At 59.7% G+C, this 280,888-nt stretch overlaps 4 protein-coding genes and 2 long non-coding RNA genes across 16 annotated transcripts; all 6 read right to left on the bottom strand.

Moving 5' to 3' along the window:
- Positions 1 to 58,749: 58,749 nt before the first annotated feature.
- LOC144284206 (myomesin-2) lies at positions 58,750 to 109,735 on the bottom strand. 3 transcript variants are annotated; one of them, XM_077848525.1, is made up of 37 exons: positions 109,596 to 109,735; positions 106,668 to 106,786; positions 104,876 to 105,037; positions 102,963 to 103,101; positions 102,657 to 102,814; positions 101,517 to 101,609; positions 95,426 to 95,514; positions 95,293 to 95,343; positions 93,969 to 94,133; positions 91,269 to 91,430; positions 90,169 to 90,310; positions 88,031 to 88,230; positions 87,391 to 87,444; positions 82,886 to 83,013; positions 80,671 to 80,854; positions 79,765 to 79,939; positions 78,610 to 78,731; positions 77,239 to 77,426; positions 76,508 to 76,634; positions 75,917 to 76,095; positions 75,000 to 75,114; positions 74,145 to 74,304; positions 73,957 to 74,063; positions 72,218 to 72,262; positions 71,596 to 71,732; positions 69,929 to 70,073; positions 69,778 to 69,837; positions 69,150 to 69,217; positions 68,454 to 68,564; positions 68,267 to 68,354; positions 67,712 to 67,750; positions 64,335 to 64,440; positions 62,593 to 62,756; positions 62,324 to 62,360; positions 61,113 to 61,135; positions 60,139 to 60,194; positions 58,750 to 59,340 (listed from the first exon to the last, which is right to left on the bottom strand). In XM_077848525.1, the coding sequence occupies exons 2-37, from the start codon at positions 106,772 to 106,774 to the stop codon at positions 59,029 to 59,031; spliced, it is 4,398 nt and encodes a 1,465-aa protein (XP_077704651.1). In that variant the 5' UTR covers positions 106,775 to 106,786; positions 109,596 to 109,735; the 3' UTR covers positions 58,750 to 59,028. The 3 variants fall into 3 exon arrangements, with proteins under 3 accessions (XP_077704651.1, XP_077704650.1, XP_077704652.1); XM_077848524.1 differs by having other exon boundaries at positions 106,668 to 106,778; positions 109,589 to 109,733; XM_077848526.1 differs by lacking the exons at positions 106,668 to 106,786; positions 109,596 to 109,735 and adding an exon at positions 105,189 to 105,326.
- Positions 109,736 to 116,069: 6,334 nt separating this feature from the next.
- On the bottom strand, positions 116,070 to 119,810 carry LOC144283901 (uncharacterized). 2 transcript variants are annotated; one of them, XR_013352400.1, is made up of 4 exons: positions 117,788 to 119,810; positions 116,941 to 117,078; positions 116,666 to 116,793; positions 116,070 to 116,166 (listed from the first exon to the last, which is right to left on the bottom strand). It is a non-coding gene; the product is annotated as an uncharacterized LOC144283901 (long non-coding RNA). The 2 variants fall into 2 exon arrangements; XR_013352399.1 differs by having other exon boundaries at positions 116,070 to 116,163.
- Positions 119,811 to 122,126: 2,316 nt separating this feature from the next.
- Positions 122,127 to 142,623, bottom strand: KBTBD11 (kelch repeat and BTB domain containing 11). 4 transcript variants are annotated; one of them, XM_077848519.1, is made up of 2 exons: positions 142,492 to 142,623; positions 122,127 to 128,394 (listed from the first exon to the last, which is right to left on the bottom strand). In XM_077848519.1, exon 2 carries the CDS (start codon positions 127,625 to 127,627, stop codon positions 125,489 to 125,491), a length of 2,139 nt encoding a protein of 712 aa, XP_077704645.1. In that variant the 5' UTR covers positions 127,628 to 128,394; positions 142,492 to 142,623; the 3' UTR covers positions 122,127 to 125,488. The 4 variants fall into 4 exon arrangements, with proteins under 4 accessions (XP_077704645.1, XP_077704649.1, XP_077704648.1 ...); XM_077848523.1 differs by lacking the exon at positions 142,492 to 142,623 and adding an exon at positions 142,127 to 142,352; XM_077848522.1 differs by lacking the exon at positions 142,492 to 142,623 and adding an exon at positions 142,023 to 142,094.
- Positions 142,624 to 153,625: 11,002 nt separating this feature from the next.
- Positions 153,626 to 242,757, bottom strand: ARHGEF10 (Rho guanine nucleotide exchange factor 10). Of its 5 annotated transcripts, none has more exons than XM_077848514.1 (29): positions 242,673 to 242,757; positions 226,475 to 226,545; positions 218,002 to 218,154; positions 217,231 to 217,512; positions 214,853 to 214,916; positions 211,542 to 211,618; positions 209,140 to 209,196; positions 202,795 to 202,958; positions 200,772 to 200,888; positions 198,761 to 198,875; positions 195,462 to 195,568; positions 194,219 to 194,296; positions 193,902 to 194,081; positions 192,587 to 192,703; positions 190,865 to 190,957; positions 187,431 to 187,601; positions 185,737 to 185,882; positions 184,126 to 184,301; positions 177,848 to 177,963; positions 177,405 to 177,532; positions 177,183 to 177,283; positions 175,739 to 175,860; positions 174,723 to 174,809; positions 172,725 to 172,930; positions 172,128 to 172,285; positions 167,043 to 167,185; positions 163,622 to 163,796; positions 158,201 to 158,323; positions 153,626 to 154,997 (listed from the first exon to the last, which is right to left on the bottom strand). In XM_077848514.1, exons 2-29 carry the CDS (start codon positions 226,509 to 226,511, stop codon positions 154,498 to 154,500), a joined length of 3,993 nt encoding a protein of 1,330 aa, XP_077704640.1. In that variant the 5' UTR covers positions 226,512 to 226,545; positions 242,673 to 242,757; the 3' UTR covers positions 153,626 to 154,497. The 5 variants fall into 5 exon arrangements, with proteins under 5 accessions (XP_077704640.1, XP_077704642.1, XP_077704641.1 ...); XM_077848516.1 differs by having other exon boundaries at positions 190,865 to 190,954; XM_077848515.1 differs by lacking the exon at positions 242,673 to 242,757 and adding an exon at positions 242,308 to 242,492.
- An 8,630-nt stretch (positions 242,758 to 251,387) lies between these two features.
- On the bottom strand, positions 251,388 to 253,473 carry LOC144284204 (uncharacterized). The gene is made up of 2 exons (XR_013352540.1): positions 253,252 to 253,473; positions 251,388 to 251,863 (listed from the first exon to the last, which is right to left on the bottom strand). It is a non-coding gene; the product is annotated as an uncharacterized LOC144284204 (long non-coding RNA).
- Positions 253,474 to 256,881: 3,408 nt separating this feature from the next.
- On the bottom strand, positions 256,882 to 262,367 carry LOC144285124 (USP6 N-terminal-like protein). The gene is made up of 8 exons (XM_077850374.1): positions 262,296 to 262,367; positions 262,027 to 262,147; positions 261,269 to 261,363; positions 260,993 to 261,058; positions 260,443 to 260,542; positions 260,063 to 260,216; positions 259,208 to 259,407; positions 256,882 to 257,009 (listed from the first exon to the last, which is right to left on the bottom strand). The coding sequence occupies exons 1-8, from the start codon at positions 262,365 to 262,367 to the stop codon at positions 256,882 to 256,884; spliced, it is 936 nt and encodes a 311-aa protein (XP_077706500.1).
- Positions 262,368 to 280,888: the final 18,521 nt, after the last annotated feature.

Here is a 280,888-nt window from a genome sequence, read left to right as displayed (position 1 = left end):
AGTCCCACGTCAGGCTCCCCACAGGGAGTCTGCTTCTCCCTCTGCCTGTGTCTCTGCCTCTCTCTCTGTGTTTCTCATGAATAAATAAATGAATAAAATTAAATTAAATTTAAAAGTGGGGGAAATATCAGTGTCGCTTTGTGAATTTGGGGTTAGCAAGTAAGTGTGGTCATTACATCTTGTTGGGTCTTCCACTGCAGTGGCCCAGCCTGAAGAAACAGGATTGACGCTCCCCCTTTATCATACGCGCTGCAGACAAACCGTCTTGGTTCCTATAAGCGCAAACGGGGGGCTGGGGCTCCTCTCACAGGGTGCAGGAGACCACAGGTGGCGGGAGCGGAGTCGGGCTCCGTGGCAGGCACCACCTTCCTTCCCCCGGGGGACTCGCCGGCTCGCCAAGGGCCCGGGGAGGGGGCACAGGTGGCCGGAGCACCCTCCCTGCTGAGCACCTGCACGCAACCAGCAGCAACACTCAGCTTTCATTTTCCCTCGCTGCTCAGATTTCTACACAAAAACCTGGACATTTTCCAGCAAGAATTCACACCCTGGTTTCCACGGTTTCACGTCCACAACAGGTATGGTCATTCACCAAATATTTTCTTTTATGTAATTTAGGACCACAGTGAGTATCCTTTCTGTACTTCCATTAGTGGATGTGTGTGTGCCTGCATGTGTGTGCACGTGTGTACATTTCCAAGTGTGCATATGTGCACATGCATGTGCACGTGGCTGTGGACTGAGTGCATGTGTGTCGTGTGCATGCGCATGTGTGCACGTCTGTACAGGCATGTGTTGTAGGCATATCTGTGCTCATTTATGCCCATGCATGCAGGTTGTGTGTATGTGTATACATGTGCGCGCCTGTGCATACATATGTGCACAGATTTGTGCGTGATTTTGTAATGTCATTCATGTGCACGTGTGTGCATGCGTGTTTGGGTGTGCACCTGTGCATGCAGGTGTGTTCCATGCAAACACATATGTGCACCCATTCACGGGTGTACCTGTGTGTATATGTGCACAAATTTGTGTGTGCATGTGAGCTCACATGCTATGTGTGTGGACACGTGTGTTTTGCACTTACACTCATACGTGTGTCTCTGTGAACATTGTGTGCATGCATGTATGTGTGCACACAAGTGCATTGCGCGCAGGTGTGTCGCGTTCGCGTGTGGGCACGTGCTGTGTGCGTACACGTGCCTGTCCAGGAGCATGCGTGTGCTGTGTGGCCCACGACGACGTACCACTGCCAGACAGCCGGTGGGCGCACGGGAGCAGGCCTGTGGCACGCCGCGCTGTCAGTCAGGCTCGCCTCAGCTGCACTACGGCTCCGCGGGCCGCCCGCCCAGGCCGCGGGATGGACCGGATCGCGCGTGTCACACTGAGCTCCGTGCCGCGGGGGCCACACTGGACGAGGCGCATGCAGCAGCCCCGTGGGGAAGTCCACACGAGCAGTGCTGCCGTCAGCCGAGGCCTGAGGCCTGTGGCCCTCCCAGCCTGGCCCGGCATGTGCGCTCCGTGCCCGTGGGTGAAGCATGCGACAGGTCACCCCACTGACCTGCAAACCCCCACCGGGCCGGCAAGAGCTGGGAGAGGCGTCTGGAGGGAGCGACATGGAAACCCCTGCGCTCCGGCCAGTGCGGCCTCTCTCCTCTCCGCCTCCACACCGGGCACACGTAAGCGAAACGTGCGTCTTTGTCGAGCGGAGGCCTCTGCATGAGTTGAACCCATCAGGAAAACTTGGTGTGTCCTCGTTCTGCGCAGGATTCACAGCTGGAGCCCACCAGCACACCGGCGCCTCCCCCATAACATCCCCAACACACAAGGTGTTTCAAGGCAGGAAAAAAAAATCGTGAATATTGGGGGGAGGAGCCTCGCTTTACATAATGTCCTTTTGCTGCCTTAAAAGGCAAGGTTGTGTAATAAAATGAGAATTAAAGTGCAGGTTTGCTAGCTTCAGCACGCCCTGACCTGCTCCAGGACACCCCGGAGAGCGTCCCCGGCGCCCCGGGACTGGATCGGGGCCGGGAGCCCCAGGAGGCGCCCGCAGCGTTGCCAGGATTTCAGCGTCGCCCGGCGGCCGGCGCCTTCACTGTTGAGTCAGAAAACACCCCAGAGGCCAGAAACGTCGGCGCCGTGCTGGGAAGGCGCCTACTTGGCCCCGGGGGGGCCTCACCTGACGGGAAGGTGGATCCGGCCTGAGCGGCCGCAGGGTGAACCCCGGTGGAGGCAAAGCCCGATGCGTGTGCCCGCGGGAGGTCGGGACTGCCTGGTGATCGCCGACTGCGTTCCTCCCGGGCAGCCTCGGGGTGCGCTGGCTGCACGTGCGGGTGACCGTCCCCGAAGAGGTGGTTCCAGGGATGCCCGGGGAGCTCAGCGGTGAGCACCTGCCCCTGGCTCAGGGCGTGACCCCGGGGTCCCGGGATCAAGTCCCGCGTCGGGCTCCCTGCAGGGAGCCTGCTTCTCCCTCTGCCGGTGGCTCTGCCTCTCTGTCTCTCATGAATAAATAAATTTTTAAAAAATCTTAAAAAAAAGGAAGGTGGTTCCAGGTTGGACCCCAAAGAGGATGGGGTGATGTTTGGTGTCCGAGCGCGGGGCCCAACCTCCCCGCCCACCTCCTCCCACCGACCACCGGACCCCGGCCTCCGCCCCTCACCTGTGATGTGGGGAAACTACCACTGACACCCGCGTCTCCACGTCTCCAGGCTGCTGCGAAGGCTAACTGACCACGCACGGGGGGTTCTGACGCTTGGCACGTCGCAGGTGTTTGCAGCATCGATTCCCCGTGCTCTCTAGGACTGGGCACAAAGCTGCGGACGCAGAAGACCCCTGTGGCTTCAGGGGGTTTATGTCTGGTCGAGGAAGACAGACGGTAAAGTCAGTCTGGCCTACGTAGCACATCAGCGGAGGACCAGTGACACAAGGGACAGGAAGGCGGGTGGAATGGGAGAGGGATTGGGACCCTGTTAGCAGAGGCCTCAGGGGTCAGGGCACGGGGAGAGGGGGCACGGGGGGCGAGCCGAGTGCGTATTTGGGGATCCCCCTTGGCCAGTCAGCTCGGCTGCTGGAACAGGATCCCGCAGGCCGGCTGCCCGGGGACGGAAACTCGCGCCTCGCAGTCCTGGACGGCAGGTCGGGAGGCAGCGAGGCAGGGGACGGCTCTCTTCCAGGGGACGGCTTCTCGCTGTGTGCACAGCGTCTGTCCTGCGAGGGCACTGCCCTCACTCGCGGGGTTCCACCCCCGTGACCTGTTCGCCTCCCGAATGGCTCACCTGCAAACATGGTCCCACCGGGCGTCACGTCTGACGAGGGAACCTCAGGGCCACAGCCCGGAGCACGTCCCAGAGGGAAGGGCAGCAGGTGCCGGGCCCGTGCGGGGGTGCTCGGTGTGTCCAGCTGCAGAGGTCGCAGAGGGCGGCTCGACCGGGGCGTCGGGGCGGGAGCAGACGTCCAAGGCCAGGTGCCCCATGAGGGCCAGTCCCGCCCACGGGGAATCAGCCCCGACTCACGGGCTGAGCAGCGTGCGGAGCGTGAGCACGCGAGCACCCTTCCGCAGGACAGTGAGTGTTCTAGAACACGCGACTGGACCGATGATGGAAATCACAGAAGGCAGCTTCCACCCCAGCGTGTTGGCATCAGATGCAGTCAATCCCTCCAAGGCCCACAGCACAGACCGCTCGTCCTGTTGGAGGCATCCTACGGGGGTGCTTCGGTAGCCGCCTACGTTCCCGACAGTCCGGGTGTGGGGCAGGCAGCCCGGAGGGCAGGGGACAGGACTTCTCCAGCTCCCGACACCTGCATTCTCCAGTAGATGACAATGGGGGGAGGGGGAGGGCGTACACAGATCACAGGAAACACCTCGACCCAGCGTAACGGCAACGGAGAGAGTAACTGTCCTACAGCCACGTCCTGTTCATCGATTACCTGTGCGTAGTAGCATCGTGTATTTCTTTCAACTTTTTTTTTAAATTTTTTTTTCTTTCGACTTTTTGTTCTTGATATGGAAAACGGCTCTCCCCACAGGAAGGATATTTATACAGACACTCATTTTTCCAGCGGGGAAACGTATCGAATGCCTGGGTCTCGCTCCTCCAACATCCTGTCACTTGTTAGTTAAAATAATTAAAATATTTCCCAAGTACTTTTAAATATGCGCTAGAAATAAGACCCTAAATGTGCATTTATTTTGAGAACTTTATTATTTATTTATTTATTTATTTTAATAAATTTATTTTTTATTGGTGTTCAATTTGCCAACATACAGCATAACACCCAGTGCTCATCCCGTCAAGTGCCCCCCTCAGTGCCCGTCACCCAGTCACCCCCACCCCCCGCCCACCTCCCCTTCCACCACTTCTAGTTCGTTTCCCAGAGTTAGGAGCCTCTCATGTTCTGTCTCCCTTTCTGATATTTCCCACTCATTTCTTCTCCCTTCCCTTCTATTCCCTTCCACTATTATTTATATTCCCCAAATGAATGAGACCATATAACGTTTGTCCTTCTCTGATTGACTTACTTCACTCAGCATCATACCCTCCAGGTCCATCCACGTCGAAGCAAATGGGGGGTATTTGTCGTTCCTAATGGCTGAGGAATATCCCACTGTGTCCATAGACCACAGCTTCTCTATCCATCATCTGTCGATGGACACCGAGGCTCCTTCCACAGTGTGGCCACTGTGGCCATTGCTGCTAGAAACATCGGGGGGCAGGTGTCCCAAAGATACAGATGCAATGAAACGCCAGGGCACCTGCACCCCGAGAACTTTGTCTAACTGTGATACTGGTCTAAGCTAACCTGTGCAATAAAAACACCAGCTGTGCAGGGGAGTGTAATGACCAGACCCTAACGGCAAGCTGTGCCCCACAGTTTGGTGTTGAACTAAGGCAGCCGTGGTTATTAGGGAAGAGAACTGCGCTAGTCATCCCATCCCCCGTATGGAGCTCCTGTCTATGAGGATGCTCCGAGCCGTGCAGCCTCACGGGATGGGATTCTACTGAAGCTACAGACAAAGCTGCTCCCAGAGGACGTTCCCGGGCATCGCGGGACCAGCACCCCCATCTCCCTCCTCCCACGTCTGTCACTCCGTGGGAAGGGGGATCGTGAGCATTGCAGGTCGTCGTGTTTTCTCAAGATCGTGGCTTTAAAAAGCAAAGGTAAATCAATCTGTCTGCCTGTCTCCCTGCTCAGTAGGTAACACGAAATTACCTAAATGATTGAATCCAACTCAGAGAAATAAATACAGCATATGGTTCTTCAGCGCGGGGCTCTGGGCAGGCCGCGTTAGGCGCCAGCTGTGCGCACGGCTCCGAGGAGGGTCGCTCGCCCAGGAGAGCTGCAGGGCCTCCTTCCCCGTAACTGGATTTGCCATGATGCTTAACTTGATTCCCAAGAATCAAATTCCTTGCAATGAGCCGTCCTTCATGTTCCTATATTGGCTTTGATCACTTTTACCTTGTTTTATGGTGTTTAATTCTATCAAGATGGATTGAAACAGTCCCTGGAAATGAACATTAAAAAAAAAAAAAAAAAAACCCTAATAGTCGAGGCGGCTCTGGAAGTTGACGGCGGGCTGTGTCTTTTCATTCCCTCTCTGTGGTCCCTCACGTGGGCTCGTCATTTCATTTCGGGGACACGTTCACAGACCCCGCACCTGCCCCGGCAGCCCTCTGCTCATCACCAGGAAGGCTTTCCTGTGACCTGGCCCCCGGGAGGCCCCTGTTTCACCCAGGGGTGCTCCACAGACGCCACGTGCCAGGCCACAAGTCCCTTCCGCCCGAGGGGAGGTAACCAGGCCCCAGACAGATGGGCTTTTCAGGGGAGCGGGCGGCACTGACTCTTCAGGATCCGGGCACTGGCCGGACAGTCTGCATGTTGGTCGCAGTGAGGCCTGCAGGGCAGAGGCCAGGCCGGATCGCCTCACCGGGCACCGCAGTCCGCCGCCGCCGGGGAGCCCGCCTTTGACCACCGGCCACTGCTCTGCGGTCAGGAGCCTGCGCAGGGCCCAGGACAACGAGGAAAGGGAAGCAGGTGACATCCCGCTGGTAAACGGGCTGGTTTACACTGTGCAAGGCAGCTGCCCACACGGCCGGAGCACGAGGGGAGGACCGGAGGCCTGTCGGGCGTCCCCAGCACGCACTCGGTCCCCCACCGTCTTCAATGGCACCAGAGGCTTTAGGAGCCAGTGTTTCCGTGAACAAGGCAGAGGGAGGGGCCTGCGGGACCCAGGAGCCACGGTGTCCAACCCTCTCACACGGCGCCTTGAACCGAGGGCCAAGGTGTGGGAAGCCCCAAGATATGTGTGAGGGTCCATCGGGGCGGCCAGGAAGACGTGCAGTCACTAGACGAGGACGGAGGCTCAGGGCCGGGCCGCAGGGCTCAAGGGCCTAGAATGTCCTGGAGGGCGGGGAGGGGCCTAGATGGTCCCGGAGGGCAGGGAGGGGCCCAGAAGGTCCTGGAGGGCTGAGGGCGGGGAGGACCCAGAAGGTCCCGGAGGGCAGGGAGGGGCCCAGAATGAGATCACAGGTGCCCTCCGGGGCAGCAGGGGAGGCAGGTGCGCTCGGGGGAAGTCGCGGCAGGGGGAGGGCATCCGTGCAGGTGCCACGGTCCCTCACTTCCCGCTTCCAGAAGGGACTGTAGAGCCTGAGGCCCTGGGAGCTGCGGGGCTGGTTCCCACGCCCTCCGGAGGAGCCCCAAGGGGCAGAGGGTGCTGAGCCCACGTCCCCACCAACAGGCCACCAGACGCACACCGTGACCCACCGACATTTCTCAGACTCCGTCTGGATACAGAGGAGGGGGGCAGGTGGGGGGCCCGGGACCGGGCTGTGCGAGTCCCTGACCGTCCGCAGCAAGCCCTGCACCCGGAAGCCTCCAGGCCTCTGCCCCGGGCGCGTCGGGGGGCCCTGCCCCCGGACCCCCACTAAGCCCGGCCACGTGGCGCCCACAGCCCACCTCTCGCCCGCTGTCTCCCCACCGCGCGCGCACGACCGAGTCCAGGGCAGAGAGCCGCCTGCGGGTCACCTGAGTGTAAGACCCTCCGGCCCCATCGGGCCTCGGGTGCCCCCACACCCCCAGTAGGGACGCGCTGTGCTTCCCAATCCCCTTAGGGAGTCCACACGTTCCGGAGGCTGCTGTCCCTGCCCTGCTTCCAGCTGAAGTCGTGGGCCGTGGGCCGTGACCGAGGCTTAGCACCACCTCCTGCCCGCAGACGGCCTCTCCCCCCAGACACCATGTCCCCCTTCAACCCTAAAGCACCCTTGTTACCAGCCTGTATCAGGATTAGATCTGGCTCCACATAATGGACAAAAATCCCAGTGTCTTAGATAGAGTTTCCTTCTCCCGCACTTAGGGAAATCTGGAGGGACCGGGAGCTGGCCCCTTCCTGCCCTTGACCCTGCCTTGCCAAGGGCGTGGCCTCGCCCTCCAGGGGCCTCTAGACCTGCAGGTACAGCGGAGCTCCCCGTAGCAGACACGGGGCGACCTCCCATGATGCCCTAAAAACATCTGCTGATGTTTGGTCCCAACATCCAGAATGTAGGTATGGGGTCACCCCTGCCTGGAAGGGGCCAAGAGTGAGTGTTTTAACTGGACGGCGTGAGGCTGGAGGGGTGAAGAGCCGGTCTGGGAAATCCGCTGGAAGTCCTGCCACGCGTCTCGCTGTGTCCAAGCACCTCTGCTGCCATCACTGTCCTCAGTCCATCCACCGCGGCGTTTCTCGCGCAGCCGTGACCCTGCCCCCTCGTCACTATAACCTCCGGAGCACGGAGCACGGAGCACGGAGCCTCACACGGGAGCTGTTCAGGCACCGCACACTGGGCGGCCGAGGGGGTGACGCTCCACGTGCTCCAGAAACCCCACGCCACGTCCATCCGTGTGGACAGCTTTCTACATCGATGTGCTTCACGGTATCTCGTCTCCTGCGGTTTGCTTTGAAACAGGGAGATTCCAGAACTCACGAAACACAAGGAGCAAGTGACTTACTGGGTTTTGAGACCGAGAAAGCTGGAAATCGGTTGTCTTTTGCCTTCGCTTCAATATTTCGTCATGAGCCACTATACTCACGGGGTGGTTGAAAGTGCAAAGAAAAAGCAGAAGCAGAGAGAAGCGAGGGCGTCTGGCCAGCGGCCTCCTGGCCGAGGACCCTGCCGCCTGGCCCTGCCGCACTCCTTCCCGGTCACCATCCGGTGACGACAGATACTGACACCAAATTCAAATTGTGGCAAATGGAAACGAGGATCTGCCATTTGCTGATCAGCCGCTGTGTGCCAGGCACCAAGGGAGCCTGAGCTACGTAATAAAAGCATCAAAAAACACGGTCACTAAATAATGCATAATTTATGAGAGTAATGAAGTCTCTGCATCCGTCTAAGGCAGGTTATAAGCCTCAAATAATCCCTAAAAAATTGGTTGGTCACGGATGGCCGGGTGGCTCAGCGGTTGAGCCTCTGCCTTCCGCCCAGGGCGTGACCCCGGGGTCCCGGGATCGAGTCCCGCGTCGGGCTCCCTGCATGGAGCCTGCTTCTCCCTCTGCCTGGGTCTCTGCCTCTCTCTCTGTGACTCTCATGAATAAATAAATAAAATCTTTAAAAAAACATTGATTGGTCAGCACACTGGGGTTGATCAACAGAAATGTTTCTCTACATCAGCTTAAGCAAAGATCTATTGTTAGAAAAACGTGATTTTAAATTATATAAAGTTATTACGAAAAGTAAATAGTAACATGGAATTGCAATGACTTTAAGAATATTTTCTGGTTAATTCTCCACTTACTTACCTTTATATTTTTTTACATCAAAAATAAATAGCTTTTATTATCTTTTTTATAAATTTATTTTTTATCGGTATTCAATTTGCCAACCTATAGAATAACTTACTTACCTTTATAAGCTTATTTTCTCACTAATAATTAGACGTTAATAGTTCATTTTATGCGGATCTCTCTCTTCTTGACCTTGAATAGGATGAGACCTTTTTTCTTTAAGTATCAATATTTAGAAACGAATATATATACCCCCTAGAACATCAATGTGTCCTCTAACAAAATCATCAGATTTCTTTTCAAATACATTAGTCGCAAAAAAAAATAAATAAATACATTAGTTGCTTATTACTGCTGTGTGACAAACCACTCCGAAATGTAGTGACCTGAAGCACAGCTCACGTATCAGGGGGTCAACAGGGCAGGTCAGCCCATCTGGTCGGGCTCTGCTGAGCTCAGCTGGGCTCATTCACACGTCTGTGGTCTCCGGGCACGTCACGCTGGAGCTGTGGGGTCCAGGGATGACCTCGTTGTAAGGCCGGCAGGTGGCTCAACGGCAGCTGGAACAATGGGGCGACTCGACCCATGGCCTACCCTCCAGCTAGCTCCTCTGGCCTTGGGCAGGGTATGGTAGCAGCCTGTGAAACCGGAAAATCATACAAATGCCCTTATGTCCTTGCCTTAGAAAGGGCACAGAATCACCTCTACTTGACTCCGTTGGCCTGAGCAAATCACAGGGCAGGCCCCTTTGCTTCAAGGACGGAGAAACAGGCTCCAACTCTTCAAGGTCGGATTGCAAAAGGAGGGGGAGACCCCAGATACTTTTGCTGTCTCTGTCCACGTGCTGATCCACACGATTCACATTTGTCCAAGTGCAAAATGCACTCGGCTCCTCCACGCACCCACAGAACCGATCCAGTTCCACCACCCGACACCGAGCCCAGGGATTCATGGTGCACCTAGGCCCAGGTGGGACTCCTCTCACTCTGGAGGCCTTTCAAGTCAAAAGGAAAAGTGCCTGTGCCTCCAGAATAAAAGAGGAGAGTATCTCCGTGACATCTGAGATAGGACTGGGGAAAGTACCGGTCATAAAAATGTCGATAGGATCGACTTCATTAATCTTAATAACTTCTGTTCATCGAAAGACACATTCAGAAAAAAAAAATTAGAAGGCAAGACATAGAACGGAAAAAACAATCCCAACACACACATCTACAGAAAAGGAGGCATAGCTCCAGAGTAGAAGTCAACAGTAAACATGAAAACGTAGTTTTTTTGCAAATGGACAAGACATTTTGCGAAGTTTCAGAAAAGGAAAGATGAATGGAAAACGAGCACATGATTATCAGCCTCATTTTCACCTGAGAAATGGAAATTACAGCCACGTGGACCTCGGGTCTTAGGCCTGCCGAAATCAGAAAGACGGGCAATGCCAAAGGTTGGCAAGAAGAAGGCATCAAGGGACTGGTTCTGCTCTTCCAGAGCGGTGTTCGCTGAGCATCTCTCAGGCGGTGGGGACTTCCCCAGGGGCGGGTAATATGAACACGCGATGATCAAGGACCCAAACAATCGCTCACGTCCCTGGACCTCTAGTCTAAAAGAAAGCAAGCATATTCATCCTAGCACCTGAGCTTGTCCCCCACACCTTCCCCGTGGGCAAGAAAAATGTCTCCCCAAAGCAACTCGATAATTGCAAAATAACAAACAGCCCCGTTAAAAACGGGCGGAAGACTCGGACAGACGTTTTCCAAGAAGGCCCGCGACGGCCCACAGACCCGCGAGAGCGTGCTCAGGGCCCCTCATCATTCAAGACGCCGATTCCAATTCCTTCGGATAAACCCCAGAAGCCAGGTCGCTTGTGCGTCTGCCCTTCCAGGGTTATCTCTGAGACACCCTCCAGCTCCGGCCTCGAGGGTTGTCTCCGCACGTCGGAGCCTCGTTTGGGCCTCAGCTTCCCCGGGGTCAGTTCTCTCTTCATGCCTCGCACTCTGGGGTTCCCCTCCCAGGGTTCCGGGTCCGGGGTAGTGTTTCTAAAAGCTCATACCGCACCCGCGTGTCTGCGGCACGAAGCAGGCACGGTGCACACCTGTAGCGCAGGTGACCCCGTGCACGCACAACCGTCCTGCAGGATGGAGTCAGACTGGAGCGGCGGGAAGCGCGCGGCAGGCCGTGAGGAACACGTTCCCCGAGCTGATACAGGCTCACGGCGTGATGCCCACGGAGCAGGCGAGCACCGGCTTCCAACTCCCCGAGGAGTCGGGCGGAGTGAACAGCGTGTGCTTAGAACGGCAGCGAAGGTACGAGAAGGCGCTCGGTCCAGGGGGCTAAGGTGCTCGTGTGCCCCGGCCCAGGGGAGTATGGGACGGCCTGGGGGCTCGGCTCGGACATTCCTCATCAGGGCTCCTTAGTCACTGCGTCTCTGATGACTTTAGTGACTTTATAGAGGAGCTGTTTTCCTTTTTTTTTTTTTCTTTTTTTGCAACTTTGCAGGACTATTATACTGACGCTGCCCAGAGAAGGTTGCCGTTCGCCCCTACAGCTGTCGACCCCCAAAGGAGAGCGGGTGACGACCCCCGACGTCCCGGAGCCCGCCTTCTGTGCTGACTGCATCTCTGCCCACTCGGGATGAGCACATCACATTTTGTGTAATTGAGGAGAAGAGGAAAAGAACCCGCTTTGGTTTTGTCAGTCGCACACACGCAGGTGACGACTGATGAGCATCCCGTCCCGTTCATCGCAGCGTGACCAGGGGCCGGCGCGTCGGAGGCCCGGGCACTGGGAGCAGACGCCCTGCGGCCCTCGCTTGGCCCATTCTCCGCGTCCCTGGTGTGGCCGTGAGGGCGCCACCCCCCAGCCTGGCCGCTGCGAGCCCTGTCAGGTGAGCCCAGGAGACGGCTCCCTAAAAGTTTTCTTGGAGCAACGTCCCCACCTGCAGAAATCTTGGAGGAAAACAACAGGCTCGCAGCTGCCTTGAGGTTCGACCGTTTCAGGATTCCATGGTCTCTGCTGCGCACGACACACGCATTTCCTGCGTATGTGCGTGTATGTGGGTATGTGCACACACGTACACACACGAAGGGTGTTGTTACAGGACGTGTGGGCACAGAGTCCTGACGCCACGACCCCGGATGCCCCAACAGCCCAGCGCATGGCTCCTAAAGCGAGGACCCCGCTCTGTGACACAGTTTCACATGCAGATTGCCGAGTGAGCTCGCGGAGCGCTGACGGACGCCGATGGCAGCAGGCGGGACAAGGAGAGCCTCCGGGCCTGGTGACTGTCAGTGCAGGCCTGCCGGGGACCCAGGGCTGCCAGGAGCCGCCACGGCGGGCGTGGAACCTCCCGGCCCAGCACACGGGCCCGACATTAGGAGACGCCCCTGCTCCCTGTCACTGCAGCCCCCCTGCAGCCTGCAGGCAGGGGTGATGGGGCGCAGACTCGGCACTCAGGGTGGCCTGGGCCGGCATGGGAGGCCGGTGTGTGTCCTGCAGCTGCTCGGCACTCGGACCCATGTCACCTGGGAAAACAGTGTCCTTCCCCTCGCTCGGGACAGCCCACCCTCCCCACAGGGCGGGAACACACGAGGCCCCACACGACGACGGCCTGGGTCTGGAACCGGCTCCGGGAGTCTTGGTGGAAGGGACTGCGTGCGACCGCCAAGGCCGTCTGCGGGCCCTCGACCGGAGTGGTGAAGGCGGCTGCGACCAGTGACCGTTATGAAACAGTGAGAAGTTGAAATCAACTTTTGTTCTCATCCTAGTAAACTCTACTTATTGCTTCATTTTGCGAACATAAGCAGATGTCACGTGTCTGCGCTGTGTACACATGCACACAAGCTCCGCGACTTCCTTTCCCTACTTCACGATTCACCCCGAAATCACACCAACCCACGGAAACGTTCCTGGCTGGATTTCGTGGGTCCACGGGGTTCTCATTGCGGGATGCAGCACCTTGCATCCTGCAGGCAATTAAAATTGGAAATTGGATTGGAGTCATTTGCAAAATCTGTTACTATTAATACGGTCCCTGATGAATAACCTTGTACCGATTTTTTAAATTTTTTTATTTTTTTTAAATTTTTTTATTTTTATTATCATTATTATGATTATGATTATTATTATTATTTATCTTTTTTTCTTACAAGGTGGAGACTTATTCCTAGAGGTGGAAAGACTGGGCCCGAGAGTAAACACATGTGTCGCTATTCCAGATGGCACGTCTCGCCCCCACCAGCGACGGATCAGACCCCGTAGATGATAGTTCAACTAGCTGATAGACGGACTAGCTGTCCGTCGCGAGCTCTCAAATACCCACCTGTGAAGATGAGTAAGCATCCCTGATCTCATCACAGGTTGACATCATAACCCTGATCTCATCACAGGTTGACATCATAACCTGCTCCAGTTTCCCAGAGTTTTCTGGTAATATATCGCCTCTCTCAATTCAGTGTGGAGCTCGTGGTGGCTAGCCACAGAAATCGAACCTAGCTACGTCGAGAAAAAAATAATAATCCTTGTTTGAAAAATTGACCGAACACCCGGACTTAGCCAATGAGCAGGATCCCCAAGGGAAATGGGGCAACGAGACCCCCCAGGACACCAGGCCACAGCCACAGTCCAGGTGAGGTCTCCCCACAGCCCAAGCTGGGTCTCAGACTATGCTCCAACCCTAGGGAGTGAGCCCCAAAGTTCCACTTCCCCAGTGATACCACCCAGCGGGCTGAGGCAGCTCACAAGCTCACCCAGGTGAAAGCAAGGCGGAGGGGGCGATGACCTCTCCTGGCTCGTGTCGTGTAGTAGGGCCGAGGGACCCCCGAATTCACTAAGTTACAAGGAAAGGCAAGCTACCTAGCAGAGCCAACACGCTGCCAAAGACCAGGGCTGGAGCGCGGCATCCCCCAGCCCCAGGACCTGCCGCAGTCAAGGCAGCGTGGCCCTGGTGGAAGCACGGACATGCGGGTCGATGGAACAGAACAGCGAGCCCAGAATTACAAACGTCGCCAACTGATCGTCAACCAAGGAACAAGGACAATTCAGTGGAGAAAAGATAGTCTTTGCACCAAACGGTGCTGGAAATATTGGCTGGTAATGGGCAACAAGGTGACCTGAGACACAAACCCTACACTTTATGTATTTATTTTTAAGATTTTTATTCATTTATTCACGAGAAACACAGAGAGAGGCAGAGACACAGGCAGAGGAAGGAGCAGGCTCCATGCAGGGAGCCCGACGGGGAACTCGATCCTGGTCACGTCCTGGGTCAAAGGCGGCGCTAAACCACCGAGCCTCCCAGGCTGCCCAAACCTTACACTTTACACACTAATTAGCTTCAAGTGCATCGTAGACTTTGCACAGCGGAAGGTTAACTTATCCAAAGGAAGGTTTGGTCCTTTGCCCCCAGCTCCACGGAGGTGACCTCTAAGCTCCTGGAATATCCTGCTGGACAACTGACTTGGGGACCGTGCGGGACAATCTGTTGTAACACTGGGATTCAAGGGGGGAGCCCTGAGCCACGAGGCATCAGCTCAACCTCTGGTGGACTGGGGACGAGGTGTCCCCTGGATGGTCACGCAAGCCTACGGCCCAGCCCCCAAGGACCCGCGACACGGGGGTCAGGGGCGCAGTCCCCCTCGTGCACTGTCACACAGCACTGCTGGGAGGAACAGGTGCTATCCTGAACTCCACTAGGAAGGGACCCCCCACCCCCGGACAGGCCCCCGAGCCTTTACACCTGCCTCCTTTCACCCGAACAAACCATCACCAGGAGCTGACGGCTTAGCAAGCTGACTCCCGGGCGCGTCTAGCCAGTTAGCGAGCCTGAGGGCGGTCTTGGGGCCCCCTGAACGGCCAGACCCAAATTGAAATGCAGCACAACAACCTTCTAGAAGAAATATGGCAGGAGCCCTATGGAACCTGGGACGGGTGTTGAACTTTTGGATACAGCAAAACAGCAGGATCCGTGAAAGAAAGAAATGGACAAAGTGGGCCGACAAATCAAAGGTTTCTTCTCTGCAAAAGATGAACGAACAAAGACACGAGCCACAGATTGGGACGGAATACTTGTGAAATGCGTATTTGATAAAAATATCTGTATCCAAAATATGCAGGGAACACTTAAAAGTCAACTCTAGAGGATCCCGGGTGGCTCAGCGGTTGAGCATCTGCCTTCAGCCCAGGGCGTGACCCCAGGGTCCCAGGATCGAGTCCCCATCGGGCTCCTGCACGGAGCCTGCTTCTCCCTCTGCCTGTGTCTCTGCCTCTCTCTCCCTCTCTGTGTGTCTCTCATGGATAAATAAATAAAATCTTTAAAAATAAAATAAAAATCACGATTAATGATATTACCCAATAGTAGTCATTACAATTATTCTATGTGTTTTTGTTTTTGTTTTTTTAGTCTACTTTTTGGAAAAAAAGAAAAAAGGAAAAACTCTCCAAAAGTAGTGTTTTTGTAGAATAAAACTGCAGGCCGTGGTTGCACAGGCAGGAGACAGAAGCTCCACTATAATAAACTGGAAAATTCTTTTTGGGGGAAAAAAGAGCTCATGAACTGTACCCTCATCCCCATAACGGGTTGGAACCATCTCTCCATAGCCGGGCCGCCTCGTGACGAGAGCCGTAGTTGTCGCCGAAACCCCATCCCTCTGGCCTGCATCCGTGTCTCTGAGATGCCTGGTGCCCCCGAGGCCTCTGCGAAATCCCCCAGGCCTTACTCAACGGGCGGGAGGCGGCGCCGCCCTTTAGTACACGGCCTCTTTTCTGCCACAGGCCACCGTCCCCCGGGAAATGGTCCCCCAGGTGGCAGGGCGCCCTCTCTGCACGTTGTCACGTCGGGCTCCTCTTCCCAGGCTTTCCTTCGACAGGAGGATAGGGCCCTGGCACCTCCAACCGGCTGGATCTGATCCTATGGACGGGCAACCAGTCCCAGGACCCACCTGCTGTAGTTGCCCGGCCCCAGAGCCCCTGCAGCCCCTGCAGCCCCACAGCCCCCACAGCCCCTGCAGCCACTTCAGCCCCTGCAGCCCCAGCAGCCCCCGCAGCCCCAGGAGCCCCAGCAGCCCCTGCAGCCCCTGCAGCCCCAGCAGCCCCAGCAGCCCCCGCAGCCCCAGGAGCCCTGGCAGCCCCAGCAGCCCTCGCAGCCCCTGCAGCCCCAGCAGCCCCCGCAGCCCCAGGAGCCCTGGCAGCCCCTGCAGCCCCTGCAGCCCCAGCAGCCCCCGCAGCCCCAGCAGCCCCAGCAGCCCCAGCAGCCCCCACAGCCCCAGGAGCCCTGGCAGCCCCTGCAGCCCCTGCAGCCCCAGCAGCCCCCGCAGCCCCAGCAGCCCCAGCAGACCCCACGGCCCCAGGAGCCCTGGCAGCCCCTGCAGCCCCAGCAGCCCCAGCAGCCCCCGCAGCCCCAGGAGCCCTGGCAGCCCCTGCAGCCCCTGCAGCCCCAGCAGCCCCCACAGCCCCAGGAGCCCTGGCAGCCCCTGCAGCCCCTGCAGCCCCAGCAGCCCCCGCAGCCCCTGCAGCTCCGTAGCCCCCACAGCCACTTCAGCCCCTGCAGCCCCTGCAGCCCTTGCAGCCCCGGGAGCCCCTGCAGCCCCCACAGCTCCTGCAGCCCCGGGAGCACCTGCAGCCCTGCCCACCTCACCCCTCCCCACTCACCCTGCTCCCCCGCCCCCTGGGCACCCACCGCGGGACCGGGCAGTTGCCCTCCGGACGTGCCTCTGGCCCCGACGGGAGCCTGGGGGGCCCTTGCACCGCCGCCCCGGCCTCCCGGACTCTCTCCGAAGCACAACTCTAGGAGCAGGAGAGCTTTCGTGAGGAACTGCCGACTTGGAGAAATGCACTTAATTCTGGAATCGACCGACTCCAGGGATTGGTCCGACCTCTGACATGCAAAATCATCTCGAGCTGAGAAGCTTCCTCCTCGACTCCCTGTACAGGAATCTCAGGATTCATCAAACTAATAAATGATGATGTTCAGAGAAAATGCCACAACATTGATCAAAATAAACACTTCAAGTGAAGTGGCTTTTATTGAAAACCCTGAAATCTGTGTTCATTCTGTTGTCTCTTGATGGAATGAAAATTAAAAGCAAGCCTCTTGACCTTTTCCAGGCTGACATAAAAACGATAGAAGAAATCGTTTCGGCATCTGTACTTTTCTGACAATTCGAATTTCTTTTAACCATTACTTTAATTTAAAGGCAAACCTTGGATGAGTGAGGTCAACTCGCCCTATGTTTAAAAGTCTTACTATTTTCTGTTAATTGTCCATCCATATCCTAAATTAGCTCTTCCTCCGTGATATGATTTGCAAATATTTCCTCCCATTTGTTACTTTCCATGCAGAATTATTAGTATGTATTTTTCTCAGCATCACGATTTCAATGAATTATCAGGCTTTCTCTGTAGCTTCAGGATTTTGTGTTACAATTATAAAAACTCCCCCACTTTAACATTACAAAAGGCGTTCTCTCAGATTTCTTCTACCACTTTTATATTTTTATCACTTTTTACATCAAAACCATTAATCTATTGGTAATAATTCTAGTCCCAGCAGTGAAGTTTGTCGCTTTTTTCCAGATGGCTCCTCCATCCACGGGGACACTTCTTGTCACCTTGTCAAGGACCAGACCTCGGGCCCTGGTGTCGGCAGCAAGGACGTCGGGGAGAGCGGCCTTAGTGGGGCTGCACCACCTGTGCTGTTGGGCAGAAACCATGGCTCGAGCTGCTTGGCTCTCGAGACAGGACTGGACGAGTGAGCGATGTTTCATGAACACAGAAAACGTCATACAGCCGTGAAGACGAGAGCTAGAAATCCCTTATGGATTAAAGTGGAAATATCTTTAGAATAAAGTGTCAAGTCATTTCAGGATGGTGCAAAATAGTGTGGATATTACAGTACAATTTTTTTTTACCATTTCTTTGTTTAATCTGGAGGCAAGCTTTTAAATTTTTTTAAATGATTTAATTATTTATTCATGAGAGACGCAGAGAGAGAGTCAGAGACCCAGACAGAGGGAGAAACAGGCTCCATGCAGGGAGCCCGACATGGGACTGGATCCCAGGACCCCGGGGTCACGCCCTGAGCCAAGGCAGATGGTCAACCACTGAGCACCCCAGGCGTCCCTAGAGGTAAGCTTTTTAAAACTTTAATTCACAATTAAAAATGGGGATTTTTGTAGTGGATGTGTGTGCAGGTGGGTACATGAACTCCTGTGATTTCTTTATCTGTTAAATATTTATAAGTTCAGGATTATTTTTTCAGAATTCTGGAAGTCAAAAAGTTCTGACCACCAAACGTGACTCCTTTTATTAACTGGTGACAAACCTGGCCTTATGGGACATGAAGCTGTTTACGTTCTTTATCCTACTGAGGGTAACGGTCATTCGTTTTGCTGCACATATATCAGTGCACCCAATTCTGGGTGCTGCCCCAGATTTCCAGGGGTAGGACTTGCTCCCCACTAATGAAAAGAGCTTGTAAGTTTCCACCTGGAGTTTATACAAAGGATGCTGGCACAATGTGGAAGGCTTCCTCCGTGCACCAGCACGTATGAGCTGTTGAGTGTATCGAGTGGATTCTGTGTTTCCATCAACTCCGCTTTGCTTGTCTCCACATGCGTGGGAACTTCCTCCTTGGTGCTGATTGGGGCTGTTACCTCCCAAGAGCCCTCCCGTCACTGAGTCAGTGTGACGAGAGGTCATTGCACCTGAGCCCGGCTGTCCTCGGAGGAACGGAACGGGAGCTGCAGGCCACGTGGCTGTTTCCAGCTTTGCTTGGTCCTCCTACGTCTCCTTCACCCATTTATTTATGTAATTTATAAGGTTTACTTCCCGACTTTTCAATTGCTGTGGGGCAATTGGGAAGGGGAAGACACCTCATAAAGAAACCAAGAACAGGGCAGGCCGTCCTCATGAGTACTTTTTATAATGTTCTCTCTACATTGTCTTCTCAAGTCACCTGATGAAACTGTTCGCACTGACATCTAAAAAGTGGCGAGCATTTTCATTTTTAAAAAACCCAGGATGAAGCAAGGGTGCTTTTAAGGCCACATTTAGCTAGTGCACAAGTCGGCTACTTCTACCCAAAGCTGCTGCCTGAGGTTACATGTGGCTGGAACATGCCCCTCCTTTTGATCTGCTCGCACCCTCCCAGCACACCCACCGCCTTCCTTCACATGCACGCAGCTTCAGCCCACGCATGAAACACACGCAGGCACACACACGTGCACATGCGTCTCTGAAGTCATTAATAGCTGGCCTGGTGATTTCATCACATTTTGCTGCTGGAAGGAAATTATGATTCAATTATGAGAACTTGGGGAAGAACACATTAGTCTATTCTTGAGATCATTTCCTTTCTGTTCCTGATCAGGGAACAGGGTCAGCAGGACCACAGGGTTATGCTTCCTCTACTCTCTCTCCTTTTCCTCTTTGGCAAATGGAAGGCCTCCTGGTTTTAACACCTGCCCAGGTGAGGTGGAGAAGTGGCCCCAAATGTCTGCTCTGGAAGATGTCTCTGGGCATTTGGAATGGAAAGCGGTGCCAGGTGAAATCCAGAATGTGCTTCCCTTCAGGTCACGGGGTGGAACACGCAACAGGTGCAGCGGGTGCTCCTCCTCATGCTTCCCCTCTGAGAGGGAGACGTAGAAACACGGAAGAAAACCTGCAATACGAGAGAATCAGGGCCCGGCCTGTGGAGGTGGGAGGTCTGGTCCTGAACACAACCCCGAAAGGAGGTCCAGAGGAGCCGTTGTGTGTTCCCACCTGCACACAGAATGTTCCAGAGGAGCGCCCACGGGGGCTCTGAGCTCCTTGATTCAGAGCCTGGGTCCCCAGCCCCCCGAGAGGCCCATGCCAGCGTATGTGCCATCTCATTGAATGCCTGTCGCTTTGGGCATATCATACAGAGTATTGCTGACTGGGGATCACGCACCAGGATCTGGTTTATGTATTCAGCTCTTTCCTCCTTAAATCCAAACTCCTCCCCTTACACTTGGTGACACTTTCTTTCCTCCACCTTTCCCTTTTCCTCGTCTCTCTGTATTGGGAGGGGAAGGCGTGTGCATCTTGTGCATCCGTGTGATCTCGTTTGCCAACCAGAGGGGCCATCCTGAGTGGCCAGGGGTCTCTGCCGGGCTGGCAGGTGGCCACCCGAGGCAGCTGGGCTCTGGCCCTGGGGCCCTGGACACGGGATTACAGTCCCCTGTCAGCACCCCCTAGGCATGCCTGAAACCCGGGGGCTCCCTGCACCCTAGCAGTGAACCCTGTGTCTACACACACCCTGGATATGGCGCAATGGACAAACCAGGCACCGTAAGAGATTAACAACAAAAACTAATATTCAAATTGTAACCATTTCCTGTAACAAAAGTTAGTGAGGCAATCTCTTTCTGGCTCTCAAGGGTGATGCTGGAACAGCCAGGTGACCGCACCATTCTGATGCTGGGTCGGGAGGATGAGCCTCTGCTTCCTGCCTGCTGCCCCCAGTGACTGAGGCGGCACACAGGGGCTGCCCAGGGTGGTGACCGCTGTCCTTGGAAATTCGTCTGCGCTGCCATTCCCAGAGACAGAGAACAGGTGCAGCAGGAAGGTCGATGTCATGGAATTAAAAACCATCTCACCAGCTGAGAATTGCAATCAAGGGTTACGGTCAGGTGGGTTTATGGTCTAGAAAACAAAGGAATCAAATCAAATTCCACCCCTGAGGGAACCACCCGTCTCAATCCCCATGGAGGGCATGAAATCCTTCCTCTCTGCCCCCCCCCCCCCACTGAGTTGATAAAGCATACCTTTGGATTTTACGAAGCTTTAATGCACTTCAGCGAGCCCCGTAATCAGGGTCATCAATGCTCTATCAATATACAGGAGCACTAGGCTTCCTGGGTGACTGGGAACAGAGATGACAGGGTTGGGAGCTCCTAAGGCTCTCCCCCATTAAAGCAAGACTGGATTGTGCAAGAATCCCAGCTCAGCTGGTGATAAGATGGGCCTCCACTGAGGTCGAGGAGTCAAAGACATAAGGCCCCAAGGAACAGGGCTAATAGCCTAGGGATTTCCAAGAAATATGAAGATGAAGAAGAATTGCCTAATAGCAAGTAGCAAAGTCCTTCTCATGGGAATTTATGGTGTGACCTTGCACCTTGTGCATTTGTAAGAGAGGACCCACACCTTTCCCATGAGGCTTGGGAAAGGAGCACCATTCCAGGAATCAGGGGGAAAGGTGCTGCCAAAAGAAGGCAAGATCCAATTTATGAGTCAATGTGCAGCCTCGGAGCCAGACTGGTAGCCGAGTAGGCCCGATGCTGGACCCTGAGCCACTGAACCAGCATCTCCAGCTCGCTGTCCTGATGAGAGAGAGAGAGCATGCATCCCGGAGTGTGCCATGTCTCCTCTGCTGCTGCCAGAGGGGTCGACCCAGGAGCAGGGCAGGAGTGCCAGGCGATGACCACCGCACACCCTAGTGCCAGGCCATTCGGACTTCCACCTTCAGGCAAGCCCTTCCGTGTAGTTTCTGGTGTGCACCGGGACCCACGCACAAGGATGTTCCTCGTCACACTGTGCATAATAGGATAATAGATGAGCCTGGTGACAGGTAGATGGCAGGTGAGACAGATGACATATCAGACAGATTGATGATGCTAATGACGATAGATACACGATAGATGGATACACAGATGGTGGATGATGGTACGCGGTGCGGGTGCTGCCTCGCGCCATACCTAAGGACACGCTGTCAGTCCAAGCCGTACTGTGCTTTCCCACAGTGATTAGCATTGAAACAGTGACTGGAAAATACATTAGAAAAACTAATGTATTTGTGTCCCCTCCTACAACACAAACATGTGGGCGCCATGACCTGGGGACTCTTCGATGCAGGTTTCTGATTAAAATCTCAGAAAGGAGAAGAAGCAGCATAACTATAGATGCAGAGTGGCAGGTCCTTGAAGTGCTGGAGCTGCCACCCAGTCCAAGCCATGGTCCTGCAGGCCGGCTGAGGACCCACGGTCGGAGGTCTGTTCCCACACTCACAGCTAAGTAGTGACAAAGCCAGGACTCAAAGCTGGGTTTCCTCGTCTTTAGGCCACTGATGAAATGAGCATCATTTAAGACAAGGTCTAATATGAAAATCCCTTTGGATTCCTGCTCTTGATGAGCAACCACAGGTGTTTTTTATTTTGATTATTTTTGTTCCTAAGCAAATAATTACCTATTAATCTTTTTTAACCAATTAAGCTACCGTGCTTCATCTCAAAGAATCTCATTAAAAGTAATGGTCTTCTCCTGCTGGAATCTAATCTTGTTTTCTTTATTAAAATGTTTACTTTTTAATGCCTTCAAGAAAGTCTGAAAGGGAGAGGAGAGAGTTTCATCACATTTGAGTGATTTCCTCTTGCGTCATTGGCATCATGGTCGGCATCCTAAAGTCTTTTTTTATGAGAAGGCCATTTTCTTCATATTTCACAAATTGGGAAGTGTTAGTGTGTCTTATACGAGTAAGAAATTTCATGCTACGAAATATGAAAACATGTCTAAAAATATTTTAGATTTTATTTCTAGAAGTCCTACTGGATTTGCAGTGCTTACAAGTGAGATATGCAATAATTAAAAGCCTGTGCTTGGGCAGCCCGGGTGGCTCAGCGGTTTAGCGCTGCCTTCTCCCTGCATGGAGCCTGCTTCTCCCTCTGCCTGTGTCTCTGCCTCTCTCTCTGTGTCTCTCATGAATAAATAAATAAAATATCTAAATAAATAAATGAATAAATAAAAGCCTGTGCTTTTCTTCTCTGGAGCCAGAGCAGGCAAGGCCCAGGGGAGAAGGGCCCCACGTCTGACACGTCTTGTCTTCTTATGGAGGAAGGCAGACAGAGCGGAAGCCCAAAAACTATCTCTCTGGACATCTAACCCATAGAGTAAAGCTGTAACATAGTTTTAGATCTCTCTCTTCCTAGCATCAGATTACTCTTTTCAAATAAAATTTTACCCTGAACATTAAAGAGATTAAGTCTGGGATTGCTCCAGTTTAACCATGAGGGAGGAGGCTTTGATGCCAAAACATTCTTCCTGCCACTGCCCATGCAGGGAGACCCACAGAGGTCTCTTCAGAAACATGAGGATTCACTGTAGCAGATTCTGAAAAGTCCTGATTAAATAAAGGACGGGAACTGTACAGGTGAAGAAACTAGGACCGCATCACCGAGAACCGCCGGTGTGTTGGTTCACAGCAGTGGCTGGAATCCGCCTTGTCCTTTGTGACCCTTAGTCACCCCTGAGGCCCAGGGGCTGCCCGTCCAGCACACAGAGGACCACAGAGCATCTGCAGACCCCTGAGGCTCCCTGGAGATGCAGGACACCCTCCACCCAGCATGGAGCTCTGAATGCCCCACAGGCCGCTCCTCCCTGTAATAGCTTTGTCTTGCCTGGGCCAGACCTCACAAAGGGGTTTTGTCTTGCCTGGGCCAGACCTCACAAAGGGGTCAGTAGCCCCCTGAGGCCCTGGTCCCTTGGAAGTGAGAGCTCCCCCTCCCCCACCAACGGGAGGATGAGGTGAGAGTCATGTAAGACCCCTCCCCATGGCTAGAGTCTCCTTGAGGAGTTTCCAGGTTTTCCTCAATAACAGAAACAAAGGGATTTGGTCATAGTGAAGTTGGAAGTGGGAATTATGTCTTCTTCATGGCTGTTTTAGAAAACCACCAGAACTCCTCTTGGGCCTCACCTGGGTAGACACGGGCCTCTTCACCAGGTAGGTGCGAGTCTTCAAAAATAACTTATTCATGCCCAGAGGTGAGTTTGTATTGTAGAACACTTTTTAATTGAAACCCAATAAAACCTCCGTCATCTCTTTTGTGCCCACCATGTATCAAAGAATTTGCCTACTTTATCAACCAAATGACTCAGTCATCACCACTTAGTATAAAATCTGGAAACCTGGTTCTAGAAGACTGATTAAGAAAGGGAAAAGAATTCTTAAAAATTAAAGAGGGCACATAAAAGTAAACACTCAAATATGTTCAGCTCCAATATAAACAGGTTAGTTGTATTATACACTGCTGGAATAATTGGAATAATTCCTTCTTTAATAAATGCAGGAAATATGCCTTATATATCTTGTAGCAAATTGTTATTATAATCAAGTCATTCTTAAGTAGCCAGATAATTAATATAGTATTTATCCTTCAATGGTTACCTAGTGAGATTTTTTTCAGAGCGCACAATGTAAAAATAATAACTTGCTTTTAAAACTCAAGGGATTGAGTGACCTATAAGACAGATGACATCCAATAGCTAGGCGATGCTTAACTACCTGAGAGAAATTCAAAAGTCTCATTGAAATGTAGTGTAACGCTCGGTGATGTCACGACCAGCGCTCCTCAAGGACGGTGTGGTCACCATCTTCTGCCACCAAAAATTAGTGCCTGAATTCCAAAAACTACAAGTTTACAATGTAGCTTAAGTGGCCCGAGTGACAGGGTTTTCCTACTAAGGATCCAGAAGCGGTAAAGAATCTGAGAGTCAGTCATCTTTGTGGAAATAGTGTCACCTAAAAGAAAAATCTAATTCTTTTTCTAATTTAGATTTCTGCTCAAACTGGAATCAGGAGCCTATGCAGTGGAGGCATTGAGCCCATCAGTGGACTTTTCCTTCAAATATCTGATGGTTTTCTATACAGGAAAAGAAAGATTCTAGCATTTCAGTTAATGTATATAAAACAAAAACAATGACTAAACTCCCATTCAGGAGAACAAACACTTTCCGAGTTCTGGTTTGCATACAAGCACTTCACACGTTTATCATAAACAAATCCTATGCACTTGTTGACTCAAACCTTAAGCACATTTAACCTACTTTCAAGTGTCTGGGTGCAGCAGTCTCATGGTTGTGCTCCTCAGTGTCCTGACTCCCGACGACTGCTAAGGCCGATGGGAAGTGGTGGTCGCACATCTGCTGAGGGAGGACTCGCTCTGCCCCAGCCCCTCTGTGAAGCACCTCACTACATCTTTACGGGGTCTTTCACCCAAGGAATTGTCCTGACTCTGCTCTAGGGGCAGGCGACGGAAACAGTAGGTTCGTTTGTGGGACATAAACGCTAGTAGGTCACAGGAGGGGAAGCACACAAATAAATACGTACAATATACAGCACGACACGTGTTGTGAGCTGGACAAGACACAGCCCTTCATGCACATCCTACAGGACGGCTCTGGGATTCAAGGAACTGGATCCAGGCCCAGGACTGAATCCCCAAGTTCGTCAAATCCTACAACGCGAACTCTTAATCGGTCAAAAATATACATCTGGACTTCTTTTCTATCGATTGGAAATTGATTCTAAGTCATTCAACAGCGATCGTCTACCTTGGGTCAGATGTAGGGACTTCAGAAATGGACAGATCTGGGCTTTGCCTTCTTGGGACTCACCTCCAGTAGACTTTAGGGGAAAACAACAACAACCAAAAAAAAAAAAAGTATTAGATTTTTACGGGTACACGGCTAGAAGGATAAACCCCGACAGGAGTGGGGGTCCTGCGCCAAGGCCCACCATGCTCCTGGCACGCTCCACTGTTGTACCAATATTTTCTCCCTAAATCGCCATCTTATCAGCAAATTGGAACAAACACCGCTTGCCAGGAGAAGTGGAGGAAGCACTAGTCAATGATAAAAGAACCCCACAGGCTCGACACACGCCAGCAGCGGCGATGTGGGATAGAGGAGCTTGGAACTGCAGGTGCTGACTCCTGTCTTTGTCCCGGGCAGATGCTTCTTGCCAACCCATCTCCACCGTCACCAAGGGCACCATCCTAAACACACGGCTAAATTCACTTTTGATGCTTTAACCAACTCCTCTCCCGTGGGGCCTCCAGTGCATAGGCCTGTTTTCAGATCTAAATAAAGATTATTTTCATAAAGACGTGGAGAAGCCGTCCTTTTGTCCCTTCGGCCTCATTGCCTGCTAATAATATATATCTTTTTTGTATAAAAAGGGAAAAAAACTTAATAGTTTACACACTTTAAACTCCCCGTCCCCAAAAAAATAAAACATAAAAAAATAAAAATAAAAATAAAAAAATAAACTCCCCATCCCAGCTGAGAGTTTTAATTAATCCGTCCTCCTCCGGGCCGACGCGGCCTGGCTTCATCCCGCTCGGTGCTGCATTTCTGAAGCAGGGAACATCCTTCGTATTTTAATCCGCCTTCCTCCCAGCTCTGCGCTTGGGCTGCTTGCATAGATGACTTCAACTTGGAGAGAATGATGAACACGGATCAAACACGACAAAGGACGCAGATTCCTTCCCCCCCGCAAGGCAGCACAGCGGAGCTCATCATCTCTGAGACCGGCACCGGGTCCCCAGGTGCACAGGAAGGCCCGCCTCGGGCGTGCTCGGTGCCCACGTGCACGCGGGGAACACGCATATAAAAGGGATTACCGAGGGGTCTCGTTATTTAGAGCGCGGCCCGTTGCAGGTGGGAGGGACGAGGGAGCAGGATGGCCTGGGTCCCACGAGGGCGGCTCACGGTGGCCCGGTGTGCGGCTGTGGGTTGGCGCCCGCGCTCGGAGCACCGAGCACACCCCCCCCGCCGACCTCCTCCAGAGGGGGCACCGCCACTCAGGTCTTGCCGACCTTCCTCAGACCTCTCCCACGTGTCCGTCACCGGGTGTGGACCATGCACAGCACTGGAATATCGAAATGACTTCTCCTCCTTCAGGGACTCCAGTCCTGTTGGACCAGAGCCCCACTCCGTGACCTCGTGTGATTTTAATGAACCTCCTCGAAGGCTCCATCCCAGCCAGTCTCACTGGGGGGTTAGGATGTGACCCTATGAGTTTCGGGGCCTGACTCCGTCCGTGGCGGGAGTGGGATGGAGAGGGGGTTGGGTGCTCACCCTGTACAACACAATCCACGTCCCCGTCGCTAAATCCATAGCACACAGGTCATTTGAAAACACTGTTTGTCCTTTAAGTCGACCATAAAAGCCTATGAGTGAGTCATAGAAGCTCTTGCTTCTTAAGAGCCGTTTGCTTCTTAGGCTGGAAATTATGTCTTTGGTGCGGGCGTCTCGTGGTGCCCGGCGCACAGACAGGTGAGTTCACGAGTGTGATCGGAGGTCAGCCTCCCCCCCCCCAGCGCCCCCGCCAGACGGTGCGGTTGTCACCGCAGATGACCCTCCGGGGACACGTCCTCACCTCCCAGAGCCCACAGTCTCCATGGGGTCACTCTTGGTGTCGTGGATCCTGTAGGTTTGGGTAAAAGCAGAAGACATGTGTCCATCCCTGTGGGCTCACGCGGTGTTTCTCCGCCCCCGGAACCATCCGTGCTCTGCCTGTTCCTAGGCTTGCCTCTTCCAGAAGATGGCAGGGTTGCCATCGTACGCGACGTGGGCTTCTCAGATTGGCTTCTCTCACCTACAGCCGTGCTTGTGCGTGCCCCCCCCACCCCATCCTCCTGCGCCGATCGCCCATTTCCTTTTGGCCCTGAGTGCTCGCCCGCTGTCGGGCTGGGCCGCAGCTTATGCCTCCGTCGCCTACGGAAGCACGTCTTGGTTGCTTCCAGGCTTGGGCAATTACAAATAAAGCTGCTGTCAACAACCTGCGGGAGTCTGGGTTTCTAGCTCCGTTGGGTAAATACGGAGCAGCGTCCCTCTTGGATCAACGGAGGAGCATTTCGGTTCTTCAAGAAGATGCTTCGCCGTGTTGCAAGCGGCCGCTCCTCGCTGCCTCCCCAGCGGCGGGGACTGAGGCTCCCGGGGCCGTGCCCTCGTGGGCCCCAAGAAGCATCTGTCTGCCGTCCTCAGACACTTCTCAAGAAAGCTCCGTCTCCTGCTGCCCTCACCTGCATCCTCCGGACTGACTCGTCCTCTGTCCGCATGCCTAGGTCTGCTCTACGTGGAAAGATGCAATTCTAGTCATTTTCTTAAAAAAATCTGGTTTCATCATCAAGGTTTCCATATTTCTCATGACAACTGGTGGTGGGCAAGAGCCCTCACGTGGGAGACAGAGGACGAGCGTGCGGCCTGGCGGGTCTCAGGCCCGCAGGTCAGGCTCTCATTGCCTCGGCCTCCTCGTCAACAAAAGGAGGATTGAAGCAGCGTCTGCTCACTGGAACGCCGCGGCCGCCGGCCCGAGAGGAGGTGACACGAGGAGTAGCTCCACTGCGCTCCCCGCCGGCGGGTCAAGTGCTCCCCAGCGGGTCACGGCGTGGCCACACCGAGGCTCCCGGCCTCTGCATGCACAAGTGCAAGAGCCTCCAAGCTCTTCCTTGGAGAACGTCTTCTCCCTCTCGGCAGCTTCTGAGACGGACCTGACTGCGCTTCCCGCTCTCGCCGTCTGTCTCTCCGCCTCTCGCCCCCCACTCGCCGTGACAATCGTGGAATGAGGAAACCTGAATTCCACCCGGGAACCAGCTACTACCTCAACGCAGAGACAATCCCTCTTGAACTGGAGAGAAAGGTGTCAACGCGGCGCTGCTCTCACGGACCAAGGCCAAGGGTGAACCCGCGATATGTGCAAAGCACGTTGCAGGATCTCCGCTTAAAAGGGAAAACAATAGGCTGAAATATGATGGAAACACGGGCGTGGGAAGCATCACGTAGAAGCAAGGACCGTTCCACGGCCGTAGGATTCGGTGGTGCCGGGATGGGACCAGTCTTGTGCGATGCGTCTGCATCTGCGTCTATAATGGGGCAGGTTTTCTGGCTGGAGGAATGACACGCGGCAGGTTCTCTCCCGATCCCAACACCGCTTCAATCCTGGTCCTCGTGGAGTGAATCTTGTAACGGATTTTTCGATCCACCTCGGGTGGGCACTGTGAGGGGCTCCTCGGGGATGGGGCGCTCCGGCGGGCATCCTGTCCTTCTCCCTTCCTCCCGTGTGTGGTTTGGGCGCTCATTAGCCCGGGTTCGAGAGGATGGAGAGAGGATGGAGTGGGAGCCGGGCGTTTCGCTGCTTGTCGAACGTCTGGGGGGCGGGGGGCGGAGGTTGAAACAAGTGTTGGGGGGACAACTTCTGATCTCATTTCCTCAAGTCACCCCTGCCCCCATCAGCACGGATAATTGAGAGTTGGCTGCGTTCGTTCCTATATAATCAGCCAATCTACAGGGAAATGAGAATTTGGTTCCTGGCATCTCTATTTAGACTCTCGGAAAGAGCATCCTCCGAAGCCGTGCATGGCGTAATTCTGAGCAAACTAGAAGCGGAAATGAGAAGCGCTAATGAAGATATTTGTTAGTCCGTTACGGGGGTGGGGGTGGGGGGACTCAGCTATCAGAGAATTGCAAAGCAGGCAATTTTCCTGTTCTCAGGGAGGACCCCTGAGAAAGCAGATGCATTTACACTCTAACTGAAGACACATTAAAAGCATAAGTGAAGTACGAGATTCATTTACAACCCATCCAACAACACTTAATATGCCGGGGAGCCAATCGTCCCCACCCCGAGGGAAGCACGGGGCGATGTCTATGGTCCCCGGTGCGCCCCACCTGCAAGCCAAGGGGCTGCCGTCAGGGGAGCAGGGAGCCCGGAGTCCTCAGACGCGAGCCCCCAGCTGCGTTTCAACAAACGGTCCTGCTGGTCGTCCGTGGCCGGGGGGGCCCTGGTGTGCACCTGGCTGTACGCGGCTCGGAAAGCTGAAGCGCACGGACCGCACGTAGAGTATTAGCCCTTGAGCCACCCGGCCCGAGGGGCCTCCCGGTCGCTGCACTGCAGCAGGGCGTCAGGACGGCGGCTCCCGGACGCTCTGAACCACGGGCCACGGCCGGGGCCTCCCGGAGGCCAGAGCCCCAGGTGTCCTGAGGCAAGTGGCTCAGCTTGTGCAGGGACAGGACACTGAGTCCCGCAGGACCCCTGCGCGAGGTCCCGTCTGGCCCTGCCCGCGGCAGCGCCCACTGCATGGTCGGTAGAAGGGCCCCAGGCAGGCGGGCGGCCGGGCTCCCGGCTCTCCCTCCTCGGGGGACGAAGGGAACCCACGCCCGAGGCCCAGCCACGGAGGGCAGCCGACTCCTGGCTCCAGGGTGGTTCTGCCTAACGTCGGTGTGTTTGCACTTCCAGCTCTCCCCGCCTCGCCCCGTGTGCTAGAGCCACAGGCAGGTGTGAGGTCTTCATCAGGCCCAGGTGCAGAGCCCCAGAGCCCCCGGCGTCCCTCGAGCTGCCACTCACAAGAGCCCACATCGACCAGGCCTGAGCTGACGAGAACGGGGTGACCCGCTGGGCCCAGACGGCCAGGGGAGCGGCCCCAGATTCCACAGCGGGGCCTGGGGCGCAGGGGAGACCGATTTCACCCGCCTGCCAGCACAGGGCGCTGGATGCCGTGGAGGCTGGTGCGCCCCATCCCCAGCCCGCGAGGCCGCCACCTGGGGGCTCCCCAGTGGTTTCCTTTACAAACACCCTCGGTAAGTAAGTGTCCCATGAATTCTGCGAGCCGCTGTAGCGAATCATCGAGCCCCTGGAGGCGCATGGGACCCCGATCTGCACATCATCCATGGACGTGCAGCCCCAGACCTGCCAGCCGCCCCTGCAATGGGGGCTGAGTCCCCCCCTCCCACCTTGTGGGTCTGTGCTGACTCTGGGCAATCAGCCAGGTGAAGGACGGGACACGCAGCCAGGACGCCGGGACCCCGAGAAGTGCTGGCTGCGCCCGGAGAGTGGCGGGTAAGCGCAATTGTGCTTTCCCTCGCCTGCATCTGCAGGTGCACCAGGGCAGGACCCTGCAGCTCAGTGAGGGAAGGATGCACGCACTCTCCCCCACGAACACGGGCCGGCAGCGGAGCCCACGGGCACCCCTTCCCCTTCCGTGATGGGGTCACTCATGATGCGCCAGGTCAGCCTGAGCAGCCACTGCCTGCAAGGAGGAGCAGGGCCCAGGTCTGTCCTACAGCAGGAGCAGCCCCTCCCCGCCGGTTCCGCCCATACAAGGCCGGATGACACAGGCCCGGCTCCGAACAGCTCAGCGTGTAGCTGAGTCCTCCATACACACTGACTGGGCACCCGTCGGAGCTCACAGGGCGCCCGGGAACAAAGGGGGGCCCTGACGCCACTCACGGACTCCGACGGACGGCAGGTGTCAGCGCAGGCTCGTGGACGCTGAGAAAGGCACCACCTGGAGGGATGCTGACAGTAGGGGAGCGCTGCCGGGGGACTGGACATGCAGGCGTCTCCCCCTAGATACCCTGAGAACCTAAACTGCCCTAAAGACTAAAATCTTGGAGCACCTGGGCGTCTGCCTTCGGCCCAGGGCGTGACCCCGGGGTCCTGGGATTGAGTCCCACATCGGGCTCCCCACATGGAGCCTGCTTCTCCCTCTACCCATGTCTCTGCCCCTCTCTCTGTAAATAAAATGCATCTTGTATTTTAAATAAATAACATCTTTTAAAAATAAAATGAAAATATCCAAACAATGTGCTGCGTCTCTGGAATCTGGAATCTACGTCATAATGAACGAGGAATCAGACATCCTTACAGATTCAGAATGTAAAACCAGGTGATATCTGCATGTGTTGGAAAAAATCATGTTTTAATCATCAAGTAAAACCACGACAGTAGCCGGCGTCCTCGTCCTGAGGGAGGCCTGGCAGCCTGGGAAGGCTCCACTCCGGGCTCTCTCCTCCGGGGTCAGAGGTGCCCCCCGGGGCGCGGGTCCTCACCCAGGCCACGGCTTCCAACCGCCTCCAACCACCTCCCACACCGTGGTCGTGCAGCGTGCCCGGGACGAGCGACGGTTTCCCTGCCCGCCACGAGTCATCCCGTCGAAATTCATCCTCAGTTGAATCCTAACGGGAATTATGACCTCTTGAGTCCTTCGCAGTTTGGGGGATGGGTCTCTTCACCGTGGGAGCACCCCGACCCCGAGCCTGGGCGGTGCTCAGCCGCGGCCCGTCCAGCAGGTGCCCGTGGGAGGCTGACACGGCTGCTGGAGACCCATGGGCCAGGGCGGTGGGACGTGCTCTTGGTGGAGAATCACCCAAACAGCCGACTTTATCACTCAACCTTATTTCCGTTTAAACCTAGGGAGACGCAAATTTGTTCTCAGAACTGACAGATCTAAAATAGGAGATGCGTGGCCTCAGAAGATGCTGAGGGCGGGAAGCGAAAATGAGTATTTAATGACTTAGTACAGGGTCCGGCTGACCTTTCATCCCCACAGATGCTTCCTACCTTTATGGGAATAAGGAAAAAAAAATTGGGCTGGTAACGTGGTCCTGAGCACTCGGGCACATGTCGTAAGGTGGAGGATGATCATCTTGCTTCTCAAGGGAAACTGGATGGGGTCATGGTCCCATTTGTAAAGGGTAAATGCAGCCTGACTGGCAAGGTGATTTCCGAGCTTCCGAGAGGCAAGGAGATGGGGCGTCGGGCCTCGACGTCCACCCCTCGGAAGGGTCACGCCCGAGCCCTTTGCAACGGTGCCCACCTCCACGAGAGACACGATTGCTTGGAAATGGAGGCCACACCTGCTGAGACGGCCGGCAGGTGCTCACCCGCCAGAGGCAGGAATCGCGGTCGCCGGACACCTGACTTTGCTCAGGTTGGACTCGGGCCGGGCCGCAGGGGGGACTGGGGGTCCCGATCGCCTGCCCACACCTTCGTCAAAGGAGAAAATGCGCCGCTAATCGTCTCTCACTGGCCAGCCGTGTTTGTTGACCCGTGTTGTCCCAGGGATGTTGGTATCTATGGAGCTTCGTCCCACGCACCTCGCCCCCTGACGCTCCAGGATCTTGGGGAGTAAAGGGCACGGGCTCCAAGCTGGCAGGTCGGAAACGCTTGCACCGCAGTGACCTCCCCGTTGGGTCCCCGACTGTGACGCGGGTTTTACGGGTGAACCTGGGGGCTGCGGGGAACCCCGGGCCTGGTGAAGCACTTCCCTGGGGGCGTCCGCGAGGACGCTTCTGGCAGAGACCAGCCTGTCAATCAGCAAGTTGAGTGTAAAGGTCCCGCTGGGCGGTGTGGGTGCTCCGTGAGCCCCTCTCTGCAGGGCGCGCTCGCAGCAAAACGCAGAGAAAGGGCAAATTCTCTGTTCTGGGGCTGGACGCCTGCCCCTTCCCGCCCTTGGTCGCAGGATCCCTGGTGCCATCACAGGTGCACTGAATTCTCCCCCTGGCTTCCCAGGCTCACGCTGCAGACGGCAGACCGTGGTCTAGGTCAGCCCCCATCCCCGTCCTCCTGCGTTGGGTTCCGGGGAGACCCCAGACTAGGACGCCGGTGTCACGGTGTCACGGTGACCTTAGCGGACAAACGGGAAACTTCTAAGCTGTCCCCCAGCCACCGGCCAAGGTGTCAAATCAAAACTGATGCCACATCCTCAGGGCGGGGGTCAGAGAGCCGAGCTTAGGGCCATAACTGATGACCTAAAGCAGGAGTCGGCGCGCTTTTCTCACACACGGTACACATCCTAGGTTCTGCAGACCGCGGGCCCCTGTGGCAGGTGTGCACCGTGTAGCTGCGTGCGAGGGCAGGTGGACGACGTGCGGCTGTGTTGAGGCAGAAATCAGTGACCAACAGGGGCCCAGGCGGGACCCGGCGCAGGGGGCATAGGTTGCCACCTCCTGACCCGAAGGACGCAGGGTGGGCCTCGGCCCCGCCCCACTTAGCTGGTGGGCGCAGCTGGACTCTGGAGGATGCTGTGCACCTGGAGCTGCCGGCCCGTCCCACCTGCTGGGGGGGCAGATCCGCGGGGCCCAGGTGCGTGGTGCGAGGCCATCGATCTGCTGTAGGTGTCCCTGCCCGGGGCAGCTGGAGACGGGAGGGAAACGGTCCACACATACTCCCCCGGGACACACGACAGCACCCAGGTACGGGCTACACCCCAGGGCTACACCACCTCTCTGCCCTCTGATGCGACACCAGATAGAAATACGATGCAACTGGGTGTTATTCTTTATCTTGGCAATTTGAACACCAATAAAAAATAAATGTCTAAAAAAATAATAAATAAATAAATAAATAAATAAATAAATAAATAAATAAATAAATAGCTATAAAAAAAAAAGAAGAAATATGATGCAAATACCCCGGGGTGGTGCTGATGAGACAGGCAAGCAGGGGGAGCCAGTGTCCGGCACCCCAAGGGAAGCACAGGCCTCCCTGGCCTCCGTTTCCCCCCCTGCAGAGGGACCACGCTCCCCGTGCCTCCCCAGGGGCTGTCGTGGCAACGACTCCAGGCCATAGAGAGTGCGGAGAGCAGGGCCCTCCGCAGGGTCTAGTGTAAGTCCTTTCTGTTGTTAAATATCTCAGACAAGTTGATGAAAGAAGAAAAATATGCTAACACACATTTTTAAAGGCAAAAAGAAAGTGGGGGACACCTGGGGGCTCCATGATTGAGCTCAGGGCGTGACCCTGGGATCCCGGAATTGAGTCCCGCATCAGGCTCTCCGCAGGGAGCCTGCTTCTCCCTCTGCCTGTGTCTCTGCCTCTCTCTCTGTGTCTCTCATGAATAAATAAATAAAATATTTTTTTTAAGAAGGAAGTAATTAAGGCTCGAGCCCTGACACGTCATCCGGGGGCCGAGCCATCACCGGCGGGGAGCAGACTGAAAGTCACACTGTGCGGATGGCGAGGGCCTCTGAGCCCCGACTTGCCCACCTGTACTCACTGCCTGGTGACCTTGCCCGAAGCTTCCCCGCTCACGGGGAAGTGCGTGGCCCGGGGTGAGGGTCCCCGCGTTCCCAGGGACCCTGAGGCACCATGCACCCAGCTCACAGGAGCGGCCCACTTGGGCCTGGCCTTTGCCACAGAGGGTCACGCCGCTGAGAGTCCGGGATGCACCACAGACCCTCGGGCCCATCCCCTGCTTCGGTGGGAGGGGTGGAGGAGGGGTGGGGGGTGGGAGAGGGGAGGGGTGGGGGTTGGAGGGGGTGGAGGAAGGGTGGGGGGTGGGGGTGGATGGGGTCACGGGCTGGAGCAGCCTTCTGACCCCCGGCGGTGCTGCCCAGTCAGAAGGGCTCCCTCTCCGTGGTGCTCGGAGGACCCGGCCCCGCCCTGAGGTTCCGGCGCTGGTCCAGGTGCTGGACGGGACTGGCTGGCCCCGTCCACCTGGGAATTGGCCCGGCTTCCCCCCTTGCTGGCCCCGTCCACCCCTGAGCCGGCCCGGCTTTCCCCCTCCATAGATGATATTTGTTACTTATTTTTGACATTTGCCCTCATGTCTATCCGATCCCGTATTATTAACTCACATGAAGGTTTTTAGGACTGCCTGCTGCATCTTTTAAACACATTCCTAGCATCCAATCTATCACATGGTCATTTGATTTTTCTCTTTTAATTTATTTCTGAGTGCACGATGTTAACAGGTATCCTGATGACCAACTTCATTTTGACTCTGGAGGTAGGTCATGACAGGCCTTAGCATAGTATTCTGTTAATCCATCCTACTCATTAAAAGTTTATCTAAAAGATCACTTTTCTAACCTTAAAATAAATCAATCTAGACTTTTATCAAGTCATAATATTAAAGTTGCACTGAACTTATAACATGAATTCCTTTGCATGATATAGATTCATTTAATTAACATTATATCTATTTTATCTTTAAAATTAGCTACATATTACTGGCAAAACATCCAACTCCTATGACTTTTTTTTTAAGTAAAAATAAGCTGATTTTATTTTTTTTTGTATTTTTTATTGGTGTTCAATTTGCCAACATATAGCATAACACCCACTCATCCCGTCAAGTGCCCCCTCAGTGCCCATCACCCAGTCACCCCCACCCCCTGCCCTCCTCCCCTTTCCACCACCCCTAGTTTGTTTCCCAGAGTTAGGAGTCTCTCATGCTCTGTCTCCCTTTCTGATATTTCCCACACATTTTTTCTCCTTTGCCCTTTATTCCCTTTCACTATCTATATTCCTCAAATGAATGAGAACATATAATGCTTGTGCTTCTCCGATTGACTTACTTCACTCAGCATCATACCCTCCAGTTCCATCCACGTCGAAGCAAATGGTGGGTATTTGTCGTTTCTAATGGCTGAGGAATATTCCATCGCATACATAGACCACATCTTCTCTATCCATCATCTGTCGATGGACACCGAGGCTCCTTCCACAGTGTGGCTATTTTGGACATTGCTGCTAGAAACATCGGGGTGCAGGTGTCCCAGAGTTTCCCTGCATCTGTACCTTTGGGGTAAATCCCCAGCAGTGCAATTGCTGGGTCGTAGGGCAGGTCTATTTTTAACTTTTGGAAGCAGGTCCACACTGTTCTCCAGAGAGGCTGCACCTGTTTGCATTCTCATGAACATCTGAAGCATCCTTTCCTGATAAAAACTCTCTGCCATGTAGGGACACAGGGAACTTACCTCAATATGATAAAAGCTATCCATGAGAAGCCCACCATGAATATCCTCCTCAACAGGGGAAAACTGTTCTTTTGGGTTTTCAGCACAGAGTACTGTCATCTGCCAGGAGGGAGAGTTTGACTTCTTCTTTGCCAATTTGAATGCCTTTTATTTCTTTTTGTTGCCTGATTGCTGAGGCCAGGACTTGTAGGACTATGTTGAATAGCAGTGGTGAGAGTGGACATCCCTGTCGTGTTCCTCATCTTTGGGGAAAGGCTCCCAGTGCTTCCCCATTTCTCCGAAGTAAGTCAGAGAAAAAGACAAATACCATATGATTTTACTCATGTGGAATGTAAGACACAAAGCAGATGAACCTAGAGGAAGGGAAGGAAAAATAAGATGGAAACAGAGAGGGAGACAAAGCATAAGAGATGTCGAACCCTAGGAAAACAACTGAGGGCCCCTGGAGGGGTTGGGGTTGGAGGACGGGGTCACTGTGGGATGGACATGGAGGAGGGCATGTGATGTGAGGAGCACTGGGGGTTATAAGCAACTGATGAATCACTGAACTCTACCCCTGAAATTAATGATAGAGAATATGTCAACTAAACTGGACTTAAATAAATAAATAAATATATATATATTAAATTTCAAAATATATATATATTAAATAATATATAATTAAATAATAAATATTTAATATATATTAAATTTCAAAACAGAAAGTGATTTCTTGGCAAAAAAAAAAAAAAGAAATTGAAGAACTAGGGATCTTGAGCAGATTGTAGATCACTTTAGAGCTTGGAAAACTGATCTAAGTCTTCCTGTTTAAAAAGTCATAGGATGGGGAAGCACTGGGAGACTTTCCCCTAAGATCAGGAACGAGACAGGGATGTCCACTCTCACCCTGTTATTCAACATAGTCCTACAAGTCCTGGCCTCAGCAATCGGGCAACAAAAAGAAATAAAAGGTGATCAAATTGGCCAAGAAGAAGTCAAACTCTCCCTCTTCACATATGACATGATACTGTGCATGGAAAACCCAAAAGACTCCACCCCAAGATCACTAGAACTCATCCAGCACCCCAGGGTGTGATGGGGGAGAAGAGCGCCCAGCGTTTGGGGGAACAGAGCTTCCGCTCTGCACGATGAGTAATTTCGACACGTCTGTCCCGCGACCGCTGAATATACCTGACACGACCGAATTAAACCCGTAAAAATGGTGATGGCGGAGAGCATCCTGTTACGTGGCTTTCATCACCATAAAAATAAAAAGCGGCCCTGGGACCCAAAATGAAGCCTCAGTTAGAAAGTGTATGAATTTTCAGCGAAGAGGCATCCTGCCAACACACACAAACGTGACAAAGCTGGGACACGTACGCGCGCCCCACGGAGACCTGTGGCTGCGGCCAAGTGTTCCCTGGGGTTCTCTGCTCAGGCCCGAGAGCCGTCACACCCCCAAAACCAGACCACAGGTCATTACGTCAGTAATTTCTCCACGAACGTGAGCGCCATCGGCCGTCATAGGATGCCAGGCCTTGCACAAACCCCCTCAGCGCTATTTTAATTTGGTACTAATTAAATTAAATGGCCCTTTATGTGTCTTCCCGTTGTTTTTATTTTTAGATTCCCCTTCACTGAGCACTTTATGGGGGCAAGATCACAAAAAAAATACATGTTGTTAAAAAATATATATGGCCTCTTGATTTAACTGCAGCTGCGTGGGGCCACAGGGAGATGGCCTGATTCTAGGGGAGCAGACCCACCCTCGGAGGAAACTGCTTACCTGTCGGAAGTGACTCGTCCTAGAGCATCCAGGGCACCCCCGTGACACTCAGGAAGGGACCTTCCCCTGCGGGACAAAGGACGCCGCTCCAGGCAGCCCCGGGCCAGCCACGTGGCCGTGGGCATCACTCGGCCTCGGGGCGTCTCCCGGATGCAGCCACTGTGGACACACTATGGAGCCTCCCCCAAAGTTGAACGTACAACTACCCGTGATGCAGCAATTCCACTTCTGGGCGTTTATTCAAAAGAATTGAAATCAGGGATCCCTAGGTGGCTCAGCGGCTGAGCGCCTGCCTTCGGCCCAGGGCGTGACCCCGGGGTCCCGGGATCCAGTCCCCATCGGGCTCCCTGCAGGGAGCCTGCTTCTCCCTCTGCCTGGGTCTCTGCCTCTCTGTGTGCGTCTCTCATGAATAAATACATAAAATCTTTTAAAAAATAATCAAAATCAGGGTGTCAAAGAGTCATCTGCACAATTGTGTTCATGGCTCCACTTCTCACAATAGCCAAGATGTGGAACGAGGGGTGGAAGGGGTGGCCTGCAGGGTCCCGGAGCCGCACACCCCTCCTCGCCCCCTCACGCTCCCCTTCCCCATCCACAGCCCTTTATCCGCTTGCTGGTCACCCTGTCCTCGAGCCCTCCGGCCCTACAGCCAGCGGATGGCTCTTACCGCAGGCCGGTGTGACAGGCACGCTCGGGGACCGCCCCCTGTGCTCCCGACAGAGGACAGCGCCTAGACCAGGTGGGTCTACCTGGGAGGGGGGCCGGGAGGGCTCCGGGGCTGGCATGGGGTCTGCGCGGGGACGTGCACCGTAGGCACCCCTGTGCATGCAGGGCAGCTTCCTGCTCTGGGTGGGATGACCTTGTGGATCCCAGCCCCCCGGCCCCCCGCCTGCCTCGCTCACAGCACCTGCTTTCTAGCCCCAGCGCCAGCTCCACGGGATGCGATGCCCGAGGTGACCTCTGGCCCCTTAGGGACCCGGGGCTTCCCGAGGCCTGCAGACACCGCGCGAGGTCACCCCGCCTCAGGTGGCCAGCAGGTGGAGAGCCGCCAATAGCCGTGCAAGTCCCGTGTCCGTGCACGGGCCGCCCCCACGCCAGGAACCAGGAACCAGGACCGAGACCCTCCCCGGGCAGCCGGGCGCAGGGGGCAGGCGCCCCGGGAGCTCACCCGCAGGTGCTCCGTCCCCCTGACCCCAGGCTCTCGGTGGAGTCGTCGTGTTCCGCGGCGAAGCGTCTCTTCTCTGACTCCTTGCCTTCCACCGTCTTCTAAAAAATTACGGGGACGTCAGCCTGCTTGTGCCCACATGCCCGTAACCCAAGGTGTAGTTGGAGGGAGGCTGACCAATCCCACTCAGACCGTGGAGATAACGTGCTGTGCGTGCTGCCCTTTCCTAGAAGGAAAGCTTTATAGATTTTTATTATATTTTATTTTTTAATAATAAATTTATTTTTTATTGGTGTTCAATTTGCCAACATACAGAATAACACCCAGTGCTCATTTTAATGGCATTTTAATCATTCCACTCTTTGATTCAGCGTATTAATTTGCAGAGACTTACTGGCAGCATTTAAAATCTGCACGAAAAATAAATAAATAAATTAATTAATTAATTAAAATAAAATAAAATCTGCATGACCTTACAGTGAAATGTAAAATAGGCGCTTCCATTATTCATCGGTCTGCACAGGAGAGCGGGGCCCACGTGGCGCGTCGCACACGCGGCTGATACGGAAGCGCCCGTGATTCACCGAGGGGTCCCCAAGCAGCCTGCAGGGCGAAGGGCCTGGTTTTTATGATTTGCCTGCAGGGGGAGGGAGGAGGAGGCCCAGTAAGCATTCCGTCTCCATTGACGGCCCCCAGTCCGCTCTCCGTGCAGGCTGGCTGTGCTCGCTGCATGCGTGGGTTTTGCAGAAACGGTGCCTCGAGCGCCGAGAAGGGCACAGGCACAGGCAACACAAGAGCAGCAGGGAGGCCAGCGGGGGCCCAGTCGCCCCAGCAGGGAGCGGGACCGCTGTGCATCTGCAGCAGCAGGTGGGCCCTGTGCGGCCCGGCGGCCCTGGGGCATAGGTGGGGGGACAGGACAGAAGAGCCCCAAGGCCGCCGAGGGGCATCTGCGCAGGGCTGGGGCGCTGCAAGCAGGGGGGCTTGCAGTCACGCCACTCCAAGCCTCAGGAGCCCAGGCCGCAGCTCCCGGGTCCCCGCCCGACACGGCCCCACCAGGGCCCGGCAGCCAACACCCGCCGGCCACACGGAGCCCAAACGCACCTGCTCTCTGCTGCGTCCCCAGCTCCACGGGGTCACTAGGGGCCGCGCCGCCCACAGGACAGCCGCCGGGTGCAGGCACGACGTCCTCTAGGGAAACGCCCGCTGGCCGAGGGGAGCGCAGTGACTCAGGATGACAGGAGGAACTGAACACTACCGGGGAAGAAACCCTTATCAGCAAGAGGTGCACGCAGACCCCGCAAGGTCAAGGCCGCAGCCCCGAGGGTGAAGGCTGGCCGACAGGGAGCCAGGAGAGGCCAGGGTCACGGAGCAGACCCCTCGGCCCGGCGCGCACCCCGCTAACCACTCCGGCCGGGGCCTTCTGCTACCTTTCCCGAGTCAAGCTATGAAGACACCACCAGCTTTTTCTTTTTTTTTTTTTAAATAAAATACTGATGGTCCGACAATAAAAGTAACAGGAAATCAGCTGCGGGACAAGGTCCAGAGAGGGTAGCTCCACCCAACACACCGCCCGCATCCCCATCCTGACCCAGGACGCGTCCCGCTGCCACCACTACACGACGGAGCGTCCCCTGGACCCTCCCAGGCTCAGGGAAGCAGCCACCAGCGTCCTCACCTGCAGGGCCGCGTCTCTTCTGCGCTCAGCATCCCCGGGGCGGGGCGGGGGGGGGGACCCAGGCCCAGGCCCAGCAGGGGGCGTCCTTGTCATCCTCCCAGGAGATGCACCGTCCGCCCTTCCGCTCCTCCCCTCCCCCTCGGCATCCTCACCCTCAGCATCCCCATCCTCCCTCATCACCCCCTTCCTCCTCCTCATTCTCCTCACCATCTTCACCGCCTCCATCATCTTCCTCACCATCCCCACGTTGCTATTCCTATAAAAACACCACGGCTGTGAGTTGGGGATTCAACGAGACGGCGAGGCTCCTCTCCCTGGTTCCTGCGCGATGGGCGTCTCTCAACAAAGCATTGTCAGGAAATTGTGCCTCTTTATTCCTCACAAACTGTGGCTTCAAAACTCGCCGGGAAATTGAGGCCTTGGATTAACTGTGGTTATATTCCGGCCGTCTCCTTCCGGCCATCGCCTGGTCTCTTAGCGCAGGGCCGGACGGACGACGGTGCAGTCCCCACAGCAGCACGTTTATGACTTATTTCTTGGATTTCCACATCTCGCTCTCCCCAAATGTCACCCATATTGCTGAGCTGTCACTGCCTTCATTTCAGAGGGTAAAATTGTCCCCAGACGTTAGCGTAGTTGCCTTGTTAGAAATCATTCATTTGTCGGTTCACCTGCTCGAAAAGTGTCCTCTGTCCACGGTAAGACTGATTCACATCGAGGGACGTGCTCAGGGTCTGGGACGCCCAGTCGCAGGTGGGACGGGAAAGCAGGAGCCCTACTCGGGAGTCTCCTTGCCCGGTCACCTCCCGTGCCCTTGCGGCCCCAGACACCGGACGTGAGCCACAACCTTGCAGCCCAGGTTCCGCCCGCCGGTCCCACCGTCAGTTGTCCACACTTGGCCTCCCCCACGAACACCTTCGGGATCCTCCAACGCTCCTGCGACTTCCCTCATCGCCACCCTGGGAAATCTGGGGCTGCAGCCCCGACACCTCCCGGCCAGTTTGTCCTCTGTGATCCCTCCACGGCCCGTCCACGAACCCTGCGGACACTGCAGGTGCGAAGGGCCTCCGGAATCCCCGCGTGGCCACCCCTCCTGGGTTACGAAGTCCCTCCCGCCTGGCTTGACGTTATTCCTTTGCCAGCAGTCGGGTCTGCTCCCTGCAGTAGTTGGAGGAACACTAAATCCTAGCTCTTCTCACTTGGCTCAGAGCTTGCAGGCCACTAAGTCCTTCGTGCCCGGCACGAGCTCCGGCTACGCTACAGATCTGTTTCAGGAAATGAGGGGTTTTTGCCCGGTTGCACGCGCCCTCTCCTAGAACTTGCAAAGCCGGATCAAGAGCAGAAGTGGACATCCACGGGCCGTGCCACTAAATATTTTAAAGTTAAAGTCAAGCTGCCCAGCGGGAAGCCCCACCCTTTGCAAATGTACTTTCATAATATCCGGGGAGGTCTGGTGCTTCCTGAGGCCCATCATGCACAGAGGCGTGTCTAGAAGGCGAGGGTAGGCTGTGAGGTCCCCAGGGCCCTGCCTCGCCTGACTCCTTGGCCTCCGCACCCCGGGGTCCTCCTACCCTGCAAGGGCATCACACGACCATGTTTACACACACCCCGATCACCCGAGTTCTATGCACCTGCTCATCCCTATAAACAGGGGCCTTTGGGACAGAGACAAGGACCCAGGGAAGAGGCCCAAGAATCTCGAGAGCAAAGACCAATCGTCAGAGAAGCCGAGGGCCCCAGTGGGAACGTCTGTTTGACTCTGTGGGTCAGGAGCAGCCCGGGAGGTCAGGGCAGAGGTCCAGGCAGCTCCTGTCTGGACCCAAGGGCAGCACAGCCCCGGGAGCCACGCTGTGTGCTGGCAGGAGAGATGCCGCGGCCATCGTGGTGGCTCCTTGCTCCACTCTCCTGAGGGGAGGGCCAGGCCCCCTGGACCACCTGGAGTCTCGCTCAGGAGTCGGTCACCTCTGAGTCACCGAACAGTGACTTCCATTTGGGGGCTGGCCAGAGTAGCTAACAAGCCGGGGAAGGAAAGCCTCACTGGCCCCCATGTGTCTGGGGGCCAGGAGGGGACAATGGCATCCGTGGGTCGGTCCCCCTGCCCCGACCCAGCCGGCTGGGGGCACCCGAGCTGGGACCCAGGGAGCCACCCCGAGTCCTCCACCAGCGGAGCCCGGGGGAAGGATCTTTGCACCCGGCAGTGAAGCAGTGGCCTCCCCCGCGTCCGCGTGGCCACCCCAACTGGCCCCACATCCGCAGCCTCGCTGCGCCAGAGCCGGGAGTGGTGAATCGACCCGTCGTGGGCTGCTCGGGCTCTGGTTCCCGCCGCTGCTGAAGTCGGAGCGGCCCGTGGGCCCGGCACAGGCTCGCAGGGGCGCTGAGCAGTCCCGGGGGGCGGGGGCTGCACCTGGAGGTCGTCCGCATCCAGCCAGCACCCGCCGTGCGCTTGGAGGGAAGCAGCCGTTTGTGCAAACAGATGCACGTCGTCTGTTCTTTGGACGTAGGTGCATTCGGAGGCCTCAAGTCATATTCTCAAAGTCAGATAAGCTGTAGCTGGCCTTGAGGGTGCGTGTGCCGAGCGTAGATTTTGCTGAGCTGCACACTTGGAGAGCTTTGGGGGGGTTTTCCTTCCCTTTTTTTTCCTTCTCTTAATACTTCACCATTTGCAGCTCAGGCAGGAAGTCCTCTGCACCCAGCACTTGGGAGCATCGTTAACGGTGTGTGGTGGGTTAGGAAGCTTCTAGAAGCTCTGCCAGGACTTGACTGTCAGGTGGCTCCATGATGGGCATTTCTGCAAGAAGTCCCGAGTGCTGCTTCGGACAATGTTCTAAGACTGCGGCTCAGGCCTCCCGACACCAACTAGCGGGACCCAGAGGAAATGAACGTGTATTTATAAGGAGGAAAAAGACCTGCAAGCACATCCAGGGAGTTGAGAAAAGGGGTCCCTTTGCTCCTTATTTCGTGTTTCTGTAGCTGAGGGTTAAGCCTGTGTCTTTGGGCACAGAGACCCTGGTTCAAGGGAATCGCCATCCAGGGGTTTTATTTAGGCACCAAACTGGTGGAGACCGGTGCTACCTTCCCTTCTGTTACTTTTCCCAATACATCAGACACTGAGCATCCAGAGTCTCTTCAGTATTTCCTTAAGATTTGTTCCAATTTCAGGCAGCCCAGGTGGCTCAGTGGTTTAGCACCACCTTCAGCTCAGGGCGTGATCCCAGGATCCGGGATCAAGTCCCATATCCCGCTCCCTGCATGGAGCCTGCTTCTCCCTCTGCCTGTGTCTCTGCCCCCCTCCCCTCTCTCTCTCTCAAGAATAAATAAATAAAATCTTTTTTAAAAAAAAGATTTGTTCCAATTTCCTTGTTGTCTCTGGGCGCTCCTGAGCTCAGAGATAAACTCATTTCCATATTTCCCCACCACTGAGCCTATGCCATGGCATTCGCTTCTGTGCACTTTTTGAAATCTTAATATCCCGTCCTATTTCTGTGACCCAACTTCCTTTTACTCTTGCCATTGTGCTGAGCACGTTGTTAAAGACTATGTCTCAATAGTTTTGAAATGAGGGACAGGATAGACTGGCTGGCTGGTTGTCTGGTGGCAACAGATTGGATAGATGGAAGGATGGATGGATGGAAGGATGGATGGATGGAAGGATGAATGGATGGATGGATGGATGGATGGAAGGATGGATGGATGGATGGATGGATGGATGGATGGATGGATGTGGATGGATGGGTGGATGGATGGGTGGATGGATGGATGGATGGATGGATGGGTGGGTGGAAGGATGGATGGATGGATGGATGGATGGATGGATGGATGGATGGACGGGTGGATGGATGGGTGGATGGATGGGTGGATAGGATAGATAGGATAACCTAAGATATTATCAATCTTCCATGTGGAAGACCATAAACAAATTTCTTAACACCAATTGCCAGTCTGAGGGTTGAAGAAGACAGGAAACTGGAATAAAAGTGAGCAGGACATTGGTTCTTTTCTCCCACTTTGATTTTTTTTTGCAATGAGCACTTGTTATTTTCAATATTTAAGAAGTGCAGAGTATTGGAAACACAAAAACTCAGTAAACATAAATGAAACATTAGGGATGCAAATAAATATGAAGTCAATACAGGGCCGCCACGTAATACGGTCCTAAATTACAGGTATGAAATGCTGTGAAGGAGTCACGGACGTGCGTTCCCACCAACGGGGCAGGCTCCCCGTTATCGGCGCCCCCAGCGGCACCTGCTGATGAGCTAATCTCCGATCCCCTGCAACACGCCTCAAAACATACCTTCATTATACGCTCACTTCATACTTGGAAGATACAAACATCAGTGGATTATCTGAGACAGAGGCAGAGCGGGAGGAGGACCACAATGGCTTCTAACCCACCTTCCACAAAAGAGTTTAGAGATTTGTAGTTGCCTGTAAAGTTCTGGTGAATATCAATAGCGTGATCATTAGCTATTTTTGTTCAATTATTTGGCTTTTCTTTAGAATAGATGACTTATGACAGATTTGGAGTCCATGAGATTTTTAAAATAAAATACATTAATAATTTAGGAATAGATATGTTTATGCATTGGGTGGGTGCCTTGATTTATTTTTGAATGATGAAAAATAATGATATCGCTAGGAAAAATGTGGTCCATAGAATCAATAAATAGAACAAATAGGCGCATAAACAAAATGTAGAATCTGAATATGGTGCACACACACTTGTCACTTTTTTTTTCAAAGATTTTATTTATTTATTCATGAGAGACACAGAGAGAGGCAGAGACACAGGCAGAGGGAGAAGCAGGCTCCCTCAGGGAGCCCAATGCTGGACTCGATCCCGGGACCCCGGGGTCATGCCCTGGGCCGAAGGTGGTGCTAAGCCGCTGAGCCACCAGGCTGCCTGCATTTGCTTTTTAAAACCTGATTATCCTGAAGTTCTGGAGTCAAAGGCAGAGTCCTGACGTCCTGGAGGCTCAGGGGACGCCGTCTGTCACAGGCCCCGGGCCTGAGGGGTGTTTATGGAATATCGGGTTACGTGAGACGCGCAGATGGAAATGTCATTAGGGGAGAGCGCTGACCGCGCAGTCTGTCCATGGGAACCGGCCGGCACCTGGCGGGGGCGGGGTCATCTGTCCATATTGCATAAGCTCCTCTGGTCGCACCAGCCGCTCCCCCCCCCCCGCAGAGAGTTGGCGCCGACTGTGTGCTGCAGCATCCCTCAGCCGGCCCCCACTGGCCACCGCCGATGCCCTGCACACAAAGGCAGCACCCCGCACCCTCACGCACCCATCGCCAGGGAGCAAGCTCGGCCCCTGTAAGTGGCCCACGCTTCCTGCAAGTCAGAGGTCAGGCTCCTTCTCAGAAGGCCAGTGTCTGCTCTCGGTGCAAACAGCTCCAGCTGCGGGCACTGCCGCCCCCAGATGTGCCTCACGGAACAACGGAAGATCTAGAGTCCAGGGCACTTGCAAACATGTTTCAGGGGCCCCGGGGGCTCAGGTGTGGGGTGTCTGCCTTGGCCCAGGGCGTGACCCCGAGGTCCTGGGGTCGAGTCCCGCGTCAGGCTCCCTGCATGGAACCTGCTTCTCCCTCTGCCTGTGACTCTGCCTCTCCCTCTGGGTCTCTCATGAACAAATAAATAAAATCTTAAAAAAAAAAATCGTCCCAGTGAGTAATACCCGTGCAAGGACTTACGGTCTCACTTCGGCAATTGGGGACCTGAAGCCAGAGGGGACAGAGATGTTTACCGCGAGCCCCAGCCCCTGACGACCGGACGAGTGGTTCCAGCCCAGGGCACCTCGTTAGCAGCACACACAGCGCTGAACACAAGCAGCTTTACCACCCGCTCCCGACGTTTGGAACTTGAAACAGAAAACAGCAGACGGCAGCCACGGTCTATAAACTCGGATCACTTCCCATCCACCAGCCAACAAGGTGCTGAAGCCAGACCAGGCTCCAGAAGGTCCCAGAAACCGTCCCTCCACCTCTACACAAACACATCCGGCTCCCCGCGTGGAGCACACATCACGGTGTAAGCTCTGCTGTCCCACCAAGACCCGGACACGCGAGTGCTCCTGCGACCGTCGGGGCCCCGGGACGCTGTCCGCCCCCCAGTTCGGGACCAGACCCGGAGAGTCAGGTGCTCAGCGAGGCCGCCCGAGGCCGTCGGCGTGGTCGCTGAGCCGGCTGCGCTGCCAACTTCAACAACAAACCAACCAACTGCTCATTTTCGTGATGCCCAGAAAATGCCAGACTTTATGAGGCGCCAATAACTGGATCCCTTTTACAGGTTTACGAGCACCTGCTAGACATCGAGGATGCAGCCGCCGTCTGGCCAGGGCCTCTGCAGCTCGTGCTCGCACGGGGGGAGCGGCCTAGCGCTCGGCGCGAGCACCCTACATTGTACTTCTCACGGGCCGGGAACGTGCCGGTTGGTTTTCTGTTCATGTCCTTTACCCGTCAAGCTTCTGTTCTATTCTCCGTACAGAAGCCACAGGGGCAGAAAATGACACGGGCTCTGTTTCTCTAAAAACCCCTGAACTTAAAAAATAAAATTAAATAAATAAAAAAATAAAAGTCCCTGAACTTAAAAAATAAAATAAAATAAAAGAATAAAAGTCCCTGACCTTAAAACGATATTATGTAACTTTATCCCAGAAAAGCAAATACATAAAACAAGAGCATGTTCTCAGTATTTCAGCCTGGGCCAAAACGTCTCTTCTCCCCGCAACCCGGCGGCCCTCGTGCACTCCTGAGCCGCCCTGCGGTTCACGGCCGCTCCCGGCGGTAGCTCGCTGTCCCGGAGGTCACTGGCTACCAGCCTGTGCCCCAGGCCGCCAACCCTGGACGTCCGCTAGCTCACCTCCCGCGTTCCTGCGGGCAGGCCCCCTCCGCTGCTGGACGGAGAGGCTCCTCAAAGAAATAGGATAAATCAGCTTCTTAGAACATTCTGAACATGAGAGATAACCGTAAGGTCTCAACTGTTGGCTGATGAGGCTAATTGCTCCTGCCAGTGCTGCTGGGCCGGTAATGACACCCACGGCCCGAAGGCGTCCCACCAGGAAGGATTCCACAGGCCCTTCAAAGTCAGGAACAGAAATTGGAAGACGTTCCCAGGGGCCGAGTGAAGGGTGGTGCGCTGCAGGGTGCCCAGGCACGACGCCCAACGGGGACATGCGGGTCGGAGGAGAGCCTGCCCTGGCCGGGGTGGGGGTGCAGATGGCCCCATGGTGGTCCTGGATCCTGACAGGGCAGCCTCGGAGACTCCTCGGGGGGAGGTGCATTCCCAGGGGCCAGGGGACAACATGACCTCAGTTTCCCCGTCAGCCTGGGCACCCAGCAAGTGACACCATCTTGCAATCTACCCACTATTCTCAGATAATGTGCAAATGTCTATGAGGTCTCATCTCCCAAACCCGGGAGCCTCAGGCAGCCCTTCCACGGTGAGTCGCGCTGCACCACTGACAACGCTCTCCAGGAAGACCTGTCCTACTTGGTGCCCCCCTGGGTTAAAGGGCATGTGCAGAGCTTGCAGCCGTGCTCGGATGCAATGGGGGGAGGTGAGGCGAGCTTCCTCTCAGATCTCCTCCTTGGGCAGCTTCATTTCACTCGGATCATTCAACGCCATCAGGCCGTGTAGACGGGACAGGCCCACCACCACCACCCGCCCCGCGGAGGAAGCCAAGGTCCTCCAGTGACCCCACGACCCTGCCCATCGGAGCTGCAGGCCTCCCGACCCCACTACCCCACACCTTGCCCGTCGCCCTCACCTCCACCTCGGCTGGCGCCCCAACAGCAAAAAGAGAAGATGCAAGATGACCGCACGCGCCACTCCCGGCGAAACACTTCGGGGCACCTTCTCCTTTTGGTGTGAAAAACTGGTTTTTTGAAATAGTTTCCTGATTTGATCCTTTGTTTCTTACTAACTCCTCCACTGAGGATTAAAAAAAAAATCACTGGGTTTTCAAATTTCCTTGTTTAGTAAAAAAGTGTCTAGACCAACGGGAAATAGATGGGTTCTGGGGTTTGGTTGCCGCAACTAGATGAAAACAGCTGTATTTTTTCAATCCGTCCGACTGGAAGATTAAGCAGATTTTTTGTGGTCTGTATACGTGGGTTTGGGGGTTTTGTTGGGATCTTGTTTTCTTTCTGGGAAGATAGAGGACTCGGGCTCCCGTACACACGCCGAAGTCCCTGGACTCGCCTCGCACCCTCACCCTTCCTCGGCGGCAGTATTTCTGGAATGTAAGGAAAGGCAAGACTCATCGGCTTTTTTTCCTGACAGATGAGAAAAAAATCGAGAATTTATCTTCAACCTAATTACAACAGGGAAGAGTGTTGCCGTGTTTCCTCCGCAGTGAAAAGGGCAAGAAAACCTGTCCCTGAGCGCTGGGTCTACTTTGCGCCCAATTAGGAGCCGCGTCCCATGGAGAACCTGCTTCTCGGCATCGCAAGAGGGAAATGTTACTTAGTATGTCTCTTCTATAAGCAAACAGATGTCAAAAACCACATAGAACCCGTTTCATTTGCATCGGTTTAAGAAATCTGTGCAAAATCAACTCAGTTCAATCAAAGGACGTCAGAATCAACTGCAATGATCCATTTCCACGCACAGAGGGCCGGAGTCGTGCACGGAGGCTGCAGGCCTGATTTCCACGGGCTGGTGGGCTCCAGGGAGCAAGGGGGGGCCTCCCCGGGGCGCCCCGGCCCCTGACACGGCGCCTCCCCACACAAGTCCCTGGAAGGCAAGTGATCTGTCCGTTTCTCAAAAGCCAAGGGGGAGAGTGGAGCTCATGCCACGGGGTCACGACCCCAGGGAGCAGTGACCTTCGTCTTCCAAGGGCAGCCTCTGATGGAGAAGCCAGGTGGACGCAGGTGCATGGAGCACCACGCCCCCTCCGCACTCCCTCCCCCTCCCCTCATCCCCCATGACCGTGCACCCTCCCCACCCCCCACCCCCCCAGGACCATGCACCCCTCCCCACCCCCCCAGCACCCCATGACCGTGCACCCTCCCCACCTCTCCGCCCTCCCAGGACTGCACTCCCTCCCCACCCCCTCACCCCCAGGACCACCCACCTCCTCACCCCCCACCCCCCAGGACCAGCCCCCGATGCACCTCAGGCTTGCCACCCTCCAGTACCCGGCAGGGTCCCTGGGCTACACGGAGGCACAGCGTCCGTCTGTGACACGAATGCGACCCTAGCAGCTTAGCGTTGGGAGAAAGCGTGGGTGGGGACGCTTGGTACCCGGTGAGCACAGGGGTCCAGGGAGAGCCGGGCCCCAGCTGTTTGCCTTGCGAACTGTCGGTCATTTGCTTTTTATTTCCCACCCTCCATAGCTGAAATAAGATTTCATCAGACTTAAAATATATCTTCATCCTAAGAGGTTGCATTAAGCCATCGTGACAAAAAATACTACGTGAGAATAAAGCATGACATTGAGTCAAAGGGTGAGCAGGCTGGAAGAAAAATAAGCGCTCTCAGGAGGAGAGTGAGTCGTCAGTGTGTCCGTCTTAACGACCACGTGCGCTTCACCGGAAAGAAGCACAGACGTTGATGCTGGATCATAGTTCCTGACTCTTTTCCTTTTCCCGGGAATAACTGATAAAAATCCTATGTATCAAAGGTATATACAACTCCGTGTTTTGACGCGCGAGCGCTTTGTGGAAAAACCAACACGTGGAGCTGGTGAGCACATCCATCGCCCCGTGAAGAGCTGCAGCTCCCTCCCCTGCATTTTTCTTCCTCTTGTTCATTTATTTATGTATTTAGTGAGTAGTTCTTAAGGTCTAAGTGGCTATTTATCCATAAAGAAATCGATCCCTGGGTAACCACATTGGGAGGCCTTGATGGAACCTCTGGCGGCATTTGGGAAGAAATCTCATTTCCTTGACTGGGTTAGACTGAGACCACCCCGTTGTAGAAGCGCTGCTGGCCCACTTCGATATACAAGTAGGAGAAAGTACATTGTCAGGGAAAAAAAATATATATATATATGGTCAACATGATGTAGTGGGAAAGAGAAGTGTCATCTCAGGAGAACAGACCCGGGAACGGAAGGAGCCGCAGGTGTGGCAGGTCAGCGTGGGCACCAGCAGCCGGCAGCGGGGGCGGGAGCGGCGCGGGGAAGGGACGCAGACACTGATCTGAATTCTGAGATGTTTCAAGCGCTGTGGGTGGCGCTCGGAATAAGGCTCCCTTCAGGCGGGAAATCCGGTGACATTAGGCAGATGCCATCATGAGGAGCTGGGTCAGAGGGCTGAGTCTCCCTCCCTCGGCAGCGGCTTAGGGACCGTTACCTGGAACCCAAGCCCGGGGTCAGCGCCACGTCACCGGATTAGATGAAGCGCATAAAACTGTCCTCGGAGGAAGGGTCAGTGTGAAGTTGCTTCAACTTCGTAAAGAATCAAAAACTGGCTGCACGGACGGGGCGCGGTGTGTGCTGGGTCCTTCCCAAGGGAAGCGGGCGCAGGGAGGAGAGGGACTTTCAGGGGACAGAGAAGCTCGAGGAAGTTCCCCCAGAGGAAGGGGCGGGGGCCACAGAGGGTCAAACCGTCTTTGTCAGAGCAGAGAGGTGGGGACACGAGGGTGACGGGCCGCCCCGGCAGGACGCTGCGGGCCCCCTGACGTGGGGCGACCTGATGCATCATCGCACATTCAGGCCAAGCTTCAGAAAGCGACAGTCTGCAGGCAGCGGGGACACGGGATGATGTTCTTTATCAGTGCCAGGCACGGTGATGGGGAGCCGGTGGCGGGCGGTCAGGTAGGCAGGTAGGAGGTCGCGGCCAGGCCCAGGCCTGTCGCCGGACGGCCCAGAGCAGATGCAGCTCATCCACAGGAGGGACTCGGTGGCTCCGCACTCTCCCTGCAACGCTCGCCAGCCTGTCCCTCCTCCCCTCCCCGCGGTGCTGCTCGGTTACCGCACCAGGAGCCACGAAGGAGAATGATGTCACCTGCAGCCTGCGGCTCCGACCTAGAAAATCCCAGCAAATCTACATACAGACCAGTGATAACACGGAGCGAGGCAGTCACAACAGCATCGCACTTTGCCGCCACGCATCCCATCACATCCTACGGGACCTCCTGGGGAACTCGGCGCCACAGGGCCCCACGTGCTGCGGCTCGCGTCGCACGTTTGCTAAGCGCCTCGGAGGCCGGGTGACAACGGCTGATGAAGGTGATGGTGCTTGGTTCCTGCGGCCCAGCCTTTCCGCTTGCACGCACGTACGCTAGAAAACTCACCAACACAGAGGTGCATGACTGTCCTCTCAACACAGTTCACAGCATCAAAGTCAGAAAGCCCCGGTTATTCCTCAGTAGGAAAATGTCGCGCCACAAAGAATAAAAATAGTCAAGAGAATTTACACTGACGTCAGGACAGTGGTTCTCGCTGGAGGGGGCGGGGGAGGGGGAGAGGGCGGGTAGCGCGTGGGCACCCGAAGTGTTGGGGGTGTCTTAGACTTTTAATTATGAAACTATAAAATGAAAATTGATCCACGCAGAGTAAACACGAGAGGCAAGAAGGGAGGAGACTAACCCATCCAGGAATAGCCATGATTATCCCTTAACATTTACAAAGAGCACGATTATTCTTGATTTGGTGACACAGACACCAGCCCCACTTGTTGATAAACCACAATCCACAACTAGGTTCCTATTAACGTGCACAAGGGCTGGATTGTAACAATGGCCAAGTAGATGCTCCCTTGCCTGGCTTTACGCCGCCGCCTAGAAGGGTGGGAAGCGTCTCGCAGAGGCCCATGTGGTTTGCCACAGCTCATCCTCACGGCGGGCGACATCCATGGAGCACCTGCCATGTGCCGGGCCCGGCATTCGGGGCTCGGGATGCAGCAGCGGGGAACCCGGGTGTTTTGCCCGTAGGGAGCTGCAACGCCCTGCCGGCGGGGCCTCCTGGGTTCAGCGCTTGCACAGCTACAGAGCAGGCTTCAGGTCACTGGGACGCAGATGAGCGAGCAAGCGCGGGTATCTCTCCCACTCTCTTGTTCACATTCCTTCCTTTGCATAGTAGAGCCTCTGCTCGTGGATAACTCCGAATAGGAACTCTTTTGGTGCCAAACGAGGCTATTTCACTAAAGGGCTCCCCAAATTTTACCAGTTTTGTTGTATCAGTCAATGAAGTGACTTCTTCATTTCACTTTTGACAATGAAGTGAAAAATGCAATGTTCACCCCCCTTTATTTAATTAATTAATTAATTAATTTATTTATTTATTTATTTTGCAAATGTCCAGTGAGCAGCTATGCTGTGTGCTGATTGTGCTCAGCAGTAAAGGAACATGATGCATTATGGGCCCAGGTGTTTGCTGATAGAGTGATGGAATGAATGGGTGGATGAATGGTGTCATGACCACTTGGTAGAGGCAGGACATTCTTTTCCATGAGACTGTAAGGCAGGTAGCAATGGCCTGGGGCTGGAAAACATTTAGAGCATCCTTTTACTTACGTAGTCTCGTCGATAAATAGGAGCACTGGGTTTTTTTTCTTTTTCTTCTCTTAATCTTTAGTAGGGGAAGCATGGAAATATACGCCCATGAGCGTTTTTCCAGTGAGCAAAAAACAAAACCATTCTTTTGATGGCTGAGTAATATTCCATTGCACACATACACCACATGTTTATCCATTCATCAGGTGACAGACACTTGGGCTGCCTCCATGATTTGGCTACTGTTGCTACCGCTATGTGGACAGCGGGGTTCATTTATCCCCTCGAGTTAGTGTTTTTCTTTTTTTTTTTTTAAGATTCTATTTATTTATTCATGAGAGACACAGAGAGACACACAGAGAGGCAGAGACACAGGCAGAGGGAGAAGCAGGCCCCACGCAGGGAGCCCGACGTGGGACCTGATCCCGGGTCCCCAGGATCAGACCCTGGGCCAATGGCGGTGCTAAACCGTTGAGCCACCCAGTCTGCCCCGAGTTAGTGTTTTCCTATTAGGGAAAATTATTCAGCCACAAGAAAGAATGAAATCCTGGCATTTTCAATGACATGGATGGAGCTAGAGAGTACTGTGCTAAATAAAATAAATCTGACAGAGAAAGACAAATACATCTGATCTCACTCCTATGTGGGATTTAAGAAATAAAACAAATGCACAAAGTAAAATAAGGAGAGAGAGAGAGAGAGACAAACCCAGGAATAGACCCTTCACTACAGAGAGCACGCTGGTGGTCACCAGAGGGGAGGTGGGGATGCGGAAACAGGTGGTGGGGATGCAGTGCACCTGCCGTGATGAGCACCAGCTGTCGTACAGAACTGTTGGATCCCTATCTTGTACGCGGGAAACCAGTGTCACATAGTGTGCTAACTGCTGGAAACCAAATGAGACGCAGGGTGTCAAGAAAACAAAACCCCTCCATGCCAGTGAAGGTGGTCTCGAGGGCCTTGAAGGCGCCAAGGCGGTGCCCACCCTGGAGGAGACGCCCCAGCCCTGACCACCTGCTACCCAGGCACCTTGGCCCTGGCTGCTGCCGAGCTGGCCCCGCCCACCACGGAGAAGGCCCCGCCCATCACGGGGAAGGCCCCGCCTCTGCCAGAGCTGGCCCCGCCCACCATGGGGGAAGGCCCCGCCCACTGCCAGAGCTGGCTCCGCCCACCATGGGGACAGACCCCTCCTACTGCAGGAGCTGGTCCCGCCCACTTCCAGAGCTGGCCCCGCCCACTGCTGGGACAGGCTCCTCCCACTGCCAAAGCTGGCCCCGCCCTGAGACAGGCCCCTCCTATGGCCAGAGCTGGCCCCTCCCACTGCTGAAGCTGGCCCCGCCCACTGCTGGGACAGGCCCCTCCTACTGCCAGAGCTGGCCCCGCCCACTTCCAGCGCTGGCCCCGCCCACCGCCGGGCTGGCCCCGCCCACCTCCTGAGAGCCCGGGCCCAGCAGGACGCCGTGCATTTCCCGCAGGCCTGGGCCTCAGCCCACCTGTGCGCGTGCGGGCGTGGGGCTGTGCGGGAACGCGCAGGGTCCTCGCTGTCCTGTGCTGCCCTGCAGTGTCCCCTCCGCCCAGACGAGCGAGTGCTCAAGCAGCAGGTGCCTGTGGAGCCTCTGCGGACCCTCCGCCTTTCTGGGTGGCTTCCGCAGGTGGCGGTGCGTCCTGGAAACGCCCTGGGATGTGGCCCGGGTCTTAGGCTCCCACCCGGCGGGGGCGAGAGGGCAGCCGGCCTTTACTATGTGTTGACCGGGCTCTGCAAACGTCCCCAGAGTTGGATTAGGGTATGAGAAGGAAGCCAACAGGAGGGACAGGGGCCAGAGCTGACGGTGGCCCGCGTGGCGGCGCTGACCCAGGAGAAGGGCCGAGCAGGGCTCAGCTCGCATGCAGCTGGGCTGGCCTGGCCTGGCCTGGCCTGGGGGGAGGAGGCTTCTGCCCACCGGCCCGGCCCTGAGGCTCAGCCCTGAGACCTGGAACGGACTGTGCATCAGAGCCCCAGGCATAAGTGCTGAGGCCCTAACACTTCAGCTCTGACAGGGGTTTCTGGAAGCCCTCGGACTGCTGACCCTGACAACAACCGAGCAAGGCTAAGAACCCGTTGGCCGGGAACCTTCCAGGAAAGGCCCCTCTGCCAGACAGGTGCAGGCCGTGCTCTTACACCTGGCTGGGGCTCAGGGTCCCCCCGCCAAGAGGAGACCGAGGCACAGAAGCACGGACGGGGCTGTGCAGGTGCCAGTCTGTCCAGAGCCAGGACGGGAGCCACATTCTCTGTCCTCCACCCCTCCTCTGTGTCAACCTTTTCTTGATGGGGCTACATTAGAAGAAATGAGAGAAGCGCCTGTGATCCCGGGAAACAGGCCAGCATGGTGACCGAGGTGAAGGCAGGCTGGCTGCTGGAGCGGTGGTGGAGACCTGACGCAGCAGGCGCGACCGGAGGCGGCCCGGGCGCCGCAGAGCTGGAGCCCCGGGGAGTGTAACCCACAGCGTGCTCGTTCGTGCACCTCCACATGCCCCCTTGGCTTAAAAATCATCACGGTTCCACGCATAAAATGACGTTTGCATCCGATACATTTTTAAGCCAGTGAAAAACGCAACTGTTACGTGTAATCCATCTTCCTACTGCTTCACCATCCCTCCAAGAGGCAATTAAAATTCAAAAAAAAAAAAAAAAAAACAGAGACCACACAGTTAACCGTATTTGTTCATATGAAAGATGGGGCGGCAGGGCCCCCTGATGCCTCCCAAAAGCTTTTCCCAAATACCCAGGATGATGATGCCTTTAAAAATCAAGATGCAAAAGTAAGTAAGTAAGTAAATGAATAAATAAATAATAAATAAAAATAAGATGCAGAACGACCACTGAGAACATACCCGAGGACACACAAGGTCACCTGGGGCGGAGCACCGCGCCCTGAAGACCCAGAAACTCCTCCGATTCACCACCTCCGTCCCCGACGGCTCCTTCTGCAGGATCAGATGCTTAATATGAAAAATTCCAACGCTGTATAATTTACTGCTTTGAAAAATGAGTGAGCCGGCTGTGCTTGACATGCCTCTTTGAAACATGGAATATTTAAAATTCATACCCCAACGTAACGTACAGATAGATCACATATTCCGATGACTTCACTGATGCGACGGGAGCCCTGTAATATCTCACCAGGTGTGTCCTACTCCTTCTCGTGTGTATCCCGTGAAGATTAAGAGCCTACATTATTGCCTTCAAAATGACCTGCTATTTCCTGGAAACAGTAATTTGCCAGACCCGTCCTTGTCCCTCGGTAAGTGTAATACCTTCCCCAGCCCTCCCTCCGCTAAGTGATGTGTTTGCATCAGAAAGATGGATCTAGGCCGCAGCGGGGGCGCAAGTTCCGTGTCTGTTCTCCGAGTGCCATCTAGAGGTTTCGCGGGGCCTGAGACCCGGGGAAGGGGAGGACCTCTCTGCGGGCATGGAGCCGAGGGCAGTGCGGCGGGGAAGGGACGCCTCCGGGGGGGATCATGGGGCCACAGCCGCTCAGCCGAGGGCACCCGAGCCTGGGGGGCTCTTGGGCGACAGACGTTCCCCAAACCACATACGCACACTCCCACCTTTATTAACAAATAGTGCAAAACACTCTTAAAAAACACTTTTTTAAAAAAGATTTTATTTATTTATTCATGAGAGACCCAGAGAGAGGTAGAGACTGAGGCAGAGGGAGAAGCAGGCTCCCTGCAGGGAGCCCGACGTGGGACTCGACCCCAGGACCCCCGGGTTCATGCCCTGAGCTGAGCCACCCAGGGGTCCCCCCTGCAAAAAAAAACTCTTAATGACAAATATCCACCCTCCAGTAAAAGAATCTCAGTACCTTTGCCACGAATACGCATCTGTGTGTTTGCTTAGGGCCGTGGTCATGGTGCACGTGCTCCACAAAACGTGATTTCTAAATCTATTTGTGGTTTTTAACTTTCTAAGCCATTACTGTTGACATGTGGGTTCCCGCTGCGCTCCTGGGTTAAAACGTCTCGTAGGGAGCAAAAAAAATACATGTTTTCTGAAAGCCACGCATTTGTCGCCCAGAGAGTGAGGCCCGCATGCCACGTCTGAGCTCTGCCCGGGGCGTCTGTCACACTCCCGGCCGTCGAAGCAAATCCCCAGGATGGGCCTCCTCGTCCAGGAGCAGCGACACGGGTCCGAGGCCGCCATGTGAGACGCAGGCCTCGCCGTCGCGTCTGTGGACTAAGGAGCCCACTGCGTGTCCCTTGGGGGCACTGAGCTCCCTGCAAAGGGCGTCCAGGTAAACACGTGACCCGGCCGGGCGTCTGGGTGACGGGATGCACACGATGCACCGTGAGCGCACTGAGCACGATGTGGTGAAGGGCACCTCCCCGTTCCCGGGTCTTCGCCCCACAGATGTTTCTCCTTTGCCAACACGCCCCTCTGGTGCTTAAACCAAGAACAAGACGCTGCCCCTCATCTGAGCCCACGCGGCTTATGCCGGCCGGGCCTGAGGGCAGGCGGGAGCCCAGTAGTCCAGTCTCAAGACACAGGGGACGGCAGTCTTAGAACCCTACTTTTTGAAGACGTAAAATCTTTATTTTGAGTTGACCCGGCTACCGTTTGCTCCCGCGCCACTGCCCGAGCCTTCCCGACACGTCACGAGGTGTGGGGTGTGCACGCGCTGATCCAGCTCGCCTGCACACGGCGGGCAACCCGCGCCCGCGATTACGTCCATTCTGCAGTGAGAACTGAGGCCGACTCTCGTAGCAGCCCTCAGCTGTGCGTTTCATGCTTTGATTTATTTATTTGAGAAACAGGGATCTCTCAGCGGTTTAGCGCCGCCTTCAGCCCAGGGTGTGACCCCGGGGCCCCAGGATCAAGTCCTGTGTTGGGCTCCCTGCATGGGGCCTGCTTCTCCCTCTGCCTGTGTCTCTGCCTCTCTCCGTGTCTCTTATGAATAAACAAAAATCTTTAAAATTAAATTAAATTAAATTAAAATTAAATTAAATTAAAATTAAATTAATAAAATAAAATAAAATATAAAATAAATAAAATAAAATAAAATAAAATAAATAAAATATAAAATAAAATATAAAATAAATAATCAAATCAAATCAAATCTCCCTTCACCTGCAGTGAAACCCTGCTGGGCCGGCTGGCGTTATCAGGGACGCCCTTAAATTTCAGAGCTTCTTTTACGACCTTAGGAGAATAGGACACGACCTCACAGAGTTTGGATTGGCCCCGATGACGGAGAGGAGATGTTCTGAAAACCAAAGCGTCTCGTGCAAGCAACACGTCTAGTCTAACACTGGACCATGGACGTAGGAACGCGGCGCCCCAGGGAGCTCAGCCTCTTCCCAAGAAAGGGAGAAGGAGCTGGAAGAGAGGCTCTGCGCAGCTGCACGTGTTGACCTTCCCCGGGAGGCCCAGGGTGGCCACCCGGCCCCGCGCTCGTCACCTCGGAGGACGCCCGACCCCGTCGAGACCCCCAACCAGGCCATCGGCGCAGGGGACCAACCGCGGCCGCCGGCACATCTGCCTTCCTCTGCAGAGCTGCTGCGACGAGCTGGGAAGGCCCCGCAGCCGGCGGGGACGCAGCCCTCGGGGACGAGGCCGCTGGAGGGCCCGCAGGTGGACCCCCCCCCGGACCGCAGGCCGCACCGTCCGGGCCAAGGCATGTGAGGCCGACGGGAACCACACAGGTGCCGTTCAACATTTTATTGGTGTACAGCGTGGGAAAGCGGAGCGCAGCCAGGAAGGCGTGTGCAGGGCTCTACAACCTGGACCCGGAGCCGCGAGGACGGGGACACCGCGGCCCCCACGCCCGCCCGGCCACGGGATCCGCGCCCACGGGGCCAGCGGCCCACACTCTGCCCTGGGACCTACAGCAGCAGCGCCCGTGCCCGGTCAGAAGGGCCATGCGAGCCGGGCACGGGCCGCGGGGCCTCGCAGCAAGCACACGGCCCCCCCACCCCGTGCCCCTCACGGGCCCGACGCCGACGCCGGGATGAGCTTGGGCTTCGCCTGCTGCGGCGGCGACACCTCCGGGATCTTCTCCCCGTGCTTGTAGACGCTGACGGTGACGTCGATCTTCTCGCCCCCGTACTTGTTCTTGACGTGGATGCTGTACTTGCCCGAATCCTCGGAGCTCACGCCCTTGATGGTCATGCTCACGTACTTGGCCTGCTCCACCTTCACCGAGAAGTGGTCGCTGAGCTCGATGTCCTTGTCGTTCTTGAACCACACCACCTCGGGGTCGGGGTTCCCGAACACCGTGCACGTCAGGTTCAGGGTCTTCGGGAGGCAGGTGGGGGGAGAAGGGTTAGGGTTAGGGGCGCAGAGGTCGCGGGGCGCGCCCTGGGGCTCGGTCACCCTCCGCCGCCCACGGGGGCCTCATCTACGTCAGACTGGGACGCGGCGGGCAGGGCTGGGGCGCTGCCAGGGACGGCCGGGGGTCATTCTGGTATCCCCGGCTTTAATCCGCGGCTCAGCCCGTGAAACAACGTACAGGTGCCTGAACGCCAGGCCTGCGGGACACACGTGGAGCCCGTGGCTCAGTTTCCCTCCTATTCCAACTCACGCATCCGTGTTGCCCGGTTCCTCCGGCGAACCCAGAGGAGGCGTCGCCTTATGGCCAGCAGATGGGAGGCCGCGAACGCACCGCGGAGGCTGAGGTGCCCTGGGGGCTGAGCCCCGAGGCTCGGCCGCCCCGTCTTGGCCGCTCTCTAGGTCTGGACACCCCAGAATGTTGGCCGTGTCCCCTGGACACTGACCGAGGTCCCGAGGCCACGGAGGCCACCACCTACGGGTCAGTATCTCCACCGACCCCAGCGACCTGACCCTCCAGCCAGGGGTCCCCGTTATAAATCCCAAAATGACCTCGACAGCTGAGCAGACGTGTCTCCCTGGACGCAGGTGGTGCCCCCTTCCTCCGGGGTGCAGGGGGCTGGCCTGTGCCCCGTGTGGTCACTGCCCCTGGGTGCTGAGCAACACGCAGTCCCCTCCGCAGGCTCCCCATGCCCAGGAGCAGGACCGCCTTGCACGGCCGACACCCCGCGGGCCCTGACTGTGCGCCCTGCTGCCCGGCCTTACCTTGCCCTCCATGATGGTCACCACGTCAGGCAGGCCACCGATCACCTTGCCGCGATCTGTAACACGAAGGCGGCTCGGTTCAGAACACGATGGGCGGGCGGGGTGTCCCTGGGGAGGGGCCCGTGCGGGGCAGCACCGAGATGCAGGGAGGGGTGCCCACGACCGCACCCGTAACGGGGAGGGGGGTAGCCCCAGCCAGGGGGCCAGGGGTCGCGGGCCCTGTGCAGGGGCGGACGTGAGCGCCCACGAGGAGCGAGGGCCGGGCGTGAGCTCACTGGGCTCCACTCATGGAACGACATGCGGCTACGACCTGCTCTGCAGGGAGGGGGGTCCTGGGCCTGGGTGTGGGGCTTCCCACGGGTGGGGGCTGCCGGGAGCCTAGGCTGTCTGCCTATGAGGACGCTGTGACATCTAACCTGGTCGAGGACACGGCCCCCCAGAGCCAGTGCTGACCTGCCCTACCTCCCCGACCTGCCCCGACCAGCCCCGGCCTCCCCCTTCTCGTCCCCACACCCAAAGCAATACTCCGCTGCCCGGACCATCCCAGGGCCGGGCCGGCCATCCACGGGCCTTCCCCATAGACCAAAGCTCCCTGAAGTCATTCAAGCGAGCCAGCCCTGCATCGCTCGTCCCCTGGACGCCCCGCGAGGGCCATGGTCTAGACTCGCCCCCACTGCTGCCTCTGCCTCATGACCCGCGGCTTCTGCGGGGGCTCTGGACGGCGAGCCACCCCGGGACCTGCGAGTGTGGCCGACTGGTCTCCTGCGCCTCTGCTGTGCGTCCTCTACCTATGGCCACACCTGCCCGAGCACCTCGCAAAAGAACGGGCTGTGGGTGCCGGGAGTCACGGAAGGTTCTCCCCTGGGGCGCGCAGGGTGCTGATGGACGTCGGACGCCCCGCACCGGGACGCTAAAGCCGAGGCCCTTGCCCACCCTGAACAATCCTCGGTGACCGTAACGCAACATGTACTTACTCTTCTCTGCAAACGCCGCTGCCCTAAAAATGAAAGGGGGGGGGGGAGGAGAATGAAAAGACAGTCCTGAGAAAACGCTGCCACAACAAGCGCCACACACTTCAGAGCTTTGCTGGACGCGAAAGCGAAAGGAAGGAGGACCAGGGTTGGCTGCGTCCTAGAGGAGCGGGTTCACGGCGGCACCCGAGGAGCTACGGCCGGTGGGCGCTTCCACCAACGTCTCCCCGCGGGCGCTGGGGCCGGTCCCTGCCTTTCAGCAGGTGAAACCCACGGAAACCAGCTCAGGATTCAAGCGCGTAGGTTGGAGGGATTTCTTTTTTCCCCTAATTCCCCAGATTGCTTTGGCCTCGGGCGTCTGGGCATCGCTCAACAGACACCTACTGACCGAGCGAGGCCAGCGGCCGCTCTCCCGTTTGGGCGCTTGCAGGGCCCAGATACACATTTAGAAGCCGCGAGGGGATCTTTAGAGGGTTGCTGGGAACACGGTGATATTATTCAGCAATAAAAATAAAGGAGCCTTCGGGCCCTGCAAAGACACGGAGGAGCCTAAACGCGGAGGACGAAGCGAAAGACGCCCGGCTGAGGAGCCTACGCGCCGCGCGACTCTGCCTCCAGGACATTCCGGGGGAAAATCAGAACCAGGGAGACGGAGACGGGAGCAGGGCCCTGATGAGTGGTCGACAAAGGGCGGGCGGAGGGAGGCATGGCAGGCGGAGCACGGCGCGCTCACCCGTCCAAGCCCCAGAACCAACCACAGCTGGAGGGAACCCCGGGGGACACCGCGGACGCCCGGCGACGGCGACCGTGCGGGCTCACAGCTGCGGACAACGGCACCGTCCGTCGGGGGTGCGGGGGGCAGGGGAGGCCGTGCGGGGCGCGAGCCGGGGCACACGGGGCAGCTCTGTACCTTCATCTCAATTTTGCTGCCATGGAATCACTCGAAAGGGAATTAAGTATTTAAAAAGAACCTGAATGTATAACGTTTAAACAGTCTCTTGCTCGGAGATCGTGAATACTTCGCCCACTCAGACCTTTGCCACTTGGATGAACCCAGGGTCACGACGGGCCCCGAAAGTCCATCGCGAGCACGCGTCCTTTAGGAGCGCGCCTGCCCTCTGCGCCCTGCACCCAGTAAGCTGCGCCCGGCCGAGCGGCCCCCGGGGAGGCCCCCACGCGACGTGCAAATCCACGCGACTCCATGCAAGTCTTACTTGAGCTGCTGGAACTCTGCGAAGGCCTCATCGAACGCTGTAAGGAAACGTGTGGTGCCGGTTAATGGTTTGGGCTCGCCGTCCGCCCACTCGGGTGGTTCCCCGGGGCGCCGGACCCGGTGGGAACGGAAACAGCCGACGGAATGGGCCGGCTACTGAGAAACCATGTTCTCTGAACGAAAACCACACGACCAGAGCGTTTCGGCTTCTAGGGTTCTCGGTGGATCACGGAACGCGCCATCGGGAGGCGCCGGGAACAACCGTCTTACCCTGGCCCGACAGGTCCAGTGAGCGCTGATGGTTGTCTTTGCCATCATAGATCTCAAAGGTGTATTTCCCTTTATCCTTCTCCGTGGGCTCACAGATCTGCAGCCAGGCCATCTCTTCGCTGCCTCCAATCCTCATATGGTCACTGGACGAAATCTTGGCATCTCTTTAAAAAAAAAAAGGGGAGAGAAATTCATGTCAACGGAGAACCTCGTATCACGTGCAAGGGAGCCACGGGGCAGCAGAGCCGCGTCTGGTGAGACGCCTGCTGAGCCCGCGGACGCTCACGCCCCAGATTTTTCTGGCTGTTAGAGGTTTATCAGCTACGTTAGTAGCTCAGATCTGCAAACCTTCAAAAATCAGACCTGATACCTACTTTTTATTTATTTTTTATTTATTTTTTATTTTTTTAATACCTACTTTTTAAAGATGCATCGTTATTTCACGATCATTAATTTGCGTTGTTTATGTAAAAATAATGACTGTGATTAACGTTATTTATGTAAAGATGCTGCAGGATAGTAGACTCGAGAATGCTTTACGGTACGGCATTTCTTTCCTCAAAACATTCTGATTAGCACGTGACCCGGCACTGGCAGTTCCTGGATATGACCCCGGGGAACTGAGAGCAGGGACGCAAGGGTCAGGGCCCAAAAAAGGGCGTGATTCTGACACCTCTGATGTGGACGGACCCAGGGGATGGGACACTATGCCGAGCGGGAGGAGTCGCGCCCCAAAACACGAAGACGGTGGGATTCGACTGGGAAGAGTGGAGGTGACGGGGAGACGGGGATGGTGGTGGCCAGCGGCAGGGGCGGGCGGAGGCGGGGGGACTCCGCGCTCAGGCCTCCTCGCTCCCACGCACACGTACAAGATCCTACTTCACGTAGAGATTCTCGGGGCCGCAGAGAAAAGCACGCTGTGCCGGGGGTCGGCCGATCCCCCCCAAGCCTGAAACATGAGGAGCCGCCCAGGTGTGCGGACGCCTGGACACAAAGGGGCCGCGATGCACAAAGAGCACAGCTGCGGGGAGGAGCCTCCCCTGCCTCCCCTGCATCCACGGTATTTCCACAGGCCGATGGGTGCATCGCCCACTGCAGGCGGGTGGGGAACTGCTGGACCCACAGATGCATCTAGCATCTCCCTAGCACCGATGGGGAGCCCCTTCCAACCACGGGGAGGGGCACCCAGCCGCCCGGCCCGCGCCGCATACCCCAGCCGCACGTGCACGTGGTCTGAGCTCACTGAGCCCGTGACCCCCGACGGGGCGGGGATTCCAGCGCCAGCCCCTTGCAGGATGCCCACGGCACGGGCCCCACGCGGGGAGCAGCTCCCTCCCTGCAGCACCCGGACACTGCTGCTGAGAAGGGGCACCCTCCGCCACGCTGCGGACTTGCGCTCTGCACCCCGGCCTGTGCTGGAGGCCGCAGGGTAAGGAAAGGGCGCCGGAGCATGTACCCCTGCAGGCGGCTCAGCCCTTCCCCGAGAGCCAGCACCCATAGGGCAGGCCCTGTGGGGTCCCCCTGCGCCAGCCGCTCCGCGGGCCTTTATTTCCACGAGTTCAAATACATCGTCCCCAAAGGGGAGAGCGCTGCGCTCGGACGCCCGGGTAAGGATGGGCGGGCCCTGCCGTCGAGGCCACGAGGGCCGGGCAGCCAGGGACGCAGCCAGGGACGCAGCCAGGGACGGAGCCTGCACGGCCTGCGTGCCCCCCTGCGGCCCCGTCAGCCCCACCCCTACTCACTTGTGGTACCAGTTCACTTTCATTTCTTCAGTGAAATACTTCATGAAACACTGAAGCCGTATCCCTTCCTCGGTGCAGAGGACCTTTAGCGGAGAAGCAGAGGCTCCTGCGGGGAACAGAACGAGTCAGACCAGGAGCAGCACCGAGCCTCCGCCCCAAGGGCACAGGTACGACCGCAGGGGGCTGCCCCCCCGCCCCGCGCCCACGGCCTCCCCGTCTGCCCCGCGCCTATCCGCCTGCGGCAGCCCCGAAGCTCTCTCTGCTGGACGTGTCCACCCGCCCCCCGGCTCCTAGAAGGTACGATTCACGTAACCAGCAAAATAAAATGATCGATGGAGCCACTGGCGGGCGTCGCGGACAAGAACCGTGGCTGCCCCACGCTAACGGCGGTAAAACCACTGGGAGACCCGCGTCCTGAAGCCTCCAGAGTCCACGTGTCCCCACGGTCCTGGTACCGCTGGGAACCCCCGAAGGACACGTCCCTGAACGTGGGGAGACGCCGAACCACCAACCACGGCTGCGGGAACCGGCACGTAATTATGAGAAACTGTGGATGCGGCCTCAATGCAGAAGCTGGATAACGATCGTAAAACGGGTGGCAAACAGCGAGAAGCGAATTGTGTTTATGACGTTGTGTGAAGACGCAGAAACCAACATAAGGGCGATGGTGACCGTGGCGTCCTTTAGTTTCCACTTATTCCCACGTGAGCGTAAGGGAAGAGTGTCCCGCAGACACACGGTGAGCACGGCCCCCGACCGGGCGGCTGGAAGCATCCCCGGCCGTGGCTGAACCTGCTCACGCAGGGCAGCCCCGTGACCTCGGTCCCGCACACGCGGCACCGGCAACCCAGACGCCAGCGATGGTGACCGACCTCAGGTCCCCCTCCAAGGCAGGGAGCAGCGGTGAGGGGTCGGGGCAGTGGAGGGAGCTGGACTGATGACCAAGTGGCGTGAGTCCTTGGCGTGGGGGCCCGGGGGGCAGGGGCGGCCCAGGGAGGTCCCCGGAAGCCCCACACGGGCACAGACACCCCATCACCTCCACCTCTCCGCCCACCTGAGACCCGGCCCTCCAGACGGGGGGGAGGGCAGCTCGGTCAGGGAGGGCCCACATGGCAGACGAGTGTCCGTGGCCCCCAGGGACGCCCCTGCCCAGCACCCGGAGGGCTGGTCCTCCCCCCAGGAAGCTGAGGGCACCCGACCCCCCGCGCGGCTCCCACAGCTCTGCCAGCCCCTCCCCTGCTCGGCCCCTAGATGCCAGGGGTGTGAGACTCCGTGGAGGTCACTCATGGGGAGGAGGACCAGGGAGGACAGGCAGGAGGAGCAGCAGAGCGGGGCAGCCCAGGCCCGGGGTGGAAGGGAGGCCGGCACGGGGAGAGGAGCAGGAGCCCACGCAGGAGCCCGCATGGGGGACGGAGGCCAGGGCCAGGCCGAGGGAGGCCGAGGGGGGACGCGGTGGACGGAGGCCAGGCCCAGGCCGAGGGAGGACGCCAGGGGCCGCAGGCATTCAGGGAGCACCCTCTCTGCAGCCGGGGCTGCCTCCGTCTGCTCCAGATCGCCCCAGACCCCGACCACGGGCGCTGCCTCTGTAGGCAGGCACCCTGCACGGGGCGTGTAAACCCGCAGCACAGGACGTCCAGCTCCGACCCAGGCAGCTCCCGTGTCCCGACAACTCACACTGAAACAAGGCCCCGTTACCCCGTGAGGCCCCCGATCACGGGACGAGGGCTCATGGGAAACCCGACGGGATCAAGCACAATGTCTGAGGCCTAAGAGCACGGCCTGGTGGGGCCTCCAGGCTGCCGCGAAGGGGCGGGGAGGACCAGTGCCCAAGACGTCCAGGCCGCGGGGGCTCAACGGAGAGTGTTCTGGGTGAGTGTGGGAGTGTGTGCAAGTGAGTGTGAGAGTATCTGTGTGAGCGGAGGCTGGGTGTGAAGCTGCGAGTGTGAGTCTATGTGCATGTGAGGCCACGTGTTTGTACATGTGAGTCTGTGCACGTGTGAGTCTGTGAGTGTGAGTTTGTTGAGCCTACGTGTGGGAGTGCGCGTGGGTCTGTGTGCACGTGTGAGTCTGCGAGTCCGCATGTGTCTGCACGAGTCTGAGCCTGTGTCTGAGTGTGTCTACGTGTGAGTGTGAGTCTGCACGTGTGACTGTGTTGACTGCGTGTGAGCCTGTGAGCACTTGACCCTGCGTGACCCTGCGTGAGTGTACACGCGCGTGTGCGCCCGCAGTCCCAACGCTCTCCCAAGCAGCGGGGGGAGGCAGGTGCAGAGCCAAAGGATGACGGAGGAGGAGCCGCCCGCCCGGCCCAAGAGCGAAGGGATGTCCCCCAGCGGGGACAGCGGGGACGGCGGGGACGGCGGGGACGGCGGGGGCGGCGGGGACGGAGGGGACGGCGCTCCGGGAGGAACACGCGGGCGCTGTGGGCACCTGCACGTGTCGCAGCGAGACCAAGGCCAGACCCAACCACGCAGGCCCCAGGACGCCCAGGCCAGTGTCCCCATGGGGGGCCTGTGGGGGCCGCGAGGACGGCCGGGCAGGAGGCGGCCCCAGAGGTCAGGCTGGGCTCACGGCCCCGGGCACAGGCCTCTGGCCTGGGCGGGCGCACGGTCCCCGCGCGGTGTCTCCTGCCCCCGGACGGAGGAGCGCAGGGGGACCGCCGCTGGGCACCCGCTGGCTCCCTGGCCCGGGCCTTCCCCCCGGGGGGCGGCGCCCTCAGCTCCGCACCTTCGCGGCCCCTCAGCGACCATCGAGGCCAAGGCCGCGTTTGTCCGACCGCGTGGAAGTCCACAGGGGACATGGACCCACAGCGCTGTTCTGGGGAAGCGACGAGGGGAACCGGGGCGAGGTGCTCAGGAGGCGGCAGGGAGCCGGGTGAGCCGCCCGTGAGCTCAGGAGGCCGAGCGCGCTGCTGCTTGGGGCCGCGGCCTGGACACGCCGCGGGGGCCTCGGGAAAGCCGCCCCGTCAAGCGGCGCACTTGGCACGAGGCCCCACCCTGGGGGCGATCGGGGCCCAGCTACTGACCCGTGTCTTGGTTCTCACGTTTCTGCAGGGGGGAAGCGAGAGGAGGAATGTGTTCGCAAGGCTGAGAACGGGCCTCGAGCCCCAGACCAGAGCCGGGCTCAGGAGTGCTCGCCGCCGTCCAACACGGGTGCCGCGGGTGCTCAGAGCGCGGACGCACAAAGGCCTCACGGAAACGAGGCCACGGACGGCGTGGCCCCTCCCGAGTGCAAGCTGGGGCCCCAGGGGGGTGCACGCGCTAAGTACGGCACCGAGGACCCCGGGCCGCGCCAGGGCCGCCCTTGGCAGCGCTCGGTGCCCGCCCAGGAAACGGGGGTTCGGCACCAACCTTCCCGGCGATGGGCGGGCACCGACTTACCACAGACTCTGCTCATCGCCAAGACCATGTCGTCATACACTGCAAGGAGAAGGGGGACGTGCGTTACGAGGCGCGCTTTCGCCAGAAAGCCCCATCTTCCCGCGTGATCCAACTGGGACGGGAAGTCGTGATGGTCGTTTGAAAACTGCCACGTAAAATGGCGACATTTACCCATAAAAGGCTCACGGGGGCCAGAAATCCCTCGAACCCGTTCACTTTCTCCCAAGGAACGAGAAAATCTCGCTCCACACAAGTGCAACGCCCCGTTTGAATCCCCACCCGCCCCCGTTTCGAGCGCCGTGACTACGTCAGTAACGGGAACACTCGGCGTCCGACTGACGACGGACCGAAACGCCGTTTCCTGTGAACACAACGTGACACCGGGCAGTTCCCCAGAACGCGGAGGCAGGTCTGGAGGCAGAGGTTCTCCTGCGCCGCGTTCCCGCCGAGCCACCAGCGTGCACCACCCGGGGCCAGGTGGACGCGCCTTGGAAGGACACGGCGTCCCGTCGGCAACGCGGATTTCCGCCGGGGGTCGCGGAGGCGCTGCTGTACCTTTGCCAGCTATCTCAAGGACGGACACGTCCTGACCTCTGTCGTCCTTCAGGGTTGCCTTGTATTCACCGAGGTCCTTCTTCGACAACTGCGAATGGGGTAAGAGCGGGGCCGGATGCGGGACTTGCAAGTCGCCGGGAAGCCCCGGGAGCCCGGCCGCACCCCTGCCCCGAGCGGCACGACCCACCTTCGGTATGAGGAGCTGGCACACGGCCCTCTCCAGATCGGGCACTTCCGCGTCGTACAGGACATCGTCCTTCAGCCACTTGAACACCGTCTCCCTCTTGGTGTTTGCGACCTGCGAGGCACAGACCCGGTTGAGGCGAACCCCTCTGGCTTTTAAGGAAAAAGAGTCTTTAGGGCGGGTGTGGAGTGGTGACCTCCGCAATAAAAACAATAAAATAAAAACAGCAATAAAACCAAATCTTTGTAGGGTCTACAACGCCGTCCAGGGGCCGCTGCCCAGGCCGGGTGACATTTTGGACGTATCCGGACGAGGGGATGAAACCGTCAGACCGAACAAGCCCAGTGGGGATGGGGACGCCCCACTACCAGGGTCCCTCACACCCCAACCCCCGACGTGAGCTCAGAGGCGGCACGGAGCTTCGAGGAACTCCCAGGACCCGTAAGCACTTGAGTCAGGCGATCTGATGGGTGAGCGGCGCGGACGCGGACGGCTCTGCACCGGCACCTCACGTGGACCGGGCGAGCGGGCGTCAGTGAGCGTTCGGCAGCGACAGCGCGGTGGGTGTCATCGTCTGCACAGCTCGGGCTCGTCCCTCACGACGGTCCGGCCCGCCGCCCCCTCATCCCTCAGGCCAGCCCAGGGGCCTCTCCCGCCCCACCCGAGCTAACTGCCCTCTCGCCCGGGCCCAGGCCACACCTTGCAAAGCAGCCGGACTTCACACTCGTCCGTGACGTCCCAGTGCAGATATTCCGCAAAATGAGGGCCTGACGGGAAAACGGGGCAGAAAGGTTTTTGGAGAAGCAGAAGCACAGGCACGCGGGGCTGCGGTTGTGGGCGCGCCCTCGGCTCAGGTGAGGCCCGCGCACCGGGGCGTGGTGACGGTCACGCGGGGGCCCCCGGCGCCACCAGCCCGCATCGCGTGGCAAGTCCCGAGCTGTGCCCGCGGGACGACAGAGCAGGCGCCTCCGGGGGGCTCGGGGACGCACACTCGCGGCGGCTGCAGGCAGCCTGGGACGCAGCTCGGGCTCAAGGCGGCCCTCCGAGGGTGACCCGGGAAGCCACGCTGCGCAGGACGCCGGACGCGGGGCAGACGCGGTGGGCGGGGGACGCGGCACGGACGACGGGGCCTCAGGGCAGCGAGCAGCGAGGGTCGGTCCCGCCCGGCCGCCCTGCCCCGCGCTCGGCTCACAGCCACAGAGACGGGGCCCGCGGCGGCGGCCGGTAAAGGTGGAGGCGAGACGGGGACGCGCGTGGAGCAGACGCGAGGGCAGAGGCAGGACACCGCGTTCCCCCAGCACCCCGGAGCGGGCGGCGCAGCACCCACCTTGCTTCCTGAGGAACTCCCTCCTCTGCAGCTCAGCCTCGTCCAGCACAGCCTTGAACGCTGCAGCCACAGCCAAGGGAGAGAGACGTGAGACGCGCCCCTCGGCGGTGCCGACGCATGGGCCCTCCCGCGGCCGAGGCGCAGCGCGTACCGTCTCCGATGAGGACCAGCGACGACTGGCTCTTGGCCTTCCCGTCGCGGATCTGCACGGTGTAGGTGCCCTCGTTCTCTATGGTGAAGCGGTCCATGACCATCTCGATGACGCCCGTCGCCTTGTCGCACTTGATCTTGTGTTTCTGGAAGCGACAGTGGAGGAGGGAACTCACGGGACACGCCAAGTCGCCCCCCGTCCTGCACCCACTACCGCGACCTACTCCGGCCGCACACGGGACCAAACCCACATGGCGCCAGGGGAGGCGCTCATGACCCGGGGGACAGCGGGAGGCCCCGCGCAGAGCCGCCTCCACCAGGGAGGCCCCGGCAGGGCCCGCACGCGCCCAGGAACGAGCGTCTGGAGCGAGACCCTTACGGAGCCGCAGAAACACGAGAAGGGGCCACAGCCGCCGCCCGCGGACCAGGAAACACGAGCGAGCGGCCACCAGCGATGGCCGGGACCCACGGCGGGCGCAGGACCCTTGGCTTCTTGGCCGCTCGGTAGCTTCCCTGACTGTCTCGGCTCCCGCCCCGCGGCGTCTGGGCCCGTTGGGGAGCTCACGCGGCTCCTGCGGTCGCCACAGCACAGGACACGAGGCGCGCTGGCAGGGGACACGCCACCCCGCTCAGCGCAGCGTCTGTCCCTGGAGCACTGCTCAGTCGTCCCCCCACGGGGCTCAGCCCGCGGGCTCTGCCGGGCCAGGAGGAAGGTGCCGGATGTCCGCGGCCAGCGCCCCACGGCTCCGCGAGGACGGCACCGGCTTCAGGGCCAGAAAGTCACGGGGTCGTGGTCCTTGACACCTGCTGCTCTGGTCAGACACTTGCAGGACGCGGGCCCGGGGCGGGGCGGGGGTTGGGGGGCCTGGGTCGGGGCTGAGGGTCCTGGGCCAGGGCTCGGGGGTCCCGGGCCGGGGCTGGGGTCCTGAGCAGACGCCTGCGAGGCCTGGGCCATCCCTGCCCGCGAACCGCCCCCGACCGAGGCGCCTGGCGTCAGTAGTCGCTACAGGCAACGATGGCAGCGCCCGCCGAGCACCCGGGGGAGACCGCAGGGGTCGGGCACCCGACTCTCCACGGTGCGGAGAGGCCCTCGAGCGGGTTGTCCTTCGGCAGCCGAGCCGTGATTCTCAGACGAGAAGCGGCGCTGAAACACGCCCCCCGTCCCGCAGCCCAGACGGGAGCGTCTCCGGCCCGCGCAGGACTCGCAAGGTGACCACGGGCCAACGCGTCTGCCTCCCAGCACGCCGCACGGCCCTGGCGGTTCTGCTGCTCTTTGCCCCGATTCCCCAGAAAGCAGAGCAGCCCCCAGGGCGAGGGTCTCCCCGTGACGCCCCCGCGGGAGGCTCTGGGTGCGAGGGCCCACGGACAATAGGGCAAAAACGCCGCCCCCGGCGCCATGGCCACCAAGTCAGCCGCGCACCGAGGACAGTCCCCGCCCCGCGTCAGCCGGACCTCGTGCGTCCTAAGCCCAGGCTCCGCGGTTCCCACGCAGCCCCCACCCTCCAGGCCGGTCCCCGAGCACGGCGAGGACCAGCGGCCACACGGCCATCGTGCAGCTGGCCACGCCCCGGCGCCGCGGCCCTCGGGGAGAAAACACGCGGGACAGTGACCCGAGGCCCCCGACCCTCCGCGGTGCGAGCCGGCCAGAGGCCCCGCTCGCGGGCTCACCTCGCTGTCAGACACTTCTCTGTCGTTGATGATGAACCGGTAGCTGGCGTCGGGCGACAGGTGCTCGGCCTGCAGCCAGAAGCGGACCTGGCCCTGGTCAAAAATCTCATAAGCTAGTTCTGACTTCAGAGGAATCGCTGGGGGGACGAGAGAGGTCGGAGGTGAGCGCCGCGCAGTCCTTGAGGGGACCGGCACCCCAGCCGTCCGGGGCTCTGAGGCGGGGACGCCCCGGCCCGTTGCACTGGGTCGGGAAAGCCAAACACAAAATAAACCCCGGTCGGCCCGTCGGGGCAGTCGAAGGCCAGTGCGTGTGAGCCCCGCGGCGCACCTGCCCCCATCCCGCGGCCCGCACCCGCTCCTCCCCCACCCCGTGGCGCCCGGCCACCCAGGGCCCGGCTGACCTGCACGCTCCGATGGCCGCGCTACGGCCAAGCCCCGCACCCAAACCCTCCCTGCGCAAGAACGTCCACCCGGTGCGTGATCGACTCGTATTTGTTTTAAATGAACCGGGACAAGCCGGTTACGTGAGGCGAAGCCGCCCTCTCCCCAGGGCGCTCCGGGGGGCCCCGCGCCTTCCCCCGCCGCCCTCCCCGCCGCTGTCCCCCACGGCCCCGCCACTCACTGGGGTTCTTGATTTCGTTGCTCAGGGCCATCAAACGTTCCAGCTCTGAAATGAAGAAGGACACGCGTTGAGACTGAGCCGCACGCTCAGGGGCTGCGGACGGGACGCGGCAAGGCCCAGCGGGCAGAGCGGTGCCCCGAGGCTCCACGCGCGACTGGCGAGACCCGAAAGGCAGGTGGGAGCTAAGGCTCCTCCTCGGGCTCCCCTCACCACGAATAACCCTGTGGCAGGGGAGGGGCGGCCAGGCCAGGGCGGGACAGGGAGGGGGAGGAGGGTGGGACAGGGGACATGGGGGATGGGGAGGGGGCTGAGGGGGATGGGACGGGGAGGGGGAGGGGGACAGGATGAGGAGGGGGACGGCGGGGGGGGGGGGATGGGTAGGGGAGGGGGAGGGAGGGGGATGGAGAAGGGGAGGGGGATGGGCGGGGAGGGGGAGGGGGATGGAGAAGGGGAGGGGGGATGGGAGGGGGTGGGGGAGGGGTGGGGGAGGGGAAAGGGGGATGAGATGGAGAACGGGAGGGACAGACAAGGGACGGGGATGGGAAGGGAGGGGATGGGACAGGGAGGGGATGGGGAAGGGGAGGCAGATGGGGGGGACGAGGAGGGGCTGGGGAGGGGAGGTAGACGGGATGGGGGTAGGAAACAGGGCAGGGAGGGGTATGAGGGGTACGGGGAGGGGGCGGGATGGGACGGGGAGGGGACGGGGCAGGGGCGGGTCGGGCCGCAGCGGGCAGGCGGGCTGTGCTGGAGGAGCCGTAGGAGCCTGGATGCCGGACGACCTTGCCCCGCGGCCTGGCGCTGAGGCCCCCCACGGTGCCCGTCCTCACGGCTCTGCCCCCAGGACCTGGCAGGTGTCCCTGCCATGGGCTTAGGGACAAAACGCATTGCTCCTGAAGGAGTCCCCAGAGCGAGCGTGGAAAACCGGGTTCTGGGCCACTCTTGGTCCTTCCTCCTGATTAGAGCCCGGAGGAGATCGGGTCGGAGGGTTTGTAGGGACGCGCTCGCTGGAGCCCAGAAACGAGGCCCGGCCTCTCCTGACCGACCGGCACTGGCTCGCCTGCCCGGGGGGTGGGGGTCTGCTGAGCGGACCTGCAGCTCCGAGGACGGACGCCCGGACACGCCAGGGTCACCCCTGCGCCCTGGGGGGAGCCTGGGGGCAGCCGCCCTGGGGGCACGAGGTCTGGAGAGCGCTGAGCGACCCCGGAGCCCCGACGTCCGTCCGACCGCGCCGCCCAGCAGGACACGGGCCACCAGGGCCAGGGGCTCGGCCGGAGCCCACCCCGGGCACCCACCCGGCTCCCCGGGCCCCTCACGACCGTTGTGTCCTGTTTGAGGGGAGCAGGGGACCGGGGCCAAGCCTCCTACGTCCTATTTCACACCCAGGACGATCCTGCTTTCCCGTTTCACCCCGATTATCCGGTGCTGGGAAGGAGGGGGTCTTCCCTCCGCGTCGCTCATCGACCTCAGGGCCTCACGCGCCGACACGTCGCCAAGACCCAAGTTTAAAGGACCAGGTGATGTCTGGCCCAGGGCGTGTCACGGGATCGAGTCCCGCGTCGGGGTCCCCGCAGGGAGCCTGCCTCTCCCCCTGCCTGCGTCTCTGCCTCTCTCTGCATCTCTCGGGGATAAATAGATAAAATCCTCAAAAAAAAGTTGTGACTTTTGCCTCTGCCAACGCTCTGCACCCCAGCCCCCCGCGAACGCACCCAGTTTCGGCGCGTGCGTCCCCCGGGCATTACCTTCCTCGTCCAGGGTGAAGCTGGACGACACCCCGTCCGTGTCGCTCACGGACACAGAGTAGGTTCCCAGGTCGCCTTTATCCGGGTTCTTAAAGTACAGCTTCGAGCTGAAAGGGAAGGGGCGCGGGTGGCCTTGCTGTCACGGCCCCCGCAGCCGCCCAGGCCCCGGGCCGCTCCCCGGCACTTACTGGTCTCCGGCCGTCTCCACCCTGAACTTGTGGTCGTCCTCGGCCAGCTCCTCGTACGCTCGGCACCAGGTGAACTGGGACGCGTCCGTCATTTCCTGGCAGTCGAAGCCCAGGTAGATGTTGCCCTCCTCGTCCACGCCGGCGCTGATCTCCTTGGTGCCTGCGAGCCAGGGGACGGCGGCGGCTCAGGGACGGCGCGTCCTCCGGGCCCAGCTCGGGATGCTGAGTCACACCGGGGCGGGGGGGACGCCGGAGCAGGAACAGGGCGCGGCGGGCGGGCGGGTGCACCCTGGGCAGCGTGTGGGCCGGGGAGCCCCTGCCGGTGTCTGGGATCCGGGCTCTTGCCCGGGCAAGGACTCGGGCTCCCCTCGCCGCCCTTCCTCCCCGGGCGCTGGGAAAGGCGCCGCGAGCTCCCTCCGAGCAGGTGCACAGCCGGCCCCACACCGGCCGTCAGAACCGCGCCTGGGACGCGGGGGCCGTGGGGACATGGGGCCCCGGGCAGGTACTGACAGACGCCGGGTCACCGGGAGGACGGGAGACGCCCGGACGCCAGTCCCCGGGGGCCGGAGAGACGGGGGCAGCGCGGGTGTCCGGGTTCACCGCCCCCTCCCCGCGTGCCCTGCGAGGACCTCGGCCCCACAAGCGCCCCCCGCCGACGTTCGCCTCTCGCCACCGACAGCGGCACCGACGGCTCGATGGCCGCCCATCACAGTCAGCAGAGACGTCAGGGGCCGGCGTCGCCCTCCCAGGACAGTGCCACGCGGCCCCGCTCTCCGCCCGACGGGAGCCCGCCGCCCCGCACCGCCTCGCACCCAGGGCACGTGCCCTCCCCGCAGCCCGGCGGCCGCGTGTCACCTGGCCTGGCCTCCACCAGCACCGGCTCGGACGTCTCCGACGGCCTGCCCACCCCGCTGGCGTTGACCGCACGGACCCTGAAGACGTAGGTCTTGCCCTGGTGCAGGTCACAGACCTGAGGGAGACAGAGCGGCGGGAAGCGTGAACGACGAGGGCCGTGTTTCCGCGTCCGACTGGGACACTCTTCCAGCTGGAGGAGCCGCACGGTGCCCCCTCGGAGCCACGCGGCCCGACTGCAGCGTAGACACACCCTTCGGTCCCGTGTACTCGCCGCTCCTTCCTCTGCGTGTTTCTAAGCAGAGTGAAGACCCCGCGTCCAGGCTGCACCCGCTGCTCACACAGGCCCCGGCTCTACGGGGCTCAAGGGTTTTACACGCGGCCTGCAAGCGAGCCGTCCTGTCCCCTGGACGCGCCACAGCACGTCCACCTCGCAGGCGCGCAGGTCAGGGGGCCGCGGGCCGCACACCAGTGCTCTTCGCTGCCGGAGGCTGACCTGGATCCCAGCGGCGAGAGGAAGCCGCTCTGGCGTCGTGGGGTCCGTGCCCCAGAGGCTGCGGCGTGTGCGGGGCACGTGCGGGGCACCCCGATGTCTGTGGCGCGGCTCGGAGCACACACCCGCGGGGGCGAGGCCTGGGTGAGGGCAGCTGGGGAGGGCGTGGGGACATGTCACCCCCCCAGGAGAGCCAGCCGCAGGTGCCGCACGCACGCGGAGACCCCGGAGGACCAGGGATGGACGCGCTGCCCCGGCCCACACGTGGAAGCCGTGTGTGCACGCGTGTCTGTGCGTGTGACCCCAGGAGCAAGCGCGGACGACACAGGGCCGGCGCGGGCCACCCACGGACACAGGGTCGGGCGCCCCCGGGGAAGCCGACCGCGGGACTGTCGGCCTGCGGCCCGGGAGGCGGGAACACCCTCACCTTTAGGTAGCGGCTGGCGGTGGGCGCCTCGTTCACGGTGCTCCATTCTCCAGAGTCCTCTTCCTTGTAGTCCACGAAGTAGCCAGAGACAGGGCTGCTGCCCGAGTACACGGGGGCCTTCCAGAGCACGACCAGGGACGAGTCTCTGACCTCGCAGAATGTCAGGTCGTACGCGGGGCCTGGAAGGTGAAACATCGTCTGAGCCCGCGCCACGGGGATGCCCCCCGCCTCCGGCACTGCAGGTGCACAGCCCTGCCCGCCCGCTGGCCGCCCCCGACCCGGCAGCCCGTCCCCGCGGCGTCCCCCTGGCCTCGACCCTGAGTCACCCCGGTGCTCGGGACCCGCAGGTGCGTCTCGCGGGGAGAACCGGCCCCGGCTCACACCCTGAGCCCTCTCGCGGCCCCACTAATGCCCCCCGTCACCCGCTCGGCCTCTGCACACGGCCCAGGGCCGGGCACTCGGCAGCCCGATCCAGCTCCGCCCCACGGCCTGGCACAGCCGGGAGACCCCCGGTGCCCAAGACGGAGCCCCGCCAGCTCTGAGGGTCGGTGACAGGCGCTGAGCGCGCTCGGGTCCCGCGGGGCCTCTCACCAGGCTCAGGCATGGTCCAGGCCTCACACTTGAAGAGCTCGCTGGGGTCCGACGGCTGCCCAATGCCCGCCAGGTTGGCGGCGGCGATCTTGAACTCGTAGAGGGAGCCCTCCGTCAAGCCCTCCACCTGCGAGGTGGGTTGTGCGGGATGAGCACGGGCAGGATCAGCCGCCGTGCGGCCCGTGGGCAGCGAACACATCGCAAGACGGACGTGTCCGAGCCAACGTGAGGCCGGGGCTGGGCCGGGGCGGCCGGGCGCTGGGAACGCGGCTGCCGCGCTGCAGTCGCTCGGGAACCCCCCACATCGTCTCCGCCCTCCTGTCGCCGCGCCTGCAGGAGGCAGCACCGTGACCCCGCGGCAGGTGCAATGATGGACCGTGACCCCGCGGCAGGTGCGGTGACGGCACCGTGACCCCACGGCAGCTGGCACATCAGAGGCTCAGGGAGATGAAGGCCACAGAGGGTTGGGGCCAGGGCCGCTCCCAGCGGGGACGGTCGCACCACACACCCGCGTCCTCACATCCCCTCTGCCCCCCCGCCCCGCCTCTCAGGGGGACTGGGCTCCTCGGGTCCAGCTCGACGGCCTCTCCCCCCAGGCCACAGACTCTCCTGAGCCCACGCGTGTGTCTGTGTCGCGTCGTCGGACTCCCCTGAAGCCCAAGTCCCCGAGGGAAGGGCTGTGCACCTGACAGGAAGGCACCCCCCTGCCCGCGACACCCAGAAGGACGCACCGTGAAGATCCTCTCCTTGATGGGCGAGGAGTTGACCTCGTGCCAGTTCCGGTGCTGGGCCTCGCGCCGGTCCAGGTAGTAGCCGAGGATGGGGGCGCCCCCGCTGTACCTGGGCACCTTCCAGCCCAGGGTCATGGAGTGGCCGTCGCAGTTGAGAAGCGTGACCCCGTAGGGGTGAGAAGGCACGGCTACGGGGACACGGAGCAAGAAGCTGGCCCGGGGCCCCACCCGGAATGTCCACCCCCAGGGCCGCTCCCGCCCCACACGGGCCGTCGCGGTGTGCTGTCACCGCGTCCTCCGGGCCTGAGGGACACGAGCCCGCAGCACCTGTTCTCGCCAGAGAACGAAACCTCGGATGGCCGCTTTGTATGAGGTACACGTGGGAACGTGAGGGAGTCCCCGGGGACGGGACGGCCGAGGACGAGGGCGTCTCTGCATTCCCGCGAGGGACGGCCCGCCCCCGGGATGCTCCGCGACACCAGTGTGGTCAGGGCACCGAGCGCAGCTTCCAAACACGCGCTTAACACGTAGATGGACGTGGGGCACCTGGGCGCTCGGTGGGCGAGGGTCGCCTTCGGGGCAGGTCATGACCCCGGGTCCTGGGATCGAGTTCCGCGTCAGGCTCCCCGCTGCTGCTCCCTCTGCCCTCCCTGTCCCTCTCTCTCCCTCTCTGTCTCTCTCTCTGTGTCAAATAATAAGATATTTTTAAAAATAATAAAATAAAAATCAGGGCAGCCCGGGTGGCCCAGCGGTTTAGCACCACCTTCAGCCCAGGGCGTGACCCCAGGGCCCCGGGATCAAGTCCCCATCGGGCTCCTGCACGGAGCCTGCTTCTCCCTCTGCCTGTGTCTCTGCCTCTCTCTCGCTCTGTGTCTCTCATGAATAAATAAAATATTTTTTAAAAAATCAGTTGGAGACAAAAATGTCCTCAAAACGAGGAACATTCACGTGTTCGCCATGGGGCCGTGTGGGGGAAGTCGGCAGGCGGCAAGGACAACGCCATGGTCCCAGGGCCCACCTCCGAAGTTAGGTCCCTAGCCGTTCAGCTGGATGTAAGGCATGTTTACAGACGAGGCGGGTGACACAGCCACGAGGTTCACACGGGCCCGTGGGCTCCGCAGGGAGGACCAAAGCCCCCCAAGCTAAGCACAACCGATGCCTGGACCCCCTCCCGACGGGCACACACGTCCTCCCCCGGAGCCTTGTCAGCGGGCAGCACCCTCCCTCCACCCTGCACTTCCAAGACCAGGGGCCCGCGGGTGAGAGGGCCCCCCACCTTCCCCGCGGGGCAACAGGGTCACCCCAGGAGCACTCGCCCGCACAAGGCCACAGCCTCCCACCCCCGGCAGCGGCACAGCCGCGGGGACTCACTGAGGGCCGCCTGGACCTTGATGACGTCCGACTCCTGAGAGTTCTCGCTCATGCCCATGGCGTTGACGGCCTTGACCCGGAACACGTACTGCTCACCGGTCGTCAGCCCGTGCACCACAAACCTGAGCGAGACAGCGGTCAGGGCGCCGCAGGGCGGGGGGGCCTCCCTCAGGGACTGGGAGGAGCCTGACTCCCTGGGGCCTTCTGCTTAGATTCCCGATTCCGCGGGGGTCGGGGATGCGAACCCACGTGCTGGGGCGGGACGGAAAGCCGTGGCCCGGCCACACGGGGGGCAGAGCGGCTCAGGTCCGCACACCCTCCCACCTCCACAGCCCGACAGCCGTCCTCACCTCCCGGCGTCTTGAGCACCCCCAGGAGCACGCGGGGAGCCCCCCAGCCCAGCGCCCATCCCCAGAACGTCCAGGGACCACCCACCACGCTCAGGGGCGGGAGTGCTACTTTAAGCTTTGTGTCCTGAGATCCCTTCCTGAGTCTGCTTTGCCCGTGGGCCCGAAGCGACATCTCACGGGTTCTCTGCAGCAACATCGCTTCCTTCCTAGCCATGGCTTTTTCCAAGTTATCGATTGTTTATGTTTTTTTTTTTTTTTAAAGAAGATTGAAAAGGGAAAGACGGCTGAGCCGTCCCCGTAACTCGTGCACAGTGGAGAACCCGAGTGCTGCTGCTGTTTAGCTGCTCAGATACCCTGGGGCACCCCGAGGTCAGACACTGCACACTCGGGGGCGGGCATAAATCCCTGCGGGGGCCACCAGGGGCGAAGGTGCTACGGGGTGGAGCACCCCCAGTTTCGTCTCAGTCGGCGGCTAGAGCACAACTGCCAGGTATGTGAATAATTTTAAATGTTTGAAAAATCAATTTGTGCGGTGAATGCCTCTCTCTGCCTCTGAATTTCACGGGGAACGCCTCTCGAGGGGGCGGCTGCTGTGTAAAATTCCCTGTTAGAGGGAACCTCCGCTAACGATGCCCGAGGGCCAAGGTTCCAGACGTCCCTCGTCTACACGCTAATCCTCCAGCCTGGCCCGGCCGCTCGGCAGCTCTCAGGCCCCGGCCTCGCGTGTGGGTGAGAGACGGACACTCGCAGGTGTGTCTGCAGCCTGGGCATCCCCCCGCCCCCGGCGGCTCTGGGGCCTCCGCACCTGTTGTAGCCGATGGGCTTGTGATTGCACGGCTCCCACGCGTTGGACCCCGCCACGCAGCAGTCCACGTAGTAGCCGAGCAGGTCCTCCTCGTGCTTGGGCCTGTCCCACTGCACCACGACCGACGTCCTTGTGTTCCGTGATGCCAGCACCCGGCCCGGCGCCGAGGGGACCGCTGCGCAGGGGAGACGCAGCGTCAGAGTCCCTGGAGCTGCACCAGAGCCCCTGAAGCCCTTGGTCCGCAGGGCATGGCACCCCGAAATCTGGACGGGGAGAGAAGAGCAGGGGAAGGGGCGGGAGCAGCCCCGGGGCTGGGGCGGGAGCTGCCGGGCCGTCCCAAGTCCCACCTGACCCACACACAGGGAATTACAACCCCGCAATCTCCTGCCCCCGCCCCCCAGAAACACCCAAGAGCATCCTCTCCTGACACACGTGCTTTGGCTGACAGGGTAGGAGCGATTTCAAGGAAATAAGACACATTTCTATCAGACTGGCCGGAAATCCGTAAGGAGACTCAAAATGCAATCATGACTGGACCCTGATCTTCGCCCCAGGGCGATTCAGAATTCCTGTCCTTCCTGCGTGGCGTCTGCGGAGCAGGACCTTGAAGCCCAGCGGGCAAGAAACCCCAGTGGGATCGGGGGTTTTCAAAAAGCGACCAAAGCCTAACAGCACTTCAGCATTCATTCATTTCATGAAAATTGGATGGAACTTTGGAGGGACCCCGGCGGCCGAGACACGGCGGCGACTTCTCCGTCTCTCGTCAACTGAACTCTTAAGGCAGCTTGAAGTCTGACTCTGATCCGTCTGGTGTCTTTCTGGGCACGAGGGACGGCATCTGAGGCCCCGTGCGCGGGCCTGGCCACCGCCCCACCCGCGGCCGCTCGCCGAGGCGCCGGCACTCACCAATGGTGTCCTGAGCCTGGATGGGGGCGGTGATCTCCGACGGCTCGCTCAGGCCGTGCTTATTGGCCGACAGGACCCGGAACACGTAGGGCTTGCCCTCGGCGAGGTCGAAGACGGCGTACCGCGGGGAGCGCACGGCCGTCTGCGCGTTGACCCGCTGCCAGCTCCCGCTCCCGACCACGGACTGCAAAGGGACGCAGGCGGCGCTGGCGGGGGCCCGGAACCCCCCGCACGCCAGCACGCCGCCGCCAGGGACGCCCGGGCACCAAAGCACACCCCAGGCCCTCGACAAATCTTTCCCGGATTGTATGAAAAGGGAAGCCCGTTTGGAAACACAGGTAAGAGGTTACTGGAAGCTGGAAAGGCTTACGGCCGGGTCGTGACCTCAGGGTCCTGGGTGCGAGTCCCGCCTGGGGCTCTGCGCTCAGCAAAGAGTCTGCTGCTCCCTCAGCCCCTCCCCCCGCCCACTCTCTCTCTTTCTTCCAAATAAATAAATAAGTCTTTGAAAAATGAATTAATTAATTAGAGCTCTCACATTTTGCAGCTATTACTGTGTTAATAGGGTGACAGCGATGTAAATAACCCGCAGGAGATCCACCGCCCCATCTCAACAGGATCCACGCTGGGCCACGGGTCCCGCCAGTCCTCCCCGGGCTTAGCAGGACGTGCCATGCTCCCTCCCGGGGCTCCTGCTGGGCCTTGTCAGGACTTCTGGCACCGAAGGAGCGCCCCAGACGGCCTGGGCGTCAGTGGCATGGGAGATGCCCGCCCGGCCTGCCCAGCATCACTGCCCCCGTGGCCTGGGAGCCCTGGACCCGCGGCTCCGCTCAGGCTGCCCCCGCGGTGGCCTGGCCTCGTCCACGCCAGCGTGTTCCGTGCCCCAGCCCCACAGCCGCTCCCCACAGCAGGCAGCAGCTGGTGAAGCAGACGAGCCCCCGGTGACTGACCCGGTCGTCTGTTCAGAAGCGTCCCTGGGCCCTGGTGGCAGATGGACAGGGACCTGCCTCCGCAGAGGCCGCAGGAAACCCCGGCCCACGGCGACCGCCCGCGTCTGGACCACCCCTTGTGCTCTCAGGACCCGAGGACCGACGGGACCACCCAGACTAGAGTGAGCCCTGCACCCCGCAGCACGTGGCCTGGCGTCCCCGGAAGGGCGTCCTCGGGCACAGGTGTGGGCCAGGGGGGTGAGGGGGGCAGTGCGCCTTGGGGCCTGCTGGGCACACCTCACGTTTCCGTGCCTGCCCTGCACGCTCCCGCAGCTGCAGAGTTCCCGCCTGCGCCCTACACACAGGTGACCCCCCTGCGGGTGACGACGCTGCAGGTGACCCCCCTGCAGGTGACAACCGTGCGGGTGACCCCCCTGAGCGTGACCCTGCGGGTGATGACCCTCGGGTAACGACCCTGCGGGTGACGACCCTACAGGTGACCCCCTGAAGGTGACGACCCTGCGGGTGACCCCACTGAAGGTGACCCCCCTGCAGGTGATGAGCCTGCAAGTGACCCCCTTGCAGGTAACGACCCTGTGGATGACCCCACTGAGCATGACCCTGCAGGTGATGACCCTGTGGGTGATGACCCTGCAGGTGACCCCCCTGAAGGCGACGATCCTGTGGATGACCTCCTGAGCGTGACCCTGTAGGTGACAACCCTGCAGGTGACGACCCTGCGGGTGACCCCCCTGAGGGTGACCTCCCTGCAGGTGACCCTGGGAGGTCACAGGTGCGGATGGGCGCAGCCCCACCCGGCAGCCAGTCGCTCCCGGGCCTAGAGCGCAGGGCGGACCACAGCGGGGGCGTCCCAGCGAGCAGGAAGGACGCGTGTGCGGCTGTGCGTGTGCCTGTGTTCACGGTGCCCCCGGAGTGAATCCCTGCACGAACCCGCCCCCAAGTGGCCGCGGCTTACTACAGACCCCGCCCTCCCCCCCAGCCCCCTGCTCCCTGTGCCCCGAACCTCAGATCCCCCGTCGTGGTGCATTCGCCAGAGCCCGGGACGTGAGGTGCCCCTTGCTCACACGAGGGCAGCAACCCCGCAGCGGGACGCTGTGCCCTGACGGCCAGGTGCGGGACAGGACAGGGCACCCCCCCAGCTCCACAGCAAGTAACGGGGGCCCGGTCTGTGCGACGCCCTAACAGACGCTCGTGTTTGGAGCACACGGGTGGCCCAGTGACAAGTCCCAGGGGGACCTGCAGCTTCGGACCACGGGTGCGCACGGTACCTTCTCGATGAAATACATCAGCGGCTCCTTGCCCCGGGGGGCGGGGGGGTCCCAGCTGAGCACCACGTAGGTTCTGCTGATCTCCGACACGTGCACGTTGGTGGGAGGCCCCGGGACCTGGACGTCGCCTGCAGGAGCCGTGCACTCAGTCAGCGCGGGCCCAGGTGGCTCCCAGCTCCGGCCGCACCGAGCCCCGCGCTCCTCCCAGGCCGCAAGGAACCGCCGCGCCAGCCCCGGCCTTCGCCGCGTTTCTATTCTGGGACAGCAACCAAACCATCTCCCCAGCCTCGGATAACGCACGGGCTAAGATCCCCTAACTACTTTTGTTTCTAGTATAAGCCAGTTCATTAAAAAAAGTGGGGGGAGGAGGTGTCCAATCCAAAAATCTTCCAGAGTTTCAGCTGGAAGGGGAGGTGGGAAAATTAACACAGAGAAACAGGAGATTTAGCCAGAAATGGGGCTCTGGCTGTGCTGGGAATCTGCGCAGAGAAGGTCTTGGGTGCGCTCTGCAGGACGGAGCCTTCTGGAACCCGATGATCCTTCCTCTAATGCCCTCTCGGGTTACGCTCCTCACGCCGTGCCCTACAGCGCGGAAACCCTACGCCCACTTCCAAGGCACGTGGTTCTTCCCTCCACGGGTGGGTCGGTGCCACGTGCCCGAGCCCTGAAATCTACACCTTCACGTCGGAGACTCTGGAGTGAGGTCAACAAGCTTTCTGCAAATAAGGAGGCCGGGATATCCGCGTTCAGAGGCGTCCGCTAGACGCACATCTTGTTTTAAAAGGACTTAAGGTGTCAGGGGCGGTAAGTTTGGATACAAGAGTGTTTCCGGAGAGGTGGAGGTTCTCCAGACCGCAGTCCCTGCGGCAGTGATACAAAATGTTACGAGCTTCCAATTAGATTAGCACATGATTAAAATGGTTTGAACGTCCCCGGGACTTCTCTGAGCCCTTCTCAATATCCTATTGCTCCCTCAGGACTGTGCTGCCGGCAAGGAACTGACCAGCGCAAACACGCCGGGGTTGCATTTCGCGGAGTCCTGTTACAGAGGGCATCCCATTTTACAGGCGCAGGGACCCGGGCGGCCTTATCTAGGAGCATTCTGGCAAGTGGGTCGGGTTTCAAACAAGGAGTCAGGGTGTCTGTGCCGCAAAGTGCCACCAGGGCCAGGTGGAGCGGGGCCTCGGGACACCCCACAGGCCTGCTCGGTCGGGCCCGAGAGCTGCACACTCGCCTGCAGAGATCCCGACACAGGCCCCGCAGAGAGAAGCCGCAGGGAGGTCGGCCCCGGGGGATGCACCGCTGAACCCTGGCTTCCTTCAGGGGCCCCGGAGGGTGCAGGAAGCAAACCCAGGGACCTGAGGGGGGCCAGGCAGGCGGCGAAGGCAGGGAGAACCCGGGAGCACCTGCACACAGAGCTGCCCTCCACGCCCTTCCAGGTCTGAGCCACCTTCAGACCCGGCATGTAGCTCCCAGGCCCAGAGAAAATGGAACAAAAAGCATATTTCATTTGACGCTGGGGAAGAAGGAAGAGCCCAGTTTTTGTCTGCAGGGAATCCCTGGCTGGGGTCAAGTCCTGGAGCCTCTGGAGACCACCCTGGGCCACACAGCAGCAGGAGCGCTGGAGACGTGCAGATGACCTCAACCTCGGACAGAGAGGAGAGGGTTCGGGGGGCCCCGGGGGCCGAGCGGACGCCAGGGAGGTGACAGGAGCTCTTACCAACCCTCCTAGCAGCGGAGACGAGAGCAGGGACCGAGACGCAACTGAAAGCAAACCAAGGAGCACCTGCACGGTGCAGCGGTGGAGCTCAGGTCGTGATCCCAGGGTCATGGGATGCGGCCCTGCGTCAGGCTCCGTGCTCAGCTCTCCGAGGGATTCAGTCTCTGAGATCCTCCCCCTCTCCCTCTGCTCCTCTCAAATAAATATTAAATATATATATATATATAAAGTATTTTTTTAAAAAGGAAAAGGAAGAAAGAAACAAAGAAAGCAAGCCAAGATGAGAGGACAGTCCAAATGCATCACCCTGGGGTACCGGGGGCCACTAAGTGATGGGTACAGGGGCGGGGTGCTCTGCTTCAGGACCACGAAGTCTCCCTGGAGCCCTGTGAGTCGCATCCCTATGGGACGAGGACGGAGCTCAGGGAGCTGCAGGGCTCTCCCAGGATCCCCGGGCTGTGGAACAGGGGCCTGGGCCTCGGTCCCCCATTTGCAAGTCCTGCCTTTTGTTCCACCCACCCAAGGACACCGCAGCCTCCACGGGCTGCCAGCAGGTTTTCCTCTAAGTCCATGAGACACGAACTCTATTTGGGATTTTCAGAATCTTCGAGGTGACAGAGCTTAGGAGAATGCAGGTGTGTAGACGAGCGCGTGATTCCTCGACCCCTGAGCAACCGGACCTGTACTTAGCGGAAGGGATCTGCACCCGCCGGCTCTGGCCAGGCCCGGGACAGGGCGTGCATTTCTCAAGGGACCAACTCAAGAAAGGCTGGACAAGTTGGATGCTATTAAGAGGAGAGCACTGGCAGATTAAACCGTTTGAGGAAGACTTGAAAATTAAACTGGTTAGAAAAACTGAGCAAAAAAATAAAAATAAATTTTTTAAAAAACCCTGTAAAATAGCAGAGGAGCAGATTTTTTAACCAACAGATTTTTTTAACCGTTGTTTTTCATTAAAACAAACGGCATTTGCTAGCTCTTTTCTAGCTCAAACAGGAAACAGACGGGTCTCCAGGAAGGAAGGACGTCAGGGTGGCGACCGGGAGACCCTCCTAACTGCACCTGTTGGGGCCCAGAAGTGGGCTGAACGGGGCAGGGAATCCGTCTCTACGGATTGTCATTGAATTAGAAAAGGTGTTTGTTGTGCAAATTGAGTAAAATAAACCCTCGATCTCTGCAAAGCAGAGCAGGTCCCCGGAGCCCCACTTCTTCCCGGGTCTGCCCAGGCCTCGGGACCAGCCAGGACGCCGTGTGCACAGCCTCGCCCCAGTGTGCGTCTCCAGCCGCCTGGCCTCTGGGTGTCCTGGCCTCTGCGCAAGCGGAGCCTCAGCAGCGTGACCGTGAGGCAGCCCCACCCGAGAATGCATCCCGGGCCCCAGGGAGCCAGACAACCTGCCTCCTTATCAGAGGAAACGCAAGCAGAAACGCGACACGGGGCGTCCGTGACTTCCCTGCAGCTGGAAATGGGATCTGTCGTGTCTGTGAACTACGCTTCCGTCGCATCGACTGGAACGCTAGGTCTTTTCCAATGTGCCGTGGATACGACAGATGAAGACCTGTCCTCCCCAGCAGGGCACGCGCTCCCGCGGCCCCGTCCGCCGGCGGCCCTAGTGTGCAACGTGTGCCTCCTCGTTGGGGTGATTTTATTTGAACGTCCAGAGGCCCACGCAGCAGAGCTCGGGTAGTCCCCTCCTCACGGACCCCATCCACCCCGGAGGTGACAGAGGGAACGTCCTTCTTTCTCGTGTCAAACACGCCTATTCATTCAGGCCCGTCTGCTACGAGACCACGGCGTCCACGCTGAGCAGAGCCAGATATTATTCAAATAACGACATTTCAGCCCGTTATCTAGAAGTCACAGTGAGTCACCCTTTCCTGAATTATTTCTGTTACTTATTAATTAACCGGGCATCCTCCCCGATTTCTATGTCTGGAAGTGGAGGAGCTAAGGAAGACTAAATATGGTGGAGAAGGACGTGTTCTCGAGATGTTAGAGAAGAGCCGCTACAGGTGCAGAAGAGCCGGTGTCTGGGGACCGTCTGGGGGCAAATAGGAAGATCAACCACTGAACCCCTGAGTCCTCAGCTCTCCGGGGAAAGCGCTTGGGACCTCAGGAGGGTTTTTTTTACGTATATTTTTTGAGGTCCACAGCAGTTTTAAAGGAGAGCTTCAAAGTCCACCTCCTGGGGCACTAGCTCCAAATCCATGTTTCTTAATTTCCAACCAGTTCGTTGTCCCCCGTGAACTCTCATTGCATACGTCTGTTTAAAATCTTCGGCTTTCCGAGTAATCGCGCTAAGTTCCCCTCCTCAACGAGCCGACCCTCTGCCATCCCCGAACGGAGCAGCAAAGAGAAGGGCTCATAAAACCCAGCCTAAGTGGGGGAAGTGCGAACTTTCGGGCCAGGGATACTGGCAGGAGGAACTCAGTCCACTTCTGCTAAAATGCTAGAGATGAGATGTTCGCTTCAAAAGAAAACCTGAACCCGTCCTCTGCTCACGGAGCCTCAGAGAAAGGACCCAGCCTCGGCCGGAGGCAAGGGCTCCGGGCAGCGTGGACGTCCCTGTGCGGCCCCCGGAGGACGCAGATCCCTCGTGGAGGCGATGAAGCCACATGCAGGACCCCGGGGCCGACCCTCCCTCAACCTGCCTCGCTCCTGTTGCAGGCGTGACCCGCGGCCCCGTGTGTACGCGCGTGGCGGTCCCCACCCGCTGGGTCTTGCGTCTGCCGCTCTGGCCTCCGACCACCATCCCGCATCCCCGGGGCATGCAGCAGGGCCACTCACCCTCAAGGTCGTCCTGATAGATCACGATTTCTTTATCCCCCTCCAAGTGGACCGCTGCGGAGAGAAAGGCTGATGCGGACTTTGGCATCCAAAGGTCCCCTAAGAAAGCCCCAGTTTCCCTGAGTGTGTGCGTGATCCAAACCCCCCGTAGGTGATGATCACACCACACCCCAACTCCAAAGACACCAGGGTGGATGTCCTGACGCGGTGCTCCTCGGAGCTGTGTCCGGGCACAAAAGGCCCCGCGGGTAAGGAAAACGTCGCGGCTCGCTTCACACCACAACCAAGGGGCCGATCCCTCTCGGGAATCTGCGTCACGTGAAAGTGTCATTCGGGACCCAAGTGGCTCGGTGTCAAAGCTTTCTGAGTCTCATTACGTGTTGAGATTCTATCACCAACGGACCAGGAAAATTCTAATTCTGAACCCATCTGGCTGGAGTCCGGCCAAGAGCACCAGGAAATGTGGTGAGCCGGCCTGGCCGTGCCCACTCCTAACGCGGCTCCGCGCACGGACGGCCGCAGGGAAAGGGCGCCGAGCCACCCTCAGCCTCCAAAGACGTTCTTCGGACCCGTACACGGCTGAGTGCGGAAGAGAAAGAGCCCACCGCGTGATCCGAGGCCCGGAGTCCGCGCCACCTACCTTGCAACCTCCTGAGGTCAACGGGGTCGAGGGCAGCCACGGCCTCGGACACCCTGGACGGCCGGCTGATGCCTGCGCTGTTGAGCGCCCTCACGCGGAACACGTAAGACCTGCCTTCGAAAAGTCCAGTCACAGGGTATTTGCAGATTTTCACGGGCGCGTCATTGCACTGAACCCAGTTGTCCGTTCCCACTTCACATCTTCAGATAAAAGAGGAAGAACGACAAATACGTCAGCCTGATGGAGACACACAGGCCTCTGCGTGCACCGTACACACACCGCGTGGACGGAAAGCGACCGTAACGGGAAACGACCCCGAGGGATGGTGGAGATCAACACGGTTGAAGCTCTAGGTTTCTATAAGCAGCAGCATAAACTCTAAAGACAGCGCTATTTAGGAAACGTCAAATATATCTATTTGTATATTTAAAAGCCTTATAATTCATAGCTTGAAGGTCGCTCCCCGCCTTCAGCTATATTTAGCCAAAATATCCTCCAAGGTCCCATGAGATGCACTCGGGATGGTCCTTTTTCCAAGTTACAGGCAAAATCGGCAGGTGCCCTGAGCTCCCCGCGCGCCCGACGCACAGGCACAGGCGGCCTCCCTGCCTGCCCCCTGCGGGCGCCCCTGGGCCGCGCCCGAGGATCCCAATCTCTCCCAACGCCGGCTCGGTCCGTTCTTCCCAGCACGTCTCACGTGGAACTTGGGGGTCTTTTGAAAACATTAAGTCCTGACCGGACACCTGGAGACGCAGACGAGATCAGGCTCCACTATTCCCAGGTTGAGAACTTTCGGCACCAGAAGGTCATGTCAGATCCCCAGGAGAACAGGGCAAGCTCAGGGGAATCAGCTCTGAGCCAGGGCTGCGCATGCGCCTTAGAAAGAACCCGCGCCCTCTCTCTCCGGATTATTCGGGACTTTTGTGCACATTCGCGACCGACCTGTGCCAACCGGCTACGGCAGGACGTGGTCAGCGCCGAGTCTGGCCGCGGGACACCCCCCACCCGGGCTGCGGCAGGGCAGGAGGGCGAGCAGGGGCAGCAGGGGCAGCCGGCGCCCCCTCCCGAACGTCCTGTGGTGATCCTCTTGTTCAAGGAAGGAGGGAGGGGAACGGATCACTACTGAGAAGGGCCATGAAATCGTTTTTGCCAAATGGCTGGAAAATTTTTCAAAAGCCCCAGGAAAACAGAAAATAAATGGCCTTGTTTTGATGGTTGTTTTTTTTTAAATCCAAGGTAAACCCTGACCAATGCATCCCTCATATCTGACCTTAGCATCCCCCAAATATCATCCTGATGGCAAACATTGTACCCAAACAAGACCAGCGTGATGCCAAAGGGCAGCCAGACTCCGTTGATTTTTCTGAAATAAACACCTTATTTTACTGTGCTTTATACATACGGCATCCTAAACCCCTCCCCCGAGCCACCGTCCCGTGCCCCAGTCTCCCCCCCCCCCCCCCCGTTTCTCACGTCTGAACTCATTTTCTCTGACGACCACTTCCCTCGGTGGTCGGACTGCGTAATTGGGGCATAAATGGTACGTCCAGTAAATTCACTGGCTCTGCGTGGTTTCCTCCCAGGCCCTGAGCGCCGTGCCAAGGAGCGGAACGTGAGGGGTTTAACGATGACCCACACTGACGTCAGTAACTCAAAGGTAAATTCCAGTATTGTATGTTTTGAAATGTCAGCGTTTTGGGTTTTTTTTTTTTTTTTTTTTGCTTGGAAGCAACAACACCTAATTTAATGAAGAATGGACCTTGGGTACGCACGGGCCAATCTTCCCAGCGGTGCGTCTGTATTGCCCATTTTCTCCTCCTCTAGAGGGAGAAGCGGGACCGAACGCCCCCCAGAACCCGGAACCAGGGTTCAACGCGCCTGGAGAAGCTGGAGGGGACCCAGCGCTGGGTGTCGAACTGGCGAATGAAGACAACACCGAGAAAGCTACCCTCCCCGGCCCTGCCACTTGGGACGGGTCCAACACCCCGGAGCGCCAAAGAACCGGAGTGAGGAACCTGATCTCGTCAACGACAGAGTCACGAACTTGAGTCCAGACAAATATCCAAGCGAGCGGGTTCACGTGCCAACCCTGACTTCAGGGACGTCTCCGGCCCTGGAAGGGGGCAGCGGGCACCCACCGGTCAATGAAGTAGCCGATGACGGGGCTCTCGGTGGTCGTGTTGGGCGGCTTCCAGGTCACGATGACGTAATCGCGGTTTGCATCGTGGCACTGCAGGTCCATGGGCGCGCCCGGGGCCCCGGTGACCAGCGGGTCAGCGTCTGCAGTGGCGGGAGCACAGACAAGGCCTGCGGCGGCGCCGAGAGGCCTGCTGCCTGCGTCTCTAACTCAGGCTACCTCCTCGACCCCGGACGACCCTCTGCTTAACCCTCGCGTCCCCGTGACTCGACGACGAGAAGCGAACGCGTGTCTGAGCTCTGAAAGCCAAGACGTTCCATCCTCCATAAAACACTCAAGTCTACGATTTTTCATGATCGATCCCAAAATTGAAGGTCACGTAACGTCACGTCAACTGACCGAAGAAATGAGGGTGACGTGGCCTTTCTAACGCCTGAGAAATATCACCTTAGACTCGTCTGTCCTTCGGGGTTTTGCACCGGCCGGGCCCCTACGGCCCTGCACCCCGTGAGCCCGTCCGAGACCAGGCTGCAGGAAGCACTGCTTTCCGCCGCGCGTCACAGGGCGCAGAAGGCCGGCCCGGCTCCTCGGAAGGCGGCCTGGCCGCACCTTTGACCCCAATGCACCCTGCGGTCGCCCCGTGACCATGAGCACGGCACACCTCGTTCCGTTCTCCTCCGCGTATTAAAAGCTAGGGCTTCCCTGACATGGAGCCACAGGTGATCTTTCTCAAGCATCACGGAGCCCCATGTGCGTTATCGTCCCCCCTGCGGCTGAGCGAGCCCCGGCAGCTTCACCACGTTGCACCCGTTGCATCTTTATGGGGCGAAACATCTTGCCAGAGGGCGTAGGCGGAGAACGGAAGGGACGCTCAACGCCAACCTGATACACGGGGAGAGACTTGCGGGAGGTTCTAGAACCCGGGCCTGCAAGCTCGTGCTGTCTCGCGGGGGCAGGGAGGGCGAGTGCGTATGTTTTGCATTTGTTCCTTTATCTTTTCCTCTAAGTTATAATAGTCCCTCTTCTAGCTCTGGTTCAACGCGTGACCCCGCCCCCCTCCCCCTCCTCCCCCCCCCCTCCGCGCCCTCCCCCACCTCGCACCTCGGACAAACAGGAAGGCGCTGTGCTCACTGACGCCCCCTCTGGACACAATCCTCAAGGTGTAGAGGCCCTCGTCGTCCTTGTTCAGGTGGCTGAAGGACAGGGACGCCTGGCCCTCCCCGAAGAACATCTTGGCCCACCTGGACTCCTTCACCAGCACATCTGAAAGAGCGGTCGCCGCACGGTCACCCCGCACCTGCGGGCCCGACGCCGACGAGGGAAGCTTCAGCTCCGAGACAGGGGCAGGCGCGCCGTGGGCCACTCCGTGGGGAAGGCGTCCGCAGGCCAGCACACGCTCAGCGACCGCAGCCACAGGCACAGCATGTCTCTGCTCGTGGGGTCGGCGGCCGGCCGGGCCCACCTGCCTGCCCGGGGCCACCCCCCTGGGCCCCCGCCTCTGCCCTGTGCCGACAGCCCGCCGGGTGCCGTCGCCACCAACAGCGGAGGACCCCCAAGGCTCCCAGCAGCCCCACGGGCGCCCGGAAGACGAGCCAGCCCGGAAGGCGGGGAGCCAGGGGCAGCCGACGGACGAGGGGCGACCACCGCGCCCTCCGGGGCTACGTCCAGGGTCGGAGAGGGCGGACAGATGCCCCGCGTCCCTCCCGCAGGAGCGCAGACCGGACGTCAGCCCGAGGCCTGGGGCGGGTGCGCTGTCTGGGTGCCCAGCACGCTGGGGCCACGCGGGAGGGAGCAGGTGCCTGAGGGCGATGTCACCCGAGAACATGCCCAGCGGGGAAGGAATAGAGCAGCGCCCGGCCGAGCGCGGTGCGGAGCCCTGCAGCTCGCAGCATCACGGCCTCTGTCGCCGAGACACGGCTTGGCACCGGGGCACACGTGGATGCGCCTTCCCGGGTTAGCATGAACGCTCGGCGCCGACACGCCCTCTACAGCCAAGGGGTGGCCCCGATTGCTCGGTGAACGACATCATAACTTGGAGCTTTTTGCCATAAAAACCACGTCCATGTAAGGAAAGTGTCGTGTTTGATTGTCGTGCCCGGCACTGCACCTCCAGGCTCGGGCCACGCGGGTCCCAGACCGTGACTTTCCCCACACGGCACCTCGGAGGCAAAGCAGAAGGTGCAGAGGCGTCGGGAAAGCAGACCCCTGGAGGTGCTTTACCAGGTTCTCGCCTTCCCGAGGATCAGCCCAGGCCCACGGCGCAGCCAAGGACGCCAGACGTAAATCGGGGCGCACCGGGCAGCCAAGTCCCGTCCCAGCGCGTCCCAGCCCAGGAAGGACAGACAGACGACAGGCCACGGGCTCGGAGTGCAGACGACGGCTCCCGAGGCCTCGGGGAACGGGGTCCGCGGCGCCTGTACCTCGACCCCCAGCCTGGGGCGTGGGGAGCAGGGGGGGGCAGGGCGAGGCGGGGGGTCGGGGCGAGTTGGGGGATCAGGGCAAGGCGGGGGGGGCAGGGCGAGACGGGGAGTCATGGCAAGGTGGGGGGGTTGGGGCAAGATGGGGCGGGTCAAGGCGAGGTGGGGGGTCAGGGCGAGATGGGGGGTCAGGGCGAGATGGGGGGTCAGGGCGAGGTGGGGGGTCAGGGTGAGATGGGGGGTCAGGGCGAGGCGGGGGGTCAGGGCGAGATGGGGGGTCAGGGTGAGATGGGGGGTCAGGGTGAGATGGGGGGTCAGGGTGAGGCAGGGGGGTTCAGGGGGAGGTGGGGCGCCAGCCAGGGCGGGGTGAGACGCGGGTCCCCGCACAGCCTGCGGCCCTGGCCCTGCCCGGGCACCTGCCGCCCTCTGCAGCGGGTCACACACCCAAGGCAACGTGCAGCCGGGGCGCATGGGGGTCACAGGCCATCGGCCGCAGGCAGGTCCCCTGAGGGAGCGCCCAGCCCAAAGCCGGTCCCTGAGCGGGGTCACCCGTCTGCGGCCCCGTCGGCCTCAAGCGCAAACCACAGCCAAGCGCCCCGGGATTTAACACAAGCGGCCCTGGTTCTCCCGATTCGACCCGGGTCCTGGCCTCGCCCCCGCGTCCTGGCCTCTCGTTTGCACCTCAGGTGCCCGGCGGGGGCGGCATTCCTGGGCCAGCGTCCCCTCGGGCGCACCAGCCTCCTGCTGCCTCAGGGCTCCATGATTTTAAAAAAAGTAAAAAGAAAAAAACAATCCCCTTGCGTTTTAACATCTACAGAGAGGCCAGAGAGGGTGGTCTCCGCTGTCCCCACGGGGATTCCCCAGCCCGGCGGCCTGACGGTGATGGGGCCTGGGCACCTGCACCCCTAACCCCTGACCCCTCACCTCCGAGAAGCCCGCTCGGTGCAGGGAGGGGCCGGACCGTGGTTCAGAACACGCGCCCCACACACCCAGGGCCACCGAGGCGCCACGGCCCCCCGGGCCACGGAGAGTGTCTGCGGCTCCAGGACGCGTGGTCGCCGCCACGTTGGGGGCAAACCCTGCACCCTGTCCTGGGACGCTTCCCGCGCCTCGACGACACCTGCTCCGTGACTCTGTTTCCCCCCGACACCCTCAGCACCCGGCGGGCAGGCTGACGGTTCTTCGTCCTATTTTGCAGCGTGTCAGGTCCCGAGTAAACGCAAGCGGGACCCGGTTTCCTCGCGGGGCCCCCGCCCAGAGAAGGTGAAGGTGCGCACGCCCCGGGGGGGAGGACAGCCGCGCTGGAGAGCCCCGGGGCAGCGACCCCCCGCGGGAGAGCCCCCCGAGCCCCGGGCAGTGACCCCCGCCCCCCCGCCCCACTCACCGTCTCTGTACCACTCGGCGCGCGGCTGCACCCGCTTCAGCTCCGGCGTCACCAGCAGCGTGCACTTGAGAGTGACCGTCTCGCCCTCTCTCCGGAAGGTGACCCCGAACTTCTCCAAGAACTGCACGTCGAAGTGCATGTATGGAAGCACCGACGAGGGGGGCACTGCACGGGGAGGGGACACGGTCACAGCGGGAGGGGCCGGCGCCAGAGCAGCTCCCCGCGCCCCCCGCCCCACGGAGCCGCGTCCCCGGACGTGTCCCCACGGTCACGTCCAAGCCCTGGGCCCAGTGAGGATGCATCGGGGGGTGGGGGTGGCGGCGGCTCCAAGAGGCTCGGCCCCAGGAAGACGGCTGCCTGCTGGGCCGACACGTGACCTCGGCCGCCCCCACTGCGAGACGCTGAGGCCTGCCCGGGGGCACAGGTGTGCGGGGGCACAGGGCCGGGTGGGCTCCCGCCTCAGGGCCGCACACACCAGTGCGCGATTCCGGTGCAGGCCCGGCACCCGATCAGCCACAGGCCCCCAGCACCGAAAATAAGTCTCAAAAATATGATGTTTAGCAGGGAAGGAGAAGCTCCCGGAAGAAAATGCAGGAAAGTCTTAACAGAAAAAAAAAATCTACGATTGGGAAACACGTGCGTCGCGGGGAGCTCTTTGTCGGGAGCAGGAACCTCCGGGGCTGGTGTCCCCTCCGCCAGCACTGCCCTCACCTCCCGACACCCCGGCTCCCAACAGCAGGCAGGGGTCACCCGACTCGGCCCTCGCGCCCGTCCGAGCTCCTGCAGGAGCCGCAAGCGTGGGACCCGGGACAACCCCGAACAACGGGTGCAGACGGGCTGACGGCTGACAGGGTGCCGGTGCCAGGGGCACCACCAGGTCCCCCGCAGGCCCGGGGTCGGCGCTTCCGTCACCGACCCGGACCTGCGACACCCGGACCCCGAATCACGGCCACCATAGCTCCGCCCTGAGCCGCGTGCCCAGACCATCCAACAGCCCCGGCGCCGGGCCGTGCGGCAAGTCCTGGTCCCGAGAGGCTACAGCACAGCGACGTGTCACCCGGCTTCCCCGCCCGGCCCGGGGTGGGGGGGGGCACTGGCCTCACCTCCTGACGGGGCGGCTGCACGGGGTCACTTGTGCTTCGGGGCGCACAGCGGGGAGAGGGGTGATGGGCCCCAGGTCCCCCTGGCCCCGGAACCGTCGCTGCGCTCGCCCGGCCAGGAAGGACTCGCAGGGACTTTGGAAACGGGACTTAAGGAAAGGCTGGACCCCCAGGAAGTAACGTCCCCTGCAGGTTCTCGGCGCGAGGGGGGAACGGTGACTTACGTCCGATGGGGAGTCCCACTGAGCGGAACGGCTCCTCGTCTCCGTGGAACCCTGTGGGACAGGCGGGTGAGCGGCGCGGGCTGCGGGCGTGGGGGCCGTGGGGGGCGCCCCCCACCCCCTGAGGACCACTCACGTCTCACCACCACGGCGGCGTTGGTCGACACCTGCCCGTACCCGTTGGTGGCCACGGCCGAGTAGGTCGCCGTGTCGTCGAAGTTTGCCCTGGGGGAGAGAAAGGGAGGCGGCGTCCTCAGGCCCGGCCGTCTGGAGGGGCCCGGGCCCCCCGGATCCGAGCACGGTCCTCCAAAGCCCTCTTGTGGCCTCGATGCTCTGCCGGGGGTGACGTAGGACGGACGCGGGGTCCACCCTGGGAAGGGGGTTATATAGACGCGGGTCTGCTGCGGCCCGGCCTGGCCTCCCTCTGCCCTGCGGACGCTCGCGGCTCTCCTGAAAGCTGCCTCCGTCTGGGCGGCCTGGGCTCCCGCGGGCCACCCCAACTGGGCCGCCTTCCCGGCTGTAGGGGCCAAGGGGGCGCCTGTCACCTCCACGTCCAGGGAATCCTCCCCCCACAACGGGGACTCCGCGTGTGCACGGGACGCTACGGCCCAACCCCAAAGCTCACAGTCACCCGGCGGTGCCCTGAGGTGTCCGAGCTGCGCCCACCGCAGGCAGCACCCACGGGGAGGGTGCGTGTCCCCCCGGAGAGACCCGGCGCCCGCGGCCAGCTGACCCCGCGACCCCGGGTGGAGCCCCTGCGCAGCCTGGCCCCAAACCACCCTGCAGACGTGGGAGCTCGCTTCCTGGCCGCGACCGATGGCCCCCCGACCCCGCGGTGGGGACCCCGGATGAGGAGCAGGAGCTTCCACTAAATGCCGGGCGCTCTCTGGCAGGTGGGTTGGGGCCTCCAGCACCCCAGGAGAGGAGCGCCGCCCAGCACCTGGGGGGGGATGTGACCCCTGGGGCGCGTGGTGCACAAGGCGCACGAAGCTGGTGTCTGTCGTCCCCTGGCCACCCGGAAAGCGGCATCGGGACCACATCCATCCGGGACGAAGTAACACGGAAAATCCCACTCTCGGGAAACAGGAGGTTTACCCGAGGCTTGGGGTTGAACCAAAGCTCACGGTGCCCCGAGGACCCAGGGCCTGGACGCGGCATCTGGGGGATCCTGCACTTGCACCAACACTTCCCTCGCCCGCGTGCACCCAGCGGTGTCTGCAGAGCCGGGCCGAAGGGGCGGGGCGGGGACCGGGGAGCCAGGGGCGCGGGAGTCCGGGCGGAGGCGGCCCCCACCCGGAGCATCTCCCCTGAGACCTTGAGCGGCTGCTCCGATGGAGAATGATCCGGGCAGAGCCGTCTCCCTCGTGAGCGCCACAGGCCTCTTAGCACCTAGGACTGAGCGGGCGGACGGGGCTCACCGGGGAGCTGGACCCTGCCCCGTGCTCGGGGTGCCTGCGCCCCGCTCCGTGCCATCACCCACGAGAGGAGGGCAGCGTCCTCAGGGCGTCAGGCACATGGGCCCCGCTCAGACCCACTGACTTCTGCAGTTGCCCAGGTGCCCGGGTGCCTGCGGTGGGGCTGACGGGGGTGGAGGCCTGACGAGGGGTGAGCCTGACGGGATGGGGGGGCCTGACCGGGTGGGGGCCTGATCAGGGGGAGGGGACCTGACCCTTGGGGGGGGTCTGACCCAGTGGGGAGCCCTGACCCGGTGGGGGGCATGACCGGGGCTCCGGGACAGTCACCCCGTCTCACGGCTTGTGCATGTTCTCTGCTCCCCGACGCGCGCCGGGCACACTCGGATCATGAGCGAGCGCACCCGCCTGGCCCTGTGCCCCCCGAGCAGGTGACGGGACTGGGACGCCGGTGCAGACACGAAGCACACGGGGGCCGGCGGGCATGCGGGGTGTGAGGAGACCGCACCCCACTCAGAACTGCGTCTCGGGGGAGCCTGGGGACCCAGGGGCCTCCCACGGCCCGGCAGGACCCGGTCCCTCTCCGCCCCCCAGGCCATGCCCAGAGACATGGCCCCGGGTGACTGGGAGGCCTCGTGTTCCCTAGGACGGGTTCCCGGGGGGCAGGGGCCTCGGTCCGTGCAGAGCCCACGGGCACCTCCGCGTCTCGGGGTCCCCACGCGCCACCTGAACAGCCACATGGGACAAACACACGCCGTGGGGTCCCCGTGAAAGAGGCTGGGACACATGTCGGGGGCTCGGAGCCTGGCCTGGTGCGGCCCAGCGTCCCCCTGGACGGGGCGTTGAGCGGGCCCGACAGCTGCGGCCGGGGCAGGGGCGCGGGCAGCAGGCCAGGGGCCGCTCGGCAGGAGCACGTCCAGCCTGGGGAGACGCAGGACTCGCACCGCGGACCCGGGACGATGCCGGGAGCCTATAGGGCGGGTGGCTCGGGGTCACAAGCACTTGAAGAATCCAGGCGGCGGCCGGGGAGTATTCCCGGCGCTCACGTCACCCCCGGCGGCAGCAGGAAGGGCCCCCCCGCCCCCGCGCGGCCCCGGGTGCGGCCAGCACATTCCACGCCGCCCGGCCGCCCGGATCGAATGACGGCCACTCAGCACTGCGGTATGAACAGCTGAGCCCAGGGAGCCCCCCCGCCCCGCCGGCAGCCGCGGCCGGGTCGGGGATACGTGAGCGCCAGGCCGGGCCGAGCCGCACCCCACGGCATTGCGGCCCGGGTGCAGCCCACGCCCTTGGGGTTCAGGGCCGGCGACCACCCCACGACTAAGGGAAAGGCTTCATACTTGACGCCGGGGAGCGGAGTCCCTGGACACCCTGGACGCCCCACTGAGACCCCAGGCTGACCCGCGGGACCCAACGGCCCCGCACTAGGGGGACACACGGCTCTGGCCGCGGGCGCAGCCTCCACGCCGAGGGCGACGCTCTCCCACACGGGGTTTCCAGGCCCTCAGATCCCGCAGGCGTGGGAAACAGAGGAGACAACCTCCTTCTCAGAGGCCTCAGCCAGGGCCAGGGCGGCCCAACCCCACGGTGAGGACCCCCGGCCCGGCACATGCGTGGGCCCAGACCCGCAGCCTCCACCAGGCCGCGTCCAGGGCGCCCCTGCCCGGCAGCCTGGCCTGCCCCCTGCCTCTCCCTGCACAGCCTGCAGGCCCTGAGCCCTCCCGCCCCAGTGGCCACCGACAGCCCGGCCCCCCCATCTCCCGCAGCCTCGCCCCGATGGTGTCCTGTCACTAGGCCCTGACCCGGGCTCACCCCCCCAGGCCACCCTGAGGCCCTGACCCGGGGCTCATCCCCCGAGCCCACCCTGAGGTCCTGACCCGGAGCTAATCCCCCCAGCCCACCCTGAGGCCCTGACCCGGGGCTCATTCCCCCCAGCCCACCCTGAGGCCCTGACCCGGGGCTCACCCCCCCCCAGTCCACACTAGGCCCTGACCCGGGGCTCACCCCCCCCAGCCCACCCTGAGGCCCAGGGCTCATCCCCCCACAGCCCCCACGCCTGCGACCACGGCCTCCTGATTTACCGCGGGGCTCACTGTATTCCTGTGCTTCCGGCTCAGCTCCTTATGCCGGGTGGTAAGACCTCAAAGACCTGGGTTTGGGGCCTGTTCTCAAGCATCCGGACCTGCTCCTGACCCACAGTAGGTTCTCAGTAAACAGCACCAGGAGGCCCAGACGCCAGGCCTTCCAGCTTTTTGAAAGAGCCTCCAATTTACCCAGAAAAAGCAGGGTAATAACTTGTCACAAAGTTTCAGCCACACCATAAGGTGGTAACACCTGCCGTGAGCAACGTGCAGGGGAGGTGACGGCTCTGGTGATGGGGAACCTGCCAGGCCAGGTGAGGAGGGGAGGCCCTGAGCCCGGCGCAGGGGGCTGGCCGCACCCGAGCAGCTGCCGTCCTGGAGGGAGGCACAGGGGCAGCACGGGGGGCTCAGGCCCGGCACCAGCCCCAAGTCCCAAGCTGAGGAACCTGCAGGAGGCTGTGGTGGAACCAGTGAGTGTGAGGAGGAAAAGCACAGAGAGGTCGGAGGGACTTCCCGTGGGTGGGGTGGGGGCTGGCCGCCTCCCCTGGGCCTACGGGGTCAGGCTCTGAACCTCACCCCAGCCCCACCTTGGAACAGGAACCCTCCTATGTCGGCTCAGGGTCCCTCCCCAGGACCCAGCAGGGACCCTCCTAGGTCAGCTCAGGGCCACTCCTCAGGTCCAAGCAGGGACCCTCCTATGTCAGCTCAGGGCTCCTCCCTTCCCCAGGGCCCAGCAGGGACCCTCCTAGGTCAGCTCAGCCCCCCCCCCCAAAGGCCCAGCAGGGACCCTCCTAGGGCAGCTCAGGGTCCCTCCCCAGGTCCCAGCGGGGACCCTCCTAGGTCAGCTCAGGGCCACTCCCCAGGTCCCAGTAGGGACCCTCCTAGGTCAGCTCAGGGCTCCTCCCTTCCCCAGGGCCCCCCCCCCAAGGCCCAGCAGGGACCCTCCTAGGTCATCTCAGGGTCCTCCCCTCCCCAGGGCCCAGCAGGGACCCTCCTAGGTCAGCTCAGGGCCCCCCCCCCCAAGGCCCAGCAGGGACCCTCCTAGGTCAGCTCAGGGCCCCCCCCGCCAAGGCCCAGCAGGGACCCTCCTAGGTCAGCTCAGGGCCCCCTCCCAAGGCCCAGCAGGGACCCTCCTAGGTCAGCTCAGGGTCTTCCCCTCCCCAGGGCCCAGCAGGGACCCTCCTAGGTCAGCTCAGGGCTCCTCCCTTCCCCAGGGCCCAGCAGGGACCCTCCTAGGTCAGCTCAGGGCACCCCCCCCAAGGCCCAGCAGGGACCCTCCTAGGTCAGCTCAGGGCCCCCCCCAAGGCCCAGCAGGGACCCTCCTAGGTCAGCTCAGGACCCCCCTCCCAAGGCCCAGCAGGGGACCCTCCTAGGTCATCTCAGGGTCCTCCCTTCCCCAGGGCCCAGCAGGGACCCTCCTAGGTCAGCTCAGGGTCCTTCCCCCGCAAGGCCCAGCAGGGACCCTCCTAGGTCAGCTCTGGGCCCCTCCCCAGGGCCCAGCGGGGACCCTCCTAGGTCAGCTCAGGACCCCCCCCAGGCCCAGCAGGCGCCTCAGCACCCAGGAACCGGGTCGCCAGTCTCACCCCCACCCCACCACGTCTGTGCGGCAAGTCTGGCCTCCTCCTCGCCTCCCCGCCCGGCCCCGCTCTCTCCTGGGGTGCACACCCCACTTCCCTCCCAGCACCCGGGCCTGGGCCTCCCAGGGGTCCCAGGATAAAGCTCGTCGGCCTGACCTTTTCCTTCACAGAACCGACTGGAAGGTCTTCCTAGAAAGGGAAAGACTCCCGTGGGTGGAAGCGCATCGGGAGAAGCCGCGGGCTCTGCGGGTCGAGCTGCGACTTGTCCGCGGCCAGGGGCGCGTCTCCACCGAGAATTATTTTACTGCGGATTATTTCGCCTCTAAGTGAACCGAGCCCCTGGGGATGTGGCCGCTCTGCTCGTCAGCGGTGCAGCACTCGGTGAAGTTGTGCGTCGACATCTTACCGGTTACTTGCCTGCGCCAGCTTCCCTCCCCCCTCCTGGAGCCCGTGCCACTTGCACGCGCACACACGCGTTTATGGAACAGGCCAAAATCTGCGTGGCCTGGTTGCCTCCTCACGGTGCTTCCCGTGACGCCGGCAGGGGTGACGTTTTATCATCTCCCTGTTGATAGTGATTCTCAGATGAAAATATCACGATTCGGGAGGAGTTAGTGACCTATGCAGAGTCACGAGGGACGCGGCCGATCGGGCTCCGAGGCCAGGCCTCCGTGGCTGCAGGAGCCCAACGGTCCCTCCTCGGGTCCCTGCGGGGCCTGCTGACCCGAGGGCCACAGCCGGGCCGTGGGAGGGTGGGTGCGCTGGGGAAGGGGCGCCCTGCAGGGTGCCACGGTCTCCTTGAGAAATAAAATCTGTGTCTACACAGAAACAGGGAAAGACATGCAGAATCTTCCTTTGGTTAAAAATGACAAATCTGGGCAGCCCAGGGCTCAGCGGTTTAGCGCCGCCTTTGGCCCAGGGCGTGACCCCAGGGTCCTGGGATCGAGTCCCGCGTCGGGCTCCCTGCATGGAGCCTGCTTCTCCCTCTGCCTGGAGGCTGGAAGAGCCCCTGGGTTTGCCTCCGGGGCCCCCAAACAGAGCACAAAGGGAGCTCCTCCCACAGACTAACCCAGGAACACCAGCAGAGTCCCGGGAACCCGTGGATCTGGGGCGCCCTGAGCTCCGGGCCCGGCCTGCCAGGCCCGCCCAGCCCGTACCTGTTGATCTCCAGCGTGTGCACGCCGTACTTGCTCTCGATCCTGTACTTCCCCGGCTCTCCTGCTTGGCAGATCAAACTCCCGTCCTTGTACCTGCACGAGGGAAACCCTCCTCTCAGGCCGCGGGCAGAGTGGAGTCTGCGCCTTGTCCCAGGCCTCCTTGCGGCTCCCCGGTAAGGCTCGCTCTGTGCCTGCAAGCGCCCCTTCCAGGACCTGGGCCCGCGGGCTCATCTGCCCGATGTGCGGGAGAGAGCAGCGCTCGCAGACCTCGGCCTCACTGGGCCGCTCCCAACCTATGACAGGGAGGGCAGGACGCCGCCCTGGGCTCCATGAGGAATTGGGGATAAATCGTTACCCAAGAAAAAAATGTTGCCGGTGTTAGCAGGTCCCAGGCCAGCCTCTCTGGAGAGGCCAGAGGATCAAAGCGTGCTGGATCCCGACTCCGACTGCAGGAAGCTGGCCTCCCCGCCCCACCAGGACAGCAGGACCTCGTCTCCCTGGGGTCTGGGATCCGCAGGCCCCTGCCTCCCCAGCCTGCTGGGCAAACAGCCACACGGCCCGGCGCTAATCTTCTGATCCGGACTGAGGGCCCCAATTGGGTTTTGAGCAAAACGTGTTGGGTTTCGGCAGCAAGCTACAGACTTTGGTAATGCTAATATCACTCCTAGCAAGTGGGGAAACAAACATGTATGCAACACACGGACAAACACAAAGGGTCTGCGGGGCCTGGGCTCCTGGTTCTTGACGTCACCAGGTTGGCTCAGCCGCAGCACCGCACGCGGTCCCACAGCGTGCTGCTCAGGCCTCCCCCCGCGGGTCTCCCAAGACTTGAAAGAGCCCCTCATGTAAACCCAGGGCATCTGGAGGAACTTGTTCTTACATGAAAATCCTCTAAAAACTCAGCTGAGTTAATTTCGCTAAAGCAGAAGCACCAGCAGGTGCTGGGAGTGCACACGTGGGAGCGCAAACCTGCCCCCCATGGAGATGCACACGAGGTGGACGAGGAATGGGGTGCGTGCCGTGCGTTTCCTTCACGTGGGTCTTCTGCACCCGCACGTTGCACCAACTGTTACCAGGTCCTTGGGAGAAAGTGCCGTGTGGCCCTCCTCGGACCCCGGGGACAGAGAAGCGCGCACTCACCACTGCACCACGGGGGTGGGAAAGCCTTGCACGGTGAAGCACAGCTTCACAGACATCCTCTCCCAGACGGTGTGGGACCTCAGGCGCACCAGGATCTCAGGGGCCCTGCGCATCCGCTCCAGGTACGAGTGCCTGTCCCCGGCCAGCTTGTCCTCCACCTGTCCCGGGAAGCAAGCAGAGGTCAGTGCACCGTGGGAAGCGGCCGCGTGACGGGTGAGCGAGGCTCTGTGCCGGCAGGCCACACGCACGCCGTGAGACCACCACGACAGCGCCACGCGTCTCCGGGAGCCGTGGAGATCCCCGTACCATCTCCTGAATGGCGTATTTGTCCAGCTTGTCCTGGGCCTGTGAGCGCGCCAGGTGCACGTTTTCCTCCATCTCGGCCAGCTCCCGGAGGAAACGCTCCCGCTTGGCTTCTCCGTAAGAAGCCACCAGGGACTGGTACCTGCAGGGGTGGAGAGGCCACGCTGTTCCCAGGGCCGCAGAGGGGCGTGGGGGCACAGACGGCCCGGGCGCCGCACACGCAGTCCCCAGGCGCTCCTCAAGTGGGACCCACGCTGGGCCCCCGGGGGAGCTGCCCTCCGCGCTCCAGGAGAGTAAAAAGGATTAGATACAAAATCTGGCTTCTTCGACCTGTAAGTGTGGACAACGAGGTGCCGTCCACCCGGCCGGAGTGCCCTCTAGTGCCCCAACACCGCCGGGCCCGCCGCCGCGCCCGCCCGGGCCCCTCCTGCCCACTGTCCCCTCACACACGGACCCGGGGGCACAAGGCCGCGGACGGCCTCACAGAGGCCTGGCTCTCGCTGGGACGGAGGAAAGGCCCCAAAGCGGTGTTTTGGGTCCGTGCCGCCTCCAGGAGGCCGTGCTGGGATCTTGGGACTCGCCAACGCCTCCTTGGTCTTTATTTTACACGAAGACGTAGCAGTAATTCAAACGGACCCACCCACGGAGCCACCGATTCATCTTTCAAGAAGGACCGATTCGTCCCCTACGTTAAACCAGCATCTGCCACGGGAGGTGAGGAACCGGACGAGCCCGACACGCAGGCGGGCGCCCTACCTGCCGCTCAGCTGCCGGCCTCGGGGCCCAGCCTGGCGGGAATGAGGGAGGCTTCGCGCGAGGACTGTCCCGCGCCAAGACCACGGGAGTCACGGCACCCTGTCCCCGACCTCCCCAGTTAGCACCACTTCCCTCCACTCCCTCCTGTGCAAATGGAGGCACAGGAAGTTTCTGGGACATGTTCAAGGTCACAAGAAGGAAAAGCTGATAAAATTATACAAAAAGGTCCAGTCTTCCCACTCCTCCTGCCCAAACCCTAAATAAACATAGAACCATTTTTTTTTTTTTAAATACCCCAGCACCAGAAAACCCAGATTTGGGTAAGGTGCCCATTGTGAAGTGATTCTCTCACAAAAGAAATCCTTACTTTGCCATAAAATTTGCACTCAAAATTCCCAGAAGGCGTTCGAAAGGTCGTTCAAGGTTGACCAAAGCAAGGCTGGTCCTTTCGGCTGCACATTCCCGTCACTCAGATCCCTTCAGTCACAGCTCAGGGTTCAAAATGAAGCCCGTCCACCAAACCCTCAGCTTCCTCCCTCAGGCTTTAAGTGTGTCAGACGATAGAGAAAACTTTCTAGAAACAGTGTGGGGAGTAGGGGAACCGAGCACAGGTAGGACAGCAGAGGCTTTCACGGGGCTGAGCTGTTCTGTCCCGTAAGCCCGCACCTGCTTCTCCGTGATCGGGAAGCAACGGGAAGACTCACGTCCTCAGTAGTCCCTGTCCTCCCCGTGGCCGGTCCCCTGTGCGGAGCGCGCTGCCCGCCAGCCTCAGCCCGTGCGGGGCCTTCGCTGCTGTCCCCCTCCCGGACCTCCCAGCTGGGTGCTCGCAGCGAGACGGGAGGCCGGTGGGAACCCCACGTTAACTTGACGCTGTCGGGGGCCCTCCTGTTCCACGGGGACAGCACGGGGCGGACACGGCGTGCCGGGATCTGCTGCCGGAAGGAGCCGGAAGGAGCAGAGGGCAGCCAGCAGCCAGCCTGCAGCACTCCCCGACCCCGGGACCCCTGCAGGGCACCTTCACCGTCACGAGAGGCCCTCGCAGCTCCGGGCTTCCTGCGTGGCCCCGGCCCTTCCGTGGCCTCGGATCCTTCCCGCCCCCGGCCCCGGTGCCCTGATGCCCCGGGCTCTGCACTGGGCGCGCGGGAGGAGGACAGCCTCACCTCCTCTTCTTCTCGTGCTCCTCCTCCTCCTCCTGCGCGGTGCTCACCCGCTTTGCGCAGATACTGCAGGTGGTTGCTGCAAACGACCCCCGGTCCGACGCTCTCTGGGAAGACGACTTCTGAGAGAGAGACTTCTGGGAAGACGACCGGCTGGAGGTACGCCTGGGCCATCACGGAGACAGTCACGCGTGTTAGAGACGTGTGCGGACTTATCCCAACACACGCACCACCTTTCTCCTGCGCCTTGAAACATGCAGGCACACGACCACGAGTGAGCACGGCACGCGTGGGTGCAGACACACAGTGTTCGCACCTCCCGGAGCACACGAGCTCGTGTGTACGCCCCTGCGCAGGCGCTGCCCCCATCTGCACACACGCATCCTCGGAGGGGCCCCTTCACACGGGAGCACCTCTCCTCCCCTTGCCACTCCCCATCTGTGCCCTCGGGTGCCTCCTGGCCTAATGCCACGATTATATATATCTCCAGGGATTTGAGGCTCCTAGAGGCTGCTGGGAGGGCTGTGCGGGGTTGGCTGTTTGCAACGGGGAGGCAACACAAGGGCCATAGGCAGGTCTAAATATAGGGTGCTGGTGACACGCACAAGCTCCCCTGGCCGCAGCTCGGCACGCCCAGCAGCATCTTCTGTCCATCAGCACAGACCACGGGCGTGTGGGGCACGTCCCCCAGGGCGCTGTGCTTCAGAAGCTGGCCGAAGACCTGTGGCTTCACACCAGCCCCGAGGCCTGAATGTGTTTACCTTATCGCTATATTTATTATGATCGCAGCAAAACTACTGACATTTGCTCCAGTGATCTTTCCTTTGCCCCCACGAGCTCCTCTCTCACTGCCCCTTCTCAGTGCCCTTCTATTTTGGTGGCGTTTCAGGTCCTAGTTCTGAAAGATGTATGGGGGTGGGGGATCCCTGGGTGGCTCAGTGGTAGCACCTGCCTTCAGCCCAGGACCTGATCCTGGAGACCCGGGATCGAGTCCTGCATCGGGTTCCCTGCATGGAGCCTGCTTCTCCCTCTGGCTGTGTCTCTGCCTCTCTCTCTCTCTCTGTGTGTGTCTCTCATGAATAAATAAATAAAATCTTTAAAAAAAATATGTATGAGGGGCAGCAAAGTCAAGAAACATTTGTTAAAAAGTCTCTGACTGGGATCCCTGGGTGGCGCAGTGGTTTAGCGCCTGCCTTTGGCCCAGGGCGCCATCCTGGAGACCCAGGATCGAATCCCACGTCGGGCTCCCGGCATGGAGCCTGTTTCTCCCTCTGCCTGTGTCTCTGCCTCTCTCTCTCTCTCTCTCTCTCTGTGTGTGACTATCATAAATAAAATAAAATAAAAAGTCTCTGACTTTATCATCTAAATGAGAGGCTCAGAGCCAGTCTACTGGGATTCCCTGGGATCTACCAGGATCTACCAGGATCCACTGTGATCCACCAGGATCCACCAGGGATCCACTGGGATCTACCAGGATCCACCAAGATTTGCTGGGATCCACTAGGATCCAGCAGGATCCACCAGCATCTACCAGGATCCACCAAGATCCAATAAGATTCACTGGGATCCACTGGATCTACCAGGATCTACCAGGATCCACGGGATCTACCAGGGTTGCCTAAGACGCTCCACACAGAGTTTGCTGTGCAGCCAGGAGAGCCAGATTTCCCCTCTGGCGCTAGGGGCATGCCGTCCCTGACCCTCCCCAAACCGGCTTCCAGAGGACTGGGAAAAGCTGCTTTAATGCCAGAGGCCCACAAAGCTCTACCGATCCAACCGCTGAATTTGAACTCACTTTTTCGCAGCATACTCGTCCAGAAGGTACCTTGTCTGAACATTGCGGTACGACTGGTCGAAGTGCTTGTGTCGCTTTTGGTAGAAGGGCACTGTGACAAGAGACATCTTCGTGCACACCTACGAGCAAAGAGGGTGTCAGGCGGTGCTGAGCTCCCTCCCAGAGGCTGTCCTGCTCCCGCAATGTCTACGCCACCACTGCAACTTGTTCTGAAGGGGAAAATCAACTTCGATTGGTAAAACTCATTTGGGGTCAGGGGTGAGCGGGGCAGGGGATGGAAGAAAGATTATATAAGTGAAAATAATGTGAGACTAGGAGTCTGGAGGCCTAGTAAGTTCCCTGGACCGGTTGCCATTTTCCGTTTGCCTCTAGGGAATCAGAAGATTGGGCTATATGTTTCTTTTCATTCTGCGTCAACAAATATTTATAGACTATGCAGCTTGCTCAACGGAAAGCAATGTGAGTGATAAGGACAAAAATAAAACACAGATTAGAGACGTAAACAAATACTTAGAATACAAGATAAGAGCAGAGGGAAGCGCACAGGGGACACATGTAACAGGAGAGCGCAGCCAAGTGGGGTCGCCTGGAGCAGGTGACGCTGGAGAACAGCCTTGACGACGGACAGGCTGGCAGGTGGAGAGGGGCGGGGGCAGGCACCCCCGGGGCACAGGTGGGAGGCAGGAAAACACAGGGTCTCCAGAGACCCGAACACTTAACCAGAGGTCACTCTGGCCCGACGGCGGGGCTCTGGGGGTCGGCCTCGGCTGGGAAGGGGGAGCTGGGCAGGGAACCTATCCCCAGGACACTGCTCCGATCCAATCCTCTAAAGTTGTACCTCACAGGTTACGTGTAGACTCGCAGGGCTGGGGAGGGCGGGGAGCAGGGCCGAGGCCACAGGAAGTGGGGGACACTGGCCAGGAGGCACATTTTGACCAAAGTGTCTGGAAACAAGGAACGGCTGAGATCCGTCCTGCAGGGTGGGTCAGAATGCCGGGCAGCGAGGCAGTGGGGCCGACGTCCACCCACAGGGAACGCGGCACGGCTTACGGGGCCAAGGGACCCTCTGACACATGCACGGACGGGATTCCTAAATGTCCGTGATCACCGACCTCCAGGTACAGGGCAAAGAGATTCCCAGCGGAGCTCCGCTTTCCTCTTGGCATTTACACGAGAATCATCAAGAAGGAGCCTGAGGCAAGGCCCCGCGCCAGGGACCCAGGGACGGTGGGAGGGCGACAGGCCCGCCCCGGGACAGCACACCTGCACCCTCCACCACCCCAGCCTTCCGAGCCCCGCGCGGACCAGACAGTCCTGCCAAACACATGACGTCCTCCACGCGGACTCCTCACAGCCACGGTCCCCAGACGGCGACCTTCCAGAGTCACAGAATTACGGAGCGTGGAAAGCTCCCTGGGGATTACCGCGACCCTGCTGCCCTGGGGGCGGGACACGATGCTGGAGAGGGGGAAGGGGTTCCCCACCCTGAGCCATCAGCCTTCAGGCTCTAAGACCGCTGAGGCCGAGAGCAGACCTGGGATGGGGTCGGGAGCCCGCGCACCTCGCTCACCCCGAACGCCGGCATCTCCTGCCGACCCTGTGGGCCCCTCGGCGCTGTGCTTGGCGCAGAGCATCAAACAACCAGAATTGGTAGCGGCCCAGCGGCACCCCGCCCGGCCCAGACCCAGTGGCCCCGGCCCTCCTGACTCTGGCCCGGCCCCCCCGTGGCCCCCGGCCCCCCCACAGCACGGAGGCTCCCGCACGTCGGCGAGTGATGCCCCGGACGTGAAACGCAGCCTGTCCTCAAGCCCTGGGGCCGCGCGTCCGTGACGGGCTGGCACCTACCCTTCCCGCGAAGGCACCTGAGCCCAGCTTTCAAGCCACCAAGGACGGTAACTCACGGGAACGTCTCAGCCACGATGCACCGCCTTCCACTGGGTGAGAGACGCGGCACTTTGTGCAGCTAAAGACCTCGGGCGATGAACGCGCCGGATGAAAGCTGCTCCAGAGGAAGGAAGGGGGCACTCGGCCCCCACAGCTGGCCTGGCCCAGGACCCGCTCTGCCCAGGCTCCGTGCCCCGAAGCTCTTCCCAAACTGCTTCGTCCCAAAAGAAAAGGTCATTGAGCACAAAATGCCCCTTAAATCATCATCAGTGACAGACCCAGTTCGGGGCAACGCGTCACTGCTGGCAGCGGACTTCCTGCAGGGCTTCTCCCCATACCCTTTCCGGGCCGTGGCAGCAGGGGCAGGGCTGTCCTGGCCGCCCCGGAGCGCCCGGGCTTCCAAGGAGCCTGAGTCCTTCTGTGCTGACACCTCAGCAGGATCAAGTTCGATCGAGCCCCTGGATCATGTGCAGCTTCCTGGACCGGAGAGCTCTGCGCGGCCCACGCGGCTGCATGACCAGCCCTGAGGAAGCAGCCCGCCCCCTCACATTGCCCCGCGGACCCCTCGCTTCTGTAAGGAGCTGGCCGGTCGGGGAGGCCCCGCTCCCAGCCCCAGGCCCCGCAAATTCGCTGCAAGGGTGACCCAGACCTGGTTTATTTAAAACTCCACTGCAATGACGTCCACTGCCCCTGCTCTTTGATGCCCGTGTCGCTTTTGCTCGGCGTGGAGCATGGAGCCCGGCGGTGGGGATGCGAACCCCCCAGCCGGAGCGACCCCGCTGCCCGGCGGCCCTGCCTCAGACCCTGTGAAACCACTGACCCCGGTGAATGGGCTCCAGGCCCCGCGGAGACACCCCGGGCCTCGGCGGCACGTGAGGACGGCCCCCGGGACGCGACCCCAGACGGCGGCTTCCCCGTGGCACCTGGAGTCTGCAGCCGACGCCGCCCCCCGACTCAGGGCCTCGGGGTGGCCCGGCCCCGGCGCTCGCTGCCTCTCCTCGCAGGGCCCCAAACTGGATGAGGCAAGGAGGGGAGAGAACTTACCCGGAGAGAAAGGGAACAGGCCCAGAGGAGAGAAGCCCTGCCTCGCCCGGCTCAGCCCCGACGCAGCTCCGGCTGAGGACGGCGAGGCTATTTGTCCGTCCAGACGCCCGGCCCTCCCTCCCATTTATGGCCTGGGAAGGCGCTATATATAGCACGGGCGGCCTCGCCCCAAACTCACGACCTGCATCGTCAGTCATCAGCCCCATCTGAGGAAGGAAAAGTCTACGGGTTGGAAAAAATGAAAGTCGGAAGGTGCCAAGCGCCCGTCCTGAGCCACCCCGTGCCGGGGAGCCGGGCGGCCCCCACACCGGGCCTGGCTCTCCTCCCACCCGTGTGCACGTTGCCACACAAGTTCCCAGACCTCTCTCCAAGCCTGCGGAGCTGCAGGCCCCCAGGCGCCCACGCGGGTGCGTCCAGGGAGTCCGAGAACTGCTCCAGTCTCGTGTGCATTTTATCACCACGCGCGGCCAGTCCCGGGGGGCAGGAGGGGGCCTCGGGGGCTCGGGGTCTGCGCTGGGGGAGCTTTTGTCTTGTCCTGGTTCCAGAAACCGCCCAAGTGCTGGCTGGCCTCCTCCCGAGGCTGGTGCAGCGGGACCGCCCTCCCACGGGAGCCGTGCCCGGTCGGCAAGTTACATCTTATTTATAGTCATTAGCACAGATGCTGCACCTAACAAGCGGATCGCCACAGCGCGTCCGTCGTTCCGCACGGCGTGTGTCCAAATATAAATAACACCCGCCTGGCACGGCCAAGGGCCGGAACCGGGCACGTAGCGCTAAGAGCTGGGGCCGCGGGGGGGCCCGGGCCTCAGACCAGAGGGCCCGGCCGGCCAGCTGCTTGGCCTTGCCGTGCCCGTGACGCCGCGTGGCTGACTTACCAGGGCCCACGGACTCGAGGTCCAGTCCTGCTCCACGCTCGCACGCCGCCGGCCCAGCTTTTGCTTTAATAAACGTCGGCTGCAGGGGCACCGAGCACAGCAGGCGGCCGGCGTGTCACCTGGATGTGGGCACCCCCCAGGGACGCCACAGGCACCCGCGACGACCACCGGCCGCCCCTCCGGCAGACCCACGAGGCCTCACGGGGAGGGGCTTGCCTGCCGCCACCAGGGTCCCCCACGCGGTCAGGCCTGTGCCCCCGCCCCGGACGGCTGCTCTGGGGGTGAGCCGCGGGGGCCGTGTCCTGGGGCGCCGAGCCCTCCTGAGGTTCGTGGGGGGCCTCCAGAAGACGGTCTCTCCCCCCGAGGCAGGTTGCTTAGTCAGGAGGTGGTGGTTTGCGGGACTCGGGTGGCCGACGTGCCACCTGATAGGACACGGGGCCCTACAACCATCCCGTCTGCTCGGAGCCGCACGGTGCAGCGGCCTCAGGCACGTCCCCATCGCACGACAGCACGGCCGCTCCTTGCGGAAGCCCCTGGTACAGGGTTTCTAACACCCGTGACCCGAAGAGCCCAACTGATGCAAAGAAAGAACAACCAGTGATTTTATTTCCAAATCCTCGGCTGGAGTTTGCAAGGTGCTCGGGAGAAACAGCATCACCGAGACCCCAGGACGGTGGGGCACAGAGGGGCCCTCGTACCTCATTAGGTCGTGGCGCTGGGCCGCGGTGGAGCTCAGTCCAGAAAGATCTACGTGGGGGGCGCCCGGGGGCTCAGCGGTGGAGCGGCTGCCTTTGACCCAGGGCATGACCCCGGGGTCCTGGGATCGAGTCCCGCGTCGGGCTCCCTGCATGGAGCCTGCGTCTCCCTCTGCCTGTGTCTCTGCCTCCCTTTCTCTGTGTCTCTTGTGAATAAATAAAATCTTTGAAAAGGAAAAGGAAAAGAAAAAGGAAAAGGAAAAGGAAAAGGAAAAGGAAAAGGAAAAGGTAAAGGAAAAGGAAGGTCTATTTGTATCTCAGAAACATCAAAACCGTCCTTAGGGTGCCCTGCTGGCTTCCATCCTGTCTTAGAAGCAGCAGAAATGGCCTCACACGTTGCCGGGAAGTTCCATCCGGTGGGCGGACTGTCCCTGGCCGCGTAGCGTCACCAAGGGGGGCCTCGCGAGAAAGGAGCCTCGGGTCTCCGGGCCCCAGGGTGCCGCGCAGGGCGATGCGGGTGGACATCCCGGCCCCCACGGCCTGGGCTGCGGGTTGTCGCTTGGGCTCCATCGACTCTAACGTGGGCATCCCCATGTCGCCCCCCAGGGACGCGTGTGGCCAGCGCTTGCCAGGACCTGCCCCTGTGGTGGTGGAGGCTCCCCGGCCTCCTGGACGGTCCCCGGCCTGCGCGATGTCCACTCCTCCCCAGACCCCAGGGGCCTGGCGTCCGGCTGCCATGAGGGGCTCACGCCCAGCCGCCCCCAGCCCCAGCCTGTGCACCGGGGACGGCCCTGCCCGGCTTTCCCCTGGGAGGTGCCGCCCTACAGCCTCCGGGGCCATGACACCCCATCGCCTCCGGGAGGGCGTCGGTACCGTCCCCCGGGCCCCGCAGACGGCCTTGCACCCCCTGTGCAGAGGCCCCAGCAGTCTGCAGGGCCCGGCGGCCGCCTCTGCTCAGCCTCCCTGCAATCGGCTTAAAATATCGGACCTCTGCATGTCGGGTCTTAAATAAAAGTCGTTCCACCAAAAACAATCTGATTCTTAAAATGGACCAGGGACCCGACTAGGCATTTCTCCAGAGAGCTAGACACGGCCAGCAGCCACGCGCGGAGATGCTCAGCGTCCCCCAGCAGCAGGGACACGCAAGTCACGGCCGCGAGATGCCCCCTCACACCGTCGCGATGGCTGGTGTCAAACGGCAACAACCACCACCCAGGAGCCAGCAGCCCTGGGGGCACGTGGAGGGGCAAGGCCGCAGGCACCGCGTGGGAGCACAAGCCGCCGCAGCCAGCCGAGCCCACGGGCCACCCCGGGCCACGCGCCTGATTCCTGTCCGCGTTCACAGGCTCCCGGCACCCGCCAGGACTCCTGAGCGCTCAAAACCACCCCCGGCTCAGGACGACGCAGGCAGCCCCGAGGTGCTGGCCCACCCCGTGCTCCGCAGCCGAGTCTGTCCCCCGCCGGGCAGGGGGGGACGCGCACCTGCTTGTCCCCTGAGCCTCAGGAGCGCCGGCCCCCGGCCCAGGGGAGCGAGCCGCCGTTGCTGCACAGCTGCCGGCCCCGGGCAGGAGGGAGCGACCCCGCACCCAGACCCCCACTGCGTTTCCTCCAGGCCGCTGATCCCGACCAGCACGACAAGGCGCGACATTCGAAAGATGCTCCTGCCTGTATGTCCCTCGCAGTCAAGCTCGGGCGCACACAGAGCGGCTCCTGGAGATGAGGGCTCACTTCCTGTCTGCACCATTATGTCCCCACACCTGCCCGGGGTTCCTCCGTGGGCCGCGGCCCCCACACCTGCCCGGGGACTAGAGGCCCCCACATCTGCCTGGGGCTCCTCCATGAGCCGCAGTCCCCCTACCTGCCTGGGGACTAGAGGCCCCCACACCTGCCCGGGGTTCCTCCGTGGGCCGCGGCCCCCACACCTGCCCGGGGCCTAGAGGTCCCCCACACCTGCTCGGGGCTCCTCCATGGGCCGCAGTCCCCCTACCTGCCTGGGGACTAGAGGCCCCCCCACCTGCCCGGGCTTCCCTCGCCCCAGCTCCCCGCTCCACGCCCCACGTCCCCGCCCTCAGCCACACCCTCCCTGCAGCCACCCACCTGTCCTCCAGCAGGACTTTGGAACGAGGCGCGTACGTCACCTTTTTCCATGTGTTCACCCCCCGAGCCCTTTGTGTCGCCGGCCTGCCTTCCGTTCCTGCCACATCAGGCCCCAAAATAGCTCCAAGTCACCCATGACCTCGTGTCACCCACCCAGAGGACTTGCTCTGTGCTGGGGGCCGCGGGGCCTCTCACCACCCTGTGCCCCCGCCTCCGCCCCCCGGGCACCCGTCGTGCTGCTGTCCTGTCACCCCGTCCGCCCCCGGGCAGCCTCGTCCAGCGAGCGGCACCAGCCTTGATGCCAAGCTGCCTGTCTGCCCCTCCCGGTGATCACGTGGACCCTCAAACGCCCTGAGTCAAGGCCCAGCTTTGGGGTCTCCCTGCTGCTCCCCATCAGCCCCCGCTGCACGCCTTCCTGCGCCCGCCCACCCCGAGCCCCGTCCCTCCTGGACACCGCCCCTCCCGCGGGCTCTAGCTCCGGCGAGGCCTTCTGCGACCCCGGCCCCGCAGAGTGTGTTGGGGCCGCCCCCACCAGAGCCTCGCCCCGCAGCCCGCGCCCCCTCCCCCAGCCCCCATTCGGACTCCACCAACTTCTCAGATGCCTTTTCCGCCCCCAAGTCCAGGTGGGCTTCTCTGTCCATGTTCCCGGGGGCCGCCTGTCTTCCCGTCTGGACCCCACATTCCCGTGTTGGCGGCCCAGGGCCCACCTCCCCAACGAGACTGTGGACACGGGCTGTCATGCCAAGCACAGCCCCACCAAGTCACAGGTGAACAGGTACCACTTGCTGAAGGGAGGGACCGGTCGGCGGCAGGTCCACTTCTCCATCAACAGGACCCTGAGTGTGACAAGGCGGAGTGTGTCCGCGCATCACAGCACCCGGACGGCTGGCATCTGGGCATTACTCAACGTCTCCGTCACGGAGCCCGAAGATTTTCCATATTCCGTAAATCCAAACATGATCCTAGGAAACCTGGCGGGAGGCCCTATGCACCTAGCCGGGTCACACGGGCGCTCTCCCTGGCGTGACCTCCGTGGCGCTCGTCCTCGAGATGGGTGTCGGGAGCCCCCACGTGCAGGCACGAGCTCCTGCCTGCCTCACCGGGTCCTCCCGGGCCAGGGACAGGACGGACAGACAGGAAACCCCGGGGCCCCGACCCCCCGCGCTGTGGACGGCTCCAACGATCTGTGGGGGAGCCGCGGACCCCACATCCGGTGAGAGTCGGGATGCGCACTGAGCACGGGGAGAGCTGTTGGATCCCTTGAACTCTCAGGGGCACGTAGCCCGGCACACAGCACGGTGCGGACTGTACTTCAGTGAAAACAAGCGGCGTTAGACGTGCCCCTTCATGCAACGTGCCTGCCTGTGCACATGTGGGGGCCGCGCCCGTGTGCCCTCTCCTACACCGGCTGCAGCCCGGGAGCGAGGACCGGGGTGGAGACAGAAGCGGGTTCCCATCCACGCCCGAGTCTGCCTGAAATAGCGCCTGGCACGTCCTAGAAACTCAACGAGTCCCTTTTTTTATCCGTGGGCTCTATTTACGGGTTTCTATTTACAGCCGCGGGCCGGCGCGAGGGAAGTTATCTCCACGATGCCATTAACTCATCACAGCGAGGCCGCGCTGGGGCCTGGCCGCCGAGCGTCAAGGGCACTGGCTGCGGGCCCGGCTGGCGACCTCGCTAATCCGGCCTCAAAGCCGCCTGCACCTGCTCGCCCCCCCGGGCCGTGGCCTCCCTGTCCACGAAGTGGGAGTCTGGGGACGGGAGCCCCGTGCAAGCCCTGATACGCTGCAAGTGGACGGGCACAGACAGGACGTGGGATGCTCGCCCTCACCGGCCACCTCGAGGGATGGGGGCTTCGGGGTCAAGCAGGGGTGCGGCCACGGTCCAGTCCAGCGCAGGCCGGCGGCCAAGCCCCCGGGTGAGGTCTGGGCTGTGTGCACATGGGCCGGGTCAGCCGCGACGCCAGCTCGACGGGCCAACGCCTGAGCCACGCTGGCCTGACGGGGTCACTCGGGCAGTTCCTGTCCTCGCTGCACGGAGAGCCCTCGCCGCTGACACGCACCCTCGTGGGGCAGAGGGCCAGGTGGTAACGGCGGGGCCTCTGCGCGAGGAAGGCTGCGAACGCCTGCCGGGGGGTTCCTGCCGCGTCCCCCGGCCGTCCCGGGAAGCCAGGGCGCTGCTGCCGCGGAGACCTTACGAGCACCGCTGACAGCCGTCCCGTCTCGGGGCACAACACGGCCAAGGCTCTTCCAGGCACACGAAGATGTGGGGGGATGGAGGTTTCTTCCCAGGGTTACACGAAGGTCAAGACTCACCCGTCATCGTTAGACAGTGAAGGTACGGCCCTGACCCCTTGACCTCAAGTTCCTGCGGCCCCGAACCCCTGACTTCAGGCTCCTGTGGCCCTGACCCCCCAACCTCGGGCTCCTGTGGCCCCGACCCCTGACCTCGGGCTTCTGCAGCCCTAACCTCTTGACTTCAGGCTCCTATGGCCCCGACCCCCCGACCTCAGGCTCCTGCGGCCCTGACTCCTTGACCTCAGGCTCATGTGGCCCTGAACCCAACCTCAGGCTCCTGTGGCCCCCGACCCCCCGACCTCAGGCCTCTGTGGCCCCTGACCCCTTGAATTTGGGCTCCTGCAGCCCTGACCCCTTGATCTCAGTTCAGGTGGCCCCTGACCCCCAAAACTCAGGCTCCTGCTACCCCTGACCCCCCGACCTCAGGCTCCTGTTGCCCCCAAACCCTGACACCGGGCTCCTGCAGCCCTGACTCCTTGACTTCAGGCTCCTGCGGCCCCAAACACTGACCTTGGGCTCCTGTGGCTCCGAACCCCGACCTCGGCTCCTGCGGCCCTGACCCCTTGACACAGAGTCAAGACGTGATCAAGTCAGGAAGGGAACCTGCTTTAAAAGTAGAAACAGTAAAAATGTAAGCATCAGCCATTAACCGCTTCTGATGTACAAATAAAATGATGCAAAGTCAGAAAAAAAATCACAATATGTCAACACTTATCGTGATGTCACACACACACACACACACACACGTGCACTCGTGACCCATGCAGGGGCACCACCGTCCTGGCGCTAAGTCAGCATTGGCTCCGGGGCAGCCCCCAGGCCCCGGCCGGGTCCCAGCGCTCGATCCTTCCTGCAGGAGAGCTGGCTCCTTCTCCAGATCTTTCCAGCAGCAGAACCCGGCGCTGAGCTGACTCAGGCCGCTGCGCCACCGCGTGCTACGTCGGCCCCACATCCACGCTCGAGTCAGGGCAGCGGCATTTCCCAAACCCCCAGGTCTTCCTGCCAGAGGTGCCCAGGACACCAGCCAGACAAACTGACCCGGGACGCGGTCGGGGCTCCACGCACAGGCCGGGGAGGGGGGTCCCCGCGGCCCAGCCGCGCTCACCCGCTCGTTCGTGGTAGTGACTTGAGCCCATCAGAGCCGGTGCGCGGGGGGCCCGTCGCCTCTTAGGTTCTGAACACAAACACGCGTCGCCCTAGGCCTCCGGGCATCCAGGCGATGGCATGTATGACCTTTGGAAATAAAATGCATTTCAGTGCCTTAGTTCACAAGCACGTATTGCATGACGCTACTTAAAATGATATTAAATGCATGGAAAAGGGTTTCGAAGATCCGGGCCGTGCCCTGCTTTCAGAGAGGCTGCAGTGTCCTTTACATACTTCGACATTTCCCTAATTCCATGTCCTGAGTGTTTCCTTTGTCCCCGAAGCGTGATGCTCTGTGCTCCCCAGCGGGGGGTGGCATTGGGGGCGGCGGCGGCGCTCCTCTGGGCAAGGTCCCTCCAGTTCCAGACAGACCTGGAAGCAGCGGGGAGGCCAGCAGGGGTCTGTTGCTCTGGGGAACCCACGGCAGACCCCCCCTCGCGGAGCAGAACTAACGGATACTGGGGGCGCCCGGAGCTGTGCAGTGAGCGATCTGGGAACGGGCTGCGGAATGATGGATGGACTCGGGCCGCGGCGGGGTCTCTGCACTCCCAGCGGCGGCTTCTCGTCTGTGTGCACACGTGCGGTAAGGAACGAACGCACAGCGTGCTGCAGGCCGGGCGCACCCTGTGAGCACACGCGTGTGTGCGCGACACCCGTCCACGGTGCATGTGCCCGAGCGCGTGTGCACGATTGTCAGCCGTGTGTCTGTGCTTGTGATCCATCCACTGTGCGCGTGGGTGCGTGTGTGTGTACACGAGTGACAGCTGCCCACCGAGCATGTGTGCGCATGACGATCGCCCACCGTGCAGCCATGTGTGCGTGCATGTGCGTGCCTCAGCATCATCCGCCCTCGCAGCTGCACTAAGCACCGCGATGTTTTAATTCCTCCACTTTGACTTGTATCTGCTGGTTCCTTCCAACTGGTGAACAATCGGAGGGTTTCCCGGGCACCTCCCCGACCCGCAGGCCCCGGCCCGCCGTGCTGGCCCTGCTCCCGCTGCCCGGGGTGGGGGGTCCTCACCTCTGCGCCCCTCACTGTGCCTCTGTCTCCTCCCCCTCGGCTCCTCCAGGACACACTCACCTCCTCGGCTGCTCGAGTGCACGGACACAGGCCGACCGTCCCTCCTTCTGCGGCCTGAGTCTCTGAGGCCTGAACCCAGGCACGGGGCCCCTGAACGGCGCCAAACACGGGGCAGTCACTAGGCAGCGAGACTGAGGGAGACACACAGGGCCGGGCCCGGGAACCAAAGACGTCCGTGTCTCCAGTCACAAGCCGCTGTGCCCTGACCTCTTGCAAAGCTCGCAGCAGAGACGAGTCCTGTGAGCAGAAGCGGGAGGATCGACAGGCCTTGCTGTGCGAGGCTCGACCTCCTGCAGTGCCGCGTCTTCCCGTCCCCTCCTGGACGCCGTCCCGCCGAGGGGGGACCAGGAGGAGATCGAGGGCCAGGTCGGCAGAGAGAAAGGGCCTCTGTCTGCGGGACTTGCACACGCACACACACAACGGACACTCAGCCCTGGGCCCGACCCTCCCGCGCCCCCCGGACGCCCGCGGCCTGAGCCCGGGAGGAAGCAGCCCCCCGGGTCATGCTATTGCATCGTCGGACCCCCGGACGGTGGCGACGGGCACGCCGTGTATTCTGATACGTCAAAGCATTTTTCTCTTGGGTCGTTTGTGAGCGTGAGCCCAGCTCCCTCATCACCGCTCAGATTTTAGAGTGTTGGCGCGCTCGAGGGCGGGGCCGGAGGATGCGTCTTCAGGGGCACCACGCGGGTTACGGCCCCACTGCAGGGACCCGGGAGGGTTTGGGTTTGCGTCTCACGGCGCAGTCAGCCAGAGCGCTGCGGAGCCCCGGGCAGGCGAGGACTCCGCCCAAACCCAGGGCCCCGGGACCCCGGATGGAGGCCCCCTCAGCCGCGAGCCCCGGGACAGCCCCAGGCCCCGGAGACCCCTGAGAACGTGGAGCTGCCAGGACAATTCTCCGCTCGGCCAACACCTGGCCCAGCTTGGAGCCTGGACGGAAAAGGACTCAGAACCGTGAACGCTTCCTGCCCCCGGGGACGTCTGCGTACCTCGCACAAGTGGGCGCGTCTTCCCAAGGACCCCAGGGCCGTTGCTTTGAGATAGAACCGTCGGGAAGGACGCGTGCCCCGTCCCCGTGGAGGGTGGGTCCCAGCTCAGGTCCCTGCCAGCTGGCAGCCTCGCGGCCCCCTGTGCGCGCCCGGCCCGGCCCACTTGTGCGATCCCCGCTCAGCGCCCAGGGAAATGCCATCCTCTCTGCACAGGTGCACTGGCCTCGGCCCCGTCTGCCAGCAGCAGCCAATGAAATCTGCCGTCGCCACTGGGACGCCAGGGTCGGGGAAGGTCACCGGGGTGCCCTTGTCATCCGCACGTCTGCGTCCGCTCCGAGCATGACCTAAAGGAACCCACCGGCAAACAAAACAGCCAGGCGGCTGCTCGGCACCACGTCGACGGGCCTGCGGACACCGAGTGCAGCCGGGACGGCGAAGAGCAGACCTGCGCGTTTCCATGACGACCCTGAGCCGCAGGGACGAGGTGCATGTGGCCGCGGGGTGCGGTCGGCAGCTGAGGCCGGGCGGCTGCCGGGAGGACCGTCACCGTCACCGCGACCCTCCGTGCACATTCCCTCAGAGGCTGGGGACCGGGCGCTGGAAGTGAGCAGATCTGGTTGTCGTAAACTGTATCCTAATAAAACAGCTGTTAAAACAAATCGCAAACTCGTCCACGCGGCCCCTGCACCTCATCCGTCGTTGCCGAAGCCTGGAAGCGGCCAAGGGGCCCTTGCGCAGGTGCCTCATGCCGGACGGGGAGGCTTTAGGGCCGCGCAGCAGTGAGCTCCCCGACCTGATGCACCTCACGGGGCGGAGCACCGCGCTGGGGCCACCGACCCTGGGACTCCCACTCTGGGACCTTCTGGAAAAGGCAGATACAGGCACGGTAACAAGATGAGGAGCTGCCAGGGGCCGGGGCCGGGGGCCGAGCAGCTGGGCACACAGGGTACTTGGGGCAGTGAGACGGCTCTGAGGGACCCTGTCCTGGGGGTACAGGTCACACACGTGTGCAGGCCACAGAGCATGTGACACCCGTGACCCGATGGAGGCTGTGGGCTCTGGGCAATGAGGACGTGTCCGTGGGGGTCCATGGTGGGGGGAGCGGGTGGGGGAGCTGCTGGGGGAGCTGGTGGGGGGAGACCCGGTGTTGGGAGCCAGTAGGGGGGAGCTGGTGGTAGGGGGAGCTGGGGGGGATCTGGTGGGAGCTCGTGGTCGGGGAGCTCGTAGGGGAGCTGGTGAAGGGGTGAGGGGGAGCCAGTGGGGGTGCCTGTGGGGGGTAGGTGGTGGGGTGACCTGGTGGGGGTGCTGGTGGGAGGGGTGCTGGTGGGGGGAGCATGTGGGAGAGCTGATGGGGGAGTGTGGGGGTGGAGGGGAGTGGAGGGCAGCTGGTGAGGGAGCTGGTGGGGGGAGCTGTGGGGGGAGCAGGTGGGGGGAGTGGGGGGAGCTGGTGGCAGAGCTGGTGGGGGGGCAGCTGGTGGGGGGAGTGGGTGGGGGGAGCGGGTGGGGGGAGTGGGTGGGGGGAGCGGGTGGGGGGAGGCATAAGGAGCTGCCTGCTTCCCTGCCCCCTCCCCCTGGGCCAGAAGCCGACATACCGTACGTGCCAGGAAGGGTCACGGCGTCCTCGGGTGCAGGAGGTCCCCCAGACCCCTCCGCCCAGTGCCCCCGGGTTGGAGCCTCGCTAACTCCGGGGACTCCCCGCTAGGACACAAGTGGGCGCCTCCTTGGCACCCCCCCGGCCCGGCCCACCTGGGGCTTGTGAGGAGCAGAGTCTCCAGGACCAAATGTAACAGCACAGGTGAGGCCAGGACAGGTGCGGGACGGGCACCCGCGGGGGACGCTCGGCAGGGGCCCCGCTCTCTGGGGACCTGGGCTCTGCAGGGACCATCCCGCCGTCTGGGCCGCGGCGCACGCCCCCCACGAGCATCCGACTGAGGTGTGCCCCTTGTTGCCCCAAACTCCAGCCCCGCCCCGGACATCCTGGCTGGGCATGTCACGTGGGGCCCAGGAATTCCTACAGGTCCGGGAGCTCCCGAAGGGGCTGTCCCGCCTCGGAGGAGTGCGACGCCCTGCCCCGGGGGCCTGCGCAGGTGCTGCCCACGCCGGGCCCCGTAAGGTGCTTCAATCCTGGGTTTGCAACCAAGGCAATGTGACATGTCCTGGCGCCCTGGGTCCACAAGACCCGTCAGCCGGGGACAGGGTACCGGCCGCACTGGGGACTGCTCCATGGAGGTTAATGACAGCTGTTGGGGACGTTTTGTTGGTGATGGCCTCCCACCCTCTGACGCCGTCCCCGCACCATCGTGCGGCTTCCCGGGGGTGGGGGGGCAGCCGCTGGCTCCCGGCCGCTGGGCTGCTTGGAAGCGTCTGCTTGGAGCGAGCGGACCAGCCCGGGGCCCGCAGCACCCGGCTCCCCGTCGTGCTGGCGCCGGAGGGCGGGGCCGTGGCCACCGGGTCCCCCAGGACGGTCCTCGGGGCCCCTGCGGTCTCTGAAGGATTGAGCCCCGCACACTGCCCTTTGCAAAAATACATCTCATGTCCCCGTCGGAAATGACTCTAAGACATCCTCCTTTCTCACAGGCCGAGAATCTTCGACTCGCGACGTAAACTGTTCTCGTGACCTCGCCGGCCCCAAGCTCCGTTACGAAGTTCATCGCCTCAGCCCGCAAAGCCCATGTGTTTTGCGGCCTTAGGTCTAATTTAAAAGACGTGAAAGGCCAAGAAAATCATTCCGATCTAGTATCAAAATCCCAAAACCCAGGGGAAAGCTGCAGCTGTGAAAACGTTCAGATTTAATTCTATTAAAAAAAAATTTTTTTTAAAGATTTAATTCTATTTTTGCAGAGGAAAAAGCCCTAAGGAAACTGCAGATGCAGGCTGGGGCCTGGAGCCTCCACCCCACGGCCTAAGGAAATTCTCTGAGCAGCATCCTCCCCACCCCCTGCCCTATGAAACAATATTTTCGAGAGGAAAAGAAATAATTTCTTAAAGAACCCTACAAATTAACAGTGACACAGGTCCGTGCTCATGGGGAGAGCAGACTGTGAAGGGGAGTGTTTGGCTCTAGGACTTCCCGCTGGTCGGGGCCAAGGGAGCCCTGAGGCCCGGGAGGTGCGGCTGGCTCGGAACCTGCGGGCCCAGGGGACCGGCGACGGGAGACGGAGAGCCCCGAGCTTAGACGTGGGAGCCCGGAGCACCCTCGGGAGTCCCCACGCTCCTCGCTCACAGAGGGGAGCCAGCTGGAGGGCCTCGCCGCCGGGAGCACGTTTCCCATGGGACGGGGGAGGGGCGCCCCACCGCTGCTCTCCCGCGGGGGCCGGGGGCAGCCAGCAACCACGCACACTCAGGAGCACTGCATTTCCGATGGTTTATTTCGTCTCGGCATAAGCGGACACGGACAGGGGTTCACAGCAACCGGGCCTGGGTGTGAAACCCGAAGCGCTAACACGCTCCCTGCACGCGCGGCGACGTCTGTCCTGGACGTGGCGCTGCGGCCCGCTGACAGCTTGCAAGCGCCTGGTGGGCTGTGGTCTCCGGAGAGCGAGCACCCGCCCGCAGCCGTGGGGGCCGCCCCGAGCCCAGGGTGCGGGGGGGGCGAGGCTGGGCCCCGCCGGCAGGTGCAGGGAGCAGCCACAGGAAAGCAGGCACCGTGGGACCCGGGCACCCCGCTCGCGGTCCCTCACCTTCCCACGGACACCATCTCGGAGGGGCGGGAAACCGAGAACAGCGAGTGTTTTTAATGCCCAAGAACGACGCCTTCGAAGCTAGGAAAGCAAGTAAAACGAGCGCGAACACGACACAGCACTTGTGCGTCCACGCGGCCCAAGCAGGGGTGCAGCGCGCTGCGGCCTGAACTCGCCTTGGCTCTGGGACACAGTCGGGGAGCTCGGGCACAGCCTCAGACACACGTGCCCCGAGCAGCGTCTCCGGGTTTCCAGCGCATCCCGGGGGGCGGAGCGGAGTGGGCCCCCCGCTGACAGAGGCGGTCTCCAGACAGCACCGCTGCTCTTCAGGTCCGTGCAAGCGTCCGCGTGCCGGGGTTAATGTCACCAGAATTACGGACGGTCGTCCTACACCCCGTAGGCTCATTTGCCTCTGACAGATCACTCATCGGGAACACGTCTACACCAAACACGCAACAAGTGAGTAACAAAAGTAAGGCATCCCTCGCAGTGCTGGGCGCACCCCTGGAACCCCGTGCAGGAAGAGGCCCGCCCCTGGCACGCCAGCCGTCGGGGGCCAGTCTCAGCCGGGACGGCCTGCCCCCCAGCCCCCGCCCGCCACCAAGCCGTGCCCCACATCACGACCCCAGAGGGGTGGCTTTTCTGCTCGTGGAACTGGTGCAAACCTTGTGCCTACAACTCCAAATAACGGCCCCCAACGCCAAAGGGGTTGGTCCCCAGGGCATGGCAGGCCCCCTGGCATTTGTCTTCATGAGGTGCCCCTATTTAGAAATAAGACACTGTTCCCTGTCCTTCCACTCACCCTTCGGCTTCCCCCGGCCTCCCTGGGTGTTCCGCTGGGGCGACCCCCGGCACCCCAAGGCCAGCCCCGAAGGCAGTGAGGCCATGTCCGGGACGGGCCTCTGTTCCATGAAATCCCGCGCCGCACACGGCAGTGCAGCTGGGCAGTGGCCGCGAGGCTGTGCGCACCTGCCCCCCGGCGCTTCCCTGAGCTCGGGCGCGGCTCTACCCTGCAGGCCCACCCGCACCGCGCTTCGCTTTCAAACGGCAAACATCACAGGGACGATTTCTCAAGCAAAATCACAGTGATAGTATTTCATGAATTCGAGGCTTACGGGATGAAAATATTAGCCTGGTTCTATCTCATATAAAAGCTTTGCCACAAATATAACAACATTCCAGAGGAAGGCGTGCTGCAATACAAGGTGTACGTTTCCCTTAAAACGACATTGTCTGTCCCCTTTTGCTGTAAATTCCTCTTTCTCCTGCCGTTTCTGCTTTCTACTCCCGCAGAAGGCCGACCACGGCAGGCGGTGGAAGTGTGTCCCCTCTTTCCTAAGACGAGGTGAGCCAGGCTGCCGGGGTCTCCTCGTGGCTCGTGAGCTGTCCCGACACGCCGGACGCCAGGATGTGCTCCAACGGGAATCAGGAACTCTGTTCCTCTGGCACACGCGTGAAGATGCGAGCTGGCCGTTTCTAAACACACTCAACCGGTGACTTTCATAACCGCAGACTCTCGAAAAAGCACGACGAATCTCCCAAAACCCACGACGCTACAGGACGTCAGCGCCCCCTCACCGGGTTAGGAAGTGAACAGCACTAAGGGTGCCGGACTCCGTCTCCCTGCACCACAGATGTTAAGTGCGGCTTTTCCTATTTAATAAAAAAACGACTGGATTCAGAATCCAAATCAGTTCGCCTCTATTTGTGAGCATGTGTTTTAGCCAGAAATGTGTAGTAAATAGTAAGCTCTGCCTACATCTACTTGGAAAGTAAAATGTTAATAACAAATGAGGAAGAATCATTTGATTTGTTGTTAGTGCTTTGTCCTCTCGAAGTAGCGAGTTTCCTGCTAATTTCTATCAGGCTGCTTTGGAATTCAATTAGAAAAACGTACTTTCCTTGCCAATTGTGTTATAAATATAGTTACTTCCCCTTATGTCAATATGCTCCTTGTCCCTTCGCCACAGCCTCTTGGAGTTGGGTTTACAAAAAATCCATTTCCCTGGTCAGAGTCACCTAATATGTACTCAGAACGTTGTAAGCAAAAAAACAAAAAAACAAAAAACAAAACCAAACAAAAAAAAAACGTCGTCCGCAGTGGGTTCCCAACATGCCCACGCCTTCGTCTTTAGAAGCGTCAGGAGTGGTTTTAACCTTCTTCCGCGGGGTGGTGGGGGGTGGTAATCGTGTCTTCGAGCTCCTTATAGACCACGAAGGTGGCTGAGCACCTATGGGTACCTGGCCAAGGTTCTTTTGAAAACAGACAAGCATCCTTGTGGGGCAGCTTTTCCTACCAAGCTTGGCTCCCCGGAGTAAATCATCCCCAGGACGTCCGACATAATCAGTAACACCCTTCCCTAACGACGTGTGACCGAGCGGGTTGACAGGTGAGGTGGCTCCACTCCTGAGGCCGGGAGACCCACTCTGCAGCTTCCGTGCGGCAGGGAAGGTACGTCCACTGCTTGCCGGACAGAGACCCACGGTACCCAGGGCCCCACCTTCCCTGCTGTGCCATCTGGGACTCACCCAACCCACATTTGAGTGCAAAATGACTATGTTAGGAACATCTGAGGAGCTCTGGTTACGGGTTATGAGTCTAAACCCCCAGCGCACAGTGCGTGGCCTGCTTCGGGGTCTCCTGGTGCTGGTGGCTGTGAGCTGGGTGCAAGGGGCCCTGTCCGGGCGGGGACACACTCCGGACAACTACTGACACGTGGGGCGGGCTGCCGACTCCCCGCGGGCACACTCTGGACCCCACCCTTCCCCGTGTCCTGAGGCTTGATGCTCCAATTGCTTCTCCTGCTCCGCCAGATGCCCGCCTCGTGTCCTCTTTGCAGCTCACCTATTTGCACAGACGTTGACACTGGACGCCGCGGACCGCGCTAAGCAAAGCGGGGCTGCAGGGAGGGCAGGTTAGGGCAGCTGACCTTCGGCACGAGGGCGTTGCAACAATCCCCGCGCGCGCACGAGCTTCCAGCTCCAGACGGCCCGGTGGACAGCGCGCACCGCAGGGCTCCCCCGCCGCCCCCCTAGGCCGCGCCGTCCTCGCCCCTGTCTGGCTTCTCCTCCGGCAGGTGCAGCACGAAGGGGACGAGCGCGCCCCGGGCGTCCAGCGGGGCGCGGAGCGGCGCGGGCTCGAAGGTGGCGCCCCGGCCCGCGCCCCGGCCCTCGCCCGCGCCCTCGCCCGCGCCCTCGCCCGCGCCCTCGCCGTCCTGCGGGGGCACGAAGCGCCAGGTGCCCCCGCGGCCCACGCAGTAGATGGCGCGGCCGAGCGCGGCGCAGCGGAAGGGCGGCAGGCCCGGCGGGTGCGCGGCGCAGCGGCTCCAGCGCTTGGCCAGGCAGTGGTAGCGCAGCACGGTCACCGCCCCGGCCGCCTGCGGGTCTCCGCGCGCCGCGCCCTGGTCGAAGCGGTAGACGGAGCCGCCCAGGGCCACCATGCCCAGCGCGCGCTCGCGGCTGCTGCTGCTCGGGCACTCCTGCCACTCGTCGCGCCGCGGGTCGTACTTGAGCAGGCGGCCGGACAGCGAGCCCCCGGACACGTAGATGTCGCCGTTGCACGCGGCCGCCTCGTGCGCCACGGCGAAGGCTCCGCGCGGCAGCGGGGCCACGGCGGCCCAGCGGTCGGCGCGCGGGTCGTAGCGCTCCACGCTGCGCAGGCACTCGCCGCCCACGGCGTACAGGTGTCCGTCCAGGGCCAGCAGCTGCAGCTGCGAGCGCGCCTGGCGCAGCGGGCGCACGGCGCTCCAGAGCCCCGTGGCCGGGTTGTAGCAGAAGACGCGGTCCGAGGCCCGCGCGCGCCCGTCCGGCCCCGCCGCGCCCACGCCGCCCGCCACGAAGAGGTAGTTGTGCAGCACGCACAGCCCGCAGCCCCGCGCCGCCGCGCCCTCGGGCAGCCGCGTCAGCTCGCGCCACTCGCCCGCCGCCTCGTGCAGCCAGAACACGGCGCGCGCGCCCCCGGCCCCCGCGGCCCCCGCGCCCCCCGCGGCCCCCGCGGCCCCCGCCGGCCCGAGCTCCAGCGCCGCGGCCAGCAGGTGGGCCCGGCCCGCGCGCAGGCGGCGGCGCAGCAGCAGGTCGCGCTCGGCCCCCGACAGGCGCCCGAACACGCCGGGCTCGCGCAGCACGTCCAGGTAGTGGTCGCTCATGAAGCGGTAGGCGGCGTCGCGCAGCTCGGCCAGCCGCTGCCGCTTGGCCGCGCTCAGCACCTCGTAGCAGTTGGCCAGGCTCAGCTGCGGCGCCACGGCCTCGGCGGCGCGCTGCGCGGCGCACGGCAGCTGCAGGCGCCGCGCGCCCGCCGCCACCTCGGCCACGTTGTCGGGCCGCACCCCCGCCAGGCGCCCGCTGTACGCGTAGGCCAGCAGCAGCCGCAGCGCCGCCCAGCCCACGCCCTGCACCCGCAGCACGTCCCGCGACGCCCGCGCGCGGAAGTAGTCGCTGCGCGCCGCCAGCACCGCCTTGTGCGCCCGCAGCCGGCGGCCCGACACCTCGATGACCAGGTCGGGCTCCCCGTGCACGGGCTCGACGCCGGGGGCCACGGGCGCCAGGTCCCCGGGCTCCTCCGCCTCCTCCGGGGACGCGGGCTCCTCCAGGGACGCGGGCTCCGCGGGCGACAGCAGCTCCTCGGTGCACGCGGGCGACAGGAGCTCCTCCGGGGATGCGCGCTCCTCGGTGGACGCGCGCTCCTCTGGGGTCACGGGCTCCCCGGGCGACAGGAGCTCCTCCGGGGTCCCGGGCTCCTCCGGGGTCGCGCGCTCCTCCAGGGTCCCGGGCTCCTCCGGGGACGCGCGCTCCTCCAGGGTCCCGGGCTCCGCCGGGGATGCGCGCTCCTCCGGGGTCATGGGCTCCTCCGGGGACGCGCGCTCCGCCGGGGACACGCACTCCTCGGGGTCCCCGGGCTCCCCGGGAGCCGCGGCGCCCGCGCTGCCGACCTCCCCCTGCCGCTCCACCACCCGCGGGCCGCTACGACGCGAGGGCGGGGAGGACGCTGCGCCCTCCGCGGCGGAGGCGCGACCCTGCGGCGGGGAGCCGTCCCCGGAGCTGAAGCACAGCGACGCGCCGAGGCTGCAGGGTGTCTGCGCGGCCGGCGGCGGCGGGACCCCGGGCTGGCCGCGCGCCCCCTGCGCCCCCGCGCCCCCGGCCTCGGGCCCGCGCTCCGGGAGGGGGGGCTCCATGGGCGCCGCGCTCTGGCCGCCGCCGCCTCGCCCGCTCAGCAGCCCGGCATCACCGGCCCTGCCCCGCGCGCCTCAAGGCCCCGCGGCCCCTGGGCCCGGCTCCCGGGCTCCGCTTCTGGGTGCACAGTCCCGAGGCTCCCGCGAGGTGGGGCCTGTGCGCCCGGCGCGCACCCCCGCCAGCCTCGGACGCGGGGTCCGTGGGCTTCGCCTCCAGGCCGCACCTCAGGGCTCCCCGATGCTCCCCCGATGCTCCCTCCAGGCCGCGATGCTCCCCCGATGCTCCCTCCAGGCCGCGATGCTCCCCCGATGCTCCCTCCAGGCCGCGATGCTCCCCGATGCTCCCCCGATGCTCCCTCCGGCCGAGCCTTGGCCTCTGGGGGGGGCCCCCCGCAGGTCGGTCTCCGGTGTTGAGCTACCAGCAGGGCTAAGAGGAGCCAGGGTGCACCCTTCAGTTAGGTCCAGGGCAGGCTGCCTCTAAACCTCAGCACTGGGATTTTAACCCCGTGCCCGTGCAGCGCACCCCACAGAGCTCCCTTTTATTTGTAAGACTCCCATGGGCGACTCGGGTGTACGGTAGTCTGTGTCCAGGCATCCACACTCTTCACCCCCGCGGGAGGGGCTGTCTGATTCACTTGTGGAGGGGGGCTGGGTGCTAGGAAAACACCATGACGGCCGGAGAACTGGCCTTCCTCACTTAGGGGCAGGGGCCTCTTCCTTTGTTGGAACATCAGGTGTTTCCATATGGTGTCACCACACTCTTCTTGTTCCTGTTTGTGGGAGAGAGACAGGGTGTTTGAATGTGCATTTTTCAGTGGGGTCATTCTGTGTCGCTCACAGGGGTCTGCCCCCCCCCCCCGCCCCCCACTTCCAGGTTAGGGACTCACATGGGCAGGAAAGGGGATCATGACTATTCACTGCCGGAGAGTTGGATGAGTGAGACAAACAGAACAACTCAGGGGTCTTAGAAATGCCCTCTCCCTGTTCCTGCCCTGTTTGTGGGCCCATGACAGAGACCCCAGTTCAGCCCAGGGCTTTATTATTGGTTTTAAAGATTTTATTTATTCATGAGAGACATGGGGGGGGTGGGGGCAGAGACACAGGCAGAGGGAGGAGCAGGCTCCCTCCAGGGAGCCCGACGCAGGACTCGATCCCAGGACCCCGGGGTCACGCTCTGAGCCGAAGGCAGACGCTCAACCGCTGAGCCCCCAGGTGCCCCCAACCAAGGGCTTTAGAAACATTGGGTTCCTCCAAACAAAACAGCTCATTCTGCGGGTAAAAAAAAAAGCAGTCAAATACCAACAAATTCCTTTTTTCAACAGAATGCGATGTGTGTGTGAAGAACGTCCAGTGAGAAAGCATAATTAACATCATTCACTGTATTAACATGTGACAGTTTTCCTACAGTCTTTTCCAGTCGATTTCAAATTAAGTTACAACAAATATTAGGAGGAAGGAGCTGAGGACTCTTCTGTGGGGTTGGCCTCGGAGGCTCAACCCTGAAATCTGTGTGAGCCGCTCGTTCTTGGAACTGTGTCTCCGAGAAACCTCAGGGAAGCGACTCTCCACATGGCCTGCGTGCGGCCGAAGAGAAGCCGGAGCCAAACAAACACAAAACACCACACACGGATACACGTGAGATGGGAGCAGACGTGAGCACCTGCGGATGAAGGATAAAGTACGACCTTTCCTAAATTGGCGAAACCTTCCAAGACGCCCCAGCCTGAGAGGGGCCTTAGCAGTCTCACCACGACCGTGAGGGGAGGGGGTTCAGGTGTGTTCTAGCTTCTAAAGCAGAGCGTACGGGCAAGAAAGACGCCAAATACAGCTTAGTTTGATTATTGGGTAGGATGTGCGAGCCTCTCCGGTGAGTGGAGACCTAAGCAGCCCCCCAGCACCCCTGCTTTCTGCCTCTGCTGCCTGAGACAGTTCCCTGACCGCCCTGCTCGGGGTCGAGCACGTACCCCTGCTTCCCTGCCCTCCCTCCCTGGAGTCACTAAAGAGCTTTCCCGCTATTTTAGCAGTAAGCGTCCTCAGGTTGGAAACTCAAAACATTCGATTCTCTCTCCGTCCCCCCCACCCCCCCCCCGTCTGTTTTCCAGAAATCTTTAACAGCAACGCCCACGGCACACTCGCTGTGTACGAGGGCGCGTCCCGGGACGCATGGAAATGCCGGGCTATGAAACGCTGAGTGAGCTGGAACCCTGGGCTGCCGGGGCGTGCGGTCGGGGAGGAGGCAGCAGGACACACGGCCCCGGTGTTTACTCAGCTGGCGCCCAGCCCCGCTGCGGTGCGGTCTCAGGGCTGTGCATCCTGTCCCCAGCGAGGTGGCCGTGAGCATCCGCCCCCCCCACCCCGGCGAGGGAGTGGCAACGCACCGGAGAGCTGGAAGCAGTGCGTGTGCAAGGCAAGGCTCACGGCGTCTTCCCAAGGACGCGGCGGTGCCTTCTCAGCCATCGAGGCCGTTAGGGGAAACTCTGATGAAACTGAGATGCACTAACATATCTTACGCAAAATATCATGGACACAGGACAGCGGTTGAGCAGCCGCCTTCAGCCCAGGGTGTGACCCCAGGGTCCCGGGATTGAGTCCCACATCCCGCTCCCTGCGTGGAGCCTGCTTCTCCCTCTGCCTGTGTCTCTGCCTCTCTCTGTCTCTCTCATGAATAAATAAAATCTTTAAAAAAAAAAAAGTCATCAATACAGAGAACAGAAGCTGAAGGGTTGGGGTGGGAGGAAAGGGTGAAGAGCCTTGAAGGGCAAATCCACACACGTGAACCTTAACGCCAAACAGAGCCCGGCACGTGGCTCGGCACTAGCACTTCTCTACCCCACGGGACCGCAGGCCTCAGAACACTGAGCTCCTGTCGCTGTGGCCTGAGGAGTCCTCCTAGGACTTCCTGCTTCTGTCTCCGGCCTGACCCCTGAGAATGAGCAAAACCCTAAGCCCAAAGGGTTGTCCTCATAAATCGTCACGGACTGGAAGAAAAGGCCTAGAGCAGGACACGGTGTTGAAGCCTAAGTTTGAAACCGTGTTTCCGGGGATCCCTGGGTGGCGCAGCGGTTTGGCGCCTGCCTTTGGCCCAGGGCGCGATCCTGGAGACCCGGGATCGAATCCCACGTCGGGCTCCCAGTGCATGGAGCCTGCTTCTCCCTCTGCCTGTGTCTCTGCCTCTCTCTCTCTCTCTCTCTCTGTGACTATCATAAATAAAAAAAAAAAAAAAAAGAAAGAAAGAAACCGTGTTTTCAATCCCCGTGGCACCAGGGTGAGCCCCAGAGCCCCAGGCTGGTGCGTACGGACCCCGCTGTCCCTACAACCCAGCAGCAGCCACAGCTCCACGAGGAAACCCCCAGGGTCCGAGGCAGAGGGTGGAGCCACCTGGTGGCCTGAGGACACGGCTGGTTCCCGTCCAGCCGGACAAAGAGGAACCCCACTATCACGCCTCTCGGGTTCCCGCAGTGAAACCACTGCGCTTGCCAGTGCACGCGAGCGTCGGAGGTTGTGTCCCGCTGCTGGAAACGGCCTGCACGTCCACGGACACCCTCAGCAGGCTCCCTGCCCCGCCCCGCCCCAGCCCTGCCCCCAGCGACCCAGCCAGCCCCCCCGGGGTGACCACGCCGCCGTCAGGTGCCCCAGGAGGCCCCTGCCACCCTGCCGCCAGGCTCGGAGATGCTCCCCGGGGCGGGGAGGCCACCGCGCAGCGTGTCTGGAGGACGGTCCCCAGCGCTGTGAGCGTCTGGCCTCTTGCACATGTTGCCCGCCACCTCTCGGAGCAGACAGATGAAGGCATTAGGCGGAGGAACTGTTTCCCTTCCCAGGCGGTGTCAAAGCAGCTCGAGGCAGCCCTGCCCCCTCCCCACCCTGAGCGGCCAGTGCTGTGGTGCCCCCTTGACGGGGGGGGGGGGGGGGGGGGGGCGTATTCTGCACCAACGGGAGACCTCGGCTCGTCTGCTAAGACACTTTGTGCCAAAAAAAAAAAAAAAAAAAGATGCTCCGTGCCAAGTGTCTCTGGACGGGCAGTCAGGGCTTCCCCCCATTTTGTGGGTGGCTCTAGAACCAGAATTCCACGGGGAGGCTCCTGGGGGGTTCCTGGAGGGCGCCCGGGCCGGTCCCTGCAGGTCGCCGGTCGTGGCGTCGGGCAGGCTGGCTTCCCCGAGGGTTGCCCTGAGTACAGCTCTGGGGGCCGCGGCATCTCCGCGGACGGCGTCCCGCAGACGTGGGTGACAGAGGCCGGCGGGCTTCCCGGCTGCAGTCAGAGAATGTCCCACGGAGGATCCATTATCTGAAGATGACTCGCACAGCATGTCCCTCTGAAGGACAGGAGTCTCTGCTTGGCCTGATAAATACCTCAACAGAACTTTCAGGTTCTTCCCATCAACTGCTTCACTATTAATACCGACTCTTTAAAATGACTGTATGGTCTCCTAACGTGGACATTATTTATGTATCTGATGTGGACACTGGTTTATTTATAGTTAAATGTGGCTCTGGAATACTGCTTTAAAGAATCTTCCTTTTACATAATCACGCCTTTTGAAAAACCTATTTCAAATAAATATATATTAAAAAAAAACATTTGTTAAGGCCGTGAACCGAGAGCCGCGCCCTCGAAGCGTGCCGGGGTGCCCCAGCCCCCGCGGCCACAGAGCAATGGCCTGCCCCGGCTGTTCACACAGACGTCGCATTTCAAGGTGGTTTCGCCCCTGGGCCCCGGTCAGGGCGGGCTGGTGGCTCCGGGGAGGCCGCCCGGCTAGGCTGGCCGATGCCCACACCCGTGCCCCTCGGCCCCAAGCACCCTGGCGGTGCGGAGCCAGCCTCGGAGGAGGCCAGAGCCAGCCATGGGAGCCTCCCTCACCAAAGGCCTCTTCGTCTCGAGATGCCACCCGGGTACGTGCGCTGTCGCGGCAGCTGAAGGAGGTGCCACATGGAGTCGCCGAGGACGAGTCAGACCTTACACGACAGCTTCCCTTGGAGTCCAGGCCTGGGGGCGGCGGGGGCAGCAAGCTGCCTGTGCCCGCCTGTCGTGCGCGCGTCCCAGCCTCCGTGCCCCCGGGGTCCTGCTGCGCCCGCCCTGAGCTCCGGCGGCCCGGCCTCGTCTGGCAGGTGCTGCCTGCCTCGCGGCCCCGTGTCCACACAGAGGAGACGGGACTCAGCTCCACAGACGACCACCCCTCGTGTGCCACGCGTCAGCCTCTTCTGGGGGATGGAGCCACCACACCGGGGAGTGGACGGGGGACACAGGAGCCGTGGCGGGCGTGCTCAGGCCTGCATCCGCCGCCGCACCTGCTGTGGGATCCCATGGCCACGGCGCCCGCTCGCTGCCCCCCATGGGCCCGCGCTCGAGTCACACCCTAAGAGCGGTGCACACAGAAGGCACACGCCTGGGCCCTCGTCCTGAGGACCCGCCCCAGCCTGGGGGGCGGGGGGCGCTCCAGAAGGGCCTTCGGATGCAAACTCAGAATATGGGGACGCATTTGTCCCTCCCTGGGGGTCATGATTCAAGACTTATGGGCTTAGCGAACGCTCGGTGTGGACACGAAGGTCCTCAGACAGGAGCACCGAGGCCCGTGATTCCAGGCCATGCTGCCGTTTCCAGCCCTCGGGTGCCTCCACCAAAGTCGGGATGTGCGTTTGCACATCCATGGAAATACGGCTACGGTCAGAGTTGAGAGACCACCCGAGCCAAGTAAACCCCATTTTTTCTCGACCGTTCCATCGGCCAAACTCCCACGGACGCCGCCTCCACGTGCTCGTCTATTGGGCAGATACGCCCCGAACACCCACGACATCGCGGGTGCCAGAAAGCTCCTCGGACCCGGCAGGCGCGGTCTCAGCCCTTGAGTCCACGGCCTGCTGAGGAAGGCCAACAGCCGTCGCTCTACGGGTTCTGAGGGAACAGCAACCCGCGGAGTGCCACCCGGGGAGCCCCCACGGCTCGGCTGGTGACACGTGGACCAGAGGGCAGGGAAGTCTCCTCTGAGAACGGGGGGTGCACGCCAAGCCCCGCAGGGAGGGCGGTTAGGCAGGGATCGCCAGGGCGGCCAGCCAGGGGCACATCCTCAGAGCGAACCGGCAAGGCCAGTCCTGGACACGGGAGCCCGGGTCCCCAGGTCCCTGGGTCAGCGGGTCAGGGCCTGGCCGGGCCCCGGAGCCCCTCCGTCTCACGCGCGGTGCAAATCCCAGGACGCCGGTAGAGAAGCGAGGGGAAGGCGACCTGGCAGGCACGTGATCCGTCTTGAGCGCGAGAACAACGGCTTCGTCCTCCTGCACACCAGGGACTCTCTCAGCTGCTTCGGACGGATTCGGGTCCGCCAAGGTCGCCGCGCACACCTCGGGGCCCCTGAGGTCCTCGCTCCTGCTGCTGGAGCCTTCGACACCTGATTCAGGACGCTCAAAGTTCCAGGGGCTTTGGGACATGGCAAAGTCACACAAAAACTCCCGTCGTGTCATTCTCAACGTCTTAAGCTCTTGGCTTCCCAGCAGAGCCTCGTCCAAGATCTGCGCCGCTTACGTGGTTTGATTAAAACCCATGAAAGTCCCGGGCCGCCCAGGTGCGGTGTCGGCGACGGCCTGCGTTCAGCTCAGGTCATGATCTCGGGGTGCCGGGGTCGAGGCCCAGGCCGGGCTCCCCGCCCAGCGCGGTCTGCGTCTCCCTCTGCCCCACCCCGCTCAGTCGCGCTCTCCCCCCTCAGACAAGATCTTGAGAGGAAACAGCTCTGGAAGCCCCCCCACCTTCTCCGCTCCCTTATTAGCTGCCGGTGGTGCACACGGAAGGGAGGGTACAGGCCCTTCTGTCCCCGCTGCCCCGACCCGCTCGGGCCCAGACGCCGCAGAGCCCGCCTCCCCCTCCCAGCACCCCTGCACGGCCACACCGCCCTCCGCGGGGGGATGCCACCGAGCCTGCGCTTCCTCCTTGGGCCGAGCGGCTGCCCACAAGGAGCGCGGACCCCATGGGGCCCAGGGACGGGCTGGGGGTGTGGCACCGACAGCCATGCGAGGCCCCTCACCCCAGAGCCTGTCACCCGGACATCACCTGGAACCTTTCACCCAGAGCCCATCACCTAGACCATGTTACCTGGAGCCTGTCACCTGGACCCTGTCACCCGGGGCCTGTCACCTGGAGCCTGTCACCTGGAGCCTGTCACCTGGAGCCTGTCACCCAGACCACATTACCCGGACCCTCTCACCCAGGGCCCGTCACCCGGACCACGTCACCCGGAGCCTGTCACCTGGAGCCCGTCACCCGGACCCTGTCACCTGGACTCTGTCACCCAGGGCCTGTCACCTGGAGCCTGTCACCTGGAGCTAGTCACCCAGAGCCTGTCACCCAGAGCCCGTCACCTGGACCCTGTCACCCAGAGTCCGTCACCCAGGGCCCATCACCTGGGCTCTGCACGTCCAGGGTCCTCTCGCGATGGCCTGCTTCCCGACCTAAGAGGTGTGGGTGGAGGGGAGGGCGATGCATCACTAAGGGACACTCCTGGGTGTCCCGGCCCCTGTGCCTGGGGGAGGCCCAAGGCCGGGTGGCCTGACAGGTCCAAGTCCACGTGTGCAAGTGGACGACAGGCCCGTCCTGCCAGGGTGGTCCAGGCTGCGCACGAGGGCGGAGGCTCAGACTAGGTGTCGTAGCTCTACCTGGAGCCGACCCCGAGGGTCCTCTGTGTTGATGATTCACTGCCTCTGTGAACTCTTTGAACAACAGACTGAACGCGGCTCATGGGCGAAAGTCCCCAACATCTCCATCTGTCCTGCATATTTTCCCGATGAGCTTGAAGCTCACCTCAGGGCGAGAGAGGAATCTTCAGGCTTACAAACATGATGATTTGGGGGGAGAAATCAGCCCCGCTCTGCAACTGCCAGACACAGTGAGACCTCAGTTCCTGGGGGCCTGAGGCACCTGACTGCGTCCCCACCGTCTGCCCGGGATCTGAAGCTCCACGGAGCCGTGGAGAGCTGCTGAGTGGAAAAGGCGCTTTGGAGGCCATGAAACCACGGGGCGAGGAGCGTCTGCCCGGCCGGCCCGGCCTGTCCCTGCCCCGGGTCACAGCACATCCTCGCCGAGGGCCAGGGCCCCACGCAGGGCGCTCAGCCTCGTCTCTTGCCACGGAGCCTGCTTCTGGCAGCCACTCCTTCTCCCAGTGGGTGCACACAGCCCAGCCCCCTGCAACAGGAGCTCCCGGAAAAGGCTTCAGGTTTTTTAGGAGTTTCCGTAGACACCGGGACATAGTCCTGATACCTTCCTGGGCAGGGGAATGCGCGGCCTTACCAAACCACAGTACAAGTCCTCCTTGATCCGGTGCGTACCACCTGGTAGGAGCGGGTCAGGCTGTGAGCACCTACGGGCTGCACTTTGTTCAGATGGGCTCGGGTGAAGGGCTCTGGGTAACGGGTCCTGGGGTGAGGGGCCCCGGGTGACGGCAATCACATCACCGAGCCCTCGTCCAGCACATCTGGGGTGCTCAGAGCCTGGGATGCAAACTCCACCCTGGAAAACCAGATATTTGAGGACACTGAGTTTCCAGAGCATTCCCGTTTGCAAAGCATAGAAATAATAAACAAGTTTTATCAATAAATGATCGATAAATCGCATTATATTTACATGCCATCGCTGAAAACTACGTTCTCAAGGTTTCCAGGCATTCGTGAAAAGGGCCTCCATCACGATGCTGACTTAAAGGCCAGGATCAAAGGGTAGCACGTGACAGAGAGCGAGCGAGAACACCGGGGACACAGAAAGGCATCGAGAAACTGCCACAAAGGCTAAAAGGCTGGTGATGGTGAGCTCTTGGGTGAATTTTCATATTTTTGGTGTCTTCAAACCGTCCGTCCTCAGCACGTATCAGAAGAACCATACACACAGCAGCCTCGTGCGCGAGCATTCACGTGAGCGCGTCTGTGTACGAAATGAAATGACGCCAGCTCCCGTGGGGCCCCCCGGAGGAAGGGCGCTCAGTGAAGGATCCCGTGAGCCCCAGGCTCCCTGCACGGAGTCCGAGGTGAGGCATCACTTTTCAAGGTAAAATTTTGCTAAATCCTGGGCCTGACTTAGGCTGTAGATTTGCAGGGGAAACTTGTGGACAGAGGCCCGAGTGCCTGAATCCCAGCGCCAGAAACTGCCCCAAACCCAGGGCCTCAGGGGCCCCGGAGCACCGTCCCTGCCTTTTGCAGAAATAGGAGAAACCGAGGCCAGTGGGCAGGAGGGAGTACTCGGGCCACACAGCCAAGGAGTGGGGTGTGGGACCCAGGACCCTGGCACCCGGCTCTCCCCGTGAGGTGGGCTCAACTCCACGGCGCTGGAACAGGAACGCCAAGACCCGACTATTTGTAAAGATGCCCACAAGCCCCAGGACGCCGCGGCGGGCTCCCCCGTGACGTGACCCGAGGCACACGCTCGGGGCCGCAGCCACACTGCACACCTGCCGTCCCGCCCGAGGAAGGCCGCACACCGGCGTCCGCCTGCCGGGCCAGGGCCGCGGGAGCTCAGCTGTGGGCTGCACCTCGACCTCCGCGCCCCGGGCCGTGCCCGCACCCCCTGCAGACGGTCCCACCGCTGAGCTGCCCAGGGCTCACGGAGCAGGCCTGCCGTCGTCACCTCACGCCGTCACTGCGCAAACACAGACGGTCAACGCCCACCGAACGCCAGGCGCACGCGGCGAACGGGACCCCAGGGCCCGGCCACCTGGCGGGGAGCCCCGCCCAGTCAGCAGCCAAGCCCCCGGGGTGCCCGCAGGGAGGGGATGCACAGACACCCCCATCGCCAGCGGGAACAGCCTGCAGGGGTGCAGGGCGGGAACGGGCCGGAGGCACAAAGCAGGGTCCAAAATAAAACCGGCTCTTCCCGCGGCCGCGCCCAGTCCGAGGCGGGCAGAAGCCCGCGTCCACAGCGTCTGTCGCCAGCCCGAGCCAATGGCCCGGGGACCCCAGGGCGCCCACAGGACCGTCATGCGGGAGGAGCCGGTCCTGCAAGGTCGCTGTGGGACAGACGCGGCCAAGACGAGCCCACGGGCGCAGGCACCGGGCATCTCTCAGGGACAAGGAAGGACGGCTGGGGGGGGGCGGCCTGGATTCCTCGGGGCAGCGGCAACTCCTGCCTCGGGCCCAGTGGGGTCGTGGCTCATCCCTGCTCAGCGCCAGGCACCCCACAATTTTTTGCCGCACTGTGGGGGGCTGCTGGCTCCGGGCAGTCACCTCCACCCAGAGGCCCAGCCAAAGCCAAGCCCGGCCCTGAGGCAGGAGGGAAGGTGGGGGGTGGGGGGGGGCAAACAGAGGATCCGCCTCCCATGGCCCCGGGGCTCCAGGGCTTGGGCCCACAGGGCCTGCGGGCGTCACACCTGCCAGCCCCACGGCCACGTCACGCCAGCCAAGGTGGCACCGGGAGCGGCTCAGGCACCCACCCCCTGCCTCCGAGCCGAGGCCCCGCGCACACGGGGCTCTCCCTGCCGCGAGGGTCCTCGCGGGAACCAGACCTCCGCGGCCTCTTCGTTCCTGGACCGGGTTTCACAGCTGAGCGATAGCCCCGCAGCACGACAGCTGGGAGGGGACGCGGGGTCCTGTCGCTGCACATGGGGCAATATGAACCTAGTGGCCGGAGGGCGGGCTGTGGCAGGTGTCGCCTCTCCGAAGACGGCCCCACGGACAGGTCCCGCCCAGCATGGTCCCCTTATGTGCGCTGACGCTGGTCTGGGCAGGCCAGGCGACCCGGAGTGACCCGCGCAGGCAGGAAGGCTGGCGAGCACCCTCCCGGCTCTCTCCCCTTGGGACACAGTTTGGGGCCATTGGGCCGCAAGGAAGAAGCCCAGCGACGCGGAAGCTGCCCACGGTGGAGGCCCCAGGGGCCACAGAGAGACAGGCCCTGCCTGGGGCCGCCCAGCCCGACAGCAGAGGTCCCCCCCATGTCACACAGGGCACAGCTGAGCCAGCCCCACCGAGCCCGACGCAGACCACAGAGCCGCATGTGGGACACGCGTCCGTGCGCAGCCACGAGCTTAGCTCAAGTCACCGTCACCAACACCTGGACCCGGCGGCCTGTACGCGACACACACCTGCTTCTCACAGCTCTGGGGGCCGGGAGTCCAGGGTCGGGGGCCAGCACAGTGCAGGGAGGAGGCTGGGGAGGCCAGGGTCAGGGCCAGCACAGTGCAGGGGGGAGGCCGGGGAGCCCAGGGTCAGGGCCAGCGTGGTACGGGGGGAGGGAGGCCGGGGAGTGCAAGGTCAGGGCCAGCACGGTGCAGGGGGGAGGGAGGCCGGGGAGTGCAGGGTCAGGGCCAACACAGTACAGGGGGCAGGTCGGGGAGCCCAGGGTCAGGGCCAGTGTGGTGCAGGGGAGGGGTCCTCCCCTGGTGGGGGCAGCAAGGCCGCCCGCACACAGCCGCCTCTTCCGAGGACGCCACCACGGCACCAGGCTGCACCCACACCAGCGTCACGCCGTGGGCGGGTCTCCCCGGCAGCCCCGGTTTGAGGGGACGTCTGTGCGGCGGGCGCCAAGTGAGCCCCGGTGAGGACGTCTGGGTGCCGCGAGCAGGCCTGTGTCGCACATGGCCACCTGCCGCCCAGGGGACAGTGACCAGGGGCCCAGGCCTGCGGGGCCCACACCGGGGACCCCGGCACCACAGGAAGCAGCGGCCGGCGGTGGCCCAAAGGCGGCAGGTCGGATTGTCACCCCACGGGACCACCTCACACAGATCACAGAGCAGTAAGGACTGTTGACGCGGCCGCTGCGGCCAGCTGGGGGAGCGCCGTCCACACCGTCTTCTTTAGTGATTTCCCTTCAGGACTCGGGAGCGCTCAGCTCTGAAGATGAATCCACATCCTACTCTGTGGAGCCCTAAGGTAGGAAGCCCATGAACTGCCCTAAAGGAAAGACCCCAGGGAACTTGCGGTGACATCATGTTCCTCTCTCTGCCCTATGTGCTCCTCCCGGCCTTCCTCGGCGCTTGCAGGGGCCCTGCTCCTCACCACAGGCCCTTTGCACATGATTTCTCCGGAACCTCCCGGAACCTCAGCCTTCAGATCTCAGCTCAACGTGTGTCACAGGCTTCCGCCGGCTGTCCGCCTCCTCCAGACGCTCATGGGGGTTGTGGCCGCACGTTTGCTGCCTTCCGCCCTACGGAGTCCAGGCCGCGAGAGGAGGGAGACTGGGTCGACTTCCGCCACGCCAGCACCTAGAAGCGCGCCTGACCCACGGAAGGCACTCAATAAATATTTGTGAAAGAAGGAAATTAATTTTTAATTGGTGAAACGTTGCACAAGACGTTGACTGGCTGCAGCTTCCAAGGCACTGTTTGTTTTAATATCCTTTCAAGCCGGCGCCGGGTTCTTGGCAAAAGATAAACTCCTAGAGGTTTTCATTTTACTCCAAAAGTTATTGCTGCTCTGTTTGAACTATTTTGCAAATATGCGCTGAATACCAACGCTGCGATCTGAGCATAATTACAATAATTGCAAGAGAAAAACCCCACTCGGGCCGCAGTGGAGGCGGCAACCCCTCCGACTCCAGAGCAGGGCAGACGTTTCCCCGAGCACCAGGAAGGCTGCACAGGATGGCAGGTCGGGGTTCCCATCTGCCAGCAGACCCCCCCCCCCGGCCCTCGGAGGCCCACGGAGCAGCTGCCCCTGCGGTCCCCACTCGGGGGCAGGGAGGCTGAGGGGATCACGGTGCCTACGTGACCGCAGGCTCCCCACAAAGCCAGTGTCGCCGCGCACTGTGCCCGTTGGCATTTAGAGAACAACAGGAAGATGATTCCAGATGGAGGCGCGGAGAGCCGGGCTCCGGTACAGGAGCACAGGCTGCAGAGGCGTCCTTAACCCGCGGAGACCGCGGCCTTCCTGCTGCCAGAGCTGCCGCCGGCCTGGGACCTCCCACCTGAGGTCAGAAGCCAGGGGCCGCCCGGAGGATGTTCAGAGGTGATCCCTGTGTTCCAGATCCTTCCACCCTCCCAGTACCTGGCAACGTGCTCCAAGGATCAAGGCAGGGCCTTCCCTGAACCAACGCCGATTCCGGAAAGTTGGGAAAGTCACCCTGCTTGCATTTAGCCTCCGGCTAAGAGCCACCCAGCTAACGTTTTTTACTGTTTAACCCCAAACTGAGATTGCCTTAAAAACGGGCAAAATCTTCTAAGATTTCCATTGTGTTCTAATTACATTATCCACAACGCCTGTGCAGTTGACACGAGAAACTCAAAAGACTTTTTATCCCATTAAAATTTTTGCTTACTTATCCCCAGGAGAGAGGGCCGGATGCCAATCACCTCACACCAGCAGACAGTGGCGCCCCGGGCGAATCTGCCGGCGGGGCGGCGGTCCTCGGGGGTTTTGGGGTGTGGAGGGGTGTTCCAGTAATAGGACGCCATTAGCTGGGGGTAGCAGGCCCCAGGGCAGGGCTGGCATCCATTAGGCGCTCTAGTTAGCGGGAGGAAGGGCTGCTAACGAGATGGAGGGAGGTGGCCGGGGGCCAGGCCGGACACGGTGACCTCTCCGTTCCCTCGGGGCCCACGGGACAGGCGAATCCACCCGAGACCTGCTGGTCACGTGCCGCTAGTGCTGGGAGAAGACCTGCGGCAGCTTCTCCCACTGGCTGGTTCTCTGTTCCCCGGAGCGCACACCGGCGGGGCGGGGGCGCACAGGGGAGGAGGCGGGGGCGCACAGGGGGCGGGGAGGGGGCGCACACCGGCGGGGCGGGGGGCGCACAGGGGCGGGGGGCGCACAGGGGAGGGGGGCGCACACGGGAGGGGGGCGCACAGGGGCGGGGGGCGCACAGGGGAGGGGGGCGCACAGGGGGCGGGGAGGGGGGCGCACACCGGCGGGGCGGGGGACGCACAGGGGCGGGGGGCGCACACGGGAGGGGGGCGCACACGGGAGGGGGGCGCACAGGGGAGGGGGGGCCCTCCCCAAGGGCCGCCCAGCGCCGCAGGAGCCGAGGTCCCCAGCCCGGGGGGTCGCAGCCGGGAAGCCATGGAGTCCGCTCCAGGCGCCGGGCCCATCAGGATGCGGGGCACGTTCGCCGCCCGATGCCCCAGGAGCGCCCCCCGCCCCGGGGGGGCCGCTCCCCGCTTCGGAGGCGCGCGCAGGCCGGGCCCTCGGAGCGCGGGGACCCCGGGCGCGCCAGCCGCAGACGTGGCCAGGGCGCCTCCCCACGGCCCTGCGCGGAGGCGGAGGCGGGGGCCCGGCGGGCGCGCACACGCGGGGAGGCCCGGGCCCGGGGGAGCGGCCCAGGCCCCGCAGCCCAGCGGCTCCCCCTCCACGCGGGCGCCCGGGGACCAGGCAGAGGTCCGCCCACCGCGCTGCCCACGCCGCCCCCGCGGGCAGGGCCACCCGGCAGCCGCCCCCTCCCCGCCCCAGCTCCCGCGGCCTGCGCCTCCGGGGCCCACCGGCCGCTGCCCTCGGTCCGCGGCGCCCCTACCTCGCCGCCGGCGACTCGCCCCACCCGGCGCCCACCCGCGCCCGGACGCCGCGCCCCGGCCGGTGGTCTCCGCCGCGCATGCGCGTGGGCCTCTTCCCGCGCACCTGTGGGAGCGCCCGGGGCGGGGCGGCCGCCTCCCGCGCACCTGTGCGAGCGCCCGGCGGGTTCGCAGGCGTCTTCCCGCGCGCGGGGGCGGGGGGCCTGGGGGCGGCGAGCACCTGGGGGGTCCTCCGCTGCTCCGCGCGCCCCCGCGAGCGCCCAGGGGTCCCCCGCTGTTCCCCGCGCGCCCTGGAGCGCCTGGGGGGTCCTCCGCCGCTCCCCGCGCCCCCGCGAGCGCCCAGGGGTCCCCCTCCCCGCGCCCCCGCGAGCGCCCAGGGTCCCTCCAGCGCCGCCAGGCCCGGGCCGGCGAGTCCCCCCGCCGCGCCCTGCCCCGGGAAGCGGCGCAGCGGGCGCGGGGCCCGGCACTCACCCGGTCCGCGGAGGCCCAGCCGCTCGGAGGAGCGCGCCGCGGGGGCGGGAGCGGCCTCCGCCTCCGCCGGGCGCGCGTGCACTGGGGCGCGCAGCTCGGGTGAGGGAGCGCGCGCCGCCGCCAGGCTCGGCCCCGCGGGGCCCCGGCCCGGCCCCCCCGCCGCTCGCCCACCGTCGCCGGGACCGCGCGAGGCTCGCAGGCTCGGAGCTCGGAGCTCGGGCGCCAGGGGCCACCCGCACCCGGACGGCCCCCGCGGAGGCCCCGCTGCGCCCGCGAACATTGCGGGGACCCCCCCTCGGGCCTCTGCCGAAGGCCACACTCTTTGTGTCCAACTTCCCCGCCCCCTTGTCCTCCGGGGCCCCGCGGGCGATTCTGCGCTTGGACACGGTGCCCTGCTGACACGTTGGGGGGGCAGCCCTGCTCTCCTCCTTACAGATTCCCCAGTGAAAAAGCAAGAGGTTCCTGCGGCACCTCGTCCTCCGACCGCGGGGTGGCCCGGGGTGGGGGCGCAGGCCCTGCAGGGACCCCTGGGCTCCCGGGAAGGAAGGGAAGATGCTCTCCCTACCTCCAGCTGCCTCCTGCCCCCTTCAGCGCTGATTAACACTGGACCCCCCACGGTACGTGCTATTTTTAAAGATTTTGTGCAAAATAAGGTTGATTCGATTTCCATAGGCACAGAGAGCCTCAGACTTGACTTGGCTCAAATTTTGCACTTGACAGTCTTTGCCCGGCTACTGTGCCCTGGGCCTTTCGGATTTCAGGACGGTAGCTCAGGCTCTGAGAACATCCTTAAAGAATGGTTTTCAGGGATCCCCGGTGGCTCGGCGGTTTAGCACCTGCCCTTGGCCCAGGGCCCAATCCTGGATTCCCAGGATCGAGTCCCGTATCCGGCTCCCTGCATGGAGCCTGCTTCTCCCTCTGCCTGTGTCTCTGCCTCTCTCTCTCTCTCTCTCTGTGTGTGTGTCTCTCATGAATAAATAAAAAATAAAAAATCTTATTTCATTCACTTGCCAAGTAGAATACTTTACATCGGGGTTTGCCTCAGAGGAAGCAGAAACCAAACAAACTATTGGGAGATATATTCTTAAATTATCAGTTAACTCTCACAGAAACAGATCTTCTGGAGGCTGAAGCATTCCCGTCATGCTCCACTTTCATTATGTTCTATTTACTCCAAAAATATTCCAAAATCTACTGGGATCCTATTAGTGGATGTCTGTTTCCTTTACATGGAAACCGGGTCACTAGCTCACCACCACTGACTCAACGTCGCTTGGAGTAGAGTTTAAGTTTATTTCGCCAGCGGGGCCTCCAGGCCTCACTCCCATTCTTCTCAAGAGGAACTTTAGGCTGAGCCACGGACTCGCGGCTTCCTCTGGCTCCCCTCCCACCTCCGTGGATTAGTGTCCAGTGGCCACGAAGCTCCCCCCAACCACGTGTGCTACTGCCAACGAAATACTGGCCCATCTTTTCTATCATTCTGCAGACTTCCAGAGGTCAGGTGGTGTCATACTTAACTTTTCTTTCCACTATACACTGCTTGCCGTAAAACAAATGAATTAACTTGAAATACTCATCCAACCCCTACACCATCTGGTAGATAAGGTGTGTGGGGGACCCCATCCATTTTCAGACTTTACATGTTTTATTCAAAAAGCATGTACTATGGTCCCAATATAGTGAATGGAAATTGCAGAGGAACAGTCCACGCATTTAATTAGTTCATTCATTCAAACTACGGGGACCTCCAGGGTTCCTGAAATAGAACGTGGGACGTGATGATACCGAGAAGAAGGACTTGTTTTAAACATTAAATAACGTCTATTTCAAGAAAACTTCAACAATAACGTCATTTAGTATTTGGATTTTCGGCAACCCCGAAGAAGCCGGCCAACATCACAGCGCAGGGCTGTGGAAAGCATGACTGAGCCTCCGAACTGTGCTGGGGAGGACGGTCTACGGCGCGGGGAACGCCGGGGCAAGGGGCCTGGGCTCCGCGCTTGAGGCACCGGGAACCCCACTTGGAAGCTGCACGAGGAAACGGAGAGCGCCCAGCTCCGGGGTTGAGCAGCTGGGGTGTCAAACAGCACTTCCGCTGTCTGCAAGCGACAATTTTGAACAGGACCGTTGGCCGCTCGTGCTCCGCTGTCCTCTTCGGTGAGTTGGGGGGGTACCGGCACCCTCCCACGGGATGGCCGGGTGATGCCTGCGTGCCCTGGCTGGCTCCACCCATCACTCCGGCCCCTGGGGTGACTGTGGACCGTCTCCAGTCTCCAGTTCTGTGCTGTCCCGGGTCGTGCGTCGTAGGCATGCAGGACACGCGGCTGCCAGCCAGACACTAGAGCTGCGCCTTGTTCGGATGTGAGATTGCGAGATACCGTTTGGGGTGCTGTTACCAGAAAGCAGATCTTTCCCCAAAACTTTTTTTTTAATTTAATTCAATTAGCCAACACCTATACACACCTAGTTTCCGATGGAGAGTTCAGTAATTCAGTGCGTGTAACTCCCAGCGCCCCTCCCATCCCGCGCCCTCCTTAATGCCCATCACCCAGTGACCCCGTCCCCTCACCCACCGCCCCTTCCACGGCCCCTTGTTCATTTCCCAGAGTTAGACTCTCTCATGTTGTGTCTCCCTCTCTGGTATTTCCCACTCATTTTCTCTCGTTTCCCCTTTAATCCCTTTCACTATTTCTTATCTTCCCCGTAGGAGTAGGACCATATGATGATTGCATCGTCCTTGTCCATCATCTGCCGACGGACTCCGAGGCCCCTCCACAGTGTGGCCGTTGTGGACGTTGCTGCTGTGGACACTGGGGTGCAGGTGCCCCTTCGGGTCACTGGGTTTGTATCTTTTCCCCAAAGCTTTTAATAGCCCCAAAGAGTTTACACGCTCCCACCTTCCAAAAAAACAGCAATTAAGCTCCAGTAGCTGTCAGGAATTGATCCAAGTGCTACAAAGTACTTTGAGTCTCTTGGCATGAAAAATTAATTAGAATATCTGCGTGCTGGTGTGGAAACAATATTCCCTGCTTCATTTAAAAGTTCTGCCCACATGGTACGAGCGCGAAGCCACCGTCCCCGTAGGGCCGGCTCCCTGAGATCCGCCTTTCCCCAACTCGCCCCCGCCCCGGCTCGGATGGACTCTGGGTCCACTTTCGCTGCTTCTTACTAGGGTGAGGCTCTTTCCCCTCATTCCCGAGTTTTCTCAAGTATCTGGCTCGCCAGTGCCTGAGAGTTTTCCACTCAGAGTAGGTTCCCACGTACCCTGAAACAGCGTGGATGGTGGAGTGTGGGCCATGCACGGACACTGACCGTGTGCTCGTGATGTCACGGCCAGTCCCAGGTGTGAATGGACGACGGGGACCCGTCTTTCGAGTCTCCCAGACCCAGTTAGGGCCAGTGATTGTTGGGCCCACGGGACGATGAGGCCTCGTGGTCGGGAACCTCCCGCCGTCCTCCACCCCGGTCTGCCGGGGCTGGTGGCCCGGCCCTCACGAGGCCACAGGCCACCGGGAGGCAATAAACATGGCATTCGAGGTCATTCGTGCTGGTTCCCGTAACCCTTCTTTCAGAAAAGATAGACAAGTTTAATAGTCATTTTTAGATATTTTCAAGGTATGTGTCCGTCACGTCAGAGCAAGCTGCTTGCAATTAAATATGATTTCACGGAAATCCATGCCCCCCATGCATATGGACGTAGGCTTGTGCAGAACGCCTCGGGGCGGATGCACGCAGGCACCGCAGGGGCAGGGAATGCTCCTCTGCACTCGAGGAATCTCAGCTCTCAGCTGAACGTGACGCTCTCATTTCACGTGAGGCCCCAGACCACAGCTCTGTCGTTTCAAATGAACGAGCCCGATCAGCACAGTAAACCTCAAGGGGCTTTGTGAGCGCGAGAACCGCACTCCGCAGAACAGGAGTCACCGTATCCAGCTGGCCTCATCCTCCCCCCTCATCCTCCCCTCATCCTCCCCCCTAGTTTCCACCCCAACCCCCCAAATGCTCTGTGCTGGGAGACAAAGGTCCGCCCTCGGAGCTTCACCTGCCGGCCCTGCGCCTCCTGGCACGTCCTGTGTCAGCCTGGCCGAGCCTCGCCCCCAGGCCCCACACCCGCAGCTCCGGGGACGGCAAGGGGAGCCGGGCCTCGTCCTTCTCCGTCACGCTGCTGTCACCGCACAAGCACACCAGCAACGGCGTACACGAAGTGCCACGTAAAACCAAACTCCAATCCAAATGCACCACTTACTGCCCTCACCACCGGCGGCAAAAATAGCAGGTTTTCAAGTTGTTTTTTTTTAACATAGCAAAGGTCTAATTAGTAAATCCTCAAAAGTGTAAACCAAGGACACTTCATCCAGAGCATCTGGGCGGCTCGGTCGGTGAAGCATCTGCCTTCGGCTCAGGTCATGATCTCGGGTCCTGGGATCGAGTCCCGCGTCCTCTCCCTGCGTCTGCTGCTCCTTCTGCTCCTCCCCGTGCTCATGCTCTCTCTCTCTCTCTCTCTCTCTCTGTCAAATAAAACTGTTTTATTTAAAAAAAGGCCACTTGGGGCACCTGGTGGCTCAGAGGTTAAGCATCTGCCCTCTGCTCAGGGCGTGATTCCCGGTCCCGGGATCGAGTCCCACCTCGGGCTCCCTGTATGGAGCCTGCTTCTCCCTCTGCCTGTGTCTCTGCCTCTCTCTCTGTGTCTCTCATGAATAAATAAATCTTGTAAAAAAAAATCTTGAAAAAAAAAAAGGGCACTTTACCCAGTTATCTGCAACTTAAAGGCTAAATTGTGCCCCCGCCCCCACCCGAGATATGTTGGAGTCCTAAGCCCCCGGCCCCCAAGGACGGGACCTGACGCGGAGACAGGGCATTTCTGAAGGTGGCCCACTTGCAACGAGGCCATGCGGGCCCCGGGGCAGCGTGCCGTGTCCCCACGGAGGCTCGTCACGGGTACGGCCAGGCTGAGGGAAGCAGTGGGCAGGCCCAGGTTAGGATGGTGGACGTGCCAGCGAGGGTGCCAGGGACGCGGGCGGAGGCCGGAGGCTTTGCGGGCCTCAGGTGGCGAAGCCCCGTGACACAGGGACCTCAGGCTGGTCTCCAGGCCACGGGGGGCCGAGTCCCTGTGGTCCGCAGCCCCACGTGGTGCCTCAATCTGGCGGCCCCGGGGAGCTAACACAAGGGTTTTGTGTCTTCTCTGTGAAAACGGAGGCTTTCAGACTGTCTGCTGTGATGAATCAGGGCTGTTGTGTTTTCTTATTTTTCATTGCTTAGGGACTGGCCTTTTAAAAAAAATACAATAAAAATGAATTGGAAAAAAAAAAGTGAATTTAGAAACGACATGCAAAATACAAAGCCATTTCCTCAGTAGGGAGTTAAATGTGCCAACATCCATGCTGTCAAAACGCCCCCCGTTTGTGCACCAAGCCCCGCGCTCCGGGTCTGGCGGGTCTGGGGGGGCGGCCACGGCCCCAGCTGGACCCACCCCCCGCCCCCGGGCGCCGAGCCCGCGGCTCCAGGTCCCCGTCTGCCAACGCGTGAGCCCAGGACCCCAGCACCAGGAGGGCACGGCGACGACCCCCCGGCCCTCTTCCAGACAATGTCTTACTGTGGAATTAGGCAATTATTAGTTTGGGGGCGGAATGCTTGAAAATGGGCTCTAAAGTATTTCCAATAAACAGCCCACCAGGCAGGCACCCCAGCTCGCACGGGACAGGGCCCTCCCACGGCTCTCCGGGGTCCCGCGGGTGCCGGGAAACCTCTCCTGAAAACCACGAGCCTCAAACCTGGCCGGCCGCTGTGAACCCCCAGGGGGGAGGCCGCCCACCCCTTCCTCTTGGCCCCCACCCTCCACGCCCCTCGCTCTGTTCCACGCGGCAGGTGCAGGCAGCCGGGGGCAGGGGAAGGGCGGGAGCTGGGACTGGCCTCCACCCGTCCCCGCCGCGCCCGAGGGGTCTCTGCTTCCTGCGGCGTCTCCCCACCCCGGGCATCCTGGGGGGACACCTCTGGAGTCACTGGGCGGGGACCCCGGGGCAGCGCTCCCCCCTTTCCCCGCAGCGCCACCCTATTGGGCCAGTCCTTCCTGGAGACCACCCGTGGGTGCCAGTGACCCCCCACCCCGGAGCCTCCTGCAGCCGCCACGCTGGGTCTCGGGGTGAAATGTCCCTTCACCCAGGAGGCAGCATGACCGGGGGCCTCCCCACACCTGAGTCGCCAGTCCTTCTACCCCCCCAGGTCCCGAGAGCTCTCCCACCCGTGTGTGGCGCCCCTCTGGAGCCGGCTCTACCCCCAGCACCCCTGCCAGACTCTGCTGGGGGAGCCACCACCCCCCCTCACCTGCCCACAGGGTCTCCCGCAGGGACCAGCTCCCAGCAGGCCTGGCCCTTCGGCGGCCACCTCAGTCAGCCCCGCAGCAGGCACGGGGTGCAACCCCTGCTCCTTCTCCCTCTGGGGCTGGAAGGGAGGCAGCAGGTGGGTGCTGGGGGGGGGGTCCTGGCTGTGTCCTCACGCGGCAGAGAGTGAGCCCGGGGGTCCCCTCCTCGATAAGGCCACGAATCCCAGCCCAGCCCCACCTTCCTGACCTCATCTGCCCCTATTCGCCCCGCAAAGTCCCCTCTCCAAGTGCCACCTGTCTGGGGTTAGGGCTTCACCCAGAGGATTTGGGGCCAGACCTTCAGTGCAGAGCAGGCCCCACAGAGGAGGGGACAGGGCACAGCGGGCTCAGCGGTGCCATTTATTCCCCCTGGAAAGTGTATCGTTTGCTCTTAAAACCGAAAAGAGAAAATACATGCGATGACATTGGATGAGTCTGTGAGGGGACGAGTTCCCGGGGCTGCGCTCAAGCCCGCGGCCCTAAGACCGGCTCTCGCCCCCTGCTCTCCAGCGGTCTCCTCTCCTCGGCCAGCAAGGCCTCACCCCTGCCCGCAGCTCCTCCCTCCCCGCCCACCTGCCCCCCCTCCCCTGCCACTGCCCCCGGGGGGAGGGCACAGCGCCCCCGCCTGAGAACCCAGGCCCCACGTGGACAAGAATCCCACAGTCAGCCACGAGGAAAAAGTAAGTCCGCAATGATCTTTTTTTTTTGATAAGCAGAAAAAAATAAAAGTAACTCCTCCATTATGTACCCAGAACAGGGTGCCCGGAGCTGTCCCTCCACGTCGGGCACCGCACCCCACACCACGCCCCACAGGAGCTCGAGGGGTCGAGGGGTCACCTGCCAGCAGCGCGACCCACACACCTCGCCGCTGCTCATCACGCTCCTGTGTCCCCAGCCCCGTGAGCGACCCGAGGGAAGCAGGACCGCGGGGACCAGCACACGTGCCCTTGCCCCGAGCACCGCCTGGCACGAGGCCGCTCCAGATCGCCCACGGCCCACAGCCCACGCGCTCCGCGAGGCCCCCAGGATGTTGCGGTCTCGGGCAGGCGGCGGCACCGCGGGGAAAGCTGCCCCGTCGCAGAGAAGCTCCAGCTCTGGCCCTTCGTGTGTTGGCCCCACCATGCAGCCAGGCCCCAGACCCGCCGACCCCAGCCGCCCAGGAGCCCCAGCCAGCCCCCCCGCCCTACCCCGTACCCCCCACACCCTGTCCCCCACTTCCCATCAGGTCCCCTCGGGCCGCCACGGTGGCCTCACCACACAGGGGGGCCTGGACGTCCTCCCGGAGCTGTGTCCGCAGGGCGTCTGCCGACAGCAAGACAGCTCCGAGACGCACAACCGGACGATGGGTCCCCGTGTGGAGCAAGCCAAGGTCACAGCCCTCACTCGACAGGTGGCAGGTGACAGGTGAGGTCAGCTGAGCTCCCCAGGCCGCTGCCTCCTGCCCCTGCCTGCACCTTCTCACGGGGACCCAGGGCTGGCCGCCTTCAGAGGAGGAACAGGGGACGTGGCCCCACTGCAGGTCCCCGGGGCAAGGGACGCACGGGGAACCCCGCAAGGCCCCGGGGCTGTGCTCAGCCAGGGCGGTGGGAGGCCAAGGGTTCTGCGAGGCGCCCTGCAAGGGTTAATCCCGAGCTCGAGGCCGCGGGAGCTGAAGCCAGGGCCCAGCAGAGGGGCGGCCCCGCCGGCTGTCGCTCGCTCTCAGTCTCTCGCTCTTGTTTTCCGCCCGAGCGAACATTGTCCACTCGGCCCCTCGCCGGTGAGCGCAGCCAGCACGGAGGAGGCAGTGCAGGCGCGGTGCGGGGTGCGGGGTGCGGGGTGCCGTGCGGGAGCGCCTCTGCCCCGAGTCAGCCCACACGGGCGGGGAGGGCGGTGACGTTCCACTGTCAGCGCAGGGAGGAGGCCGGAGGGTCCAGACACCCGCTGGGCCATCGCGGCTCGGGGCCAGGACGGCAGCCTGCACTGTCCTCCCTCGGACAGCCGGGTGTCCCGGGTAACGGAGTCGTAGGTCACTAGCGATGCCCGTACTCCCGAGTCCTTTATCCATAAAAATATCCAATTTTATGAAGCACTTTCCTGCACATAAAATCCAAAAGTTGCCAAAAATCTGCAAGTTCTTCCATGTCCCTTTTACGGTTCAGAAAACTGGCTAGAAATCATCCCACTTCCCTCAGGATCTAGGACACGCTTATCCGATTGAATTTAGAAAATACTGATGGACACGGGATGCTTGAGGGCACGATTCAGAAAATCAAATAAGAGGCACTGAGGGGGGCACTTGGGATGGGCACTGGGTGTTATGCTGTATGTTGGCAAATGGAACTCCGATAAAAAAAAATAATAAATATAATGATAATATAATAAATAATATAAAATAATAAATGAAATAATATAATAATAATAATAATAAAAGAGGACTCCATTTGCCGGAATCCCACTTTTCTGCCGCTTGTCAGAAACAGCCCAGCATGTGACCGCCCCTGACTCAGGGAAGGCTCGGCCGACCTGACCGCTGACCACAGGCTGTGCTGCGGCCAACCACTAAGGAGGACACCCCCCGGCCCAGCAAACCCACAGGCCTGGGTGCCCTGAACCAGAAGAGGCCCCGAGTCCCCAAAGGGCCTGAAAGGACCCTCTGCCGGCGGAGGGGCCTGGGGGCCTCGCCCGGGCTTCCGGACGTTGCCTCCCTGCGGGAACCCCGACCCCCCGCCCCGCCCCGCCCGAAGCAGGGCTGCAGAGGAAACCATGAGCTCAGGAAAATGCCTCCCAGAGTCTGAGACTGCAGAAAGGACTGTGCCCGGACCCAGGAGGCCCTGCAGGAGTCCGAGTGCATCAAGTCAGAACTGGGTCCGGGGGTGGGGGTGGGGGGCTCTGCAACACCTGTCAGCTCAGAGAGGGAGGGGGACCTGGTCCAGCCAGCCCTGACCTGGAGGTCAGGGGGTCAGGGGGCAGAGACAGGAGGAGGTGGGGTGTCCCCATCCAGGACGGAGTGGGAGGTGGTGCAGCGAGCGCCCCAGCAGACCAGAGCCCTGTCAGGGCCCCCCCCCGTGCCTGCAGGCCTCCAGGGCAGCCCCCCACTCACTGGGGACCTGGTATCAGGGCCCAGGGCAAGCTCCTGGAGGGGTCCCGCTGAGGACCGTCAGGACGGTCTGCAGACTCCCCAGGACCCCCCAGTTCTCCAGGCTCGCGGTCCTGCCAGTGTGCGTGTGGCCCACCTGCTCCCCGACTCCGCCAGGGCTCCTCTCGCTTCCGGTCACCCCTCTCTGTGCCAAGTCGGCCCAGGGGGGCCCCACTCCCCATAGATAGGTTGGGGAGGCTCCTGCTGGGCCGATGTCTTGTTCACAGGTTCACAGGCAGGTGCGATGGAGGGCAGCGCAGGCCTGGGGCGGGGAGGCCTTGCGGGCTCCCAGGGGGTACGGGCCAGGCAGTTTGTCCGCCCACCCGGCTTCTCGCCCCAACTTTCCTCAGCAGCCCCTTATCTGCCGAGCTTCAGAGCTGGGCCAGCACCTCTGGACAGCTGCTGGAGCGGGTCCATCAGCTTGGGCCCTAGGCCAGGGGGGCAGGGGCCCGAGGGGAGCAGGGGGCCCAAGGGGGCCTGACAGCATGTGGGGAGCGGGACCCGAAGGGACAGGGTGGCCGAGGGGAGCAGTGGGCACGAGGGAGGCGGGGGCCCGAGGGGGGCTGGGAGCACGTGGGGAGCAGGACCCCAAGGGGCCGGGAGGGCTCGAGGGAGGCTGGGGGCTCTAAGGAGTGGGGGGCTGAGGGGGGCAGGGGGCGGGGGTGGCTGATCAGAGCAAGTGGCTGGAGTCCCCAGGAGTCGGGACAGCACCCCTGGCATCACTTGGGCTGGCATCTGTGGCCTCCCCTGGGGCACACTTCCCGTGCACAGCTCTGGTCCACACTCACCTGCACCTGTGGGTCGACACCGCAGGTCCCAGGATGCCACTGGGGTGCCAGGGGCCAACCCCACGCGGAGGCACATGGACCCCAGCTCAGGCCTCCTGGGCCCCGGAGCGGTGATGGCTGCTGCCCCAGGGCGTGTGAGGAGCCGGAGGGGCCGGAGGGGCCGCAGCGTCCCCCAAGGCAGGCCGGCGAGTCCCAGGCACTATGCGCTCACCAGCTCTCAGGGCGCAGGAGGCGGCGCACGGGGCTCCCGGGCGGTGGGGACGGGAGACAATTACGGCCCCAAAGGGAAGGCCCTTGCTGCGTGGAGCCCAACAGGCCCTGCAAGGCTTCGGGCACGTGAGTATGATACGTGGCATCGTGGGAGGTTTTCCTAAATACATCAGTATTACACATGCAAACCTCAACCGTTACTTTTTTTTTATTGACACAGGAAAACTTGCTATTTTTGAGTTTTTGGAGATATCGATCAAGACCAAAAATCTCTGAGTATCAAGGTTTAAATAGAACACACATCAGGGCACTTCTGTTTTATTTGGCCCACGAAAAGGCCAAGAAACGCCACTGTTTACTGGGCACAAATATCAGGATGTTTGGTCTACAACAGGCACTTCTCTTCATAACTGACATTAAATTCATTCAACTCAGGACGTCACTCAAAGCTCAAACTGCCAAGTACGTGAGTCTCAGTTTCTCAGCACCTACCTCCAATCACGCGTGCTTTTCCACGCACTCGGACAGTCTCCGGGATTCACACCTCTCAAGCCAGCAGGTGGGGGGGGGGGGGGGGGGGGCAGCGGACCAGCCCTGAACTCACCAGAACCTAAGGCCCTCCTTCGTGTTTTGTGGACAAAAAAAAAAAGGCAATCCGGGTACTGTATTTTTAAATAAAAACTTTATTTATGACTTAAGGTAGCAGCTAACAATTTGAGAAAGCTTCAGGAGATATTACTTTCACGTGGGGGTACATGTGCACCTTGGAGAATATTTGGCCAAGTCATAAAGTTAGCATTCTTATCTGTAAAGTGCTGAGGAGCTTACTTCCGGTGACGCCCGCATGAACGTTTGTAAACCACTCGGTAAGTACAACACGATACATAAACCCACGTGGAGCGTCGGGGACTCACGCTCACCCGCACACCCCGAGACGCCCGCGGGCCCCGGGGCACCTGCGGGACACCCAGCACGCAGGCAGCTGTGCGGCCTGAGTCCCACGGCTGGCCGCCCGCAGCCCCGGCGAGCACCATGAAGGGGCCGCCCAGCACACCTGGGAGACGTGGGCTTTCCAGCACGGGCACCCATACCACTTGACGTGAGGAGGAAGGATTTTGGCGTGGACGCTGGAGTCTACGCACAGGTGAAGGGGTGAGCATTTTGGTTCGAAGCAAACGTTATTTGTGAAACGTTACAGATCGTTTGGTTCCCTAAAACATTAACTGTTAATTTTTAATAGAAAAAAAATATATAAAAACACTACTTTGTTAAAATATACACACAGCACACCCCGCACGTTGGACATCCCAGCTCACTGCAGAAAGCGGAGCCTGTCATGTGCGGACCGGCCCCCTTTGCCACCACGAGCTCTACTCGGGAATCTGAAGACACGCGGGAGAAGTAAAGGCGGCGGCTCTGAGCCGAGGGAGACGTCCTAAGAACGGTCAAGGCATCTCCGTGCTACCGAGTGCGCCGGACTCCCCGCAAGCCCGCAGGTACCAGGACGCCAGGCGGCCCGACGGCTTTGCCTGGGCTCACGCGGTCAGCAGCGGCACCTGCCACACCATGACGGAGGCGGCCAGCTCCTCGGGCCGCTGCTGCCGGGCCCTCCGGCTCACCCTGCGGTGGCCCTGGCCCCCGCACACCACCAGCACCGAGCTGGCCTTCGCCCTCCTGGCCCGTCGCCCTCTGCCCGGCAGGACGCTGGGCAGCCGCAGGAGATCGTAGACGACGCTCTCCTCCGACCTGGGCTCCAGGGAGCCCGAGCCCTGCGACGGCGTCAGGGACCCGGACGACGACGAGACCTCACTCCTGTGTGTCCCGGCCCCCAGCGAGGCGCCCAGCCAGACGGCGTCCGGGCTGCCCTGACTCGGGCCCTCGCTGGGGGGCACGTCCTTCTGCTCTTCCTCCTGGGGGTCCGCACAGGCTGGCGGGCTGTCCGTGGGCTTGTCCTTGTCCGTCTTGAGGGCAGCGGTGGCCATGACCAGGAACTTGACGGGCCCGTTGTGCGCGTGGTAGGAGACCATGCCTCTTCCTGAGCAGGGATCAGTCGGCAACGGCCGCATGCAACAGACGGAATCACAGAGAAATCAACAGGCACCCCCCTCTCTCGTCCGAGCCACCCCAACCCCCGTGGAACTCCGATACCAGGCACAGCGTCAAGTGAGGAGAGCTGCCCGGCCGCGCACTCTCAAGGACTTGCAGCGGATCCACGGAAACATCCGCAGCGAGGGTCTGAGATCCTGATGCCCACATGGGCCCCGCAGAGCACCGCCGCCCTGCGCCCCGTAAGGGGCCTCCCTGCCCACTCCCTGCAGACAGGGACCTAAGTCTTGACTGAAAAATTAAATGCTGGAAATGGGTTGGTTTTAGGCACAAGAGGTTTAAAGGGCCAGTAGCTTCTTGCCATGTCTCAGTACCAGAGGGTTCCATGGCTTAGAATGAGCTCCCTCCATGGTTTTAATTAACCTGAGGATTGATCAATCACTCATCCATCCATCCATGCATCTACCTTTTATCATCTATCATCTGTCATTGATCATTGACTATCATCTATCTACCTACCATCCATCCATCCATCCATCCGTCCGTCCATCCACCCGTCCATCTGTCCACCCGTCCATCCATCCGTCCATCCGTCCACCCGTCCGTCCATCCGTCCATCCATCCGTCCATCTATCCACCCATCTGTCCATCCATCTATCCATCCACCCATCCATCCCTCCATCCACCCATCCATCCCTCCGTCCATCATCCACCCATCCGTCCATCCATCTATCCCTCCACCCACCCATCCATCCATCCACCCATCCGTCCACCCGTCCATCCATCCGTCCACCCATCCGTCCATCCATCTATCCATCCATCTATCCATCCATCCACCCATCCATCTATCCATCCATCCACCCATCCGTCCATCCATCCGTCCATCCACCCATCCATCCACCCATCCATCCCTCTACCCATCCACCCATCCGTCCATCCATCCGTCCATCCACCCATCCATCCACCCATCCATCCCTCTACCCATCCATCCATCCGTCCACCCATCCGTCCATCCATCCGTCCATCCACCCATCCATCCACCCATCCATCCCTCTACCCATCCATCCCTCTACCCATCCATCCATCCGTCCACCCATCCATCCATCCATCCGTCCATCCATCCACCCATCCGTCCATCCATCTGTCCACCCATCCGTCCATCCACCCATCCACCCATCCGTCCATCCATCTATCCATCCATCCACCCACCCATCTATCCATCTATCCATCCATCCATCCATCCCTCCAGCTATCTAGGGGGGATTTAAGAGCGATGTGAATTTAATCTTAAAATCCTTACCTAACCCAAGAGCACATGTCAGAAACCACCCAGAGGTCTCTTCTGAAACATCCATTACTCCCCCTCCCCGAGTGCCCTGGCCCCATGTTGTCGGGGGACCACAGTGTCCAGGCTTTCAACTGCTTCACAGGTGAGGCAACAGGGACATGGGAAGTGTGTGCCCTTCTAACCAGATGCTTTAGGGCTGACACGGGCCTGAGCCCTCCCTTCATCCCACCTTGGCCAAAGCAGATCAAATTACAGGATTCTTTAGCCGGGCGCAAGGCGAGCTGCTGTTCCCCCGTTCCCCCGGGCAGGGCTGAAAACAGCAGGTGCTGGTGGGAACCCCGGGGGTGGGAAGGCTCAGACACCAGTGCAGGAGGTGTCACCGACCTGACAACCTGAGGACACCTCTCCCTGCCACCTAGGGAAGGAGAGCACGTGCGTACCTACACACCCGGCTCCACGCCTGACGTGCACCTCAGACGCCATCAGGCCGGTTCGAGCAGGGACATTTCATGCAACATGAAGAGCTGCAAACAGCTCGTAAACATGCAGGTAAGACACATGATGATGAGGGCACGCGTGAGCCGCGGAGGAGAGTTAAGCACGATCGTGGGGGGAAGGGGCACCTTGGGTCAGGGTGACACCCCAGTCCCGCACCAGTTGCAGGTGGGCGTGACCCCTTCACCACCACGGAGCCTGCGCACATCCATTCCACGCAATGTTGTGTGTGTGCAAAATATAGATCATAAGAAAAACAGAAAACAGGAGACGAATGAACGAAACTGGGATCCTTAGCCCTACAGGTGGGTCATTTCTGTGAAGCACAGACCTGTTCATGACAGGAGTCCCATGAAACGTCCTAGAGTTGTCATTAGGAAGAAACTGCGGAAACAGAACCTCATAAACATCCTGGTGAGTTTCCCATAAATCTTTTTCTCCGAGATTTTTTTTCCCACGTGGCTGATACCATGTAATCAACATTAAATTTAAGACCCTGGGCAGCCCGAGTGGCTTGGCAGTTGAGCACCTGCCTTCGGCCCAGGGCATGACCCCGGGGTCCTGGGATCGAGTCCCACATCGGGCTCCCCACGGGGAGCCTGCTTCTCCCTCTGCCTGTGTCTCTGCCCCTCTCTGTGGATCTCTCATGAATAAATAAATAAATAAAATATTTTAAAAAAATAAAATTTGAGATCCTGGTTTTCCTTATAGACTTGACACTGCTCTGTGATCACTCAAACATCACCTGCACCAGCTCATTATGTTCTAAAACCCACTACAGCCTTTTCTTACACATCTCTTCACCCCTGATTTTGAAGTCGTGTCCTATTTTGTGCTACGGAAAACCGAATGCCGTGTCAAGTATCTCTATTTGCATCTTGCTTTGTTCATGGACTTGGCTGCTTCGCCAGGCAGATTTCTCAACTGAAAAATCCTGAATCCAGACACAAGAGCGTTTTCAGGCTTAGGATCCAAAATGCCAAGCTGTGTCCCGAAGAGACTGCGCCCGTTTGAACTCCTACCAACATTGCAGAAAAAGGGCACCGCAGCTTGTTTGGATGCTGAGCTTCCTTCTTTGCGGTGTGAAGCATAAAAAGCATCCACGCCATTGAGCAAGACCGTATGTAAATGACGGAGAGTAATAGGTAGCGACTGAGGTGACATGAAAACACATTCCTGGGGTAAAATTCTCCCTGGGCCCCAAGAAGCAGAAAAATAAAAGAAAGAACTGAGGATGCAAATGAACAGACTCAGACTACAGAGTATGCGAAAAGGGAAAAAAGCCCAAATAACTGACGCCGTTTAAGCAGCTCCCGGGACACGAAAGCGCGACGGAGACCGCGGGGCTTCTGGAGGCCGGAGGGCGGGACGGGGCCGGGAGGCACAGGCACGCAGCCGCGACCACTCACCAGTCACTTTGGGGATGCCCTGCAGCCGGGGCACGGGCAAGGCCACCACGATGCCCACGCTGGTGCCCACCATCAGCAAGCCGTGGCAGACGAGCAGGCTGGTCACGGACAGGTGCTGGTGCCCTGGAGAGAGAGGGGAGGGGAGCGGGCTCTGGTCTCGGCAGCGGCACCGCGCGGGGGGAGGCACCGGGCGCCCGGCCTGGAAATGCCACGGCCTGCAGGTGGGGCGCTCGCCGGGCCCCCAGGCCTCAACCATGCGCTGTGCCCACGACCGCGGCAGGGAGAGAGGAGGGCCGGGCGCCGCTTCCATCCTGGGCACCCAGGTGGTGGCCACGCCCTCCGGGAGAGCGGCCCCTGCACCCCGCGCCCCAGCAGGTGGCTTCCCGCGGCCCCGGGCTCGGTGCGGGCAGCGGCCTGGGCAACGCTCACAGGACACAGCGCAGCCGGAAAGGCCTTCCCAGCTCTGGCTGCTCCTGCGCTTGGTCTGACGGCGAAGGCCCTGCGGTGCCGCCCCACGGGGGGCTCCCGGGCGGGATCCCGGCCTCCAGGATGTTCAGGGGCTCCCAGCCTTCCCTGTGGGCTGTCAGGCCAGGCATACATGAGAACGGTCCAGCCTGCCCGCGGCCCCGAGGGTCGGTGTGCTCTCCTCCCCGCAGGCCTGACGGCTACTCTGCACGTCTGCGGCCCACCTGCAGCTCACCTTGCTGAAAACACATGCAGACGGGCCAACACCGAGGCCACAGGGAGAGCGACACGGCCGCTCTTACGACTTCCCTTGCGATGGCAAAAAACAAACAAACAAAAAAACACCCAGAAACCCTCCAAAACCTCAAACTAAACCTACATAAACAAAAAGATTCAGTTTTGTCTGTCAGTGTAGACTCACGTGCTGGTTGAAAGCTAACGGGGTTTCTGTTCCCCAGAAGCCTGTTCAGGGGACTGGGTTTGGAGCTGGGCGGGCGCTGCGTGCGACTCTGTTTGGGGTCAAATACGTGTAAAGCTATAGGGACACGTGCGCAGGCAGTTTCTGAAGTGGATGAAACCAACTCCCACCCCGACTACCAAGTGGGATGGGAGCTGCCGGGAGGCTCGCCTCTGTGCTCGTGCTGGACACCTCGACGGGCGACGGACGCGGCCCCGAGCCTCAGAGCGTGGTCGGCACCCGGTGGGGCTGCTGCTGGTGGGCCCCGGCCAGCCCCGAGCCCTGACGACGCCAGGCCCCTCCCTCGGCTTTGCTGATTCACAGCTGGTCCCGACTCCGCTCCCATCTGCTCAACTTCCTCTTGATGTGGTCCACGCACGTCCTTTCTAAAGTTACACTGATTTTTTTTAAAAAACCTCATTTGGCCTTTCTATGCGGCGAGGTCCCTCCTGGGAGGCAAGGTGCCCACGCGGTGGGGACACGGAGGGGCTGGCTTACCACGACCTTTCACAACTTTTCTGCCAAAATATTCTCCCTTGGACCTTCCGGACAAAGCAGGAAAGCCCACGTCACAGGGGAAGCAGCTGCACTGCTCACGACCCACAGGCAGCAGGTCCGTGCGACGTCTTTGCGGGGAACCCTGCGCCTTCTAACCCGGAGTCTGCTCCACGGGGTCCGCGTGCTCCTGACCAGCGGCTCCCCGTCGCCTGCCAGATGGTGTGAAGTGGGACGCGGTCTGTGCCGAGGAGCGTGGGCGCGAGGGTCCGCAGCACTGAACTGTGAGCAGGAGGCGCCGCCCCGCGGGCGCTGCACCGACGTCCTGGAGCGCGGCTCAAGCCCCGGCAGCGGCACCGACTCCACGGAGCGACTTTGGGGAAGGGCCTGAGTCACAGCCTCAATTTCACCCCCGACGTCTGCTCCTCCTGCCTGGGGAGGCTTCACCTTCAGAAGGCCCCAGAATCTCACCGGCCAGCGACAGCACCAGAGGCTGCCTCCCGTGCCCACTACACGCAGGACACGGCCCTCGGGAGGCTGGCGCCGCGACACGTGCAGGACGCGGTGTCCACATGAGCCGCCGGGCCGTCCCCAGCAGTGCCCGTGAGCGACAGCCCAGCACCCCCCGCCCAGGCGCCTCTGCATGCGAGAGACACGCGCCACGACTTCTGGGGGAAAGTGGGGTGCACCAGGGCCCGTCGCTGGGGACCCGGCCCGAGGCTGAGACGGCTGCTACGACGGAAGGGGGGGCGTGACAGATGCCACCTGGCCCTGAGCGGAGCTAAATCCCACTCGCACGCCCACCCTCCCCCTAGGCTGTTCAGCTGCGGGGGCGATGACCTCCGAGGGGAGCGGGAGACACGGGTCTGGTGTAAAACACCCCCACGCGCTGGAGCACAGAGGCAAGGGATTCGGGGGGACGGGGTCAGCGACAGGTGTGTCGGCCTTGGAGAGAGACTGGCGTGAAGACCGGGCAGGGGAACCCGGCAGCGGGGGCGGTGCTGTGACCGGGAGGCCGCGCTCGGGGACTCGCTGCACCCCCGCTAGGCCCCGCCAGGGCCCATGTGGCCGTGACCGGCACTCGCAGAGCCATGCAGCTGCACAAACACGGGAGCCGTGGGCTGGAGACTGAAACCACCACGAAGAGGGCGTGAGAATGGAAGGAGGGCGGTGTGGACGAGGGGGCAGGGCCAGGCGGACGGCGGCCTGGGGGTGCTGGCCTCTGGGGGTCCGGACCCACCACGACCCGCCGCGACCTTGGGGAGCGAGCGTGAGGTGACAGCGGGTCGGGGCTCCCAGCACCGCCCCCGGGACGGGCCCAGTGTCATGCCCTCCGTGACGCAGAGCCCAGCGCCAGCACCTGCCCTACCAGCACGTGTGCAAGAGAGAGGCCGTCGCAGCCCCAGCGCAGCTCCCGTGTGCTCACAGGCCCAGGGCGGCTGCGGGCCACTTGGCTGCCAACCCGGACCTTACGCAACCGGGTCTCCTCACAGCACAGAAGCGCCTGCGTTCTCCAAGGAGACACTTGTCAGAGTCACGGCTGCGCTGTCTCCTCGCCACACGCACACGCGGGCACACACGGCCACGAGGTGGAGAGTGTGCGCCTTCACGTGGGCCGCACGCCTGCAGCGGTTTGTGTGTCAAACAGCAGAGGAACAGCTCTCGGCCTCACCCAGCCCCGACGTTGGCCTGTTTCCCGCTGCCTGGTCCCCCCGCCCCCGTCCCCAACTCCACGGTCCTCCCCTGATCCAGGCTCTCTAGACCCGACCCCAAACCACCCTGCTTCCCCCGCATCCACGGTGACTATTCCTCTAGCGCCTTCTGCCTAAGCCACGGCACCTTCACCACGTTCCAGCCACCAGCCACCGACCTGCCAGCAACCAGCCACCAGCTGCCCAACAAGCACCAACCGATCGACACCAACACCAGCGCGAGACCTCCCGCTGACACCACCAGTCTCGCCACTTTTAAACGCACACGCGTACACACAGGCTACCCGGTCGCAACAGAACTCGCGTCGCACGTGTGAGACTGACCACTCGCTCCACGGCCCGCGGGGCAGGGGCCCCGACCGTTCTAAGAGGTTTTCTCCATGCTCATGCGCTTACAGGACGCAGACGCTGCCGAACACGTGCGGTCGATCACGAGGCAACCTGACCGGGGCGCCTGGCGCCGTTGGCTACGGGCTCCGCCAAGCCGAAGTCCAGACTCAATCTCTGCCGCGAAGCTCCTCCCTCACACGCCCACACACGCCCCACGCTAAACCCACGGCTCTCATCTGCACAGTCACACCTCACACATGCGCACGCCCACACGGGTGTCCACACGCTCTCACACGCCCACACACCCCCATGCACACAGCTGCACCCCGCAGGTGCATGCACACGTGTGCACACAGGCACACACCTGCTCTCAGGCCACGTGCTTGGCCGTCCCCCACCTGCCCCTCCTCCCCTGGGCCCCCCGCCTAGCCCCCCACCACCTGGCCACCCTTCCCCTACCTGCCTCCACTGCCTGGCCCCCCCCACCTGCCCCCCGTGCCTGGCCCTTCCTCCCCTGGGCCCCCCTGCCTAGCCCCCCCACCTGGCCCTTCCTCCCCTGGCCATCCCCCACCTGGCCCCCCCCCGGCCTACTCCCCCCCACCCCATCCCAGCCCCCTGGATATCTGCGCACTGCAGGGCTCCCTCTGACTCTGCAGCCTCCTCTCACCTCCTCAGGGTGGGGCCTGATTCTGACCTGTCACCCTCTGCCCCATCCCCGTCCCTCGCCGCCCACCGGGTGATGATCTCCCCAACTACACCCCTTTCCTGACTCCTCGGCCACGTGCCACATGCTCCTCCCAACTTCCTACGGGGCCGCTCTGCTCCGCAGCACCACGTGCAACGTACAGGGCTTTTGTGGCCCCACAACCCAGGCCCTGAGGCTCAGACTTCCCGGCCCTCCTTCCCCCTAATCGGTTGTGCCCCAGGCCACTGCTTCTCTGGGCCAGAGCGGGTCCCCACGGACCCTCCCTCCGTCCCCTGCGGGCTGCTCCTTGCACACTCTCGGCCACAACCCCACTGGCCTCTTCCCCTCTGCCCCTCAGCTCCTGCATAGCAGCCACCTGCTTACACGCGTCCAGCCGTGTGCCCACACGCATCGGTGACATGCTCACACGTACCCCTCCGTGCACGCACACACCAGCCACGTGCCACACACATGCGGCAGCCACACGCTTACACGTGATGTACGTGCGCTAACTACACGCTTATGCACACCGGACACATGAGTACATTCGAGCTACAAGGTCACACGCACCAGCTACACGAGGTACCGGCCGCGGGACCACACGCTACCTACGCACATATACACGTCATCAACACGCTTATAAATACCGGGCGCTTGCTGATACCCACTGGCTACCCGCTTACGCACAAGGTAACCACGTGCTTATGCATACGCGGCAGACGTGCCACACGCGTGCGTAGGTGCACACCAGCTACGTGCTCACATGCGACAGCCACGCACATTCACACGCTAGATCCATGCGTCCACCCGCACTAGCTCACGCACACACGCCAGCTACGCACCCACCAGCTACAAGCAACACGGCAGCTCCGTGCACGCACACGAGCTACCCGCACACGCAGCAGCCACCTGCCGCTCCCGCAGTCCCGCTTCTCTGCTCGTCTTCTCCCCCGCCAGGGCCTCCTTCCTGCTCTGGGCCTGGCGGGCTCGGCCATGAGGCTGCCCCTCTGGCTCCCGGGAGCCCGCTCTGCCCCGCTGCTCCTCCTTCTCTCTGCTCTTCAGCTCGAGCCCCCGCTCCCAGGGCCCGGTCTCATCAGCTTTAAGTACGAGAAACGTCCACGGTCAAGGGCTTCCGACTCTAAGAACGGGGCCTTACCCGGGCCTGAGCTAACGCAGGATGCACTTCTGTGCCCTCGCCCCGAGGGGGCCGTGCCTGCGCTCCGTGCCCCCCTGACGCCCTCTCCTCCCCGGGACCCGCCCCGTCCGGGTCTGATCACCTGGGAGCATGTGGTGGACGGGGGTGGCTACGTTGATGTCCTGAAGATGCTTGAGCGTCTCAGTGTGGAAGAGGCGAAGCGTGGACCCGGAGGTGAAGGCGAGCCAGATCCCCACGCCAGCGATGACCATGTGAGACACGACCATGCCTTCCTCCTGGTGGGCCTCCAGCTGGCTCTGCGGAGGTCAAGGGACGCGGTCAACGGGGCCTGGGGGCACCGGAGCCTGGATCCGGCGTCGGAGCAGCTGCCCCCAGCCCCAAGCCACGACTCAGACACTGGGTCACACGGCTGAACCGGCCACAGGCGTCCAGCGGGCACCCCAGAGCGGCTCGCTGTGACCCAGGGACCCACAGCGAGGGCGCTGCACACGGAAACCAGACACCCGAGCAGTCAGCCCGCCCGTTACGGCTCCCCAGCAGGTGCAAGTGCTTCCTGGAGCCTGACGGCATCTGTGGGACCCACGTGGGCGCACACACAGCCCCCGAGAGCCCGCTGGAAGGCCTGCCCACCGTGGAGGCGGGGTCCCTGGGCCTGGCAGGCTGCCCAGAGCAGGAAGGCGAGGGAGGGCCTCCGGGGCACGTGGGGGAAGGTCCGGGAAGGCAAAGCTCCGCAGGCGGGAGGCCAGCAGGGCCCTGGGACTCGGGTTCCCCAAAGCCCGCTCTGCCTGTCCCCACCGCCCTGAGCGCTCCCGGGCCGCCCGCAGGTCTCTGGGTCCCCGCCCACCCCGGCCGAGTCCCCAAAGGCTCCTGCTACTCCCGTGGGACCAGGCCTTTCCTTCCAGAGCTTCCGGCCGACTCTGCCCCGTGTCTCACCCTGGCGAGCGGCTCTGAGGCCCCATGAGAGGGGCCAGCCCCGGACAGGGGGTGGGCCAGCCCTGGGCAGGGGCTGGCCCCTCCTGACAGCTGTGGAGAAGGGGCACGGGGGGACGCCCGGAGGATCAGCTGCAAGATGGGCATCCACGGAGCTGCCCGGGTCCGCGGCCCAAGCCCCACGCCATCCTCTACGCGGAGGGCTTCCTCCTCTGAGCTCGGGGCTGTGCAGAGCTGAGGACATGCCGTGCCTACGCCCACAGAGGGGGGCGCCGGGCTAAACCCCGCACCCGCAGCCCGCGTGACACGCCACGAGCTGAGCCGACGGTGAGCACGTCCATCAACGGCGGGCGGCCCAGACCGCCCCCCACAGCTGCCACCGGGACACGCAAGGCTCTACCCTCCGGTTGGGCTTCTCAGGGAAGAAGTTCTGTTTTTCTCTTCCAGGCACAGGCTTCCCAGGACGAGGCCTGCAGGAAGCGGATGGGCAACCCCCACAGCCGCGTGTCCACCCACGGGGCTGACAGATGGGGCCGGGGGAGGACGGGGCGCCCGATGCACAGCCCTGCATGCACCCCCTTGCCCCGCGAGGACAGGCCGGCACTGCCTGCCATGACCACTGCCCGCCAAGACTGCCGCCCGTGCCACAGCCGCTCCCCACGGGCCACGCGGTCACCGCTCCCTGGAAAACGGCCTCGGGGAGGCAGGGCAGTGCCATGGGGAGCACGGGAAGGACCTCCCAGTGCTCCCCGAGCATCAGGCAGCACAGCCGCGGTGTCTCCTCCCCAACAGGTTTCTGGCCCTTGATGAATCCAGCAGGCGGGGGTGGGGCCCAGAGCCGGCTTTCTAGAACGTTCCCAGGAGCTGCAGCTGGGCGCGTCCACCTTCCACTGCTTCTTATTTCCCTGTTGGTCCTCCAGTCCCATCATGTGCCTCCGTGACAAGCGCCCCGAAGGCCGCAGGAGTGCTCTGCGCGGGGTCACTGCCCGGGACCGCGGGGGCTGCGCCTTCTGCACCTCACGGTGGGTGGTGCGTGTCCGCGCGGCCACCTCACTCCTCCTCCTCCTCCTCGTGGGTGGTCTCTGGCAGCTCCCCCTGGGCGGCTGGTCGTGACCCTGGGGAACGCGGCCCTGTGACACCCGCTGCATGGTAAGATCCCTCAGGGGCTCAGCATCGCACTTGGCGAAGAGGGGGTCCCGGCTGGAAAGGACACGCGCGGCCCTCCACGGACGCCTCCAGCAGGCCGCTGCAAGTGGGTGACCCGGGGACATTACTCCAAGCTCCTCGGTACCGAGCGTGAGGTGCCCTCTGGGTGCACCTGCACCAACCTCACCTCCCGCCTCGCCGTGGGCCTGGCGCACACACCCTCCCCCCACGAGGCACCACGCCCGCCTTCTCGGGATGCCCGCTCTGCCCGGCCGGCCTCCTGCGGCTCTGCCCTCCGTGCTCATGGCATCGAGGCCGCGACTCTCCTCGTCCTGCGACCTGCCCCAAGGCACGGCCGCGGCTGGCTCTCGCCGGCTTTAGGAGGCAGGGCCAGGCCGGACGCAGAGAGGCACTTCCAGGGCCAGGTGTGGACACGCTTGTCAGTCCGACAGGAAGTGCAGACCCCGCGCGTGCAGGGGAGGCACCTGGTGACGCCCCTCGGCCTCCCCCGCGGTCAGCCGCCCGCGACCCCGTGACGGTGCTCCCGGGCGCAAGGCTGACGTCCCACCTTCTGCGAGCACAGACCAGGCCAAGTGCGTCCCAACAGCTTTCACGCGCGTGTCCCTGCGTGTGCTGCCAACGGCCCCAGGCCCTACCCGCTGACCCGCTACTGCTCCTCCGTGGAGTCCCCAGGACGGAGCCTCAGAGCCCACAGAGACCACTTTACTGCGCGGGTGGAGGTCGAGGCAACCCGGGCTCCGACTCACCGCCCCAGCTCAGGAAACAGCTCTATCGCCTGAGCTTGCTCAGAGGGCAGGGGACAGAGGGTCGCGGGCGGTGGGGCTCCGCGAGGACACGACTCTGGGTCGCAGGCGGGCGAAACGCCTCCACCTGTCACTTACAAACCTTTCTCTACAAGCACACGCACGCTCACCGAACACGAACAGGAAAGTTCTAAGACTTTACGAAATTCATTGTTCCCTTTGTTACGGCAACTTCTAAGCCTGTGTCCCGACAGGAGATCCGCCCCCGCAAAGTAAAGAGAACGTCCTCCGGCTTTCGAATTTGGGATTCTGTGTAAGCTTTAAGAATCACCTCCACCCGGGAGGTCTGGAAGGGTGAGGACGCGGAGCCCGAGGCAGCCCTGCGGCCCCCACGGCCGGCCGTCTCCCGACCCTTCCTGCACTGACCGAGGGCCGCTGGACCCCGGGCCCCGAAGACGCCCTCGTTCACGCTGGGCACGTGTTCATTGGAGCGCGTCTGTGGGACTGGCAGGAAAGCACCAGCAATTCCCCGAGGGACGTGGCCGCACGGTCAGCGGACTCATCTAGGGCGTCTTGTCATCCGCAGACAAGCCGGGGCAGCCTCCTCGGGGCAGGCGGGGGCATCCCCTACCGGCCGGGCGCTCCCGACCGCCAGCCTCGGGGGGCAAGTGGGGCAGCACCGCGCTCATTAAGGCGACTCACCTCTATCGCGTGGGTCTCGGTGCTGACGGTGAACACCTGGCCTCCGGAAGCCGCCCATAACGTGTCCTCCGCCATCACCAGGCTGCGAACCGGCAAGACGCCTAATTTTATCACTTTCTGAGGTTCGGAATTCCAGGATCCATCTTAAAAAAATATATATTTTAGTTTCAGTTATCCACGCACACGGATCGGGGGAAAGGACCAGACATCATTTCATCCAGGTCCTTTGAGGGGGGGGTAGGTCTACACCCAACGTGGGCTGGAACTCCTGCCCGGGGTCAAGACTCACAAACCAACCAGGCGCCCCACGACCATTCTGACAAGCACGCTGCCACCGGCAAGTCCGACGCGCACGCCTGGTCCCGGGCGCCATCTCCACGAAGGATCTAGCCCAGTGAGGGAGACGGAGCCGCGTTCCCGTCCCACCCAGCGCGTGGGTAGCCCACGCGGCCCAGCCCAAGCCTCAGCTCTCTCCTCCGTGAGCTGGGGGTGATGCCGCCCCGTGCCCCCGAGGCTGCCGTGGGAGCGCGAGGGGTGACGAGGCGGTCGGGCCGCTCAGCACAGCAGAAGTCCCACCATCTACCGCCACCCCACACGACATGACGGCCGTAGCCAGGGGTCTGCGTCCGACCCAGCGCCTGCTTCCACCTCCAAGACGCCTTCTAGCTACTGTCCCGTCGGGACCGACCACGTCACGCCTGGATTAAAGTCAGAACTGAGGCAGGAGGCTTTCCTCCCATCTCAGGAGCTCGCTCCGTTCCTGAAGCTCATGCGGTGAGGAAACACTTCGGTTGAAACTATCTTCAGAGACCTACGGACGAGGGTCGTCGCGCTTTAAAGGACGTGTGAGTCAACCAGTGCCGGGACGGCAATGAACGATACTTACAGGAAGACTTAACGTACGTTTTCAAGGTGACTGTGTAATTACCCTGCGAAACACTAAAACACATTCTTCGATTTTCAAGGTGACCGTTAATTAAGCCACCACACCTAAAAACAGCGAACTCGGAGTCGGCCAATGCCTCCGACCGAGTCCACTGAAGCGCTCTGCTCGAGGAGACGGGAACGCCTCGGCTGAGAACCCAGTGCCGCTTCCACGCTCCGTATCTGGACCTTTTCATCCAAACCCTGTTTATGACGAACCGTCTTAGGCTGAGGCGCGCGGATGCCAAGAGGCAACCAGGTAAGGTCTGGGGTTCGAGGCGCGTTGAAGTTAGGGCTCAGCTGCAGGTGGAGGGTTTCTAGCTGCAGCTGCAGGACAATCACCGGTTCCCACGGACACCGACCTGCCATCCACTTGTAGACCTGCACTGGACCTGGTATCGAGGTGTGGTCACACGTGCACACGCTCACAGGCGGCCACATACAGTCACACGTGCACGCATGCACAGCCACACGTGCATATATGTGCAGGCACACATGCGGTGGCACAGGCACATGTGCACACAGATGTGTACATACATGTAGTCATATGCGCACAATGTAGAAGGACAAGCAGCCACACGTGTGTGCAGTCACGTGAACACATACAAGTGGTCACACGTGCACACACACACAGTAACAGGTGCACAAGTGGTCACAGGTACATGCACAGTCACACGTGCACAGTCACAGGTGCATGTATGCACGCAGTCACATGTGCATAAGCAGTCACGTGCACACACACATGCAGTCACACGTGCAATCACAGGTACACACGCGTGCAGTCACACGTGCACATACAGTCACATACACAGTCACAGGTGCACGCATGCACGCAATCACGTGTGCACAAGCCGTCACAGGTGCACACATGCAGTCACACGTGCACAAGCAGTCATGTGCACACGCACAGTCACACATGCACAGTCACGTGCACACATGCACAAGCAGTCAGGTGCACAAGCCGTCACAGGTGCATGCATGCACGCAGTCACAGGTGCAGTCACAGGTGCACACACAAGCACACAGGCCTCTGCATCAGGGACTCACAGTCCTAGAGGCTCTGCACCTCCACATCCGACGGGATCACAGGGGTTCGGAGTGGAGATCCGATTCTTCCCCACACGCGCAGGGGCTGAGAGCACAGGGCTGAGGATGCCCGCAGCACCTACGCCCCCGGCGTCTGCGCCCCAGCACAGCCACCACCCTGACAGTGCTCGTCCCTCTGGAGCAAGAAACTGCTGCACACGTTTTGTTTGGAAGGATCAACTTCTAGTGACTGAACTTTGTTCTGAGCACCTAGTTACTCCTGCAGAGTCTGCGCTCAGTGCCCCGAGTCCTCCGTGGGGGCGGGGGTCCAACCAGGATGTGGGCCTCAGCTCCAGCTGACTGCAGACAGCCTCTCCCTGGAGGCTTCATCCAGGCCTGAGTTCCCTCCCAGGCTGCCCCCCGCGGCTGGGCCCCAGCACATGCTCCCTACATTCTGAGCCAACACCAGGAAATCTGGAAATTTCTCCCAGACTTCCTGATTTCAAGCTCCCTAAAAGGTCAAAGACTTGCAATGATGATGCGTCCTGAGCCGTGGCGGAAGGGCAGCGGCCTCCATCCAGCCAGGCCAGTCCTCCCACCTCAGAGAACACAACAGCGGCGAAGGGACCTCCCTCCGGGGAAGACATTCAGACGCCAACGGGTACGCGACCACATGCTCTGCATCCGTCGGCGTCGGAGAAACGGAAACCACGGCGAGAGATCACTTCACAGCCGTGAGGATGGCCGTCATCGCCAAGACGCGAGGTCCACGTGAGGTGCAGGAGAAAGGGGGCCGTGTGTGCTGCCGGTGGGAAGGCCGCCCCGGAAACAGCGTGGAGGTCCCTCGAGACATTAAAATAGAGCGACCGTACCGTCCAGGACGCCCACTTCTGGGTACTGATCCGAAGGACACGGAAACGTCAATTCGAGAACCTCCATGCAGCCCTGCAGCAGCATCGCAGCCGCCAGTCCGTCGACGGCCGGAGGGAGAGATGTGGTGTGCACGCACGCACAAGGGAGCCCCGTGTGCCACAGAGATGAGGACGTCCCACCGCCGTCAGGACGGGGTGAACCTCGAGGGCGTCATGCTAAGCGAGATGTGTCCTCACGCACGTGTGGAAGCTAAGACCTCTATGTCACGGGAACAGAACTGATGGGGGGCCCAGGGGGGAGGGGGGAGCCTCGCAACCAGAGAGAGGAAGGCCTGGGGCCTGACGCCCGCGGTGAGGACAGTCCACGTCCCGCACGTGAGCGCCCAAGCTCTAAGAGCAGATCCCGAGCGTCCTCAGCACCAACACAGCGACGGTTTGTACATGACGGGGACGCAGGTGGCGGCTCTGCAAAGCACCGGGGGTGCGAAGGACACCCCGCCGCCCTCGGGCCAGGTCAGTGATGTGCCAGTAAAGCCGGGAAAGGAGGAGTCACCAGCCCCAAGTTAGACGAATATAAATAAGCCCTGAATAAGTCCACAGCACTGGGAGAAATGGACGTCAACACCCCGACTCCGTGCGGGAAGCTCGCAGACGGGACGGAATCACGGAACCTTCAGACCCGCACGCTGTGCACGATGCCCCCGACCTCAGCCCCTGCCGCAGCAGCACAGCTCGACCCCAGGCAAGCCGACCCCGGCCACGCAGACGCAGGAGAAGGAAACAGAGCGACCCCGTGGGTCTAAGTACACGCAATCCTCGTTCCACATACGGCGAGCTCACGCGGAAGCCACGCCTCTGAGCCCGACTCACCCCACGGGGCACACCCGCTGCCCCGGCCCTACCCCACCGTCCGGGCCGCCCACAGGTCCTGCTTCCTGCCCTGGCCGCCCCCCCACAGGGACCTGCAGCTGCCCTGACGTCCCCCCAGTGACGATGGCCCCCCAGAGGGCTCTGACCCGGCACCCCCAGCGCCCTCTGGGCATCGTGAGCACGTTTACCCCGTGACGTGTTCGTCCCCCCGCCCCCCCTTCCCACCCCCAGCCCCGTGGGAGAGCTAGGACTTGCCCCCATCGGCTGCCCCTGGCACTAGCCCCGGGTCCCCTGCACCGAGCCAACGCTCAGCTTGTCCCCAAGACAGTGAGTGACGGCGGCACAGTGCCTGGGAGGTGGCGGGGGGGCTGCAGGCGGGCAGGCATCAGGGGCGGACAGGCTCCCCCCCTCCAAGGGGACCGTCTGCCCCAAGGGGATTCGGCCCCTGACTTCCATGCACCCCATCTTGGTGGGGCCGCCGAAACCCCACAACCGTGAGGGATGCGAGGCGGTGCCCCCGGGGAGGCAGGGGAGGGGAGCACCGGGGACTGGCCCTGCTGACCCCACCTCAGCTGCGGCCCCCGGGCCCCGGGAAGGGTGCACACGGCTGGCCGGGCCGGTTTGGGGCGTCCACCGTGGTGCCCGAGCCAAGGAGACGCTCGGTCCTACAGCTGAAGACAGAAGCCGCCCCATGAGAGGGGCTCAGAGGAAGGAAGGCCGGCCGCGGGGAGCAGGTGAGGAAGCCCCCGACCCTGTCGACCCCGGAACGCGGGCAGTGGGCCCTGCGAGCGAGGGTGACCCCCGGCAGCGGCAGGACAGGTCGCCCTAGTGGAGCTACACCGCAGGGGCGGGACGGGGGCCGAGCAGGTGGACAGAGCTGGGACGCCCCGTCCCCAAGAGGCTGCGGAGCCCCGCTGCGCCCTCTGGGTCCCCAGAACCCGCCGAGGTCCTGGTGGAGCCCGTGGAGCGTCCGGGCAGACGGAGTCCAGCCACTCCCACGGGCGGCCTGCATCCCCACCACCCGAGGGAGCCGCCAGCCCTGAGGGAGCCTCCAGCCCCGAGGGAGCGCAGGGGCCGCGGGGGACGGGACCGTGCTGTGGGGGACGGATGTGCATGGACTTCCCACCTCGTGGACGGGGAGGCGTCAGTGGGACAGCGACGGCCTGAAACCACTTCCTGCCTGTGCGGCTGCATGTTCACGCTGGGCACCGTCCTCCCGCCCCATCCCCCCACCTTGTCCTGCCCCATCCTCCTGTCTTGTCCTCCTGTCCTCCCACCATCCTCCCACCATCCTCCTGCCCCATCCTCCCGCCCTCCCTCACCGCCCTCCTCCTCCCGAGGCTGAGAGAGTCCCCGGAAGCCCCCGGGAGAGGGGACGTGCAGACACCACTACCTTCTGCCTTCCCGTAGACGGCCACGGCCCCATTGACCAGGCCGGCGTACAGGCTCTGGGGCGTGCAGGCCAGGCTCAGGACCGTGGACTTGTCGGGGGCGAAGAACTGCTGCAGGCGCACCTTCTTGCAGCCCTGACTGCTCTTATAGATGGAAATGCTGCGGGAGAAGGACGCGGGCCAGTAAGCGCCCCTGCTCGGTGACGGGGCCTCGCCAGCACACCCCCACCCCAGCTCCGACCTGCCCCGGCCACCTCCGCCCCTCCCTGCCACCCCCACCGCATCTCTTCCTCGCACGGTAAAGGAGAAACAGGACTTCTCCCTCCGTAAGCAGCTTCACATCACAGAACCACCGTGGTTCCTTTACGAGGTGCAGTGTCCAGGAGGCCGGGCACAGAACGCGGTCCTGCTATACTCCGAGACGTGTGGAGTCGGGGCAGGTGAGGGACACAAGTGAACAGCCACGTCGCGTAGCTGCCGTGCCTCCGGGGGGCGGGGGGCTGCAGCTACCCCAAGGGGACTGGTTCTAAGGGCGGTGACCCAGCCTTGGGGCGCAGCCTAGCAGGTGGGGCGGTGGCCGCCCCTGGCAGTGGGCTCACCTCCCCTCCTCGGTGCCCAGGCAGACGGTGGGCACGCCCGACGCCCTCCCGGCAGTGGCCTCGGGCTCCGCGGGCCGCTCCTCTGCGGGGATGAACACCATGCACAGGATGCGAGACTCCACGTTGAAGCACTCGATGACTTTGGGGTTGCAGTTTTGAAACGAGACGATGGCAACCTGGCCCATTTGGCTGGTGCAGCTGCCGATCTGAATGGGGGGTGGGGGGGTTAGAGGAGCACCTGCAGCTTCCATGGCACACCGACCCCGACCTCCGAGGCCACGGATGGGAGGACGACGGAAGGACAAGACGAGAGGACGGGGCGGGAGGGCGGGACGGGAACCACGGTTGCCACAGAAACCAACACTTCACAGAATCCACAGGGTTTAAACCATCTGCTACCGGAGCCCGCGCTTCCTTTTCAACTTACGGGGTGACTTTCCCTTTTAATTTTTTTTTTTTAATTTTTTTTTTTTATTTATTTATGATAGTCACAGAGAGAGAAAGAGAGAGAGGCAGAGACACAGGCAGAGGGAGAAGCAGGCTCCATGCACCGGGAGCCTGATGTGGGATTCGATCCCGGGTCTCCAGGATCGCGCCCTGGGCCAAAGGCAGGCGCCAAACCGCTGCGCCACCCAGGGATCCCCCCTTTTAATTTTCATAACGAGAGTACAGTTTCGAGGTTTTCTTCCTAGCTCCCGTTGCTATCCCTGAGGAACCAGCTGCCCGGCACTCCGCCACGGTGGCGGCCCACTCGGGCATGACTGAGAGGCTAACAACCGGGTGAGCATCGGTTCCCAACAAGTAAACGCTGACGTGCGACGGGCTCAGCTAGGAAAGCAAGGCCCAAGGAACCTGAGCACCGGGCGCCTCGCCCCCCAGCACGGCTGGCAGCGCATAAGCACGAGGTGCTGGGGTCGCCCTGGGCCACCGGCGAGCCACTGGGACACCCATGGACACCCCGCAAGCTCCGTCCCAATGTGCAGTGCAGCCGTCTCACGCGGGAAAGGGTCAGATGCTGCCAACGGGAAGAATGCCCGGGGCAGAGCCTGCGAGGTCTGCAAAGCCAGCCGGGGCGTCGGCGCTGTCGTGGAGCCCCAGGTGTGGGGCCCCAGGTGCCATCGCCGCCGCGCCAGCTTCGGGAGCGTCATCAGGCCCCGGCCGCTCGCGCTACAGAGAAGCGTCCTGCTCGGACGGCCGTGCGGTAAAGGCTGCGGGATCACCAGGCCCACGCCAGCCGCCGGCGACCGGGGGAGTGAGGAGGCACCGGCATGGTGCGCATGACAGAAAACCTTCTCTGCCCCAATTCTCTGCTCAGGGAAGTGAGCCCATCCCGTCCTTCCTGCCGGGTGCACGTGGGGAGGAGCGCCGGCCAGGGAGAGGCTCCGCTGTGGGACGTGGAGGGGTCACCCGAGAGCAGGGAGCCTGGAGAGGTGGTCGGGTGGTTGGGGCACGGCGCTGGAGGACAGACAGCAGGGTGCCCCCGCGGAGCAGGGCTGCGGGCCCAGGAGGCACACAGGAGCCCTCACGGTGCGTGGGACCCTCTCCCCGTCTGCAAGGACCGGAAGTGCCCATTGCAACTGCAGCATGCGAAATGCAATACTTGATTTGGAGCAAATTAATTTGGATTGCCAAGTTTCCAGGGTAAAAAGCCAGCAATGTCTTGGAGGGGAAAAAAAAAAAATCTTATGCAACTTAACCACCCAAACTGCAGAAATATTTAAATTATTCTATTACTTAACTGGGTTGTCCCTGTGCTGAATCTAATCTGGTAAAGCTTTAAAAGAAAAAAAAAAAAAAAAGCAAAACACAAGACAGAAACCTTTCAATTCCTGAGAATTGCACAACTTTCCCAAAAGTGCTCAGTCCCGTCACGGCTCGTGACTCGCATGCTTATAAACAGCCCAGGACGCCCAGGACACCGATAGCGGACTGCACGTTGGAACCTGTCAAACCCACGCTGGCCGTGGACACGGACCCGCAGGCGCCGCCCTGTCTTACCCACAGGAAGCCGTGCACCGTGGACAGCGAGTCTGGCTGGGCCTCACTGGTCACGCAAGGTTCAGGGTTGTAGGCGGCACATTCGATCTATCGGGGAAGAAAATCGGACGCCCTCGTTTAGAACAGGACCCGGAGGCGTCTGAATGACACAGTCCCTTGAGCGGATCACAGAAGCCGCAGGTTGTTACTTGCTGCAGATTAAAGCAGGACAGGAGGTACGAGCCTCAGAAATCTGCTCCTGAGAGGCGAATGCTAATGAGCGACATCGGTCTTTACTCCTGTATCCAGATCCCAGCTCCTGCTGCAAACCTGCGTCACGGAGCGCAGCACGCAGGCCCCGGGAGCGGCGGGAGGGGGATGGACGCCCTTCTGTCCCTCCCGCCCGCCCGCCCTCCTCTCCCGGAAGCTCCAGGGAGCCTGGCTCCAGGTCTGAGTGTCACCAGAGGCCAGAAAGCAGAGCTACAAAAGTCTTTACTTGCTTCTTACACAAGACACATCCGCACCTGAAGGCACCTGCTGTGGTCCCCAAACAGAGAGCACGGGCATGAATAAATGGCCACATCGGCACAAGCATTAGCAAAAGAGGGCGAGGCATTCCAGGTAAACACGGGCCTCTAACTGGGACCCACAAAGGAGACGGAATATGCCCAGCGCAGGGCGGCCCGGCGGACAGACAGGAGACCTGTGTCCTCTGAACTAACAATTCCTGGAGTGCACCGGGTACAGCGAGGACCCCCAGGCCTTAATGACCACAGGGCAGAATGCAGCAGGGGCAGTGAGGACCCCCCAGCACCCGGATGACCCCTGGGCACAATGCACCAGGGGCGGTGAGGACCCCTATCAGTGGGGCGACCACTGGGCAGAACATCAGGCTTTCTGTTTCACGTTCTAACAATCTAAGTCCTTAACGTTTTTCCCAGAGAAGTGTCACAGCGGGTGCCTTGGGGCGATGTGGGACTCTGCTCCCCCTCAGGCAGCACCGTGCCCGTGAACGGTGCCCCCACCCCCAGGCCCACCTTGAACTCCTGCTGCTTGGCCACCGTCACCGGCATGTGTCCCACGAGGAGAGGGTGTCTTTCCTTCTTAATCTGGTTCCCGTCATCCTCCACGCAGAACCAGCCCATGTGGTTCTCCTCCTCTGCGGTCACGTCAAAGAGAAAGGGGAAGGGCACCTGAGCCGCCTCCTGCTTGGACGGGACCGTGCGGGCCGCAGCCTCAGACAGGACCTCCTGCACGAGGCTCAGGGCCAAATACCGTTTCTGGAAAACGCGACCGTCTGTCCCTCATGGAAAGGCCGCCCGCTGAGCGCTGTGTTCTGGAAGAGCACCTGATTGCCCGCGTGCCCCCCCCCCCCCGGGGCCCCTGCGTAACCACCGAGAGTTGCACGTAGACACCTAGGGCCGTTCAGTGACAGGTGTCGTCACTACAGGAGAAAAACGTGCACCGAGCGAGCTGTGCGCCCCGGCTCCGCAGGTGTCCGGCCTGTGACAGCGAAGGTGCTGCCTTCCAGGTTAGTCCGCTGTGGTCGGAGACGGGCTGGGCCGTTCCTGTCGTGCTCGTCACAACCCAAGGAGCCCCTCAGGACAGAGAAAGGGGCAGGGGCAGAGGCAGGAGGGCGCTGCGCTCGGCGAGCAGGGGGCCACGGCGTCCTGCGGGCTGGGAGCATCGCAGGCCTCGGACCCCGTGCAGCTCGGGGACCAGAGCACCCGCACGCACGACACCCTGCACCTTCTGAGTAGCAGATCCGCCTGGGAATGAGCTACGGGCACACGTCTACACTGCAGAGGGGCTTGATTCAGGGGCCGACACAGGAGCGAGGAGACCTCGCCCGGTCCCCCGGTCCCTGGCCGAACCACAGGACCTCCTTCCACGCTGGCAGGGCCTCCGCTGACAACTCGGAGCCGCCCTGGACCTCCCGCGGGTGACGGAGGGGAAGCAGGACTTCCTCCCGCCTGTGGCGCCGGAGCCGCAGCCGGACACAGACCCGCCCCGGGTCACGGGCCCCCGGCCCCCAGGCCGCAGCTCACGGGGCTTCTCCACTGCTGTTCGCGGGCTCAGCCGGCGTCAACGTGTTCTCACAGTAAGAGCAAGGGCCTGTTCTCATGTGTGACCCTAAATCATCACAGCGACGTCTTAAAAATCACTCGTGCGGGAGCGGGGGCGGCAGGTGGGTGGCTCGGTGGGGGAAGCGTCCCACACGATGTGGGCTCGGGTCACAGTCTCAGGGCCGTGGGCCTGAGCTCCACGTCGGGCTCCCCACTCAACAGCGAGTCTCTCTCTCGCTTGCTCATTCTCAAATAAATAAAATGAACACGTTCTTTTGCATTAAAGGACAAGTCTACGGTCAAGGGCGTTCTCAGGGCGCTCTCGGCTCAGGCACGGGCCCCGCCGCCAGGCAGGGAAGCCGGGGACCAGGGCCCGGCAGCTGAGCCCCGCGCGGCCCACAGCACCCGCTCTTACCCAGGGCGAGCTTGGCCATCTGCAGGTTGCTGATCCACGACTCCTTGATGGCTGGGGTGAAGGTGTTGAACACAGCCGTGAAGAACGTGGGCCGCCCGGACCTGCCGGGGGCACGGGGACAGCTGCACCCCGGGACTCCACCGCTCCGCCGGGTCCCACAGGTCACCGAACCACGCCGCCCCCTCGGGCCTGGCCCGGCGGCCCTGTCGGGTCACCACTCACTTGTCCTGCTTCCCCGGGAGCTGCAGCTGGATGCGGCAGCAGTCGGCCGCCCGGATTTCCTCCTCCTTCTTCAGGATGAGCCTCTGCAGGCCTGCTGTCCAATCGTGGGCCACCGCCTGGTTCAGGTTCTGGGGGGAACGCACGCCCGTGTCGGCGTCGGGGGGGCCCAAGCAGGCGGTGCTGCAGCCTGGGCCCTGCCCCCGGGCCCTCGGGGAGCGGGCTGCAGACAAGAGGCCCCCGCGGCCCGGGTTGCACGGGGCGGGACAGCCTAGGACCAGACGGCTCCTCAAGTCCGCCCCAAACGAAGTGACCCCCGCACAGTCTCACCCCACAGGAAACGGGAGGAAACACACCAGGACCGGCCTCGTGGTCACGCCCCGTGGGACATGCCGGCGGCGACGCGGGACCAGAAACAGAGTTGGGAGCCGAGGCTCCGAGGTTACCTGGTAGTTTCCTCGGAGGTTCCCGATCAGCTGCGAGATCTGACCGACGACGTTCAAGTCGTGCAGCAGGTTCTGCAGGTCCTGGTACAGCTGCCCCGGCCCCACGTACACCTGGTCTGCGGAAGAAGCGAGAGCAGAAACCTGAAGCCACGCGTGTGCTGGCGCCAGAGGCCGAAAACACCAGCGTTAAAATCCCGGCTGACTTAGGAATTGGATCCTTTGAAGCATTTAGGGGTCTCTTTCCTCTTCTGACCTTTAAATCCAGGACGACGTCAGACTTAGAGAAAAGACCAAGAGCCCCCGGCGTGGGGCCCTCGCGCAGCGCCCGGGACGTTAACGTCTCACGGCCCCGTGGCCCCCTCGTCAGAGCCGCGGAGTCTCGTGGACACGATGCTGCCGGCTCACGCGCACGCCCTACAGGTGTCGCCAGCTCGCCCACCGAGCTCGTCGCTGCCCCGGGCCCCGCCGCCCCGCACGCCCTTGGCTGCCGTCCCCTCCCGGAGGGCCTGTCGCCTGTGAGCTGAGCGCGTGGACCACGGCCCGCGAGTCCTCCCCTAGAGCCTCCCGCGCTTTCCACTGCTGGGGCGATCTCTAAGCCTCGACGACGTAACTGCGGTTGCTAAGAGGTAGCTGGAAACGCCACTAACGTAAAGCAAGTACCCGACAACCGGGGTCACCCACAGCACCTTTCCTCCAGGGTCACCCACAGCACCTTTCCTCCAATGCCGAAGGACGGGGACAGAGGAGGACGGTCACGGGCAGGGAGGAGCCCCCACTCAGGGCCGCCCGCCTGCCACACGAGGTGCCCCGTCCCCCACCTCCCGGCGAGGACGCCGCTGACGCACAGGCCGGATCCCGACGCACGATCCCACCGGAGCCCGGCGTTAGGGACACGCGGTGACAGCCGACTCCTCTCCCGCGTCTGTGCACACGGGCTGCCCCAGGTCCCCCGGCCAGCGGCCAGCAAACCTGGGTTGTGTGCGGCGAGTGTCCTGGGGTCGGCCCCACGGGCGTCATCCAGCTGGGGGTAAGGCCGACGCTGCCCGCAGGACGCAGCCAAGGCCCCACCGGGTGCCTTACCAACAGTGTGCAGAGCAGGAGCACACGTGTGTGTCACTGGCTACGACTCTTAAAGGACAAACGTATGGTTAAGGGAAAAATAAAAAGTGCAGCTGGCAAGCGTGGCGGCTGGGACCGCTCGGCTCCGCAGGGCCGCCAGAAGGAAGCACGTCCCCCGGCGGGTCTCAGGCTGTGCTGCCGGCGTCACAAGCAGGACCAAGGCGCCCTGCGTTCCCGGCGGGCGTGGGGCGCGGCCCATTACGGGACGGCTCTGCACCCCACCCACGACCGCGCGCGTCGGTGCTGCCAGCAAATGTGCGGCTCCAACATCAGAGCCTCGGGCGCTGCTCCTCGAGCCGCGCTGGGCACCTCGCTGCAGAGCACTGGTCTGGGCACTCTGCGCGCTCTGCGGACGCTCTGGGGATGCGGGGGACGCTGGCCCTCCGCCTCTGTTCAGGCTGCTGGCGGCAAGCAGGGGCGCCGACTTTGCTCCCCAGGGCAGCAGCGAGGTTTCCGGGTGCAGGGCCTGCTGGTGCCCGGCGGGAAGCTCCCACACAGACGCTGGTCCCACAGGCCGAGGCCTGCCCTGCACTCCTAACTCGCGGCGCACCCACCACAGAGAAGTACGGCCAGGCTGGCCCCGCTGTCATCCGCAAGGACCCCGGAACGAAAACCCTAGGTGACCTCAGGTATCGGCACCTGCGTGCACACCGTGCGCCCCCCTCGGACACACTGGCCCGCACACCCCGTCCTCCAGACGCCCAAAGACGACCTCCTCGGGATGTGGTGAAGAGGGGCGGGGACGGGCCTCTCCCAGGGAAGGCTCCTGCCCACTGAGACCCCCGTCCCCTCCCCAGCTCGGTGCAGCACAGTTCCCTGAGCGCAGGGGGTGCTCGAGTCCACTGCGGGACGGAGTTGAGGCTGTGCAGACCCGCTCGAGTCCGCTCATCTCTGGCCACAGGCGAGTTTAGTTTCCAGTAAACCCACTCCCCACAGAGGGGGAGGCACAGTGAAGGTGGGGGCAGCGACGGCCCTGGGGGTGCATGGGGTGCAGCCACGGCAGGGGCAGGGCAGCGACGGCCCCGGGGCTCTGGGGATTCCTTGTCCCCAGCGTGCAAAATTGGTGAAAACCTTCCGTCACCCCCCAAAAAAGGCAGAGAATTTGGCAAAGTAACTTTAGAAGATCTGGGAGCGGACACCAGCCTGCGGGACCCGGGACCCCTGAGCAAACCCACAGACGCCAGCCTGCAGGCCCCGGAGAGCGAGCTTTAATGCCAGAGAAATGTCACAGCTCAAGGAGGCGCTGGGAGCGGTGCCCTCCTCAGGGGCCCTGCTGGGGGGTGCGTCCAGGGTCCTTCCTGGCCTCGGGCGCAGCCCCTCCCCCTGCACTCCCTCAGTGGGCAGCCCCCTCCCCTGCACAGCCGCCTCCTCCTTCCCCTCCTCCCTGCACAGGCAGCTCCGCAGGCCTCGGTTGCCAGGCAGTGCCGCCACCGCCCACGCTGTCCTCAGGCTGAACAACAGACCGAGGCTCCAGTGCTGGATTCCAGAGCTCAGTCGTTCCAACGGCAGGAAAGTCACAGGCCACGGCGGGTGGAGCACAGGAGTCTCTACGCGGCTTCTCAAAACAATTGAGGGATGACAAGTGCAGGAGAATCGGAAGGAACAAAACCGCTGTGGGTGAATGAGAAGCGCTTCCCTAAAAGCTCTGAGACACAGGTGGCAGCGACGGCGACGACGGCCGCTGGCTGCTGGGAGGATGCACAGCGTGGATTTGACGCAGAGAGCAGCTCGTTGTCCGGCCCCGACAGCAGCGGGACCCTCGCTCCTGAGGCGTCTGGCCTGGGTGGCGAATGCGTTGTTCCCTGGCAGCACCCCGGGGGACGCCAGGCAGCCCCCGACTCCCCGACCCGAAGCCTGACATGCCCCTGGGGTCTGGCTTGAGTTCGGTCTCCGACACACACAGAGAATTGGTGCACTTCTCGGCCACAAGCTGTCGAGGATGGAGGGTCCCTCCCTGGATGGACAGCACGTCGGTTCTCTCTCCTGGAGGGGCGAGCATGACCTACACGTGACCAGGCACCTCCATCCTGCTCTGCTACCCAAGAAACAGCTGAGTAGCGGCTCTTGCTTCCCTGCCCTGACGCTATGCTTTGCTCTCCTCGCGTGTCACCACGCATATGACTGGAGCCACGAGGGTACGGGGACCGTCAGACACAGGTGGAACAAGGGTCCCCAGGCTGGAGCAGCTCCCGGGCTCTCACTGGCACCACGTGACGGTGGGACGGCCCTGCCCTCAGACGCAGCAGTCCGGCCAGCTGACCAGCACCAGGTCTCCACCATAACCTGGAAGCCTCTTGCAGAACGTTTGTATTCCTGCGGACGCAGCTGGACCCCAGAGCAGACCGCCGTGGGTCCCCGGCACCTGGAGGGACACACGCTTCCCAACCGCCACAGGCTGGGAAGGTTCTCGTCACAGGAGCACTTGCCACTCCCCGTGCACACGCGCTCCTCCCTCCGTGTGCCCCGGCGACATGTCGGACGAACACCAGCTGAACGAATGAATGAACCAATTGGTCGAGGACTGCTCGCTCGCTCTCTGCTAAAATCCTGCTCCCTCGTTGAAACCTGGCTTAGGAAGCATCTTCCCTGGGAAAACCATCCCCCTTGATCTCTCAGGGTCTTGCCCTTGTTTGTGCTGAGGACTGTGTGATATGGTGCCACGTGTGTTCTCAGATCCCAGCCCCAGGGCTTCGGGAGGCGGCGTCTACACCGCAGCCGTCTGGGGGTTACCAGAACGTGGCGCTCGGTTAGAAAAGGCCTTCGATAAACAGGTCGGTGGAAGGACACAGTTTAGCTAAAAATCTGACAGTGGTCGGCGGTTCCACCTTTCTTTCCGCTCGCTCCACAGATACTTGTTGAGCGCCTGCTGCGTGCCCGGTCACGACGCCGGGAGGGAAACGATGAGTGGTTGCCCTCACGTAAGGTCCCTCGCGCTCGTCAGCTAGCAGCACCCTGGTTCCTCAGACTGAGGCACCGTCCCCAGAGACCACCCTGAAAGGTACCACACGGCACGTGAAGATGACGCAGTCACCCCGGGGCGGGCGTTCCCCCCACGACGGGCAGCGGGCGTCTGGGGAGGAGGAGGAAGCGTCACCTCAATGCAGAAAACGCGCTCCCTGAACAAGGGCTCTCCCCGAGGTTACGAGGTTACGGGTGGGCTTTGCCAGCGAGAGCGGAAAGGTCACGGCAAGTCGGCAAAACACAGCCACGCCCCCGTTTCCAAGTATTTTCCAGGCTCTCGAACTGAAGGTACAACGACAGACTTCCCCTGAAATTGAAAAATGAAGAAAAACCAGCTGCTCTCCCAAGTGACACGTCTTCTGTTCGCCGCCAATGAGAACCGTGCCCCCCTGCGCCACGGACGGGAGCTCGTGGGCTCAGTCGCGGCCCCAACGTCCTTGCTTCCGTGCACGGCCAACCCCTGAGCGACAGGGCTTTGAACTGCGCGGGCCCCGCTTCCACACACGTTCCCTTGGTAAACACACGGCAGTGCCACAGACGCGGCCCCGGGACCTCCTCACCGAGGCTTCCTGTTCCGCGTCTTTAGCTAAGAACACAGCACGGGATTCGGCTACAAAACGCGTGCTAGCCGGCCATTTACGTTCCCGGTAGGGCTTCGGGGCAACGCCAAGCTTCTGGCAGTTAACATTTTTGGAGTCGAAGGATATATGTGGATTTTTGACATATGAGGGTCAGCGCCCCGACCCCCACGTTCTTTAAGGGTCAGTCGTGTTTTAAAAATTAACTCTTCCTGCTATGTGCCTCTTAAATATTACTGATTCATTCACATCTCCCTCTACGTCAGCTCAATACAAGTTATAAAATATAAAGATGAGTAAGAAAACGTACTGGGGCCTTAATACAGCGTCCGTTCTGTGGGTCGAAGCCGGCCCTGGTGACCTGAGCACAGGAAGGCGCCTTTTAGCACAGCTACCACTGCAAACACGCAAAGGCGTCATATCGTTCACAAAACCGAGTCCCAGGCAGGATTTGCAATCAAGATTAGCGATTTAGCTCGGTTTTTAAGAACTTTTAACAAATGAGATGCACAAGTTGAACCTGAGTGAAATCTCGCCGACCTACGTCCGCCCGGAGAGCACCCGCGCCTCCTCCCCTCCCCGCACCACCCCTCAGGACGCTCCCGGCCGTGGAAAACCCGTGACACGGTCTATTTTCCTTATTAGCTGACACCGTGCAGTTCCTGCAAGAAGGACTTAGTGCTCAGTGATCCGGGGGTGTGGGAACTGTGACACCACACGCCCGGGGACGTAGCTTACCAGGCCACTTACCCAACGGAATGACCGACTGTTAACGTTACACAAACGGGATCAACGGGAGACCCCACAGCAAATCAGACCTGATGCTGCTCAGGCCACGTTCCTGTGATGTGCCTACGCAGCCAGAAAAGTTTCAGGGTTTAAAGGCACCTTTTTCTGAGCACGTCAGAGACAAAATAATCTGGAAGGTTGTCCGATATGTTTATAGCATTTATATATTTAACACAAAGGCTCGTTTCATGTATGAAAAGGTTCTCTCCCTGAAAGTCCCCATTCACTGTGTTTTGTGTGGCCAGCGAGTGAGTGAAGCTCAGCGGGGCTTTATTTGCATTAAAAAAGGCAGAGGGAAGAAGGAAGTCCTGAATACCAGCCAAGTTCAAAATCTGCAGTGCAGAGGCCCCGCTGGTAACAGAAACCCTAAGTGCCACACAGCTGTTGAGGCGCTGGCAAAGTATCAGGGCAGCCCCGGCTCATCTCCCCGGACAGGAGCACGGCCCAGTCCCCCCCTGCGCAGGGAGCCTGGGGGAGAGACAAGGGGGCCGCGCAGCAGAGCCAAGCCTACAGCAGGTCCACAGGCCCGAGACCCCTGGGCGTAGATCACTGCGGGGTCGGGACACAGGGGCCAGAGCCCCAAGTGCTGAACCAGAAACCACCGCCGGAGACTGAGGCATCCCACACGGCAGGGCTTCCCCCTAAACCCAGAGGACGCGCAGCAGCAGGGGCAAGCCGCAAGAGGAGGGTGAGCGGGCTCACAGCCGACACAACACAGGCTCCCAAGAGGGTGGCCTCCCACGGCCCGGCCACCTCCCTGGCCCTCGGGCACCGCTGCAGCCAAGGAGCCGGCCCCGAGCCACGCAGGCACCTCAGAACAATGTCACTTACTCGGCTTAGCGTTGGCGACCACTGCCAGGCTCTCGGGCGGGTGCACGGGGGGACACCTGCTTTCTCCAGCACCGTCATTACTGCCGTACTCGATCACTTCTACGTGTCCAAGAGGAACACTCCACTTCAACAAATACCTCTGGCTCGATGACATTATGGTGCTGCTGTCGGAGGTGCTGAAACAGGGAGAAACCGTTCCTTAGGATTCATCACCCGCGTGACTCGCGGTACTGTCTATCCCTTAGATAATTCAAGTGAGGAAGCTTCGGGATGCTTCGGACTTGCTTGCAAAGTTGCCGTTTGGTCCCATAAAGAGGCCTCCCACTAGGTGAGGGCAGGCCCTTCACTGCCCGACCCAGGGCGACGGGAGAGCGTGGACTGCTAGGTCCCAGAAAGCGCTCAGGGTCCCACAGAGGCGGAAGGGAACAGGCCGGATGCTCCCGGATGGCTCCCTGGGCAAAGCTGCTCCTGCGTCCTGGCAAATACTGTTAGCAGGGACAACCTCCTGTGCAGTCTCTGACCATTTCTTACCAAAGTTCCTTCTTTACTCTTGGATATAGTACAACTATTTCAATAAAATTAAATCATGTGGGCAGCCTGGGTGGCGCAGCGGTTTAGCGCCACCTTCAGCCCAGGGCGTGATCCTGGAGTCCCGGGATCAAGTCCCACGTTGGACTCCCTGCATGGAGCCTGCTTCTCCCTCTGCCTGGGTCTCTGCCTCTCTCGGTGTCTCTCATGGATAAATAAATAAAATCTTTAAAAAAAATTAAATCATGCCATTATGCTCCATGATCAAAATACTTATTATGGAACAATGAAAAAAAAATCCCAGGTATTTTTCCCTTTCCCCATAAAATGGAGCAAACACGCATGTACCTAACTGGTTACGTGGAAATGCTAGAGCAGACACGTGTGCAACCACCACCAAGCCAGTGCGTCAGGGCTCCCAGCGCCCCGAGGCCTCGGCGTGCCCAGGGACCTCACCCCTCCTTACTACAAGTGATCATCACAGTTTGCTTTCTTTAAGACATATACTTTTTTTTTTTTTTCCCTCAATCAAAATGTAGAAAACAATAGCCAAAATGCTGGGCACTGTACTTGAAACTGAAATACTTAAAAAAAAAGAAAAAAGAAACTGAAATACTTGACGTGTTGGGAGCCAGCTGGTACCCAAGCTACCTGACGTCCCCCAAATGTTAGAGGGCCTCACGCTTCAACTTCCAGCCCGCGTGGGGAGGCGCAGGAGGCACTCAGATGCCCAGTAACAAGTGCAAGACTGCGTATTCGATGCATGGGGCGGGCTTTACACCTAGCAACGGAGAACCCGGGAACTTGGCCCCAAATTTCTACTGAACCTGCTTGAATCTCAAATCTCCACTCCTGATGTTCTGAGGCTACCAAGGGGCTCTTTTCACATCTCAGCCCGACCAAAGCGGGTCCTCCCTTCACCACCTTCCGGGAGCGTCGCTGAGAGCGCGTCAGGGGGGACCAGACTGTCTGTTCCCTTGGTCACAGGACGAGGCGACCAAGCTCCGCACACAGATCGGTGCACCCTGAACGGGGGGTACTAAGGGGACCACCGCTCCTGTGGGGCGCGGCACGCACGCTCACCGTGCACTGACCGTGGCGCACATCAACACATCACTGAGCATGAAGACCCGCCGCTCCTTGGTCTTAATGATTTCTCCTCTGTCGTTGTAAACAGTTTCTATCATATCGTCGGACCGCACGAGGTACCGGTTCCCGCTGCTGAGAAGCTGAACATTCAAAGTCACGCTTGACACGGTTCCCGCAACCGAGTTCCCCGAAAGAAGAGAAAGCGTGAGCCAAAGTCTTGCACAACACAGGAGCAGAACGCGTCAGGGTTCGGCAGACTTTTCCCTTTACGGAGGATTTGCATACTTCCCATCACACTTCACGTGCACACTACGAAGAATCCCGAAAGTGGCTTTTTTTAAGTAAGTCGCTGTACAGACGGTGTTTGGAATCCTCCTCAACAGTGAAGGGAGACTAACCCTCTGTTTGTAAACTCGCCTTCTCCAGCTGAGACGCTGATCCAGCAAAGGGGGGCTCCTCTGTCTGCACCTGTCACTCTCCCTCCTCCCCTCGGATGACCTGCCCGAGCACAGGCTCCATCCTTACACTGCCTCGCCCGGCTGTAGTCGTTCTCTTACGTGCGACGCTATGTCAGCCGAGAACGTTCGTGAGCACGATAGCGACTCGGGGGGGTTGGTTTTCCCAATTAAGAAAACGTCTTAGTTTTTTGGGGTACGTCAAAATTCGTCTCACGGGGCTGAACACAACACTTGGTTTATAAACCTTTGCAGAGATGCTTGGTGTTAATAAGACGAGACCAGTCATGTAGAAGCTAGACTGATTGTGACTATTCGGCCCAAAAGAACATGGGCGAACCCGAAGCTCAGGGGGCGTTCTGACTCTAAATCTGCAGCGGCCGAGCCCCCAGCCAACCTACTCCTGACGTGCTCACAGGGGTGACGAGGCTGCGCGCACGGGCTCGGAACCGGGAGTGAGCGACGCACACCACTTCCCCGTCGGCCTGCGTCGCTCTGTGCCTCACGGGCGTGCAAACACCGCGACCACAGGCAAGCACGATTCTAAACAGCATGACCATCACTGGCTGCGATTTGCAGCTCATAGAAACCCCACGTCAATCACTCAGGAAATCAGGGAGAGCCTGTATAATGGTGAAGTTCTTGTGGCGAGGTCACTGAGGGTCACCATCTGATAGGAGACTACCCTACAGACAGAAAATGGTTTTAGCGACGATAAATAGGATTTGTGATTATTTAAAACCACTCCTATCGATTACCTTCCTCCTGGGGACCAGGGCCGTAAGTAAATACGGGGAGGTCTACGTAAAATCCACTCGCTGTCGCGGGAAAGACTTGTGATAGAAAGTGGAAACACGGCTCTGCCTAGGAGCTGCTTTCCTGCGGGGATTCCCTCAGTTTCCGTGACAACCACCACTTACGCTGCACGTGACCTCCTCCGGTGCCACTCCGACCATCTAACACGAGACACCGCGTGGTGGCCGAAAGACTCCGCGACAGGAGCCGGTCTGAACCTCCGTGGGGGTCCCAGCCCAGGCGAGGGTCTCGTGAACCCGGCCCCTTCCCCAGGGACGCGCGCCCCGACCCGCCCGACGTCTCCATCGGCTTCCGAGGCAGGGCCCTGAGCCGCGGCCTCGCTGCAGCTTCCAGAAGATTAGTAGCAAGCGGTGGAAAGAACGGCGGCTTATTAGTGCGAAGCAAGCGGAACCGCAGCACAGAGAAACCTCGGTCAACCTTGTTCAGGTATCTCTCGTTGATGGCTTTGGCGACGTGCTTGATTTCGCAGCGCTGGTCGGCGTCTCTCTTCCTCTCGTTCAGCTTCTCCGCTAAAGTTTCCAGCTCCGTCAGCGCCATCTGAAGCGGCAGCCGGTCAGGATGGCCTTTGGAGGTGTTCTTCAGCATGTCCTTGGGAGAAACACGGTAGGAGGGGACGCGTGACCGCCGGTGCGGGGGTGCAGGCGGCGGCACACACGCGCTCCCAGCTGGCCGCTGCGCCCCCACTTCTGGGGGAGGATGGACCAGCCCCGGGGAGAGAAGAAGCCAAGTGACTCAGGATTCGGCTAAACACGGAGCAGCTCCTTTTGCAAAAACAAAGTGAACTCACTAAGTGGCTTTGCTAATGGAAAAAACTAGCACTTCCCCATAAAGGCTCCGTGAATGGGAACGAGCCGCACCCCAGGTCCCAGAAGGCCCTGCCCTCCGCACTCCGTCCAGCCTAACGACTAGCCTGTTGCTCCCACCGACACAGAGCCCGCACCCCGGCTTCGCCACGCTCCCGGGGGCGCCCCTCCCCCTCCTGCCCACGTCCGAGAGGCGCAAAGGCACGAGGAGGCTGCAGGGAGGACGCCCGGCAGGCAGCGGCAACACGGTCACCCAGACAACGGAGCCATGTGCGTCACTCGGGCACAGGCTTCCCAGAGCAACATCCAGGGGCACCTGGTGGCTCGGCGGGGAGCTCAGGTCACGATGCCAGGGTCCTGGGACCGAGTCCTGCATCGGGCTCCCTGCTCAGCTTCTCCCTCTCTCTCCGCCGCTCCCCCTCCCATTTCTAATAAAATGTTTAGAAAAAAAAAAGAGCAACAGTGAAGTGACAGTCACAGCGCTGTCCCCTCGCTCGTACAGAGGACGCTCGCTGGCCTTCGGCCGCTCGTCTGCTCAAGGGGCACACGGTCGGGGGCACGCCCGCTCAGACCTAGCCCAGCCCGCCGCCGTCCCCCCGCGGCTACGCCGGCCCCACCAGCCTGCAGTCCAACAGCACCCTCGTCTTGTAACCTGCTTCTTATCTGAGAAAACAAAACCCTGCGAAACGAGGCAGCGTTTCCAGTCTGAGCGAGCTGCATGCACCGTGCTACACGCGCGTTCCCTCTGAGTCCCTTTAAGTCCTATCGAGGCGAGTAAAGCACCCGACAGCACATTCTGGCTCCGAGGTCACAGCTGGTGGCTGCCGCCGTCGGCACCATCAGGACACGCACCGCAGCTGCGGGGCCGCGGGCTGGGGCCGCCGCATGCCGGGAGAGCACCCCGGGAGCAAGACGGGACGTCTGCTGCTGCGTCCAGGCCCCGACCCACGTGCGTCCGACACGGGACAGGAAACGGTCGCGGGAAGCGAGACAAAGATTCCCGGAGGACCACATGTCTGAAAGCAGCAGCAGAGCCGGGGCTCAGGGAGGGCTGCGGGGTTCTGAGCCCCAGCGGGGCCCGGAGAGCTGGGCATCAGGGCGGAGAAGGGCAGCGGGACGCCCAACGGGCCCGGGACAGCAGGAGGCAGCAGGCGGTGCCCGGCCACCCGACCCGCGTGCACAGAGCAGGACGCCCGTCCTGGGCCAGCCGAGCCCCGGGCCCCGCCCCCCCTCAGGGACAGCTCCCGGGAGCACCTCTCCTCGGAGCACCTCTCCGGGGAGCCCAGGGCCCTGGGGGGCCCTCACCCTCCTCTCAGATGCACACACCGCGGACTCCCTGGCCCAACCGCGTGTTTCCCCACGTGCCCGACCCTCCGCCGCCCCCTCACCGGCCAGGGAACCACTCCCCCAAATCCTGGAGTTCTCAGGTGAGTCTGCTGGGCCCAGACGGACAGGGCGGGAGGAGGAGGGAGACCCACGGAGGGACTGGCCTCACGGACCCCGAGGGAACTAGGCGGGGCGGCGACCACAACCTCACAGAACGTCCTCGGGCCTAAATCTGAGAAACGCTGCCAGGTCCAGGCCCCTGCGGTCAACCGGCACGAGGCTCGGAGCCCGACCTCTGATGGCTCCTTCCGCTGCCCACGGCCCTCCCACCCTAAGGAATACACCTCGGTGAACACCTGGGTCAAGGGTTTGCTGCAACTTACGGACGGTTAACCGAAAGCTGACGAGCTACACTGGAAATCACACCCAACTACAGCTAAGTGAGGACAGAAAACCACCAGGAGGAGGCGTCTAGGTGCGACGTGGGCGGCCAGGGGTTGCCAGGCACCTACGGGCACGTCGCCAAGCACAGTCTGCGCGAGGGTCTGCACGTGCAGCGCACGGACCGGGAGGCGGTTAGGCCTCTGCCCCTGGTCCCTGCGTCCCCACGTAGCCGAAGAAGAGTGTCTAATCACCTCCCCCACCGTCTTCCTCACCAAGCCGCCTGCCTGGAGCCTCCTACATTCAGAGTTCAGTAAATCCCCAACAACTAGAGCAAAACACATTTTCTGGATATTTTGATTCTAGGGGTAAAAAAACAAAGCAGAACAAACCCAGCTTCTGTTACTAAGACTCTAATGCCTACGCTGGGAACCAGGACCCGATGGGACACGTACACAGGCAACCGGCACCAGAAACGGCCTGTGCGCCTCGGCTCGGAAACAGCCGAGACCAACGCGTAACCGTGGGCGCCCTCCTCTCAGGGTCTCAGGGCTTCGTGGGTCACGAGGTACGTTCCCCACAGACTCGGCCGCCGGCAGCAGCGGGCTCGATGCCGAGGGAGACGCCCCTCGTCTGCAGGGAGGGCACCGCGATCCGCGCTGCGACTCCACACTGGGGCTGTGGGAGCAGCAGGCTGGGCATCGCAGGAGACCTGTCCCGGGCACGGGCGGGACCCAGGCTCCGGGGGGACCAGGTGGGCGCAGACAGCGCGTCATCCGCACTCAGAGCCGCTGTTGCTGGGAGCCACACACCCACCACTCTGCGCATCTTTAGTTTTTGACGATGCTGGGGCGGCCACTGAGCCTCCTGCCGCAGCGTCCCCGCCCCCTGCACCGTCTGTGCAGCCCCCTCGCGATGGGCACACTTCGTCTGAGTCCTAACTTGGGCTCCCGAGCCCACCGACCCACCGACCCGTGCAGGACAGGGCGTGGGTCATTTTCCACCTGACCCTAGACCCAGGCCCTGACCACGGCAGAAGGGGGTGGACATGGCTCTGGCCCCGGGGAGCCAAGCCCCGCCCCACCTGGCTGCTCATGAGCTGGCTAGAGGGGGTCCTGGCTAGTGGGGGGTCCCGGCTACGGGGTGCGTCCCGGCCAGTGGGGGTCCAGGCCAGTGGGGGTCTGAGCTAGTGGGGGGGGTCCTGGGTAGTGGGAGACAGGCTAGTGGGGGTCCAGCGCCCTCCCCCTGCCCTCCCGGAACTGCTGGGGGAGGACAGGAGGTCAGAGACAGAAGCAGAAGGGACACCGCCGTCCACAGTCGCGGGCAGGGGCGTGTCCTTACCTGCAGCAGCAGAATGAACTGCGGGAACCTCTGGATGGGCTTCATCATCAGGCTGTAGAGCGTGACGCGGTCGGGGCTGGACTCCTGGCACTGCTGTGGGGAGAAGCTCGCTTACTCACGCTCGGCCCGTGCTGGCCCCAGCTCCGCCGCCGGGGCCAGGGTCACCCCCGCCCGCAGCCCCACCCCATCCTGCACCCCGCACCGCGGGACATGCCCGCCCAAGTCGCCAGGTGTGCAGCCCGTCGCGGCAGGCTCTGCACCGGAATCTTCCGGGTTTTTCGCTGGAGGCTTTCGGAGCCACCTCCGACTGCCGGGCAGGGTTCGGCCCTTTATGAGGCCATTGCAATCCTCCAGGGACTGAAAAGCGCACTTACTAAAACAGGAAGAGGATCACGGACTCCCAAACAAGAGCAGCCAGGGCCCCTAGAGGCAGCCCGCCCCACGCCCCACGCCCCACGCCCCACGCCCCGCACCACGTTCTCTGCGGCGGCCGCTGCCGGCCTCACCCAGCTCTGCTGTGGGGTCTCGGGGTGAGCAGTGGGGTGTCCCTGGGTCCGAGCCTGTCTGAGCTGGCCCAGGAGCGGCTGCGGCCAAGGACATTCGGCCCGAGGGCCCCTCCCTCATGTGCCAGGGGCGGCCTCATCCCCTGGCCCGCGTCCCTGAGCCGGGGACCCCCACCCGGCTGGACCACCTGCATACCCAGGGTGGGGTCTCTCCAGCCAAGGGAGCTGTGTGGTCGGATGGCAGAGCGAGGGACCGGCCCCAGCACCTCGAGGGCAGCCCAGCCTCCCGACACGATCCCGGGCTGGGCCCCGACGACACACGTGCCCGTCCCCAGGCCTCCTGGTAGGAAGGAGGTCGCCTGCCAGTGGGGGCTGTGGCCGGCTCCCTGGCTGACATCTTGGGTTCGGTCAGCGTCCACAGGACCGTTACGGCCTCCTCCACGGAGGTGAACGTGCGAGTCACCTGCACTGCCTTTGTCCAGGAGCCGTGCTGCTGCGGCACGGAAAGGCCGTGGAGCACCGAGGCCCCCACCGCCGGGGTCCGACTGACAGGGAGGGACGGCCGGCAGGACTCCCACCCAAGTCCGCTCGCTGCAGGGAGCAGGAGCTTTGGGAATTCAGCTCAGGTAACATGCACGAACCTTGGCTCGAGGTTCACGATCGGAGTTGGGGTCTCGTGCAAACGAGGTCCGGGTGGGTGGCTGGTCACGGTGAGGGGCCGTGGGCTGAAGACCCCAGCTCAGCAACAGCCCTCGGCAGACACTCCCCATCGCCCAAGTCCGACGCGCCTCCCCTCGCTGTGCACCTGACACCAGCCCAGGGACCAAGCCCCCAGCCCAGGGAGGGGCCCATTTACTGCTCTGACTCGTAGGGGGCGAAGACTCCACCCCAATCCCAAACTCCGTCTGCTGCCCCTAACGTCATGCTGACAGGAAGCCAAAGCAGCTTCCTTTGGGGCCAGACCTTACCTTTCCATCTGTCCATCCACCTACACTCTTCCAAGGATGCGCAAAACATAGCTTATTTCCAAAAAATGACGCCACCGCTACAGACTCATCTCTATTTCTAGCACTGACCCAACGTTTGGTCAAAATCTTTACGATAAATAACGTTACATGTCTAGAGACAGAGTGTGGTGAGAATTTCACTGAGAAGCATTTTGACGTGGAACCTGTCACCGGAGGGTGTGGGAACCCAGAAGGAAAACACAAGTGCTTACCTTTAAGAACTCGAGAAAAGCAGGCTTGGTAGCACACGTCTTCTTGAGGATGGCCACGGCGGTGCTGAAGTTATTCACGTACTCGCTGTAGGCGTCCAGCACCATGGATTTGGAAAACTGGGACGTCGGAGCAAATGGAGAACTATCAGCAGCGCGTGAGCCCCGGGACTCCCTGCACCCGGGTGCGACAGAAGATCTGAAAACTGCCCCAAAGACCACCCCTCGGGCCCTGGCTGGTTTCCACAGGACCCACTTCATCACGAACGGGTGTGATTTTTTTTTTCTTTTTTCAGCACACGGGTTAGGCGCTGTTTACGCAGCTGCACGACCTAACTCTGCGGCCTCGACGCGCTGCCGGCGTTGCCGTTCAGGCCGCTGGCGGTCTGGCCCTCAGCTAAGCAGTGGCCCTGACCACAGACGACCAGAGAGGAGGGTGTCCCAGGAGAGAATGCCTCGCAGGCCCCAGGACCCTGACCCGCGGGCGCAGAGCCTCCCCTGGGGACTCCCCAGGGCAGCCAGAGACCGATCCTCTCCCACCACATTGGCCTGCTGCCCCGGGTTCCTAACACCAAGGGCCTCCCTCTGACACTCTCCTAACCCCACACGTTCTCCAGATAAACAGTCCTATCTGTAAGCAGGTGCCTCATGTGACTGTCACGGAAAAAAATGCTTTTACCTAAACTGGATGTTTTAAAGTTTTTTCCTTTAAAAAAAAACGTCCCCAGGGTAAATATTTCAAGAAATATTTCAAGACAAAGTAAATGTAGACACCAAATGCATAAAATAGCCAGGAAACGTCACAGCACAGGAAACATCCGCGGCTGCCTCCTCTGTTTTTCATAAGGGCCCTGAACGGGATCACGCAAGTACTTTAGTAAGAACTCCCGTTCCCTTCCCGTTCCCGTTCCCGTGCGGGGCGGCCTGTCACGTCCACGCACGCCGGAGGCTCCCCCTCCAGGAAAGGTTAACGCAGTCGTGCTTCCCTCCCACGCGCGTGGGCAGAGACCTGACCCCGGGGGCACACGGGCCAGGGCGGCACACTGCTTGCAGGGCCCCAGCTCGGCCACAGAAGGCCGCTCCACTGCCTGGGGATGCTCCGGGGCCACTGGCAGCCTTGCCGCCGGCCTCGGGCGGTGCCCCCGGTGCTCTAGAGCACATGCCCCTGAGCAGAGCGCCGTGGCGTCCAAGGGCCCCGGACAGACCCGGCCCGCTGACCGGGACGCCCTGCGGGAGACCTCCTCCGCCCACCCGCAAGGACAGCAAACGGCGCAGGGCACGGGCGAGCTCCGCGGGGCGGGGGCGCGCCGGCAATCACCGAAGCCACGAAGACGTCCCCGATGGTCTCCACCGAGTCCCACTCGGCCACGCGGCTGGCCAGCGCGATCTGGAACATGCCGTGGCACTGCAGCAGCTCCTTCACTCGGAAGAACACCATCTTTAGCTTCCTCTCGCTCAGGATCTTTGGCTCCATCTCCGACAGCGGCTTCTCGTATTGCTGATAAAGACACGCGTGGAAACGCACAGACCCGGCGCTCAGCGTCTCCGGGGAGGCTGCCCGCGGTCGGTCTGTGCGTGACCACGTGCGTAGGCGAAGGGCCAGGGCGACCCAGGTCCGCCCCGCGACACGCGTACCTCCAGAATCCGCTTAAGAGCATCCACGTAGTTCTTCTCGCTGTCGACCACTGAGCCCAGGATGTATCTTCTCACGACCTGTTGATCGGAAAACACACTGCGGCCACTGGGCAGGGGACGGGGGGACGGTGCTCGCTGCTGATAAACTGGCTCATTTGGTGCTTTGTCTCCGAAACCACAGGCGGGGGAAACTCCGCAGGCCTCCAAGGTACTTCGAGTGGCCTATTAGCTAAGGTGACAGACGCAAGACATACGCGCCTGCTGCCGCAGCGACGGACACTGTAAACCTCACAGGGTAAGCCGTGAGGACAGCAGCGCGCGGAGGTGCGGGGCGGCTCGCGTTTGGGTGAAGGGTGAGGACGCGGCTCCAGCCGACTCCGCGCTAGCAGCGACGTGTATGACGAGGACAGGATTCTGACATCGCACAAGAAAACACCTTTGAAAGGTGGAAGAGTCGATTATTTTTTTTGGCCCAGAGCTTTTGGCCAAAGACCCAGGCAGGAGGCGGAGGCCAGTGGGCAAAGTGAGGCCGCTCGGGCCACAGACACGCATGCGCATCCCTGGGACGCGCCGGGCATGGTGCTGGGCACCGCCGTCGGGCCTGCAGAGTCTGGGCTGTGACGGCCGCCAGGACGTGGACACGAGCGCAGGATCTCAGTCAGGCCAGGCCGCCTCTAGGACCCCCTCCTCACAGGCCGCCACCCCGCCCTAAGCCAGGGACGGCCGCGCCACCCTGCGGGGAAGACGGCACCCCATGCGGAGGGCCCGCGGCTAAGGGCCAGCACGGTTACAAACCGTCCTCTCCGCAAGGACTGTTCGGGGCCCCAGGGTCCAGGCAAACGTCAATGCCTCTGGGGCCGTACGCAGGCCGGTGAAGGCACAGCATGCCTGCAGGGACACAGCCCACGAGGCCGAGCCGACCGCGAGCCCCCGACACCCCAGACTCTGCTCCACGCTGTCCTGAGCTTTCTCTTCCTTTTACCCAAAGATCATCAAACGGGCACCCCGAACTCCGTCCCCTCGACCACCTGTCTCCCGAGGTTGAGACCCTCGGTCACGTGCCGACAATCCCATCAGTTGCTGGGAGCCTCTGTCTTCCTCTGCCTCGGGGGCACGACGCACACGCCATTTACCCACAGGGTGAGAGCCGGTGTGAGTCGCGCCCACACTCCCTCTGGGGGTGACGCTCAGGCGGCTGCTGGGCCGAGGGGCAGGGGCTGAGCCCGGAGAAGCTGCCTCCTACCTGCTGCTGAGACAGGCCCTCAGGCATCGGCGTCAGGATGGCTTCCGGATGCTTGCACTCAACGTCAATGAACAAATTCTGCTCCTCTTCAAGACAGGATCTGTGGTCTTAAAAAGAGTCAGAAGGCATGAATTCCACATTGACGCAATATATTCCTAATGGTACAGTGTGATTAAAAAAAAAAAAAAAAAGCAGTCAAATCAATGCTCTGGGCAGACACTCCAATCTTCCGCGTGTGCTTTCCACCTGGCAGTGATGAAACTGCATTTTAGCAAACCCAAGAAAATATCCTTTCCACTAGGGGAACACGGGGCCCACCTAGATTTGGAATTTTCAATACTTTGAAGTCGAATTTCGTACGGCGGAGGTGCCGCCTGAAGAGCTGGCTGGTGTTCAGAAATAGACACTTCAATGCTTAACGTCAAACAGCTCGATACTTGCGAGCGTGGGGTCACGTGGGTTTCTTACCGTTGGGTTTTCACTATTGGCTTGAACTCTTCTATTACAACAAGTAAGTCTAAGTTACTTTAAAAAAAAAATAGATTGCTATCAAACAAGGTTAAGTTTTTAACCTAGAAGAACAGAGAAATAAATCTCCAAAATACTGTGTTCAGAAGCAAAGAAGGGAGGCTAAGACCCACCCTCAGTAATCCGCCAAATACTCGGTGGATTTCCTGACTTTCCGTCAGCCTTTCTCACTGGGAAAGCACAGCTTCCGTCGAATCAAAACATTTAGACCCAAACTAAAATCACTTTAAAAAACTGGGCTGTAGCTAAATACAGAATCCACAAAACGGCTGGAAAACTGGAAAGCAGAGGAATTCTTAGGTAGTAAGAGCCAGAGATGACCAAATCCAAATACCCAGAACCCGGCTGCACAAAAAAGTCTCTGAGGAGCATTGAAAACCCGACCAGGGTCTACACGGCCCCGAGACGGGCCCAGGCCCCGAGCGCCCAGCACACCTCCTGCCGGGGGCCGGGACCATGGGAGCCCCGCTCGGCACCCACGAGGCGGAAGGGGCGGCCCCGTGGAGGACGGTCCCTGCTTTCGCACAGAGCTAGACGTCCTCTTGCCCTAAGACCCAGCAACCACGCTCCTTCGTGTTTACCCAAAGCAGCTGCTGCCTTCTGCCCCGTGAAAGCTGAACGGACGCAACCACAGTTCATCCACGGCGGCCAAAGCCTGAGGTGACCAGCACGCCCCTCGGTAGGCGATGGGCACAAGCCACAGTCGCGCACACGCGGGACAGACGCGGGACAAAGAGCCTTCAAGCCATGAACGGACGGGGGAGCCGGGACCACACGTCCCTAGGGGAAGAGACCAGAGTGACGAGTGTGCGCTCCTGATGATGCCCACCCCGACCAGTCCAGGCCGGTGACGCCGCAGAGACGGCACAGAGATGAGAGGCCGCTGGGCTATGGCGGAGGGTGGGCCGTGCAGGCGGCGGCGGGGGCGCAGGGCATGAAGCCACGCTGGGGGCAGCCTGTCGCTGGGCTTGTCCCCAAGCCTGCAGCCCGCACCACCCTGACACCCAAGGGGTCTGCGTACACCAGGACTCTGGGTGATGAGGACACGTCTATGCCGCTTCATCAGTTCTAACAAAGGTGCCAACTGGTTGGGCGGGGGGGGGGGGAGGCTGGTGGAGGATGGTGCAGGGGCTGGTAGGGGAGCTGCAGCGGGGGAGCTGGCATTGGGGGGAGGCTGTGACGGCAGGGGGCGGGGTATATATGGAAAACCTCTGCGCTGTTTTTGCAGTTTTGCTGTGAATGTAAAATTGATCTCAAATAATAAAGTCTTAAAAAGAAATAGAAACAGACCCTTCTAGTAAGCAGAGCTGCCTCGGGCTTCACTGGTCCCAGGGCTGCGGGACCTCGGCACTTGGGATTTCTTAAAAGCTCCCACTTGATGCACGAGGACAGCCAAGATGCAGAACCACTAAGTCAGCCCATCCTGCCCGGCACGGACCCACCGATCCTGGTTCAGGGTCTGGGGCGGGGCCTCAGCCAGCCCTTCAGACCACCGGGACCACCCAGACCACCACGGCCCAAATCCCAAGCTCAGCACCTCTCGGGCCCTGCCCGTGCTCTGCAGGTGTTGATCCTGGGGGCACCCGGCAGACGCTCTGCACCTCGTCGGGGACACACCCCATCAGAACCCCCGACCCAGCCGTCTCCTCTCCAAGTGACCTGCTGGGGCTGCGCCCACCCTTCCTGCGTCCTGTTTTGAGATGCTAAGACTTCACTGGGACGGGAATTCATACCAGCATCTAGTTCATTTTAATGCCAATGGCACTGTCTCGCGAGGCTGCTCCTCAGGGAGGCACGTTTCACGGTGCTTTCCAGGCACGGTCGCCAGCGGGGCTCGGCTCACGCCAGCATGGGTGTGCCCCTTATAACACGCGTGCAAACAATGAAGTCGTGTTTAAGGGGATCCGGCGGCATCTGGGTGCCACCCCGGGAGAGGGGGCTCAGCCACCCTGTGAGTAACCAGCATTCTCTCAGACGTCGGCCAGTCCTTGGCCCGCAGCGTGCTGTCCACGTGGAGCACACCAGACTCCACCGCTCTCTCAGACAGACAGAAGGCGCGGGCCCCAGCGCCCCGGCCAGGGTCTCGGAGAGCCTGAAACTTCCGGAATCATCCCAGATCCTTCCTCACCAGCACAAGGGTTCCTAAACCCCCTGCTTAGAACAAGACCTCCTGAGCTCGTGTCCTTGTGGAAAATACTCACACGAGGACGGACACTCTGAACGCATCACCAGTTATGCATCATTAAGAATAAATTTGCAGGGCGCCTGGGTGGCTCAGTCGGGTACACGTCTGCCTTCAGCTCAGGTCTGGATCCCGGGGTCACGGGAGCGAGCCCCGTGTCAGGGAGTCTCTGTCTCCCTGCCCCCCTTGCTCGTGCTCTTTCTTTCTCAAATGAATAAATAATTTTTTTTTTTTTAAAGGACTAGACTTGCTGAGAATCCAGAGTGACTGGGGTCCCGGGATACGCGAGGGGATTTCGGGAGGGAGCACAGAGAGCGCAGCCGCCAGGGCCCACGTGCCGAGGGGAGACATCAGAAGAGGAGTGACGTCTCCCACCCACAAGAACCCGTCACTTTCCAGTGCCCCAGGTGTGCGTGTGCCCTGAGCCCCTGCACAGACCCGTGCGCGCCCTCAGCTGAGAGGCAGGGGAGACCCAGGCGGCCCGGCGACAAGCACGGTGCTGGGGGCGTGCGAGGTGCCCGCGGCCACGCTTGGCGCCGCCCACACGCTGCGAGGCGAGGGGAGCTTGGGTGCAAGCCGGGCCACACACCTGCAGCCATGAAGGACCTGGTCCGAATGAGAGAGCGGCCTCTCTTGACGGCAGCCTTGGTCTTCTCGAGCCCGTCCTTGGTGCCCTCCTTGGCGGCCTTCATGAGCTTCTGCATCTGCACAAAGACAGGGAAACGTGAGAAGTCGCGCCGTTGATAAAAACCCACTTGCCGCATTTATTTTATTTTAAAAGAATACTGTCAAGTAGCTTGGTCTTAACGTCCCCGGAAATTGGCTCTGTGTTCTGGGGGAGCTTGCTCGCTCGTTGTGTGTACACGTGTGTGGCTCGGGCCACGTTCTGTTTGTTGAATAAAGAAAGACAGAAACAAGAGCGAACTTTAACGAGATCCCTTCCTTGACCTGGGGGGACGGTCCCCCGCTGCGTGTGAATGTCAGTGTCCATCTTGCAGTGGCGGCTCAGACACAGAGAGCTCTGCAGACGTCAGAGGCAGAGGAAGGGAGCGCGCACGGCACACGCACTGTGGCCCCGGCTGCTCCTGCACGTCCTCTATTCCCCCGAGGCTCGACCAGCTGCCCCCCAACCCCGTGCCCGCTCACTAGCCAGGACCCTGCCAGCTGCACGTGCCCCACTCCCGAGCCCCGTGTCCTCCCTCCCCACCTCGAGGACGCGCCGTCTCCCCGGCCGCGCTGGGCCTGCACCCTGTCCCCTCGCCCAGGGCTCGTCCGTCTGCAAGGCGCCTCCGCTTCGTCTCCTGACCCACACGGCCTCCCAGATCCCACCCTTCCTTACCCCGTGCCGGCCCGCTGAGCCAGGCCCCGGCCAGGGTCCCTCGAGTGAGACGTAGAGGACCGTGAACAGAAGGCAGCCTGCAAGGTGGCGGCGCGCCCTGTCCTCGAGCAGCGGCAGAGGTACAGGGTGTGGGGAGCTGTGGTGCTGCCCCGGGTCACAGGCAGCCAGGAGACAGCCAGGCCCCTGCCCCCTCCTAACGTCCGCTTCTTACTGGATGGAGGGGCCTGCTTGGCCTGGCCCTGGCTACTTGCCCTGTCTTGCTGCTCCCTGCGGCCCAACGCGGGCGGCTCGCCCTGCCTCTCCCTGCTGCCTGCAGACTCCTCCCCCGAGCTGGCCTCCATCACGCGTCCCCCATGACCTACGACCGAGCTCATGCTTCTCGAGAGAATCGCGCCAGGCCCCAGACCGTGTGGCCTGTGCCTTAGACGCTGCATGGGAACCAGCCGGAGGCTGACCTGAGTGACGGGACCCCAGGGCTTCGCTCCTGCCGGGGGAGCCCGGGGCACAAACACTCGGGACTTGAGCAGGTGACTACGACGAAGACCTTTCTAAGTGAACATCTATTTCAGCTAGACGCCACTTAACACATACGCACAGAATCACAAAATGTGGGAAGGACAGACGACCTCGTGGACGTGAACACTACTTGACAGTGCCCTTTTAAAACACACCCCCAAGGCCTGGCCGCCTCCACTGCACACCTAGCGGCTCTCGAACGTGCTGGTCTCGGGAGCCCTTTACGCTCCTAAAAATACCAAGGGCCCCACGAGCTCCGTTTATCTGGCTCTCGCTGGCCCACATTTACTGGATGAAGAGTTAAAATTGAAAACGGCAATCAAGCTTTTATGAATGTTAATTTAAAAATAATAACGAAGCTATTCCACGTTATCCAAGTAGCGCACTCATGGAAAGTTCCTGCGTTTCCCAAACAGCAAGAGGGGTGCTGCCGTCGTGCACGCGTGGAACGTGCTTCGGGCCGAGACACGGCGGATCCCGCCCCGGGGGCTGTGGCGTCACACACGCCGCGGGCCCCGGAGCAGCCCCGTCCGCGGGTAAGAGGAGGAGACAGGGAAGCAGTGTCTCAGATTTCACAGGAACCCGCGACGTGGGCCGTGGTGCCACCGGGACGCCCAAGAGCACACCGAGAACCACCGTTCAGACGTAAAGGCCACCTTGGTCGCCCTGGAGCTTTGCTCCAAAGCACGGCCCACGTCTGAATGAGCGTTTTCAGTGCAGCTGGTCAAAAAAGGGACCACACTACCTTCGGTTCATGCCTCTGCTTTAGCTGCTGAGTCTCTGAGGCTCCCACCGCGTCTGCCACCAAAGCTCTCATCTTTTTCTCATAGTGCTCCTTGAAACGGGTTAGGTCATGGGAAAGCTACAGCATAAAGAGACACAATCTTTTCACAAAGACGCTCCTTTCAGTACTTTGCGACAATCTGACGTTGAGAGGGCGCAGCGGCGGGGGCCCCGCGCATCACGGGGAGCCCCCAGTTCTGGCCCAACTCCTGAGAGATAAAAATGAGGAAGTCAAACACGTGGAGCAAGGAGGCAGCTTCGGATGAGCCAGACGGGGGACTTTTCCGTGCCAGACGGGCAAATGCAGAAACGAGACGACCCGGGATGTCATTCACACGTGTTCTGAGGACGTTAAAAGGACCAAACGGGTAAATAAAATGTGTATGAAAGTATCCTCTTGGGGCGGCACCAAGGCAGGAGACACCCGAGGTCAAGGCCGCCCTCCAGACAGGGTGTCTGCCTGGGAACAGCCATGGGAACAGGGGCTCAAGTCTCCACACTGACGGGAGGAGAGATGCAGGTCCAACACCTTCCACGTGACACACGGCTCGGACCTGAGAACCCAGGCCTCGTGCTTCTCTAGCGTGTTTCCCACGTCAACCTGGGCAAAGACACTCTAAGCAAATTTCGGTTAAAAAAAAAGGACTCTCCGACCTGTCAACAGGCAACCAGTAGGCCAGCTCAACACCGTGACTTGCACCAGCATGCCCGGTCCCTCCACGGCCCTTCCGGCTTGCTGGCCTTGCTCTCAGCTGCCCCAGGGGCGGCCGGGCCGGGGCGAGGGAGCAACGAGGATGCCCGTGTGATCACCGGCTCCCAAGCCACCCTGTGGGTCATTCCCCGCTGGGGGGCGGCCTCTCACCCGGAATTTCAGGGGCGCCTGTCCAGGAAAGGGGGTCCCTTCGGAGGGTGAGGAGGGCAGTGTCTGTCCAGTAAGCGTGTGACTGGCTCGTCAGGGGGCACCCAACACCCAACACCCAACCCACCGCCGGAAGGAAACTGAAGAGTGTTTTCCCCACTCTTCCGAGGGGCCTGTGCACAGCTCTCCTGGGGGGCGGGAGGGGGCGGGGAGTGAATCCCAGGGCGGCTTCCCTCAGGAGCCTGGGCTGTGCTGCCCGCTGCCAGAGGGCGTGCAATGACGTGAGGGGCTCGGGCGACCCGCACGAAGCCGTAGGTTCTTCCTGAGTCTCGTGAAGCCCATTCACAGACTAGGAGAACACTAGGTGACCTGTAACCACATGCAAGCCGGGTGCACGGGGGCCCCGCCCCATCCACCGCGCTGCCTCCTGGGCGCAGGCGTCACCCACACAGTCACGGTGGCCGGGCATCGATGCCGTCACGGTCTGCACCCACAGGGTCACACAGCAGCCTCCGTCTGCCTGTGGCCTGCCACTCAGCCCCACACAGAAAGCATGTCTGTGAACGCGAGTGCGGATCACCCCTTTCACCGACAGCCAGAGCCCAGCAGCCGAGAGCAAGGGCACAGCCACTCACCACTGAAAACCACGAGTCTCCGCCAGAGGATCTGCCTCAACGCAAGTGCTCCCGGGCCCGCATCCGCCCAACTCCAGGAGTCACACTCCTGATGTCTGAAGTTCCTCCTAGACCTCCATCTCACGAGGCCCGCACACGCGTGCACACACACCCCCGGGGCTCTGTCCTTCACCATCATCCGTGTCTCAGAGACCCGACTCCGACCGCTCAGGGCACACGGACCCCGTGACGGTGCACAGACAGCAGGACGTGTACGCAGCACAACGCAGAGGACGGCTACTTAGGGCCTTCTCGGTGGGTCTGTTTATAAAAACTCCCCGCGATGATTACACACACAATGTAAAATCAGGGACCCTTCCCTACCGCTTAGCCTTCCTCACACCACACAGCGACATCCTAAAAACACTTAGATATTACGGAACGCAAATTTTATTGTCCCGTTTGCGTGTTAACGTGAGATGCTCTGTCTCTCACACACACTGAACACATACTTGCTTTTTGTGGTTGCTGCGCAGGAAGGACCTGGGGACCCCATTCTTGCACTCCGAGTCACTCTGCTCCTCGTAACTTTCGAATTCACTCGAGCTCCATCCGTATTCCAAGGAGCTGTTTCCACCTTCCTCTCCATTCTCCACGTCGTCATAAATCATTTCATCTGAGGGCAAAAATGCCAAAATGAAATATCTCCGGTTTGGGGGTTGGGGGCGGCGACGTGCAGGGTTGGAAAGGGCGCTCGGGAGCCCCCAGCCCAGGCATCTCCTGAGGGCCGCTGGTCTATAATAATCTACCAGAATTATGCCAAACAACTTATCAGCCATATGAAGATAAATGTACGGAATACAGGCAGAGTAGACAAGGAGGCGACAGGCGTATCAATGATAGAAATACTCAAATATGAACACATGTGAAGCTCACGGGAAACAACTGAATTTTGCCTTTGTGCTAATAATGGTCTAATAAGTCTTATAACCTATTACTGCTTTTAAAATGTCGTAATCACATCAGTCATTCCAGAATCAGTGAAGAACACATGTCTATGCCACCAAATACAAGAACAAGGGAGCTTGGGTTGAAAAGTTGCAAAGGCTTTGATTCCCCCATCGTTTACTTCGTAATCTGTATTCTGCAAAAGTGAATTCGCCGAGCCGAGCCGCCTTACGGGCACTCCCACGGCAATGACATTCACCACCAATTAATTAATCTTTCTAATAGATACAAAGGCCACAGATCCACAGCAAGTAACTGTGATATGCCTTGACCAATGCGAAAAAAAACCCAGTGGAACAAAAAATACAGATGGATCTGCTATTTGCAGTGCCGTGCGGCTGGTGGCCGACTTTCCAGGAAGGAAAATGTCTACAAACTTCTAGGGTATCAGTGTCTTGATTTCTATTACTTATTAAACACAGGAGCATAAATGGTTATTTCAGCTGGAGTTTCTCAGGTACAAGTGTCTTGTTAAGAGTAACTTCCTGCTTAAATTATCACTGCAGGACAGTACAAAGTTAGATAAAAGACGGCATTTCCACACCCGAGAATACATCCACGTTTCTTGATTAGATGTTTCCCATAGGCATCCTCAACTGTCCTCTGTAATAAAACTTGGCCTTAAAAATCTTCAGTAATTAAGCCCTGATGGATAGATTCTTTAGGGCCGAGAGCCAGCTTTGTATATATAAGGACATTTAAAGGAAAACATCTGTTTTCACTGGAAATGAAAAGTAGATACGAATTTGTCACTTTGAAAATTCCTATAATACTTCAGATTGCCCTGGCCTCACATTTCGTCTCCACTGGATTCAGATTAATTCCACAACATAAAACAGAAATCCAAATTTCTGGTTAAAAGCTCTATGGAGTAAATGTCATCTGGATAAAACCGCCCAATATTTGAAAATGAGTTCACTTTCCAGAAGCCGCAGTGGTGTGGTTCAGTGTGCCTGAAGGACACCTACAACTGACCACCTGCTGGACAACTGGGGCAACAGGGCAGGTGGGGGTGCGGCCGGACTCCGGCTTAGCGGCTACGTGTGAGGCAGGGCCAAGAGCCATGCCGACGACATTTGGCCACGAGTGGAGGCACCCGCTGACCTTCCACAGACCGGTCAGCAATGAGGTGCCCAAACATGCAGAAATGTGCCTGTGCGCTGTCCCCCCAGTGTGGTTCATAAACCTTGAAGCTGCCAGATTAGCACGGCCTCCTCCCTTCACCCTCTGGACGTCGGGCTAGTGTGTCTGCAGGAAACAGTCTGCACACACAGCACGGCAGGTGTCGCTCACGCCTACAGCAAGACCTCCAGACTGCGGGAGCCAGCTGCAGGTGCACCAGCTGGTCCCAGCTCCGGGGAGACAGTGGAGGGTCCTGCTCTCGGGTGAGCCCTGCTCTAGGGTGGGCTGGATGGCTCGTCCATCTTGGGGAAGTAAGAGCCATCACAAGCACAAGCCCAACAGACCTTTAACTTAGGTACATTACCACTCAGTGGTCAGAATGTGGGAGAATAATGCTCCTCCGTGCTCTGGAAAGGGCTCTTTGGGCCCCCCCTACATCCTGAAACTTTCAAGGCCTCTCTACAGTGTCTCGTGAACTACAGATGATTGACGGTTTGTGAATTATGAGGCCCTCTAGAGCTCCTGGATGCACAGATTGATGCCTTCCGACACTGGAAAGTAAACCCACGCACAGGGCAGGTGTTTCTCCCACAAGCCAGCGAAGGAAAGCTGGTCTACCTGGCTGAGATTCTTCTGGGCAGTAACCGTGCTACCTGCCCCAGGCCAGGACGCGCCTAAGAAGTGCTACTGTGGCGATGGCTACATCACCCCGCAAGTGTGCTTTGTCCCACTAAACTGTGCGCTCTAAACTGGTTAAAATCATCAGTTTGATGCAGTGTGCACTTTACCACAATTTTAAAAATACATAGATGGTCACCATCATGTCTCATGAGAAATTCTTCAGTATCCACCCAGTACTGTGATAGAACTTCACCTTAAATGACTGTATTTTGCACAAAGCACACAGGCCTCTGCTCTCCCTCGGATGCGTCTGTGTCTCCATCGTTTACCAGACAGCTGATATCCTAGACAGCTCGAATTCTACAATCAGACTCACAAGGAACCTCAAAAATCTAGTTGCACCTACTTCACTGACCATATTTAATTATCAGATACTTTAAATGCATCAAAAAGCACCAAACAGGCATGTTCGTTTGAACTGATGCAACGTCTGCCCCTATAAAGGCCGCAGCACGAAGCAACATGCACACAGCCAGAGCCCTGTCCTCTCCCCCAGGTTGGGAAGAATCAGGCCTGGCTTGTAGCTGTCCATCTACCTGAGGTGTGTGTCTATCTAAAGGCCATATGCACCCTACCCCTATGTATCTTGCTTTTTGCTCAACATTGCTTTTGAGTGTGTGTGCACACACGTGTGCACATTATTCATTTTTAACTGCAGTATAATGGTCTGTTGTATAAATTCACTGCCCTATGTGGATCCTTTTCCCTCATCTTTTGCTCTTCACAAATAGCGCTGCAGATAAGCATCCCTGCACGTCTCTCCTTGAAAGCGGGCATGAATTTCTCTGGGAAACACACCTGCCAGGGGACCACTGGTTTGTACCACCATCTACACATTTGCTAGGTCTTACTAAGGCATTTTCTCAAAATGACTGTGCCACCAAGGTGTTTAACAAGCAAAGAGCAAAGGGCCACAGAGGGGACCAGGACCTTCTGTGATCCTAACAAGGGAGCATCCTGGCTGACGTGTGCGTGAAAGCACACGCACCACACACACCAGGGCCCTGCTGGGCACCGTCCTCACAGGGACACAGCTGGCTCTACCCACAACGGCTGTCACCTTTGGTAGGGAGACTACTGGCAGGCTTCTGTTGGTGTTTAAGTGTTGGAGGCCCCAGATCACCCCTTTTGTGTTGGGAAAGGCCTACCTGGGCGCGTAAATTACCCAAAACTAAATTTCAAGCTTGCTTTTAGAGAAAACAGTCTTTAATTCCCACTTTATTTGCAGCATGTATTTGAATAACTACCTGGGAGAACATTTACTCATAAGCACGTCAGTTTTATTTATAAAGGGACCCAAATGTTAAATTTGTCTCCCTCAATGTAGGAATCCAGAGCAGAGAGGACTCCATGAGCTGAACCTAGATCAGCGCTCAGTACGTAACAGCATCCACAAGCACTGGATGGATAAATGGAATCCATGTGGAATGAATAAATTACCACTTGCTTCTAATTCTTCATCATTTGGTGCGCTGGATGTAGATCACAGGAACACGTCCTTTATTAGACTGAGGACGTTTCCTTCTATTATAAGTTTTCAACACTGAATGGCCGTTGAATCTTATCAAGTGCATTTTAGGCATATATTGAGATGAGCCTAAGGCTTACGTCCATTAGTCTGTTCCTGTGGAAAAGATGGTAAAGAACCCGCTAATGTTAAGGGATCCATAAGCCCCTGAGACAAATCTAAAGGGTTAAGGGTGGCTTTTGCTTGTTGGGATACTGCTGGATTTTATTTCTTTACATTTTCATTAGGATGTTCAGCATCACCCCTTTGGGTGAAGGGGGTTTATGCTTATACTAACACCCTAGAGTGAGTTACCTGCTCCTGTCTTCTACTGCCCACTGGAACTGTGTGTAGAGCAGAGGAACTGCCTGTCCCCTGATGGGTTAGCCACTCTGAGATGAGGACTCTGATCCTAGTGGGCCGTCTGGTAGATTATTAAGCAATTAATTCTATATCGTGAATCATCGTACATTAACGTTTTCTACTTCAAAAGCAGTCCGAGTGTTTCAACTGAATGCTATCAAGTTGTTTCTAGAATCCCTTTATGGTGTGAGTTTCTACTGTAGTTTGTTGCTCCTGATCCATCTTTCCTTCCTTCTCTCTCCTCCCAATCAGATCCTTTCTTCTCAACACTACCCAAGGCTCATCTATTTTTGCATTATTTTTAGAGAACTACTCCTTGGTTCTGTCGATACTTTCTATTATTTGTTTTCTGTTTATCACTTTCGCTGCCACCATTTTCATTTCCTTCTATTTTCTCTGTCCTCACCTTTGCTATTCTTTTAAATGACTGAGATGGATGCTGAGCTCATTATTTTTCTATCTTCTTTTATTAACAGATGCCATTGTGACTATAATTCATTATTTTAAATCCATCCCATAAGAACTTATGTAATGTTTTCACTATTATATAAGTCAAAATGTTTCTAATTTTCTTTGTTTTCAGCCTTTTCTGTGAGCTAAGAACTAGTCTTATTCTTAATATTCAAATGTTTCTTTTCATTGATTTTTTAAAATCAGGGAATGAGGCCTGAGTAACAATTCCTTGGCATTTATTAAGATTTGCTTTGATAAATGCTATATAATTTTTATAATTATTCCATGTGTCTGGCGAAAAAATGTGTATTCTGAAACTATTAGCTTCTTCAGGTTGATTGTATGCTGCGTTCTTCTGCAATCTACTAATCTTACATCCAATATCCATGACAGTGGAAGGAGCTTTGTAAATATCTCCCACTCCAATTATGTACTTATCTCAGTCATATTTTGCTTTATATAAATTTGGAGAGGTCTTGTTAGGTGCACATAAGTTCAGAACTGTTATAGTTCTCTCCTGTGAAGGACTCTATAGCCTAACATTCAATATATTAGAGTAATACTAGCTATATTTTGGTTGGAATTGGACTTATATTTCTTTTTCCATCCCCTTACTTACAAATGTTTTGTATCCTTATATAGCTCTCCTAAGAATTCATAACTAGCTCTGTTATTTTATCCAACCTGAGAATTTCTTTTATGGGCAACTGGACTCCATTTATATTTACTATAAATAGCAATATATTTGGGCTAATTTTGCCATCTTTTTTCATATTATTTGTCATTCTTCCTTATTTTACATTTTCTTGCTTTCTACTAGATTGGGTTTTTCTCTACTGGTTTGGAAGTTAAATAATCTATTTCTGTTCTTTTAGTGGTTGCCCCTAAATGCAGACCCAATCTATCACAGCAAAACCCACAAGCATTATCTATACCCTCTTTGTGAAAAATGCAGATATTAGATGCTGAGGATCTGCCACCATCAGGTGACAGGTACCACTGCTAGGGGCTTGTACCCCACCCTGCAGCTACACTCGTGAAATAAAACAATACTATTAGTACTGTCTTAGTCGATACTTGTTTCGATTCATTCACAAAGTCATTATTTGCATGCTATTCTTTTTTCATTGGGTTCAGTACACCTTTCCTTGAAATGCAAGGTGAAATAGATTTTAGAGCCTGAGTGGTAAATCTCCCCAATCTTTACCTGATACTGCCTTTGTTTCCTTCTTTTTAAACCCTCGTGCTTTGGTATTAGAGCATCGACTTGTGCTCAGCAGTTTTAAGTGCATGTGCCTAGGTATGGATTCGTGCTTGACTCTGATTTTGTATTTCTACAATCTGAGAACTTATATCAGTCTTTAATTGTACAAAAGTATTAGTACTTCCTTCTTCAATTTTCTCACTTAAATAACTTACTAAGTATATGCTGGCACAGCTTTCATGTTTCTTACCTTCCCATTCCTATTTTTCACATCTTTAACTCTTTCTGCTTCTCTACATTAACCAATCACTCTATGTAACGTGCTATAACCGCACACACCTATGTGCACGGACCCATATTCTAACCCATAATATCATTGATATTATAAACATACAAAACATAAAACACATATTAAGCTGTGTATCTAGGGACTGTGTACAAACCAGCTATTTTTTTTACACACAAATGGAGACACTGAAAAACTGAATCCTCTAAAACTCAATTACAGGCAATTCAAACCTGGTTCAGAGTCTGAATTTTCTCTTGGCACATCATCATAAATGGCTTCTTCTGGATCTGGAATAAAAAGAGGGAAATGTTTAAAAACCGACCAAGACCAACCAAGTATAATTTACACTGTTTAGGGCCACAGTCTCCTATGATGCTAAAATTATTCTAAAAGTTAGTTTGTAAGGGCTAATTCATTACACCTTACTGAAGCATAAGCGTTACTTTTAGGACAGGATGTTTTCTTGGGATTGAAGGATGACACTCTACCTGAACCAGCTGTGAAATCTCTCCAACAGAGAGTTTTGTGGCTTCTAGGCCAACTTAGTCCATTATTTTGTGTTCATCCATACATCTCTATGTGGCTCTTTATAAATATTTTTAAGTCTATGAAGTTAACGTGTTCTGGTATGCAAAGAAACACAAAGGTGGAGTACAAAGTTTCAGAAGTAAAGAGACAGCTCAACTGGGGCTATATTAACAGGATGTTGCTAAAATAAACCCATCATTCTGTGATATTCTGAACCACTGGATAGGGGAGTAGGCATAGGCGAGGGTGAGAAGGTACACCTGTTAGGATAAAATCTCTCCAACTATATTCGTGTCCTCTGAAGCTGTAACAAGTTTTCCTAAGAAAAAGTGGGGATCTCCCACAGGCAAACTACTCAGTGCATCCTGTATGAGCGGGTGACGTACGAGAGCAGCAGTGAAACTAGAGACGCATTTAAATATTTGTAAGAGTTTGGGCCTTACGTGGAAATCAACCACACTACAAAGTCTTACATAATGAAAGCCATAGAGGTCACTGGTGACTAAGCAACAACAAGAAAATGAGGTAAATACTCTGAACTCCTCCTCTGATATCAAGTTACTGTTACGTGGGGGCGGGGGGGGGGGGGGGGAAGCAAATTCAGGAATGCTCCTCGTTCTCTTGCTGCTGTCAAGTCCCCATACGGGACACATTTGCTTCCTTGCAAGAAAATTAACTGCATTCACGATAAGCACTTCTACTCTTGTTAGATAACGTGAGGGACACTCATATGTGGACCTTTGAAAAACACAGCTGGGAGCTGCGTGAGTCCACTGACATGCAGATTTGTTTTTGATGTCTGCAGTACATACCACAACTGTGTTTTCATGGATTTATGATTTTTCTAATTACATTTTCTTCTCTTTAGATTACTTTATTACAGGGATGCAGTATATAACAGGTGCATAAAATAGGAGTTAGTTGACTGTATATGTCACCAGTAATGCTTCCAGTCAACAGGAGGCTATTAAGTAGTTACGTCTTGGGGGGAGTCAAAAGTTATACCCAAGGGAGGCTGGGTGGCCCCATCAGTGAAGCAGCTGCCTTTGGCTCAGGTCACGATCTCGGGTCCCAGGACTGAGCCCTGCATCAGGCTCCCTGCTCAGTGGGGAGTCTGCTTCTCCCTCTGCCCCTTCCCACTGCTTGTGCACTAATAAATAAATCTTAAAAAAAGTTACACCCAAATCTTTTATCGTGGTAGGGGTCATCACCCTTAACTTCTGTGTTACTCTAATTAACTGCCACTTGTGTAATAAAACAAGGAATAGGAGAAAGTCAGACAAATTTTACTTTGGAAAGGAATTTGCTAGAAAATAAGATAACGATTCCATCCTGTAATGATCTCGATTTAACAGCCCCCCTAGCAGAATCATCTATTTATGCTAAGTTCCTTGTTTGACAATGTCATAATTAAAATCAGAATGACACATTCCAGGAGGTAATTTAATAATTAGCTAACCATTAAGATGGTTTTTTCTTGGAAGTTAATCATATAACATAATTATTCAGAAATTAGCGAGCCAGTGTGGATAATAAAGGGATAATTAGAAAAGCCATCTTTACTTTTCTTTGAAAATTAAAAATCAAATCTGGTTAAAAATAGCTCAGCTTTCTAAGCCACACGTGGAACAGAAGATCTGGCGTGCCATCTGGATGGTGGGCTGGCTTAACCAGCCACCCACCCCCTTTTCAACATGGTAGCATGAAAAAGCATCTTAGTGAGAATCACGAGAAAAATAACCTGATTGAGGTCTCAGTGGGGATTTGCTGACCGTGGGCCCAGGTCAAAGCACCAGTTCCCTAAGTATATGACTGTCATGACAAAACCCAAAAACCGTCCCAGGAAGAAACTGTCAGGAGGAAATATGTGCTGGGATGGGGTAAGCAGAGATGTTCTGATAGGGTTTAAAGGAAGGGCTTCAGAGAGGGCCAGGGACAGTGGCCACAGCCCCGGTTAGTACGTTAGGCAAGTGAATACGTTTCTGAAGTTTTGGGTCTGACCAGGACATGAGAATGATCAGCAGAACGTGATGAAAACCCATCATCCCCCTGGGAGGCGTCCTCCGTGAGCCCGGCGAGGACCCCGGTGGCCAGTGGTACTTACTCTCCATCCACGCGGTGTTGGCCGGGTCTGCGACCCACCGGGCGAGCGCGCTGTCCTCCTTGTGCACGCGGTCCTCACTAAGAGGGAAGGAGCCACAAGACCACAACAGTGAGTCCTTCAAGAGACGGCCGGATGTCCGCAGAGGGTACATGTGTGTAAGTTCTGTTTCCCCAGATATTATTACAGCTGTTCTGTGCTGAGAATAATGTGCTCTGAGCTTTTACATTTTACAGTATGAATTGTACAGTATCTGCGCATTTTATTTACACTATGACAACCCTGCTCACACCCACAGTCTGTACGTACATATGAGGACTCAAGCTTAGGACTTCCCTCCCCCGCCCCATACCTTCCCACTTTGCTCTTTTTACTTATAAAAGAAACGTTTCGAGTGAAGCCCTCACAAAGTCAGTGACCTCTGTTCCCATCATCAAGTAAGTCATGGGTGCTGGTGACCTTGCTGTGTATCTACTGGTGCGGGGACGCCCTTCCCCTTCTCTCTACACACACACCCTGGGCCTGGGATGCAGAAGGAATAAGCCGGTGACCATGCTTCCTTCGTGTGGGTATACTCAGGCTGTGCCTTCCATCAAAACGACCCTGGGGTTTTCACTTCCCTGGACCCATCGCTGGGATGCGGAGGGAGCCCCGTACTCAGCAGGTCAGAGTCTGCCCGTTCACAATCCAATACACCAGCTGCAGCTTCTCAACATAGAGCCCAAGTTCAAACTTTCATTCCTAGCTATTTAGAAGTGCTCTTGAACGCCCACCACATGCACAGGATCTGGCACCACAGAAATAAGAGGAAGTAAAGTGTCTGCTCCAGAAGACCTGAATCATCCTCTGGTTTTTCACCAGAACTTCTTGAGAGTCTGTTACTGTGTCTCACATCACCGGAGTGACAAACAGGCCTTCATGGCCTCTAGGAACAGGTTAATGGAAGAAAGGGACATTGCACCACCAGAAATTTTTTAAAAAATGCTCATGACACAACTGCTGGTACGCTCACAGTGCGATGGTCCCGGGGGCCAAGCCACGGGGTCTCACACAGAGGGACGGGGATGTTATTTTGCAGGCAATGGCAAGCCACTGGAATGCTTCATCTGGAAGAACAAGATCAGATTCCTTCAACACCTGGAGTGCCTCCTCAGGGAGAAGGACAGCCCTGATTAGGATCTCAGGGGCATGCAGTCTACGGGAGCGCTCTGCAAGGAAGTGAGCGCGGTGCCAAGCACCTCGCTGGAAGGGAGAGAGACCGGGAGGACGTGAGCACCCAGAGACCAACATGGGAAGCTCTGGAAACCATATGCATGGAAAAAAGAATCATTAGTACAGAGTTAATGCCACACTTCACAGTAAGTGACAGATTGACAGATGGCACGGGTCGCTGCAAGATGGTCTCTTTTATTAACATTTTTGTTTGTTTGCCATAAGCTGTAATGCACAGTTAAATATTTGCAAGATTTAGAGGCCAGGGCAGGTGGTCAAGGTCTTGAAAGCACCCAGATCACAGACACATCAGCTCCCTGAGGACATACAACGTGCCGTGTCGTGGATGAACGTGAGGAAATAAGCAGAATCAGTCCTGCACTTAGTTCAAGGACCTCTCACATTAAAAAATATTCTTACACTTAAGTCTAAAATTACATCACAAAAAAGTTAAGCAAAAAAGAGAAAATCTGAAGCAAGTATAGATGATATTTTAACTATTCCTGAGTGTTTCCATATGTTTAAACAAGGCCACACTTTGGGAAACGGTCTCAGGCTACCTCTCATGTCATTTCACATTCTTTTTGTTCTAAGAAATCATCCTTTCAGCAGATGAATTTCCCATCGTGAAGTGTAGGTTACCAGCGATAATGCACTACCCACCATCTTCCACTCTACGCGGATCGTGATTGCAATGAAGGGTCTTAGGTGAATCTACCTGGCAACGTATGTAACGAAAACCAGGTAGAAAGGCCTCACGAGCGTGTACCTTTCTCCAGAGATCCCAGGCATTCCGGGAGGAGCGTACTTTTGTACTTTCAGAGGACCGACCACTGCCCGAAAGGAAAAGTCAAGTGAGTGCGAGCACAAGGACTCCGACGCTCGTTCACGGGTGCTCACGGCAGCACTATTCACAACAGGCCAGAGGTAGGAAACCACCCAAGCGTCCATCAAGAGGTCAACAGGTAAACAAAATGTGCTGCGTGCTCACAAAGGAATATTGTTCAGGCTCGGAAAGGAAGGCAGCCCCGATACATCGTACAACACACAGGAATCTCGCAAACATGACGCAAAGTGAACTACCGTGATTCCGACTGTATGAGTTACCTAGAGTAGGCAAGGCCGTAGACACGGAACGCAGGACAGAGGTTCTCGAGGGCTGGGGTAGGGAAAGATAGATTACATGGAACGGGGAGGGTTTCTGTCTGAGATGATGAAAAATTCTGAAAGGAGATGGCAGTGATGGTTGCACAACACAGTAAATGCACGAGATGCCACTACATCTTACACTTAAAGTGGTTAAAATGGCAGCATTTATGTTGTATAGATTCTAACACAATTTTTAAATGGATGGTGCATGTGCCGAAACCCGCAGGACAGTACGCTCTAAACAGGCAAGGTATGTGCATGATGCATCAGCACGACTGCCTGGTAACAAAACACAGGCACACCCAGCGTGCTCCCCGCACACTGCCATCCTGAGCCTTGGAAAAACCTGGTCTTTAGAGAATTCTTAGACCAGCAGCAGAAGGGGACACAGGAAGTAACAGCGAGGGCACAAAGCGCTCAGTTTTAAAGCAGGTGTGCCCACACAGCTCTGGAAGAATGAAAGAGGGAGTTTATAAAATGAGACATTTGCGCAGGGTTCTGAGGTGGAAGGAGTTTGCCCGGGGGATGGAATTCCCTGGGCTCTCAAACAGACGACACAGCATTTTTGAAGGCAAGTGGCACGAAAGAAAGAGCTCCAGTCAGCTCAGTTTGGAGGATTCTGGAGGAAAGGTGGGTGGAACACAATGAAAAGTTTGCCTGGACCCCAACAGGTTTCTGAGATCCTGTATGAGGCTGGAGCACAGGGAGCCTCATCTACACAGAAACGGAGAAGGGCCGCGTGCTCCTGGTCTACCTGCCGTCTGTCCGCAGAGCAAGAACACCTTGCGGCCTCCCTGTGTTCTGCAGAACCCCCGTCAGGAGCCCTGGGTGAGAGCGCAGAGGGCCCGAGCACCGGGGGCCGCCAGGGCAGCACCTCGGATCACTGCACTGCACTCCACTTCTCAGGAGACGGTCCTGAACTCAGAGCACGTGTGCAAGATTAATAAAGATACCTGTTGGCTGGATCCTCAGAACTTAAAGAATTAAACTGGCTGTCTTGTGCTACTTCCTGTGTTTCTGTGAGGAAAGAAAAAAATTCACAGTTTTAGGCTTAGTAGAAAACGTTTAGGAGATGCATTTTTAGCTTTAAGATGATTTCAGTTTTTTAATGATAAGCTTATCTTAACATAAACATCGGTAAACTGATAGTGTCTTCGAGTTTTAAATAAAATGTTTTTGACATGGGATTACAGTAAAAGGCAATATCCAAAGGTCCTCTGAAATAGCCAGAATTAAAATGGTAGCCAAAGAAATCAAGCTAGAGTAGCAAACCTGTTTTCTCTCATTTCTCAAGTTTGTCATGGGAATTTACAATTGTGATTTATTTGAAAATGTGTCTTAACAGCAGCCTCCAAAGACTCTCAAAGGAGAAAGAGTCACGTTCATGGTATTTGACGAGACTTTCATTTGCTCATGCACGTGTGCACACAAACACGCTCACACATATGCACACACGCATGCACACCCTCACACACAGAGTCCGTCGCACATGTCCCAGCTGACTGCTATTCCACCTCTGGGGTTTGCTTTACCAAGAGGGTGTTGAGCTCAGGACAAAAGGCCACGTGCTCAACCAAGGACCGGCTGGTAACTGCTACGCTGGCAAACTGTCCACAAAACCCTTCCAGAAGGAACGGACTGTGTGCTACACAACCAGCCTGACACGCTCACGCTGCTCAACAGTTGGTCCAGCTCAGCCGCGCCCAATGTCGTACCCTCAAACACGGCCCCGACCCCGCTAAACACCAACCACAGCCCCACGCAGTGGAGGGCACTCGTCAGCCGGGGACCAGAGCCGCAGTCGCTCACCGTGTGCTCAAGGCCACTGAACCGCAGGCCTTCCAGACTGCTCCTCCCGCCACACCACACGGCCCCAAAGGGCGACCCACACGACCTCTTACAAGGCAAAGCCATTCAGCAAAGTCAGTGAACAAAGACGCTGACTGACGGCAAACACGCTTCACACCGTGATGAGCCCCCTGCGTCTGCGTCAAGGGCAGCACGTCCCGTCCCTGAACGCACGCCTCACAGGCCCGGTCTCCACCGCCCACCCGAAACGACTTCTTTCTCTCCCCATTTCAAGGAAAGAGGTGCCCCCGTGAGACCTTTGCTAAGGAGAGGTCAGGGGATGATGAGCATCTTCTCGTCTCTTACTGTTCTGGAAAGATCTGGAAGCTTGAGCCAGAAACAGAGCACCAGGAGCTTCTGGCCCGTGGAGGAGCACGAATGAACAGAAGGGGAACCTCAGAACTGGCTTTGGGCGGTGGGAGGGCGCGTGGGTCCCGGCTGTCCCTATTTCTGAGAGTCGTGTTCCAGGCGGGGCGGCCTCTGAGCCGGGAGCCCGTGCTGGGCCCGCACCCTGACCGTGGGCCCCGCAGACCAGGAGGCCACCCCGCGACCCCGGGAGAACCAGACTCTGCAAACGGTTAAGCAGCCGGCACTCCCTGCGGGTCCAGGCCCCGGGCCCGGCCTCACACCAAAATCCAGGCTTTCCTCGTGACCCCAGGAAACAGGGAGGTGCACCTGTTTGCCTTTAAACACTCAAGAGACAAACATCCACACGCGTTCCCAGATTTGGGGACTTACGTTTATCATAGTGTTTTATTAATGGCTCTAGGGTGACAAAAATCAGCCAATGGTGTGCAAGTATGCTACAGAACCTAAAAGTAAATGTTCAATTATTAAAGATCACCAAATTATCTGAAAATAAGCAAATTAATATAAGAATGTGTTCCTGAATCTTTTAACTGTATAATCTACTCCCTTATTTTTAGATAATTCTTACTCTTTAGGCGACACACTATGAACTGCATTGTTGATTGTGGTGAATTTCCAAGATTATTGCCAATTCCAAGAAAACAAATGGGGAAACCCCAACCCTGAAAACCGGATATGGTTTCCAAACATAAATTCAAGATTTTCTTTAAAGGTTTTTTTCCTCACTTGTTAACTGGGAAGGAAATAACTTGTTTACTGAAATCTCCTCTAAATCACAAATCTGCATCTGAAAGAGCATCGTCCTCAGGGGCCTCCGTCCCTCAGAACCTCTGCGCCTGGGGCCGGGAGGCAGACCCCGGCGTGTCCTGGGTCCAGAACGCGACTTCCGGGGGAGAACTCAGCTGGACAGCCTTTACGGGGCCCACCCCGAAGAGAGCACTGCTCTCGGGGCCCCCGGCTGCTGGTCTGCAGTGGTGGGCGCAGGTGCCCGCGGGCCTCGGCCAGGGACGGTGACCGGGCGCCCGCGTCGCTGTCCTCTGGCCCTGACAGCAGCAAGGACCACAGAGCTGCTGGCCCTTACCACCCGGGGGTGCACAGCAGGGAGGACCCCTACCTTCCTCGTCCAGGGACGGGGCGCGGATGACCACGGGGTTGCTGTAGGCCGGCAGGAGCAGCGGCAGGTTGCAGGGCACGGCGTAGCCGCAGGGCACAGGCACCGAGTACCCGCTGGGCACGGGCGGGCTCGCGCTCTCGGCCTCGGCCTCGGCGTCTGCGGGCGGGGGCTGCTCCTCCTGGAAGGGCGTGATGTCGATGACCGAGTAGGGGTTGACTCTGGGGGGCGGTGGCGTGGGTTCCAGCAGGGCGTCCGGGGCTGTCCCCATCCCGACGTCACCCCCTAGAGGCAAACACGCAGGGCATGGGTGGGGAACCCACGGACCTGCCCCCCTCCAGCTGCAGGCAAGAGGGAACCGGGTGCCCCCAGGGCCCGCGCGACGCCGGGCACCCGAGACACGCGCAGCTCCCGGGCCGCCTCCCCCCGAGGCGAGCAACAGAAGCTGCCAGAAGCGGGGGGTCGGCAGCTACGGGGAGGGGTGGTCGTTGGGGATGAAGAAACGGAGGGTTGGTCCCGACCGGTCCTCAGGGTCGGGGAAGCAGACGACCCCCTCCAAGGTCCAACCCGGATTTAAGTCACCCACGCCACCAGGCGCCGATGGCCACTCCCTCCAGGATACGGAGGGAAGGTCAAGTCAAGGAAACTCCGCCAAACTCCAAGTCGCCACCTGGGTTCCCGGCACGGAGGTTGCCAGCGTCCTGCTCGTGGACGCCGACTCCTCCCACCCAGCAGAGCAAGGTGGCTGCGGCTGTCGGGCGCCTGGGGACCCACCTGCGCCAGGGGCGGCGTCTGTGCCCGGCCGGCTGTCCCCGGGGGCGTCCGTGGCAGCTCGATCCGCTTCCGGGATCTCATCTCCGCTGTCAAAGTCGAACTGTTCGCCCTCGTCGTCCTCGTTGTTGTTGGGGTCGCATTTCACCTCCGCGTCTAGAGGTTAAGAAAACGTAAGTTACGCCACGGGACCAACACCCAGAGGCGCTCACGGTCAGGGCCTCGGACGTCCGGGTGGCCAGAGTCACAGGGCGGAGAGGAGAGGAAAGATCTGGAAACCAGAGAAGTTCAACCTCAGCACGAATGGATGTGGCTCAAGCCCCATGGGTCCCCAGTCACCACTGGGCTCTGCCCACGCCGTCACCTGCAGGGACATCACCACCAGGGTACAGGACCTCGCGGCCCCTGCGCACACCTGGCCCACCCTCCAGGCCCGCCCCGCCACATGTCGCTGGGCGAGGATGTGTGGCGGGGCGGGGCAGAGGGGGCCTGGACTCACGGATACCCCCGGGGAGGCCCTGGGGTGACACCTGCAGGGCCGTCTGGGACTTGTCCACAGGGACGAGGCCTGACGCCACATGCTGGGGGGCAGAGAACAGATGCCATCGGTCATCCCGTGACAGGTCACAGCACCCAGGTCACAAGGCCCAGGCTACAGAGTGGAGCAGGGGACAGGGTAGGACGTGCAGCGACAGCCCAGAGGGAGGAGCCTCCTCTGCTCACTGCTCCCAACACTGGGGCTCAAGTCAGGACATGGAACTCTCCCCACGTTTGTCCAGTGGCACCAGGTCAGCCGGTGTCCAGGGCTCAGAAAAATGACAAAAACCCAGCCACCTTCCAGGGAGCAGCTCTGGTCGGCGAACGGAATGTGCCCCACACTCCAGGGGACCCTCCGTCAGGACACAGGGGCCCCAGGCCCCAGGGTGGTTCACTATGAAAAAATGAGCAGTGAGGAAGGGAGAACATGATCTCCTGAGAGGCATGAACGGAAGGTTCCCACGAGCCAAAATCACTCACTTTGCAAGCAAACAGCGTGCCCCCTCCCCGGAGGGCAGCTCTTCCCGGGCTCGGGGCATCAGCTCTGGGGAGGCCTGGCACTGCCGTCTAGGGAGGCCGGGGAGGGATGTGCTGACACAGGCTATGTAGCCCCGGGCTGTCTCCCTTCCCGGGGCCCCACCCGATGCACCCACCAAGCGAGAGGCCCGCCCTGGGGTGACGGAGCCAGCAGGGACCCCGCCCTCCCCACCCACTCTGCTGAGGCTGTGGAGGCTGGCGTCCAGGTATGTTCCTGGGATGGCCCGCAGTTACCCCTGGGTGGGGGTGGGCGTGAGGGGAGGCCAGGCGGGCAACTCTGCCCCTCCAGCCCTGCTCAGAGCCCTCCACGCCTCTCAATCCAGGGTCAAGGGTTAGGTCAGCAACAGCCAAGGAGCACAAACCAGCTTCTGGGGCAGAGGGCAGCCGAAGGACGCGGGCACCTGGCAGCTCTTGAGCCGGGGTGGTGGCGGGCGGCTGGGGGGGGTGTCGGGACGGTCAGAGTTAGGGGTTTAGAGGTGGGGTCGCTTCTAGGGGGGGAAGTGGACAGACACGTGTCAGCCTGAGTTAGTCTGGAAACCATCTGTCCAGCTGGGGCCTCACTGTCCACACGAACCTCTGAAGGTCCAAAACACAAATGGGTTCCAAACACCAAGGTGTTTATTTTTTCCCTGATTCTTTGGAATTAGAATACGTAACGGGTCCTCCAAAGGAAGCACGTTCTTAGCGGTGATGAGTGACAGGTCAGGCTGGAGCCTCCTGCCGGGGCAGCCGGGACACCCCTGCCCCCGGCACACCCGTGTGCACGGCGCCCACGGGACCCCAGCAGCACTCTGGGCAGCTCTGCCCCAGTTCACGTCTGCTCACAGTAGGAGACTGCCAAATACCGAAACGGGATCAAGAAAAGGCTTCAGAAAGATCTATTTCTAAAACCATTAGTTCTGATAAGAGCGTGCACTGGGGACCTTCTGGAGGGTGAGCTGCCGATATTTATCAAGGCCTTATCATTTTGTAAGTCCTCGGTCTCAGAGTCTGTATTATAAATTATCTATCTTACAGAAATAATCTGAGATTAGAATAAATGTTTTAGAACATAGATTTTCCAAATTATAATAGTTTTATACAATGAGATACTAAAAAAAAAACCATTAAAATTATTTTGTTGAAGCTTATTCAATAATTTGGAAAGAGGTTCCTGACATAGTAATAGTGTTTTTAATTGGTCTTTTCACACTCATTAAATAAAAAACTAACACATACTGGCGAGGATGGGAGGGACTGGAACCCTGGCACGCTGCTGCTGGAACATCCCACGGAGCAGCCAGCGTGGAAGCTGTGGAGGCTCCCAGATGCCAGACAGCTCCCGGCCATCCAAGGCACTCCAGCAGACACCTGCACACCCGTGCACATGTGCAACCGTAGAAGTATGCAAGTGTACATATGAAACCCCACAAGTCTGCAACCGCACGTGTGCAACCCTACAAGTGTACAGCCGCACATGTGTGCAACCCTAAAAGCGTGCAAGTGGACATGTGTGAAGTCCCATTAGTGTGCAACTGCACATGTGCAACCCTACAAGCATGTGAGTGGACATGTGTGCAACCCTACAAGTGTGCAAGTGGACACGTGTGAAGTCCTACCAGTGTGCAACTGCACGTGTGCAACCCTACAAGCGTGTGAGTGGACATGTGTGCAACCCTACAAGCAGCATTATTCACAACACAGCCCACGAGTCCACGGAGAGACGACGGACACATCAGATGTGTTCTGTACAGACGACGGGACGTATCCAGTCTGGAAAAGGACAAACCCTGGCACCTGCTACGCCAGGCCCGACCCTGAGGACACTGCACCCGGTGCAACGAGCCAGGCACCAAGGGGCAGGCCCGGTGTGGCCCCATCACGTGGGGTGAGTGTTCAGGGAGGACGGAGCCTCACGGGGGGATATGGAAAGTTCTGGAGACGGGTGGTGTGGTGGGCGCACAGCAAGGTTGTGAACGAACGTCACGCTGCCGAACCGGACACTGAGAGACGGTCGGAGCGATAACGTCGCACAGAGACGGACGTGCCGCGTGGCACTCGGGGCTGCCCCGAGGGACGGCCCGTCCTCCGTCTGCAGACGCTCCTGTCGGCTTCACGGCCATTCTGCTGTAGGCACACATTTGTGGGGCGTACGACTCCCAAGGTTCGTGTTGGATAAAGACGCACATGCAACTCCCGTTTCCGGCAAGTGAGCAGAATTCACGGGACAAGCCCGTAGATACGGGCCGGGCTTGGGGCGCACGGAACCCCAGCCCCAGGCACCAGGCGGCCGCTCACCGCTGAGCGCCAGGAAACCGGTGGAGGCAGCAGCTTCCTCACGGGAGCCACGCGCTCACGTGGGCGAGGGCAGCAAGGTCTCCGGCAGGAAACCCAACCCGGGCACACGGTTGTCCAGATGCAACTGTCGCCGGCGCTTCAGGTTCCTGATGGCCCGAGTCGGACAACGGGAAACCCCCTCCAATGAGACACACGACGCAGAACGATGAGGGGAGGCTCCCGTCCGGACTCAGGCACAGAGGAGACCGCGCCGGCACGCGTCCCCTCGGCACGGCGGGCACCCGGGACCCCGGCCTCTCCCGGAGGTGACGCGTTATCGCTGCGGAATGCTGACATTAGGGAAGATGCCCCTGGAAGTGACGGCACAGACGCCGCTTTTAAAAAAGGCCTGATGACGCCCGGCCCCGCGGGACCCACGCACGGGGGCCCCACAGGAGGAGGTGCTCACGCTTCGGACCCCTGACCAACCCGCGCCGACAGGTACGTGCACTTTGTGGGCTTGCACGGACGTACGATGACACGTGTCCACCGTGACGGGGTCGCAGAGAAGCTTCACGGCCCTGGGGACCCTCTGAGCCCCGCCTGCTTGCGCCCCTCCCCCAGCACCCCAGGAGTGCAGGGGCCTCCCCACCTGCCGGCCAAATGGCTTCACGGGATGCTGGGTGACGTCCCCAAAGCCAATGCCCGGGGGTCACTGCCGGCTGTCCCCCAGTGACCGGGCTGTTGTCCACTGCCCCGTTTACCCCATTCAGCGCGACCTTCCTTGGCATCAACAACACTGCGCGATCCTGGCTTCCTCCTACCTCACTGGCTGGTGCTCCTAGTCCCTCTCGGGGACAGAACTGTGTGCCCCCCAAATCCTAGCTGAAGGCCGAAGCCCCAGAACCTCAGAATGCAGCCACGTTAGGCGGTCCCCAGGGCAGCTCCTAATGCAGCGTGACCGGTGTCCTTGTGAGGAGAGGATGTCAGGACACGCACGCAGAGGGGCGACCCCAGGAGGGCTTGTCTGTGCAGGGACAGCCGGCGTCTACACGGCAAGGAGGGAGGCCTTGAGGAGCTCACACTGCCCACACCCGGACCCCCGCTCCCTGCCCTCCAGCTGCGACACATGCAGGCCTGGCCCCGTCCCTGGCACTGGGCTGGCTGCCCGAGCCGACTCCTCTTCCCCTGCCGGATCCCCTGCCTCGGCCCCCACACGAGAGGCCTGCCCGGGGCCTGGGCCTTCATCGGCACAAAACCCACCATCTACACCAGACCCCCTGCCAGAGCTTTGGACTCGCATCCGAGGAGCCCTGCGTGGATTCCCACGAGGCCCCTCCGACTCGGCCCTGCCTCCATCCCTCCCCATCCCTGCACACTCGGTCTGCCCAGGTCCTCATGGCAGGAACCCAACGATCACCCGGGCCCCAACCTGCTGCAGAGCCACCAACCAACCCGCAGTGAAGTCCTTCTGCTTCAAGCACCCGGGACCTCCCCTCCCCGACTCCTGCAGCGTCCACGGACGGACACCACACCAGGTACCCCTGCTCTCAGTCTTTGCAGGTGCCTCCAGACCTCGGGCCGCACCTCCGACTCCCCTGGGGAGCCCCGAGCCTGCCCTGGGTGACCCTGGGACCCCGAGCGCCCTGCTCATGGTCTGTCTCCCACGAGGGAGGACACAACGTCCCTTGTGCATCGGCGCGTCCCCTGGCACCACACAGGCTCCCCCCGGCGCTCCAGGCAGAGGAGCCAGGCTGGCCCTGTGGTCTACACCCCCGACAACCCAGGGGTGCAGGCAGAGCTGCGGGCCACGTCTGCCACGGCTGCGTCACACCGTGTGGCCGACACGCTTCCAAGGAAAGAGAATCCACACCACGGATCTCGGGAAAAAGATCTGAGTTTCCCCTGAACTGCAACAAACCCTAGGTCAGTACAGGCTACGGGGTCCCGGCTGGGAAAGCAGAGGGAGGGAAGGAGGGAGGGAGACACCACAGACCCCCCCACCCCCCCTCCCCGCACACGTCGGTCTACACCACTGCCGCACGGCCTGGGCTCAGGCTGGGCCCCTCACACCTCAGGGGACGGGGGACGGGGCTCCGGAGCTCAGGAGCATGGTCGGGGGTGGGGGAGGCTGCTGAACACCCACCGCCGGGTTGGCAGACACCCCGCGGACAAACGAAGGCGTTGAGGAAAAGGAAATCAGGGAATACTCATTTTTAAGCTCAGAGACGGAGGCTGCAATTCCGTCCGTGGGGCGGTTACGACCACACGTGTCAGAGCACAAGAGTACCCCTGCTGTAATTTGTGCCATTATTAGAGAAGAACAAACGTGCTCTGCAAAGCAGCAGGCACCGAGGGGCCATCACGGCCACCGGCCTTCCCGGCCTGCTCCCGGCTCTGGACGTCGGGGTGGCGGCCGCGCAGACAGCGTGGGACTGGGGGCTCCGTGCTCCGCCCCCCGGGAGCGTCAGCCCCTCGCCGGGTCCACCGAGTGCCCGCGACGGCCACCACCTGCCGGGTCCAGGCTGCGCACGAACTGCTCCGAGGACGGGGGTGCGCACCTGCACAAGCCCTGCGGGTCAGCCCCTCGCCCCGCGGCACCGGCCTGCCTCTGCCCCGACAGGGAACGTCCATCTGGGGTCTGTGGTCCCGCAGACAAGACAAGCCAAGAGGAGAGACGGGATCCGCGTCCCCGTGGGGCCGGGAAGGTCGGACCTGGTCCTTCTTGCCGCCCCTGTGCCCCAGGGCATCTGGGAGCAGACGCTTCCGTCGCGGGGGTTAGAGGTGACCCACCACAGACTCATCCGAAAGCGCTGCCGCCGCTGTGCCCAACCCAACCCAAGAGCGCACTGCCTAGACCCGGTGCCCGTGTCAGCAAGAACCGCGCCGCTCTCCTCTCTACGCTGGCCTGAATCCACACCCGGTCACAGGCCACACCACACATCAGCCCACGGAAATGGGGACCCCCGTCCACACTGCAGGCACAGGCCGCACCCCCAGGGGAACCGGGAACCCACGGAGGGTCCGTCCAGCCCCTGCCCCCGAGCCAGCTCCCAGCTGCGAGGGCCCGGCCGTGGACGACGCCCCGGGGGGACAGCTGGGCCCCAACACTGCCAGGCCTGCTGGTCGGCCTGCTCACGGCTCTGAACGGGGCCGCGTGGGGCGCCAAGGGGGACAGGCGGGCGGAGGGGACGGCGTCGGCGTGCGGGGAAGGCGTGATGCTTGTGCCCGCGGCCCTGCCTGGGGCCTCTGTGCTCCGGGCCTGGTCCTGTGTCCCCTTGAGGACTGCACCGGGGGACCTGAGACGTGGCTGCCCCCGGTGGGCCAGCTGCCGAGCAGCCCGCACCGAAGCACCATCCCCCTCCCCTTCTACTGCTGTGCTGGGGCCACGTCCGGCCTCCCCTCGCAGCAGGCTCCACGGGGACAGCCACCCCCTTCCCGTCACATCCTGCTCACCACGTCTGGACAGCCTCCTGACTGGACGCTCGCTGGGCCGGCTGGCGGCCCCTGGTGCCCTGGGCTTCAGGCTGTGGCTCCCGGGCCCGAGGCCTTCCCCCAGGGTCACCAGCTCTCCTGCCCAACCCCCAGCCGCTTGCCCGGGCCCCTCCCCGTCCCCGACCAAGTGCAGAGGTGCATCCGGCGGGCGTGCAGATCCACAGGGTGTCACTGTCAAGGCCGGGTCATGCCCAGACAGGCCCCAGCCAGCTCTGGACACCCGCTGCCCACATGCCGGGACCCACGGAACAGGGGAAGAACAGGTTTGGGTTCCCTGGGCTGCAGAAAGCAGGTGTCGCCTGCAGGGTTTGAGTAGGTTGTGCGTCACCCTTGTTCCTACAAACAGAGGTGCAGAAAGGGCCCTGGGGCTGTGTGCTTCCGATTTTCTCTGACAGCTGCCAGGCGCCCACACCTGGAACACCGCTGGGCCCCGCCCCCCACAGAGGCCGTCGGCACGGCCGGACAGAGAGCAGGGGCCGGGGCAGGAGCCGGGCCATCACCACGGCGGCAGCCCCACACCCCACCGGCCTCCGCCCACGGGAAGGCCGCGGAGCCAGACCCGCCGGGCGCGCAGGCACAACAGGGACAGCAGTGCCTCCTCAATCAACACGATCAGAGTCAGGCCTGCCCTGGAAGAGCCCAAACGCCGGCTTACACGCGGACCAAGCCAGCGGCAAGGCGCCGCCGAGGCCCCCCGAGCAGCCCCCCGGCCGTGGCCATGGCCGAGCAGGGGAGCCAGCCTACACCAAGGTGCCCGCAGAAGCCAGGCCGCCCTCCGGCACACCGCCCCTACCCGGGGCTCACGGCTCGGGCCACGTCTGGGAAGGCACGCAGGAGCCTGTGACCACGGAGCCAGCTCGCCGGCTTTCGGGAATAGCCCTGTCACCGCGCGGCTCTGCGCTGGAGCTCATCTCTCCTGGCAACCAGCACAGGCGGGACACGCGTCCCCTGGCCCGAGCCCAGATTCCTTTTGGGATCAGCCCTAGATCAGCCCTACCCACAGGCTGCCCTCCTCCGTCCCCAGGTAAGGCTGCAGCCCCGAGCGCCACCACCGGCGCAGGGCGGAACGGGCAGGGCAGAGCCAGGGGCCACGTCTCCCGGGCATGCGCCTGCAGAGAGGGACAGGACAGTCTCTGACCCACATGGGCTCCTTCCAGACTGTGGCTTCCCCACGCCTCGAGGTGTACGGGGCACAGGCGGTCTGTCCAGGAAGCCTGGGCTGGGGCCCTGGGAAGGCCCTGCCCTGCGAGCAGGGGGTGACCCCACCAAGCCCCCCGACGCCCCACCTCAGTCGCCCCAGCAGCAGCTTCGCTCTGGTGAGGGGACGGGGCAGACAGACGCTGGGTCCACACTTGCCGCGCACAAGCCCAGGGTGCCGGGAGGCAGACCTGAAAACTGCCTCCTGCCCCCGCAGGTGTCGGGAGCAGCCGAGGGCCCTGCGCAGCCCGTCCCGAGCAAGTCCACCGCCCGTCACCAGGCGGGCCTCCGACGGTCGGAGGGCGGGGGCAGTGCTCGCAGGGCGCCCGGGGCCGGCACGCAGCCCAGCCAGGTCACCCCAGAGCGAGGGGGGCGCCGGGCGGGCGAAGGGCCCAGACCCCACCCCTCGTGCGCCGCCCAGACCCTCCCGGCCCTCCCCGAGGACGCCCGTTACCTGCAGGAGCGGGGCCAGGTGGCTCTGGCTGGTCCATGGCGTGGCGGTGGGAGCCTCAGTCCTCGGGACCCCTGGAAGGAAAGACACCGCGGTCACCGTGGGCAGGCCAGCGCCCTCAGCTCCACGGGGCGCTCTGCAAGGCTGAGGTCCACCCCCAAGACCTCTACATCTCCCCTGAAATCACACCCGCGAGCACAGGGAGCAGGGTCCCCGTGGGCCGACTCCTCCCGCCTGTCAGGACGGCCCCCGCCTCGTCCCTCAGCCACAGCTTCAGCCGGAGAACCCCCTGCCCGGGCCCGGACGCCTCCTGTGCTGAACTGCAGGGTCCACGCCAGGTCTCTGCACCCCTGACTTTCTTTTCTTTTCGTCTCTTTTTTGCACTTTCTGTTTCCCTATGTGCTTTCAGAGGAAAGGTCTGCGAATGGGTGTGAAATCGGCCCAGTCACAAGGACGTTGGTCTCCGGCTCCGAGGGGGAGGATCCCCGTCCACCAGGCCAGCAGCACTGCCCCCCTGCCGGGCTTCAAACGCCCAGGCTCTGAGGCAGCAAGGGCACCATGAGGGTCAGCGCGGCAGGGGTGACACCCCGGCCCCCACCCGCCCACGGTGCACAGGACGGCGGGCAGGAGCCGGTGGGGTGCCGCTCCAGGTCCCCCGGCAGCAGCCCGTCACGCCGACCCGCCCTGCCAGCTCTCTCCACCTACGGAGACGGGCGCTGCCCTGCAGCCCTGCCCCGGCCGCCCCCCTGCCGGCTCCGTCACCTCACGCCTCCGTGACACGGGTTCCCCTATAGCTTCACAGCATAGAGACCGAGGCGTGGAGGGCTTACGGGAGCCCACCCTGGAGGGTCGCAGGGCAGACAGGGGCGCCCACGCTGGGGCTGCGTCTCGGTTCCCCGCCCTCCGCAGGCCGCCGGGAGCCGCCGAGCACAAGCCCCTCACCGGGAGCACGGGGACGGCAGCGGCGCCGCACCTGAAGGTGGGGGCACTGGTCCAGGCGCACGCCCCGTCCTCCGCGCTACCAGGGCCACCCCTGCCCTCTCCAGACTTGACAGGACGGTACCCGGTGGGGTCAACAGCGAGCACGGCCAGACACCGCTGTTCCGTTCCCAAAGCACACAGCTGGACACGCACGGACAACGGCAGCTGTGGGAGGAAATGACGCAGCCGTGGCGTCTCCGGGCCACAGGGCACGGACCTCAGCACCCGACACTGTGCCCACCGCTCCACACGTTCAGCTAACGTCCAGCCACGTCCACCGTGTTGGAGGCACCGAGCGTGTGGTCTGCAGGAACACACTGTGCTCCGCATGGACGGATGCAGGACGGTCCGCCTCTTCTGGGACGGAGCCCGACACCAGGGCCAGGGCGCCCGCCAGGCCCGCGGGCATCACGGGGGCCTCAGAGGCGAGTGGAGGGGACACCTCCTGCCGCCGAGTCATCTCCCAAGGCAGGAGTCCAAGAGGCTCCAACATGAACGCGCCTAGGCCATGAGCTTGCAGACATGACACGGAGCCAGGCCGGCAACGGCATGGCGCACGCACACGAGCACATCGAGGATGCTGGGTTTGCTCTCGGATGCCAGTGTCACAGGGAAACGCCTGGCCGGTCCCCACGCCGGATCCGGCCCCTCCCGGTGCGCCTGTCACGACCCTGCAGGCACCGCAGGGAACAGGAAAGACACGACACATCCGCAGGAAGACGGGACAATGGACACCACAGTCACGAGAGGAAGTGAGGAAAGAAGGGAAACTGGTATTTTTAGCAATCGGACAGGTGAGGACCAGTGTTTGCAGCCACTTAACATTCCTGCCGCGGGCCAGGGGAACAGACACCCTGCATTTTCTCAGCTGCGTGCACGACACCCCCAAGAGCAGAGCCCAGGGCCAGCGGGGTCCCCAGCTCTGGAGCAGAGCAGAGCTTTCTACTCAGTACGGTCTCAGCGCGGCTTCTGCTGGGGCGTGAGGCCCGCTGGGGGCACGGCCACGAAGCGCTGTCCCTCCCGTCGCGACCAGGCGGGGCGCTTCTGCCTGGGCTCCTCCGGGACCAGCCCGGCGCGCACCAGCCTGACTCCGGCCGCCACACAGCTCTTCCTGCCTTGACGCGATTTTCTCCTCTCTCCTCACACTGTTTACTCGCCTTCAACGCTTTTTTCTAAAGACCACGGGGTACAAATTTCATTAATGCTGATTGTCTGGACTTAAAACACATAAGAACACAGCCCAGCAGAGCCTCCCTTTCCCATGGATGACTCCGGCCCAACACGGAAGGAGCCACGTAGGGTTTTGCGACTCCGCTGGCCGACCCCGCGGGGCAGGTGCGTGTGCCAGGCCGGTTCTGAGCCAGCCAGGGCCCGCTTCGCCACGTGGCCGAGCGGGGAACCCAGCCCCGGCGCCACCATCTGTGCTCTGGATCCCTGAGGAGCGGCCAGCAGATGACCGCGTGCCCGGTGAACATTTTTCTCTCCAAATCGGCATCTGCGGGAAGCTGTGCTCCTGAGAAGGGACCTGTCCGGGCAGCCGACACGCACACACGACTCCGCTCCTGCATTTCAGAGGCCGGCGTGACTCGCCCCAACAGCCCGCTGGGCACCACAGATGTGTTCTGCACCCCTGGCCCCTTCAGGCCTCTCGAAAACCCCGCTTTCCCGCAGCCAAGAACGCACTGCTCTGCACCATCTTCGGGTGGTGCCTGACTCCGTCCCCGGGTACCCTCTGCGTCAGCGCACAGGGTTCTGGGAGCCGTGCGGCTGCAGCCCACTCTGCCCAAGAACGACCCGGGGACAAAGGACGAGACTCGCTTACACAACACTGTCCTCCGACCAAGGCTGCATGACATAATTCCAGTCTGTGCTGTGTCACTGCTGTCACTTTCCAATTTAGGCATCCTAATGAAAGATTGCGTTATGCACCCAGATTGTGGTTTTAAACAAAAAGATGACGCACACGGTCAGAGCAGCAGCCGAGAGGCTGAGGACTGCAGGACGCTTTCGTGGGACACGTCTGGAGGCTGTGAGGCTCCGGTTGGTATAAGACGGTTCCCAAGGCCAGGGCAGCCACTGAACACCCCAGATCACGTTTTGTGCTTTTCACACCAACACAGAGAGAGACCTGACCTTTACTCCCATGGCATTTTTTTCTTGCCTCTTGCACCACGCATGGAGATGTGCAAGGTGAACATCCAGGGCAGGCGTGCAGCCGGCTGCTGAGGCGTAGGAGGACTGGTGCTTCTCACAGCCCGTTCTCTGGGACCACAGCTGCACTCTGAGTCCTGGCTTCTGAGGGAGGGAGGACACTCGCCACCAAGGTCCCTTCCACTGACAAGGGCCGGGGGCCTGGACGCTGGGGACACCCTGTTCTCCCAACCTCTGCCTGCAGTCCGTGTCTCTGTGTCCTCAGCTGGCAACCCTCCTGCAGGGCTGCTGGGCCGGAGAGGACCCCAGGTCCCTGAGGCCAGGCCACCACCCCGAGGGGACATGCTCACGCACATCAGGCTCAGTTCTGCAGAGCACACAACATGTCATGCACCGGATGGCTCCCTAACATCCACCCTCCAGACTCCCCACAATCTGGGTGGCAGGTGGCTGGGCCTGTGCGCGGCCCAGATCCACCCAAGCCCACCACCATGGATCGCACCAGAACCAGAGCACCTGCAAAGACATGTCAGAGGCACACGGCACCCTGTGGCCTAGACCAAGGGGCTGGCTTGGAGCATTAGCGCAGACACTTGCTAGAGCAAGGAGCCTCAGGGCCCCAGTCCTCATGCCTAAGGGGAGATGATGCCAAGGACAGAGCCTGGGGTCAAGGGGGCAGGGAGCTGGATGCTGAGCAGTCAGTGTGAGCCAGGAGCTCCCGAGGACCCACAGCAGGTGCACGAGTCTGGGCCTACCTAAAAGCAAGAGCCTCTAGATCAACACCACATCAGCAAGGCTCACCATCCACAGAGACCACAAAAGGGAAAGCACACCAGGCCTCAGGGCTCACACCTTGCTGGGACGGCACTGTCTAAGTTTAATCCAGTTCCACGGCGGACCCCCTGCACTGAACATTTTCAGAGACTTAGGCAGTGCTCACAAAAGCAAGGAAGGAAGGAAAGAGAACCTTCCTGGATGCGTGCAGGGGACTTAGCCATCTGGGACGTCTCCCCTGTGGTCACCGTATTTTACTGCCGGTGCCGTGGCGAGGCATCATGTCACTAGGGCTACACGGGGGCGTCTGGTGTCCGCGTCTGACTATAAGCAAAGTGCTCATGTCAGACCAACGCCGATGCCCAGATCTCATCCCCTCCTTCACCCAGGCCCGAGAAGAAAAAAAAAAATTAAAAGAGAAGCATATTCACTCTGTGTCAAGGGCCACTAGGAAACCTCCGGCCACCAGCTGTCAACCAGCTCTTTCCCAAACAGCCAGGGTCCAGGGAATCCATGTGAGAACCCCCCACCCCTGCCCCCACCGCCCCTCAACCCAGAGGGTGTGCTCCTCCAGCCAGAGGCTGGGACAGGGCATCCCATGGGCTATCCCCAGCTCGTGGTCCTGCCATCGCCACGCTGGCTGCAGATCTGCATAAACCCACTCTCCCACGTGCCCTGCTTCCTCCCAGCCACAGGGAAAGGACACATCTCTTCCCAGCAAGCAAGTGGCTGTGGAGCATGACGATATCCAGCCTCCAGGAAACAAAATACCACGCCGAACAGAGTCCTGGGGCGTCAGGCAATGACCTGGTGAGGCCCCTAGGCTGCCAGGGTAGAGCAGAGGCCATCCAGCAGGGACAGGCCTACCTCAAAGCCTCAGAAATGGAGCCCAGCTCACAGGACAGGGAAGCCACGGGTACCGCTGGGCCCAGGCGCTTCCCACACCTGCGCTCTCAGGCCCTGCCCATCCTCCAGGCCCTCCCGCCCCGCTGCCTGGCCCCTGTAGCTCAGCACACATGTCCCCCTGCAGGGCCTCCGCACCCCTGCCTCCTCCCCCTGCTCCTGGGGGCGTCACACCCCTGCCTTCTCCCCCCGACCCCCAGGGCCTCCGCACCCCTGCCTCCTCCCCCCCACCCCCAGGACCTCTGCACCCCTGCCTCCTCCCCCCACCCCCAGGGGCCTCAGCACCCCTGCCTCCTCTCCCCGCCTCCAGGGGCCTCCGCACCCCTGCCTCCCTCCTCCCCCTCCACATCTGCTGAGATGAATTCTTCTGTATGTCCACCTTCTTGTTTATTGCTCTAGTCTCTACATTCCTCCTAACCCAGTCAGGACAAGAGCACCATCACTTTTTTCTAGAGAGAGAAAGAAAGGCAAGTGAAGGAGCCCTCCCCCACTGAGCCCACCCCAGGGGAATACGGCTCAGGACAGACACCACCATGGAGCCTGTCCACAGGGGCTCACTATAAAAGCTGCCAGCCGCTACACGCTGGCTTCTAAAGAAGGAAAGCCCGTAACCTCTAGCTAATGCCCGAGTCATACCCTGCACACTTGTGGAGCTGGAAAAACATACACCTAGTTATTATTTAGGGCCTACTACCAGAACAAAACCCAGAATGTAGTTCACTTTCAACAAAACTATGAGGACGGAGGAGAGAGGAAGGAAGAAGCAGGGAAGGGGTGGGGGGGAGGAAGGAGGGAAGGGGAGGAAGTGGCAGTGGTCAGCAGGTGGGTGCAGCAGGAGCTCCTGGCTGGTCAGTGTGGGCAGCCAGAGACGCAGGTGGGGAGGTCGCAGGACTGTGAACACTAAGGACCTGTACCCTGCTCTGCTGCCCCTCCTGCCCTCACCTCTCCAGGGTGCACAATGCCTCCCCCCCTGCCGCTCACTCCCACTGGCCTCTTCTTCTGTCTCTTAAATACCCAAACCACAGAACTGGATGGGCTGCTTGCTGACTGGCGGAGTCTGGGATGCAGGATGGATGGGGGCCTGCCCTGCGTGGGGTCCACACGGCTCTGCCAGGAGCAGCGAGGCTGCGATCCTCCTACCCTCCAAGGATCAATTTACCAAGAGGAGACTGACAGAGGGCACATGCTTCACCACCAGAGAGCACATCCCCCGGAAAGCTCCTAGAGGCCTGCCCACGGTGAACGCACAAACGTGGGTCATCTGAGTTGGAACAATCCAGTTTTCTCTAAACCTCAAAGTCACCTGGACAAATGCATGGAGGAGTAATTTTGTCTTTAACAGACAATGTATTTGAGAAATGTTTTCATTAATATTACGTTCATAAAACAAAAGAACAGAAAGTTACTCCTGGAAGGAAAGAAACGCTACACTTGTCTCTGCTTCTACTGAAAACATTCTGTGCCCCCCAACCCCCACAGTCCGACAAGCGTCCCTTTCTCTAATTCTGGGGCTGATCCCCCTCCTCAGCTCGTCAGGCTCCCTGTGATCCCCCACATCACCCTGTGTGCCTGCTCCAAGCACAGCTACAGAGCATCCCAGGAAAGGGTCAGCTCAGGACGTGACCCAGACGGAAACCCCAAGTCCCTCCACTAAGACCCACATGCCTAGAGATTTCCTGCAGAAAGTAAACTCCAACTTTAAAAATCATCCTCTCTGACAGGGACGTCGGGCCTCCAATGGCAGTCCCCTGGGAAGCCCCCGGGGCCTGAGTCTGTGCCCGCTCTCCCCACAGGGCAACCACTGAGCTCGGGGGCGAGCCTCCTAACACTGAGGGGCTGGCCCCAGACTCCCAGTCCTGCAGGGAGGGTGTTACCACAGGAAGCGTTGTCCTGATGAGGCTCCCAAAGAGAAGAATGGGCGCCGTGCAAATGTGTTATTACATGAGTCAGATCCAGAATAAGTACCGTCACCCCAGAGCACAGTGAGCCTCTCTCCTCACACACCAAGGGCAGCAGGGGAGCCTGCTGGGGGGTGGCCCAGTCCCACCTGCTCCCTCCCTCCAAGACACGACCCCCCCCCCCATCCCGTGATGTCAGGGCTGCCCACCTGCCCAACACTGGCTGAAGCCACACTGTGGACCCCGGGAAGAGGAAGAAGAGGGTATCCAGATGGCACTGTCACTTTGCCCACACAGCAGTCCTGTAGCAGGGAGGCAGAAATAGAGCTGGCTAAGACTCTGCTAGGACAGAAGGAGCCCAGAGCTGGGGAGAAGAGAGTACTTCCCAGAGGAAGACTGAAAGCAGGGGAGCAGGAAGCGAGGAAGGCCCCATTACAGAAGGAAAGACAGCTCACCTGCCATGGGACCGGTGAGGGATTAGTCACACAATTGGTACCCTAACAACTTAATGTTTATCTTTTTGGCAAACAAATGTGGGTACTGGAATGACTTTGAAATCTGGATTAGACATCATTAGGGCATCCTTATGTAGCCTCTGGAGTCCATCTGTCCTAGGCTATAGGAAATTTCACGTAAGTCCTGATGGAGTCAAATCCTGAAAAGTGAAAGCATCCAAGTTATTTCACTTGGGAATTACTGATATGTCATCATGATGTTTTAAGTATATGAGCATTTACTTTCAGTTCCAATAAATATTTTCTGAAACCCAAAAAAAAAAAAAAAAAAAAAAAAAAGGACCCCCATTCAGGACAGGGCTTCATCCTTGGCTCAGAGGGGATCCACAGCGGGGTTCAGTCAGGTGACTGATGAGATCAAAGCTGCCTTTTGAAAAGGTTATTCTGGAATCAGGGTGCATGGGGCACTGGGGCAGAGGGCCAAGGGGATGAAGGGCAAGACTTGGGAGGCCACAAGGCAAGAGCAGAGGCTCATGACCATGAAGATGATGATGATTAGAAGACTAAAGACTCCTTAACCTGCAGCCCTCCAAAGTGGTGGGCATCTTCTCCTTGAACCCCACCAAATCTTAAGGTAGAGTAGGTGTGACAGATGGTCCAGACAGAAAATCAATAAGGAAACATTGGCCTGAAGTGGCACATTAGACAAGATGGGCTCAACATACATAGGACATTCATTTCAAAAGCAGAATATACCTTCTTCTCAAGTACACATGGGACATTCTCCAGGAGAGTGCATGTTAGGTGACAAAACAAGTTTCAATAAATTTAAGAAGACTGAAATCCTGTCAAGCACCTCTTCCAACCACAATGGTATGAAACTAGAAATCAATCCCCCAAAAAATGAGGAAAAACATAAATATGTGGAGATTAAACAATATCCTACTGATGAAGCAATGAGTCAAAGAAGAAATCAAAAGAAAATTTTAAAGAATACTTTGAGACAAAGGAAAATGGAAACACAACACTCCAAAACCTATGGGATGCAGGCAAATCAGCTCTGAAAAGGAAATTTGTAGCAATAAATGCTAAAAATGTTAAGAAACAAGAAAAATATCAAATGAACAATCCAACTCTATACTTGAAGAACTAGAAAATAAAGAACAAACTAAGCCCAAAGTTAGCAGAAGCACAGAATTAACAAAGATGGGGTAGGACAAATAAAGACAAAAAGACAATAGAAAACATCAATAAAATGAAGAGCCAGTTTTTTGAAAAGATGAAACTGAAAAGCCTTTCACTAGACCTACTAAGAAAAAAAGAGAGAGGACTCAAATAAAACAAGAAGTAAAAGATGAGCCATTACAACGGACACCACAGAAATACCAAGGATCACAAGAAACTAACATGAACAATCATAAGCCAATAAATTGTACAAACTAGGAGAAATGGAGAATTCTTATAAACAACCTTCAAAGACTGAATCATGAAGAAACAGAAAGTCTAAACAGACCAATTACTAGTAAGAAGACTGAATTGATAATCAAAAATCTCCCAACAAATAGCCAAGGTCAGATGGCTTCATTGATGAGGTCTACCAAACACTAAAATCAGAATACCAATTCTCCTCAAACTCTTCAAGAAAAACAGAAGAACAGGAAACACTTCCAAATGCATTTTAGGAGACCAGCATTACCCTGATACTAAAATAAGACAAAGACAATACAATTAAGGAAAATCACAGGCCAACAGCCCTGATAATCAAAGATTTAAAAATCCTCAACCAAACAGTAGCAAACCAAAATGAGCACATTAAAAGGATCAAACACCATGAGCAAATGAAATTTATTCCAGGGATGCAAGGATGGCTCAACATCTGCAAACCAGCCAATGAGATGCACCACACTAAAAAAAGAGGATAAAAATCATAGGATTATGATCAATGCAGGAAAACCATTTGACAAAATTCAATATCCATTTATGATTTTTTAAAAAGCTCTCAACAAGTGGATCTAGAGGAAACTTACTTCAACATAATAAAGGCCCTACATGATAAGTCCACAATGAAAGGCTGAAAGCTTCTCCCCTAAGATGAGGAACAAGACAAAAATGTCCTCTGGCCACGTCTACTCAACATAGTACTGGAAGCCCTAGCCTCAGCAATTAGGCAAAAAAAGATATAAAAGGCATCTAATTGGTAAGAAAGAAGCAAAACCGTCATTATATGCAGACAATATGACACTATATATATAGAAAACCCTAAAGAGGGCAGCCCCGGTGGCACAGCGGTTTAGCACCGCCTGCAGCCCAGGGCGTGATCCTGGAGACCCGGGATCGAGTCCCACGTCGGGCTGCCTGCATGGAGCCTGCTTCTCCCTCTGCCTGTGTCTCTGCCTCTCTCTCTCTAGCTGCGTCTCTATGAATAAATAAATAAAATCTTAAAAAAAAAAAAAAGAAAAGAAAAGAAAACCCTAAAGACTCCAGCAAAATAAATAAATAAATAAATAAAGGTTAAAACTAATTCAGTAAAGTTATAGGACACAAAATCAATGTGCAAAAATCTGTTGCATTTCTATATAAATTATCAGAAAAATTAAGAAAATATTCTCATTTACAACCACATCCAAAAAAAAGTCTAGGAATCATTTAACCAATGTAACTAAAAACCTATACAATGAAAGAAAAACCTATACAGATGAAAGAACTTGAAAAAGATATGAATAAAGAAAAAGATATTCTATGTTCATGGATTGAAAGAACATTGTTAAAATGTCCACTGACTTCAGAGCAATGTACAGATTCAACGCAATCCCCATCAAAATTCCAATGGCGTTTTCACAACAATAGAACAATCCTAAAATTTGTAGAGATCCACAAAGACCCCAAATAGCTGAAGCAACCTTGAGAAAGAAGAACAAAGCTAGAGGCTCACACTTCCTGACATCAAACTACATTGCAAAGCTATGGAAATCAGTAAGATGGTTTGGTGGTAGCACAAAGACAGACACAGGACAGAACGAAGAGCTCAGAAATAAACTCACACACGTTCACTTCACTTACAACAAAGGATGCAGACAGGACAGTGTTCTCAACGAATGGTGCTGGGAACACTAAACAGTTACGTGCAGAAGAATCAAAGTGAACCATTACATCACAACATACACAAAAATTAACCTGAAATGGATTAAAGACATTAACATAAGCTCTAAAACTATAAACACCTAGAAGAAAACAGTAAGCTCCCTGACGTCAGTCTTGGTGAGGACTTTTTGAATCTGACGCCAAAAGCAAAGGCAACAACAGCAAAAAAAAAAAAAAAAAAAAAACAAGTAGGACTATTTCAAACTAAAAAGCTTCCTCAGAGCTAAAGAAACTATCAACAAAAAGGCAACGTACCAAATTGAAGAAAGTATTTGCAAATCATGTATCTCATAAAGGGTTAATATGCAAAATACATAGAGAATTCATACCACAGCAACCAAAAAACAAATTTAAAAATGGGCAGAGGATCTGAATAGATATCTTTCTGAAGAAAACATACAGGTGGCCAACAGGTACATGAAAAGGTGATCAGCATCACTGGCCATCAGGGAAAGGCAAATCTAAACCACAGTGAGAAATCACCTCCCACCTATTGAAATGGCGGGTGTCACAACAATACGGGTAACAGGTGTCGGCAAGGATGCGGAGAAAGAGGAGCCCCTCTTGCTCTGTTGGGGGGAATGCAGACTGCTGCAGCCACTGGGGGAAAACACCACGGAGGTTCCTCAAAAAACAAAAAACAAAACTACCATGATTCAACAATCCCCCTTTTGGGTATTTATCCTAAAACATGAAAACACTACCTTAAAAAGACAATCTGCACCCCCATGGTCGCTGCAGCATTATCCACGATAGCCAACGGCGGCGAACAACCTAAGGGGCCACTGATGGATCCATGGAAAAAGACAATACAGTATAATACAAGCGCAGTGGAATATTATTCTGCTGTAAAAAGAGCAATTCTGGTATTTGCAGCAACATGGAGAGACCTGACAGCGACCTGAATGTGACCGACAAACAGAGAAAGGCAAGTACCATACGATCTCATCTTACGTGTAATGAAAATGGGCTCATACGTATAAAGAACAGATTGGCGGTGCCAGGGGCCGGGGTGGCGGCCGGGCAAAGGAGGGAAGGGTGTGAGACAGCGGAAATTCCACGGGTATGAGACACAAGTCATGGAATGTTCTGTGCAGCACGAGACTCAAGCTAACCCTGCGGGATGATAGCAGGTTCCCCTAATATCCGAAAGTGCCGTGTTCCTCGGAAACCTTTCATAGCAGAAATGGTGTAAGCCGAACAGGAATTCCCATTCATTCATGCGGGAGAATCAGCGACCCCAAGATCACTTCTCTTTGGCCTCCCTCAGGCCTCAGGATGCAACTTGCTAAGAGGAGCCCGAAACGAATGGAGCTAAAACACAGCGGAGGCTGGGGACACGCGGCAAAGCTCCGTGCCGGAGGCCGAGCGTGGCTCCCAGAGAGGAGTCGGAGGGTGCCACCCGCCCCCCGGGACTGGCGCACTGCAGAACACCCCGACGCGATTTCCACTTGGCTGCTGTTTCTGAGGAGGGCAGTCCTGTTCGGATTCCTTCCGGTTAGGGAAACCAGGGGACAGCGTAGATCTTTCACAGGAGCCATGGGGCTCGCCATGGACTTTCCGACAGCGGGGGTACGGGTACGTGAAAGCCGCTACGGGAGCAGATGTTCGATGTTCTCCCAAACAGAACATCAGCAGAGCCAGCGTGAAAGCCACTTTACTTGGCATGTCCCACACTCACTACCTCCTGCCACCAGAAACCCCTTCCCCTCGCTCAGGACAAAGCAACCACAGCTGGGGGTCCCCGATCCCTCCTCTCTCCTCTCATGAGCCCTACCACCACCCGTCTGGTCCGCGCTGCATCCCATCTCTTACCTGAGTTTCTGTAAAAGCTCCATTAGCAACCCCCCTCGCCCATCCTCAACCCTCTGTCATTTCTTCTCAACACTACAGCCAAGATGGCCCAGTTAAACACGGCCCACGTGGTCACAGCCCTGCAATGGCTATCATCCTCTGTCACCACCCTGAGCTCATGTCCTATCACTGTCTCCTTTTTGCTGCTCCTGGACATATCTGGTATGCTCCAGCCCCAGGGCCTTTGCACATGCTTGTCCTGCTGTTTAGGATGCTCCTGTTGCACTATCACTCAACTTCTTTAGATCTCGACTCAAGAATCACCTTCCCAGTGAAGTCTTACCTGACCCATGTGAAGAACAAGCACTACAACCCCCTCACCTTCAGCAGCCCTGTCTCTTGATATTTGTACAGCAGTTATCGGTCTCCATGCCATCTTGGCAGAGGAGACACTGAGGCCTAAACGCATGGCTTAAGCACGGACTTGAGCCCTGGGGGAAAGGTGCCCCAGCCAGGATGCCTGAGAGCAGGCTTGCCCAGGGCCAAGCGGGTCAGCCCTCTGTATCCTGACCCCCCCAGGAAAATGAGCCATACAAGGAATCCACCTACACATGAAACCAGACACCTGCCTCGATTACACTTCCTCTCCTTGCCTGCCATCCACACCCGAGAAAGCTGAACAGAGAGGCATCCCAGCATCCAGATCTCCGTCCGGCCAAGGTCCTGGGAAGCGCACTCCTCTCCCGCCGGCTCCAGCTACGGGGATTGCTGCCCCGCATCCTCCTGGGGGCGTGCGGAGAGGTGCACCTGTCCCCCTTTTCCGCTAAGTCATCGCAAGTCAGGCTCTGTCCGCAGATAATTCAGGAAGGAGAGTGCAGCAGTGCCAGCGGGCCGCTCACCCACCCTCCCACGGCAGGCCCACGCGGAATGAGACCTGAACTAGACCCTGGAGACCCGGCCCCGTGTGATCCTCAGAACCCACGGGCAGGAGCGGAGATTTCAGCTCCAAGGGAAACGTGGCCTGCTCCACGCAAAGGGAACTGCAGCGGCCAGCGTGCTGGCGGAACTCACAGGCCCACGCAGAGCACACCGCGTGCGTGCCTCTGAGGAGGAGGCCGCTCCCCACCACCCTGCCGAGCCGAGCTCTCCAGAACCAAACACGAAGCAACCTTCTTATCACTTGTGCAGCGAGGGAGGGGGGTCCCCGTCCGTGGGAGGCAGCAAGCAACAGCCCTCAAGCTCCGGCCTCCGATCAACTGGCCCCGCCAGGCCCAGACCCGCTCACCCAGGGAGGGAAAAGAGCCAGCGAGTTCTTTCCGCCCGTGCATGTTCTCACGGCCTAAAAAATGCTGTCCTTGTAGCCTTGGAATCCCCTGGGCTCGTCCCACCGGCTCCACACATACCCCTTCGGGACCGACGGCTCAGCCAACGCCCTAAGCCTCCGCGCCCCTCGCCCCTCCAGCGGCTGTTCAGAAAGGCAGAACCCGGCTCGATGGCAGAGCAGCGAGGGACTGACGTGCCAGAGCCTCGGGCCAGGTGGTCCCCGACACCTGCCACAAACCTTGGCGTCAGCGTGACCACCATGCTCTCCGCGCGCGAAAGCAAGCTCACAGCACCCCGCCACTTCCCCTTCCGAGAAACAGGGCGAAAGAAGAGAAGCAAAGGCTCCCTGCGCACAGCAAGCTGTGATCCACGCTGGCTCCGGGGCCTCCCCACGCGGGCAGCTACAGGAGCCACGCCAGCGAGGCCGAAGGTCAATCATCATGCCTCCATCGGACTCTGCAGCCTTCCACTTGGTATTCCCATCTCAGAGCAAGTGTCCTAGTTCTTCCTTAAAAATAATAACAATAACACCCTCGGGTAAGGGTCGGGCTCCGGCCACAGAGAATGAAGACATGACCTCAGCCCCCGAAGCAAAGCCCAGGGATCCCCACTCGCCTCACGGCGGCAGAGTTCCCCTCCCACGTGCAGCTGTCAGAGTACAGGGACGCAGACACCCTTCACCATTTCTTCTCTTCCTTTCATCACTTGCCCAGTCCAGCGGCAAGGGACTCACCGGGTGAAGCTTCCAGAGCCTAGGAGGGGCCAGCAGGGCAGCAGCCTCTCAGGAAAGCTAAAGGGGCTGATTTCCTTGGCAACCACGATGCGCTACTCCTCGAGCTCCAACACACACCCACCGCACCCCATGGCAGCTCGGAGGCTGTATTCTACTTTAAAAAGTAATTTCTAATATCACAAGGTGGTCCCTGGGAGAGAAAAATATTAACACTCAAAAAGATTTTTACAATATCTCAAAAACTCGTTTTCCCATCACTTAATTAAAATAGGAAATTAAAACCCAGAGATAGCCCCTCCCACCAGCAGGTACGATTCACTTGGGTGATTGTAAGACAACCAGGAAGGGATCCCTGAGTGGCTCAGTGGTTTAGCACTGCTTTCCGCCCCGGGTGTAACCCCAGGGTCCCAGGATCGAGTCCCACGTCAGGCTCCCTGCATGGAGCCTGCTTCTCCCTCTGCCTGGGTCTCTGCCTCTCTCTCTGTGTCTCTCATGGATAAATACAGCAAATCTTAAAAAAAAAAAAAAAAAAAAGCCTTTCCACAGACATTCCCTTCCAGCAATTTCATAAAGAGTAAACAGAAGCTCTGTAGGATACCCTGACTCACCCAGGGTCAGGCAAGCAGTTCCTGAACTCAACCAGGGCTCCTGACCCCAAGCCCTTTGATCCACCAGCACGCCTCTATCCAGAATTCCCAAAGACTCTCCTTCTGACTTCAACACAAAAGAAACTACCGAGAAAACAGGGCACCTCAAAATATCAAGAGCATGCATTTAGTCCAACTAGAAAGCCAAGCTCAACTTTTAAAAGGTAGGAAGCCATCTTGAATAATTTTGAATTTTCCCTCTTCCCTAGTTGTCACTTGTTTAATGGAAAGACCAATGAATTAGGAAAAAGCATCTCAAACGGCATCACCAAAGTCTGTATCTGATGACAGAAAGTTACTGTACACCTGACCCCAGATGTTGGCCACCAAATCCTATCTGAGGGCCAAAGAAATGCTGCCAATTAGATTTTAAAAACAGAAACAGTAAATCTCATCTTTGCTTTCTGATACTTATTTCCTATGTAACAATGTCCAAAGTGTACTTTGTAAGCAATAAATGAACAGTGAAAAAGTTATCCCCTGCCATGTTCCACCTGCAGGGAAACTATGTAACCCTTGCACCAAACCCAGAACACCGGCAGCTACTTTTTACTCTTTGGCTCAACTAGAGAAAAGACAAAAGCCCATGAGGTTTTGGGTTAATGAGAAGTTTTACCTCCAGCAAAAGTGAGTCACGGACATGAATAGCACACTGAGCCAAATACCTCTGTTTTTTCTGATTGTTGATTCCCTGTGACGAGCGGAATCGGGTGTTTATGTTGAGAATTTAGGGTCCAGAGGGGAGCGTCCTCGGGTGGGAGTGACCCACCTCCTGACCTGTGGCCTGCACACCCGCTTCGGTTTCTGGAGCAGTGATGCTCTGGGAGAAGGGCAAACACTTGCTTGGAAGCGGTAACTGCCTTCCTCCTAAAGCAGACCCGAGACTGTCTTCACAGGAGAGAAGTCGGGCTTCCTATCAACAGCTCAGCTCGCGACCGGCCGTGTGGCTGCGCCCAGACCCCGACCTGGCGGGCCTCCCGCACAGCCGACAGCCCCTGCTCATCACCCCGGGGGGGGGGCGCCGCTCGGGCCTCACCTGCACGGTCCTGGGCGCCGCTCGGGCCTGCTGCCTGCCCTGTCTGCCGCGGTGAGGACGGCCCCCCCTGCCGCTGGGGCGCTGCCCGGGGCCGTGCCCTGCGCTCCTCCTGGGGCACCAGGGACACCGGGCGGTCTGCGCCCCATCCCGCGCTCGTCGGGGCGCGCAGCCCAGAAGCCACCGGTCCCTGGGCTCCGGCGAGTTCGGGAGCCACCGCGAAGGGGCTTTGGGAGGAGCAGCTGCACTCGTCGGGGGCCCCGCGTACGCCCGCCCCGCCCCGCCCCCGCCCCACCCGGCTCCCGGCTCCCGGCTCCCGCCCGAGCCCCCCGGAGCCCCTGCGCGCCCCGCCCGCAGCCCGCACTCACCCGCCGGGACCCGCCCGCCGTCCCTCCGAGCGCCCCGCGCCCTGCCCCGCCGCCGCCGCCGCCGTCCAGGGATGCGCCCCGGCCCCGCCCACACGGCGGCCGCCCCGCCCCCGCGCGCTGATTGGCCGGGCCCGACGCCGCCACGAGCCCATTGGACCGCGCGCCTGCCCGTCCCCGGCCGCGCTCCGCCCCCACGCCCGCGCATTCCTGCGGGGCCACGTGGCCGCCCGCGGCCCCTCCGGAGCCCAACGCCCCGCCTGGCTGCGCAGGCGTGGGGGGGCCCGGGGCAGAGTCCTCCCCACGCGCGGGCCTCCCGCGGATCCTCGGGCTTGCCCGCGTGGGCTGCGCAGTGAGCAGGACCCTCCCCCCGACCCGAGGCCGGTCCCCGCGGACCCTCGGGCTTGCACGCGTGGGGGGTCGTGGGCAGGACGCCTCCCCCGCCCCACCCAGACAGGGGGACCTTCTCGCGACCTTGGGGCTGTGCACACGTGGGGGGTCGTGGGCAGGACCCCCCCCCCCGCCCTGCCCAGACAGGGGGACCTTCTCGCGACCTTGGAGCTGTGCACACGTGGGGGGTCGTGGGCAGGACCCCCCCCGCCCTGCCCAGACAGGGGCACCTTCTCGCGACCTTGGAGCTGTGCACACGTGCGGGTCGTGGGCAGGACCGCCCCCCCCCCGCCCCCAGACAGGGGGACCTTCTCGCGACCTTGGGGCTGTGCACACGTGCGGGTCGTGGGCAGGACCCCATCCCCCCGCCCAGACAGGGGGATCTTCTCCCGACCTTGGGGCTGTGCACGCGTGGGGGGTCGTGGGCAGGACCCTCGACACGCTGGCGGGTGGGGTCGGGGTCAGGACTTCGCGGGCTGCAGGCCACCCCCAGAGCACCGCCCCTCCCTGGTGAACCGGTCCTGCCAGCAGGGCGGTCCTGGCTCCGCTGGTCAGCTGCTCTCAGACGCGCCCAGGCTTGGCCTCTAGGAGATGCAGTGATTTCACACATTTCCCAGGCAATTTGGGGATCCAAAGAGTAGTGCTCTGGGGCCGAGAGCCTCACCTGCGGGCTCACCCCGAGTGGCTGGTGCCGCCGGGCTCCCAAGCACCGTGGCCTCCGGGTCTGTTTGTGGCGAGGACGCAGCACAGGCTCAGATCCCCACCCACGTCCAGGGGACAACGCCCCTCTGTGCTGTTGGTGGGGTTAACAGGCAGCATTTATAATTTAAAAAGACGGATTTTTGTTATAATGACTTCTGAAGGGAGGAACGTGGCACAAAAGCTTTAATAACAGGAATACAAAGAAACCACAATGACACCTACAGAATGTTACCTGGTTACAGGAACAGAGGTGCTCCCAGAGCCAGCCTCCCATTCTCCCGTGCAAGCTCTGAATCACAGAAGTAATTTAAAGTCAGAATTGTCGAACTAGCTGCCAGACATCTTAGAGATCTCTGGCCCCACTCACTCGGCTTCTAGAATAAAACCAAGTAGCTGATTGTCACAATTAATTAAACATTACCTGTCCCTGAAGCTCCAATGCTCTATTTAAGTCCTGCCAGTTGTGACTGATGTAAACCACAGTCATAACGCACAAACACTACCATGGTTGGGAAGCAAGTAATAGTAGGGAAGGGAATATTTTAGCAATTTTTATTTTTAGCATTTGCTCATTGTGTGGAACAGGCTGAGCGTACTCTATCAGACCTGTGTTGCTGCTGGCTGTGAAGATACTGGCGCCTGAATCAATGACAAAGCATATTTCCTTTCGTGACTTCAATATCAGAAAAACAGGGGCACCTGGGTGGCTCAGGGCACGATCCCAGAGTTCTGAGATCTAGTCCCACATCAGGCTCCCTGTAGGGAGTCAGCTTCTCCCTCTGCCTGTGTCTCTGCCTCTCTCTCTTCTCTCTCTCTCTCTCTGTCTCTCATAAATAAATAAGTAAATAAATAAATCTTTTTTAAAAAGAAAAAATATTATGTCTCTATTCCTAGGGTTCTGAGTACCTTCCTCAACGGTCTTCTACCCAGATAATAAATGGTCATGGTGCACAAAGGTAAAAAGGCCAGCTGATATCCTTTAGTTTGCAACATAACAAGAAAATCCTGATACTTGTTACGTTTCCAGATCAAGTAGACCAGAGTTCAGAAGGGAGTAGTACTGTGTATAAACAAGGGATGTGGAATCCATTGAGGGGATCCCACTTTGGTTTCTGACACTGATCTAATCCCATGTAACTTACAGTCTCCAACCATATAAAAATGTGGCTAATAATATCCGTATCACAGAACGGAGAACTCCACGAAGAGCCAGTGTGATGTCCAGCAAAAGCAGGTGCTCAGTAGTAAATCCTAATAAATATTTGGCTCTATTTGTTTTCCCAGAAGTGTGAACACAGGTTGAATCAACACTTCTAATAGATGGCTCACAAGCTTGTTTTCAAAAACTTAAGGACAATCACAAAGTGAAATAGGACATAAAAATAATGTCATGTTTCACTCAGAAATTGTGGTTTTAGACCTATGAGGACAATATAGGAGCACCATCAGAACTAGAAGTACAGATTGGAGGTTTCCGTTCCCATCTGGCAATGTTGACCCCCATAACTGAAGGCCACCAGACAGGGTAGCTGGCGGAGGGGGGGGGGCGGGGCACAGACCAAGGCTGCCCCGTGCAGCCAGGGCAGGTGGAAATATGATTTAAGGCTCAACTCATGACAGTGCTTTTCACAGATACAGTGCTGTTTTCTGTGAGCCCTGATATGGGAAAGGTTGAGAATTTCCATTGTGATTCCTCCTTTGACCCTTAAAATATTTAGAAAAGTTAGGTTTAATTTTCAAACATTGAAAGACTTTTTGGGCTTCTTTCCATTATGACTGGCTCAATTCTCCTTTGCTCTAAGAATATAATCTATATAATTTCAGGCTTTGCAAATTTGTAGACTTGCTTCGTGGCCCAACATATAGTCTATTTTGGTAAATGTTCTATGAGCACTTGAAAAGAATGAATTTGCACTTACTATGTCATGTTCTATATATGTCAATTCAGGGATCCCTGGGTGGCGCAGCGGTTTAGCGCCTGCCTTTGGCCCAGGGCACGATCCTGGAGACCCGGGATCGAATCCCACGTCGGGCTACTGGTGCATGGAGCCTGCTTCTCCCTCTGCCTGTGTCTCTGCCTCTCTCTCTCTCTCTGTGACTATCATAAAAATAAATAAAAATTAAAAAAAATATATATATATGTCAATTCAGTCGTACTTATTACCAGTTTTGTCTACTTTTTCTAACGGATACTGAGAGGGCTGTGTTAAAAATCTTCAAACATCACTATTCTATTCAAATTATATTAGAAAATATAACCAATGTTATAAGAAAAACAAAAAGCATGAGGAGTGAGGGGGGGAAATGTGACTAATCACAGATACTAGGATTGTGTACATAAGAAATCGAAAATAATCTACAAATAATTAGAATTAAAAATGGAATTTAGAAATTTGAGATAGATCATAGCCTTAAACTATAAAGTTTCTGGAAAAAAATGTAGAAAATACCAGTTTTGGGGTAGGACACAAAATGCACTAAGAATTTAAAAGGATTGAATTGGACTTCAATGAAATGTGACATTCCTGCTTATCTTGTGATGATTAAGAAAATGAAAAGCAAGGCACACACTGAGAGTAAAGATCTGCAATACACATACTGACAAAGGACTTGCTAACAAAGAATTACTACAGATCAATGAGAAAAGATAGTGTATTTAAAAAAATACTTCACAAAAGATTTACTGATGGCCAATAAGTACAGGAAATGGTGCTCAGCAGTATAATTTTCAGGAATATTGAAATGAAAACCACAAGGAGATATCATCACACTCATACAAGAATGGCTAAAATTAGACTGACCATAGGAAGCGTTAATGAGGATGTTGAGCAGCAGGAACGATTGTACAGCCAAGGTTCTCCGGAGACAGAGAACTCAAGAGACACCTCTGCAGAAGCAGAGGCTCAGCTCACGCCTGAGCCCCAGTCAGCTGCCTCACAGCCCACCCTGGGGATTTCTGACCCCCAGCTGTCCCTGAAATCCCACCTGCAATGGGCCTCTTAACATCTCCCCTAGTGGCCCCGTTTCACCAGCTGACCCTGCCAATAGACCTACTCACAGAAACTTGTCACTAGAAGAGAGGTGAGCGGCCTACAGGGATAGAGCACTGGCTCCTGGCGGTGGGAACTTAACTGAGGTTGGCGAGTACTGTTCTGGGTAAGAGGACAGAACGGGCTTTTGAGCCAAACTCCCCAGGGCCAGGTCTCTGCTACCTCCCCGCTGGGTGACCTTGGACACGCCATGACCCTTTACTAGGCCCCATTATTCTTCTATGTAGACAGGCTTAGCTACAACCCTCAGCTCAGAATGCCCTTGGGGAGGAGATTAAATGTGGCCGTGGGCACGCACCTGCCTGGCACTCTGCCCAGAGCTGAAAATTTGAGTGTGTGCTAAAGGTGATGTCAGTGGTCAAGTGACAGCGTACATGGTGTGATGGGAGAGGAGTCAAACAGGGAGGATCACAGCCGGTGCCTCTCATCTCAAGCATCCCAGTGAAGCGAGGGCAGTCACTGGGGCAGTGCCAGGGTCTCAGATGGACAGCGGATGTGGACGCCACACTGTTGGCTCAAGGAAAGTCCCTCCGATGCCTCCAGCTGTGCTTAGACTGCTCTGAGGTCTTGGCCCACCGGGGCTCTTGTGTGCCTGGCTCTTCCATAGCAGGCTCTGAGCCAAGGGTCCTCAAGCTTCATCTGGGCCTCCCAACACCAAATACAGGGCCAGACACACATCTCGAGTTCAGGCGGTGAACTACCACAACAATGGCCTGTTTCACGTTCTGCCCCAACCACAGCCCCACCTCCTCCCATCTCCTCCAGCAAGTTCGCCATAACCCCGGCTCCTCCTGTGCCAGCCTTGACCCTGGAAGCCCTGATCCAGGGACAGTCCCCACTGTGTTTCTGTGCCAGTCCCCCACATGCCCTCAGACCCTTGCTGATGTGCCTGGCACACGGTGGGTACAGAGGACCTACTAGGGGACGGGCCAGTTGCCGTGGGCCACCAGGGGACAGGCCGGCTGATAAGAAGAGGCTGCAGATGGCCTTGGGGCTGCCACTCCTGGGGAAGTGTGTCCCGCTCCCTGAGGGCAGAGCCAAAGACACGCATTGAGGTGGGGCACGGTTCATTTCCTGCTGTGATCTCATGTCCTATCAACTCATCAGCTTGTGTCTCTATAAAGTTCTACAGTAAAACAAAAGCAACTGCGTTACCCCGGACACCATTCCAGAATCAATCAGGCCTGGCTCTGGTTGGGCAGGGGGTCCTGGGTGGAGATGACTTGGGTGATGGCTTCACACGTGTGCGCAGACGTCCAACCCCACTGAGTCACGACTTTGATCACACCCCGTGTGTCGTAGGGCAGGTATACAGCCACAGAGCTGTTAGAAATGAATCAGGGAGGGACGCCTGGGCAGCTCAGTGGTTGAGCGTCTGCCTTCGGCCCAGGGCACGACCCTGGGGTCCTGGGATCGAGTCCCACATCGGGCTCCCTGCATGGAGCCTGCTTCTCCCTCTGCCTGGGTCTCTGCCTCTGTGTGTGTGTGTGTGTGTGTGTGTCTCATGAATAAATTAATAAAATCTTAAAAAAAAAAAAAAAAAAAAAAAGAAAAAGAAAAGGGAGAGAAATGAATTGGGGAAAGCAGGAGCGGCCTGGGCTGTGATGCTGCTAGAGTTCCTGACAGTCCTGCGCCGCGGCTGCCCGGGCTTCACCGGAGGCTGCCCATCCGGCCTTGATTCTCGGGGCTGTACTCCGGGGAACTCCAGTGCCCACATGTTGGGCAGAGTTGGGTTTCAGAGTCAGATATAAATTTATGACAGCCCAGCAGAGCTCTGGTCGGCAGTGTGGGGTGTGGACAAAACTGGCCTCCAGGATGGTGCAGCCACCCCATGAGCCGCAGGACGTCAAGCATCCCTGGCCCTGACCTGCTAACTGCCCCCGACGGACAACAGGACATAACTGACCAGGGCAGTGTGTCCATGGAGGCGCAACCCCGGCCCAGGATCCTGCCCGCTGAACTGGAAAGGCGTGTTGGAGCCGGAGGCGATGCAGGAGGGCAGGGAGAGGGGAACCAGCACGTGGGCACCTTAAGTGCAGAGGCCACTCTCTCCACATGCCCTCGTGCCCTGGTCACTGCGTCCCCCCACCCCGCCCGCCCACGTCCCCTCGGCGGATTGGCAGGCCGAGTGGATGAGCACTGCAGTGAGGGTGGGGGAGATGAAAGCCCGGAGCCCAGTGGAGGGGGGGCCTGATGACGATCAGGGGCTCACACTGCCCCTCTGTTTCAGACAGATCACCAGAATCTGCTGGGGAGAAGGAAGCATTGTTCCAGGCGGGCAACAGGGGCTTTTTTGTTCCCAGAGCCCTCGCAACAAGGACTAAGCTGTTTTCTTGCTCTGCTGCGTGTCCAGTGGAAGGAGACGCGGAGGGGGAGAGCTGTCAGGGGAGCCAGCCGCTCCACGACCAAACAGCGGCAGCATGAGTGCAGGGGGAGGGGCGGGGTGGGCCTGGCTCCTGAGGGCCCCTGGGAGGCCTGCACGCTCCCGCAGGGACCACACAACCTCCCCCCAACCCTCTCTCCACCATGATTCCAACCTCCACACACAGGAACGGATTTCTTATCTAGAAATCCTGAGGCTGGAGGTGACCTACCCCTGGCCCCTTCCTATCCACAAGCAGAAGGACCAGCAGTCCTCGGCTCTTATCCGGGACAGGGCACCCCTGCTGCTGCTCAACCCCATCTTGGCAACTTTCTTCCCCAGAATTCAGGCTTCTTACACACCTTTATCTCGGTGCATCCAACAGGCCAATCCTGCTGACCCCCCACAGACCCCCACTCAAACTGGCAGACACTCACACAGAGAGGGCAGGTGGGGCTTCTCCTCTGTCCCGGGGACCCTTCCAGGGAATGCTGCGCGCTCACGTTTTCTAATTCCCAACTGCCCTGTCCACTCCTCCACCTACTGAAGCATGGTTTTTGTCACACATTTGTGATATAATAAAAAACATTCATTCGTCTGCTCCCAATTCCCAACACGGGACCCCGAAATCCCTTGAAATCTCTAGGTGGTAACAGCATGTTGGTTGGAATAAGATGACTGGGCATTGCTTCAGGCTGCGGGGTGGTCAGCAGAAGCTTGGAACCTCCAGCCCTACCCCACATCCTCCGGGAGGCGGGAGGGGCTGGAGATGGAGTTAGTGATGCATCGTGCCTATGTGAGGAAGCCCCTATAGAGTTCCCAGCAGTCGGGGCTCAGGGAGCTCCCAGGTGGGGGCACCCCAACTCCACGGGGTCCCCCCAGACCTCACCCCATGTGCATCTTCATCCAGCTGTTCATCTGTATCCTGTCTCATAACCTGCATCATGGCATGAACTGGTATGTGTGAGGGTTTCCCGTGAGCCTCTAGAGCAAGTCACTGAACCCTAGGAGGGGGTGGTGGGAGCCCCAACTTACAGCCACCAGGTCAGCAGCACAGGGGCTGGACGTGCGGCTGGCGTGTGGGCGGCGCCTGTGGGACTGTGGCATTTGCCCCCCACACAGTGGGACTCCCAGCTGCCCCCAGAGATTGGCCAGTGCAGGGAATCTGCACAGTTGGTGTCAGAGGTGCTGGGAGCAGGAAGCGTTTGCTCCTGGTACGTCTCTCCGAGGCAGCATCCCGCGGAGGACCCATGGAGTCCGGGGCTCTGGCCCACGGGCCTGGGTGGGACTGGTCTCCTCCTTTCTGCTTGAAACTGCTTCCCCCTTGGCCTTGGCCGAGTGCTGCTCTGCTGAACGCTTCCTGGGATCTGCCCTCCACTACCCAGGCCCTCTCCTGCATCGTGCGACGCTTCCTCGAGTGCCAGCCCCCTGGCTCACGGGGCGGTTTCCTTCCTAAACGTGTGCTCCAGGCCGGTGTAGCCAGCGGTGAGGCCGTGTGCGGAGCAGGGGTGGGCCGGCCCGACCCTCAGAACCCCGCGCGTCTCCCACCGGCCTGCTGTGGAATCTAGGCCGGGGCTCTGCCCGTGGGCATACGAGGTCACGGGAGGAGCAGGGCCGAGCCTGTGGCTGCTACTCTGTCTCCAGCTTTTATCTGCAGGCTGTGGAGACCAAGGCAAACTTGGCTGTGGCAGCCGATCACACTACAGTTTAAATACTGGAGCAATCCTAGAGCTTGCCTGTAGAAGATTTCTAGGATGCGGATCATTACAGAGCAGAAAGGCCAGCAGTTGATGAGATGAGGCCAAACAGTCCCAACAGATGTTGCACCTGAGCTGCCATCCAAAGGGTGTTCTCTCGCCCCTGGTGCCCCTCATCCCACCTGCTCCAGAGAGCTCCAGCTCCTGGACCCGTCCTCCACCTGTGGGGCAGCAGGCCCTACAGATGCCCAGGACTTCTGTGTCCACCAGAGGGACCTCTGCACCCGAGGAGCACTCGCCCTCCTTTTCCCCAGTGACTTCCAGGACTCCGTATGTCCCTGTATGGCTCTCTTCCTTCTGTTTGGAACCCTCCAGCCCTACTGTTAACTTAATTAAATGAGGTGGGGGCGCCTGCCCGGCTCAGTCGGTAAAGCAGGCAACTGTTGATCTCGGGTTGTGAGTTCAAGCCCCAAACATGAGGTGTAGAGATTCTTTAAATAAATAAGTCATTAAAAAATACCGTAGGATGAGGTGTTTACTCACTAGAATGAGGATGTACTGAAGCCTGCAATACCGGGAGTTGACAAGTCTGTGGAGAAAGTAAAATCTTCATGCCTTGGTTATGGGAGTGCCTATGAGTTTGGTTTTTTCTTAAAGATTTTATTTACTCATGAGAGACCCAGAGAGAGGCAGAGACGCAGGCAGAGGGAGAAGCCGCGGGGAGCCTGATGTGGGACTCGATCCGGGATCACGACCTGAGCCGGAGGCAGAGGCTCACTACTGAGCCCCCAGCAGATAAGCCCCTACGGGGGTCTTATCTGGAACAGTCTGCAGTGTCTCGTACCTTGAGCTGACACTGAGCATCTGGCTCAGGGTTTCCAGTCCCAGGCGTTCACCCCAACTAAATAAAAATGTGTGTCCACTGAAGTCTTGTAGGAGAATTAGCTTGGCCGCTTTCTTTGGAGGAGCCGCAGCTGGAGACAACACAGCCGCCTGTGGACACATGAATCCTGTTCTATTCATACAACGGGCTGCTACTCAGTAATAGAAATGGAAAACACTGATAAATCTGCAAACGTTATGCCAAGTGAAAGGGGTCAGACACACGGGAATGTGCGTTCCTAGTGACAGGGGTCGTGACCCAGAAGCAGTGCCTGGTGGTGATCCCGGTGACCGGTGACCCCGGTGACCTAGGGAGCTGGTGGGTCCCTGGGGCGGTGACCCCGGTGACCGGGGGAGCTGGTGGGCCCCTGGGGCGGTGACCCCGGTGACCTAGGGAGCTGGGGGCCCCTGGGGCGGCCCTGGGGCGGCGCGGGGAAGGCAGGGAAGCCGCGGGCCGGGACTGGGGTGCTGTGGGCCGTGGGAGCTGGCGCAGGTGCAGGCGCAGGGCGCAGGCCGCAGCAGCAGAGGGCACGCCAAGGTCGTGGCAGGTCGTGGCCCGGGTGTTGGGCCCCAGGACCCTTGAGTTTTCCGTGGCGCGGAGGCGGGGGCCTGCCCTGGGCTCTCGGGAATGGATTCCCGCGTCCCCCCGCCCGGCGGGCACAGCCTCGGGGCCCTGACCGCGGCTCCCCTCCGCAGCGGCACCCGGGGGCGTCCCGTCAGCCTCGATCTGAAGTGACGTCGCCCTCAGGCCCAGGGTCCCGCGTCCGTCCCTCCCTCCTCGGCTCCGCGGCGCGGGGCGGGAAGCGGGCGGGGCCTCGCATCCAGGAGCCCGCCCCGCCGCGGCCGCTCGTGCCCACCCAGGTGCCCTCCCCGTCCCCCGTCCCCGTCCCCCCTCCCTCCCAGGGGCGGGGCGAGCGACGAGCAGCGCCCCCAGCTGAAGCCCGCGGGCGGCGGTCCGGGCTCCCGAGTCCTCCCGGCGGAGGAGAGCGCGACCCGGCCCCGGCCACGACTCCCGACGCCCCCGCGGCCCGCGGCGGCACTTCCGGTTCCGCCTTCCGAGGCCCGCCCCCCGGGCCGGCGCGCCCAATCCGGGCCAGGCGCGCTCTGGCTGCTGCCAATCAGGGACTGCGTCCTCCGGGACCGGGTCTGAGGAGGCGGCCCCGGGGGGGGGAGGGGCGGGGAGCCGCGCGGGGCGGGGGGTCGCGGGGAGGGAGCCGCGCGGGGCGGGGGCGGGGAGGGGGAGGGGGAGGGGTCGCGGGGCGGGGGCGCGGGGGCGCTGCCCAGGTGTGCGGCTGGGTGACCGCCCCGGCACCACCTGGAGCACCGTGGCCCCACCGCAGGTGCAGCGCCCGCCGTGCACCCCGTGGCCCAAGGCGCCGATCCGGGGGACCGGGAGCTGCCGACCACCCTGCTCCCCTCCCCGGCCGCCTCCCCGAGGCTGCTCTCCCGCCCCCGCACCCCACCCAGCTCCTCCGCACCTTCCGCGGGCCTCGACTTACCCGTCCGTCCCTTTCCTGAGTTGCCCCGGGGAAGCTTCTTTGCCTCCCGGAGCCCAGAGTCTGTCTACCGGGCGGGCCGTGAAGCCTGAGGACGGAGACGGGAGGGAATGCGGGGGCGGCGGGGGTCAGGGAGGTGCGCAGGGAGGTCCCGGGCCGGGCCGCAGCACAGGGAGCAAGGCCCCAGGCCGGGCGGAGAGCGCTCAGCACCGGGGAGGGATGGCCCCTGAGGCGCCGGCAGGGCCAGGGAGGCCGAGGGGCACGAGGGGGACGATGCCCTCAGGGAGGCCGCCCCCCCCGCCCCCCCCCCGGGTTATGGCAACCCAGTGACCAGCGAAAATCCTCACCTTCTTGACCAAGTCCCGTGAGGAAGGTGGGCGAGGTGTGCACCGAGGCACCCAGGGGCCTTGCTGATTCAATTCCTTTGCTAGTTATGGGTCTGTTCACATTTTCTATTTCTTTCTATTTCAGTTTTGCTCGTTTGCACATTTCTAGGGATTTGTCCATTTCTTCCAGGTCTCCCAGTTTGTTAGCGTATAATCTTTCATAGTATTCCCTTATAATTGTCTTATTTTTCTGGTGTTGATTGTGATCTCTCCTCTCTCATTTGTGATTTAATTTAGAGAAGGTCCCTTCTCTTTACTTGTTGATGAGGCTGGCTAGGGCTTGATCCATTTTATTACGTATTTTGAAGAACCGGCTCTTAGTTTCGCTATCCCATTCTACTGTTTTGTTGTTTCTGTATTGTCTATTTCTGCTCTCATCTTTATTATTTCCCTTCTGCTGCAGGCTTTAGGCTTTGTTGCTGTCCTTTTCCAGCTCCCTTAGGTGTAGGGTTAGGTCGCGTATTGGAGACTTCTTGTTTCTTGAGGTAGGCCTGTATCGCTATGTACTTCCCTCTTAGGACTGCCTTTGCTGCATCCCAGAGGTTTGGAGAAATATGTTTTCATTTTCATTTGTTTCTATATATTTTCTAAATTTCCTCTTTAATTTCCTGGTTGCTCCATTCGTTCTCTAGTAGGATGTTCATAATCTCCACGTATTTTTGGTCTGTCCAAACTTTTTCTTGCTCTTGAATTTGAGTTTCATAGTGTTGTGGTCTGAAAATGTGCATGGTATGATCTCAATCTTCTTGTACCTGTTGAGGGCTGATTTGTGGCCCATGATGTTCTGGAGAACATCAGAACTCTCTGTTCTGGAGAGTGTCCCATGTGCACTTGAAACGAATGTGTATTCTGCTGCTTTAGGATGAAATGTTCTGACTCTATCTGTTGAGTCCCTCTGGCCCAGAGAGTCAAGGCCATTGTTCCTCTGTTGATTTTTGCGTGGATGATCGTAAGTGGGTGTTAAAATCCCCTGTCATTGTATTATTATCAGTGAGTTTCTGTATGTTTGTTGTTAATTGGTTTCTATATTTAGGTACTCCCATGTCGGTGGCATAAATATTTACAGTTGTTGGATCTGATAATCAGATAGAGATTGATAGTCTTCTTAATTATGAAATAATGCCCTTCTTCATCTCTTCTTACAGTATTTGTTCTTTCTTTTTTTAACTTAAAGATTTTATTTATTTATTCATGAGAGATATACAGAGAGAAGCAGAGGCAGAAACATAGGCAGAGGGAGAGGCGGGCTCCCCAAGGGAAGGCCAATGTGGGACTCGATCCTGGGACCCGGGAATCACACCCTGAGCTGAAGGCAGATGCTCAACCACTGAGCCACTAGGTGTCCCCAGTGTTTGGTTTCAAATCTAGTTTGTCTGATAAAAGTATGGGTCCTCCAGCTTTCTTTTTATGTCCATTAGCGTGATAGATGATTTTCCATCCCCTGACTTTCAATCTGCTGGTGTCTATAGGTCTAAGGTGAGCGTCTGTAGGCAGCATATACATGGATCTTGTTTTTTTTTTTTTAAAGATTGTATTTATTCATGAAAGAGAGAGAGAGAGAGGCAGAAACCTAGGCAGAGAGAAAAGCAGGCTCCCCACCAGGAGCCCGATGTGGGACTCGATCCCTGACTCCAGGATCACACCCTGAGCCACCCAGGAATCCGGATCTTGTTTTTTTAATCCACTCTGATGTCCTATATCTTTTGTTTGGAGCATTTGTTCCATCTGCATTCAGAGTGATTATCGAAAGAGATGAATTTAGTACCTTTGTGTTACCGGTAGAGTTGGTGTTTCTGGCGATGTTCTCTGGTCCTTTCTAGTCTTTCTAGTCTTTCTAGTCTTTGTTGGTTTCGGAGGAGATGCATCTGCGGGTCAGAGGCGGGGTCTGGCCTCCCGCAGGCGGCGCTGTGCTGCCCCCGAGCCTCGAGCCTCGGCGCTGAGGGCGGGATGCGGATGCGGGCGGGGGCGCCGGGTCCCCTGGGCCGGGAGCTGAGCATCCCGCCCCCCGGTCTGCAGGGGCCTCCGCAGAGGAGCCCCCGGGCCCCGGCCCCGGGCCTCCGCCGCTTCTACAGACCCTGCGTTCACCCTGCCTGCGGCCCAGCTTCTGTTTGTTTTTTGATCTCGAACAAGTGACTGAGTTTCAAACCTCCAAGTTTTAGGGACTGCCCTGGGGGAGACCCGTGCTCCTCCCGCCCGGGAGGGTCTCCTCCCACTTCTGGCCTTTGCTGGCCCGGCCCAGGGACACGGCCCCGTGACTGCACAGGGGTTTGCAGTTTGTGGTCACACAGGGCAGACAGCTGGCCCTAGTCCCGCGGCTCTCGGCCGGGGTCCCCACTCCTGGGCCTGGGAACCGTTGGTGCCACCGTCCTTGGGACCCCGGGGACCCTGAGCCCACCCTGTCGCTCCAGGGGCCGCCCCCCACTTCGCCTCCTGAGCACCGTCAAGGCCGGCGTGTCCCCCACTGTAGCAGACTTCTGGAAGCTCTGACTTTGTGCTCTGCTGCTTCTAATACTGTGCGTAGACCCGTCAGCTGGCTCCCTGCCCCTGTGGGATCCGGGGCTGTGTCTCCCCCAGACCGACCGATTGATTTTCTTTTTAAGATTTTATTTTTCTGTCATCTCTACACCCACATGGGGCTTGAACTCCACCCCAAGAACAAGAGTTGCGTGTTCTTACGAACCACAGCGAGTGGCCAGGCTCCCTTTGATTGATTGATAGGTAGTAATTGAAGCCGACGTGCTGCCTGTGTCAGGGCAGAAACTGAGCCCCCGCGTCGAGGTGCGGTGGAGTCATTGGGACCTTGATCGATGTTAAAGAAAGCAGAGCCTCCCCGGGAGCCCAGGGAGTGGGGCCCACACACGTGACAAGTTGGCCATTTCCTTGACCAGGAGTCATTTGCCTGCCGATTTATTTAAATTGCTATTCAATGGCGAAGGTCGTTCTAGGATGGGGATACAGCGAGAACGTTCCGGGTTCGGAGGTAGCTAAAGCTCCCCCCGTCATGGACTTGATGTCCCAGTTGGGTGCAGAGATAGGCGAGCCAGCAAAGAGATGAGAAACATGGCCTTGGGGTGCCTGCCGGCCTGGTCGGGGGACCTTGATCTCAGGACTGTGAGTTTGAACTCCATGTTGGGTGTAGAGAGGACATAAAAATAAAATCTTTAACAAATAATAAATGGATGAACTAACAAAGCATGACATCGAAGGTGAGTGCTCACTTCAGGACAAACCTCAAAGCGGACTATGTCTAACCTGCGACCTGTTCTTCATCGCCCCGCTTGCACTCCTTGGCCCAGATGACGTCCTCCACGAGGGACAGTCCCGCCCGAGTGGGAGTGGGCTTCCTTCCCTGTAAGGCCCGTGCCTCCCCTCGTTCTGCAGGAGAGAAGAGCCGGGAAGGCACGAGCTCGGGGGATCAGCATAAACCTCGGCAATGGTCCTTCCCGATCCCGGGAACCAGAGCTCGGCCTCCTTTTGGGACCCGACGTCGTAAAGAAGCCCATGTGGTCAGTGGCTCGGATGCAGGGTGGAGGCCGAAGGAGAATCAGGAAGAACAAAATAGTGGGGAAACCAGAAGCTGAAAGGAGAGGAGGACAGATGTCAGCATCCGGAGACTTCGCGGGGACCCGGCGTCCTTTCCCAGGAGGGGCCCCCCTCTGTAGGGTGCTTCCCGCCGCCCCGCACTCCCCGTCGGCACCCACAGGCACATCCCCGGGCCTCCAGCGCCTCTGCAGCCGTGGTCTGGAGCGTCCTCCCTGTGTCCTACCAGGGACCCCAGCGTCGTGTCTGTAACCATCCGGCTGCTGTCTGACAACAATCGGGGGATTCCGACGTTTGTTGGGTTTGGGGTGTGTGTGTGTCTGTCGCCGTGCCGCGATCTGATCCTCGGGTCGTGTCGTCCTGACGCCGAAACGGTTGAAACACCATCATTTCTGGTGCTGGCGCTGGGCGGCTAGCTGGGTTCTCCTGGCCGACCCGGGCTCCCTCGTGCCGTGCTGTCCTGCCGGAGGGTCAGCTGAGCTGGAAGGTCCGGCTCGGCCACATCCCCGTGGGTGGCAGTGGGTCCCCGCCGAGCGCCGGCCGCTTCTCTTCTCCCCGATGCCTCTCCAGCGGGGAGCCAGACCTCGGGGCCGCCCTGAGGGGAGCTCCTGAGGAGCCGGCTGCCCATGGCGGGGAGCCCTGGGGCTGCCTGTGTGTGGGAGTCTGGGTGGGGACAGGGCTGGGGTCCCTCGGTCCCCTGCGCTTCCTGCCCCCAGGCCGAGCCCCACGCTCACCCAGCCCCTACTCTCTAGGGCGTGCAGGGTGCCCTCCACACTCTGGCGCGAGAGATCCAGCAGCACCAGGTGTGCACGCTGAGCCCGCCCGGTGAGGGTGGCCCAGGTGTGAGAGCTGCAAGGGCCTGCTGTCCTGACGTCCCCTCCGGGGCCACGCTGACCGCCCCGTGGGCCCTCTGTGCCCCAGGGAGGGGAGGAAGCGCCCCAGAGCCCGGGCAGCCCAGGCCCCCTGGACAGAGGGAGCACAGACCTCCCAGGGCGCTTAGCACAGACCCTGGTGACCTGAGGCTCTCCGGCTGTCACTCTGTCCCAGGCCCGTCCTGGCCGCGGGCACAGGCTGAGTTGCAGTAGAGTCTGTGGGGTCCTGACCCTGGCATCTGGCTGCCCCTGGAAGGCACGTGGGGATGTCAGCTGTGTGTGCCTGGCGGCGCCCCTGCAGGGGCTGGTCGGGGCCTGGGCGGTGCCCCCTCCTCCTCTCTGGGGGTGTCTCCGCACCCCATGCACAGAGCTCCGGGAGACGCAGAAACGAGCCGGCCGTGCATTTTCACACAACAACACTTTATTGAACTTGCAACAGCAAACAGGGGCTCAGAGCCGAGGGTGCGCGCCTTCCCCTGGGAGACCTTCCTGTCCTTAGAGGAAAGCGGGAATCCCACAGGGGTGCAGGTGCTGGAGTCCCCCACCTGGGAGCCTGTGTGGACTCGACTCCGGGTGGGGGCGCGTGTCCTGAGGTTGGGACATTGAGAGGCGATTCTGGGGACAGCAGGGCTGACGTGGACCTGCGGCCCATGGGCTCCTGTGCTGGGTCCCCGCAGGGCAGCTGGACCCCGGCCTCGAGCCCCCTGGGGCCGGGTGACTGACTGCTGGAGCCCCAGCACGTGGAGGAGCCTGCCTCCTGGTGTGGGTGCGGGTGGGGCCCACGGGCCTGCCCCTGCTGCCCTGCCCTGGGGTGTCCCAGGATCCCCAGGGCTGCCCTAGGTCAGCGACCTGGATCTGTGGGGCACGCCCAGGGCCCAGGACCGGCCACATCCGGCTGTGAGAGGGCTCGCTCAGCCTGGGGCCAGAACGCAGGCCTGGCCAGGGCCCCAGGGCGCTGGATCCCATTAGTGCTGGGCCTACCGGGGGGGCTCGAGTCGCCCCTGCCCCCACAGAGCCCGGGGCCAGGCCAGCCCAGGTCCCTCTGGGTCAGGGGCTGGTGTCCTGTGCGGGGGGAGCCGCCCTCCAGGAGGGACAGCAAGACGAGGCAGGGCACGGTGACGGCGGGCCAGAGCCTCCGGGCCTCCGGGCCCCCGCCCTCACCGCCACGCTCTGCCCCCGAGGCCCACGAGCATCGAGCTGCCCCGTGGACGCGGAGGGCAGAGGGTCCCGGGCCTGTGCAGGGCAGCGGGCTCAGCGCCTCCCTGGCTCTGCCCTGGCTGTGCCCGTCACTGCCCAGCGAGGGGCACGAGCTGCAGTGGCCGCGGGGCAGGAAGGGTGTCCTGGGCCCGACAGTGTCGTCCCTAGGGGTCTGGGGGAACCCCGTGATGGGAGTCCCAGGGGTGCTCCAGGGCCTGGTCCGTCGCGGGGCCTCTGGGGTGGCCCAGGCAGGTGCCGAAGGGAAGGGGACCCCGTTTTTTGTCTTGAAGCCCACAATGTCCGGGGGCTGCCTGCCTGCACCGTCTTGTTGCACTGGGAGGGTGGGGAGGGAGCTCCAGCGCTGGGGGGAAAGTTGGACCATGGCCTGGCCGGGACGGGGTCCGGGCGGCTCAGGCTGGGTGGCTGGGCCCGGGGAGGCCTGCTCCTCCACCCTGGTCGGTGTCTCAGAGGCCGGAGAAGGGAGGAGAGGCCCGGGCACCGGGGACACTCACTCCAGGCCCAGGGGCCTCGTGGGGAACTCCTCAGGTCCCTCTGGAAAGAGGCCGACGGGGTCAGCGTCTCCAGCAGGCTGTGTGTCCCCCGCTGGGGGTCCTGGGGGTCCTCATGACTCCTGCGTGGCCCCCCAGCCTGACCCTGCAGGCTGCAGTGGGTGCCCGCCCTCCCAGCCCTGGCCTGGGTTCCCTGAGGCTGGAGCAGAAGAGGAGAGCCCCAGAGATGAGGACGGGGGCCCTGGGGGCTCTGTCCCCTGTGGGCGGCCCCAGCAGGCCGAGTTGGGAGGGGCCGGGGCCCTGAGCCCACCTGGGGGGGGGCAGGTCGCACCGCATCCTCCGGAGCTGGGTCATGGAGGCCCGAAGGTGTCTGAGCACCGACTCGTCCTCCAGGGCCCAGGGCTGGGCCAGAGAGTCCTGGAGGAACTCCCGGAGCCCTTCCAGGGGCAGCTTCAGGAGGCGCTCTGGGCGGTCGGCGAGAGTCAGTGGCTGGGGTCCTGCTGTGCCCAGGAGCGCCGTGGGTAGTGCGCTGGCCGGGGTGGCCCCTGCCCGCTGCTCCTCTCAGGGAGCCCTGCTGCACCCGCCTGCCCCGCCGTCCCCCCGCCCCAGGTCTGGGTGCTGCTTAGAGCACAGGGTCACCGCCCCTGCCCCCCACCCCCGGCACACCTGGGCTCCCAGGGGCTCACTTACTCCTGTGCACCTTGAGGATGGTGTAGGCCATGGCCGTGAGCACCCTCTCCCCATCGAGTACGTAGGCATCCCACAGCTTCAGGGTGAGCGGGAAGGGGGTCTAGGGGACAGCGGGGTGGGAGGAGCGGCCTGAGCAGGGCCCCTGGGGGGCTCGGCTGGGGCTAGGCTAGGCCTGCCATCTGCCCCCCGGCTGCCTCCGACGGGGCCCCACAGCCCCCCTGTGCGTGCCCTCCTCCCAGGGAGATCAGGACTCCCGGCCGCTCCGGGCTCCCACCCCGGCCAGCATCTCCCGCACCCCTGGGGGCACAGACTCTGCCCACACTTGACGACACCACGCCTTGAGAGGACCGCAGGCTGGCCGCCCGATGGGCCAAGGGCCCGTCCACACCCCAGGCTGACCCGGCCTCCCCCGGGGGAGCTGAGGCAGAGACAGCCCGCCCCCCGGAACCTCGTCCAGGGACCCTCTGGGCTTCTCCAGGGTGGGGCTGAGCTGGGCCCTCCCCGGGGGCAGGGGGCAGGTCCGGGAGTGGGGGTCCCGGGGGGGCCTCACCTGGCCGAGGAAGCACTGCAGGAACCATTTTGGGGTGTAGATGCTGGTGGACATCTGCTCCTCGTCCTGGCGGGAGGGCAGGAGGTGCTCAGGCCCCACGCCGCGGCCCCTGGAGCCGGGTGGACACGCTCCCCACGGCCCAGCCCAGCCTCGAGGGCGCCCCCGGGCCCCAGGGGGAGGAACGTGACCCCAACTCTGGGCAGCTCGGTGGGAGGGCCTTGCCCCCCACCCCCTGCCCCGGGCCCCAGGGACAGAGCCTCAGGAGCTCCCACTCACCATGTGCTTCCTCAGGTCGGGGAGAGCTCTTTGGAGGACGCGCTCGTGATGAGCCTGGAACCTGAGGAGCTTCGGGAAGCCCGGGATGAAGAAACCTGAGAAGGCCCCAGGCCCCCACGGTCAGGGCCTCCTCCTGCACCAGGCGGGGTGGGGGGTGTCTGGGCAGGGGCCTCCCCCCACGCCCTGACCCCCGTGTGCCCACCGCCCTTGGAGCCCTGACTGGACCCGCTCTTCCCAGAGGGCAGGGCTGCCTCCCAGGCTGGGGGCGCAGGGCCCAGGGACCCCCGTCCTCACAGAGACCCCGCGGGGCGTGGGCTGGGGGCTGAGGCCCGGCTGACCCAGCACCCTCTCTCCTGTAGGGGACAGGAGGGTCCCCAGCCCCGAGGGGCAGTGGGTGCAGGCCACGGGGAGGGTGATGGGCGTGCACGGCCCTCTGTGGGGCTTGGGGGTGAGGCTGGGGGCTCCCGGGAGGGGGAGACGCTGCCCCCTGGGCCCTGTGTGGCCGTGGGCTGGCAGGGGGGCCTGGGGTGCAAGCAGGCAGCCGGGCGGGAGGCTGGGGGAGCAGTGGGAGTGCGAGCCCGGCCTGCAGATGGTGGGGCGGGTGGCCGTGGCTCTGGGACCCCGAGGCCACCTGGGAGGCGGGGCCCTTGCCCGTGGGGGGGGCGGGCTGGGGGGTTCCCGCCTGCCACCCGGTGCAGCAGTCTGCAGGGAGGCCCTCCTGAGCTCCCCTCCCGCCCGGCGGCCCGGCGGGCCCCTACCGTGCATGGCGTGCCTGTCGTCTGTCATCAGCTGGGCCAGCGCCCAGAAGGCGTCCTCCTCAGGCAGGAACATGAGGAGGATGGCCACGATCTCGCTCATGCCCTGGCAGTAGCCCACCTCCTGCAAGAGCCAGAACCCCACGGAGGGCGTGTGCCCCGAGGCCCCCTCTGAGCCCTCCCCGCGGGCGTCAGGCTCCCCCGGCTCCCTCACAGCCCGTGCACCCGGAGGGGGCTCCCAGAGGGCGGGGGGGGGGGCAGGTGAGGGCCACCCGGACAAGCTCGGGCGCCAGCACCCTGGGCCCCACTACCGAGCCCTGCGGCCGCCGTGCCAGGGCCCCCATCCTCAGACCAGCAGGAAGGGCCTCCGTGAGCTGTGCCAGGCTGCAGGGGACCCGCCAGGTCTGGAGACCCCCCGGAGGGCAGGTCGGGGTCCTGACTGTGGCCCCTGGCAGGTCCCACGAGGGGAGCTGGGCCAGGACACCCCGCGGGGCCGGGGAGTGTGTGAGCTGGGGTCCTCGGGGACCCTTCTGGAATGCGCCGTGGAAGGGGGCGGCCTCCTGGGCACCTCGGCCTCGTGCCCTTCAGGGGAGTGGGAGCCTTCCCTGCCCGGGTTCTTGTCAGTAGTGCTGTCTGTCAGGGTCCAGACCCGAGCTCTAGGACGGCCGCGGTGCATGCGGGGGCCCCGGGCAGCCCCGGCCCTCGGGCAGGCCGGCCCTGCCTCCCCTGGGAGGTCTGCACCCCGCCCCCTGCCCGTCCCGGAGGAGAGAGACCCTCCCTGGCATCTCGGGGCCGTGGAGCTGGGGCCCTCCCTGACTGTGAGTCCCGCTGGTCACCAGCCCTCAGGACAAGGCCGCCCGCGGGGCAGGAGGCGGGGGCAGGGACACTCACGGTGTCGTACACCTAGTAGGCCGCCAGCACGTGGAACAGGGCTCACTGCCTAGGAGGGGGGACAGCAGGGGGCTCTGCTCAGTCAGCCCCCACCCAGCGAGGCCGCCGAGGTGCCGACACCCGCCCCGCAGGCCCCGCGGCCCGCAGGGCCCCTCCGCGGGGGCCGATCTCTGGGGTCAGGTCTGCACACGGGGACAGGCGGCGACCTCACACGTGCAGCGTGCCGGGGGTTAAGTGCACCCTGGGGTGTCCGACGCCTCCGAGCGGCTCCCGCCGTGGGGTGTGCAGCTCCGGGCTGCCCCAGTGCCGCCAGCGCCCGCGGCCCACCCCCTGCACGCCCCCTGGGAGCCAGCGCTCCCCCTGCCCCGGTCCCCGCAGCCCCTGACCCCTCTCCTCCCCTGCCCTGGCCTGGCCTGGCCCCGTGTCCCGGGAACACCACCAGCCCCACGTGGCCCCTGCCCCGAGCCCATGCAGCCGGGGCGTCCGTGGCCCTAAGCGCACCCTCACGCCTTCCCAGGTGTCCCTGGGCTGGACTCTGTCGGGGGGACCCCGGGCCCGCCCATCCCAGGGCATCTCGGGGCTCCAGGTCTGAGCTGCCGTGAGGAGAGCAGGGAACGTCGTGCAGGTGTGACCCCGATACAGGCTGCGAACCCCTGGGATCACTATCTGAGCACGGGGGGGGGGGGGTACGGGGTGTGGCCCCCTCAGCACTGCCAGGAGCCGCCCGCTGCCCTCCCGCACAGCGGCCTGAGTCTGCACCCTGGCTCTGCGGCCCCCGGGCCGGGCTGCTGGAGGCCTGCTCCCCCTGGGCGGGGGTCACAGGTCAGCCTGACCCGGCCGCGCTCTGAGGGCCGTGGGGGCCCCAGGGGGCAGCAGGTTCCCTGCAGGGAGGAGCACCTAGTTCTCGTGGGGAGACAGTCCGAGCGGCCCCCCGGGAAGCCCAGCCACCCTTGCCTGGGAGAGCCAGCCCCGCCCCTGGCGCCCCTACAGGTCACCCTTGGGGTCCCGGGCTCCCACACACCCCACCGGCTGCACGCAGAGGTAGTTGCACCCTCTGCTCCACCCACCTGCACCCCCTGTCGGGGTCTCCTTGCCTTCCCCACCTCCCCGCAGCCCCTGGGAACTCTACGGGACACCCGGGCTTCTGACGGGAGCAGGCCATCCAGAGAACCCCAAGGTGGCCGGGGAGGCTGAGCATGTCCCACAGGGGGCAGCTGCACCACGTCCTTGTTGGGGGGGGGGCGGGACCGATAGTGTAGGGGTGGGGGTCTGGGGGTGTGGGGGATGGTGTGGGGGGTGATGTAGGGGGATGGCGTGTGGGCCGTGGTTGAGGGGATGGGGTGGGGGGCTGCGGACACAGGGCACCCCCTTTGCTAAGGTGCACACGGAGACATCTACAGATAAAGGCGACCCCAGTCTGGGGTTTGCTGTGACCCCTGCCCCTGCCCCTGGGGCCCCGTGTGCTCAGCGCAGGGCCTGCCTGGACCGGGGCGGCATCTGGGGGTCGTCATGCTATGTGTGCTCACCAACTGCAAATTGTCTAAGATAAAATGCCCAGAATTCAGAAGTACATAAAGCACCGAGGGTGGGTGTCACCCTGACCTGTCCAACCCTCGTCGGGTCCATGTGTCCCGGTCCAGCCGCGGCCATGCACCCTGGCCCCCAGGTCCCCTTACTGCCCCCCACGCCCCTACCCCAGCCCCCTGCTCTTCACGGGGCCGCCCCTCACCCCCTTGGGGTTCAGCTCAGATGGTGACCCCTGGAGGCCCCGTCCTGGGGCCTCCCCATCCCCAAGACCCTGGGGGTGGGGGCACGGGGGTCATCCCCAGCACCCTACCATGTGGCAGTGTGTTGTTTGCTGCCGTCACTCCCCCCGGCCTCGGAGACCCCGTGTCCCCTGCACAGAAGCCCCCGGGCCTCTCCTGGGCCCCCGAACCCTGCTGGCCCAGCAGCCTCACCCGACCCCGTAGCAGTCCCAGAACATGGTGTGACTGCGGAACATGCGGTTGACGTCCAGGTCGATCTGCATGATGTCCCGGGAGGAGACCAGGGCCGCCTCTTTCATTTCCTGCGGGGAGACCCCAGGAGGAGGAGCCGGCGTCAGGGACACAGACCCCGACCTGTCAGCAGCTGCCGTCCTGGGCAGGGAGCCCTGGGGCCACCATGGGAGTGTGTCCTGCAGGAACCTCCACCCTTCCCCTGGGAGGCCAGGGACGGCGGGAGTGTCCACCGTGCCCGTGGGGCCTGCGTGAGGGCCTGTGCCCAGCTGTTGTGGGCGGGGAGGGAACTGAGGGTCAGCCCTGGACAGGGAGGGGACATGGAGGATCAACCCGGGTGGGGAGGAGACATGGGGGGTCAGCCCGGGTGGGGAGGGGACACGGGGGTTCAGCCCGGGTGGGGAGAGGACATGGAGGGTCAGCCCTGGGCAGGGAGGGGACCGAGGGTCCAAGGGGAGTGGACGGGTCCCACCTGGTATTTCCCGGCATTCCTGGCCTTAACCTGGTCGACGTTCAGCAATCGCAGCCACACCTGTCCCCGCTCCTGGGGCGGGACCCCCTTGTAGACCCGGCGTCGCAGCTGCGGGGAGGAAGGCAGTGCTGGTGAGAGGGGCCCAGGGCGGCCCCTTGGAGCCCAGGGGGCGCGAGGCATCTAGAAGGTTCTGGCTTTGGCTCCAGGGTGTCTGCGGAGAGGCTGGGTCTCCCTGGAGCTGGGCCCCGTCCCCCACAAGTAGCAGGGACCGTGGCCCCGACCTGACGCTCCCCCACCGCCGTCCCGGGGCCTGGGGAGGCTCGGGCTCCCAGCAGACTCTCCCCAGGCAGGGGGCTCCCCCGAGGATGGGGCAGGAGGACACTGAGGGCGGCCCCCCAGCCCCGTCAGGACGGAGAGCCCTCAGGGGCACCCAGCGCCCCACCTTCTCACTGGGGAGGTAGCGGTCCCATCGCTTGAGCATTTTTATCCATTTGTCCGTGCGCCGGGTCTCCTGGCGGAGTTTCTGGAAGAGGACAAGCGGGGGCCGCAGGTGAGGCTCCAGCTGCGGGAGGTGGGCGCTCGGGCCGCATCCAGTCCCCCGCAGGACCCGGAGGAGCCAGGAAGGCACAGGGCCCCCCGCGGACCGCGTCTCCGGGTCTGGGGTGCGTTCCCGGCAGCCCGTGCAGCGCTAGGATGGGGGACTGGGGAGACGCCCGGGGATGTCCTGGGGGACGGGGTGCAGACAGCTGGCCCCAGCCCCCACCGACGTCCTGCCCGGGGCCCAGGATGGGCTCTCACCTTGGCCTCGCGGGGGCTGGGGCCGGGCAGCTCCTTGCCCTGGAAGGCAAGAGACACAGAGCCCTGAGGCCCCGGCCCCACCTACACATCCCCCACCCCGTCTGCACCCAGGGGCCTGGGGAGGGCAGGGCTCCTCCAGGGAGGGCAGGGGCTGCCAGCGGCCTGAGGGCGGGCGGGGGCGGCGTCTGGGGGGTCTGAAAAGGGTGTTTGCTGGTGGTGGGCTGGGCGGGGACCCCTCGGTGCCCCCAGGGGGTGACCTGCCCCCCTCCTCGATGGACCAGCCCGAGAGCTATCAGCATGGCCCGGGTGCCCCGTGACCGTCCCGCTGAGGTCCCCCCGCCTCCCCAGGGCCTGACTGCCCAGCGTCCAGCCGGCCTCCCCCTGTCCCCTGGCCGTCCCCCTGCTGTCCCCTCTGCCACCCTGGCCCATTTCACCTCCTGTCCTGTCGGAGCCCCCGAGCATGACCACCCCTGAGCCATCCCAGCAGCCACTGGGCCGTGAGCAGGGCTGAGGGGGCCCCACCTGGGGTCTCCAGCGTCCGTCAGGTTCTCGTGGGGCTGCTGACCCATCAGCCTCGTCCCCTGTGACCTAGGCCACTGGGCTGTCCCCTCCCTTGTTCCCGCCCAGGGTAGCTCCATCCTCCTCTTCCCTCCTCCTGCCTGGTCGGGCCCTCCCTCTGCGGCCCCTGACTCCCTGCCCTGGCCTGGTCCCCGGCATCTACCTGCAGCCCCGCAGAAGCCTTCGGGACTGTGAGGGCCCTGGCTGAGGGGTGTGGGTGAGAGCACCCCTGCAGACTCGCCCCAGACCAGGCCATCCCCCTACAGAGAGCACGCCCCGGCCCCAGAGCCCCTCACAGGCGGGATACCCTGCTGACGGGACTGGACACCCCCCCCCCGGATGCAGGAGGCAGACACCTGGGCCTGCCCGAAGCAGGCATGGGGGCCCCTCCTCTGAGTGTCCAGGGGGCCCCCCCCGGCTCAGCTCCCTTTCTGCCCACGTCCCGGGTCGTCCTCCAGGGTGTCTCAGCTGCAGCCCAGCGCAGACATGGCCCTCAGAGGGCTCCAGGGGACGAGGTCCCGACCTGGGGGGGGGGCGGTCAGCCTCCAGAGAGGTGCTTCTGCAAATGCCACCCCCCCCCGAGATGGATGAGGGGTGTCCAGGGGACTCACTGCAGAAAGCCCTGGTGATGGGTGATCTTGCACAGTGACAGGTCCTGCGGAGACCCTGCTTGGTGCGCCTGCAACAGAGGGGGCTCCATGGTGGGGACCGATCAGAGCAGGGAAATGGGGACAGACAGGAGGGAGCAGAAGGGCTCCTCCCTCCCCTGAATCCTGAGGGAGTGCCGACCCTCTGAGATTGGCCGGGCACCAGAGGAAGGGCCTGTCTGCCCGGTGGGCACAGCCTGACAGCCTCACCTGCTTCTATCTATCAGTGACGATCCCCACCTGGGCCTGACCTGACCTGGTGACTATGGTCCCCACCTGGGCCTCACCCGGACCTGGTGCCTGTGGTCCCCACCTGGGCCTCACCCAGACCTGGTGACTGTGGTCCCCACCTGGGCCTCACCCAGACCTGGTGACTGTGGTCCCCACCTGGGCCTCACCCAGACCTGGTGTCTCTGATCCCTACCTGGGTCTCACCTGACCTGGTGACTCTGATCCCTACCTGGCCCTCAACCGGACCCGGTGACGGTGGTCCCCACATGGGCCTCACCTTGAACCGGTGACACTGGTCCCCACCTGGACCTCACCCGGACCTGGTGACTGTGGTCCCCACCTGGGCCTCACCCAGACCTGGTGACTCTAGTCCCCAACTGGGCCTCACCCGGGCCTGGTGACTCTGGTCCCCAACAGGGCCTCACCTGGGCCTGGTGACTCTGGTCCCCACCTGGGCCTCATGTGGATCTGCGAGTCTGGTCCCCACCTTGGCCTCACCTGAACCTGGTGACTCTGGTCCCCACCTTGGCCTCACCGGGACCTGGTGACTCTGGTCCCCACCTGGACCTCACCTGGAACTGGTGACTGTGATCCCCACCGTGGCCTCACCTGGACCTGGTGACTGTGGTCCCCCACTGGGCTTCACCTGGATCTGGTGACTGTGGTTCCTACCTGGGCCTCACCTGACCTGGTGACTGTGGTCCCCACCTGGGCCTCACTTGACCTGGTGACTCTGATCCCTACCTGGCCCTCACCCGGACCCGGTGACTCTGGTCCCCAATTGGGCCTCACCCAGACCTGGTGACTCTAGTCCCCAACTGGGCTTCACCTAGGTGACTCTGGTCTCCACCTGAGCCTCATGTGGATCTGGGACTGTGGTCCCCACCTTGGCCTCACCTGAACCTGGTGACTCTGGTCCCCACCTGGGCTCACCTGGACCTGGTAGCTGTGGTCTTCATCTGGACCTGGTGACTCTGGTCCCCAGCCGGGCCTCACCTATACCTGGTGACTGGGCTCCTCAGCTACCAATGACTAGGATCCAGGATGGACCCATAGTTGCTACTGACACCGGGACCATCCCCAGGGTCTCACTTGTTCCTGGTGACTATGGTCCTTGTCTGGGCTGACCTGGCTCATCCTTGGCTCTGATCCCCTCTTGAGCCTCACCTGCTCTTGCAGGTATGGTCCCCCCTGTCGTGGGTGTGTAGTGTCTATGGTCCCTTCTGGGCCTCACCTGATGGTACTGGGCCATGATATTGGCCCTTTGCAAGGCCAGCAGAGTCTCCGGGTCCTCCTGCATCGTGCTGCAATCCAAACACATCCAAGAATGACGGCTCGTGAGAACCTTCCGAGGACACATCAGGCATCACACACGGGCCCTCGCTGCCTGTCTGTCCCTTGCTCACCTACAGTCCACCTTCCCAGCCACTGTCCCAGGACACGCTGTCACACTGGGGTCACAGAGCGCTCCCACCCCGGTATCAGGAGCACACAGGTGGGGGACCCAGGGGCTCCGGGGAACTGCCCACCTGATGTTCGGGGGTGACGTCTTCCAGCCCGGGGCCAGCGCAGAGATGGTGGTGGGTGGGCCGGCCAACGAGTGTCCCTGCGGGTTTGGGGGGGCGGGGATCGAAGGTTTCTCTTAGATTCCACAAGCACACGACCAAGGGGAGAAAGCGATGGACTGGACTTCATCAAAATTAAAACCTGATGCCAGCAAGAGTGTGACCAAACTCCCCACCCTGAGGGCAGCGATGTGTGAATAGCCTGAGGGGGGCCTGGGGGAGCACGAGGGACTCCACGTTCCAGTGTGTGAAGAGCAAGCCTGCTCATGGGCCAGGGGGACCCAGCGGGCACAGGGTGGGATGGGGGGGGTGTCAGTCACCCCTGTCGGGGTCCATGCATCTAGGAAAGGCTGGAAAAGTCATGGCTTGGGTGCCTGCCTGCACAGCACAGGGCTTACAGGGGAGCGGGGGTCCTGGGGGAGCTGCCTGAGTTCGGACTGCAGCCTCCTTCCCTGGACGGGGAAAGCAGGGTGACCACTCTCACCCCGTGGGGCTGTGGAAGGGCTGTAGGAGCTGCTCACGGTCATCGCATGGGGGGTCGGGGTGTTGTGGACCCCAGCCCGGGAGGCCTGTGCCTCCACCCAGACCCACAGGCCCCACTGTGGCCCGCGGGGAGCAAGGATCAGCTGCCACTCACCTGTGACCTGTCGCTGTGTGAGCGCTTCCTCTTTATGCACTGGGGTACTGGGGAGAATGGGAGGGTTGAGGTACTGGGGAGAGTGGGAGGGTGGGGGTACTGGGGAGAGTGGGAGAGTGGGGGTATTGGGGAGAGTGGGAGGGTGGGGGTACTGGGGAGAGTGGGAGAGTTGGGGTACTGGGGAGAGTGGGAGGGTGGGGGTACTGGGGAGAGTGGGAGAGTGGGGGTACTGGGGAGAGTGGGAGGGTGGGGGTACTGGGGAGAGTGGGAGGGTGGGGGTACTGGGGAGAGTGGGAGAGTGGGGGTACTGGGGAGAGTGGGAGGGTGGGGGTACTGGGGAGAGTGGGAGAGTTGGGGTACTGGGGAGAGTGGGAGGGTGGGGGTACTGGGGAGAGTGGGAGAGTGGGGGTACTGGGGAGAGTGGGAGAGTGGGGGTACTGGGGAGAGTGGGAGTACTGGGGTACTGGGGAGAGCAGGAGAGTCGGGTTGCTGCGAGCCAGATCCGGAGCACGAGTGCCTCCGATGATCTGCAGACGCAGAGTGGGCACCAGGCAGCGGTGGAACCCAGGGCACCACAGTTCCGCCCAGAGTGGAGTCCCGCATCATCACTGTGGGCAGGCGGGGTCCAATCACCACTTAGCCCTTCACCCTGAAGGCCGAGGGTCCCGGGGGAGGGTCCTGTCCCCACGCCGGGCGGGAAGGGGATGCAGGCACCCCCCCACATCCTCAGTTCCCATCCTCGGGCCCTGCAGGTCTCAGGCCCTTCAAGGCAGACTGGGGGTCACAGATGCCCCCCGCCCCCACAGGGTTCACAGCATGGGGTTGCAGTTAGGAATGTTTGAGGGGCTCCTGGGTGGTTCCGTCGGTTCCATGTTGACTCTTGAGTTTGGCTCAAGTCAGGATCTCGAGGTTGTGGCGTGGAGCCTCGGGTGGGGCTCGGGCTCCGGTGGGTGAGGAGTCCGCTCCAGGTTCCCCCTCTCCCTCTGCCCCCCCTCACTGCACCCTTTCTCAAGTAAATCTTCTAAAAATTAACAAGAAGACACGTGAGCATCTTGATGCCCTCTGCAGAGGTGCCTTCGTGTGCGTAACGACCGTGTAAATGCCTTTCACGGACCCACCGGGAGTCCAACCAGAAACCCATTTTCCTTGATATTTATTGAAGTACAGTCAACACACAACGTGACAGTAGTTTCAGGGCTACAACTAGTGACTTGACAATTCTGTGCCTCACTCAGCTCTCCCCACGAGAAGCGGCGTCACCATCTGTCCCTGTACAAAGTTGTCCCAACAGTACTGACTCTGTTGCCAGGCTGTACTTTCTAAATTTCTGGGATTTCTTTATTTAGAACCAGACGCTTGTAGCTTTTCCTATTGTTCATCCATGTTGCCCACCTGCCCCCCACGGCCCCTCTGGCCATCAGTAAGCATGATCCATCCCATTAACCAGAGAAAGGACATGGGGTGGCACAGAGAGCTCAGCGCTTCAGCACCTGCCTTTGGCCCAGGGCGTGATCCTGGAGTCCCGGGCTCGAGTCCCACAACGGGCTCCCTGCATGGAGCCTGCTTCTCCCTCTGCCTGTGTCTCTGCCTCTCTCTCTCTGTCTCTCGTGTCTCTCAAGGGTATATAAATAAAATCTTTAAGAAAAAACAAAGAGAAAGGACAAAACACATACGATCCCCTCAAGAGTAGCAGAAAAAGCATTTGACAGAATACAACATAAAAAGCACAGTGGGTTTTGAGGAAATGTCTGTCGACAGAGGAAAGGCCACGTAGGAAGGTGCGCAGCTGACGTCATCCCCAAGGGTGACAACCTGAAATCATCTCCCCTGAGAGCAGGAACAAGCAAAGGAGGTCCTCTCTCAGCGTTGCAAGTCCCACCGTCGTCAACAGACGGGAAACGGCCATGTGGGGGTCGCGTCCACCCTGACAGGGGCCCGGCCTCCTCAGGACCCGTGGGGTGGCTTCAGGGTTAGGGTTAGGGGGTTAGGGTTAGGGTACGGGTTGGGGTTAGGGTAAGGGTTAGGGTACAGGTTAGGGTGCAGGTTAGGGTAGGGGTACGGCTTAAGGTATGGGTTAGGGTATGGGTAGGGTACGGGTTAGGGTATGGGTTAAGGTATGGGTTAGGGTACGGGTTAAGGTACGGGTTAGGGTATGGGTTAAGGTACGGGTTAGGGTACGGGTTAGGGTTGGGGTACGGGTTAGGGTACGGGTTAGGGTACGGGTTAGGGTTAAGGTACGGGTAAGGGTATGGGTTAGGGTTAGCGTACGGGTTATGGTTCGGGTTAGGTTTAGGGTATGAGTTAGGGTTCGGGTTAGGGTTAGGGTATGGGTAAGGTTAGGGTTAGGGTACGGGTTAGGGTTAGGGTTAGGGTTAGGGTTGGGGTTAGGGTTCGGGCTAGGGTTGGGGTTAGGGTTAGGGTACAAGTTAGGGTTAGGGTTCGGGTTCGGGTTAGGGTTAGTGTTAGGAGGTTAGGGTTAGAGGGTTAGGTTTAGGGTTAGGGTTAGGGGGTTAGGGTTAGGGTTAGAGGGTTATGGTTAGAGTTAGGGTTAGGGGTTAAGGTTAGGGGTTAGGGTTAGGGTTAGAGGTTAGGGTTAGGGATTTGAATCGAATCGAATCAAATCGAAAAGAAACGCATCGCATCGAATCAAAAAGAATCGAATCGAATCAATTTGAATCGAAAAGAATCAAATCAAATTGAATCGAAAAGAATCACATCTATTCGAATAGAATCGACTTGAAAAGAATCGAATCGAATCGAAAAGAATTGAATCGAATCAAATCGAATCGAAAAGAATCAAGTTGAATAGGATCGAATCGAAAAGAATCGAATCGAATAAAATAAAATAAAAATAATCGAATCGAAAAGAATCGAATGGAAAAGAATCGGATCGAATCGAATCGAAAAAAATCGAATCGAATCGAATCAAAAAGAATCAGATCGAATCGAATTGAATCGAATCGATTTGAATCGAATCGAATGGAGAAAAATCAAATACAATCGAATCGAATCAAAAAGAATCGAATCGAATCAAAAAGAATCGAATCGAATCGAAAAGCATCGAATCAAATCGAATTGAAAAGAATCGTATCGAATCAAATAGAAAAGAATCGAATAGAATTGAATTGCATCGCAAAGAATCGAATAGAATATAATCGAATTGGATCGAAAAGAATCGAATCGATTCGAATCGAATCGAAAAGAATCGAATCAAATCAAATCAAAAAGAATCGTATAAAAAAGAAACGAATCGAATCGAAAAGAATCAAATCGAATCGAATTGAAAGGAATCGAATCTAATCAAATAAAAAAAAACTCATAGAATCGAATCAAATCGAAAAGAACCGAATTGTATCGAATTGAATGGAAAAGAATCGAATCGAATCGAAAAGAATCAAAACGAATCGAATTGAAAAGAATCGTATCGAATCAAATCGAAAAGAATCGAATAGAATCGAATCGCATCGAAAAGAATCGAATCGAATCAAATTGAAAAGAAACGCATCGAATCGAATCGAAATGAATCGAATTGAATCAAATCAAATAAAAAAGAATCGAATTGAAAATAATCGAATCGAAAAGAATCGAATAGAAAAGAATCAAATCGAATAGCATCGAAAAGAATCGAATCTAAAAGAATTGAATCAAATCGAATTGAAAAGAATTGAAGCGAATCGAAAAGAATCGAATCGAATCTAAAAGAATCGAATCAAATCAAATCGAAAAGAATCGAATCGAATAGAATCAAAAAGAAACGCATCAAATCGAATTGAAATGAATCAAATAGAATGGAATTGAATCGAAAAGAAGCGAGTCGAATCGATTCGAAAATCAAATTGAATCAAATTGACTCAAAAAGAATCTAATCGAATAGAATCGAATCAAAAAGAATCAAATCCAATCGAAACGAATAGAAAAGAACCGAATCGAATCAAATGAAACGAATCGAATCAGATCGAATCGAAAAGAATCAAATTGAATCGAATCGAAAAAATCTAATGTAATCGAATCGATAAAAATCACAGAATCGAATCGAATCGAAAAGATTCGAATCGTATCGAATCGAAGGAAAAGAAACGAATCGAATCGAATCGAAAAGAATCGAATCAAATAGAATTGAAAAGAATTGTATCGAATCAAATCGAAAAGAATTGAATAGAAGAGAATCGTATCAAAAAGAATCGAATCGAAACGAATCGAAAAGAATCGAATCGAATCGAAAAGGATCGAATCGAATCGAAAAGAAAAGCATTGAATCGAATCAAAAAGAATCGATTCGAATCGAATTGAATCGAAAATCGAATCGAATCGAATTGATTCGAAAAGAAACTAATCGAATCGAATCGAATTGAATCAAAAAGAATCAAATCCAATCGAAAAGAATCGAATCAAAAAGAATCAAATCGAATCGAAAATATTCTAATCGAATCAGGGATCCCTGGGTGGCGCAGCGGTTTGGCACCTGCCTTTGGCCCAGGGCGCGATCCTGGAGACCCCAGATCAAATCCCACATCAGGCTCCCGGTGCATGGAGCCTGCTTCTCCCTCTGCCTATGTCTCTGCCTCTCTCTCTCTCTCTCTCTCTGTGACTATCATAAATAAATAAAAATTCAAAAAAAATTTAAAAAAAGAAGAAAATATTCTAATCGAATCGAATTGATTTGAATCCAAAATAATCCAACCAAGCGAATCGAATCGAAAATAATCAAATCGACTCGATACGAATTGAATCGAAAATAATGGAAACGAATCGAATCGAATCGAAAAGAGCTAATCGAATCGAAGCAAAGCGAAAAGAATTGAATCGAAGTGAAGCTAAAAGAATCGAATCAAATCGAAAAAATCGAAAAGAATCGAATTGAATCGAAAAGAATCGCATCGAAAAGAATCGAATCGAATCAATTCAAAAAGAATCTAATTGAATCGAATCAAATCGAAAAGAATTGAATTGAACCAAAAAGAATCGAATCGAATCGAAAAGAATTGATTCGCATCGAATCGAAAAGAATCGAATCGAACCGAATCAACAAAATCGAATCACATTGAATCGAAAAGAATCGAATCGAATCAAATCGAATGAAAATAATCGAATCGAATCAAATTGAATCTAATTGAATCGAAAAGAATCGAATTGAATCGAATTGAATCGAAAATAATCGAATCGAATGGAATTGATTAAAAAAGAATCGAATTGAATAAAAAAGAATCGAATCAAAAAGAATTGAATCGATTCGAATCGAAAAGAATCGAATGGAATCGAATCAAATCTAATCGAATTGAATCGTAAAGAATCGAATCGAATCAAAAAGAATCGAATTGAAAAGAATCAAATCTAAACGAAAAGAATCGAATCAAAGCTAATCGAAAAGAATCGAATCGAATCGAAAGGATCGAATCAAATCGAATTGAAAAGAATCGTATCGAATCATATCGAAAAGAATCGAATAGAATAGAATCGCATCGAAAAGAATCGAATCGAATTGAATCTAAAAGAATCGAATCGAAAAGAATCGAATCGAATCGAAAAGAAACGCATCAAATCGAATCTAAAAGAATCAAATCGAATCAAAAAGAATCGAAGTGAATCGAATCGAAAAGAAACGCATCAAATCAAAACAAAAAGAATCGAATCGAATGGAATTGAATCGATAAGAATTAAATAGAATCAAATCGAAATAATAGAATCGAATCGAAATGAATCGAAAAGAATCGAATCGATTTGAATCGAATCAAAAAGAATCAAATTGAATCGAAAAGAATTGAATCGAATCGAATCGAAAAGAATAGAATTAACCGACCTTCCCGGGCAGAAAGGGGCTCGTGGGGAGGTGGAGCAGGACCCAGGAGGGCGAGGATGCCCTCGGGCTCCCTGGGACAGTAACAGCAACTGCGCGCCCAGGAGAGTGCGCCGAGCTCCCTAAGGGCTGCAGCGCGCACGGCGGGACCCGGAGCAGCTGAAGGGGCTCGGGCGGCGGCTCCGCGGAGGGGGCTGCGCGGCCCCGGGAGCAGCTCGGCCGGGCTCGGGCAGAGGAAGAGGCTCCGTGCGGAGGGGGCTGCGCGGTTCCAGGAGCAGCTCGGAGGGGCTCGGGCGGCGGCTACGCGGAGGGGGCTGCGCGGCCCGGGAGCGCGAATCCACCAGCGCAGGCTCCGGAGCACAGGGCGCCGGGACACAGCCCAGGATCCCGCCTCCCCCCGGGACAGGCAGAGGCCGGGAGGGCCCAGGACAGCGAGGACGCTCCTGCCCCAGCTGAGCAGATCAGCGGCCCCGCCCCGGAGCCTCCAGGCCCTGCAGACGGAGTTCCTGCCGGAGCTGAATCCAGGTTTCCAGAGCTGCCCCGCCACTGGAGCTGTTCCTCCTGCGGCCTCACGGGGTAAACAACCCCCACTGAGCCCTGCACCAGGCAGGGGCACAGCAGCTCCCCCAAGTGCTAACACCTGAAAATCAGCACAACAGGCCCCTCCCCCAGAACACCAGCAAGACGGACAACTTCCAGGAGAAGCCAAGGGACTTAAAGAACACAGAATCAGAAGATACTCCCCTGTGGTTCTTTTTTTTTTTTTTTTTTTTTTGCTTTTTGATTTGTTTCCTTCCCCCACCCCCTTTTTTTCTCCTTTCTTTTTCTTTCTCTTTTTCTTCTTTTTTTTTCGTTTTTTTTTCTTTTTCTTCCCTTTTTTTTTCTCTTTCTCTTTTCTTTCCTTCTTTCTCTCCTCTCTTTTTCTCTTTTTCCCAATACAATTTGCTTTTGGCCACTCTGCACTGAGCAAAATGACTAGAAGGAAAACCTCACCTCAAAAGAAAGAATCAGAAACAGTCCTCTCTCCCACAGAGTTACAAAATCTGGATTACAATTCAATGTCAGAAAGCCAATTCAGAAGCACTATTATACAGCTACTGGTGGCTCTAGAAAAAAGTATAAAGGACTCAAGAGACTTCATGACTGCAGAATTTAGAGCTAATCAGGCAGAAATTAAAAATCAATTGAATGAGATGCAATCCAAACTAGAAGTCCTAATGACGAGGGTTAACGAGGTGGAAGAACGAGTGAGTGACATAGAAGACAAGTTGATAGCAAAGAGGGAAACTGAGGAAAAAAGAGACAAACAATTAAAAGACCATGAAGATAGATTAAGGGAAATAAACGACAGCCTGAGGAAGAAAAACCTACGTTTAATTGAGGTTCCCGAGGGTGCCGAAAGGGACAGAGGGCCAGAATATGTATTTGAACAAATTCTAGCTGAAAACTTTCCTAATCTGGGAAGGGAAACAGGCATTCAGATCCAGGAAATAGAGAGATCCCCCCCTAAAATCAATAAAAACCGTTCAACACCTCGACATTTAATTGTGAAGCTTGCAAATTCCAAAGATAAGGAGAAGATCCTTAAAGCAGCAAGAGACAAGAAATCCCTGACTTTTATGGGGAGGAGTATTAGGGTAACAGCAGACCTCTCCACAGAGACCTGGCAGGCCAGAAAGGGCTGGCAGGATATATTCAGGGTCCTAAATGAGAAGAACATGCAACCAAGAATACTTTATCCAGCAAGGCTCTCATTCAAAATGGAAGGAGAGATAAAAAGCTTCCAAGACAGGCAGCAACTAAAAGAATATGTGACCTCCAAACCAGCTCTGCAAGAAATTTTAAGGGGACTCTTAAAATTCCCCTTTAAGAAGAAGTTCAGTGGAACAGTCCACAAAAACAAAGACTGAATAGATATCATGATGACACTAAACTCATATCTCTCAATAGTAACTCTGAATGTGAACGGGCTTAATGACCCCATCAAAAGGCGCAGGGTTTCAGACTGGATAAAAAAGCAGGACCCATCTATTTGCTGTCTACAAGAGACTCATTTTAGACAGAAGGACACCTACAGCCTGAAAATAAAAGGTTGGAGAACCATTTACCATTCGAATGGTCCTCAAAAGAAAGCAGGGGTAGCCATCCTTATATCAGATAAACTAAAATTTACCCCAAAGACTGTAGTGAGAGATGAAGAGGGACACTATATCATACTTAAAGGATCTATTCAACAAGAGGACTTAACAATCCTCAATATATATGCCCCGAATGTGGGAGCTGCCAAATATATAAATCAATTATTAACCAAAGTGAAGAAATACTTAGATAATAATACACTTATACTTGGTGACTTCAATCTAGCTCTTTCTATACTCGATAGGTCTTCTAAGCACAACATCTCCAAAGAAACGAGAGCTTTAAATGATACACTGGACCAGATGGATTTCACAGATATCTACAGAACTTTACATCCAAACTCAACTGAATACACATTCTTCTCAAGCGCACATGGAACTTTCTCCAGAATAGACCACATATTGGGTCACAAATCGGGTCTGAACCGATACCAAAAGATTGGGATTGTCCCCTGCATATTCTCGGACCATAATGCCTTGAAATTAGAACTAAATCACAACAAGAAGTTTGGAAGGACCTCAAACACATGGAGCTTAAGGACCATCCTGCTAAAAGATAAAAGGGTCAACCTGGAAATTAAGGAAGAATTAAAAAGATTCATGGAAACTAATGAGAATGAAGATACAACCGTTCAAAATCTTTGGGATGCAGCAAAAGCAGTCCTAAGGGGGAAATACATCGCAATACAAGCATCCATTCAAAAACTGGAAAGAACTCAAATACAAAAGCTAACCTTACACATAAAGGAGCTAGAGAAAAAACAGCAAATAGATCCTACACCCAAGAGAAGAAGGGAGTTAATAAAGATTCGAGCAGAACTCAACGAAATCGAGACCAGAAGAACTGTGGAACAGATCAACAGAACCAGGAGTTGGTTCTTTGAAAGAATTAATAAGATAGATAAACCATTAGCCAGCCTTATTAAAAAGAAGAGAGAGAAGACCCAAATTAATAAAATCATGAATGAGAAAGGAGAGATCACTACCAACACCAAGGAAATACAAACGATTTTAAAAACATATTATGAACAGCTATACGCCAATAAATTAGGCAATCTAGAAGAAATGGAAGCATTCCTGGAAAGCCACAAACTACCAAAACTGGAACAGGAAGAAATAGAAAACCTGAACAGGCCAATAACCAGGGAGGAAATTGAAGCAGTCATCAAAAACCTCCCAAGACACAAGAGTCCAGGGCCAGATGGCTTCCCAGGGGAATTTTATCAAACGTTTAAAGAAGAAACCATACCTATTCTCCTAAAGCTGTTTGGAAAGATAGAAAGAGATGGAGTACTTCCAAATTCGTTCTATGAAGCCAGCATCACCTTAATTCCAAAGCCAGACAAAGACCCCGCCAAAAAGGAGAATTACAGACCAATATCCCTGATGAACATGGATGCAAAAATTCTCAACAAGATACTGGCCAATAGGATCCAACAATACATTAAGAAAATTATTCACCATGACCAAGTAGGATTTATCCCTGGGACACAAGGCTGGTTCAACACCCGTAAAACAATCAATGTGAATCATCATATCAGCAAGAGAAAAACCAAGAACCATATGATCCTCTCATTGGATGCAGAGAAAGCATTTGACAAAATACAGCATCCATTCCTGATCAAAACTCTTCAGAGTGTAGGGATAGAGGGAACATTCCTCGACATCTTAAAAGCCATCTATGAAAAGCCCACAGCAAATATCATTCTCAATGGGGAAGCACTGGGAGCCTTTCCCCTAAGATCAGGAACAAGACAGGGATGTCCACTCTCACCACTGCTGTTCAACATAGTACTGGAAGTCCTAGCCTCAGCAATCAGACAACAAAAAGACATTAAAGGCATTCAAATTGGCAAAGAAGAAGTCAAACTCTCCCTCTTCGCCGATGACATGATACTCTACATAGAAAACCCAAAAGTCTCCACCCCAAGATTGCTAGAACTCATACAGCAATTCGGTAGCGTGGCAGGATACAAAATCAATGCCCAGAAGTCAGTGGCATTTCTATACACTAACAATGAGACTGAAGAAAGAGAAATTAAGGAGTCAATCCCATTTACAATTGCACCCAAAAGCATAAGATACCTAGGAATAAACCTCACCAAAGATGTAAAGGATCTATACCCTCAAAACTATAGAACACTTCTGAAAGAAATTGAGGAAGACACAAAGAGATGGAAAAATATTCCATGCTCATGGATTGGCAGAATTAATATTGTGAAAATGTCAATGTTACCCAGGGCAATATACACGTTTAATGCAATCCCTATCAAAATACCATGGACTTTCTTCAGAGAGTTGGAACAAATTATTTTAAGATTTGTGTGGAATCAGAAAAGACCCCGAATAGCCAGGGGAATTTTAAAAAAGAAAACCATATCTGGGGGCATCACAATGCCAGATTTCAGGTTGTACTACAAAGCTGTGGTCATCAAGACAGTGTGGTACTGGCACAAAAACAGACACATAGATCAGTGGAACAGAATAGAGAATCCAGAAGTGGACCCTGAACTTTATGGGCAACTAATATTCGATAAAGGAGGAAAGACTATCCATTGGAAGAAAGACAGTCTCTTCAATAAATGGTGCTGGGAAAATTGGACATCCACATGCAGAAGAATGAAACTAGACCACTCTCTTTCACCATACACAAAGATAAACTCAAAATGGATGAAAGATCTAAATGTGAGACAAGATTCCATCAAAATCCTAGAGAAGAACACAGGCAACAACCTTTTTGAACTCGGCCATAGTAACTTCTTGCAAGATACATCCACGAAGGCAAAAGAAACAAAAGCAAAAATGAACTATTGGGACTTCATCAAGATAAGAAGTTTTTGCACAGCAAAGGATACAGTCAACAAAACTCAAAGACAACCTACAGAATGGGAGAAGATATTTGCAAATGACCTATCAGATAAAGGGCTAGTTTCCAAGATCTATAAAGAACTTATTAAACTCAACACCAAAGAAACAAACAATCCAATCATGAAATGGGCAAAAGACATGAACAGAAATCTCACAGAGGAAGACATAGACATGGCCAACATGCATATGAGAAAATGCTCTGCATCACTTGCCATCAGGGAAATACAAATCAAAACTACAATGAGATACCACCTCACACCAGTGAGAAT

This window comes from Canis aureus, chromosome 15 (genome assembly GCF_053574225.1).
Source record: "Canis aureus isolate CA01 chromosome 15, VMU_Caureus_v.1.0, whole genome shotgun sequence".
Lineage (NCBI taxonomy): Eukaryota > Metazoa > Chordata > Mammalia > Carnivora > Canidae > Canis > Canis aureus.
Note: the sequence above shows the minus strand (reverse complement) of the source record. Positions and strands in the feature narration are given on the sequence as shown.

What these genes read in the sequence shown, in the direction of transcription:
- LOC144284206 (XM_077848524.1), bottom strand. Translation starts at nt 109,719, where the DNA reads ATGGGAGGGAGGGCCGGGCGTCTGGACGGACAAATAGCCTCGCCGTCC. An exon ending in CCTTTCTCTCCGGGTAAGTT is followed by an intron (nt 106,779 to 109,588) that starts CTCTCCCCTCCT and finishes GTAGGTGTGCAC; the next exon opens with GAAGATGTCTCTTGTCACAG. An exon ending in TGATGTATTTCATCGAGAAG is followed by an intron (nt 80,855 to 82,885) that starts GTACCGTGCGCA and finishes GTCCCTTTGCAG; the next exon opens with TCCGTGGTCGGGAGCGGGAG.
- KBTBD11 (XM_077848519.1), bottom strand. Translation starts at nt 127,627, where the DNA reads ATGGAGCCCCCCCTCCCGGAGCGCGGGCCCGAGGCCGGGGGCGCGGGG.
- ARHGEF10 (XM_077848514.1), bottom strand. Translation starts at nt 226,511, where the DNA reads ATGGACCAGCCAGAGCCACCTGGCCCCGCTCCTGCAG. An exon ending in GCAGCAACCACAAAAAGCAA is followed by an intron (nt 200,889 to 202,794) that starts GTATGTGTTCAG and finishes TTTATGCTGTAG; the next exon opens with CTTTCCCATGACCTAACCCG. An exon ending in GGGACGTCTTCGTGGCTTCG is followed by an intron (nt 192,704 to 193,901) that starts GTGATTGCCGGC and finishes CCGACGTCCCAG; the next exon opens with TTTTCCAAATCCATGGTGCT.
- LOC144285124 (XM_077850374.1), bottom strand. Translation starts at nt 262,367, where the DNA reads ATGGGGGCCCTGGCACGGCGGCCGCAGGGCTCGGTAGTGGGGCCCAGG. An exon ending in CGACAGGCACGCCATGCACG is followed by an intron (nt 261,364 to 262,026) that starts GTAGGGGCCCGC and finishes GGGCCTTCTCAG; the next exon opens with GTTTCTTCATCCCGGGCTTC. An exon ending in TGCAGTGCTTCCTCGGCCAG is followed by an intron (nt 260,543 to 260,992) that starts GTGAGGCCCCCC and finishes GCTGTCCCCTAG; the next exon opens with ACCCCCTTCCCGCTCACCCT.